Source organism: Lissotriton helveticus, chromosome 6, assembly GCF_964261635.1.
Source record: "Lissotriton helveticus chromosome 6, aLisHel1.1, whole genome shotgun sequence".
NCBI classification, from domain to species: Eukaryota; Metazoa; Chordata; class Amphibia; order Caudata; family Salamandridae; genus Lissotriton; species Lissotriton helveticus.
This window is the reverse complement of record NC_136067.1, coordinates 31,274,541-31,527,841: the sequence shown is the minus strand read 5'-3', so window position 1 is coordinate 31,527,841 and position 253,301 is coordinate 31,274,541. Positions and strand designations below refer to the sequence as shown.

Genomic DNA, 253,301 nt, shown 5'->3' with positions numbered 1-253,301 from the left:
GGCGGGAGCGTGGTAAAGAGGGTTTTATTCTTATAAAGGTCTTTTTACGTCTCTGGGTGAGTCTTTCTCTAGCCAAAGCCGCCGGATCCAAGGTATCAGCTAGGGTGTTAGACCGTCCTGGACTCGCATGCCGGCGCTCGGGTTCTCTGGGGGCGCGGTCGTCCTCTCTCACCGTGTTCCAGCGCCACATGCTGGGAGAAAAGGAGACTCTCAGTAAGGTGTTCAATCTTTAGCAGTGTCAAAGAGGGAAACCGGGGAAGTGAGGACACCGGTGCTACTATGTACACGTTGTGCTAGGAAGGGCTCTGGGCGGAAAGGAGGGATAGCCAAGGAAGTGGGGGGGGGGGTTGTGCGCTGGAGGAAAAGGTGCAAGGAACACAATGAGGAACAAGCATTGGAAATGCAATAGGTCTCGCACCATTAGAGTTAGTGCTTTTAGAATTGTTTATGGGTTTTTTTGTAAATGTTTAGCATTTTTGTTTCCTGTAGCCAATGCGAAAGTATTACAAATAAAAAAAGCCATAAACATTTCTAAAAGCTCTAACTGAAATGGTCTGAGAACTATTGCACTGTGTGAGGGTGAGTGAGGGTGAGTGAGGGTGAGTGAGGGTGAGGGTGAGTGAGGGTGAGTGAGGATGAGGGTGAGTGTGGGTGAGTGAGAATGAGGTGTTGTGGGTGAGTGAGGTGTTGAGGGTGAGGCTGAGGCTGAGGTGTTGAAGTGTTGAGTGAGAGTGAGGGTGAGTGAGGAGTTGAAGGAGAAGTGTTGAGGGTGTGTGTGTGAGGTGTTGAGGGCTAGTGAGGGTGGGGGAAGTGTTGAGGATGAGTGAGGGTGAGTGAAATTGAGGGTGAGTGAAATTGAGGGTGAGTGAAATTGAGGGTGAGTGAGGTGTTGAGGGTGAGTGAGAGTGAGGTGTTGAGTGAGAGGTTGAGTGAGTGTGAGTGAGGGTGAGGGGTTGAGTGGGGTTGAGTGAGGGTGACTGAGGGTGACTGAGTGTGACTGAGGGTTAGTGAGGGTAAGTGAGGGTGAGTGAGGATGAGCGTGATGGTGGGTGAGGGTGAGTAAGAGTGAGTGAGGCTGAGGGTGAGGGAGGGCGAGGCATTGAGGGTGAGTGTTGGTGAGGTATTAAGGGTGAGTGAAGGTGAGTGAGAATGAGGGTGAGTGCGGGTGAGGGTGAGGCGTTGAGGGTGAGTGAGGGTGAGTGAGGGTGAGGGTGAGTGAGAGTGAGGGTGAGTGAGAGTGAGGGTGAGTGAGAGTGAGGGTGAGTGAGAGTGAGTGAGAGTGAGGGTGAGTGAGGGTGAGTGAGGGTGAGTGAGGGAGAGTGAGGGTGAGGGTGAGAGAGTGAGGGTGAGTGAGAGTGAGGGTGAGTGAGAGTGAGTGAGTGAGAGTGAGGGTGAGTGAGGGTGAGTGAGGGTGAGTGAGGGAGAGTGAGGGTGAGTGAGGGTGAGTGAGGGTGAGTGAGGGTGAGTGAGGGAGGGTGAGGGTGAGTGAGGGTGAGTGAGAGTGAGTGAGGGTGAGGGTGAGGGAGGGTGAGGGGTTGAGGGTGAGGGGTTGAGGGTGAGTGAGGGTGAAGGTGAGTGAGGGTGAGTGAGGGTGGGTGAGTGAGTGAGGGTGAGGGTGAGTGAGGGTGGGTGAGGGTGAGTGAGGGTGAGGGTGGGTGAGGGTGAGGGTGGGTGAGGGTGAGGGTGGGTGAGTGGGTGAGGGTGGGTGAGGGGTGAGTGAGGGTGAGGGGTGAGTGAGGGTGAGTGAGGGTGAGTGAGGTGAGTGAGGTGAGGGTGAGTGAGGGTGAGGGTGAGTGGGAGGGTGGGTGAGGTGAGTGAGGTGAGGGTGAGGGTGAGTGAGGTGTGAGGGTGAGTGAGGGTGTGAGAGTGAGTGAGAGTGAGGGTGAGGGTGAGTGAGGGTGAGGGTGAGTGAGGGTGAGGTGGGTGAGGGTGAGGGTGAGGGTGAGGGTGGGTGGGGTGAGGGTGGGGTGAGGGTGAGTGAGGGTGAGTGAGAGTGAGTGAGGGTGAGTGAGTGAGGGTGAGGGTGGGTGAGGGTGAGTGGGTGGTGGTGGGTGATGGGTGAGTGAGGGGGTGAGGGTGGGTGAGGGTGGGTGAGGGGTGGGAGGGTGGGTGAGGGTGGGGGGTGGGGTGAGGGTGGGGGGGTGGGGGTGGGTGGAGTGAGGGTGAGGGTGAGTGAGTGAGGGTGGGGGTGAGGTGAGGGTGAGTAGGGTGAGTGAGGGTGGAGTGGTGGGGTGAGGGTGAGTGGGGTGAGGGTGAGGGTGAGTGAGGGTGGGGTGGGTGAGGGTGAGGGTGGGGTGGGTGAGGGTGGGTGGGGTGGGTGAGGGTGGAGTGAGGGTGAGTGAGGGTGAGTGGGGTGAGGGTGGGTGAGGGGGGGTGAGGGTGAGTGAGGGTGAGTGAGGGTGTAGGGTGAGTGAGAGTGAGTGAGGGTGAGGTGGGGGTGAGTGAGGGTGAGTGAGAGTGGGTGAGGGTGGGTGAGGGTGGGTGAGGGTGAGTGAGGGTTTTCTCTGCAACTGAATATTCTCTGTTTCTCACCCAGTGACTGTGCGAAGGGAGCAGAAATCATGTGACACACTGGGGCACCGTGTGAGATGGTAGGTTTGGATTGACCACACTTGCCACATAACGTAACATATTATTGGTAACTAAAAAAAGAAAACATGTTCTAACTTAGATCAAAATAATACTGCCAGAGAATGTGCTGCAAAATGTCACAACATTTTACCTTCTTGCACATTAGGTATATAACCACGCTGCTGGATTCAGTCCTGCATTGCCGCATAATCCTAGTGGCTCTGCCCATGGTAAATCCGAGTAGTGATTCGAGGGGTTCTACTTATGATGATGAAACCCGTATTTTGAAGGGACTCGTGAGTCATTTCGCATATTTCAAGTGTTGCAGCTGCATTTCTGTTTGAATGAAAGGTCCTGGCCTCTATAGACCAACGTGCTTTGTTAGCGCTGATGCAAGTCTGGTGGTCTGTGATTTGGCTATTTAAAGACCTGTGTAGATTGGCCGTTATGTCTGGATATATGTAACATGTATTGTGATATAGAATTTGGATTGCCAATTGTTGTTTTCTACAGTGCGTTGTCCAAACATGTTACATACACAGCACACTGTAAACAAGCCAGTTTACACCTCTTCCAAAACACAAGTTGCTATTTCACTCTCCGCCTCGACTAATGCCACGGGCTAGGGGTGCGTTATTTTGGGAAGCTTGTGGCGTTTTGGCAAAAAGTCTTAAATAGGTAAAAAGATAAAAAGTTCTGTGCGTTTAAGCGTTCGCCGGAAAACGTGTACTTTACCGAAACTATTAATATTGCCCAAGCTATTTTTCTCAACGCAAAAACACTTTCCTGCATTTTAAAAATGTTGCAGGAGATTTTTTTGGGGTGTCGCAAACATGCGTTTTTTTGTGCGCGAGTACACTAATTTGTCACTCATGTCGCTCAAGCGCATCGGAATGACCTCATTTTCAAAGTGGCAAAAAAAAAATATAGGAAGCATGACGTGTATACGGTTTAATTGAAAAAAAAAAAAGATGACAAAACAACACAGCCAGCTGCGAGAAAATATTCCACCATACAGGTAAGTGTGGGAGGAAAACGTTGACTGTTTGAAAAACGCGTGAATTTTATGATGCTAGGTGAAAGTAAATAACTGGCTAATTTTTGGCAAACCCCTGCTTCTGTAACAAAAATCAAACCCATCCATATGACAGATTAATTAAATTATTCCTGGTGCCCGTTTTAAGGAGAAAAAATAAACAAAAAAGAAGCCGGAGGGAAGAGAGGGGAGGGGGGAGGAGAGCGAAAGGATCGGAGACACGGCGACACGGCGGGTAAAATAAACAAAAAAAAAGCCGGAGGGAAGAGAGGGGAGGGGGGAGGAGAAATGCGACACGGCGGGAAGGGGAGGGGGCGGAGCGGGTCAAATAAACAAAAAACAAGCTGGAGGGAAGAGAGGGGAGGGGGGAGGAGAAGTGCGACAGGGGAAATGCGAGACGGCGGGAAGACGGACATGCACGCGCCCGTGACTTTTAAGGTCAATGCGCATGCGCATAAGCTTAATGCGCATGCGCATTGACCTTAAAAGTCACGGGCACTGCAAGGAATCGCCACGATTCCTTGCAGTGCAGATAAAGAGTGGATAACTCGCAATACTCTCGCCTTGCTCGATGCGCATGCGCATCGACAGGCGAGACCTAAAAAGGGGGCTGTACAACTTTACACGGAGGCGTCCCGCCTCCCAAGCCACCCGGTCACGCACCTGGGAGAGCCACACTCCTCCGTGAGCGTGGCTGGGCGCAGAGCGGTAACGTTGGCCTCCTGGCTTGTTCCCTCGGTCCCCGCCACTTCCGTTTTCTCGCTCTCCACTCTTCTCCTCGATGCTTCTCTCTCCGCTCTTCTCCTCCTCGGTGTCGTAGCTCCCCGAACTTCCTCGTTCCGGGCCTCTTAGCGGGTTGATTGGAGGTACGTCATCCGGGGGCAGGGCCGCTTCCACCACTCTCATTGGCAGGTACAGCGATGACGCTGTAGGGGGGTGTGTCTGCGATGACGCTGTAGGGGGGTGTGTCTCCGACTCGACCCCGGCCCCGTAATAGATACACGCCTCTCCTGGCGTCTCGGCCTGTTCCCACCAGCTGGAAGAGCCTGTCTCCCACGGTTCCTGGGACGACGAAAGAGAGGTAGGACATGAGTCATGAGTCCACCAGTCGGGAATCGGGGTAGAGATCGATACCTTCCCGGCCTCCCTGCTACAATGACCAAACCCACTGCCCAACCTGGGAGCAGCGACTAGTGGTTAATTTGAGTGACTGCTGATTGACAGAAGATGAGGCAACAGTACTTACAAAGGGGACAGCTCTCAAATTAGACAAGAACTTGCTGCATTCTTTCAGAAGAACCGCCTGCGGGCGTTCTTTCAGGATAAACCTATGACGGAACAAAAAGATGAGGCGAAGAACACTGGACTAAGAGTGCGGTCCACTTTTAATCTACCTACACATCTCATCCCTTCACAAATCTCCACTTTTGAGGAAGCTGTCTTACAAGACGTGATGAATCTATTCGACAACGATACTAGACCAATCCAGAATCTTTCAAAACGGGAACGATCTGCACTACAAAGACTGGCGGATGATGAATCAGTCATAGTTAAGCGAGCGGACAAAGGAGGAGCAATTGTTATTCTGGATACCACCACCTTCAGAGCTGAATGCCTAAATCTATTAGAGAACAAGAGGTTTTACAGACCTCTGAAAATGGATCCCACGAAACGACTATCCTCAGAAATCAAGAGGATGGTCAACGAAGCAAAGGAAGAAGGGTGGATCACAGATCATGAGGCCTCATTTTTGGTTACTTCCTACCCTGTCATTCCTTATTTTTATGTATTGCCGAAAATACATAAAAAACAGCGGCCACCACAGGGGAGAGCTATCATTTCTGGCATTGGCTCAATTCTTGACCCTTTGTCCACCTTTGTAGATTTCTTCCTTTGACCTTTGGTATTGGAGATGCTGACATACATTCAAGCCACCAAAGACCTCTTGCGTCCCCTCTCAGAGACTCCTTTTGATGTGAACCAAGACTACCTTGTTTCCTTTGATGTGGTGTCCCTGTATACTTGCAAACCTCAAGATGAGACACTGTATACGATAGAGGCCTTACTGAATACCAGAACTATGGACACCATCCCTCCAGTACATTTTATCATGGCTTGTGCGCGCCTAGCCATGAAAGAAAACTTTTTTCAGTTTGAAAAAAACCTACCTACTGGCGTCATGGACATCTATGGGCAGCATTTTTGCCCCTAGTTTGGCTAATCTCTACGTACATCAATTTGAACAAACCGAGATCTTGCAGGAGAACAGTCCCTACAGAGAACATATTCGTGTTTGGAAACGATACATTGACGATGTGTTTGTCATATGGAGAGGCACATCAGCGATGATCACGGCGTTCCACCAGTGGTAGAACACCAGAAATAGGTATTTAAAATTCACTTTGGAATTCACTAGCATCAGCTTGCCATTTCTGGACATCCATATGTTTCCTGACAGTGCTGGTCTAGGTACAGAACTGTACAGGAAACCAATGGCCATGAATTCCTTGCTTTTGTATCAGAGCTACCATCCGAAATCCCTCAGCAATAATTTACTCTATGGACAATTCCTAAAGATTAGGAGGAATTGCTCAACTACTGAGAACTACACAGAACATGCTAGGAACCTCTCCTCTCAATTGACAGACCGGAAATACACATTGAGCATCATTCGGAGATCTAAGAAGTGAGCAGCAAACAACAATAGAGAGGCACTGATTGAGATAACACCTTCTTAAGAGGGCCAACCACGATTGACCTCTGTCAATACATTTTGCAGTTATTCTAATCAAATCAAGAACAGCATTCTTAGACATTGGAAAACCCTTAATATCTGGAATGAACCGTTGCCCCAACCTTTGTTTGCATGTAAGAGGAGCAACAACATCAAAGACCAGCTTATACACACCCGACCCAGACAAAAGAAACCATCTAACCAAGAAACTCTGTGGCGTTTACCCCCAATTAAGGAGCACTACCCTTGTGGTTCATGTGCTGCGTCCTCAAACAAAACAAACTACTGCTATTGACACAGACACGCCAGGGATTCTGTCTAGACATACTAATTGCAACAGCGAGAAGCTGATTTACCTGATAGTATGCCCATGTGGCTTGCCCTACGTGGGTATGACGATGAGAAAAATGAAAACAAGGATAATGGAGCACAAGAGCACCATCCGGTGCAAAAAGCAATCTACTAAACTGACAAATCACTCCATAGATATGAATCATGCTCCAGAGAATCTGAACTGGACAGTCCTCTAACAACCATGGATTCCAGCACATATTGCAGACATATCTAAATTTCTTTTTAGACGTGAGCAACGCTGGGTGCATAGACTGAAGATTGACAGTACCGGGATCAACAATGAGATTTCTTGGTTAGTCCTGTGATCCAGTGGTTGCTTAGAACACGCCACTGGTGTTCAAAATCTTCTGAAACACTATCTGTTACTACTAACCCGTTGCTGACTAATGGTTCATCTTACCATTACCAAATAATCAAAACATCAGTTAGCACACATGGCCTTGGTTATCTTTGCCACATGTTTACTATCATGTGTGTAATATACTGCACAATACATTTAACAGCTCCAAACTAATGCTGGCATTACCACTAAGTTTTTACACCCATTCCACAACAGGTGTAACACCATTCTCTGCATTTGTCAGTATAACTCTATCATGTAGCTTACACTATTAACATTGGATTCACACGATAAGAACTAGAACCTGGCAGCTTTTCTGTCGCTTTATAATTAATGCATGTGGAAATTTGGCAATAAGATAGGAAAACGTTGCACTTCACAGACAAGCTGTGTTCACTGAATGCGCAGATAGCGCATACTACCAAGGCCCGCAGGCACCACCAGCGACACTCTCTGGTAACGTTGTACAAATGTGCGGCCACTTCGACCATCCAGCAGCGCAGGAACAAGAGCATTACTTATACCAAGGTTTGGGCCTGCTGTCAGTACCTCCGGTCGCAGTTCATAGCACCGTGACGGGGTACCGACGGACAGGTAAGCTGGCTGGGAGCACACACGGTCAGGGGTTCTGTTAGCTGTTTAGAGTCTTCCCCCTGGTCTTTTTTAAAGCGTAGGGATCATTGAACCTCGACATATGTGATACGGAAGTAGCCTGTTTCTATACACATAAGAGCTATTCTTTGTGAGTTGCATTAAACGTAATGGACTTAAATCTTCCACATTTTATAGCAATTAAATCAACTTTTCTCTCGGTTGCTCAACAGGCTTACCGACTTTGCTTAGTATGACGGATGCGCATAGTTGTGTATGACCATCTCTAAGTTGTTGAGAGCACATAGTTGTGTATGACCTCTCAGTTGATGCACTTTTGCAGTAAACGCAAAATTGTTTTACTTTCCTGCACCTTAATTAAAACGTCAGGAACGTTAAGCCCAGCTACATGCAATGTGTAAGTAGTGCTTGTAACGAATGTAGAAGCCATTTTCTTGGTGTTCGAATAAGCGCAATGGATTTACACTCTAAATATATTTGCAGTGAATGGATCAGTTATTCTCATCGTTGTTTTATAGCTTTGCTATAGAAACGGTTTTTAAATTTTACCAAAGGGTTTAATCTGAGTGACGCCCGATGAGGACTCAATGCTGCCTCTCAGAGATGTTATGAAATTGACTAAGTGTGTTGGAGGCTCGATTATACTTTAATCCTCACACTTAGCTTTCAGTAGCGTGAAGCCTACGCTCTGTGCATTGTGATGCACATTCAACACGCTAAACCGTTATGAAAATATTAGTCTGTCTCCATCGAAAGTGCTTTACATATACTATACATAAAATTACCCCTATGGGTGCTCAGTTCTACATGAGGTCTCTGACCTATGTAAAATATTTTTAACTTTAGGAGCAGTGTCAGCATAATGATGGGTGTGCTTGAGACATGATCCATTTCTTTCAGAGCGGGGCCCCCTTCCCTGAGCTGCCGCCAGGTTGAGGTTTGGCCGCTTGTCCATGAACTTTGGGTGAGTGCAATTATTAATTATACTCTTACATATAAATATGTGATTGAGATGGGAAGGCGACATTCCTCCCATCTCTTTTTGCACATATTACCCTGTGAATGATGGTTTGTGAAAGTTTTTTTTTTGCTTTTGTCTTATGTCTCACTCTTACAGGTACAACCAGTGAAATCCAAAGGATTAATCACACAATCTAAAAACAGTTCTGGCTGACCACCGGGTCGCAGGCCAACTACGGTGTCGGAAAGACCCGCAAACAGTACCTTTCAGAGATACAGGGCGATGGGGCCCTTGAAGTCACTCACGTTGCAGGTCGAGCTCCTTTCTGATGAGATCGGGAGCGCTGGAGCCAACAGGCGTCGGATGCTGCGGTGTGAAGCACAGCGGTGTGTTGCCCCCAGGTCACAGTGCGAGCATCGGCTCGGTGGCGGCGTCAGTGAGACCAGGGTCACGGAGCGAGATGGAGACGGTGCTCTTCACGGTGCTAGCAGGTCACGGTGCAAGCAGCAGCATTGTCAACAGGCGTCTGTGAGACCAGGGTCGCGGTGCGGCGGTGCTCTCTGCGGGCCAAAGTTTCCGCATGAAGCGGTGCGGAGTGCGGTGCCCACAGGTCGCAGTGCAAGCAGTGGCTCAGTGGCGGTGTCAACAGGTGCCGTCGAAAAGACCAGGGTTGCGGTGCGGTGGTGCCCTCTGTTGTGCTTAAGCTTCGGCTTGAAGCGAGGCGGTGCGGAGTGCGGTGCCCTAGGTCGCGGTGCAAGCAGCAGCTCAGTGGCGGCGTCAACAGGCGTCGTCGGTGAGACTAGGGTTGCGGTGCCCTCTGCGGTGCCTTCAGGACACGGAGTCAGCAGTGGCGCCGTTGAGTTGATGTTTTTCGCGTTGCAGCACAAAACACTCAGTCGACAGTGCTGCAGGAAGAAGAACTTGAAGTCTTCGCTGTTCCTGAGACTTCGTGAACAGGGGGCAAGCTCTACCTCAAGCCCTTGGAGAGACCCACAAATTAGGTTGCAGAAAGTCCAGGCCTTTCACTGCCCAAGACAGAAGCAGCCACTGCAGGTCAGCCCAGCAAAGCAGTCATTTTTTTTCGCAGATTCTCCGGCTCTCCTTCTTGGCAGTCTTCTTGATCCAGATGACTTATTTATTATTTATTTATTTTGTGTATTTATAGAGCGCAGTCCTGTCACCCAGAGGGCATCCTGGCGCTTTGATCTAGGAGCAATTACACTTTATCCGCTCAAGCAGTTTTTGGAAACAGATGCGTTTTTAACGCTTTCCTGAACGGAAAATAGTCCCTGTGGCTTCTCAGAGATAGTGGCAGGGAATTCCAGAGTTTGGCCGCTGCCACGCTGAAGGAGCGGCCACCCATCCTCACTCTCGGGAACCTCGGGACTACAAGTAGATGCGCCGAAGAGGATCGGAGGGGCCGCGAAGCAGAGTACCACGCGAACATATTTTGCAAAGGAATAGGACCCTGTTGATGTACAGCTTTAAACACCAGACACGCAGCTTTATACTGTACCCGCAAGTGTACCGGGAGCCAGTGTAGGTCTCTTAGAGCTAGAGTGGAAGAGCTAGACCTAGGGCGGGAGAGAGCCAACTTGGCGGCCATGTTCTGCACCCGTTGTAGCTTCCCCGTCAGATTTTTGGGGCCTCCAGAAGTAGCCCATTGCAGTAGTCGAGACGACTTAGTATGGTACCACGAACTACTTCCGGCCTGGCTTGAGCGGGGAGAAGGGGCAGAACTTTGCGCAGCATGCGCAGCAGCATCATGCACGTCGAGGTGGTTTTGTTGACGTGCATGTCGAGTTGTAGGTTTGGGCCGAAGATCACCCCCAAGTTACGAGCTGATTCCGCCACCAACACTGGCTCGAGGAAGGTGTTAGGCCAAAAATTCTCTGGAAGTGCCCGCGGAATCCGGTCTATGAACCAGTGGAGCACCTCCGTCTTGGAGCTATTAAATTGTAAGGAGTTAGCTCGTAACCAGTCCGCTGTGGCAAAGGTATCCAGCGAAACCGCATTGTTCCCTTCCAGAGAAAAGACCAGCTGGGTGTCGTCGGCGTAATTAAAAGCCGAGACACCAAAAGATTTTATTAGCTGGACTAGGGGGCGGAGGTACTGGTTAAAAAGTATAGGGCTGATGGCCGAGCCCTGTGGAACCCCCTGTCCTACACTCCTTGGCTCAGAGCAGAATGGGGGGAGTGAAACCAACTGTTGCCGGCCGCCAAGATAGGATATCAGCCAGTCCCTAGCGCCCTCAATGACCCCGCACTCCTCCAGTCTCCTGACAAGGGTCCGATGGCAAACCGTGTCGAACGCGGCCGACATGTCGAGCAGCACTAAAAGGGCTGCTCGACCACTGTCGACACGCGAACGAAGATTGTCCAATACGGTTACCAGCGCGGACTCCGTCCCGTGTCCGGGGCGGAAGCCAAACTGGGCCTCATCGAACCAACCGATGTTCTCCAGGAAACCTGAGAGTGAGCGAGTCACCCATTTTTCCAGAATCTTAATAGGAAAAGGGAGCAGGGAAATTGGCCTGTAGTTGGAAAGACAGGCCGGGTCCAAAGTTGGCTTCTTAAGCAGAGGTGACACTACTGCTAACTTCCAGCACTCTGGCACAGATACCAACTCCAAGGACTGGAGACAGATCGAGAACAGAGGCTGAAAAAGTTCTACGTGAAAAGCCTTCCAAAATTTGGGAGGCAGTGGGTCAAGCGGAGAGCCAGAGGACACCGTATGTGCCACACTACAGAATTCCTCAAAAGAGGGGGAAGGGAAAGACCTTAGTTGGGGTCGACTGGAGGGAGTATCCGGAGCTCCCAGGCAGAGGATAGGGGCGCTCGGCTGGGGTCGACTGGGTGAACTGCCCGGGGCTCCCAGACTAGGGTCAAAGGCACCCATCTGAGGTCGACTGAGCAGGCCAACCGGAGCTCCCACACCAGAGGCTCCCGCTATGCGAGCCGAGTCGGTCGGCTGGGGTTGACTGGGTGAGCTGCCCGGAGCTCCCAAACTAAGGCCAAAGGCATCAGTCCGGGGTCGACTGGGCAGGCCAACCGGAGCTCCCGCACCAGACGCTCCTAAAAGGAGAGCAGAGACAGTCGGCCGAGGTCGACTGGGTGACTCAGTCGGAGCTCCCAAGCCAAGGCTGGAAGCAGTAGGCTGAGGTCCCAAACCGAGAACGGCAGGCAGGGTGTTTTTTAGGCCCTCTAGGATCTTAGCAGTCTTCTCCTCAAAAGCATCCGCCAATGAGTCGCACAACGCCTGCGACGCACGGACCGAATTAGCCACGCAAGCAGGGTGGGACAAGTCCCTGACAATTTTGAACAAGGCTTGGGATTTATTAGGCGCCTGATTTAAGGAAACTTCCAGGAAGGCCACCTTGGCCAGCTTAATCTGTGCCTTATAGCCTTGCAGTGCGAGCTTGAACGAAGCTTTTGCCGAGGTGGAGTAGTGCTTCCTCCACGCTCTCTCAGCACGTTTACAGCTCAACTTCAACTGTCGTAGCTCTTCCGTGTACCAGGGAAAAGCCCGGCTCACTCTCCCTCTAGATTTACGGAGGGGCACCACCTTGTCAAGCGTGTCAGTAATGGACCGGCACAGAATGGAATAGCTTTCCTCCACCGATTTACTCAAACGAAAGTTATCAGGTATTAGAGAGGGCAGTGGAGATGAGCTGAATAGTCGGGACCAAGGTCTACCCAGTTTCGAAAGTCCTACCCCGGCGCCTTCAGAGGAATGATCCCCTAGGCAGAGGGAGAAAGCCACGAGCGCATGATCGGTCCAGCATTGACATAAGATGTCGTTAATCACTGCTGATTGACCGTCAGCGAAAATCAAGTCCAAAACATGGCCTCCCCTATGAGTCGCCGAGCGGACCAGTTGCTGCAGTTGGATATCAGCAAGAGCTTGGCAAAGTGACGTAAACGCCCCATCTGATGGACCCCCCTGCCATAAGTTGAAGTCCCCCAGGACTAACAGCTTCGAGTGGGTGTTAGATAAATCGTAAACTAGGTCAAGGAACTCTGATAGAGAGGGAGCCGAGCCCGGTGGCCGATAACACAGCACACCCGTAATCAATGTTCTCTCCAGATCTTTAATGGAGAACCCCATCAATTCAAAGCCCGATACAGCGCCGATTTTAAGCTGGAAAAGACCCAGCTTTTCTCGGTAGATAATACCGATTCCACCACCGCGGTTCTTCGGCCGAGGGGTGTGAATGATTTTAAAACCTGGGGGACAAGCCAATCCCAGTTCAACTAAACAGTCCTCTCAAGTCCAAGTTTCGGTTAGGAACAGCACGTCCAGCCCTGAAGAGTCGATCAGGAAAGCAATCTCCGTATAGTGCTTGCAGAGCGACCGAACGTTAAGCAGCCCACAAGACAGAGATTGGGACGGAGATAGAACGGTGGCCCTCTGAGTCAGGGGAACCTGGGACGGTCTTAGTTCCAGCAGGTCCGTCCGAGAATAGACTAGGCGGGGAGAGTGCGGATAGCCAGAGGTAGCGGCCCTAAGCGTGCCCGTTGCGCGAACGGGCGCAAACGGGCTTACCTCTGGCGCACCTCCGGCGCGCCTACGTCGCGCCCGCTGCACGTGACCGCTGCGCGCTTGGTCTTCCATCCTTATGAGGTATTAGACCGAGCGGAAGTCCGCCTCCAGCGTCCCTTGCCTTCAGCAAGATGGCGCCCGGAGTGCTCCTAGCCTTTGCCCCAACCCAAGATGGCGGTCGGACCCGCTAGACTATCTGTATCCCGCCAAATGCGGGTGAAAATACAATTAATATGCAGGTGAGCCTGAGCTAGTTCCCCGGCCTAAGAATCCGACCATAAGATAGTAAGAATAGCAGCGCGATTAACTGAGCCCTTTAATAGCTCTATAGCGTAATGCCAGCGGCGCGAGTAAATTTTAAAAGCAAGCACGATAAAAATACCACAGCAGTTTCAAGCGCGCAGGTCCAAGATCTAACCTGAGCAGCAGCCTGGCAGCTTAAATAAGCTTACCAAATGCGGAAGTTCGCCTCCAGCGTCCCTTGCCTTCAGCAAGATGGCGCCCGGAGTGCTCCTAGCCTTTGCCCCAACCCAAGATGGCGGTCGGACCCGCTAGACTATCTGTATCCCGCCAAATGCGGGTGAAAATACAATTAATATGCAGGTGAGCCTGAGCTAGTTCCCCGGCCTAAGAATCCGACCATAAGACAGTAAGAATAGCAGCGCGATTAACTGAGCCCTTTAATAGTTCTATAGCGTAATGCCAGCGGCGCGAGTAAATTTTAAAAGCAAGCACGATAAAAATGCCACAGCAGTTTCAAGCGCGCAGGTCCAAGATCTAACCTGAGCAGCAGCCTGGCAGCTTAAATAAGCTTACCAAATGCGGAAGTCCGCCTCCAGCGTCCCTTGCCTTCAGTTCAGGGGTCTGGGACCCAGTACTTGTACACAAAAATCCTTTAATCTGCCAGGCAGAGGGTGTCGATGTCCGGCCAGAACCAGTTGGGCCTTCTCTGGTGTGAATTCCTGGCAGGAGGTGGAGATGGCATTGTCAGAGGCAGACCAGGCCCTTTGAGGTGCAAGGCAATCTCCTCCCTCTTCCCCCATCGTAACCTAGGTCTATTTAGCCCTTTCCTGACCTACCTAGTCCATCTGGAGCCCCTCCGGCCCCCCCAGCCTTCTGTCATCCAAAACCCAGACAGGAAATCCACATTCCAGCAGAGGCACACGGGATGACTGAGCAAGAAAATAGCCACTTTCTAAAAGTGGTGTTTTCAAACGCAGAATGTAAAAATCACCTTCATGCAGTGCACTTTACTAGTGGCTAATAGGTAAATCAAATATCCAATCATGGAAACACCAATCCATAGCACAATTTATACAGAGAGCATATGCGCTTTAGCACTGATTAGCAGTGGTAAAGTGCCCAGAGTCATAAAACCAACACACACAGGTCAGGAAAAAATAGGAGGAAAAAGTAAAAAGTTTGGGGATAACCCTGCAAAAAGGGCCATTTCCAACACAACCCCCGTCCAGGGGAGACCAATCCATACCTCGGTGGGCTTCCCTGCTTGGGGCGATAGAACACGGAACCTGGCCCGCAACAGCAGGGTTTCCTTCCCGTTCTACACCTTCCTGAACCTAGTTGGAACCCTCTATCCATACTCTCAGGGCCCACTAGGCGGACCCATGGGGAATCCTTCTCACCTGCGTACCCCATCTGTGCAGCACCTAAACTTACTTTGCTCACAGATGTGTCCCGACAGACAGTACCCACAAGGCCAACACAAGGGTGTGGCCCAATCCTTTGTGTGACTTATTTTCCCCTCCCAGGGGCAACTCTGTCCCTCCGGACTGCCTGCCACTGTGGCCACTGACAGCTGCCGATGAGAGCCAGGCATTATGCCTTTCGGGCCACTCCAACCGTTGTGGTGTCAGAGAGTGGGGGGCGGTAGCCCGAGGTGCCTAGCCCCCTTTCTCTACTCTCCCCCCTGCCAAGTCAGGAATGGCATCCTGACATTGCCCCACCAGCCCAGGGTCTGTACCCTGCGGCTGGACAGGAGGTGGGGGTGGGCTCCCTCACACCCTCTCCTTCTCACTGGGGCTCTGTACCCTCTCACCTGGAGCGGTACCCCCTTCCAGAATTGTCAGGGCACCTGTGGCAGGTGGCCTGCACAATTCACCCACCAGTTCAGGGGGGCTATCCTGCAACTGATACCTCAGTCCAGGGTCTGTACCCTGAGGCTGAACAAGGGACTGGGGTGGGCTCTCCCACACCCGGTCCTCCTCCATGGGGCTCGGTACCCTCCCGCCTGGAGCGGAACCCAAGAAGACAAACTGGTAGGGGCACTGTAGGCAGTCACCCCTTCCCCAGGTCAGGGGGGACACCCTGATTCTGGTCCTCCAACCCAGGGTCTGCACCCTCAGGCTGACCAGAGGTCTCGGGCGAGGCTCTCCCCCCCTTACGAGAAGCACCCTCAGAACCAAAAACTGTCAGGACGCTGTGCTATTCCAGGACTCAGACCCTGATATGTACCTCATTTCTAACTGGTAGCTCCCTGTGCTATTCCAGGACTGAGACCCTAAAATGTACCTCATTTCTGACCGGTAGCTCCCTGTGCTATTCCAGGACTCAGACCCTGGAATGTACCTCATTCCTGACCGGTAGCTCCCTGTGCTATTCCAGGACTCAGACCCTGGAATGTACCTCATTTCTGACCGGTAGCTCCCTGTGCTATTCGAAGACTCAGACTCTGGAATGTACCTCATTCCTTACCTTTAGCTCCCTGTGCTATCCCAGGACTGAGTCCCTAAAATGTACCTCTTTCCTGACCTGAAGATCCCTGTGCTATTCGAGGAATCAGACCCTGGAATGTACCTCATTTCTGACCGGTAGATCCCTGTGCTATCCCAGGACTGAGTCCCTAAAATGTACCTCATTCCTGACCGGGAGCTTCCTGTGCTATTCCAGGACTCAGACCCTGGAATGTACCTCATTTCTGACCGGTAGCTCCCTGTGCTATTCCAGGACTCAGACTCTGGAATGTACCTCATTCCTTACCTTTAGCTCCCTGTGCTATCCCAGGACTGAGTCCCTAAAATGTACCTCATTCCTTACCTTTAGCTCCCTGTGCTATCCCAGGACTGAGTCCCCAAAATGTACCTCATTCCTTACCTTTAGCTCACTGTGCTATCCCAGGACTGAGTCCCTAAAATGTTCCTCTTTCCTTACCTTTAGTTTCCTGTGCTATCCCAGGACTGAGACCCTAAAATGTACCTCATTCCTTACCTTTAGCTCCCTGTGCTATTCCAGGACTGAGTCCCTAAAATGTTCCTCTTTCCTTACCTTTAGCTCCCTGTGCTATCCCAGGACTGAGTCCCTAAAATGTACCTCATTCCTTACCTTTAGCTCCCTGTGCTATCCCAAGACTGAGTCCCTAAAATGCACCTCATTCCTTACCTTTAGCTCCCTGTGCTATCCCAGGACTGAGTCCCTAAAATGCACCTCATTCCTTACCTTTAGCTCCCTGTGCTATCCCAGGACTGAGTCCCTAAAATGTACCTCATTCCTTACCTTTAGCTCCCTGTGCTATCCCAGGACTGAGTCCCTAAAATGTACCTCATTCCTTACCTTTAGCTCCCTGTGCTATCCCAAGACTGAGTCCCTAAAATGCACCTCATTCCTTACCTTTAGCTCCCTGTGCTATCCCAGGACTGAGTCCCTAAAATGTACCTCATTCCTTACCTTTAGCTCCCTGTGCTATCCCAGGACTGAGTCCCTAAAATGCACCTCATTCCCAATCTGTGCCATTTTAGGTCTGGGCCCACAGGTTCACTTGAATCCTAACTTGCTGCTCCCTGTACTGTTCCAGGACTGACCCTTCATAATGCTGTCCCACAGGAGGGTCTGTCTGCTCTGTTGCTTCTATCACCTCAGTGGGGGTTTCAGTTCCCACACCCAGAGAAAGCATTTCTGCTGCGTCTGCAGATAAATTGCAAAAAACAACAAGTGATGGACTGAATGTGGATCAATGTCACACACTCCCCCAGTCAAAAGATCTGGGCCCAAATCCATCGTTTTTTTGCACTCCACACCACCCTGGGTCAGATAATGGCTTTATGCAAATCAGCTCTGACCCTGTTGCCCCATGGGAACAGTCCAGTCCGAACTACAACAGCCATATCTTTCCCAGACCGGAATCAAGCATCCGAGGACCGGACCGGTTTCGAGGTAACACCTCTCTTCAGCCCGGCTAGCTTGACTCCAAGTGGTGTGGAGTGCCTGGGACCCACGTCTGGGCATCCCCAGCGCACTTAGGGCGGCAATTGCAAAAAACAACAAGTGATGGACTGAATGTGGATCAATGTCACACACTCCCCCAGTCAAAAGATCTGGGCCCAAATCCATCGTTTTTTTTTTTTTTTCAGTCCATCACTTGTTGTTTTTTGCAATTGCCGCCCTAAGTGCGCTGGGGATGCCCAGACGTGGGTCCCAGGCACTCCACACCACTTGGAGTCAAGCTAGCCGGGCTGAAGAGAGGTGTTACCTCGAAACCGGTCCGGTCCTCGGATGCTTGATTCCGGTCTGGGAAAGATATGGCTGTTGTAGTTCGGACTGGACTGTTCCCATGGGGCAACAGGGTCAGAGCTGATTTGCATAAAGCCATTATCTGACCCAGGGTGGTGTGGAGTGCAAAAAAACGATGGATTTGGGCCCAGATCTTTTGACTGGGGGAGTGTGTGACATTGATCCACATTCAGTCCATCACTTGTTGTTTTTTGCAATTGCCGCCCTAAGTGCGCTGGGGATGCCCAGACGTGGGTCCCAGGCACTCCACACCACTTGGAGTCAAGCTAGCCGGGCTGAAGAGAGGTGTTACCTCGAAACCGGTCCGGTCCTCGGATGCTTGATTCCGGTCTGGGAAAGATATGGCTGTTGTAGTTCGGACTGGACTGTTCCCATGGGGCAACAGGGTCAGAGCTGATTTGCATAAAGCCATTATCTGACCCAGGGTGGTGTGGAGTGCAAAAAAACGATGGATTTGGGCCCAGATCTTTTGACTGGGGGAGTGTGTGACATTGATCCACATTCAGTCCATCACTTGTTGTTTTTTGCAATTGCCGCCCTAAGTGCGCTGGGGATGCCCAGACGTGGGTCCCAGGCACTCCACACCACTTGGAGTCAAGCTAGCCGGGCTGAAGAGAGGTGTTACCTCGAAACCGGTCCGGTCCTCGGATGCTTGATTCCGGTCTGGGAAAGATATGGCTGTTGTAGTTCGGACTGGACTGTTCCCATGGGGCAACAGGGTCAGAGCTGATTTGCATAAAGCCATTATCTGACCCAGGGTGGTGTGGAGTGCAAAAAAACGATGGATTTGGGCCCAGATCTTTTGACTGGGGGAGTGTGTGACATTGATCCACATTCAGTCCATCACTTGTTGTTTTTTGCAATTGCCGCCCTAAGTGCGCTGGGGATGCCCAGACGTGGGTCCCAGGCACTCCACACCACTTGGAGTCAAGCTAGCCGGGCTGAAGAGAGGTGTTACCTCGAAACCGGTCCGGTCCTCGGATGCTTGATTCCGGTCTGGGAAAGATATGGCTGTTGTAGTTCGGACTGGACTGTTCCCATGGGGCAACAGGGTCAGAGCTGATTTGCATAAAGCCATTATCTGACCCAGGGTGGTGTGGAGTGCAAAAAAACGATGGATTTGGGCCCAGATCTTTTGACTGGGGGAGTGTGTGACATTGATCCACATTCAGTCCATCACTTGTTGTTTTTTGCAATTGCCGCCCTAAGTGCGCTGGGGATGCCCAGACGTGGGTCCCAGGCACTCCACACCACTTGGAGTCAAGCTAGCCGGGCTGAAGAGAGGTGTTACCTCGAAACCGGTCCGGTCCTCGGATGCTTGATTCCGGTCTGGGAAAGATATGGCTGTTGTAGTTCGGACTGGACTGTTCCCATGGGGCAACAGGGTCAGAGCTGATTTGCATAAAGCCATTATCTGACCCAGGGTGGTGTGGAGTGCAAAAAAACGATGGATTTGGGCCCAGATCTTTTGACTGGGGGAGTGTGTGACATTGATCCACATTCAGTCCATCACTTGTTGTTTTTTGCAATTGCCGCCCTAAGTGCGCTGGGGATGCCCAGACGTGGGTCCCAGGCACTCCACACCACTTGGAGTCAAGCTAGCCGGGCTGAAGAGAGGTGTTACCTCAAAACCGGTCCGGTCCTCGGATGCTTGATTCCGGTCTGGGAAAGATATGGCTGTTGTAGTTCGGACTGGACTGTTCCCATGGGGCAACAGGGTCAGAGCTGATTTGCATAAAGCCATTATCTGACCCAGGGTGGTGTGGAGTGCAAAAAAACGATGGATTTGGGCCCAGATCTTTTGACTGGGGGAGTGTGTGACATTGATCCACATTCAGTCCATCACTTGTTGTTTTTTTGCAATTGCCGCCCTAAGTGCGCTGGGGATGCCCAGACGTGGGTCCCAGGCACTCCACACCACTTGGAGTCAAGCTAGCCGGGCTGAAGAGAGGTGTTACCTCGAAACCGGTCCGGTCCTCGGATGCTTGATTCCGGTCTGGGAAAGATATGGCTGTTGTAGTTCGGACTGGACTGTTCCCATGGGGCAACAGGGTCAGAGCTGATTTGCATAAAGCCATTATCTGACCCAGGGTGGTGTGGAGTGCAAAAAAACGATGGATTTGGGCCCAGATCTTTTGACTGGGGGAGTGTGTGACATTGATCCACATTCAGTCCATCACTTGTTGTTTTTTGCGTCTGCAGATAAAAGCACCAAAATTCGCCTATATTTTTATTTTTCTATGCTTGTACCTGTTTCCAACAACTTCCATGTAAAGCGCTCTGATACCCGCAAGTGTCTTGTTCGCGCTATATAAAACCTTAACATACATAAAGAAATAAATTAATGCACAAGTAATGCCTGGTCTGCTTTATTTCAGTTTGGCTATAAAGACTTGAGATGCAGTGTCGCAGTGAGTGGCCTTCGCGGGTGCACTGCGCGTGTGCACAGCATAGGTCCCGAGCTCCCAGCAGCGTTGGGCCATGCCACGGGGAGCCGAGCAGACCCTTACCCCAAGCCTATGTCAGCAGCCATACCAGCACGCTGGGAGGTGACAAGCATCAACTGCTCTGAATGCAGCAAGAGAGCTCAGTCCAGCAAAGAAGTGCCTACCATCAGTGCTTAATTTGAGCTGGTTGTTCCTGGTGCTCGGCACCGGCACTTAATTGTCAACAGCGAAGCTTGTGACAGTCTACCACAAGGTGGCGATGTCTGGCTAATTTAGAGATGACCACAACAACAGTTAATTATTAATTCAATATATATTAAAAATGGCTATTACCTGCCACCCAAGCCAACCTTGTAGGTTTGGGGGCCTGGCGTAGTCCAAATTGTCGCATTTGTAGGAGTCTGAGGGTTAGTAGTTGCGTTGTTACTATCATTGGCAGCATGGCAGGGGCAATGTGTGGTGCAAAGGTCTCCTGACAAGAGCCCGGGCACTTCTTTTTTTTTTTTTTTTTACAAATTAAGCACTGCTACCACTCATGTCTCCAGTGTCACAAGAGCACCAGACCCCCCCTGAACAAATCACCAAGGTCAAACATCCACTCCTGGTGTTCGCTGCCTTCATCCAGACCCAAGTCCAGACCAGGGATGACACAGTGGTTTTGGCATGGACTGTCCCTCCACCGAGAGGAAACATCCTTTACAACGCAACTTTTACCACACAGTGCCTTTAAGACGCAACTTTTACAACGCAAACCATTACAACGCATTGCGCTGGGGGGCGCTCTAGGATAGGGAATAGGTTTAATTTACTATCCAACACCTTCCCTACTATCCACGGGGACTGGAGTTGGAATAGTAAATTAAACTATTCACTATCCAGCGCCCCCCAACGCAAACCATTACAACGCATTGCGCTGGGGGGCGCTCTAGGATAGGGAATAGATTCTATCCACCACCTTCCCTACTATCCACGGGGACTGGAGTTGGAATAGTAAATTAAACAATTCACTATCCAGCGACCCAAAGCACTATGCGTTGTAAAGGCATGCGTTGTAAAGGCATGCGTTGTAAATACCGCGTTGTAAAGGCATGCGTGGTAAAAGCATGCGTTGTAATGTCATACATCCTCCACCGAGCAATGTTCTGCATTGTCCACACTTGTCCATGTGTTGCGCAGGGTCCCTGTGGAGACAGCCGGGTCCCTCCAGCAGCCGTGGACTGTAGGCAGTGGTGCTAAAGTATCCGACACCACCTTGTCCCATCGTGGTCGCCAAAATCCTGGCATTAGCCGCCACCAAGGCTTCCGAGATGAATCTGTGGTGCAAAAGTTTTTTGCATGTCGTGGTGTTCCAGGTGGTTCATGCTCGCCTTATTTGGGGCCACTCTAAGATCCAGCAGGCCAGTCACTCATCCCTGTGGTGTCAACACAAACCCCATCAGAAGTTATAGGGACCTGGTGCAAGCAGACCCTCCTTGGGACCCTGCTGTGTCGTGGTGGTAGTGACGTCATCTGAGCCACACCATACTTGGTGGATCTTCTCCACCGTCAGTTCTTAGCTCCGTACATTCGCTTGGGTCACTCCGAACACACGACAAGCTTCCCCGAAATCTTCAGATCATCGAAGGGTAAAAGAGCCAGGAGCTGGGGAGACAGAAGCAGAAGAGAAGACAGGTCAGTCCTCCAAGATGTGGGATTCATTAAAGAGAAACAAGTCAACTAGGTGGAGGTATGGGGTTTACCACAACATGAGAGTTAATAACCGAGGTTCACCAGCATCCTCTGCCCCCCCAGAACAACGTGCAGCACCCAGGCTCCCAGCGGCTGGAGGAGGGATGGCCTGCCCACTCTCTGGTGTAGAAGGAGGGGTGGACACACCCCCTCTGCAGCTGGAGGAGGGGCGGACACACCTACTCTGCAGTTGGAGGAGGAGGGGTGGACACACCCCCTCTGCAGCTGGAGGAGGGGCGGACACACCTACTCTGCAGCTGGAGGAGGGGTGGACACACCTACTCTGCAGCTGGAGGAGGGGTGGACACACCTACTCTGTAGCTGGAGGAGGAGGGGTGGACACACCTACTCTGCAGCTGGAGGAGGGGTGGACACACCCACTCTGCAGCTGGAGGAGGGGCGGACACACCTACTCTGCAGCTGGAGGAGGGGTGGACACACCTACTCTGTAGCTGGAGGAGGAGGGGTGGACACACCTACTCTGCAGCTGGAGGAGGGGTGGACACACCTACTCTGCAGCTGGAGGCAGAGGGGTGGACACACCTACTCTGCAGCTGGAGGAGGAGGGGTGGACACACCTACTCTGCAGCTGGAGGAGGGGTGGACACACCTACTCTGCAGCTGGAGGAGGAGGGGTGGACACACCTACTCTGTAGCTGGAGGAGGAGGGGTGGACACACCTACTCTGCAGCTGGAGGAGGGGTGGACACACCTACTCTGCAGCTGGAGGCAGAGGGGTGGACACACCTACTCTGCAGCTGGAGGAGGAGGGGTGGACACCCCTACTCTGCAGCTGGAGGGGTGGACACACCTACTCTGCAGCTGGAGGAGGAGGGGTGGACACACCTACTCTGCAGCTGGAGGAGGAGGGGTGGACACACCTACTCTGCAGCCGGAGGAGGGGTGGACACACCTACTCTGCAGCCGGAGGAGGGGTGGACACACCTACTCTGCAGCCGGAGGAGGAGGGGTGGACACACCTACTCTGCAGCCGGAGGAGGGGTGGACACACCTACTCTGCAGCCGGAGGAGGGGCGGACACCCCTACTCTGCAGCTTGAGGAGGGGTGGACACACCTACTCTGCAGCTGGAGGAGGAGGGGTGGACACACCTACTCTGCAGCCGGAGGAGAGGTGGACACACCTACTCTACAGCTGGAGGAGGGGTGGACACACCTACTATGCAGCTGGAGGAGGGGTGGACACACCTACTATGCAGCTGGAGGAGGGGTAGACACACCTACTCTGCAGCCAGAGGAGGGGTGGACACACCTACTATGCAGCTGGAGGAGGGGTGGACACACCCACTCTGCAGCTGGAGGAGGAGTGGACACACCTACTCTGCAGCTGGAGGAGGGGCGGACACACCTACTCTGCAGCCGGAGGAGGGGCGGACACACCTACCCTGCAGCTGGAGGAGGGGCGGACACACCTACTCTGCAGCTGGAGGAGGGGCGGACACACCTACTCTGGAGCTGGAGGAGGGGTGGACACACCTACTCTGCAGCCGGAGGAGGGGCGGACACACCTACCCTGCAGCTGGAGGAGGGGCGGACACACCTACTCTGCAGCTGGAGGAGGGGTGGACACACCTACTCTGCAGCTGGAGGAGGGGCGGACACACCTACTCTGCAGCCGTAGGAGGGGTGGACACACCTACTCTGCAGCTGGAGGATGAGGGGCGAACACACCGACTCTGCAGCTGGAGGAGGAGGGGTGGACACACCTACTCAACAGCTGGAGGTGGGGTGGACACACCTACTCTGCAGCTAGAGGAGGAGGGGCGGTGTTGGACCCGGCCTCGTGGCGTGGTCCTACCCCTCCCGCATGGCGGGCCCCGGACGACATCGGCCCTCCACAGAGCCCAGGGCGGCCCCTTCCGCCCGATCCTGCACGCACCAACACTACCGGTCCGGTTACCACCACGGGCCACCACACCGGCCTGACTCCATCATGGGCCCATCACGTCCTGAGCACGAGGCCTCGCCCGACTCCATCTTGGGACCACCACGTCACGAACACGTGGCCTCGGCCCCGGCCCCAGCGAAGCCCCGACATCGAGGCGCCAAGATCTACCCAGGTGGTCGAGTGGCCACTCGACAGATCCCGGAGGAAGGGGAGTTTCGATGGGCCTCCAACCGTCCCCGGACGCCTGGTATCGATCACCCCCGGCATCCCTGGGTGCTGGCTCCACCCACCTGCTGGGTGTCTGGACACCATCTTCCCGGCCCCTCTGGCCCCCAGGCGCGAGGGTCCGGACATCAAAGGACTCCAGTCCTATATCTGGGCCAGCCCCGGAGCGGACGGGAGTTGTATCCTGGACTGGAAAGCCCTACTGATGCTGTCACGGCCGACACCAGAAAAACTCATTGTCCCTGTAACCGGAGGATACCCTGAGAGCCTGCTGGCGCACCGCGGCCCACCTTTGCCGAACCATCTTGAGAGCCTGCTGGCGCTGCCGCGGCCCACCTTTGCCGAACCATCTTGAGAGCCTGCTGGCGCTGCCGCGGCCCACCCCTGCCGAACCATCTTGAGAGCCTGCTGGCGCTGCCGCAGACCACCTTTGCCGAATCATCTGGAGAGCCTGCTGGCGCTGCCGCGGCTCGACCTCTCGGAACCCCCCGGCTCGAGGATTGAGAGCTGTGCGCAGGGTATCCCGTCCTACACCCCAACCGAGACTGTCCCGCTACCCTGACCCCCTTTTACGAGACTTTAAAGACCCCTCGATCTACTTGTACATATCGCTGAGAACCAGCAGCCTTTATTTCCTGATAAAGCTTACGAACTCGACCTCTGGTGTGGTGTCCATTTGTAGTGTTGTGGTTACTCTGCTGTACGATCCTAGGAGAGGGCCCTCACCCAGGAGGCCTCTCAGTAACGCTCGGCTACTTCTTGACGGAGAGGTGGACCTAGGGGTGGTCAGTCAGACATCTTCTGCCTCCCCCGGGGTCGCCTTTCTAACATTGGTGGCAGGCGACGGGATCCGAGCCGACGCAGATCATACAGAGAGTAATTCACTCACTACCGAGAAAAACACACCGCGACCATGACTACTCAGGAAACCAGACCGACTGCGGAATTCCAGAAAGAAAAGATGGAAGATTACAGCCACAAGGAATTAAAACAATTCTGCAAGGACCTAGGCATCGCTACCACGGGCCTCAACACCAAAGAGGACTTTAAATCAGCCCTGCAAGCCTGGGCGGACGCCGATAACGCGCCACCCCAGAATGAAGACAACCCGGGCCCGAACGGACGCCCGGAGACCGACGCGAACCCAGCGGGGTAAAGACCCGCAAACCTAGACACGGGCCTCCCCCACGGAGACGCCCGAGAACGAGAGAGGAACCGGCTCCACGAGTTGGAGCTCGCCAGACTCCGACAAGAAGGAGAGATACAGCTGGCAGAAAGGAAATTAGCCCTCGAGCAACTACGGCTGGAAGGAGACCTAGAGGAAAGGCGAAGACAACGAGACCTCGAAGAAAAGAAACTCGTGCTCGAGCATGAGCGCGGCCTCAAAGAACTGGAAATCAAGGCCAAGACAAACGAAACCGGCACCGCTGGGGGCAAGACCTCACCCCCGCCGGTGGACACGAAGGTGCACATACCCAAGGAGGTCGTCAAAGAATACTATAAGAACGACGACATCCAACAGTGGTTCAAAGCCTACGAGGTTGCCATGACCGCCCATCGAGTACCCCTCAAAGACTGGGGCGCCGGCTTATGGGGAAAGTTCATCAACGAGGGGAGAGACGCCCTGCTAGAGCTCCCCGACGCCGAGATGACCTCGTACGAACACATGAAGACCGCCTTCCTCACTCGCTACGGACTCACCCCCGAAATGTACCGGCAGCGATTCCGAGACTGTAAAAAAATCCCCGGTACCACTTGGGTGGAGTACGTGAACTTTTACAGCAGAGCCTTCGAAGGGTGGATCAGAGGCTGCCAGGTCACCACCTACCAGCAGTTGGTCGACCTCATCCTATGGGAACATCTTTCCAATAACTGCTTCATCGAACTCCGGCAGCACCTCCTCGACAGCAAATTGACAGAGCCACGAAAACTCGCTGTTGAGGCGGATAGATGGGTGAGCACCCGAGTTCCCCGGAATCCGATGGGAGACTACGGCCGGGGATCCCCGGGGAACCACCGACCACGAGGCGGCGGAGGAGGCCAGAGCAGGGGCCGAGACACTCCCACGGGGTCATCCCCTACCTCCCCGTCGCCATCCCTGGGTTGGAGGGGGGGCCCCCCAGCAAGGCCCGGGCCCTGCCCGAATGTTACGTGCCACAGATGCCAGCGACAGGGCCATTATGCGAACGACCCTCTCTGCCCGATGAACCAGCGACCCGGCACCACCGGTCCCCCGAGCCGCCAGATCGCGGCCGCCGCCCTGAGTGCAGAGGGAGGCGAAGAAGAGGGCGATGACCCCGAGCAGGCCGAGTGGGAGCCCGCCGCCATGATCTTAGCATGCCTGGGTGATCGAGACATGATCCCCCGAGACCCGATCCCAGGTAACACCCAGAAATACCGCCAATGGGTCACCATCAATGGACGCCGGGCCGAAGCCCTCCGGGACACTGGAGCCAGCGTGACGGCGGTCCGCTGCCACTTGGTGACCTCCGAACAAATTCTTCCCAACGTCTTGTGCCCAGTACGGTCGGCGGACAACTCAGAGTTTGTGCCAGATGGCCCGCATCCCCTTCGAGTGGGGAGGGGTGTCGGGCATGCTGAAAGTGACTGTCCGAGACGATTCCCCCGTAGACTGCCTCCTCGGGAACGACCTGGAAAGTTCCCTCTGGGCCGGCGTAGAGCGTAGAGAGCATCTGGGGATGCTAGGCCTTCCTGAGTGGGTCTGTGCGACCACCCGCTCCATGTCCGCCCGGGCCTCCACCCCAACGGAGGAAGACCCGATCGAGGAGCCGGAGTGGCCCGCACCTCCACCGCCCGCCGTCCCCGAGGACGCCGACCCTGAACCCGGCCCCCAGGGGCCCAGCCATGAAGAAATCACCGAGCTCGGCCACCTTCCAGAACTAGCTCAGTGGCGCCAAGAAGGTGGCCCCACCCGCGAACAATTCCGACAAGAACAGAGCACCTGTCCCTCCCTCGAGGGAATTCAACGACAAGCCGCCACTCAAGCCGCTGGAGACCCGGCGGGGTCCCACTGGGTCTATTGGGACAACGACCTTCTCTACAGTGAGCAGAAGATTGCCGAACTAGGGGCCAGCTGGGTGCTGGTCGTTCCCCTCCGATTTAGAGACTACCTCTTGAACTTAGCACATGATGTGCCCCTCGCCGGGCACCTGGGGCAGGATAAAACTTACAGCCGCCTGGTGACTCATTTCAACTGGCCGAAAATGCGCAACGATGTGCATAATCACTGCAGAACCTGCCCGACCTGTCAAGCCAGCGGGAAGAGCGGGGGGAAAGTCAAAGCCCCGCTCCAGCCTTTTCCCGTGGTCACCACCCCCTTCGAGCGAGTGGGGATAGACATCGTGGGGCCCCTGGACCCCCGCACCTCTCAAGGGCACCGCTTCATCCTCGTTCTGGTGGACCATGCCACCCGCTATCCGGAAGCCATCCCCCTCCGAACCATCACGGCCCCAGTAGTAGGTCGAACCCTAATGGGGATCTTCTCCAGAGTCGGCTTCCCCCAAGAAGTCGTGAGTGATCGGGGCACAAACTTAATCTCCAAGTATATGCGATCCCTGTGGCAACAGTGCGGGGTCACATATAAGTTCACCACCCCGTATCACCCCCAAGGGAATGGACTTGTGGAGCGGTTTAACCGAACACTGAAGGGAATGATCAAGGGCCTAGAGGAGCCACTACGATGCAAATGGGATGTTCTGCTGCCTTGCCTCCTGTTTGCGTATCGCGAAGTACCCCAGAAGTCCCTGGGGTTCAGCCCCTTCGAACTATTGTATGGGCACCCGGTCCGAGGCCCCCTCAGCCTGGTCAAAGAAGGCTGGGAGACGGCTGTCTCCACCAGATGTCTACCAGTACCTCCTGACTCTCCGCAACCAAACTCGGAAGTTCCGGGAACTGGCCGAAGCCAACCTGGAGGCTAGTCAGGAGGAGATGAAACGCTGGTATGACCGGAACGCCTCGTCCATCAAATTCGAGCCGGGCCAGCAGGTCTGGGTCATGTCCCCGGTTGAACCTTGCGCCCTCCAGGACCAATGGACGGGGCCCTTCAAGGTGGTGGAGCGCAAGAGCCCCATCACTTACTTGGTGGACATGGAGTCCCCCAGGAACCCCCTCCGGGTTCTACACGCTAACCGGCTCAAGCCGCACTTTGCCCGCACTGAACGAAGTCTGCTGTTAGCGACCGATGACGGAGCTGAGGACGACTCCGAACCTTTGCCAGATCTCATGAGCACCACTGAGAAGGACGGCTCCATCGAAGGGGTCATGCTCCCCTCCACCCTGACCCCCGAACAGCACCATGACTGCCGGCAGCTGCTGGGGCAGTTTCAGATCTGTTTTCCCTCACCCCTGGAGTCACCCGGTGGTGTGTCCACGATGTAGACACCGGAGACAGCCCGCCTGTAAGACACCGAGCTTTCCGAGTGCCCGACCGAGTGCGGGCCTGCATCCAGTCCGAGGTGGCCAAGATGCTAGCGCTGGGGGTAGTCGAACCCTCCGACAGTCCGTGGGCCAGCCCAGTTGTCCTGGTCCCTAAAGCCGCCGCACCCGGCACGCCCCCGGAGCTCCGGTTCTGTGTTGACTACCGGGGGCTGAATGCCGTCACCAGGACCGACGCCCATCCCATCCCCCGGGCGGATGAACTGATCGATCGCCTGGGGGCTGCGAAGTATCTCAGCACCTTCGATCTCACGGCCGGGTATTGGCAGATCGGTCTCGCACCTGGAGCGCAAGAGCGATCAGCCTTCTCGACCCCTGATGGCCACTACCATTTCAAGGTGATACCCTTCGGCATGAAAAAAGCCCCGGCCACCTTCCAGAGACTCGTGAATAGGGTGCTGGCCGGGCTAGAAGAGTTCAGCGCCGCCTACCTAGACGACATTGCGGTGTACAGTCTCCACTGGGATGCGCACCTGACCCACCTCCGGGAGGTTCTGACGGCCCTCCGTCGGGCCGGACTGACCATAAAGGCCAGCAAGTGCCAGATAGGACAAGGGTCCGTGACGTATCTGGGACACCAAGTAGGGAGCGGCCAGGTGGCTCCCCTCCAGCCAAAGATTGACGCTATCCAGGCCTGGGAGCCCCCGGTCACCCAGACCGCCGTCCGAGCCTTCCTGGGGCTCACTGGATACTATCGGCGCTTCATCAAGAACTATGGGAGCATTGTGGGGCCCCTCACAGAACTGACCTCGAAGAGACTACCACAAAGGGTGCACTGGACCCCCGAGTGCCAGGTAGCCTTCGACACCCTAAAGACCGCTATGTGCACCGCCCCTGTGCTCCAAGCCCCCGACTACAGCCGGGAGTTTGTGGTCCAAACCGACGCCTCGGAGCACGGAATTGGGGCGGTCCTCTCCCAAGTGAACCCTGAAGGGGCCGACCTCCCCGTTGCCTTCATCAGCCGGCGGCTGCTGGCCAGAGAACAGCGATGGAGCACTATCAAGAGGGAAGCCTTCGCCGTCGTGTGGGCCCTAAAGAAGCTCCGGCCCTACCTCTTCGGCACCCACTTCCGGGTCCAGACCGACCACCGGCCTCTACGGTGGTTGATGCAGATGCGGGGAGAAAACCCGAAACTGTTGCGATGGTCAATCTCCCTCCAAGGGATGGACTTCACTGTGGAGCATCGCCCCGGCAATGACCACGCCAATGCTGACGGCCTGTCCCGATTCTTCCGCCTCGGCGAGGAGAATCCCTAAGAAGATGGGTGACTCTCCCCTGCCTTCAGCTGGGGGGGACGCGTGTTGGACCCGGCCTCGTGGCGTGGTCCTACCCCTCCCGCGTGGTGGGCCCCGGACGACATCGGCCCTCCACAGAGCCCCGGGCGGCCCCTTCCGCCCGATCCTGCACGCACCAACACTACCGGTCCGGTTACCACCACGGGCCACCACACCGGCCTGACTCCATCATGGGCCCATCACGTCCTGAGCACGAGGCCTCGCCCGACTCCATCTTGGGACCACCACGTCACGAACACGTGGCCTCGGCCCTGGCCCAGGCCCCAGCGAAGCCCCGACATCGAGGCGCCAAGATCTACCCAGGTGGTCGAGTGGCCACTCGACAGATCCCGGAGGAAGGGGAGTTTCGATGGGCCTCCAACCGTCCCCGGACGCCTGGTATCGATCACCCCCGGCATCCCTGGGTGCTGGCTCCACCCCCCTGCTGGGTGTCTGGACACCATCTTCCCGGCCCCTCTGGCCCCCAGGCGCGAGGGTCCGGACATCAAAGGACTCCAGTCCTATATCTGGGCCAGCCCCGGAGTCGGACGGGAGTTGTATCCTGGATTGGAAAGCCCTACTGACGCTGTCACGGCCGACACCAGAAGAACTCATTGTCCCTGTAACCCGAGGATACCCTGAGAGCCTGCTGGCGCTGCCGCGGCCCACCTTTGCCGAACCATCTTGAGAGCCTGCTGGCGCTGCCGCGGCCCACCTTTGCCGAACCATCTTGAGAGCCTGCTGGCGCTGCCGCGGCCCACCTTTGCCGAACCATCTTGAGAGCCTGCTGGCGCTGCCGCGGCCCACCTTTGCCGAACCATCTTGAGAGCCTGCTGGCGCTGCCACGGACCACCTTTGCCGAATCATCTGGAGAGCCTGCTGGCGCTGCCGCGGCTCGACCTCTCGGAACCCCCGGCTCGAGGATTGAGAGCTTTGCGCAGGGTATCCCGTCCTACACCCCAACCGAGACTGTCCCGCTACCCTGACCCCCTTTTACGAGACTTTAAAGACCCCTCGATCTACTTGTACATATCGCTGAGAACCAGCAGCCTTTATTTCCTGATAAAGCTTACGAACTCGACCTCTGGTGTGGTGTCCATTTGTAGTGTTGTGGTTACTCTGCTGTACGATCCTAGGAGAGGGCCCTCACCCAGGAGGCCTCTCAGTAACGCTCGGCTACTTCTTGACGGAGAGGTGGACCTAGGGCTGGTCAGTCAGACATCTTCTGCCTCCCCCGGGGTCGCCTTTCTAACAGGCGGACACACCTACTCTGCATCTGGAGGAGGAGGGTTGGACACACCTACTCTGCAGCTGGAGGTGTGGACACACCTACTCTGCAGCTGGAGGAGGGGTGGACACACCTACTATGCAGCTGGAGGAGGGGTGGACACATCTACTCAACAGCTGGAGGTGGGGTGGACACACCTACTCTGCAGCTGGAGGAGGGGTGGACACATCTACTCTGCAGCTGGAGGTGGGGTGGACACATCTACTATGCAGCTGGAGGAGGGGTGGACACATCTACTCAACAGCTGGAGGTGGGGTGGACACACCTACTCTGCAGCTGGAGGAGGGGTGGACACACCTACTCTGCAGCTGGAGGAGGGGTGGACACACCTACTCTGCAGCTGGAGGAGGGTTGGACACACCTACTCTGCAGCTGGAGGAGGGGTGGACACACCTACTCTGCAGCTGGAGGAGGGGTGGACACACCTACTATGCAGCTGGAGGAGGGGTGGACACATCTACTCAACAGCTGGAGGTGGGGTGGACACACCTACTCTGCAGCTGGAGGAGGGGTGGACACACCTACTCTGCAGCTGGAGGAGGAGGGGTGGACACAACTACTCTGCAGCTGGAGGAGGGGCGGACACACCTACTCTGCAGCTGCAGGAGGCGGGGCGGACACACCTACTCTGCAGCCGGAGGAGGGGCGGACACACCTACTCTGCAACTGGAGGAGGAGGGGTGGACACACCTACTCTGCAGATGGAGGAGGGGTGGACACACCTACTCTGCGGCTGGAGGAGGAGGGGCGGTCACACCTACTCTGCAGATGGAGGAGGGCCGGACACACCTACTCAGCAACTGGAGGAGGAGGGGTGGACACACCTACTCTGCAGCTGGAGGAGGGGTGGACACACCGACTCAGCAACTGGAGGAGGAGGGGTGGACACACCTACTCTGCAGATGGAGGAGGCGTGGACACACCTACTCTGCAGCTGGAGGAGGGGTGGACACACCGACTCAGCAACTGGAGGAGGAGGGGTGGACACACCTACTCTGCAGCTGGAGGAGGGGGGGTGGACACACCTACTCTGCAGCTGGAGGAGGGGCGGACACACCTACTCTGCAGCTGGAGGAGGGGTGGACACATCTACTATGCAGCTGGAGGAGGGGTGGACACATCTACTCAACAGCTGGAGGTGGGGCGGACACACCTACTCTGCAGCTGGAGGAGGGGTGGACACACCTACTCTGCAGCTGGAGGAGGGGTGGACACACCTACTCTGCAGCTGGAGGAGGGTTGGACACACCTACTCTGCAGCTGGAGGAGGGGTGGACACACCTACTCTGCAGCTGGAGGAGGGGTGGACACACCTACTATGCAGCTGGAGGAGGGGTGGACACATCTACTCAACAGCTGGAGGTGGGGTGGACACACCTACTCTGCAGCTGGAGGAGGGGTGGACACACCTACTCTGCAGCTGGAGGAGGAGGGGTGGACACACCTACTCTGCAGCTGGAGGAGGGGCGGACACACCTACTCTGCAGCTGCAGGAGGCGGGGCGGACACACCTACTCTGCAGCCGGAGGAGGGGCGGACACACCTACTCTGCAACTGGAGGAGGAGGGGTGGACACACCTACTCTGCAGATGGAGGAGGGGTGGACACACCTACTCTGCAGCTGGAGGAGGAGGGGCGGTCACACCTACTCTGCAGATGGAGGAGGGCCGGACACACCTACTCAGCAACTGGAGGAGGAGGGGTGGACACACCTACTCTGCAGCTGGAGGAGGGGTGGACACACCGACTCAGCAACTGGAGGAGGAGGGGTGGACACACCTACTCCGCAGATGGAGGAGGCGTGGACACACCTACTCTGCAGCTGGAGGAGGGGTGGACACACCGACTCAGCAACTGGAGGAGGAGGGGTGGACACACCTACTCTGCAGCTGGAGGAGGGGGGGTGGACACACCTACTCTGCAGCTGGAGGAGGGCAGGCAACCCTACTCTGCAGCTGGAGGAGGGGTGGACACACCTACTCTGCAGCTGGAGGAGGGGTGGACACACCTACTCTGCAGCTGGAGGAGGGGCGGACACACCTACTTTGCAGCTGGAGGAGGAGGGGCGGACACACCTACTTTGCAGCTGGAGGAGGAGGGGCGGACACACCCACTCTGCAGCTGGAGGGGTGGACACACCTACTCTGCAGCTGGAGGAGGGGTGGACACACCTACTCTGCAGTTGGAGGAGGGACGGACACATCTACTCTGCAGCTGGAGGAGGGAGGTGGACACACCTACTCTGCAGCTGGAGGAGGAGGGGGGACACACCTACTCTGCGTCTGGAAGAGTGGTGGACACATCTACTCAACAGCTGGAGGTGGGGTGGACACACCTACTCTGCAGTTGGAGGAGGGACGGACACATCTACTGTGCAGCTGGAGGAGGGAGGTGGACACACCTACTCTGCAGCTGGAGGAGGGGTGGACACACCTACTCTGCAGCTGGAGGTGGGGTGGACACACCTACTCTGCAGCTGGAGGAGGGGTGGGCACACCTACTCTGAAGCTGGAGGAGGGGGGGTGGACACACCTACTCTGCAGCTGGAGGAGGGGCGGACACACCTACTCTGCAGCTGGAGGAGGGGTGAACACATCTACTATGCAGCTGGAGGAGGGGTGGACACATCTACTCAACAGCTGGAGGTGGGGCGGACACACCTACTCTGCAGCTGGAGGAGGGGTGGACACACCTACTCTGCAGCTGGAGGAGGGGTGGACACACCTACTCTGCAGCTGGAGGAGGGTTGGACACACCTACTCTGCAGCTGGAGGAGGGGTGGACACACCTACTCTGCAGCTGGAGGAGGGGTGGACACACCTACTATGCAGCTGGAGGAGGGGTGGACACATCTACTCAACAGCTGGAGGTGGGGTGGACACACCTACTCTGCAGCTGGAGGAGGGGTGGACACACCTACTCTGCAGCTGGAGGAGGAGGGGTGGACACACCTACTCTGCAGCTGGAGGAGGGGCGGACACACCTACTCTGCAGCTGCAGGAGGCGGGGCGGACACACCTACTCTGCAGCCGGAGGAGGGGCGGACACACCTACTCTGCAACTGGAGGAGGAGGGGTGGACACACCTACTCTGCAGATGGAGGAGGGGTGGACACACCTACTCTGCAGCTGGAGGAGGAGGGGCGGTCACACCTACTCTGCAGATGGAGGAGGGCCGGACACACCTACTCAGCAACTGGAGGAGGAGGGGTGGACACACCTACTCTGCAGCTGGAGGAGGGGTGGACACACCGACTCAGCAACTGGAGGAGGAGGGGTGGACACACCTACTCTGCAGATGGAGGAGGCGTGGACACACCTACTCTGCAGCTGGAGGAGGGGTGGACACACCGACTCAGCAACTGGAGGAGGAGGGGTGGACACACCTACTCTGCAGCTGGAGGAGGCGGGGTGGACACACCTACTCTGCAGCTGGAGGAGGGCAGGCAACCCTACTCTGCAGCTGGAGGAGGGGTGGACACACCTACTCTGCAGCTGGAGGAGGGGTGGACACACCTACTCTGCAGCTGGAGGAGGGGCGGACACACCTACTTTGCAGCTGGAGGAGGAGGGGCGGACACACCTACTTTGCAGCTGGAGGAGGAGGGGCGGACACACCCACTCTGCAGCTGGAGGGGTGGACACACCTACTCTGCAGCTGGAGGAGGGGTGGACACACCTACTCTGCAGTTGGAGGAGGGACGGACACATCTACTCTGCAGCTGGAGGAGGGAGGTGGACACACCTACTCTGCAGCTGGAGGAGGAGGGGGGACACACCTACTCTGCGTCTGGAAGAGTGGTGGACACATCTACTCAACAGCTGGAGGTGGGGTGGACACACCTACTCTGCAGTTGGAGGAGGGACGGACACATCTACTGTGCAGCTGGAGGAGGGAGGTGGACACACCTACTCTGCAGCTGGAGGAGGGGTGGACACACCTACTCTGCAGCTGGAGGTGGGGTGGACACACCTACTCTGCAGCTGGAGGAGGGGTGGGCACACCTACTCTGAAGCTGGAGGAGGGGCGGACACACCTACTCTGCAGCTGGAGGAGGGGTAGACACACCTCCTCTGCAGCTTGAGGAGGGGTGGACACACCTACTCTGAAGCTGGAGGAGGAGGGGTGGACACACCTACTCTGCAGCTGGAGGAGGAGGGGCAGACACACCTACTCTGCAGCTGGAGGAGGGGCGGACACACCTACTCTGGAGCTGGGGGCGGAGGGGTGGACACACCTACTCTGGAGCTGGAGGAGGGTGGACACACCTACTCTGGAGCTGGAGGAGGGGTGGACACACCTACTCTGGAGCTGGAGGAGGGGTGGACACACCTACTCTGCAGCTGGAGGAGGGGTGGACACACCCACTCTGCAGCTGGAGGAGGAGGGGTGGACACACCTACTCTGCAGCTGGAGAAGAGCTGGCCACACCTACTCTGCAGCTGGAGGAGAGATAGCCACACCTACTCTGCAGCTGGAAGAGGAGGGGCGGACACACCTTGTTAGAAAGGCGATCCCGGGGGAGGCAGAAGATGTCTGACTGACCACCCCTAGGTCCACCTCTCCGTCAAGAAGTAGCCGAGCGTTACCGAGAGGCCTCCTGAGTGAGGACCCTCTCCTAGGATCGTACAGCAGAGTAACCACAGCACTACAAATGGACACCACACCAGAGGTTAAGTTCGCAAGCTTTATCAGGAAATAAAGGTTGCTGGTTCTCAGCGATATGTACAAGCAGATCGAGGGATCTGGAGAGTCTCGTAAAAGGGTCAGGGTAGCGGGACAGTCTCGATAGGGGGGCAGGAAGGGATACCCTGCGCACAGCTCTCAATCCTCGAGCCGGGGGTTCCGAGAGGTCGAGCCGCGGCAGCGCCAGCAGGACTCGACAGGTGGTCTTTACGGAGAGGAGGCCGTGGCAGCGCCAGCAGGCCTCGAGGTGGTTTCGGCGAAGATGGGCCGCGGCAGCGTCAGCAGGCTCTCAAGATCGTTCAGCAAAGGGGGGCCACGGCAGCGCCAGCAGGCTCTCAAGATGGTTGAGCAAGGGGGGCCACGGCAGCGCCAGCAGGCTCTCAAGATGGTTTAGCAAGGTGGGCCGTGGCAGCAGCAGCAGGCCCTCAAGATATCTCAGGTTACAGGCACAGGAGTTCTTCTGGTGTCGGCCGCGACAGCGTCAGCAGGGCTTCCAGTCCAGGATACAACTGACGTCCTACTCCGGGGCTGGCCCAGATATAGGACTGGAGTCCTTTGATGTCCGGACCCTCTCGCCTGGGGGTCAGAGGGGCCGGGATGATGGTGTCCAGACACCCAGCAGGGGGGTGGAGCCAGCAGGGGGGTGGAGCCAGCGCCCAGGGAGGCCGGAGGGTAATCGATACTAGGCATCCGGGGACGGCTGGAGGGCCTTCGAAACTCCCTTTTCTCCGGGATCTGTCGAATGGCCACTCGACCACCTGGGTGGATCTTGGTGCCTCGATGTCTGGGCTTCGCTGGGGCCGGGGCCGAGGCCACGTGGTCGTGACGTGGTGGGCCCAAGATGGAGTCGGGCGCGGCCTCGTGCTTAGGTCGTGAGGGGCACACGATGGAGCCAGGCCGGTAGTGGGGGTCCGGGATGGTGACCGGACCAGCAATGTTGGGGCGTGCAGTGTCGGGCAAAAGGGCTGCCCGATGCTGGGTGGAGGGCCGATGTCGTCCTGGGCCCGCCATGCGGGAGGGGTAGGACCACGCCATGAGGCCGGGTCCAACACACCTACTCTGCAGTTGGAGGAGGAGGGGTGGACACACCTTCTCTGCAGCCAGATTCACCAACGGTTTATGGTCCATACGGATTGTTAAATGCCCCGCCACACATAGGTTTTGAAATGTACCCGCATCATGATGCCAACGCTTTGTTTTTAATGTTAGAATGAGAGGCCTCTGCTCCCAGAAGTGCCTTAGAGGCGAAAGCGATCACTTCCTCCCTTCCATGCACCCTTTTCCGCATCAGAACAGCGCCCAAACCTGCATCACTAGCAACAGTTATTATTGCGCTCCTGTCCTGGGTATCGAAGGGTTTAAGAGGATATGCATTAGTGATATCTTAATGAACACACTAGAAAGCTGACTGACACTCCTCATCCCACACATATTTTTCCACTTTCTTTATCAATGTCCTTTAGGAGAATATCTTATTGGCAAAATGTGGCACAAAATTCAACTATAGCCAGAAACTAACTAAGTTGGTCTTTGTTACTGGGTGCAGGAATTTTCTCAATCACCTCCCAAAGTTTAATTTTAGGTTGCACCCCTTGCTAAGAAATATGATGGCCAAAACAGTCCAGCCATCCTTGCTGAACTTGCATTTATCAACACGCAATGTAAGACCATGGTCCCGCAGTTTGACCAAAACTCGCCTCGACCTGTTATCATGCATCTTCCAATCGTCCACATACACCAACAGATCATCTTGATGACATGTGCAGCATTTGGTTGTGCCATGGGAGTTGCAAGTGCATGTATTGGAATTGGCCTATGAGGGACATATTGGTATCCGAGCCATGAAGTGGAGAGTCAGGGAGGAATTTTCCAGGTGTGGATAAGGCAGTAGAGAATTATGTGAGGGATTGCTCCATTTTTCCATTGTGCTTAACCCACATTTTACCCTAGGAGGTACTCTGGTGTATCGGCCTCCAGGTAATGTTGGAAATTTTATAGGGGCATTGGAGGAGGTTATAGTGCCTCGTGCCTTAAGATTTGTAAGGTATCTCCTTTTGGGGGATTTTAACATTCATGTGGAGAAGTGTGGCTCACTGGTTAGAGGCGGCAGACCCGTAAGCAGAGAACGGCCCGGGACCAGGGTTCGATTCCCGACGCGGCAGGGTCGTGGACCAGGGTCAGCGGACTCGATAATTCTCGCCTCGGTGCCTACTCTAGTCAGAAACCACACTCGTCAACTCTGGGCATCAGCTTGCCTCATCTTCACAACGGCCCCCCAGACCGCCGGGGATGCTTGGTCGCACCTTAGAGATACCCATCAGGGACCATCTCTCAGGGTGAGCCAGGACGGGTTCCCCGGCGGTCGAAGCGTGGAGATACTCCTCCGGGAGTCGATTCCTAGCGCTATATAAACCCGCAATTAAATTACATTTTAAATTAAATGTGGATGTTTTGGACTCTATTGAGGCCATTCGCTTGGGTGAAGCTCTAACCATGGCCCATCTCAAACAATGGGTCGATGCCTCAACCCATGTGGGTGGTCACCTTTTAGATCTGGTCTGTTCTAACTTTGATATAGTCATGACGTGCCCTGAGAAGGTGACATGGTCAGACCATGAGTTAATTAGGTTCTCCTGGTCCTTGGATAGAGCTACGGGGGCTGGGAGTATTCCCCCATCTGCACATTTACAGAGGATCAATTTAGCCATCATGACTGACTCTTTATCCCGAAACCGCCCGATATTGACCTCGGAGATCGAGATGGCGGTTAGTGCCTTTAACACATGGGTGGAACTGGGGTCTGCTGCTTCCACCAACAAGGGATGTATTCGCAGGATGCGTTCTACTGCCTCCAAACCATGGTTTTCCCATACCTTACGGGAACTGAAACTTGGATGTAAGAAGCTGGAACGGGTGTGGAGACAAGCTTACACGCCGGAGGCAAAGAGCAATTTGCGTGCGGCTCAAAAGGATTATTATGCTGCGATTAGGTCAGCAAAGAGCAGCTATTATGCAGGAAGAATTGAAAAAGCGAATAATAACAGCAAGGACATTTTTTCAATTGTCCAGAGCTTTTTATCGCCATGCGCTGCGCAACCTTTGTTGCCTTCATCCGATCACTGGTGTGAAGAGCTCTCTTTTTTCTTTATAGACAAAATTGCCAACATCCAAGAGGACCTGCGAGTCGTCTGTGACGACTTCAAGTCCTCTCCAGCCTTACCCTTTTTTTCGGTGCCAAGGTCAGTTGAGCAGTTTGTTGTCTTCTCTCCTTCCACTGAGTCTGACACTCTGGCAGTACTTGAGGCCCTGAAGTCGGGGTCACCCTCCGACCCATGTCCTGCAAGGGTTCTTGGGGGGGGTGGCTGATACAATATGCAAAGAGGTTACTCAGATTGTTAATCTCTCTTTTTCGTCTGCAGCTGTTCCGCTATGCTGGAAGCAAGCCAAACTTCTGCCGCTTTTAAAAAAGGCCAGGTTATATACGGTTGCCCCTTCCAGCTACCGGCCTATTTCACTGATGCCGGCCCTGGCGAAAGTTTGTGAGAAGATTGCTGTCAGACAGTTAGACAATCTTATTGAGTCATCTCAGGCTTTGCACCCTGCTCAATCAGGGTTCCGGGCTGCTTATAGCACTGAAACGGCACTGGTTGAGATGTCCGAGGCGATTCGGGAGTGCCTTGATGGAGGTGGCAGAGCGGTTCTGATTTTACTAGACCTCTCTGCCGCCTTCGACACAGTGCCCCATGCCCTACTTCTTGCCAGACTAGCTGCCGTTGGCATCTCCGGATCAGCACTTGACTGGCTGACGTCATTTTTGGATAATAGGACGCAACAGGTCTGGATGCCACCTCACGCCTCCTTGCCTAAAAAAACTCACTACAGGAGTCCCACAGGGGTCTACCTTGAGCCCCCTGCTTTTCAATGTTTATTTGACTCCTTTGATTTACTTGGCGGAACAGTGGGGGGCTAAAATAATGGCCTACGCCGACGATACCCAACTTTTATTCACTTGGTCAAAAGATAATTTGGATACGTCGGCGGTTCAGCTTTGCCTATTATCTGTTTTTCGCTGGTTAGCATTTGCCCAGCTCAAGTGTAATGAAGATAAGTCTGAGGTTTTGTTCTATGGTTCCTTTACCGATAACTTCAGAGACCTCCTATGGCCACCAGATTTGCCTTGTCCCAATTCTATGGGTGGCCCAGCTAAGAACTTGGGGGTCTGGTGTGGGAATGACCTTAAGTTTGAGGACCATATTAAAAAACTTACGGGCGTTTGCTTCGCCACTCTTAAAGCCTTACGCAGGTTTTTTTCCCTCCTCCCAAGAGAGGCCAAAGAGACGGTGTCACGTGCTCGAATACTTTCCAGGCTTGATTATGCGAATGCCCTGTTTAGTGGCATACCTGTTTATCTGATCCAACGGCTTCAGGTTATTCAAAATGCGGCCGCGCGACTTCTGTTTCAGCTCCCCAGGAGATCTAGCGTCCGCCGTTACTTACGCAGTCTTCATTGGCTTCCGGTTGCTCACCGGATTTTGTTTAAATCACTGGTTCTCTCCTTTCGTGCGACCCATCAGCTCGGCCCTGCATACTTGAGGAAAAGGTTTACCTTATATGTCCCGAACCGCTGCCTTCGCTCGGCCAATCAGTGCCAAATGACTGTGCCTAGATTTAGGTACTCTAGACTAGGAGGCCAGTCTATCTCTGTTAGGGCCTCTAGGGCCTGGAACGCTCTTGCTCTGCATCTTAGGGTTGCCCCGACTGTCACTGCCTTCAAGAAAGGGCTGAAAACGAATTTGTTTCATATGAGCCTTTAGTGGTCAGCTCTTTTTTTTCCACTACCTTCTGCAACCTCACACACCGCGCCAGGATACTTGCTAGTAATAGAGCGCGATATAAAAGTTTTTATAATAATAATAATTGTAGTGCATGTGCAATCAGTGATAAGACACAAGTAATAATAATAATAATAATAATAATATAGCCATTTCTAGAGCGCCTGGTTACACTAAAACAGTGTGTCCCCGCGCTATAAATTGCTGTAAGACCCTAGAAGGCAGAAGACCGGAGGGAGGGGGAAAATTAAGCTAGAAACACTAATTGTAATTGGCAGGGAAAAGATGGGTTTTAAGTTTTGAACGGAATCAAGTAATGCATCAATCTCCAGTTACACCTATTGAGGTACCCATGGCACCATGGTATAAATTAGCAATGGACATTTCAGGTCCATATAAATTGTAAGGAGAATCATCTAGGTATATTTTAGTTTTAATTGAATATTTGTCTAAGTGGACTGAGGTGACATTTGTGAGCGCAATTAGTACACAGGTTATTATACGATTTTTGAAAGAAGTATTTAGAAGGTAAGGCTACCCAAGTGAATTGGTGACCGATAATGGAACGCAATTAGTCTCTGTTGGAAAGGAAGAATGTTTACGAATGGTTGGCATTAAGCACATAAAGTCTGCTCTTTATCATCCTAGAAGCAATGGATTAGTCAAACGATTTAATTGTACCTTTAAAGGACGTTTGCAGTTGGCTTTGGTGAATAAACTGGATTGGATAATAGTTGTCGATGACATGATTTGAGCGATGAGAACAACTCCCAGTGACCGCAAGGGTGTTTCCCTTTTCGTTTTGTTGAGAGGGCGCATGCCTGGCACCATGCTCAGGTGAGAATGTATGGGTTCTCGTCCTATGGACCCCAGGTTATTGCATGGAATTGAAGATGTGAGGAGGGGCATTCAGACCAAGATTCAGGTTGTTACTGGAGATGGGAAAAGAGTGAAGGACAAATTCCAGAAAGGGTGTTGGGTGCGCGTGAGAAACCCTGGTTATGTGATTTCCGGAGAGTCTATATTTACTTCCCCTCTACAGATTATGGAAGTCTGGTTGAAAGATGCGCGTACAAGCGATGGTAGAGTCTGGAATAAGGAGAGATGGTGGTTGTAATGGAGAGGGAAATTAGATTTTGTGAGACGGCAAAGGCAATGTGATGTTGAAGATAATTCTCCGGTCAGGAGTGCAACACGTGACCACTGTCCAAGGAAACGTTGTGTTCCTGCATAATTGAATGATTATGTCTTGCATTGATTTCTCCAATAATTTTTTTTATCTTTGCAGTTCAGTTCATTTAGTCTTTATTTCGAATAAAATTCATAAAAGACAACAATATAAAAAACATTATCAACATTTCAGCATTTTTACATTTTTACATTTTGCAATGGAACCCCAGGTATTAAGAAGAATTGCCATCAGAATATATACAGGCATTAAAAATAGACAAGTTAATAAAAAAGGGGTTACAAGTTCTTTACACGAATCAGCCACATCCACCCCAAGAATTTGGAAACACAGATCACAGATTTTTCAGTACGCATCTCACGTAATCTCAACAGGGCTGTGCGATTCCCCTCACAATTTAAGGTTTTGCAAATTGGTTTCAACCATTTATGACGAGGCAGTCGATGTGCTGGGCATGCAAAAAACAGATGGCCAACACTTTCAACCTGGTAAGGACAAAAAGGACATTTTGTACTTGTACTCTTTGCCCACTTTGCGGTAAAGGAATTGATCGGCAAAGTGCCCACCCGAAACTGATGATACAGCTTACGGTCAAGTGTTTTGCATATCAAATCCCAATAGGGCTCAAGGGACGGTATAATCTTGTGTGTTAAAAACAGTCCCGTTAGGCTATTTTCTGATGAAAGGGAGACCAGTGCAGATTTCTTTGCAGCCCAAAATAACTCTTTAAATTCCACTTTAGAAGGAAACCTAGAACATTCGGGATGTAACCATAGTTCGGGGAGGCCCATAGAGTGCAAGATTTGTTTGACCTCCCGCAACCATGGAATTTTCTGGGCACCCCACAGTGATCTAATCTCGCCCAATTCATGAGCGAAAAGACTAAGCTCTTCGGTCGTCCAAAGGCGACGCCAAAGAGCAACAAGGCGATACTGTGCCATCTCTTCCAGTGGTCTACAGCCTAAGTCTAAAAGCAATGGTTTTATGGGTGTCGAATGAGGAAGCCCCACTAGATTCCGAAAAAACCTGTTCTGTGCAATAGTTAGTGCTGACAAGCCTTTGTAGCCCCATATGTCCGGACCATACAGGGTAGCTGCGTTAACCTTGGCCTCATAAATTTTTAACGCTGGTGTAATGCGTTTGGTGAAGGTTTTTTTGTGTTCTTTCAGCAAGCATCCTGTAAGGCGAACGAATTTAAGAATTAATACCTCCAACTGTGGGTTCCACGTAAGTTGATGGTCAAGAGTCACGCCCAGGTAGGACATGACTTTGATCTGTTCGATTGGGACACCGTCTAATAAAAATGAACTTTTAACTTGTTTATTCCTATTAAAAACCATAAATTTAGTTTTTTCAGCGTTAATCTGAAGATCGTTTTCTGTGCAAAATTCTGCAAATCTATTTAGGGCCGCTTGTAACCCACTCCGAGTCCTGGAAAGGAGCAGGGTGTCATCGGCGAATATTAGCATGGGGTACTTAGAACCCCCCAGGGTGGGAGCATCTGTTTGTGTTTTACTAAAGAATGCAACCACCCGGTTGATAAATAGGAGAAACAGGGTAGGGGCCAGCACGCAACCCTGTCGGACCCCACGTTCGACAGGGAAGCTAGCGGTCACCTGACCCTGTTTCCCCCATCTTACACGGGCAAAGTTATCCTCATGTAAGCGCCTAACTAGCTCTAATAGCTCGGGAGGAAGGCCCATGAGTCCAAGGGCATCCCAAAGTTTAGCCCTAGGGACCAAGTCGAATGCCGACCTAAGATCGACAAAGGCGGCGTAGATGACACCGCCGCCCAAGAAGACAACCTTCCAATACAACATAGTTAAACGAAACACCTGATCTAGGGTGCTGGTGCCTGATCGGAACCCTGCCTGCATGGGGGAGAGTAGCTAGGGACATTCTTGATACCACTTTCTGAATGGTGTCGATCAGACTAATGGGGCGATAATTTTTCGGTGAAGATCGATCCCCTTTCTTGTGAACTGGAAGTATTTCAGCCCCTTTCCAGGATTGTGGTACCCTTGCGCCCGCTGCAATAGAATTTGCTAAAGTTGTTATATAAGGGACCCATAATTCTAAATTCAGTTTAAAAAGGTCGGCTGGTACTGCATCTATACCTGGGGCTTTCCCAGACTGGATTAAGCCTAAAGCATGTTTGGTATCCGAGGTACAAAATGTTAGCCTATCCCCATAGAATAATTGTGTAGTCCCCACTACGGACTCATCTGCCAACTGAACAATATTTGGATCTTTGAATTGAGAGGAAAAAAATTCCACCCAATCAACAGCTGAAACATGATTTTCGGGTGTTAGTGAGTCGGAACCCCTGCCCCATCTGACTAGCTCCCAAAACTTAATCTGGTTGGAGGACTCACAGGCTTTGAGAAGATCAAGCCAATACGAATCCTCCCATTCCCTTTTGGCTTCCCAAATGATATGTTTGTAGGCCTGCCTCGCTATCCTAATGTCAGGGGTATTTCTAGATTTAACAGCAGCAATTAAAGTGCAGTGCGCTTCTCTACACTTTTTATTATACCAACCCTTGAATTGCTTCTCTTTCTGTTTTCTACATGGCCTAGTGAGAAGTTCCCTAATGGCCGAAAAACATGCCTCATGGAGATCAACAATAGTGGACTTTTCCCTATCCTTAAGTGATACTGCACTCATCTTATTACTAGTACCCAAGACCAGTTCTTCTATTTGACAGACAAGCTCCTGATCAGCAATGACTCTCGACCATTTGACCCGTCTTCTGTTGTCACTCAAGACTAGGTCTGATGTGATACAAGCTGTTTCTGTCAAAGGGGGCCCAAGACCCGGGATCTTAAGTACAAGTGAGAGCGGGTTGTGATCGCTCTCTGGTCTAGTTTCTATCAACATGTCAACTACAGTATCCCAGGAATCAATGTTGACCAGTATGTAGTCAATACGACTCACACTAGACCCATTGTCAAAGGTTGGTTTTCCCGCCTTATCAGATAGGCTGCGGCCGTTCACCGCCCTGAACCCCCATTCCAGGCAGAGGCCAAGCCAGTGGAGAGCTGCCTCCGTACCCCCAACACCCTTAGTTATTGCTAGCGGGGGAATATTCCAGACTAAATCATCGTCCATCCCTACTTCTTCAGCAAGGTTCAGGATGGGTTCGAATGAGCAGTTCAAGTCACCGGCCACTAAAACGAGCTGGTCACTTTTATGCTCATTTAGGAGGTCTTCCAGATCATTAATGATAGGTTGCTTTTTACCACCCTGACAACCTCGGGCATAGATGTTAATTAAAACAATATCCATACAATTCTCCTTGCTTAAGGATACACAAAGGAGATCAGGGTTCTTTACCAGGATTTCCCTCACGCTGAAGCCAAGTGAGTTTTTTATCCATATAATTAATCCACCCGAAGCTCTACCCCTGGGACCCCGCACTGCTGGCTTATAAAAGTTCAAAAAGCCTACTCTGAATAGAGGGTCGACTGACCAAGTTTCCTGGAAAGCGATGATATTGTGTGTAATTATGTAATCAACCCAATCATCGCTATCCAGGCGACCCGCTATATTCCAAGAGGCCATTTTAATTTCATTATCTGGGTTACTAGGGCAAGGAGACTCAGATAGTCCCGGAACTCCCAACTCAACTGAGTTTGATTTATAAACGGTGTCCGGTATTAAGCGTGAACCCAGTGGCGACACAGAACAAACCATACTGGGCAGTGCCTTGGTGGACGGGATAAAATCTATTGAGTATTTTAAAGCATCCACCTCCCCTAGTCAGTCAACCTCATCCAAGCAGCCAAACATATTTGATGTGGGAACACCTTGCCACCCGGTTCTCTGGATAGGTCCACCATTCCCAAAACCTCTGTGCCTAGGCCTTTGGATTGTCGTCCAAGACCCTCCCAAACCAAGCTGCTGTCGAGGAGGATAGAAAAAAGTAAGAGGTCTAACAATAACTGAGTGGTTGTCTTCACGAGTGGCCCACGAACAAAGATGCTGTGCTGTATGGGGGTCAGCAAATGACACAACCACACAGTCACCAGTAATGGTTTTGTGGGTGGGCCCAACCCATGGTACTCTTCGCACCATTAAAACCTGACTTCTTTGATGACTGGGTAGTTGTTTGTTCGTGTTTAGCCAATGAATGACCTTATTCTTAAGAGACCAATGGTCCTCTTTTATTTGTGGGTCAAGAGTAGGCACACCAGCCAATACAATGACATATTGACTAGCCTCCGGTGGTAGGTCGATATAACCACCACGAAAGTTCGGTCGGCTAGATTCTAAGAATGGCAAATTCTTGTTAGTCAATTGGTTTGGCTGTTGTACAACAGTTTGAGGCCTGGGTTTAGGGCGTGCTACATTCTGATGTAAACTAGTTTGAACGCTAGCGTTGGGTAGTACTGTATTCTTTACAGGGCATGCTTGATGTCTGGGTTGGGTTGGTGGAGGGTCCTGGGGCGGGAGACAAGTGCTAGGAATGGAATTAATAGCATTGTCCCCAACTTTTGTGTGTGGTTTTGGTACGGGTTTGGGTCTTAAAGGTGGGGGGGTTGGGGGATCTGACTCTAATGGCTGAAAAGTTAAACCCTCGCCCAGTGAAAGCCTAGCTTCCATTTGCTTAAGACTAAAGCTAGCCAGTGTGACTAAAGTCTTATCCATTTCTAGCAGATGGTTTTCCATTCTGGAAAGTCTAAGCTCCAGGGGGGTAAGTAATTTTTTGAGTGTGTCCCATACAGTTTGTAAGAAATCCTCATCCCCCCTCCTATCCCCCTCTACCACACTCAGTCTACCCTCAATTGACCCTTCCTTATTCGTGTCAGGGAGAGTTACCACCGGGGGATCAAGCACAACACCACTTGGAGCAGGGCAGATATCACTGCCCGGTAAAGCTGTGTGGGCTTTGTCTTTTACTTCCCCAAACCCAAAAGTGGCCATTGGCCGTTGACGATTAAAAAAATGAGATCTCGCAATTTTGGCCTTTTTGCGAGCAAGTATAGACTTAGCCAAATGTTTCTTCTGCAGTATGGCTGCCTTTTTAGCATTAGCAGCAATCTTTGGCATAACAATTTTTGCTAGGGTGCTAGTCCCAGCCACAAAAATAGGTGGTGTGGGCCCTTCCAGAGGGGTTGCAATAGATTCCTTAGCTTGCTCAAGAAGAAATGTAGAAGGCGAGTGATGTATATCAGCTACTGCAAGCAAGGAACAGGGACCAGATGTACGCTCGGGGGTTAACGCTAAGGCCAGCTTTCCTAAAGATGATTTCTTGGAAGAAGCTATATTTAAGGACAGTTTACGTGCAGCGTCTAGTTCGAGGGAAACCCTGTGCTGCATTTTGTTGATTTCCGCGTCAATGGCCAAATTGGTCTTCGTAAGGAAGTCATCCAGGGTCCCACTTGGTTTGTTAATGCCCATGGCAGTTTTACTACGACTGCCCCGTGAACACATCATAACAACAGGGAACAAAAGCACAGAGTGATTAACGCAAGTAAAAACAAAGTTAATAAAAATTAAAACCCAAAGGATATGGCCCAGTCCAGTCCTTTCCGTCCTCGAACGGCCTCAAACGGCCCGCTCTTAGCCCGGTCTTCGCCCGAGCTGCGTCCCGCGCTGCGGGAGTTTGGAAATGTTATATGGGCGTTACGATAGGTGGGGGGCGGGCCAGCAGGGAGAGCGGACCGGATGCTCTTACCCGGTCTCGCAGGGACTCCTGGATATCCGAGTCCCCGCACGCTCGCAGCCCCGCCGAGCCTCTCACCCTAAGCCGCCTAGAAGCCCTCACCGTCAGCTGGCGCTTACAACAGCGCGACGCGGCACCCGCGGAGCGGGTGCGGCGAGAGGTGGGTGTGAGGTCTGCTGGGTCCGCTACACACACGCCGCCGGATTCAGAGTGCCTCCGTTGCCAGTAAAATCAGGTATCCCAGGGAGAAAGGGTAGTAAGAGCCTTAAATGTCCTGCGATAGGCGGGGGGCGGGCCAGCAGGGAGAGCGGACCGGATGCTCTTCCCCGGTCTCGCAGGGACTCCTGGATATCCGAGTCCCCGCACGCTCGCAGCCCCGCCGAGCCTCTCACCCTAAGCCGCCTTGAAGCCCTCACCGTCAGCTGGCGCTTACAACAGCGCGACGCGGCACCCGCGGAGCGGGTGCGGCGAGAGGTGGGTGTGAGGTCTGCTGGGTCCGCTACACACACGCCGCCGGATTCAGAGTGCCTCCGTTGCCAGTAAAATCAGGTATCCCAGGGAGAAAGGGTAGTAAGAGCCTTAAATGTCCTGCGATAGGCGGGGGGCGGGCCAGCAGGGAGAGCGGACCGGATGCTCTTCCCCGGTCTCGCAGGGACTCCTGGATATCCGAGTCCCCGCACGCTCGCAGCCCCGCCGAGCCTCTCACCCTAAGCCGCCTTGAAGCCCTCACCGTCAGATGGCGCTTACAACAGCGCGACGCGGCACCCGCGGAGCGGGTGCGGCGAGAGATGGGTGTGAGGTCTGCTGGGTCCGCTACACACACGCCGCCGGATTCAGAGTGCCTCCGTTGCCAGTAAAATCAGGTATCTTTGCTTTTATCATCACATTTATCTTTTTATTTTGTTTGCTGTGCATTGTTGTATATGTGGATGGGAATAAAGTTTCCATTGCTTTAAAGGGGGATGGTATGTTGGGTTCTGGATCTTGGGGTCTTGAGGGTTGTGGGTGGAATGTTGTTGGGATATTGTTCGGGGGAGTGACGGCTGGAGTGAGGAGTAAGAGAACGTATCGGGTGGTGAGGCGCTGGTGGTTTGTTTCATTCCAACTAAATAAATACCTTGGTAGATTACCTTGTTTACAGGAATCCTTCCTTACAGTGTGTAGATAAATAAATGAATAAGACAAAAAGTGTGATGATTCAGTGTATTTTTTATGTAAAATATTCCCTCACGCATTGCAATGGAAGCATTCCATAGGAGGGTAAACTATGCACTAAACAGCAGCTAGCATGAGGTATGAGAGAAATGCTTCTCTGGGCTGACCAAAGATGTAATTGACAATGTTTCAAACCAATGGCTGAATGCGGTTGAGCAAGATAAGCCAATGCTTGAAGGAGGCTGACCCAAAGCACACACTGTGTATGTTGAAAGCGATGGTCTTGCGGATCGCTTTGCGGACAACCCAGACCTACGTCAGCACAAACGCTCCACTGAGTGTAGTCTCTGCGTCAGCAAGAGAGAGAAAGCAGTTACCCAAGTATGCGCGTATTAGTTAATTTAGGTTTACAAAAAAGTTGTAATAAAGTGTTTTGTGACTTCAAGCCCAATCAAGTGTCTCTGACACAAGTGACAGTGATGAAGGTGGGCACCTACAAGCATGACAAGCGCCAGAGGAACAGGGAACGAAAAGTCACTCAGGGAGGAGCTGAGAGAGCTAACAGGAGCTCCTTCTGACCCTGCTGGCTTTCCTCAATAGCGGTACAAAAGGGGGTGGTGATGGACGGAGCATCTGAACCAATCAAACACTCACACCCAGTCAACAGATCTGGGTTTAATCCATCACCGTTCTTTAGCCCACTCTGCCACCCCAGTTCAGACATGGCCATATGCAAATCAGTCTGACCCTGTACCTCATGGGAACAGTCCAGCCCAAACTGCCAAGCCATGCCTTACCTGGACCGGAAACAAGCTTCCGAGGACCGGTTTCTGGCATTTCAGCCGTCTTCAGCCGGGCTTGCTTGAATCCAGTGGCAAAGTGAGCAAGGGACCCACGTCTGGGCATACCCTGCCAACTTATGGTGAACAAAGGGGTACAAAAGGGGGTGGTGATGGACGGAGCACCTGAACCAATCAAACACTCACACCCAGTCAACAGATCTGGGTTTGATCCATCACCGTTCTTTAGCCCACTCTGCCACCCCAGTTCAGACATGGCTATGTGCAAATCAGTCTGACCCTGTGCCTCATGGGAACAGTCCAGCCCAAACTGCCAAGCCATGCCTTCCCTGGACCGGAAACAAGCTTCCGAGGACCGGTTTCTGGCATTTCAGCCGTCTTCAGCCCGGCTTGCTTGAATCCAGTGGCAAAGTGAGCAAGCGTTTCCTCAATAGGGCATAGGTGTGCTCACCCTTCTAGTTGTAGTGGAGGCACTTAGTGGAGCACCCTCATCAGATACCAACTTTGCAGTTAAACATTTCCTATATTCTAGGCATGTCGACAAAAAAGCATAGAGTAATGGTTCTAGGTCACTTACGTCATTGTTGCCGTCGGCCAGGTCCTGTGCAGTCTCGTCCTCCATGTTCCGCAACAAGGTGTCGGCGCCAGATTGGCACAGAATGCTGGCGATGGGAGCGTCCTTCCTGCCCACCGCTAGGTGCAGGGGCGTACAGCCGTTGAACATGGCCGCGTCCACCTGGGCACCATTCTGTAGGAAGTAACTAACCAGACCACGGTCTCTGAGTTCCACCGCCAGGTGCAGGGGGGTCTTCCCGCTGGTGCCCTCCTAGAAGTGAAAGGAAAAGGGGTGAGTGTACGCCGAAAGAAGCGACAAGTGTAGTCGTTGTACAGATGTATACTTCCGGCTTAATACTAGTGTTCGAGCTCAATACACACCCCGATCTATGGCAACCAAAAGGGAAATGAAGATACAGAAAGATATTTTATTTTCTCTACCACACAATTAGATGAAGCAGGATGCAACCAGAATTAGATCTCGCGAGCCAACGGTTTACCAACTGGACCACATCAATTGGCTGAGATGAGGCCCCACTGGACTCCCAACACGACGGACTATATGCGTGTAACATTACGTTCACTGCTGCCTGTAGTCCACTTGGGAAACAGTCTTTACAACAATGCCTTCACCACGCAATAGCTTTACCACATAATCTTTACCATGCATGCCTTTACCACCCAGGTAAGTATTTTTGCCTCCACCACACAATGCCCTCACCATGCAGATTGGTACTTGTGCCTTTACTATGTATTGGTAATATTGGTACTGTGCCCTGAAAATTAAGATAAGTATAAGGGGTCAGGGTAGGGGTATCCTTGCCCCCATTGATTATGATTGGGGGCTCCCAGAAGGACCCCGAGGCCTAATTTTTTTTTCAATGGGAGTGGGTGGGTTTTCTGCAATCCTGTGAGTATCCTGAGATAACCTGCAAGGCCCCACTGGACTCCCATGGGAGTCCCACGGAAGCGCATGGGGCCCAATGGCTCTCACCGGACACTCAAGATTAAAAAATAAAAATTAAAAATTTGCTGGAAAAAACACAAAGGTTAATGTAACGTTATACTTCGGTATTGTAATAATATTTTTCTTTGCATTAAAAAACCTCAGACATTCACTAAAAAAAAGAAAAGTTAAAGTGATGTTATACACAGGTAAAAATAGCACTTTAAATGCAACATTTTAAACTAAAAAATCAGAAATTTATCAGTTAGAGTTATTTCAAATAATTGCATCTCACACCATTTCCAGGCGCTGCTTATGACCTCACATATTACAATACTCATGACATGTTCCGTGACGTCATTGATAACAGTAACAATGACAACTGAACTGGCGTTATTTACGACAATACTGTGGTGGGGCGCTAGTTATAGTTACTTGAAATAACAAAACTGTTGGATATCAGCCTTTTTTTGTATAAATCATTGTGTTTAAACAGACATCTACACAAACACACACACACACACACAGGCACACACACACGCGCACACACACGCACACATATATTACAAATAACAGTAGTGCTAGATTGAGGGTTCATGCCTGGAGGCTGGTAGGGTGGTAAGGCAAAAGTTAGGGTTTAGGTTTGGGTGGTAAAGAGAGGTAGTGTCATTTTAGGGTTTAGGGGTGGGTAGTGGCGAAGGCTAGAAAGGGTAACTTTAGGAGTCATAGGTGGGTAGTGGTAAAGGGTGCAAACTGTCAAGGGTGGTAAGAGTAATTTTAAGGTTTTGGGGTGTTTACTGGTAAAAGCAGCGTAAGGAGTGATTTAAAAAAGGAGGGTTTTGGGCCCCACACCCCCAAAAAAGAAAATGTAATGTTAAGGCATTGCCCGGTACTTTCTCGGGTAGGGCGGGTGGCCACAGGCTACCGAAAAGCCCGGGCCACCCACTGGAGAGCTACAGCAGTAATAAAGCTAGGGTTGAGTACCAGTCAAGGACTGATGCTAGAGACGTGTTTTAAGTGTTTCGAGGACAACTGCGGCGTAGGCAGGCTGAATGGGCCTGGCAGTCTGCACCCGAAATGTATGCACTACTTGGAATACCCAGTGGGGCAAAAAACACAGTCATTGTTTTGCACCAGGAACGGCTTTTCGCTGGTCTGGTATTCCAACCCTTTTTCACGTTGACGTTTCGCCCAGAGTTAAACCGAGTGCTTTTAGGCCTCGCCTACAGACACATCTATTGTGTGCACTACCAGTACTAAAAGTAGGCTTCAAGACGGATCACTGCTTATCATTGGTCGGGTTTTTGTCAATCTCATTTGCTTGTTTTTTATTTGATGGCTTGCCTTCCTCTTCTCGTCTCTTCCCTGCAGCACAGCCTCTTTACTATACTTGTGGTTGAATCAAACAATCAGAAAAGTTGTGAGTAGGGAGCTACCCTTTCTGTCAGGAAAAGGATTGGGTCAACAATTGTACAAAAACAGAGCTCCTTTTCCTGATTTTATACCTTATGTGTGGTGTGCCTAACCCCGCCGGGGTGACCACCTACGTGAAAGAGATTATGCAGTATTGTTTAGGTTACCAAATTTACAACTTGAAATATCAAACCCTTTGGTGTCATGGGGGACCATATATGAATCAAAGTATTTTTTTTTTAAATTTTCATACATTTATTAATAAAATTTTGTTAAAAAGATCATAGTACCACAATTCTGTTACATGAAAAAACAATGCAAAATATATATTCAATTAATACCAAAAATGTTTATAACACACTCTCTAAAACAATTTATAGTTTAAAAATTGATTGTGCAGCAATGTTTACCACTGACATATTTATACATCATAAAAGTAGAGCAATATCTTAATAGGAACAAACTGTCGACGCGGCGTTTCGGTGCCTCTTTTATTCTTGCACCTTCTTCAGGACTCGTTCCCTGATTAGTCACATCTACAAAAACATATATCATAATGCATTTCATTAGGTCCCATTTTATAACATCGATTACACTTTCATTGTACATCATTAATTACACCCTAATATTTGGTAACCCATACAGTGACTTTTGCAAAAACTCACTAAAGACTTACATCAACATTATTCACTGTGTATTGTCATTTCTTATAGACAGATTAACTAATGGGCGGGATGATAGCAGAGGAGTGTGTTTCCTTAAATTAACACTGGTGACTGACTCAGTTTTCTTTACTCTCCTGGACAGTCCTATCCCAAACCTCTTTCTCAGATCTTTTCTTTGTGTCTGCATAATAGTTTCTCCTGGGTCCATTTGTTATGACCCTGGGGATTGGTTAAGGTTTCTTTTACTTAACAGTATATTTCCGCCCATATGTTTTTCTCAACTTACCCAGGTAATATTCCCTGGATCTTTTTTCTCTATTCTTATGAGTCCGTTTAGCATCTGCTCATATTTTTCATTCCCTTTGTTTATATGAAATTTCTGTTTTTAGGACAAGAAAAAAAGAGAAAAAACCGCATGTTTTGGTTTTACTTGCATGCTCTGTTATATTAAATATGGGTTTTTGGTTCTGCCCCTGGCTTATTACCTTACCACTCGATATTCTCGGTCTTTCCTCAGAGTGTATGGAATTTAACCACTTCAATACTACAAGGCAAAAAAACACATATTTTTCTATTTATACTCAGTCTGGTTCTTAACTCAGCACTCTTCACTCAGTAATTTACTGGTTGGCCTACAGCTTCCTTACCGGTCCTATTTCCATTTATCTTTTGGTCATTAGGAGGACGCCTCTGGGAGCTCCCTTTTAATATTTCTTCTCCCTGCTCCGTCTAGGGATGAAATTATCTTATTAGTGTATGAAAGTGTAATCGATGTTATAAAATGGGACCTAATGAAATGCATTATGATATATGTTTTTGTAGATGTGACTAATCAGGGAACGAGTCCTGAAGAAGGTGCAAGAATAAAAGAGGCACCGAAACGCTGCGTCGACAGTTTGTTCCTATTAAGATATTGCTCTACTTTTATGATGTATAAATATGTCTGTGGTAAACATTGCTGCACAAGCAATTTTTAAACTATAAATTGTTTTAGAGAGTGTGTTATAAACATTTTTGGTATTAATTGAATATATATTTTGCATTGTTTTTTCATGTAACAGAATTGTGGTACTATGATCTTTTTAACAAAATTTTATTAATAAATGTATGACAAATTTTAAAAAAAAGTCTTTGATTCATATATGGTCCCCCATGACACCGAAGGGTTTGATATTTCAAGTTGTAAATTTGGTAACCTAAACAATACTGCATAATCTCTTTCACGTAGTTGGTCACCCCGGCGGGGTTAGGCACACCACACATAAGGTATAAAATCAGGAAAAGGAGCTCTGTTTTTGAATCAAACAATCATCAGGCATTCGTAAGCGCGCTACTCACCCGTGAGGGTCTCAAGGCGCTGAAGGGGGGGGGGGGGAGTATGCAGCTCCATTTCAGGTGAAGAGGCAGATCTTGAGGGTCTTCCTGAAGGTGTTCAGGGAGGGGGAGCGTCTGTCGGTAGCTCGTTCCAGGTTTTAGCTGCAATGTGGAAGAACAATCTTCTGCCTGCTCTGGCTCTGTGGATGCGCGGGGTTTCAGCTAGTGCGAGGTTGGCAGATCGGAGGTTCCTATTGGGTATGTGGAAGTTTATTCTGTCGTCGAGGTATTTGGGTCCGCTGTTGTGAAGGCATTTGTAGGGGTGGGTGAGGATTTTGAAAGTGACTCTCTTCTCCACAGGGAGCCAGTGGAGTCTCCGCAGGTGTTGGCTGATGTGTTCGTGCCGTGGGATTCCGAGGACGAGGCTGGCTGCGGTGTTCTGTATCGTCTGGAGTTTGCGGAGTAGGGATTTGTTGATGCCGGCGTAGAGACCATTACCATAGTCGAGTTTGCTGGTGATGAGTGTGTGGGTGACTGTCTTCCTTGACTCGTGGGATCCATTTGAAGGTCTTCCGAAGCATGCGGAGGGTGTTGAAGCAGCTGGAGGTGGCGGCGTTGACCTGCCGGGTCATAGCGAATGATGAATCGAGTACGATGCCGGGGTTTTTGCCGTGGTCTGAGGCTGTAGGCGAGATTCCGAGGGCGGTGGTCCTCCACGTGTTGTCCCACGCTGATGGGGTGGTTCAAAGGACTTCAGTCTTTTCGGCGTTGAGTTTCAGGCAGCTGTCGGTCATCCAGCCTGCGACGTCTTGCATTGTTCTTCTGAAGTTGAGTTTTGCGGTGACGGGTCCCTAGTGAGGGAGAGAATGAGCTGGGTGTCGTCAGCGTAGGAAACGATGTTGAGTCCGTGACGTCGGACGATGGGTGCGAGGGGGGCAATGTAGATGTTGAAGAGAGTCGGGCTCAGAGATGACCCCTGTGGGACTCCGCAGGTGATTCCAGTAGGGGCGGAGAAGAAGGGTGGAAGTCTGATTCTTTGGCTTCTTCCGGTAAGGAACGATCGGATCCAGTTCAGGGAAGTTACTTGTATGCCGGCGTCATGTAGTCTGTTGGTTAGTGTGCGATGCGAGACGGTGTTGAAGGCTGTGGATAGGTCGAGGAGGATGAGGGCTGCGGAGTGGCCTTGATCCAGGAGGGTGCGGCTGTCATCTGTGGCGGCGAGTAGGGCGGTCTCTGTGCTGTGGTTGCTTCAGAATCTGGATTGGCACAGGTTGAGGACTGTGTTCTCTTCGATGACACATGTCAGTTCCCTTTTTACTGCTTTCTCTGCCAACTTGGCTGCGAAGGGGAGGAGGAAGATGGGCCGGTAGTTCTTGAGGTCTGAGGGGTCGGCTGTGAGCTTCTTGAACAGGGGTCTAACTTCTGCGTGCTTCCAGTTGTCAGGGAAGGTGCCTATTGTGAACGTGGTGTTTATGGTCCATTGTAGTTCTGGTGCGATGGCGTCCGCGGCCCTTTGATAGATGTGCGGGGGCAGGGGTCGGTGGGGGCCCCCAAGTGTTTTTTTTTCATGGTTGTGGCGGTGTCCACGGTCGTGATTGGTGTCCAGCTGTAGATGGTGGGCTGGCTGGCGTCTCTGGGGGCGGCTGTGGCGTCTTGTGGGTTGTCGACGAAGTTGTTGTAGAGTGGGTCTTGATCTTGAGGTGGAACAATGTTCCAAGTTTTTCGAATAGGTATTGGGATGGGGTAATGTCTCTGGCTTCGCTGCGTGGATTGGTGAAATCCTGAATGGAGTTGACAGAAAATTTTGTTATGGAGGAAGTTCCTTTTGGTTGTTCTGATTTGGTTGTGGTAGTCCGTGATGGCGTGCTTGTAGGTGGAGTAGTTGTCGGTGGTCTTGGTGTTCCTCCAGTTCTTCTCCAACCGTCTGCATGTGCGCCTGATTTTCTTGGAAGTCGGTGGTGAACCAGTCAGCTTTCCTGGGACGCTGTTTGCCGGGGTTGCTTAGTGGGGTGAGCTTGTCTGTGCATCTGGAGATCCAGGTGTGGAGTCCTGCGGCTGCTATGTTTGCGTCGGATGTCTATGTGGGTGTGTCCAATGTGAGGGCAGAGTTCAGCTGCTTGTCGGTAACCTTGCTCCAGTTCTTTTGCCGTGGGTGGTGGGGGGTTGTCTTGGTACCTTGGGTTTGTTGACAGTGAAATGGACACAGTGGTGGTCGGTCCAGGGTGGTTGCATTGTATGGCTGTAATGAACGCTGCTACCTGCCTCAGAGATGGGGTCGAGGATGTGTCCTGCTCTGTGTGTGGGTGCGGTGACGAGTTGGTTGAGTCCGACGTTGGCGAGGTTGTCCCAGAGGATGGTGAAGTTGTGGTCACTGTGGTTGGATTTCTTGTATCTTTCCACTCCATATATTCTGGAACTACTTTTTTCTTTCGATTTCAGCATTCTAAGCGAGTGGATGTTTTTTCTTGCTCCCACTCATATCATCGCGCCCTACGCTCTCTGTGTTGCTTACCTTGTTCTTCTTTTTGCTGATGCTGTTCAGCATTGCACAATGCATTCATAAAGCCCAAAGGTCGGCTAGCGCCATTCAAAGTGGAGACTTATTGGCGTTGCCAATGGTTGCTTGTTTTTTAAAACCCTTCATTAAACAATTCAGAAAAAAGTACAATATTCACAGAAGAACATGTAATACGAGGTTATCCCCAAAGAGATTTTAAATAATTAAAGAAACAATGAGAACAGGTGCTCTGAGGTGACGCCTTTGGACAACACCATGGGGCATATGTACAAGCCCCTATCGCTACGGGAATGTCACTTTTAGTGATGTTCCCGTGGTGATAGGGGCAGTGCCTTGTACATAAGGCACCCTTTCACGCTATGGTCATAGTGAAAGGGGCGTGCAGTGGGTGTTGTGGTTGGCGTTCCACCGCAACGCCCATTGCATTTGATGCTGCCCACTATGCACAAGGGAGGCGTACATAGGAGGCAGCCTGGTCTTAAGATGGCAAAACGAAGATAAATGCATTGTTTCTCCTCGTTTTTGCGTTTTCCATCTGTGCTGCCTTGTGCAGCACATATGGAAAAAGCAAAATGCAATTTTTTTATGTACAGGAAGGTGTGCCTTCCTGTTCTTAAACAAACCTTTTAAAACAAATGCCATTTTGTAACATTTATGTGTGCTGGATGAAACAGCACACATGAAAGTTACAAAATGGAATCTTAGGATTGTTTATCTGCAGGAAGGGACACCTTCCTACACATAACCAATCCTCCCCTGCACACAGACACTCTTGCACTCTGGTACAAGGGTACCTGTTTTGGTGCTCAGTTGTTAACCACATGCGCGTGGCGGGTTTTCCCGCTGTGCGCTGAGAATCGCGGAATCCCGCGGTTCATGACGAGCTCAGCTCATCATCAGCGTACGAGAGGTGTACCTCATGACGAGCTGAGCTCATCATCAGCGTGAAAGGGGTTAAACTTAGCGCCATCGCAGGGGAAAATGCAAGGCTGCATCACAGTCTTGTAAATATGGTGCAACCTTGCGTTTCCAAAGTATCGGAGCCCAGGAGGCTAACGACACGCTCCTCCACTTCATTGTACATATCCCCACATGTTTAATGAGGTATGGGGGGTCTGCTTCTCAGCAGTACAGCGCCCCCTCCCTAAGGCTTCTAATGAGTTATTCGGCAGGTTTTAAATTCCACACGAACCTCTGTCAGAGCAGCATTTACAGCCTCTTTTAAAGTAAAAAGCGCCATGACGCGGAGAATGTAAAATAATAACGCAAGGCGCATGTGGTGACGCAAGAGTGAAACCCTAGGGACAGACGGGTCCGAGGCCAGGGGCGGTGCACAAGATGAACCACGTTGAACTTGTCCTATCAGTGAGTTTTTCAGTTAATGCAGATAAAAACTGCCCACTAAAACCTTATCTTTTCAACTTTTCTTACACTCAAACGCTGCATCCAGCCGAGGCAGATAGAATCTGGGATGAATTTCAGTTTATCCCGAGTCCATGAGTGTGATGTCAGTTAAAAGCAAGCGCAACTGATTAAAATCGACTCACTCAGCCTCCTTTCACACTCCACCGCAAAATTAACGAAAAACTCCAGCCGGCCATGGGGACTTTACAAAACCAAACCCCAGAATATCAGACGTGCTGCGATACTTGGTAGTTCGGGCTGGACTGTTCCTATTGGGCGCAGGGTCAAGACTGATTTGCATATGGCTGGGTCCAAACTGGAATGGCATGGTGAGCAAAAATGATGCATTGAGGCCCAGATCTCTGTACTGGGGGGAATCTATGACATTGTTCTGCATTTTGTCCGTCAACTGTTGTTTTTGTGATACCGTACCAATGGCAGATTGTGCGTTATACAAGAGCTGATCGATTGATGTTCGTCCATTGTTGCCGATGAATACCTCGACATCTCACCGGGCACTGTGATTCCGAAGATGACTGAACAGCCCGATTAGGGCGTGGAACGTCCTGTCACACGTCGGACGGACATGCGATGACATTGTCCGTGATGTACAGGCAGCTCTGGACTTGCGCAGCCCACGCTTTCTTTGAGCCTCAGCAGTACGCCTCGCCTCGGAGGTTTGGCAGCCTTTGTGAATGAGGCTGTGCCACGCTAGACGGTTCAGCGTAAGGGTGTCCCAGGTGCAGTGTTGATCTCGAAAGACTTTAGGGAGGCCTTTAGCAGGTCCTTGAACTGCTTATTTTGTCCTCCATGGGAGAGCTTCCCCTAGGTGAGTTCCCCTTACAAGGGCAGTTTGGGGAGGCGCTCATCTGACATTCTAACAACATGCCCAGTCCATCTGAGAGAGAGAGAGAGAGAGAGAGAGTTTTATATAGCGCGAACTAGACCCGAGACATCGGGTATCAGAGCACTTTACATGAGCACCAGTTTTGTTACATTCATTTATTTATTTATTTTTTGTTAGGCACGGGGAGATTAAGTGATTTGCCCAGAATCACAGGATGTTGAGCGTCGGTGCTGGGACTTGAACCCGGTTCCCCAGCTTCGAGGTCGACCGCTCTAGCCGTAAGGCTACATCCTCTCCGATTGACACTGCTCGGTAAAGGGTACTGCCCAGATATGTGATGTGCTCCACTGCCTGCAGTCTCTGTCCAGTACAGTGATGGATGGTCCTGTGTACGGAGCGTGGGGAGCCGGCTGGTGCATGACGAACTCAGTCTCCTCGATGTTGCTGGCGAGACTGAAGTTGCTACATGCAGATGAAAACTTGTCCATACTGGCTTGCATTTCCTGCTCCTTACTAGCATTCAGCACAATTGACGACAAAGAGAAAGTCTCACAGCACAGTTTCCTTCACTTTGGTGACGGCACACATTCACTAGCTTCCCGTCAGTTCTGTACCTCTTCAGCACAGTAGTCGAAGGCATCGGTCAGAGTGGCAGAAAATGTCATGCTGTGATGCCTTTGGTGACTGAGACCGAGTGGGATGGGTATGCCCAGACGTGGGTCCCGTGCTCTCCATGCCACTGGAGTCAAGCTAGCCTGGCTGATGAGGGCTGAAAATCCGAAACCGGTCCTAGGATGCTTGTTTCCAGTCCAGGGAGTGTGATGTCAGTTAAAAGCAAGCGCAACTGATTAAAATTTGGCTCAATCAGCCTCCTTTCACACTCCACCGCAAAATTAACGAAAAACTCCAGCCGGCCATGGGGACTTTACAAAACCAAACCCCAGAATATCAGACGTGCTGCGATACTTGGCAGTTCGGGCTGGACTGTTCCACTTGGGCACAGGGTCAAGACTGATTTGCATATGGCTGGGTCCAAACTAGAATGGCATGGTGAGCAAAAAAAGGATGGATTTAGGCCCAGATCTCTGTACTGGGGTGAATGTATGACATTGTTCTGCATTCTGTCCATCAATTGTTCTTTTTGCATTTGTCACCCCGAGTGGGACGGGTTGCTCAGACGTGAGTCCTGTGCTCTCCACACCACTGGAGTCAAGCTATCCAGGCTGATTAATGCTGATAGCCAGAAACCGGTCCTTGGATGCTTGATTCCGGTCCGGGATAGACATGGCTTGGCAGTTCGGGCTGGACTGTTCCCATGAGGCACAGGGTCGAGGCTGATTTGCATATGGCCATGTCTGACCTGGGGTGGTGTGGAGTGCAAACAAACGATGGATTTAGGCCCACATCTCTGTACTGGGGTGAATGTATGACATTGTTCGGCATTCTGTCCATCAACTGTTATTTTTGCATTTGGTGAAAGAGAAGGCATCAGACTTTTCACCGCCATCCAGGACACGAGCCATCATACCGCCATGAAGTTGCCGTACCGTTAGTATGAATCTGTCATGACAGCTGAATTTCGACAGGATCTCCACAGTCCCTGGCAACTGACACAGTCAAATGCTTTCGTGAAGCCCACAAACGTTGTGTAGATTTCACGATCCTGCTCCTGACACTCCTTTTGTAGTTGACGTACAAGTGCTGGAATGGCGTGGGACCCCGACGGATTCTGGTTCCCAGAGGTATTATTGAGTAGGGATTGGGTTCTGGGCCGGTCCCAGCAGCTCCGCCTGCCTATATCCCAGTACAGTGATACAGCCTGTCCTTGACGAAGGCAGCCATACTCTTCACAAAGGTCCTTACACCTAGGAGTAATTTACATTTGTAAGTTCACTTGTAAACATTTGAGTAACTTAACTACTTTCTGCTGTTCACAAAATCTGGGAGTAAAGTTACTGAAAAGAGTAAACTCATGGATCTCAGGGGGCGGAGCCTAATTTATGATTGTAAGTTACTTCTGCCAGAAAGAAACCGTGGTAAGTCCTGCGCCACACATGGTCAACCACTGATACTGCCACACCCGCCCAAAGAAAATAATGGACACAGAGACTAAAAATAAAAGCACATAGGAAACTATTTTACAATAAATTAACTTATTTAAAATTGTTAAATATAAATAAATACAAATTCAGGTTTGAAAAATATGTGATAAAACATTTAGTTTCACATAAGAATATTTTTCCAAATGTATTATAAAGTTTAATACACATTTGTAATTTTCACTTTACTTTATCATAGAGATATCTCCACTCCAACTCAGGAGTCTCCTTAGGGGAAAGTATACAGAAAAGTAAAAAAGTTTTTTTAAGTTAAAAAAAAACTAAAATATTACTGTGTTAAATATTAATATAAATTAATTTTGTGTGTATTTTTTTTAATGTACAACAAAAGTCCTGTGCACACATTTTAATGTTGATAGTTCAAGTGTAAAAACCACTATTTAAATGACTTTTCATGCAGAAATAGTGAAGGTCGACATCAGGAGTATCTCAATGAGGATTATTTATATCAATCCAGACCAATACAGAAAGAAAATAACAGCTGACACATGTTTCGTCACAACGTGGTACAATTGTGACTCTTCAGGGCTGTGATCAAGAAAAACTGTAGCGCGAAATTCGTAATACCGGTGATGATTCCGACCCGGTATGGACGGGTGAGATCTTATGAAACGGACAGGCCGGAAGGGTACGGTCGTCCTTCCCTAGTGTTGCAGTATTGTACTGAACACGAACAGACGTATAGGTCTGTAAGAGGGAGATCTGGGCTCCGTAGTAAAGGTGGGGACCACCTTAAAATACTGCGGGTCCCGTAAGACGTAAGATGTTTGTAGCGAGCAGGGAGGCCGCAGTATTTTAACCAGATTTCCTCTTGTTTTTTCTTCTTTGCAATTTCCAGACAGCAACATAATCAGTTTGTTTATCGTTATATGAAATACGTAACAACAGACTACAGGCACGATCACGGCTCACCTGTACTGTCCACAAAACGAAACAGTTTTTTTAAGATCATCAAATGTTATTCCTTACCACATCGGCTGCTCCTACAAACGCAACTATCATGGAATAGTACCATATATAAAGGATATTTCTGCCATTACTCTTCACAAGAAGAACGTTAAACCTCCCAATTGAAAAAGGTATTGATGAATTTTCTGTCGTTGATACTGCAACTCTGTCCTGAAGAAGGTAGGTGGATCCATCTTTCACCGAAACGCCACGTCGACTGTTTTCTCTGGTTTTATTTATATAAAGTGTCCTAACTTTTTGAAACTGTGACTGTGTACGCAATATTATACATTTGTCAATTTATTGATTTTAACAGTGCTAAACTCTTTGAGTGAAATTTTAAAATTTTGAAATAAAACCTGAATTATTTTATTTGCTTTTCCTGTTTTACTTTTATTGTTGAATCATCATTCCACTTTCATTGCTTATGTATCATTGTAATTCCTTTGCAACCAGGATTGGAAAGATTGCTGGACTAGCACTAATATTGTGTTCTTTGGAGCACAACATACCACAACATATGATCCACAAATAATTCAAGGTAAGGACCTGTTCATTTTTTTGCACTTGATTACCCTGTCCCTACTTCGGTCAATAGGGTTTCTCCTCTTTTTTTTTATTCACCTCCACAGATGGGGCCCTTTCCCACAACTTTTTCATGGTGGTGTTCTCGCCAAGAAAAGGCATTCGGAAAGGGACATTGTAATCCAGACGGCGGTGCCTGCTTCGGCACTGCTGCTTTGCTGGGACGATGCTCCGACTGCCGCCGCGTCGGGATCTTTGATCCTTGCGGAGGTGGCGGTCTTTTGTCAGACAGCTGTGGGCCCGACCGCCAGCATGGTAATGTGGCGGTTGTACCGAAGGGATGTTGGCGGTCGTACCGCCACTGATGGCCTGTCGGTGACTTGACTGCCCAACATTAAAATCAGGCCGTCAATTTTTAATATCATCTTTAATTAATTTAAATGTAATAAATTAAATAAAACTTATTTTTGTAAATTACCACCTACAGTAAAAAAATAATTCTTTTATTATGCAATTATAATTTTTAAAAAGTGATGTATAGAATTAATTAAAAGTAATTTGGTTATATTCTAATAAAAATTAATGTTAAAGTCCTATATAAATCCAAAAACGTTTTAGTATTTCACAATTGAATAATAAATGTTTTATTTTGAATGAAAATTATATTTATTTATATTTGTAACTATTTAACATAATTTAATTTAACAATATTTCTTATGGGGTTTCACTTTAAGTCCTCACCTCTAATATTTTTTATGAGTGGGTGTTGTAGTACCAGTGGTTGGCCTTGTGTGGTGCTGGACTAGTACATTTGCTACTGTTTTGGGTTCCATTTTGGCTACGGTCTCTTTAGAAGTGCGGTGTGGGGGAGTATGTCCCTAGTGAATCCCTCCCTAGCCCTGCCCAAACCGCTCCTTATTCCTCCCTAAACCCTTCGAGTTTACTAGTAAATATGCCTCTTTTTTTCCAGCCACTCTCCCTGATCCCTCCCACATTTACTACTAAGGGCTCAATTCCTGTCCGAGCAGGAAAGGCTCCGGCTGTCGTTCGGAGCACTCCTGCCAGTATCGTACTCTGCTGTTCGGATTATCTTCTGACCGAGCCATTCCGATGGGCTCAGTCAGAAGGGAATCCGATCCGGTTTAACGAACGGCATAGAACGGGCTCAGAGAGCCCATCCGGAAACCCTGCAGTAATCCCACGGCCAGCTCTTCCCGGCCGAGGGATTACGATGCAGTTTCCCTCTGCCGTTTAGTGATGGCCTTTCCGGCACAGAAAATCATTAGGAAACAGCTTTAGGGCCCACAGCAGGGCCCTCATGGGTGCAAAGCTGCCGAATGGTGGCCTAGGGGGCACCACCCTGCTAATCCCAGGTGCCGGTCACGGGGTGCAGGAATGAACTGCACCTCTGCTCTTTTCAATGGGAGTATCTATTCCCTTTGGAAAGCTTGCTCCCATTGAAAAGAAAAGGGTTTGGTTGCATCCTACTTCCAGAGCTGGAACCGACCACAAGAGGTCATTCGGTTCCAGTTCCTGACCGATGTCGGACGGACTCCGGTCCATCCGACAACAGAATTGGGCCCCAAGTAGTAAACTTACATGTGTGGCGATCTCCCCTTAGCAAGGATGGGAGCGGTGGAGGTGGAGATTTACGCTTGCAGGTTTGTGAATAGCATGTTGCAGTACTTTAGCCTCTTCGATGCTCATGACGAGCTGAGCTCGTCACGAGCCACTGCACTCCGGTGCTCATGACGAGCTCTGCTCATCATGGCCCGTGGAACGCTCAGGTGAGGGGAGAATTGCCCTGCTGTGCTGAGCGTTCCACGGGAGCCGGTGCACCTGTGACGAGCTCAGCTCGTCATGAGCACAGGAGCGCCGCGCCTCATGACGAGCTCAGCTCGTCATGAGCATGGGGGTGCTGTGCGCACCCCCCTTGCCCCCTCAGCACAGTGGGGGAATAACCCCTGCAGCGAAGGGGTTAACAGTACGGTTGTAATGCTACTAAAGCCCTACAAAATGTAGTTTGTGAAAAGGCCCCAGAGTGCAGATCTTCGTCAGAGGAGCTACCTGCGTGGGTTCGATGCGGCTCGTTTCCTTCCTCTCCAGCGCAGTTGGCTGAAATGTTGACAAGTAACTAATGCCTTATCACCGAGGAGGGGCTGTTGTTGAAGTCGCTCCTGTGTTGGTCTCTCGAAATGTTGACAGATGAGTATTTTCTTTGCAGGGAGTCCAGTCATTGTTCAAGTTCCCGGGCTAGGTCATTCTGGCCTCCGTACGGCCGCATGGTTTACAGACAGTTCCTTTCCAACAGGCTGTCTTTGGCTTTGGCGCAGGTTTTAATGTCACACCGGTTACAGGTACAATGAGGCAGTTTATCAGTTAAGGAGCCAAGGACTAAACTGATGTTTTACTGTAGTTTTTTTTAACTTTTGGCCATTTGCGTCTGTATTAATGCGATGTGTGTCCTGTGTGAAAGTTTGGGGTGTGAGTGTCATCACAATGGTACCAGGGGCGGCTCCTTCATTAGGACGGAGGAGCATTGCACCGCCAACTAAAATGTCCCCAAAATTCCGAGAGACGAAAAATAAAATAGCTATAAAGTTAATTTATTACCATTTTATTTTTCATTGACCCGCCTCGTATCAAGTGTCAGGACGGGCCTTGCTGAGTGTCAGCAGCAGGGAGGCGGGTGGGCGGCCTGGGCCCTTCAGTTCAAAGTGCGCATGTCCCTTTGGCTGTCCGTCTGGCAATGGCCAGCCTGACATGCAGACTTTGAAACCTCTCTAACCAAGCTGTCTTGCGTCAGCTGGGTTAGACCAAGCACAGGCCTCCAGTGCCTTTGGGAGCGTCAACAGAGGTCGCTCCCTCCAATCCTGGCGCTTCTCTCATGCTGGTTAACAGCATGAGAGCAGCTTCAGGATTGGTTAGGGGAGTTGGCGGGGGCCCGCCCTTAACACCGGACTGCAACAGGAGGAGGATGTGCAGCGAGGAGGAAGACGTGTTGTGCGTGTAAGGTAAGTTGATTTGTATTGTTTTATTTGCAGCGTGCAGCACGATAGTGCATGCAACCAACCATTTGCTCGCTCACCACTCCCCGAGGATGCCAGCCGCCACTGATTGTTAGCTACAATAGTATCCATTCGTGCAGCAGACAATAACCTGCTTGTCACATAATATTCAAGATTATACTAAAGATCTTAGGTTAAGTATTGTAATGTAGCGAAGTTGTATTTATTTAGAGTTTCTTACTCCCAGAAGAGGCACAAAACCAAGCAATAAATTACAAAATAGCTTTTTATTCCAGGGTTTTTACAACTGTAGAGTGGGCAATCACCTCAGAAACGCCGTCTATGTCAGCGCTTCAAGTGGGGTGGGTGCAACCTAACAATGATACACTTGGTACCAAATGTATCAGGACTTTGCACCGTGTCTGGATTACAAAAGTGATTGATGTGTTGATTGTGGAATTTACTTCCTGGGGCAAAAAGCCATTTTATTTTTTGGTAACCAGTAAGGCATGGCTCAGCGCCTGGACAACCTTTGGGTAGAAGTGCGCTTTAAAAGCTTATTAACATATGTAAATGTAAATGTAAATGTCATGGTACTTATAGAGCGCACTGTCACCAGACGGTCACCTTGCGGTGTCGCCTATTTGGCTTCCTGGTGCTGATACTCATACCGCTGAGAAACCCTTCCTGGCTTTCCCTGTGAAGTGTCCACTCCTGGGCACCCCCAAGGTGGAGGCCAGGCATCCCAGCGCTGTTGGGGCCATTGTGGAGATTAAGCAGCTATTGCCCAGAGTTGCAGCGTGGGACCCCCCATGATTAGAATAGGCACCGAGGCGAGAATTATCAGGTCCGGGAAAATTGAGCCCGAGACCCCGCCAAGGCGGGAATCGAACCCTGGTTCCTGGCCAGAACTCTGCATCAGGGTCTGCCGCTCTAACCATTGAGCCACACTCATCCTAACATAACATAACAAAAATGTTTTGCCCTGGAAGGTAACCCCAAAGTAACGTAAAGTACCACTTTGTGCTACGCTGCGCTACTTTGCGTCAAGCTGATGTTCGATGGGTGGTACACACGTGTTTCCGTGCAAACATTCATGACTTGACAGAAATCCTTGTCTACTAATGTTGGTGGTCAGAGATTTACACCGAACATTCACACATCTTTGAGGCCGGTGTAAAGTTAGGGAAAAGTTTTGCTTTCTCAAAACAGTTCTAACTTTGCTTGTGTGCTGAACTGTACAACACACACATAAAGGTATAAGTGTATTTAGCTATGTCAGGAAACCGTCAACTTCTTATATATTAATTTTTATTGTGACTACATATGTATTAATACAATGTTATTTTATCAATTAGGATCAATGTATTGATTTTTATTATATGTCTGTACCATATTAAACATGTATATTTTTTCATATTGAATTGGTTGTGTGTTTGCCATTTGTCTATTGTGCCACTCTTTGATACTGTATGCCTGGTGTGGTAAATAAATAAATAATACCTCTCTTTTTGACTAGACATATATCATAACAGATAGCTCAATAAATAAGAGTCAAGATTCGAGGTAGTAGGAGTTTTGCAGGTTTAATACAGCATAAGGACAGGAACAGGACAACCTGCATAGGAATAGGATGGCAGGGCCCAGCAGCTGCTGGGGCTGGATCTGGGATGAGCGCGCTGACTTTTAATAACAATACATGAGCATATATACATAACGCAAACACATAGCATTACATTGCAGTAGGCGTAGCAGTGGGTGGAGCAGAAGGCGTGACGCGTAGCAGTCGCGAAAGATAAGGGCGAAAAGAGGTGTAACAGGGCGTATACATAGACATGTGATGCAAACGTAACAGAATATGTCATGAATGGGGCGGAAACCATGGAGGGGGCTACCTAAGGAGCCGGGACCTCTAATCTGATGGTGCGCGCAAACTAGCAATGACGTGTTACTAGGAGAAGCTGGGGGCTATGAACTCTGTGCTAGGAGCAGAGACTGAAGTCTGGAGAGTCAGGGCGACATGTACCTAAACAGTATCTAGTATCTGATGTTTAGAGAACATGTTGATATAAACTAGAAGTCAGGGGGGGAAAGGCTAACTTGATTCTAAGACTGGACCATGCATTACTCTACATGTAGTGCGTGATGAAGAATATTAAATGACCATTAAATGCAGTATTTCTCTAACGTGGAGACGTGAAGGCTAGACAATGACGGAAACTATTGATGCAGTTCAGTAGCTTAGGAATGCAGAGAAGGAGGACTGAACTGATAACTGGAATCATAACATACTTTTGGCAGACTCAGAGACTGAGCCAGGCTGGGCCGGGCACTGCGAGGCAGGAAGTAAGTGAAAGGTCGAGGATACAGGTGGGGGCTGTATCGCTCCTCAGCGAGGTTTCAGGAGACAGGAGCTGAATCTGGTGTCCAGGCCCTTTTTTGAGGCCTAGAAACGGGGACTTTATAATAGAATAACGTGCACACTGAGAGACGTGGCAACGTAGCTTTACATAGGCCTGATATTCGTGGTATTCACGAGGACTGGAAACTGGCATACTAGAAGTGGACACAACTATAATTGCGTCTTTAATCGAACATGGGGAATGCATATGCATATTTAATCATGCACACATAACATATGATGGATGACACGTAGGGACACAGAACATGGCAAAATTTACTTTTCCACATTCCCTCCTTGTCACTACGTTTCCATCAGGAAACATCAATTTTCATGATACCGTCTATCATTTCATACAGTATCATTTGCTCGTCTCGAATTATCCTGGAACGGGATTTAGAACGGGGCTTGGGACTAGGAATACAAGAGGTAGCACAAATGCCGCAAATCGCAGGGCCACATTGTATACAGAGGCAGCAGCTGAATATGATCGCTACTGCAATACCTAGAAAGGACAAGACTTTCCATCCCCAGGCGGAAATTATATTCCAGAACCAACCGGACCATGTCCAGGTGCCTGGATCTTGGTGTATCAGATGGGCAATTTTATGGAGTCTGGTTATAGCTGAATAAACAGACGGCGCGTTATTTGGAATGAAAATGCAGCAACTAGATCCGATGACTCTACAGGCCCCGCCCCTATCGGCCAGTATGACGTCAAGGACGAGACGATTCTGTAAAACGACAAATCTCATAGCAGATTGCTCTTCGGTTAAGTTACCTAGAGCAGAAGCAGTCTCATTTACTACAGCTTCAAGGGTTCTGGTTAACCTGCGGATTAGCTTACTATTCTGGATAGGTCCTATAAAGAAGAAGAAACCTCTGTTGAAATCTGTATACTGTTCTAGAGTAGTTTCAGTATAATCGACAATTGGGGACTCCCTTCTATGTCTAATGTGTACTAGATGTGTGTTTCTATGATAATCAGGTGGGGCTAGAAAAACAGGTGGCAGTAGGAAGGCAATGTAACAGGTTCCCTCCCAATCGAGGGGCAGACGAACATATGCAGTTTGACCACAAATAAAATAAGAATGACGTGAAGCTTTAAAAATAGATTTCCCACTGTCACTATACTTGACAATAGTAGTACAATCACTATGTCCTACGTGTATGGAACCCTTAATTTCGGACACATAATTCACCTTTGACTGGTAGTACTGAAATAGCAGGTAAGTCTGGAGTAGTATCAGACTGAACATTCAGGACCATGAAATTCGACGAATAATTACCTAAATTATACACTTCATTTTCTAGATCTAAACCTGTTCTGTGGGGGAGACCTTGCTTGTCTGGAAAACATGTACTGTTAAGAAAAGACATATCTGTTGAGGATGACGTTAACGTGGACCATGCTCCACACGAACCATTATGTGAGAATGGATAAGGAAAAAGTGGCAGAACTCCCTTCTGTGTCTGGAAAGGGGGGAGTCGACCACACACCCAACAATTAGTGGCATTGCTGGACTGGTGTGAGTAATGTAACATGCGGATGAATGAGTTATTTCGCATGGCGAGGCGGTAAGAGAGTTCATGAGGAGGCAGATCACTAAACGTGTGCTCTACTGTAGCATTAGCAGACTTATTTACATGAAGAACTGGGAAATACAAGAAAAATGCATAACTGGTGCAGGAAATCATAATGCTGAGAAATAATATGAAACATAGAAAAACGATACATCGGATTGAGTTTTGACTAACTCTCTCACTATGGGGGTCTATTTTATACATGTCAGAAACAGTCTAACCGTTTCACCTAGGGGAGGACTTAGACAATCAAACTGACTGACTTATTTTACTAGACCGGAGTTTTAGCTTGTACTCCTGTTGCAGAGTTTTCTCTAACAGGGGAGGGGTTGTAGCAATGTCTTTTGCGGGACAGTCCTTGAGAACAATGCTTTGGCAATCCTTCAAATCCTGGGAAATGTTCTTTAAGACGGGTTTCAGTCCATTAAATTGTTTAATATGAGAAAGGTGCACCCAGCCTTTGCGTCCTTCCAACTTCACGGCTGTACGGGTGGTGAGGAGGACCTGTCGGGGCTCTTTCCAACGAGGCTCCAGCGGACTTGATCTGTCAAAGTTGCGGACCATCACCATGGATCCTGGAACGATTTCATGCGGTGCCACCTCGGTATTGTCTGGAAATGCGGCGGCAACCTGTGAACGACATGAGTTGAGGGCAGACATCAAGGAAGCTAGGTAATCTGTCAGCATATTACTTGAAACATCGGTAATACTTCGGGGTCTAGGAGTACCCCACATGTTAGGGGGGCGGCCGAAAACGACCTCATACGGGGACAGACCTGATCTGGAATGTGCGACCATGCGCATATAAAATAAAGCGACTGGCAGAGCTACTAGCCAGTCCACACCTTTTTCTTTACACACTTTGGCAATTCGGATTTTCAGGGTCTGGTTATGTCTCTCTACGAGACCGGCTGCTTCAGGATGGCGTACACAATGAAACTTCCACTGGTACCCTAATAACAGGGAAACGTGCTTCATGAGTTCAGATGAGAATGGCTGGCCGTTGTCAGAATATACGACTCTAGGGAGTCCATAACGGGGGAAGAACTCACGAACCAACTGCTTGGCAGTGGTCGCGGCTGTGTAATCCGGGACTGGATATGCTTCTGTCCACCTGGACAGAGCGCATACAACTACAAGGACATACTTGAAACCTCGACATCGCTCCATCTGAATATAATCCATCTGGAGGACTTCAAAAGGGTGGTCAGGAGGCTGGAATCCACCTTGTTCCACCGGGACACTTTTACCTGGATTAAACTGACAACATATCATACAGGTACGGACTTTCTGCTTGGCTGCAGCTCGTAAATGCTTGTTGAACCAAATGTTCTGGATACTGTCTAACATAGCTTTTTCTCCTAAATGTGCTGGACTATGTGCGGTATTAATAATGACTTGAACCATAGAGTCGGGGAGAAACCATGTGGCTCTACCCTTTGTTAACCATCCTTGATCTGTCTGGACCCCTCCTTGTTCGGACCATTTCTTGATTTCTTCAGGAGTAGCGTGTAACTGGATATCTATGACATCTTGTGTAGGGTCCTTAACTGTCATACATGTAGTCGGATCTGGAGTATGTGTCTGTGTCGGATTAACTTGTATGTCTGGAGTCTGTGCTGTAAGCTTGGCTGTGCGATCTGCTAGATCATTACCTTGGGAAATGGGGTCAGTAACTTTCGTATGTGCTTTGCACTTCATGATAGCGATAGATGTCGGTAAATGTATGGCATCTAACAGAGCTTGAATAAGGAGACCATGCTGAATCTTGGTTCCATGAGAAGTCATGAAACCTCTCTCCTGCCAGAGCACTCCGAAGTCGTGTACGACTCCAAATGCGTAGCGTGAATCTGTGTAAACATTAACTCTCTGGTTCTTGGCATGTATGCAGGCTTGTGTCAGAGCAACTAGCTCTGCTGCTTGAGCGGACAGGGTATCAATACGGTGTGTCTCAATAACTTCAGTGTCAGTAGTCACTGCATACGCGGCGACTAGTTCTCCTGTACTTGTTCTTAGGCATGAACCATCCACATAAAGTGTCAGGTCGGGGTCTGGTAACGGAATATCTGTCAGATCTTGTCTTGGCTTTGTCGTAATGTTAACTACTTCCACACAGTCATGTGTGGCAGAATTCGGAGTAACTGATGGTAACAATGTAGCAGGATTCAGGATGTTGCAGCGTCTGATTTCTATGTGTGGCTGGAACAGTGTCAATTCATAACCTGTTAAACGTGCAATTGTCAAGTGCTGAGTTTGTGTTCGGTTTAAAAGAACTTCCACGGAATGTGGAACATGTACTGTCAAGGAGTGTCCTAAGACTATGGAATCACTTTGTCTGATAGCTAGGGCTGTGGCTGCAACTGACTTGAGGCACGCAGGCAGAGCCTGGGCTACAGGATCTAATGTGCTCGAAAAATAAGCACAGGGCTTGTATTGTCCTGCTTGATCTTGTGTGAGAACAGATAATGCTGTACCTTCACGTTCAGTAACGAAAAGTGTAAAAGGCTTACTGTAGTTCGGTGTTGCTAGAACTGGAGCTTGGCATAGGGCTTTCTTTAACTCATTGAAACTAAGTGTATGTTCAGATGTCCAAGGGAGGACAGTCGATACGGCTGCCTCCTGTGTCGTTAACTGTATCAGTGGTTTGGCTAGAAATGCATACTGGGGAATCCATTGTCTGCAGTAAGAAGTGAGGCCGATAAAAGCACGTACCTCCTTCTGGGTCTTGGGCTGAGGAAGACTCGCTATTAACTGGATACGGTCTGGTGTCAACTGCCTACCCCTCTTGGACAGTAAGTGTCCTAAGTAGACCACTTGCTGGACACAGAATTGAAGCTTAGAAGGGGACACCTTGTGCCCCATCTCGGCTAGGAAATACAGAACTGTCAGTGATGCTCGCTCGCAAGCACGTTCAGAACGGGCTGTGATCAGTAGATCATCGACATACTGGAGCAGGGCAGTGTCAGTTGGCATGTGAATGTTGTCTAGTTGTCTCTTGAGTGCTTGACTGTAAATACTAGGACTTTCTGTGAAACCTTGAGGAGCTCGTGTGAACATATAGCTCCTTCCATTTAAACAAAATCCGAAAAGGAACTGGCTGTCTGGATGAATAGGAACACTGAAAAATGCGTTCTTGAGGTCGATTACAGTAAAGAACGTGGCTTCGGAATCAATGGCTGTCAATAGGGAAGAGATGTCTGGGACAACTGGGTACTGAGGAATAATACATTTATTAAGCTCTCGTAGGTCAATCACTAATCGATATACTGGGGGTGCATTTGGATCAGTACGTTTCATGACTGGAATGATCGGAGAATTACATACATTGGAGTCAGTTTCTACAACCACTCCTTGAGCCATGAGCTCGTCAATAATTTTGGATAAGGCTGCTACAGCCTCAGGTGGCAATCTGTACTGTCTGATTCGTGGTAACACTACACCTGGCTTGAGAGTCACACGATAGGGTGTGATTTGCATGTAACCTACATCAGTTGGACCTTGCGCCCATAGATGCTGTGGAACATTAGACAGTCTTGAATCAAAATCTCGTAATACATAGTGACCCTTAAAGTCACGTAGGAACAATCGTATTCCCTCTGGGGAACAGCATATAACTGCACCTAACTCTTTCAGTGTCTTAATGCCTAATAGGTTTTCTGGACATGACTTAGTAAGTAACAGATCAGTAGTGCGGGACAATGGACCTACTTCTAGAGTAACTGGCTTTGAAATCTCATTTACGATAGGTTTTCCTGAAAATCCAAGGGAAACATTTCTTGAGCCTGAGAGCGGAGCCCCTGGAACTTCGGCGTGACTGATTGTGGTCCTACTTGCCCCTGTATCGATCAAAAACTTTCTGTCTTTCCCTAATACTTGACTGTGAACATAGGGACCTTCTTGATCTACAGGTATCTCGATGAGAGGCAAGCCTACCTCCCTCTCTAGGCTGTTTCATGAATACTGTTGGTACTCTGGATACTCAGACTGTGCATACTGGTACATCTGCGATGTAACGTGCTGTGTTGCAGCAATAGGCTGCAGTGCTGTAACTGTCTGTGGTGCATTCTGTGGCTGAGGAATCTGTGAAACTTGTTCTTGTCTAGGCGGACGTGGTCTTTCTTTAGTCTTACCAGTAGCTATGTTGTGTTTCAGAACTGCACACTCATTTATAAAATGACCTGGCTGTTTACAATAATTGCAATTCCCTTTAACGGGAGCTGCAGGATGACTGGCTTGATTCGGACCCCTCTTCTGACTGTCTTGAGGAACAGATTGTGCAACTAGTACTTTCATTTTCGTGTCTTTCATACGTTTTCTCTCGTGTTCTTGCTCTTCCCTAATTCTATTCTGGTGGTATTGGAGCATCTGCAACATCTGGGACGGGGTATTAGCTTGCCAGGTACTTTCGACTTTCAAAACTCGATTTTTAATTTGTGGGCTTGAATTCTCGACTAATTTAGTAACAAAAAGGTGAGGGTATGACTCACTACTCGTCTTGAGGCCACTGTTGATACTGAAACATTTTTCAAATCTAGAATAAAAATCACTAATATCCTCATCTTGCTTTTGTTTACAGGCTGAGATTTGCATCCCAGTCTTCTTTTCTCGTTGCCAATAATCTAGGTAAAACTTGTATTAATAATTCCGGTAATTCTTTACATTTATCTCCAAGACCGGTACCTGGTACTCGTGCCTTGTCTTCAGCTTCTAGAACTGCCCAATCGATCTTTTTCTCTCCCACCTCCCATTCTTTTTCCTTGAGCTTTTCATACACCCCTGCGGGCAGCAGAACCTTTAACATTTTAATTATATCTGGGTATGTGTATTCTCCCATACGGAGCATGTCTTTTAATTCTCTATGGAACCCTGCTGGATCTTTGTCATGACGGGGAATTAATTTCTTCATCTCGAGGAGTTCCATCTTTGTAATTGGAGTGTAAACAAACACTCGTTCTAGTTCGCCACCCGTTCCTCTGACTGGGTGGACTTCTCGTAACGGATTCTGTCTCTCCATGTAAAATGGTTTACCTTCTGGGGGTGAGACATGAACAAAATGCGGGTTCAAAAACGTTCTATATTTGTGACGCTGTTCTAGAATGACACTAATTAAGTCGGTACCTAGACCTTTCCATCTATACTGGAGTAACTCGTTCAGGATATCATGTAACGGGCCTGGATCAGAGTGTTGACCCTCATACAATGTAATGAGGTGCTGGATCATATACATACCCGCCAGTCGTTGCTCGGCTGGGGGCATTTTCAGAAACATTTGTGCCACTATTTCGTCTGGAAAAGTGATAGAATCAGTAATCCATCGGACTGCTGATCGGGCTAGTTCTTGTTCATGCATGGTACTTAACTCACTGTAACCAATTCGTGATTTCAGAATGTGATCGGTAGCTTGAAACACTTGTTCTAGTGAACCTTGTTCTGGTGCTGGAGAATGAAAAATAGACTTGTGTTCTAGGCGTAAATGGCGATCTGGAAATCTAGATTTTCCTACATACGCTATTCTGGCGGGATTCTCGTCCTCTACCTCTTCAGTATCAGAATTACTTTCTTTCTCGCTTACTTGTGCTGCTTTACGTTGTTCGTGTATCTTTATTATTTCTCTACGGATTTTCTTGTACATACTCTCCATAGCACCGACGGTCTTGTGCTTACCCTCGGCTATATTATCACTCCACCTTGTCAGGGTTTTCATTTCAGCCGGATCTTTAGACGGGTAATCTTGTTCTCTTATTAGACAATTGATCAGAAACTTTAATATCATGAGCTGGATCTCGGCTTTCCTTTGAGACATGGCCTCGTTAATGCTTTCTGGATCATCCCCTGTACGGATGAAACGATATATTCTGTCTAGATCTTCTTTCATATTCGGTAAGGTGACTAGATACTCGGCCACCTTTCTTACGCGGAATGAATATAAAACCATATTATCCTCGCCTGGGACTGGATCATAGCCGCATTCGGCAAGGGATTTTCTTATTTCTGCTACAGTCTGATGTCTGGGCGTACGCTGTGACGCTTGTGCATGTAATTCGGCTGTCGTTAAACGCTTGTGTGGCGGCGGGGTTTGAGGAGTACCTCCCCCTGCGGCCCCTAAACTAGAGTCGTCTACTGAGGCTCTTCGTCCTGGCAGAGTGGGAAATGGAAATGTAGGCTGGACTTGTATGGCGGGCTGGACCGGGGGTACCGTAACAGGTACTCCGGTGTCTGGAGGAGCGGGAAGTGCCTGATTTACAGGGACTGGTGGAGCGCGAACAGGATTTGCATATTCTGGGACTGTGTCGTCTAAATAGGATGAAATAAAAATATCAGCTGCGGTCTGTTTGTGACGTAGCTTGGTCGGAACTAATGGTGGCGGGAAATTACTGGATGCCTCTGGGGTCGCTTTTGGCAAGCCCTCGGCAAGGAGAGGATACATACCCCTAATAAGGGCATGCCTCTGTCTGTCTGACTGTTCGGCTTTGACTTGTTCACCTATCTCGATTAGTTCTTTTTCTTGTGCTCGTTCTAAGGATTCTCTACTTAATTCTGACTTTCTGATTTCCTTTTCGTTCTCTTATGAGCTTCTTTACGCCATAACTCGATGGCATCTTTCTGTGATTGTCTGGCTTTCTTTTTCCATAATGCTTCTTCTACTCGCATGATGCACTCGGCATCCCATGTACCCGATACGGGCCATCTATACTTTTCTTCTAACTGTTTGGTATACTCTACCCATAAATCTAGATACAATATGGCGCTTATGCCATGCTTCTGATACATAAAGTGACCAGGACTGTCCCTCGGCGGAACAGGAACTGCTTCTTCTAACAAACCTTTTCTAGTTTTTAGCTGACGTAATCTCGAAAAGAGAGACATTGTAAACTTGAATCGGAACACAATACAATACACGAGGAACAATAACAATTTGGAGAACAATTCAGGCATACCACGACATTGGAAATACATTGAACAACATCATAACATAACAGTTCGGACAGAATATTACCTGGAATACTGAAAGCAGAAACACAAGAATTTCTCGAGAACGGAACAGACTAGAGTTACTGGATGCACTGCTGAAACAGTACGGAACATACCGGTCCCATAAAGGGACGCATCAAGACCCGTATCCACCTAGGTGAACACTTCGTTTGTGAGTCTGTGTACCACCAACCCACGGACCAGAGTCAATTTAGATTGACCCTGTCTAGATACTACCCCAGTAATGGTACTCACCGGGCAGCAAGAACGGAAGGCCTCGGACTGGACTGGACTGCTACGACGACGGACGACGAACTTCGGACTTCAGTTACGGGTGGGCCTCCGGATACCTCGGACCTTGGACTCTTGGCTTGGGCTCTGGTCGGGACTCGCCGCGTTCCTCCACCGTCTCGTTTGGATGCTGGACCGCCTCCTCCGTGGGCCTGAGGGATACTTGAAGCAGAAATATCTGCATGTGCACGGTATGGTTCCGTCACGGCTGCAGAGGGTCAGGGGGTCGGCGTGGCTTCACCGACGCGTGGGGAAAGGGCAAGTCCCTATTCGGGCGCCATTATGTGGTAAATAAATAAATAATACCTCTCTTTTTGACTAGACATATATCATAACAGATAGCTCAATAAATAAGAGTCAAGATTCGAGGTAGTAGGAGTTTTGCAGGTTTAATACAGCATAAGGACAGGAACAGGACAACCTGCATAGGAATAGGATGGCAGGGCCCAGCAGCTGCTGGGGCTGGATCTGGGATGAGCGCGCTGACTTTTAATAACAATACATGAGCATATATACATAACGCAAACACATAGCATTACATTGCAGTAGGCGTAGCAGTGGGTGGAGCAGAAGGCGTGACGCGTAGCAGTCGCGAAAGATAAGGGCGAAAAGAGGTGTAACAGGGCGTATACATAGACATGTGATGCAAACGTAACAGAATATGTCATGAATGGGGCGGAAACCATGGAGGGGGCTACCTAAGGAGCCGGGACCTCTAATCTGATGGTGCGCGCAAACTAGCAATGACATGTTACTAGGAGAAGCTGGGGGCTATGAACTCTGTGCTAGGAGCAGAGACTGAAGTCTGGAGAGTCAGGGCGACATGTACCTAAACAGTATCTAGTATCTGATGTTTAGAGAACATGTTGATATAAACTAGAAGTCAGGGGGGGAAAGGCTAACTTGATTCTAAGACTGGACCATGCATTACTCTACATGTAGTGCGTGATGAAGAATATTAAATGACCATTAAATGCAGTATTTCTCTAACGTGGAGACGTGAAGGCTAGACAATGACGGAAACTATTGATGCAGTTCAGTAGCTTAGGAATGCAGAGAAGGAGGACTGAACTGATAACTGGAATCATAACATACTTTTGGCAGACTCAGAGACTGAGCCAGGCTGGGCCGGGCACTGCGAGGCAGGAAGTAAGTGAAAGGTCGAGGATACAGGTGGGGGCTGTATCGCTCCTCAGCGAGGTTTCAGGAGACAGGAGCTGAATCTGGTGTCCAGGCCCTTTTTTGAGGCCTAGAAACGGGGACTTTATAATAGAATAACGTGCACACTGAGAGACGTGGCAACGTAGCTTTACATAGGCCTGATATTCGTGGTATTCACGAGGACTGGAAACTGGCATACTAGAAGTGGACACAACTATAATTGCGTCTTTAATCGAACATGGGGAATGCATATGCATATTTAATCATGCACACATAACATATGATGGATGACACGTAGGGACACAGAACATGGCAAAATTTACTTTTCCACACTGGGATTGTTATCTCACATATATTGTTTGCCCTGTCCCAGGATATTTATCCACTACAGGGGGTCCTTGTTTTTTTCACAAATTTTAGCTATGTCAGAGCATAGTATTTTCTATTTGAGGAGCCCTCTTCAGTACAAAAGGGTTGTTTAATGGACACCTTCTGACTCCGCCCTGCCTGACTCCGCCTCCTGTCCTCTGGCCCTCCCCCTTTAGCCCCGCCTCCGCAGTCTCCCCCTTTTAAGGGCTCCTGTTTCTTTTTTCCAATTCAGCACTGATACATTTAAAAATTAGGTTGTGTCTGTCTGACAGATACCTCTTCTTGCAGGAGGTAAGGACACTTTCTTTCCCCGAACTCCCATTCCATCTGTGGCCTCCCGTCCATCACCTCCCAAACCTGCATTGTTTTGGTGTTCACGTGTGCAACCACCGGTGAGCTCATTTTCACAAGCGTTTGATTATTTTCACCAACTGGCTGGTAAACACCTCAAGGCCCCTGAGCAGCCCACCCTGGTGAGGAACACCGCGGCAGAGGCGTCCACTGACAGCTGAGGGCAGTGGAGGTGGTGGGGGGTTAAATTCTGCCCTGTGACGTGGGACACAGTGGTGAAGGACAGCACGCTGCTGCCACATACAGAATGGCTGCCCACCCTAGGGGTCTCTGCTGGGGCCACAGCTCACGCCTCCTCCTGGGTCCTCAGCACACCTCCCTCTGGGAGACCCTACAAAGTGCATGGGGAGCCCCCTACTTGAAGTGCAGGCTTGGGGTCCTTGTAGCTGGCCTTTAATAGGCAGTCAGTCACCGGTACCTTAATGTTGATATCCGCCTTCCTCTTCAGCAGCAGGGAGATCAGAGAGAGGTTCTTCGTCAGCGTGGCTATGTGCAGGCAGTCCAGTCCTGGCAGGACGAGGAGAGAGAGGGGGGTTAAAGAAGAGGAGTTTAAAGATACACAGGCTTACCTCACTGCCTCCAGAACATCAATGTACACTCACTTACCACATACATATCAATGTACGCTCACTTACCACATACATATCAATGTACACACTAGTCACTTCTCTCATCACTGGCCTCAAACATTTCAATGTACACTCAGTCACTTCCCTCAAACACTTCAATGTGCACTCAATCACTTCTCTCATACACTTCAATGTGCACTCAGTCACTTCTCTCATACACTTCAATGTGCACTCAGTCACTTCTCTCATACACTTCAATGTGCACTCAGTCACATCTCTCATACATAGGCTGTCCAGTTTTAGGTTTAAACCTATAATAATTGATAAAACCCCACTGAAAGAGAAATAGCCCTCACCAGTGAAAAACATAAAAACACTGAAAAAACACCTTCACAACCACAAACTAAATGCCATTCAAAGAAAGGAAAAAGAGAGTGAAAGAGTCATTTTCTATCTTCCTGAATGGGCCAATACAATCTAACTTTGTTATACAAGCTAGCAGTAAGAAAGTCTGGGCTAACATTATTCTGCTTGAGTTTTGTTGTTTAGGGAGGCCACTAAAATATTGTTTATTCTTCCTAGTGTTTTTTCCAGTTTTGTGGTCTTTGGTCTAAAGATACCGGGTTTAGAAGCATGTTTTAGGTCTTGTTCAATTATTTTATAAACTGCAGTCAATCAGGCAATATCAAAATCATATTTGATATTTTGGCTGCTTTTGATTCTTTCACTGGTAAAATGGCTGGTTTCATAGTAATCTTTCCTAATATGTGTCATCACATTTACCCACAGAGAATGGGTAAAAACCCTTAATATGTCAGCCCCCATTTTTTTAGTGAGTCAGTATTGATAGTAGGCGAATAACCAAAACCTTAGGCTTTAAACATTCAATGCAAGGTATAGTGACAAGTAAATGTGAAAAGAGCGCTATCACCAAGCATCTGGAATAGTGGTTAAAACATGACACCAGATTTTTGGAAAACATGGAACGCAGTGTCACTTGGAATGCTCTGCAAAAAAGGTTCTTTCCAAGTTCAACAAAGATTGGATTGAAATTGTTTGTATTTACAGTGATTCAGCTACGTATATGAAAAAGTTGTGTGATGACCTGTCAAAATTGATATCTGAGCTGAAGTGCTTCCCTGTTAGGGATCATTACCACTTGTTAGATTGTATGCTGAAAGCATCTTTATAATCTTCAGAGTTAATGAAGAATGCTATCGACTTTTTAGTCCATTCTGGTGCACTGTTTTCTTATGCACAGGATAATTTCGTGCTTTGTGTGGCATCAAAGAAAGAGTCATCACAACTGTATCCCTTAGCTGATGGTTCTCAGTCCAAGGGGCTATGAATGGTATATTATCCATGTGGCAACCTTTTATAGAATTTCTGCTGAGTGATGACGCCAAAGGCAAGAAATGTGAGGCTCTTTGGTCGCACATTGATAGTGATGTGAAAAAAGTACACTCTACTGCATTCTTCGATTTTTACAGGAAAACATAACAGCTGTAGTGGACTTTCTAAAAAAACTAGAGTCTGAAAACACCGTGTCTGCCAAGTGTTCATCATAATTGGTGTAGGTGTGAAACATCTCCTTGAGAGTAGACTGGGCGACACCTTTAGTGATTTTGGAACTGCAACATGTTACATGTTAGAGTGCTTGCCACTTGGTAAGCAAAGCAAAGGTGAGGAGCAATTCAGGAACCTTTACTTTACAATGTATTAGAAATGGCCCTTCACCACCAATGGCATTTGAAGTCAATGAAGCAACACTGTGGTACTCTGTACAAGTTCTAGATCCCTTCGGTAAAGTTGAATTTCCTCCGTAGTTTCAAAAGTGTGGCTTTATTTTTGACAGCTTCAATAACTCTGACAGCATAAACGCCCAGATCAGCGCAAGTGTTGCAGAACCTGCCCTGAGAATCGCAATCGTCAAGTGAACCAGTATTGGCTTGGAAAGCTAAGTCAGCGGCCAGAGTTAACAAGTTGTGTACTGGCTGTTTTGGTGTTGCCCATCTCAGGTGCCAATGTTGAGAGGGCCTATTCACAGGTATAAGTTTACACGGGAAGGAAAGAGCGAGCATGCATGACCAAAGGCTCACTGAAGTATTGTATGGTGCACTACAATTAGTTTAATTTGCAAAAATATATTTGGACCTCATATACACTCTACGTCACTGTCTATATACCATGTGCTATCAGTGCAGAAAGCAAGCAATAATAAAAGCAAACTGTTCCATAAACACCGGAAAAACACTGTTTCTGTAATTGTTAACGGCGCAAAAATGTGTGTTGGACTTGGCCCTCTTGGCAGGGTCATCCCTGAACTTTTTGCCTTCCTCCAATATTCTCTCTGACCTGTTTTTGTTGGTTTAATGACTCGGGGCACTTTACCACTGCTGACCAGTGCTAAAGTGCATATGCTCTCCCTGTGCAAAGTGTAACTGTGATTGATGTTCATGATTGGTTCATTGGATTTACTGTCAGTCCCCAGTAAAGTGCACCAGGAGTGCCAGGGCTTGTGAATGCCAATACTGCTAGTGGGCCTGCAGCGCTGGTTGCGCCACCCACAGAAGCAGCCTGTAAAATGTATCTAGGGTCTGCCACTGCAGAACCTGCATGTAGTCTGGTACTGTCATGCTGGCTGGGCAAGTGCACACACTTGCCAGCCTCTAAACCTTCCCTTAACTTCATATTAGTCACCCCTATGGTAGGCCCAAGGGCAGGGTGCATTGTAAGTGTAAGGTAGGACAAGCCCTGATGAGTGTGGCATGTCCTAATAGTGAATTACAACCAATTTTGTTTTTCACTATTGTAAGGCTACCTGTTCTCTTAGGCCAAGATGGGCTGCTGGAATTATTACACTCTATAATCCCAGCAGGCTCAGGGAACATGGTAGAAAGTCAAGTTTAGTATGCCTGAACTCAGAATAATACAATACTTCTTTTAGTAAAGTTTATTTTAATATCCTGTGTTTGCAAATGCTACTTTTAGAAAGCTAGCATTTGCTTGCCTAACCCTTTCAGCCCGCCTCTGCTAGGATGTGTATCTGACTGTCTGGGTTATGTGAGTGACAGGGCTGGGGGATGACAGGTAGTGAATGCAAGGATTACACCTTAGTGGGAGGTGGGAGAGACCCTGGACTCTGAATAGGACTGTGCTCTGCCACCACAATGCTGGCTCCGCCCCCTGGGGAGCGACTGATGACTCAGCCGACACCTGGCCCAGGAAGGGCGAAGCACTGTCATCAAGGTACTCCTGGCTGCCCCTGTCCACACAATGCTGGCTCCACCTCCTGTGGAGCGTCTGATGTGCCTGCCCCTCACACTGAAAGAAGAGACCAGAGTACACCCAACAAAGTGCTCAGAGTCTAAAAGAAGTTATGCAGAGGCCCCCCTGGCCTGCAAGAACAAAGAAAATGCTGTATAAAAGTAGGAGCCCTGCTCCTTGCAAATCAGAATCCTGTTTCCCACAAAGAACCTATGCCCAACAAGAAGGAGAACAAGACGCTGGAAGGACTGGCCTGCTGCTTGCCTTGCTGAGGAAGGAGAGGAAAAGACTTGCTGAAAAGACTTTGCTGACTTGTGCTAGAAACTTTCTCCAAGGGCTTGATTGAGCTTGCCCACTGAACTGAACCCCAGGACCAGTGGGTTCATTGTGCCTTCGCTCGTTTCTATCTGCCAACCGTGTGTGCCTCCCGCCGGAGTTGAGTCTGCGCCCCTCATCGCCCCCTCCTAGGGCTGTGGTACTCGGGAGCCTGTCTGCTCCTCTGCCCCTGCCTGCCACTGGAGCACGCTGAGCGCTCACTCGCCCCTCCCGCCGGAATTTCCTCAAGGCCGGTGACCTACGCAGAGGCTGCAGCCCGCACGTAGGACCGTGCCCTGCTATCTCCGCTCGCCGACCCGAGGAGTTTGCAGGCTGCGCCGCCCCCCTGTTGGGAGACCCCAGTACCTTCTGTACCGAGGTCGTGGGCCGCGTCCGCCTGTGCGCGCACACCCGCTGAAAAGGAGAGATCCGAGGACACAGCCAAGAAACGAGTCGCACTCCCCGTGTACGACTCGTCCCAGAAAGAGAACTGCAGTCTGAAGGTACGCGCTAGCACAACGGGCTCGGGGCCCGCAACGCTTTATTTCCCCATTATCTAGCTGTGCGCGTCGTATTGCCTGCTGTGCCCCACAGAACCGAACAGTGCGCTTGTTGCTAAGACAAATCGAGCGCTTTGTCAATCTGGCCCCTAGCCCTCTGAAAGGTGCCCAGTACGCTGCAATCACCCCGCAGTACGAGCCGCACAAGCTGGGTACGGCTTGTACCATTGTTTTGCATTTTCTTGGAGCAGTACGCCGTGTACGCTGGCTCACGCGAGATGCGCGAGAGTTGGTAGGGCCTCGGGTACGTTTCTCACACGAGATGCGTGAGTATTGGTAGGGCCTGCCGATTTATCCCGTTTAAAGCATACAGAAGCGTCCAGCTGGCCTAAGACTGGCCCAATGTACCAAAAAATACAGAAGAAGTATCTGTAAAAGGAGTATCACACTTTCCAAAGAGACTAAACCTGTTTTGAACTATTCTGAAGAATAGCCTTGGCTGCTCACGCCACGCACCTAGAGGGTGATCAAGGGTAATTCTAAGGGGTCATCCTTCGCCCTGACTTAGAGGAGAGGGTCCCTGCTTGTCACAAGTGAATACTTGCGCCAACCAGAGACCCCAATGCTAACAACGTGTAACCACTGTTTTTTAAGTTATTGAAATCACTTGAAAACACAAAAACACTTCAGTGTACACTCAACCACTTCCCACATCACTTCCCTCATACACTTCAGTGTACACTCAGTTACTCCTTGTAGGAGAGTAGGGTCTGCTTCCTATGGTCAACCCCACTTTTTGCTTTTGCTTCTCTGGTTTCCGACTTAGATGTGGCTGTGGGCCTGCTGATCAGGCCCACAGCCCAGATGCACTCTCTCTAAATTTACACCATGTACTCTAGGTACATCCACAATTGGGAATTGGTTCACCTTGTCAGCACCTGTAGAAGTGTACCCTAGGTACTCAGGGCATAGGTGTAACCAAGGCCTACCAGGGGCTGCAGCATGTATTATGCCACCCCTAGCTGGCCATCCAAACTGACACAACTGGCTGATGACTCAGCTGGGGCAAGGTCGTGTAATCATCCCTTGCTTAGGTATAGTATTCCTATATCTACCCTTATATATAGACACACAGTAACCTATAGGTCACTCCTATGGCAGGCCTTAACAATCCTGGAGGCAGAGTGCTTGGTTTTATGTGAGAGGGTGCTCTAGCATGAGTTGAGCCCCTCTGCAGCTTTCGGAACCAAGTCCTTATAGCTGTTCTATGATATCGCCATACCATATACTCTTAAGTGCATTATAATCCTCGCGGTTAAATGCTAACTTTGGTTTGGCTTTATCCAAACATGTCGTGTAAGGTGTCATACGCTTTGGAATACTACCCCCTCGCCAATTCTGGCGATGGGAGTAGCATTCCACCCTTCTAGAGGGAGAAGACATGTTAGTTCTGACTATCCCGGTTAAAGTTAACCAGAGCCCCAGCGTCACAAAATGGATGCTGCTGCCACAGACACTAGTCTGACCTCCTGCTGCTGGGAGTCGTTCCAGTCACGGAGGTTTGGACAGTAGGTTTCCTGCCTGGAGAGGTGCGAGCACCACCCCAGACAGGACTTTGTATATTGGGACAGGGAGGGCTGAATAGAATGAGACACTGCCTGGGGCACACTAGGTGCTCCGTGCACACCCCAGTTCAGATAGTGTAGCCCCAGCGATTCCCTAGGCCCTAGGACTTGCCTTTTCTCATGACGTGGTACTTATACCACTTTCTTAATATATGGTTTGCTTCGCCCCTAGGGCCTAACTGTAATTTGTGTAACTTAACGTATTCTGAATAAGTATCTTGTGATGTGCTTTGGCCTCTGATCTCATAAAGAGTTCAGAGGAGTGTGTTAGTAAATAAATACATATATATTTTATATATATCCTGTGTGGTGTCCTTTCATTTGGTATTCAAGGGGTTACATATGGTAAAACAGCTGGCTTTACACGCCCTCAAGGTCTTTTAGCTTAAGTCTGTTCTGTCCATGCTACCCCTCGGATAGCTGGTCTATAAGGTGGACTTACAACCATCACCATAAGGGTTGATTGGACTGGTGCAAGGTGTTCACTAGAATAGTGAACATCATATACCAGGCCAACTTCTCACACTCCTCACATCACTTCTGTCACAAACTTCAGTGTATGCTTAATCACTTTTCACATCACTACCCTCACACACTTCAGTGTACTCTCAGTCACTTTACACACCACCTCCTGCACACACTTCAGTGTACACTCAATCAGTCCTCACATCACTTCTGTCACACACTTCAGTGTACATACAGTCACTCCTCATATCACTTCCCTCACACACTTCAGTGTGTACACAATCACTTTTCACATCACTTCTCTCACACGCTTCAGTGTACGCTCAACCACTTTTCACATCACCTCCTGTACACGCTTCAGTGTACACTCAGTCAGTCCTCACATCACTTATCTAGTACACTTCAGTGTACATACGGTCACTCCTCATACACTTCCCTCACACACTTCAGTGTGTACACAATCACTTTTCACATCACTTCTCTCACACGCTTCAGTGTACGCTCAACCACTTTTCACATCACCTCCTGTACACGCTTCAGTGTACACTCAGTCAGTCCTCACATCACTTATCTAGTACACTTCAGTGTACATACGGTCACTCCTCATACACTTCCCTCACACACTTCAGTGTGTACACAATCCCTTTTCACATCACTTCCCTCACACACTTCAGTGTACGCTCAGTCAGTCCTCACATTACTTGTCGGGGATCGCCACACCGGCGGTCTGGCCACCGTGTTAAAAAGACAGTGGTCGGACTACCATAGAACCACCAGAGCCACCAGGAATCCACAATCCCTGGCGGTGGCGGGGCAGTCAGAGGCTCCAATAGGCAGTGCCGCTGCGGCACCGCCAAGCATATTTGGAGTTTTCTCACCTTCACAGTTTTCATGGCAGCGAGGACGCCATGAAAACTGTGGCAGGGAGGAAACAAAGGGGGACCTATAGTGCCCCCTATTGCCTAAGGGCCATGGGATGCATTAGGTGGCAGCATATGGTGTGCCCCATTGTCTGCATGGGCCCCCTTTATGCACTGCATTGACTGAACAGTCCATCCATGAAGGAATGGGCTTTGAGGCCTTCATTACGGTGCCTTTTAATAGGCACCACCGTGGGAACGCCAAAGGACCGCCAGCCAGACCACGAGGTAAGTCGAAATCTGGCGTGCGGTTGGCAGTAAGGTTTGGCAGTATGGGAGCGGACAGTGGCATAGCGGCCTGCACCCACACTCGCGAACTCATTATCAGGCCCTTGGAGTGAGTAGTCCTCCTCCCACTCCTATTGAGTTTCCAACTAAACTTTTCTGTGATCCCAAAGCAGGGGCAGACAGCTAAATAAAAAACAACCCTTGTTGCCAGGGGGCCTGTTGCATGAAAAGCAACGTAGATATGTGCAGTGGATGTATGACGTTACAACGCATACATTCACAACGCATGCCATTAAAACAAAACTTTTACAACGCAACATCCATTACAACTCATGCTTTTACAACGCATGCCATTACATCCCAGATGCTATTACAACGCCTACCATTACAACGTAAGTATAGGAAAGTATTTAATATTATTATTAATTACATTTTAATATAATTTTTTTAAATTATTGTTTTAAATTAATTATTAATTTTATTTAATATATTATTAAATTTTATTAATATTTAGTTACTTTTATTTATTTTATACTTTTTTTAAATATACATTAATTATTAATTGTATTTCAACTATTTAAATTTATTATTATTAATTTAGTTTTATATATATTTTTTTAATTAATTTCATTTAATTATTAATTTTATTTATTATATTTTTAATTTCTATTCTAACTCCTGGGGGGGTGTAATAGTAGTAGGGTAAGTGTTGGATAGTGTAGGGGTTAACAATACTATTCTAACTCCAGGGGGGTGTAATAGTAGGGTGAGTGTTGGATAGTGTAGGGGTTAAAATTACGATTCTAACTCCAGGGGGGTGTAATAGTAGGGTAAGTTTTGGATAAAGTAGGGGTTAAAATTACTAAATTAAAATAATTTATATTAAAATGATTTTTTTTAAATTATAAATAATTTAAATAATTATTTTAATTAATTAAAATACAATTAAAATAATATTAATTAATTAAAATACTTACCCATACTTAAAATTATTTTTTTTAATTATAAATATTTTAAATAATTATTTTAATTAATTAAAATAAAATGTGATTAATTTAAATACTTACCAATACTTACATTGTAATGGCATGCGTTGTAATAGCATCTGGGGTGTAATGGCATGCGTTGTAATAGCATGCGTTGTAATGGATGTTGCGTTGTAAACGTTTTGTTGTAATGGTAGTGCGTTGTAATAGTTGCGTTGTGATGGCTGTTTCCCATGTGCAGTTGGTCAATACAAAATAGAAAGGCTGCTTGGAAGCCGGTATAGACATTAATGGATAGAGTTTACTCAAATCTTTCTGAAGACAAAGATGTATTAATTTTCAGAGGTATTGCAGGGGTGTTCCAAGGTTAGCTGTGGAGTGCAGTGAGTTTTTTATGGACAGTTGTAAAACTGCTTGCACTGGGTACAATCTGCATTTTACTAAAATCTTCACTTTGAAAACACTTTTTTGTGTTTTACCTAAATTTGTTTCAGAATTTTGTGCTAGCCTATCTTGTACTGTCTGCATGCAATTTGTTTTAATGACTTACACATTCACAGTGTTTTCTGTGTCAAGCAGGGACCCCCTAGCACTAAAAATACACAAGTCACTATTTGCTGCTGTAAAAAACTGGGCCTCTGATTGCACACACATACACCTGCAGTGCTCACATTTACCAACAGTGGGCTCATAACAGGAAAAAAGTTACCCACTGATTAGTTTAACTTGCATTTATTCTTCATTTAAGGTGTGTATTATTTTATATGCAGTTATTTGTTCCTTTTAGTCTTGCGCAGTGCTTAATTTGTCAAATTATAAGTGGCAGGGCCCTGACAAGGAGGCCACTGCAGGTTGCACCTCCCATCGCCCCTGTCATCGCTACCAAAACAACTACTAACCATCTCGCTCGCCTGCAAGTGCGACAGTTCAGATTATTCCAGGTCCCCAAAGCTGAAGGAATGACTGAGGAGGCAGGGATTAATCATTTTTAATGTATATTGTATTCAGAAACAATCGTTCTGCTCATGTCTAATTTACAAGAGCAGCGCCACCGTGTGGCAGACTGTCATAAGTGCACTGTTGACAAGTAAGTGCTGCTGCCAGCCCTGGAAACAAATTGAGTGCCGGTGCAGAACACCCGAAACCACTGGCTCAAATTAAGCACTGGTCATGCGCTTGACTCTGCCTCCATGCTCACTGACCCCATCCCCACTGCACTCAGTGTTTTTAATGCACTGTTTTTAATACACTTCGGTCACTGCGTTGAATAGCTTTATAAAGACTTCACTTAGGGGCATATGTCTGAAAATCCCCGTTTGCGATTCTCAAATAGCGATTTTTTGAGAATCGCTATTTGAGAATTGCAAAAAAGGATGTATGTAAAAAAAAAGAAAAATCGCAATTTTTAGCGATTTCTTAGTTTTCCTTAATTGCGATTAGCAAATTGCGAAATCGCAATTAAGGAATACTTCCCCATTGATTTCTATGGGCCAGGAGGCCCATAGGAATGAATGGGAAGTCATTCTCAATTTGTGATTCGCAATTTGAGAATTGCAAATTGAGAATAATTTCAAGGGTGCAGGGGTGTCATAAGGACACCCTGCTGCACCCCTAAAATGAACATGTGTGCGCATATGGCGCACATACAAGCTTTGTGTCAGATTAACCTGTGGTCTGTGTTTACTTAAACAGCTTGCTATTCATCTGACAGAATTCTACAAAACAATGTCCTCTGGTGTTTAAGGGATTGAGAAAAAGAAAGCAATCTTTTCATTTGCTTAATTGCAGTATGTGTGATCAGGAAACCTGGGTTCAGTTCCCGGCCCAACCGCATAATCAAAGTTTTGCTGTTTCTTTCCCTCCAAGAAAGATTGGATGCATTTGGGTAGGAGTCATGCCCTTGACACCGTGCTCAAGGGCAACAGTTTACTACTGAACAAGGACATAATGTGACACCTGAATGTAGCATTCCTAGAGGCAATCTCACACACAGAAGAGTGAATAAATATTGCAATATAAAAAATAGTAAATAGAAAAAAAACTAAATAGATGCATTAATAAACCAGTGGGTCATTGCCGCTCCCCAAACGTTTAATAAAACTGACATTTTGTTCTATATTATTGTCCTGAATTTTGACCCTTTGTCCTGAATGTTTTACAGACGGGTCCTGATTTTGCCACCTTATCTCATTTAGGCCTGTGCGGTAAATTCTGTTCCGCTTAAGGAATTTGGGTAGTTTGGCGTTCCGCGGAGAACGCGAAATTGCCCAAAATTCTGCATTCTGCGACTTCGCAAATTTTTTTGCTTGTTCACGCTCTCAAAATGCATTTTCACGAGATATTTCCCCCCGACCACGCAAACAGCAATTGCGAACAGGAAAAAAGCATCACAAACCAGCAATTCCGCGTGTTCGCGGAATTTCTGCGTGTTCGCGGAGATTTTTTACAGTTTTTCACAGATTTGCGTAACGCGATTACGCAAATTCCGCCCACCCACTGGATGCTTTGTCACAGGCTGTGGAGTCTCCCTGCATGCAGCTGTCCTCAAGGCAAACCCAAAGGTTCATCTCCCCCTCGTTGTCCAATGTTCATGGCTTCCATAGATTCGTGTGCTTGCCTCTCCTGCCACCTGCTGGAAAGATACGGAACTACTGTCCGAAGAGGTCATATTATTCAGTCTCTCATTATTATCCGGACAGAGGTCGAAAAGGTCCAGAGAGACTCACAGAGACCCTTGTTCAGGCGCCATATTCAGGTCCACTGCAGAGGAGCCATTTCTTGAAGTAAGATGGTGGATGGCATGTGAATCTATGAAAGATACTCTTCAGAGCGTGTGACGCAAGAAATGAATGAAATGAAATGGGGTTTTATAGAGCGCACTTCTACCCTGAGGCCTCGTAGCGCTTAGGACGGGTGAGTGAAGGCAGCCATTAGACTGAGCAGTTAGTGAAAGAGGAAGGTTTTCAGAAGTTTGCGAAACTTGAGTAGATCTGGTTCGCTGCGTACGGTAAGGAGTTCCAACAGGAGGCGGCGTTCCATGAGAACGAACGCCCCCCCCCATCTAGCTCGTTTAATTTTCCTAGTTGCTGCCAGGAAGGTGGTGAACCACTTCCCCCTCTCTGGAGACCATACATGGGTGGTTATACTGGCAGGGCATCCAGTTTGTTTACTTCAAAAGCAGAAACAACAGCTACAAGGAAGCTACATCCGTTGTAAGGGGCCCGAAGCCCGTCTGTGACGGTGAATATGGTGAACCCATGCGCTTTGCTTGGGCCACCCAAAGTTTCAATGTTAAATCCATAACATGAACTGGAAGGGGGTTTCTTACTAGTTCTCGAAAACAGAAGACACGTTTGCAATCTCAAATACGCACGGGCAATGCCAATAGGCCTGGCGTACAGTGATCAAATGCCAAAACTAACACAAAAATGCACAATTATAGTTGACAAACAAAAATATAAACTCTTGTAAGAGAGGCTAACGAGGATTCTGACACTGCAAGTCTTCTACACACGGGGTCTGTCAGAGGTGTACCAGAACCAAAACAGTTGCCCACCAGTGCTTGATTTGTAAATAAATAAGTGTCATGGCTCTCGTCAGGAGGCACTGCAGCTTACACCACCCTTTGCCCTCTCCCATGTTCCAATGACAGTACCAACACAACTACTAACCATCACACACCTACTAGTGTGACATTTTAGAATATTCAAGGCCCCCAAAGCTATAACAGTGAAAACCTCCAGGGTTTGTCAGAGTGGGGGGCCAACGCAAAAAGGCCTCCTGTCTTTATCGCGTAACACAACAGCTCGCCTACTGCCTTAAATAAACATATCACAGCTATGGTATCCTGCATATCTATTCTCAATGCACCAATATGTTTTACACAATTAATAGGCTATGTCTACTGCCTTTGTCATAATTCTTCCTAAGAAGTAATCAGATGCATTGCATCAGGCGTAACTTTTGCAAGCGCAACAATCAGCCTGATCGCTGAAGCTCGTCACCATAACCAATTCAGGCCGACTGTTTTGAGAGTAAGGGCCAGACGTATCAAGATACACTTTTGCGATTCTCAAATAGCGATTTTTAAGGAATCGCTATTTGAGAATTGCAAAATGGTATGTATGTAGAAATTCGCTATTTTTTAGAGATTTCTTAAAATTCCTTAATTGCGAGTAGCAAATTGCTAATCGCAATTAAGGAATACTTTCACATTCATTTCTATGGGCCAGGAGGCCCATAGGAATGAATGTGAAATTATTCTCAATTTGCGATTCGCAATTTGCTAATCGCAAATTGAGAAAAATTTCAAGGGTGCAGGGGTGTCCAAAGGACACCCTGTTGCACCCCTGAAATAAGTATGGGTACACATGTGGCGCACATACATGACCTATGGGCATGTATGTGCGTCACATGGCACTTTGAAAAATGCAAAAATTGGCATTTTTCAAGAAATTCGCAAATTACCACCAACTTGAAGTTGGTGGTAATTTGCGATTCCTTAGGGACAATTAGCAATGTTTTTTTTGCTTCATACATTGCATTTAAGGAATCGCAAATTTTGCGATTCCTTAAATGCAATCGCAAAATAATGAATCGCAAATTTGCGATTCCTTATTTTGCACAGACATTTGCTACATACATACGAATTTTGGCGTTTGCGAACCCATTTGAGCGTCATACATCTGGCCCCAAGTTTCCCCAAGGCAACCATCAGGTATACACTCATAACATTACAAAGGTATACACAATTACTGGTGACTAATCACAATTTTGTCTCTCCTAACAAGGATTCTCACAGAGCACATCTTTTAAGTGCACGGTTTGCCACAGGGGGTGACCCACACCAGAACCTCTGCCTGCTACTGTCATTGGCGAAATGACATTTATAAAAATTCTTATCCATAGCCTTTCAAACAGAGTAATACCAATTTACTCTTAAATGGACTGAAGTTAATATACGCTTTTCAGAATAAATACATCAGGCCTACAGCCTTTATTGTAATATTTCATAGCGCACAGATCAGGCCTACAGCGACGAGTATTGGCTGCCACCACAACCAACTCCGTCCTGCTGCAATGAGCATTAGCTTTGCTACACACCAAAATGTGCAAAAAAGCACTCCTTTATGAGGAAGCACACAACTTCAGCCAATCAAATCCTGCACACCTCCCTAGTGCTGCCGTCGGCCAACGGCCGACACAGCCCCGCCCACTCTTCAGAACGCCTGCACCGTGGCGGAAAAACCACCGCAGTTAAGGCGCTATGGCATAGGTCAAAAGCAAGTCAAAAGTGAAAACTAAAACATTCTGCAAGAATGAGCTATAACAACACAGCTTTGGGGCGGGGACCAAAAGAAAACCTAAAAACAGTCTAAAACGATGACAGAGAGGAAGACAAACTATTAAAAGTACAAAGGGAAAAAAGAGACCAATGGAGTGAGAAAGCACAAAGGAAAGCAAGTGAAATGCAAATAATGAGGGAAGGAAAAAGCAAGCATGCAGGATGAATGAATACTGAAAATAAGAAAAAGGGTGCTAGAAAAGAAAAGGAAGGAAGAAAATAAAGAATAAAGGGTGCAAAGAAGAAAAGGAAAGATCAAAGACATAAAAAAGAAAAAAATGAACGGAGAGAAAGATGGAAAGTAGACAAATAAAATGAAATAGCAAAAAAAAAACTTGAGATGAAAGGACAAGTTTAGAGCGGATACTGTTAAATATATTACTATGTTTCCCGCTTGGCTTTCAACCAGATCTTGCTGCTATTCCACGACATGGCAAAACAGGTCAAATAAGGATACATTTTTAGCTGTTTTGTAAATTTTATGATTTTTATACTAGGTTGTCTTTAATTCCTCTGTTTAAAAATGATGAAACTTGCTCACATGTAGGCTCGTTCTTACACCACATAGTAAGCGCCCGTGGCACTTTGTTGTTTTAAACTCTGCTGCTATTTTCTGTCAATTCTGTTACATTTATATATGTCTTTTTAACCTTTCTGCAATGTTTTTATTTGCTGTATTTATGTCACTTTTATGGGCAAAACTTTTGTCCGAATAAAGTTCTTTTGAAAAAAAAATGTAAAGGATGGAAGATTGGAGGAAAGAAGAGAAAGAAAGAATTAATGAAAGTGATGAATACAAAAAGAAAAGATACAAAGAAGGAGTGAACGAATGCCGGGAGCAACAAAAGAATAAACTGACAGAAGGATGGACAGAAAGCTAGAAGAAAGGACTGATGGAAGGAGCGAAGAGTAGACAAAGATAATCACTAAGTGGCTTTTTAGAAACTTGTATTAGTGTGTCAATACTTTCTATGTTCAGATTTGTTACCTTTGTCTCAAATTGTAAAGCGCTCTGATATCCTTCGCGATCAAGTTTGCGCTATATAAAACTTTATAAATAAATAAATAAATAAAAGATAAGAAAGAATGAAAAACATAAAAACCAAAGAAAGGTGATGGAAAGAAAGAACAAAAGAAGCATTAACAGAAAGAGAGGATATTGAAAGGGTGAATGAGAGGAATAGGTCTATACTGGTAAATGTTTTATTCCTGGCCAAATCAATTTAAAACATGCTAAAATAGTAATAATTTTGCATTATTTTCTGCAAATTTTTCACATGGGTACAATTCCCATGACACGTCATAGGAAGCGTTAAGATCGCTCACTTCACTTGCCCATTCATGGCTTTATATGGGTCAAAGTGGGGGATATTTTATTTTTCTGGCCACCCCCTCACCCAAGAGCCTCTCTCAGTAGTCGCCTGAAAGGCTTTTTATTGTTGATCACAAAAGGTCAGGAAGCAAGTGTGCTGCCAAACAAGGCCTAGAATCCCGGGGGCTCATTTATGAGGCCGTGCATCACTTTTACTCCGCCGATGCGTCACTTTTTGTGACGCACCAGCAGCGTAAAAAATGTGCCTTGTTGTACCAAATTTACAAAGTGACGCATCTAGGTAGATACGTCACTTTGTAAACCCCTGCGCCACATTATACCTGCGCCAGGTATAATGTATGCAAGGGGGGTGTTCCGATGCATGAAAGGGTCATGGAAGTGATGCAGTGAAATCTATATGATTTCACTGCGTCACTTCTTGGACACAAATGCGTCAATTTCTTACGCCTGCCACACAGCAGGCGTAAAACTGACGCAGGCCCTTTCACATGGGGCTTGCCCCATGTGAAAGGATACGTTGCTGGAGTCGCGTCACTTTTGTGACACACTCCAGCAATGCGCGACTTTTGCGCTTACAGATACGTCAGAAATACTGACGTATCTGTAACTCCTTGCGACATGATGCGTCATACTGTAAATATGATGCATCATTGGTGTCGCAAGGAGGGCGCAGTGAAAAGTGACGCATCGCTGTTTTCACGCAGCGATGCGTCACTTCTCATAAATGAGGCCCCATGTACATTAGTGTGGCCCTTGACATCCAGTACTGCTCTCAAAGGCACAACTGCACTCTGATGTCGAAACTAGTGATGACGATGGGAGGGTGCACGGAGCGCAAAAAGAGAAATTGCCACTGACTGCCCTACTTCCATCTGTGATGCTGTCGCAGAAAAACAAACAATAAACACCGTAAACGATCTAATTATCTAAAACACATTAACAGTGTTACGGTGCCTTGTATCCCTGAAAGCTCCAGTCCCATCCCACTGTAAGCTCAAGACTTTATGGGGCAGATTTTCAAGCCTTGTACGCCACAGTTGCGCTGCCGTTGCGTCACTTTTGTGATGCAGCGGCGGCGTAAAGCCAGCGCCATGCTGCGGGGTATTTACAACGTGACGTATCTGGGAGATGCGCCACTTAGAAAAACCCTGCGCCACATGTGGGCATTGTAGGACAGGGGGGGGGGCGTTCTGGCGCAGGAACGCCTCCGAAAAGTGGCTGAGTGAAATCTACAAGATTTCACTCCGTCACTTTTACGGCCATGCTGCGTCAAACCCTGCGCCTGCTTGAAGCAGGCCTAAGGAGTGACGCAGCATGATAGGTATAGGGCACCCCCGAGCCTTGCTAGAGCTGTGTCGTGCTTGCGACGCGACTCCAGCAATGTGTTGCATTTTCGCCAGGGGATGCGACACGCATCTGCCCATCCGTGCGCCACGGTCCGCTACATTGTAAATGCTGCGCATCAGTGGTGGCGCACGGGTGGTTTGGCGTGTCACAACTGTTCTGGCGCATCCCTGCTGATTAGCAGAGATGCACCAGAAATTGTAAATCTGCCCCTATGTGTGTCCGTGTGTCTCCATTATGCAGCCGTCCTGCTGCTGGCTCAGACAGGGGATAAACAAACAAAGTAATCGTAGCTGCATGAAGGGGAAGAATTTGTTTTGTGGAAGCACACAACTTTTGCCCAATCAAAACATGCTTTGTGTCCACCAACATTTGGGCAGAGCCAAAGCCCCACTATACAGTACTCTCGAAAGCCCTTTTTTAGGTTGATAACATAAAGTCTGATAACAGTTGCACTGTCAAGCCAGACCTTAAAAGGAACACATTGTCAAGGATGCAGTCAAGGTGGCAAGATGGACTCTAACAGTGAAACCAGGGATTGCACAAGAAGCTTCACACAGACCACTCCTAAGAGCAGCGCTGTTGCGGAGTGACATTATTCCAAGGTCGTGCACTCAGCTTTTAGGTGGCTTCAAGCGACTGCACTCAAAGACTTTAGGAACCAGGCTGGCTCAGTTAAATCCTCCTCATTCTGATGAAGGATGCTGTCTTTAATCAGGGAGAGGGTCCACTTCACACAGCCAGGTGCTACAGAGGTGTGAAGAAGGTTCAAGGATAGTGGGGTTTGATGTTGGTCCAGAAATCTGGCCTGGATCCAGTCTGGGTTCTAGCTGGTAATTCAGTGGGGCATGGATTAAAACAGAGACTAAACTTTCCTTGGGATAACTATTTTGTACCTGATGAAGTATTCATTTCTCTTTTTTCATTCACTTTTAACTTTCAGAAATGGTTATTGTGACTGAAGAGACAAGGGTGATAGTGGTTGGAATACCAACGGTGGAGCAACAAGCCGCCGCTTTACATCCCCTTTGGAATGCAGCACTGCCACATTCGTCTCCATGTGGTTCAGGCACCAGTGTTGTGATGTATTCCTATAGATTCTGTATCGATCCCCCTATTCCTGACCCTATTCTGGTTAGCAAACTAACAAGTTAACTAGCAGCCATCCCATGAGGCAGAAAACCCCCATGATGCAGGAACCGTTATCTGATAAAGCCACACTACGGCACAGGAACGTGTTATCTGATTAGGTCATAACGCTTGCCATCTAATTAGACAAGCGATATTCCTCCAGCCCCTGATAAGGCATACGGAGTTCTCATAACAAATCAAACCTATGACAACCTGGGAAAAACCCTGCGGCCATTGTTTTGATTTCACCGAGAACTTCAGCAAAAGAATGTGCTAACGACCTGGTCGTATGACATCCTTATTGACGTATCTATGTCCATCCTTACGTCAATCTCGGCACCTTAAAGGTATAAATATTACCGATATTGCCCTATGCAAACACACGCGGTGGTGACGAGAACGGAGCAGCCAGACTTGCCGAAGCCCAGAGCAGAGCAGACCCCGCTGGCGCAGCCCCGCCTTCCTGACGCGCTGAGAACGAGCAGCTGCCTATTTCTCCTGCCGAGAAATCCAGCTCCGGCGCTTCCGGGTAGCCTTCGCAGGCAGCCTGGAATATCGAGACCAGAGACGAGAGATACCATCCCTCATCCATCCTAGATTCCAGGTACAGAACTGAATAACCCCTCACAGAGAATTCTTTAGTCAGTCACTTGGCAAAACAAACTTAACGTAAACTGTAACTTTCTATTCCCGCCCACGTATTAGGCTTAGGTCAGATACACGGGGTAGGCGTAGCTAGAAACACCAGTTGAGTACGATTAACCAAATGTATATGTGTATGTAATATATTTTATTCATTTTAAACCTTCATATGGCTTAGAAACCATATCAATGTTTTTACAGTATTATTTTATACTTCTGCTTTTAATGTATGCACTTTACTTAACCATAAGTATTGCAATAATATCGATCCATTTCTCTTGTATGAGAAAAGAGACTGATCAATAAATAACATCTTTTATTGAACACGCCCGTCTCTTCCTTTTCTCTACAAACTGATGAGACTAAGAATGCACGTACTGACTGAGTAAAATAAATTGCCTTTTGTTCACACGACTCTCGAGATACACTCTTGATTAGGGGAGAGCAAAGTTGTCATGTTCTATGGTTGTCAGAAACTAAATCCCTTCTTGTCTATCCAGGGAGGTTCAACTCCTCCTTGCCTATTCGAGAAAGTTTCTAGTGAACTCTGAGCTAGCTGGCAAACCCAAAACTTTAAGTCTAATATCGACAGTAGTAGACCTAGTTAACGTCTGGTCTAGGCCTATACTATTGAAGGTATTATTCCAATGCGCAGAGCCTATTGGGATAATAGGAACTACACTACATGGCGCCCAACGCGTTTGGAAGGACGATAAAACTAACGTAAGACATTTAGAGTAACTCAGTCGTGCTTTCTCACTCAGACCCCTTTTTTCCCATAATACTCCAAAGACGTCTGGAGTGGGTGAAAGGTAATATCCGCCAAACCTCGCAGGAGGAAACTCCTATGTATGGTACTTGGTTTAGTCAACGTTGAGGGATAAACCGTTCCAAAATATTGTGCATCTAATCTTTGTTTCCATAAGAAACCTGATCTGCAAACAAACAAAATAACCTTCTGTCGGTACAATGTCAGACAGTGAAGGAGAAAGAGAGGCAGTTAGATTAGCAACTGAAATAGCAGCAGCTGATACTGCACTGCAAGACGCAGACCCGGATATAATACTCATCCGGGTCATTAAAAGGAAATCTATAACTTTAAAACTTATAGAAAATGGACTGACACCTAGAGGTGGTACAGTCATATTCGTAATTGAGGCACACGAATATCGGCAGACAGAGGTATACTATTCATGGATACATTTTCCAGCAGCAAATGCTGTAACAAAGTACTTCCACTATTACAAAGTAGAGGAACCTCCTGGAGAGTACACTCCTTTCGAGGAGGTGGAAGTACCACTTAAATTTCAAGAGCATTTGCTCTTATTTAATGGCGCCCTAAAACATAATAATCACATCACCAGGCTCGGTCCTTTAGGTAGACCAGGAGCAACGTGGCCGGTCCTAGCCGGATACACACCACATCCAGACATCAATGGGATGTCTGCAGCAGAGCTGTTAACACAGCTAAAACAATTAATAAAAATACACAGACAATTAGTCCAATATGTGATGCGGACTTCAACAATTCAGCCAGCAATTAAAATTCCACAGCTGACCCCTCACCAGGGGAACACAAATAAAATTACACCACAGAACATTCAATCATGCCTAGGTAAAGTACCAGCTAAACGGGAACAAATACCATTCTGGTTAGCACAAAAAATCACCCAAATCGAGGCTGTGTTTCCAGACACCACCCCGTTAGAAAAACACAGGATTCTGACTATCTGTCTTCCAATGGGAATCGCACCACACATTGAGGACTGTGACACTTGGGGTACAGTCTTTGCTTCCATCTACACAAAAACGCACGTTGTTCCATCCATTTCGGTAATACCAGATGTGCTAAAACAAATTCAAGATGAATATGGTCCAGAACCCGCTTTAACTCTTGGTATGAAATTACTAAAAGACTTCAAGCAGGTCTCGGCTATATTATTAGCCAACATAAAAGGAGAAGCAGCGAACGTGGCGATCCGCCAGAGGTTAAAAGAGACAGATATAGCAGACCAACCAGCTGAAATTGCCAGAATCATAGAAAAATCCTATGAGGAACTAGGTAGAGATAGTTTAGGTGGAATACCAGTAAAACCACAACTGATTGAAAGTCCTGAAAAAATATTTTTTAATAATAACTCAACATCACAAAAAAAGAGCTGGGATGGAAACAAACAATCCAATCCTAAAGAAAAGAAATTCCAGTCCAGAGGAAGGTCTCCTAGGCGAAGAGAAAAATCTCCGAACCAAAGACACAGGTCACCCCAGAGTGCCCCCTCTGGGAAAAGATATAACCTTAGAAATAGGGATAATATAAAGAAACCTGATAGATATCAAGACATTGATACACGTCCCTCTCAATCTTTTCAGACTTCCTCGCAGAAATCGGAAAGAAGAGGACGATCAGAACAAAGAGAAGAGCACGCCAAGTCCAAAGACAAGGAACCTGCTCAGCTAAAAAAGAAATTACAATTTCCCAAAAAGAAGATAGCCAGTATCAAGGTAGTTAACAATGCCGAGAATACTGAGGACACAACTGAAAAACGGAGAATGGGCTCAGACAATGCTAGACAGCGCAGCAGAAGTGAGCATAGCTCGCAAAGTCCTTATGAATCATCTGGAGACAGTGGACACGAATGAATATCTTCAAGTGGAAACTGCAGTCACCAGAGTTAGCAAACCTCACAAAATATATGAAATAACATTACGTATAGAAGGGGATAAGACTAGAAAAATAAGGGGACTATTTTGGGATAATCTCTCCAAGGGCTATGACATCCTTCTAGCTGAAAAAGACTGGCCACCAGAATTAGTCAGGGAGTGCCCTCATGGCGAAGAAATAATTATGCCTGCCTTCTCAAATCATATCCCAATTCATAAAAAATACACACTTGCCAGAAAGTGGGCAGTAGCCCTAGCTCCTGCTTTATATAAAAATCACGTAGGATGGGATGAGGACTCTCCTCCTCACAAAATCCAGTTAAAATCACAACCTACTGCACAAAGACAGTACCCAATTAAGCAAGAAGCTAAAAAACAGGTAAAAGAAATTCTAGATCAACTAGAATACCAGGGGGTGATTGAAACTTGCACCTCACAAATGAACAACCCTTTGTTTCCGGTCTCCAAACCAGACAATTCATATCGTCTAGTTTTGGATTACCGACACCTTAACTCATGTTGCAAAACTTTTGCAGTGCAAAACTCGCATAGTGCTGCACTAATGAATAACATAGTGCGCAAAAAATACAAAACAACATTAGACATCTCTAATGGATTCTTTTGTCAAAACATAGCACCAGAGAGCAGATATTTGTCTGCATTCTCAATAAATGTCACTCAAAAACAATTCTGTCGGTTAGCTCAGGGGTACAAGAACAGCCCAGGAGTATTCTCAGCGAGAGTAACAGAATTACTACAAACATATGACGACGAAGCATTATCGTATGTCGACGACATATACTTAACAGATGATGACTTGGAGACTCACTTGAAGAGAGTGAACACCATAATACTTGGGTTCGCAGCAGAGGGTTACAAATTCAACTTAAAAAAATCCAGAATTGCCCATCTGACAGTCCTGTTCTTAGGATATGAATTATCAAGTGAAGGCAAAAGCCTGGCTGACAATTTCCTAGAGAAATGTGCCGTACTCCAAGCACCTAGAACACTAAAAAACCTACAGTCAGTTCTAGGCTTCCTAAATTTCGGAAGAACATACATTGCAAATTACGCAGAAAGGGTCAAACCCCTTTATGATCTAATAAAACCGGATTTTAAAAGAACCAATTGGACTCAAATACACACAGAAATTCTGAGATCCTTACAAACAGACATGCTAATTAAAACAAAATTAGAAACACGTGATAACACACGCAATCTTGTGATTCGAGTCATCCCAGGAAGATGCGGATTCACATACCTGACGTCTAATGAGGGAGAAAAGGTACCAATTGCATTCAAATCACACTTGTACACTAAGGCTGAAATGAAATTCAGCCCAACGGAAAAAATTCTAACTGCAACAAAGACAGCTATAGCAAAAGAACGAGCCCTGGCACAAGGTAAACGAATAATAATCGTGACACCGATACCAGCCCTAGAGGCGGTAACAAAGGCAAGCATTCCAAATGCTAAAGCGCTCCATCCGAGATGGATACAATGGGCTAATTCTCTTGCTGCAACAGACGTGGCATACGAATTTGATCATAACTTAAAGACACAAGAATTTCTCCAATATGAATTTGAATGTCCTCCGCCGACCGAAATTCTGCCTCTAGAACATTACGGCTGTATAATATATACAGACGGATCAGCACAACCCGCAGTAGGGGGTAAACAAGCTTACAGTGCTGCGTGCGCGATCGTTAAAGGTCACTGGCACGAAGGGAAATTTAAACCAGCAATCACTAAAACACAATCTTTAGGAGATTGTACAGCTCAGCGAGCTGAACTATTAGCGTTCAAGATGGCGCTTGAAAATACCGATCGAGAATTCCCCACACTCATAGTGTGCGATTCGTATTATTGCGTTCAGTCTTACAATGAATACTTGCAGATCTGGCTTCAGAATGGTTTCAAGGATGCAAAAGGTGGCACAATCAAGCATAAAATGCTCTGGGAACAAGTAGTTCTTTTACAAAAAGAACTACCAAAGACTCACGTGATACACACACTGAGTCATCAACGTGATGGCGTTCACGTTGCAGGGAATTCATTGGCTGATGAGGCCGCGAAGGCAGCTGTGCAAACGGCTTCCGTAGCTGCAATCACACGGTCAAAAACAAAAATAGACAGCAAAATATTACAGGCTGTCAGCGCTACAGAAAAGGATTCGATAGAAACACTCCCGAAAGGTTTTCCAGTAAAATACTCATACATAACTGATGCAAACAATGTTCCTTTTGCTCGAATCCCTGGAGTGGGGGATAGGGCAATTCCAAACATGGAACATAGGTTAGGACTGATAATAGCGGCACACGAAGGGCTTGCTTCTATACATGCTGGCGTCTCAGCCACAGTATCATTATTAAAACAGAGATACTGGTGGCCACAAATGAGAAGACAAACAAGGAACTATGTTTTAGAATGTGAAATATGTCAAAGAATGAAAGTATCAACAGTGAGACGCCCAGCGCAGACGCCCCTTCTAATCTCGGATAAACCATTAGCCTGTGTTTACCTAGACCACTGTGGTCCCTTACAAAGGGATGGTAACTATAAATATATCTTGGTTGCAGTGGACTCATGTACGAGATTCATATGGATGTGGCCCCAGCGAACAGCTGACGCCAGAACTGTTATAAAAGATTTGCGAGTCTTTATCGGCACATACGCAATTGGCATGCTGCATTCGGACCATGGTCCTGCTTTTAGCTCTAGAGCTTATAAGGAGGCCATGGTCAGCATGGGCGTGACATTGCGGTACTCTTGTCCATTTCACCCTGAGGGGAACGGAATTGTTGAAAGAAAAAACTGTGACATAAAGCAATCTATAACGGCAAAGGTATTAGGTTCGGGAGCTGGGTGGGTCAAACATCTAATAAGTGTCCAACGTAGTCTAAATAACCTGCCAAGAAATTCTCTGAAGGGATTCAGTCCGTACGAATTATTATTTGGAACTAGGATGTTAATCTCTGACCTTGACAGTCAGACTTCAGTGGTAAAGGAAAAAAGCTTTGATATCAAAGATCGTTTGGCTATTTTACAGGACTTAAACAAGAAAAGACCTGAGCAACATAAAGTTGAAACAGCAGCCAACAACCACTGAAGAACCACCACCTGTCCCAGCAAGACCCGTCTGGATTCCAAAAATCGGGGATCTAGTCAGAGAAAAGATCGCGGTAAAGAAGGAATTTGGGCCTTCTTACAGAAAAGCAGTTCCTGTCTTGTCTGTCAACGGGACAAGATCAGTTGTACTACCGCCGCTTGCTGGTAAAAAGGAGAACCGAGTTGTATCCATCGACCTGGTAAAACCACAATCATGTGGCCGATAACAAATAGTAGGCTGAGTGGACTCCCCATAAGTAGCAGAACACCAAGGTTTGCTACCAGTACAGAGGTACTAACAAAGAGGCTAATCACATTCGAAACGCCTACAGAAGAACAACAAGGACTATGCAACAATGCAATGGAACTTAGACCTCTGAAAACCCAAATAAAAACATTTAGCAGAGACACACCAACCTATAATGAAGTAACAAACGAATATGCAAGAAACAGTAATCCTGAAGCTATTGGAACAATTGACAGAACTGCATCCGGCTACTTCATAAACTTCGATGATTCCTCTGAAGGCTTCACTGAATCAAAAACACAGCCATCAACAAAAACCTTTAAAGATAAAGTTAAAGTACTTTTGAAACAACTGAAAGAAACATATCTAATTTCTCCATGGATCGAATTTTGGGTGGGTTTTGGTGCATTTATCCTCATACTTTGGCTCATCATGATACTTACTTTGGGACGCTTCATTGAGGGAAAATATGCTAAAATGGACACAGCAAGTCAGAAAATCAACTTGATCCTCAAACCACACACATCTTCACACGTCGAGAAAAGAGAACTTTCTTCAGTCAACTTCACAGCCAATCCTATACCAGGTGGGGTAGCATGGGACAACACTGACTACGAAATCTATGGTCCGGTTGAAATCCTGAAATATCCACACCAAATTAAGATCTCATTGAGTGACTTTGTAAAACCAAGCTCATTTGCTGATGATTGGGACTTCGAAAGTATAAACAATATGATGTCTGACTTAGTGATGTCTGCTAAATTTACCAAACATGATTATTTGCAGGGTTCTACAAATTATGATAGTATGTACTGTTATAACCACTATGGTAACCATTTTCTACATAGATCTGCACAACCTAGAAATGTTTTAAATTATAATCAATGGGAACATTGTGCAACCCCTCCAAAAGGAAGCTCACGAACCGTTTACGACAAATATTCATATTTTTCAGGTTTTAACATAAGTAATGCTGAAACATTTTATTTCAAATTGTCAAATAAAACCGGAACGAAGACCATGATAAACACAAAATTGATCTATTCAGACTCATTCTTTGAACAAATGAATACTTTTGGTTTTGATTATTGGGACAAATATGTTGAATTGAAAAGTGTTTGGGGCACAAAAGAATGGCAAGTACAGGGTATAGAATCTTTGTTTAGAGCCTGCATGATCCCAGAACAAATTATATTTTTAAATGACACTGTTCAACAAACTACCTGTCTTGGCTTAGCCAAAATCAAAGACTTAAATAAACCGTCTATTCCAAAACCAACAATGAACAACAATAGCTCTACAGAAGAAGAGATAGACGTAAATTATGTATTAAACCAAAACAGAACACATCCAGATTGGAAAAAGTGGTTGATCTGGCCCACAGATACTAATAACTGTCAAGACAGATTCCTGAACAAAACACAGGGGTTCAAAATGACCAGGCCAGACCCTAGATATTCCCAAAGACATCACCCAGGAATAATAACCACCTACAGTGTGGGCAAATTATGCCTTCAATGGCTACAAACTTCCACACTGGCAGAAATTAAGCAACACCTAACTTTACTTACTGATGGTGCTGACTTGCGTGATTTCATTTTGGGATCGCGCAAACAGCGTCAGAAAAGTTTCATAGCAGCCTCTGTATATGCAGCATACAACGAGGCCTGGAAGGTTACTCAAATTGAGACAGCAGAAAGGATACGGGAAATTGACCGTATTAATTTGGAAAAATCACTTTCTGTAGTGGACAATGGGTTAATGACTCTGTCCTCCAGAATTTTTTCTCTGGACAGCATTGTGTCTTCAGCAATCGACATATTATCGCAAGACTTACTGTTATTACAACACGGTCAGTCCCAATTGCGTTCTATTGTACAGCTTGGCTGGACGTTACAAAATCTGCGTTCAGGCTATGTGCCTTGGCGTTTAATAAACACAACGTCACTTTTCAATATCTTTAACCTTACTGATAGACAAATCAGTATGGCCCAGAAGGGTGCTGATTATACTGTGATGTATTCCTATAGGTTCTGAATCGATCCCCCTATTCCTGACCCTATTCTGGTTAAACAAACCAACAAGTTAACTAGCAGTCAGCCCATGAGGCAGAAAACCCCCATGATGCAGATACCGTTATCTGACGCAGTCACACTACGGCACAGGAACGTGTTATCTGATTAGGTCATAACGCTTGCGATCTAATTAGACAAGCGATATTCCTCCAGCCCCTGATAAGGCATACGGAGTTCTCATAACAAATCAAACCTATGACAACCTGGGCAAAACCCTGCGGCCATTGTTTTGATTTCACCGAGAACTTCAGTAAAAGAATGTGCTAACGAGCAAGTCGTATGACATCCTTATTGACGTATCTATGTCCATCCTTACGTCAATCTCGGCACCTTAAAGGTATAAATATTACCGATATTGCCCTATGCAAACACACGCGTGGTGACGAGACGGAGCAGCCATACTTGCCGAAGCGAAGAGCAGAGCAGACCCCGCTGGCGCAGCCCCGCCTTTCTGACGCGCTGAGAGAAGCTGCTTTCTCCTGCCGAGAAATCCAGCACCGGCGTTTCTGGGTAGCCCTCGCAGGCAGCCTGGAATATCGAGACCAGAGACGAGAGATACCATCCCTCATTCAACCTAGATTCCAGGTACAGAACTGAATAACCCCTCACAGAGAATTCTTTAGTTATTCACTTGGCAAAAACAAACTTAACTTAAACTGTAACTTTCTATTCCCGCCCACGTATTAGCCTTAGGTCAGGTACACGGGGTAGGCGTATTTAGAAACACCAGTTGAGTACGTTTAGTCAAATGTATATGTGTATGTAATATATTTTATTCATTTTAAAACATCTTATGGCTTAGAAACCATATCAATGTTTTTACAGTATTATTTTATACTATTGCTTTTAATGTATGCACTTTACTTAACTATAAGTATTGCAATAATATCGATCCATTTCTCTTGTATGAGAAAAGAGACTGATCAATAAATAACACCTTTTATTGAACACGCCCGTCTCTTCCTTTTCTCTACAATCTGTTGAGACTAAGAATGCGCGTACTGACTGAGTAAAATAAATTGCCTTTTGTTCACACGACTCTCGAGATATACTCTTGATTAGGGGAGAGAAAAGTTGTCATGTTCTATGGTTGTCAGAAACTAAATCCCTTCTTGTCTAATCAGGGAAGTTAAGTCCTCCTTGAACATTCGAGAACGTTTCTAGTGAACTCTGAGCTACGCTGGCAAACCCAAAACTTTAAGTCTAGTATCGACAGTAGTAGACCTAGTTAACGTCTGGTCTAGGCCTTTACTGCTGTAGGTATTATTCCAATGCGCAGAGCCTATTGGGATGATAGGAACTACACTACAATACAATCCTGAGCATTGAGAAACTTGAGAGATTACCAGTGACAATGTCAGAACGACCTGTCAGTGAATGGATAATACATGGGATAATTAATATTCCAATATCAACCTTCAGGTTTCAATACTGCCAAAAATATATACAGGCTGGCATGTACGAAAAGCTGGGAAAGGGGTACATTAAAACAACATGGAACTTGCCCTATTCACATGCATGTGTCAGTAATAAAGGACAGAAAGTGTTTCTTAGTGGCAATAATTGTGCAATGTCACTAAGCGGTACACTTCTGTGTAACGGAATTAGTTTGCATGGAGCCTGTGAAGGGAACTCAAATAACCTTTCATGTCACCAGCAAGGCGCACCTGCAACAGAGATTGAACCATTCTTTCAAAGACTCTATAATGGGAGTTACATTCTAATTGTAGACCGCAGATGCTGTAGTCTTATGCCCGGGACTCCTTATCTCGTAACTACGACTGCGAAGGTCAAGTGCTGTGGACACTCATTGTTCCCCAGCTCCTTTCCAGACAGGGAGGCAAGGGCATGGCCCAACTTGAAAATTACTTCTATTCGAATAGATACTTTAAGCAGAATGAAAACAGTGCTTCTTCAGACGCCGACCAGGCTCACGTCATCAAAAGAAACGTATGATCTCCTAGTCGCAAGGACGACTGCAGAGATACATTCATTGTTATCAACTAATTCCCCCATACATTTCGCAGAAATCCTGTATGAAATCTTAAATATTTCTGATACCAGTGGAGTCTCAAAGGTATTTAAGACAGTATTTTCGATGGCATTAACACCATTCAAAGCCATACTGGGTATTTTTCCAGATTTCGTCCATTCGATTTTTGGCGGACTTCCCCTCATTTTGGGACTAATTGCAGGAATCCTATTCCTAGTCCTTATATTTCGTTATGGCAAACCATGTCACAGACAAAACACCTGCGACAAGGGAAGAAACAATCCTAGCCATTGGATACCGGGACCGGATATCAAAAATCCTGGGACTATCCCGGCTTAGAGACCTGAACATGACTTGGTTTCTATCCTTTCGACCAATGTGGCAACGATGTGTTTTACCTGTATTAAGGTGCCTGCTATGCGGAGAAGAATGCGTGTTAGACACCTGTCTAACGCTACAATCGGATGCGCCAATGGATGCAGAAACATTGTTGAGTCCAACAAAGGCTCATGCTTTGTGCTGCCCTCAACGGCTACCAATCCTGATGACGGCATTCGTGGAAGCTTCACCACTACGATTAAGGGGTAGTGAGGTTCAAGATGAAAGCAGCATCGATCAGGTACGACCTTCTGTCAGCAATCCAAATCAGAATGTCAATGGAGACAATCATGCGCACGAATGCATGGTTACACCTATTTCCGAGTTAGTGGAACTCTCCCAGGAAGCTGTTGACAACTTTTTCGAGAGTCTAAATGATATGATGTTCTCACCGGAGCAGAAATAGAGACTTTTGTGCAAGCTCGTACACGGCGTTCCCTGAATTTGGCCTTCAACTTTAATAATACAGTCGCATGAACAATTTCCCCTCCAGTTCACGGACAGCATATTTTTCAGCAGCCCCAAAATATTTTTGCATATTTTTCGGGACACTTATTTTCTGCTTAAAGTAAGAACTATTCTTAGACAAACTAACATTTCTAATTTTAGATAGTTTATAGACATTAGCTGCCCGCTGGTATGTTCATAAATATTTTATTCTGTGATGAAATGGTCTCGAACTTTTTTTCTGTATTAAGAGCCATTTCATGTGTAAATTTTCATATACAAAAATAGCAATAATGTATACAAATGCGTGATTACTTTAGCATTTTCCTACAGCTTGAGTGCATACTATACATATGACTGCATTTTTTCCGTGTATTTGATAATTTCAAAATGCATTTATGTATTTTGGGGTGGTAAGTTATACACATTACTCTATAGTATGTTTTACTATGCATAGATTAGTAAATATGTCCATAGTTAGCGTGGAGTGGGTGTAATGTATTCCTATAGATTCTGTATCGATCCCCCTATTCCTGACCCTATTCTGGTTAGCAAACTAACAAGTTAACTAGCAGCCATCCCATGAGGCAGAAAACCCCCATGATGCAGGAACCGTTATCTGATAAAGCCACACTACGGCACAGGAACGTGTTATCTGATTAGGTCATAACGCTTGCCATCTAATTAGACAAGCGATATTCCTCCAGCCCCTGATAAGGCATACGGACTTCTCATAACAAATCAAACCTATGACAACCTGGGAAAAACCCTGCGGCCATTGTTTTGATTTCACCGAGAACTTCAGCAAAAGAATGTGCTAACGACCTGGTCGTATGACATCCTTATTGACGTATCTATGTCCATCCTTACGTCAATCTCGGCACCTTAAAGGTATAAATATTACCGATATTGCCCTATGCAAACACACGCGGAGGTGACGAGAACGGAGCAGCCAGACTTGCCGAAGCCCAGAGCAGAGCAGACCCCGCTGGCGCAGCCCCGCCTTCCTGACGCGCTGAGAACGAGCAGCTGCCTATTTCTCCTGCCGAGAAATCCAGCTCCGGCGCTTCCGGGTAGCCCTCGCAGGCAGCCTGGAATATCGAGACCAGAGACGAGAGATACCATCCCTCATCCATCCTAGATTCCAGGTACAGAACTGAATAACCCCTCACAGAGAATTCTTTAGTCAGTCACTTGGCAAAACAAACTTAACGTAAACTGTAACTTTCTATTCCCGCCCACGTATTAGGCTTAGGTCAGATACACGGGGTAGGCGTAGCTAGAAACACCAGTTGAGTACGATTAACCAAATGTATATGTGTATGTAATATATTTTATTCATTTTAAACCTTCATATGGCTTAGAAACCATATCAATGTTTTTACAGTATTATTTTATACTTCTGCTTTTAATGTATGCACTTTACTACTGAAGTAGTGTGGCTCACTGGTTAGAGGCGGCAGACCCGAGAGCAGAGGACGGCCCGGGACCAGGGTTCGATTCCCGGCGCGGCAGGTTTCTGGACCAGGGTCAGCGGACTCGATAATTCTCTCGCCTCGGTGCCCACTCTGATCAGCGATCACACTCGGCAACTCTGGGCATTAGCTTGCCTCATCTTCACTAACGGCCCCACCAGACCGCCGGGGATGCCTGGTCTCACCCTGGAGATACCCATTAAGGGACCATCTCTCAGGGAAGCCAGGAAGGGTTTCGCAGCGGTCGAAGCGCCTTGGGACCCTACGGGTAAGTAGTGCGCTATATAAATGCCTATACATTTACATTTACATTACTTAACCATAAGTATTGCAATAATATCGATCCATTTCTCTTGTATGAGAAAAGAGACTGATCAATAAATAACATCTTTTATTGAACACGCCCGTCTCTTCCTTTTCTCTACAAACTGATGAGACTAAGAATGCACGTACTGACTGAGTAAAATAAATTGCCTTTTGTTCACACGACTCTCGAGATACACTCTTGATTAGGGGAGAGCAAAGTTGTCATGTTCTATGGTTGTCAGAAACTAAATCCCTTCTTGTCTATCCAGGGAGGTTCAACTCCTCCTTGCCTATTCGAGAAAGTTTCTAGTGAACTCTGAGCTAGCTGGCAAACCCAAAACTTTAAGTCTAATATCGACAGTAGTAGACCTAGTTAACGTCTGGTCTAGGCCTATACTATTGAAGGTATTATTCCAATGCGCAGAGCCTATTGGGATAATAGGAACTACACTACAGTGTCTGAACTTTGTCAGTTGTCTGATGCCCTGGTTTGCTAAACACATACTCAAAGAATTCTAATGCTGCTTTCACGTACTCATGTTTAGCTCTCTGAAGCATCAGGCCACTGTACTTTAGTCTTTCATATACTACTCATAGTTTGCTATCAAGCTTGTCATGATGCCCCCTTTTTGTCTTTGACATAAATATATAAATATTTACTTTGTTATTCATGTCGTGATTGCTTCGTTAGATGACACAAGTACCTATTTTACTACTTCCTACGGAGCTATCACCACTGCTAGTGTATTGAGTCATGTGTACCTTCTGGGCCCCCTGCAAGGACAAATTAGGTAATGCTTTGAGTCTGGGTGTATCGAGGAAGCTATACGTTTAGATCTAGCTTCCAGAAACTAATTGGCAATGCTAGGTTTGCTACGGGAAGGGCAGAATGCTGCCCTATTTTAATGCCACTGTTAGGTACACACATATCCATGCAAATGCACACTGCATTTGGTTTTTTATCTTTTCTGGCAAACACAACAGGTGAAACCCAGGCTGCAGGGGATCACAATCTCTTAATGATGTTGGTTTCCTCAGGCTTCTTCAAAATGTCCTCAACATTCACCTGTATCTGCAAAGGGATATGGTGCTGAAGGGTGCTATGTTGCACAGCGCTGTTGCCATGGTGTCTTAACTAGCTTCCTGGACCACTCTATTTTGAAACAGACATTTCTATTACTTTTGGGCTTCCACTGATTTGTTGGTAGTAGTAGGTAAAGTCAACCAACTGGAGTGCCGCTGCCACTTTGGTATTAAGTAGTGTCTCTGACACTGTGCCAAAGACCTTGCAATACCTGTGGTACCAAGATGGTGGATACCCTAAGTGAAAGTGTCTCTGGGTCAGCTGTGCCACCCCAAAGGCGAGACTCTTTACACTCCTCTGTTTCAGCCAGGACTGGAAATACATCTGAACGTACTCTCTGTGCCATCACATTAACAGAAGCCCAACAAACAATACAAGTGCCCCATAGCTGCCCCTCTATCTGTTCTGGGCCCTGCAGGCATAGGATAGCCCATGTTGTGCTGTACAGTGGATGACTACGACCCTCTCATAATTTGAGTTAACGTCACGGTACTAAGGCCCAGTTGGATTCTCCATGACTTGTCTCACGGCCTTTGCTGAGACCGCAGTCCAAATGATGTTCCTCTGTTCGAAGGGGCATGGCACACTGTTGCACTTACCACATTTTACCATGGAGAAGCCTGTTTGTGGGGCCTTGGTTTGTATGATGGAGCTCGCCACACACCCCACAGTATCTGCAGTCTGCATCAGTAATGCCATGCTTTTATTGCGTCAACCTTCTGTCTTAAAGAATACGTCTATTTTGTGCCCTACCAACCCCTAAGGACATGCACAGCAAAGGAGGCGCCCTGTCCCCTGCTCTGCAACGGTCCTCTTCAAGGACCCACATGCATTCACAAGTTCACGCTCTGAGCCCGCTTGCATGATCTGCACCGACATTGCTGGCTCCCTTACTATGTGCTGCCTAAATCTCCATTAGAAGCAGCCGGCATGATAAGATAACGGATCTATTCACCCATGTCCCCCAACACTGCAAGTTTTTGATAGAAGGCACATGATGGCATACGTAGATCTCCAGTGCTTAATTTCTGCCAGTGTTTGCTGGTGCTCGGCACCAGCAATTAATTCTTAACGCTGGCACTTATTTATGGCAGTCCACCACATGGGGGTGCTGGCTGTCTATTTTTGATCCGATCACATCAGATCAGGTATTAAAAATGCATTAAAAAAACATAACTGTCAGATTTGTATGAGTGGGATGTTTAGTAAGAAGCATTTTTACTGGCTTTTTGTCAGTGATGGGAACTCCAGTTGGTAGTGCAAGTTGCGGAGGCCTTCTGGGCAATACCTCAGGCAATACAAATCTAACACTATCTATATGGCTTCGGTCTGATGGACCTCACGTGTGTTCAGAAGTACAGTTTCTTCTTCTTCCGGGTCACAGCAGAGGGTTTGGTCCTGAGAAGACGCAGTGACACAGTCTCTTATACGAGGAAAACACACTGATCTTGTTTTCGGAAAGTGGGAACTGTCATCACCAAAGTGCTGGATCTGGGTCAGTGGTGTTGAGGTAATACGAGAAGGAAGGTGCCACACAAGCGTTTGCGCCTGCTTCTGTAATACGACAGTGCTACAGCTGCACACAAGGCGGGTGAACATGCCCGTTGCACCCGGGGGTACGGTTTGTAATACGGCTCTGGAAGCGCCTGGATCCAGAATCTAATGACACACTGAATTTGGTGCATGGGTCAGAGCCTACACAACTTAGGCGCACTGTACTGCACCGACATCTCTATGCGCGCAGTCGCACAAGGAGTGTCGGGTATGAAAGGCAGTGGCGGGACTGCGCAATTCAGTGCTGGGCAAAAGATGCCAAACGTGGGCATCTTCTTCCTTGCCAAATGAACTCCATGATATCCAGAAAAGGGTCATGGGCAGCCGTATAATCTGCACTTTCCAAGACGGCAGCTTTTCCATAGAATGCGGTCTGAGGGCTCCAATACAAGTTGAAGTAGCGTTGTTGTCTGTAGTTTCAGTTCCTAGTTGAACCATACCTAAAGATGTGTGTATTGAACACAGATTTCACCTAATTTTTACCTACATTCTTCACCCCGGCTACTATATGTGCTCTTTATTTTTGCTTCTGATAGGAGTTCTACTGCATCTAGATTCTGAAGAAAGAATATATCTCAGTTAAACAACTATGGTTAGAAAAGAGTGATTTGGACGAGGGAGGAAGTCACGGAGTGGGAACAGGACAGTGGTTCTGGATCCAGGGGCTTCCAGGCCTCATCAGGGTGAAGGTGTCCTTGACCTCCCCATGCACGGCATGTATCGCTGGGCTAGACACCCCAGGAGGAGGGGTTGACATAGAGTTGGTTGCTGACGAGCCCAGGAACTGATGGCATGCCACTTTCTACCCAAGCACCAGTCTCACTGCTACATGCGGCATTCCCAATCGTATTTCTTTATATCCGCAAGGTTTAATAGTTTGGATCAGCGTTCCATCGCTTAGCCAGAATGGTATCTTCTGACGTTCCATCAATCACTGTATCTATACTATGCTGATAATTCATCTGTTCATCCATTTCCCTTAGTTCCAGCCTCAATCATCTCCCACATACGTTTGACATCCATCGTATGTCCACGGCTCTGTCCCCACACACATCTTCCCTGTTTGCCAGTCCAGGAAATAAGGTGAGCAATGATACTCCTATTGCGGGGTCCTGGGGCCTCCGGTGGATCATCCCTCTACCAAACCTTGCCATGTGCGCGGGTTGTCTCCAGTACGTGTACCACAGAAGAATCCCTTCCCTAGCTGGGACTTTAAATGACACACCAGACTAAACATACACATTCAAGGCTCCCTTTGTGCCACTATAATCTCCTGGCCTGCATGTAAAAATCTCTGAGGAAGCCAAAAGCCACACGGAAAGCTGTGTAAAAGCCCAAAATAAAATAAGAACAATAATTGATGCTCTTTGTCGATGCATCCTCATTCCAGATTACATATGAGAAAGTTTGCAAAAGCAGGAGCATATTGTCCCCCCATAGCTGTTCCACATTTCTGGTTTCTTGTAAAAAGCCAACACACACAATTACAACCGAGCTATAACACAAGATGCACAGTTCTGGGAAACAAACCACACTGTACAGAAATGAAACACTTTCACATCACATGTTCACACAATGATGTTCCATTCTCTCGTGTTGTAGCCAGACATCAACAGGCATGTGCTGCGTGCACATGAGAGATCACAAAGAGAAACATGTTTTCTCTGTGCCCCAGCTAGGATTCTTCTTAGATGTTTATAAGGAGGGATTCATTTGACCATGCACATGCAGCATCAATCAATCAATCAAGCATTTGTAGAGCGCGCTACTCACCCGTGAGGGTCTCAAGGTGCTAAGGGGGTGGGGGAGGCCGCATAGTGCTTGCTTCACAGGCCTCATGCACAAACACAAGTGAAGTCTCTCATTTGCATTAAAATATACTACGAACCAATCAATCGCTAAATGAAGAGTCTCTCCACGTAGTGGAACTGAGCCCTGGTCCCTGGGGCCATTACTCACCCTGCCAGTTTTGGAGCTGCAGGTCCTGCCACTGTCTGGGCCGTGCACTCCTGTGGGACTCTGGGAGGTCCTTGTCATGCAACAGTATCTGGGCACAGTTCAGGTGCTGCTGCTCGCAGGCCACGTGTAGCGCCGTGTTCCCATTCCGGTCCTGAAGATCCAGGTTCACGCCCTTCAGCACCAGCTCTCGTACCACCTCAGACTGGTCCAGGAACACAGCGAGATGTAGAGGGGTCTGAGGAAGGAACCAAAGAGAGGGTCTTCACTGCTCGGAGGAATTCAAGGGAGGTCATTGCCACTCAGGAGGACACAAGAGGTCCTTCCTACGCTCAGGTGAGGAAGAACCTATTATAACCTATTTTAACCTATTATAACCTATTATAACCTATTATAACCTATTTTAACCTATTTTAACCTATTTTAACCTATTGTAACCTATTGTAACCTATTATAACCTATTATAACCTATTTTAACCTATTGTGAGTGCACAAAAGGCACAGTGGTGACCAGGTGAACTCACTATGGGCTATCACCAGACATGGAACACAGCAGGGGTCAAGAGGACAGTATGCTGCTAGCGTGAACACTAGAGGTAACCAGCACTCAGAAGCACACCCAGGGAACTAGCAAAAGGATGAAAGCAGGAGAAAGAAAAGGGGGATAAGCCATGAGAGCCTCACCGAAACTATGTAACCAGAGAAATGGGCCTAACGGAGATCTCGGGAGAACATGAACCGACGAATTTAGGGTTTAATTAGGAGCCTCGTGCCAGCAAAGATAGTGTCTGAAAGCTTCTACAAAAGCCGTAACAGGCTACAGCGCCATGTGTAGAGCCAGCAAGAATCATGGACGTCAGGGTGAAGCCTGGACTAAAAATATAGTAAGGGTGCGAGGCCCGTCGAACAAACTGCTGTGCAGCTGGAGGTGAGTGGGCAGGAACCACTGGCCCCAGGGCTGGACCTGATATCAGCTGACGCTCAGGAGAGGGGTCCTGGGCTGAGAGTCCATCCAAGGGTCCGGGCTGGGGGTCGCTTTGAGGGACCTGGATTGTGAATCAGCCTACCAGAGTAGCTAGGTACTGTGCCAATCAATCGAAAACAGTCAACACGATTGCCTCTTGTTGCCCTCACACATCCCTAGGGGCATCATGCTTCATCTTGGGCGGTGCTCCTCGTCGGGCCGGCGGTGCAATGACCTACGGGTCCCCTGAAGGGTCACTTTAGCGGAGATCTTTTTATTTCGCCATTTGATGAGTGTGAGAGTGTCTCCTAGTGGGGTCGTGAGAAGTGAGTGTGAGGCTAAATACTTAAAACTGGCTAGGGGTTATCCCAAAAGTTTTAATATGCTGATTCCCCTGTCAGAGTAAAAAAAACAACATAGGTTAGTGTTACTTGTGGGGTAATAATGAACCCTGGTAGCTAAAAAAAGGAAATGTCGACATGTTTCGTGCCTCAAATTGGTCAGACTGATCCTTGGCGCTTCATCAGGACTGAAGTGAATATAAGTTATTGGTGAGTCAACCCCAATCGTAGATTTTGTTCGAGCAGCTATCCTTTCTTTTTATAGGGTGGCACCTGCTCATGAGAATTATCACCGTTGGTACGACCTAGATAGCTTATTCTTCTAAAGAACAGGCTACATAGGTTATGGCGCGGTGACCCGCACTGCTACGGGGGTTTAGCCAGGTGCGCTTCTCGCTGCACCTACCTTCGACCATGCGTGCCTGAATTGCACCATTTAGGCACGCATGGTCGTGGGTAACCCTGGGCATAGTTTGCGTAGTAGCGCTAAGCGTAGCTACGCGAAGTGCACTTCGCACTACACAAGCTACGGGAACTTCGTAGTGCACTGTGCAAAATGCTGTTCGCACTGATTGCACAGTGCCGGATGCTAGTTCGCACTGTACAGTCAGTTGAAACCACATCTTGCACAGTGCAAGCGGTCGTTTTCTGCCGCTCAAGTAGCTTTCTACTCGAGCTGCAGCTTTCTCAACGTGGACTGATAGTTTCTCATCGCGAGCGGTCGCGAGCATACGCGACCACTCGCAATGAAAAACCGGACCTCCCCGCGTTGAGAATCTCGCTGGGAGGTTTATTTTCCACAGTCGCGATCAGCAACTTGATGTTGCTGATCGTGAACGAGGAAAAAGTCTTGCCAGGATGTCATTTTGCTTGCTCGCGGTCGCCAACTTGACGTTGAGGACCGCAAACAAGCAAAAAATTACCGCTACGCGTGTTTGCACTGTGCTACATGCAATTTGCGTAGTGCGAAGTAGTGCAAACTACGCAAGCGTAGCATAGTGCTTCGCCCAGGGCTAGTCAAGGGTATGTACAGCTAGTAACCCCCTTATTTGGATTGACACCTTTGTTTTATACAAACTATGCATGCTTTCAAAAGCATTGAAGAAAGCCTTCACCACCAGTGATCCCACCCCCTCTCACTCCACCGCACTCACCTGGAACAGGTCATTCTGCACGTCCATCATCTCAGTGGGGACCAGAGAAATGATGTCCAGAGCGACGTCCTGGACTTCGTGGATGATGGCGAGATGCAGGAGCCTGGAAGAAAGGACAGAAGCGGACACATCATCAGCATCACCCAACCGGTGCAGTGTGAGAGAGAGTGCTGAGTGCACAGGTCTAAAACTAGCTAGAGATCTCTGGAGGGGAAACCAGACAGTGTCAGTGGGAAAAACATCCTATTCAGGGTTGTTCTTTTACAGTGGAAGGGACAAGTACCACAGATGTACTATATCTCTGTCCATGTCTGAGAAAAACATACATTTGTGACAGCTGAAACACATGAGCTAATCCCAGATACTGTTAATTGTTCTAGCAGTCATGCATTTTATTTATTTTATTTATTTATAATGTTCCACTCCATCATTTTTGTTCACCGTGCCACTCCAGAGAGGAAACAGCCATATGCAAATCAGGCTTGGAGCGGGGTGAGTGAGCGTGTGGGCAAGGCGAAAAGACTATGGGCCAGATGTAGGTGACCCATTACCGGTCGGTAAACCCAAAATTTGGTAAATGTCTGGCTTACCGACCGGTATTGGGCCATTTCCTATTCAGGGGATGATTCGGTAAATACCGAATCATTATTTACCGATTCGGTATTTACCAAACCGGTAAATGGCATGTAGGAAGCACATTTGAGAGTGCTGTTGTGCTTTAAGGGTTCGTTATTTACCACCAACTATTAGTTGGTGGTAAATAACGAATACCTTTGAAAATGCAAATCTGTGCATTTACACATGTGCCATGTGACAGACATACATGCCCTTAGGGCATGTATGTGTGCCACATGTGCACACAAGCACTATTCAGGGGTGCAACAGGGTGTCAATGTGACACCCTTGAATGTTTCCCTATTTTACCGATTCAGTATTTACCGATTCGGTAATTCCCATTCATTCCTATGGGCCTCCATAGGCCCGTAGGAATGAATGGGAATTACTGAATCGGTAAATACGGATTTGGTAAATACCGAATCGTACCGTTTGTTTTTATTTGCTATATTCTGATGTTTTTTGTGCAACTCAGAACAGACTTCTTCTTGCAGCAGGGTCCTTCATTGGTCCAGCGTCGGACCGGACTGCCTGGCGCTCCCTGTGCCCTGTGCGCAGACCCCTTGCTGAGACATGCACTGCGCCCCCTGTGGATGCTCCTGGTAACAGCCTCTGTACGAACAAGTTTGCGCTATATAAAACTTTATACATAAATAAAATAAATATGAGAGAAGCAGTTACTGCTGAAAGCATCGGTTGTACTAGAAGCAAAAGGCACATGTCTGTGTAGATCTAGGAATCACTGAGTGGCTTTTTAGAAACTTGTATTAGTGAGTCAATACTTTCAATGTTCTGATTTGTTACCTTTGCCTCAAATTGTAAAGCGCTCCGATATCCTACGGGATCAAGTTTGCGCTATATAAAACTTTATAAATAAATAAATAAGTACTTAGGGGTGTTTTACCCTATAAGATCCGCAAAACTGAACGAGCAGTTTAACTCTGCATTGAAGGGGAGGAGGCGGGGGGTTAGTGATAACGCTTACAAGGCACTCCACAACGCCGGACCAGCGTACCTCAACGGACGACTGTCCTACACCCCGAACCACCAGCTTCGCTCTGCCGACCTCGCCTCCGTCCTACGCTTTCACCACGTGACCATCGGAGGCAGATCATTCTCCCACCTCGCCGCAAAGACATGGAACACCCTCCCCGTCCACCTGTGCCGGACCCAGGACCTGCTGACCGTCAGGAGACTCCTCAAGACCTGGCTGTTCAAGCAGTAGCGGCACTCCCCCCTCCCTTCAGCGCCTTGAGACCCTCACGGGTGAGTAGGAGGGGACGGACCGCCCTCTAGAGGTGAGGTGTGCCAGAGGTCCCACACCGCCCCTGCACCTTAGGCCTTAACAAAAGGAGGTCTTTGGAAACATGTGTGGATGTGGAGTGTGTGACAGCACGGGGTTAAATACAGCAGAAAAAACAGAACAGCAATAAAATGAAAATGGAGACAATTGGTGGTCAAGCTTGCACTACTGATGTCTGTAGTTTGAAGGGGAGGAAGCGAGAGGGGCTCGCACTGCTGATAGTGTCGAGCGGTACCTTGCATGTGTTGGTGAATGAAGCTTGCACTGCTGATAGTGTGGTGCGATACCTGCTATGTGTTTGTGAAAGAAGCTTGCGCTGCGGATAGTGTCAAGCGGTACCTGCTATGTGTTTGTGAAAGAAGCTTGCGCTGCGGATAGTGTCGAGCGGTACATGCTATGTGTTTGTGAAAGAAGCTTGCGCTGCGGATAGTGTCGAGCGGTACCTTGCATGTGTTTGTAAAAGAAGCTTGCACTGCTGACTGTGTCGAGCGGTACCTGCTATGTGTTTGTGAAAGAAGCTTGCACTGCTGACTGTGTCGAGCGGTACCTGCTATGTGTTTGTGAAAGAAGCTTGCACTGCTGACAGTGTCGAGCGGTACCTGCTATGTGTTTGTGAAAGAAGCTTGCGCTGCGGATAGTGTCGAGCGGTACCTTGCATGTGTTTGTGAAAGAAGCTTGCACTGCTGACAGTGTCGAGCGGTACCTTGCATGTGTTTGTAAAAGAAGCTTGCACTGCTGATAGTGTCGAGCGGTACCTGCTATGTGTTTGTGAAAGAAGCTTGCACTGCTGACAGTGTCGAACGGTACCTGCTATGTGTTTGTGAAAGAAGCTTGCACTGCTGACTGTGTCGAGCGGTACCTGCTATGTGTTTGTGAAAGAAGCTTGCACTGCTGACTGTGTCGAGCGGTACCTGCTATGTGTTTGTGAAAGAAGCTTGCACTGCTGACAGTGTCGAGCGGTACCTGCTATGTGTTTGTGAAAGAAGCTTGCACTGCTGACTGTGTCGAGCGGTACCTGCTATGTGTTTGTGAAAGAAGCTTGCGCTGCGGATAGTGTCGAGCGGTACCTGCTATGTGTTTGTGAAAGAAGCTTGCGCTGCGGATAGTGTCGAGCGGTACCTGCTATGTGTTTGTGAAAGAAGCTTGCACTGCTGCTGCCTGAGCTGCAACTGTTCTATGTAAAGGGCAATCGTGCCCTAAGCTACCTTTTGCACACCACACCACCACCCATCATACGAGCTCAGATGCACGTAAGAGGATACACACTCCATGCACAGTCTTATACTGGCCTCTCTACTGAGATTACAAACAGCATTAAAGTATTAAAAGTATAGCCACTCTGCTGCAAGGTTCTGATGCTACTGAACTGAAAGTAGAACAGTCCCGCTGTGACGCTCTCGGACAGTCCCATTCGCGATACACCATCTTTGCTGTTAAGCTTCTTTACCATCATATTAAAAGCATGGTACCTATAGAAGTTGTGATGGTGTCACATTACAGGTAGAGCATCAGATATAAAAAGTGCCTGGACTGTCCTATTCCAGGGGCACTGCTGTGGAGGGTTGGTAACACCCTGCTAAAGGACAGCAGTCCTGCTGAGATGTTCTGAAACTGTCCTAATATATTATGGGATTTTGCTCAGCAGAGCTTGTAATGTCCTACTGAAGGTATAGGAGTGCTGCTGTAAAGTGCAGGTACTGCCCAGTAAATGAACACCTGCCCTCCTGAGAACAGCTCCAATGCTTCATGCTAAGAAGAATCCAAACTGTCCCAATTACTCTATAACTCTGCTACAAAGAAGTGTAACTAGTGTCATATTAAACCTCTTGCAGATTCTCTGAGTGATGCTAATTCTGTTTCATTCAGTCATTCAGAGATTCAAAGCCCTGCTGGGAAGTGCCTGTGCACTTTCATTACAGCACCAACAGCCGTGCTCACACGTTTCGGTACTTTCCAATGCAAGCAGGGCCTTCATCAGGGCATTTCATCCCTTTCAACGGAAACAGGCCCCACCTTCCTAGGATCTGGCCCATCCATCCCCAGCAGCTGGAGACTGAGTGAGCTTGGAGCTCGTACAATACAATAAAATGTATAAAGCGCACAGATGCATCCAAAGAGGCGTTTCGGCGCTAGCGGCTTAAAAGTGGGATAGGGTAAGAGAGCAAGAACTGTAATGAATCCATGTATTGATTATGTCGGTCACTGCAAAGGTCATTATGATTGGTATAGTGAAATAACTGTATCGGTGTCAATGGTCTGTCACTATTGCAAAGTTCAAATAAAAATATTTTTTAAAAAAAGAAATAAATGAATAAAAGTGTCACACGAACGGAAGGAGGACGCTTCTCTCACTCCTCACCAGCACCAGTTGAGGCGGGAAACACAATCGAACAAACCTTGACACAACACATCTTCATCCTAGGGCCACCAAATCTTATGATCCTAAACAAATCCATCTCAGCTTGTTGTGTCGATAATTGTCGAGGAATCGTCCGGCACACCCAAAGCATTTATTGCGTCTATTGGTTCGAATCAAACTGGTGCATTTTAACAAAAATATCAAATCGATCCAACCAAGGACACGCCTACATCAACCACCGACTGAACTTCCACCAACCATCGAGAAGACTCCGCTCCGCCTTCCTTTCACTCACTCACACTCCCCGCATCGACCGAAGCAGAAGTGGAGGACGCCCCTTCTCCTGCAAAGACCTGGAACAGCATTAGTACATTTGTAAAGGGGTCCCCGTAAAAGAGGAAAGTGTATTGTGGACGAACATACACTGAAATTTTTTTTTATTATAAAACTAAAACACAAATTCATAGACTGATTTGCAATTGGTAATTTGATTTATTTCCATTGCTCTGTGATTACCGATTGGCAATATTTGATCACATCGATTCATAAATAGTAGAGCCCCAAGGGGGAGAAAAGGGAGGGAAATGGTGCTCAGGGAAGTGTTAGAATGAGAAAGAGTGACACAGTATCAAAAAGGTGTAATACCAAATTCAAACATAGATCAAAAACAATTATAAAACAAGAGCCATCATAAAAGGCAAAATTCGAAGAATGTTCATGGGAGAAAATTCAACGGTCACAACTAATTATTAGATCAATCATGGGTGTGCCGGATTTTCAACAGAAGGGAAACAAGTCGACGTTTCGACCCCTATTAGTAGGCCAATTAAAGTCCTTTCACGGGGTCTTCATCAGGACGTCACAAAGGGAGAAGGGAAGGGTGGGGCAATTCTGTATAAACAAATTTATAAGGAAAAATATACTTTAGTGTATATCAAACCAATGACAAGAAAAAAACCAATTATTTCTCAGAAAATAATTCATTCTCAAAAATTTACCATGGAGTACGGCCCAGCCGGGCTCTGTACATGGAGAGACACGCCACGCTGGCTGTCGCGGTCAAATCTGATCAAGGTAGAAACCTCAAACAAAGAGGAGAATGAGTAATCAATAAGGTTCTGATGAGTCAGAGGATAAAAACTGGTTGTAACTCCACTTACATACTACAATAGTAGAGACTATAATTTATCCAAAAAACTTTAAGGATTTACCAGACACAATTGTCAACACAAATCACATCATGATTAATCATGGCGGCGTATGAAAATGACATCAGATTATATAGGTTTGCAAAAAGTACCTTTAGATCAATAGTACTCGAAACGTCTGGGGTCCAAAGGGTTTAAACAGTAAAGCAGATACAAATTCTGATTGCGAAATTAACCTCCTATGGTAAACAGAGTGGAGAGAGATTGTTTACCAATCAGTGTAAGGCAAAACGGTTCTCCCGTTAGAATTTGTCAACTGCATGCTGCCAATTACTTACATCAAATGAGGCAAAACACGCAGTCTACTTTGATCGTTTTGGCAGCCTAAATGGCAGATGTCGGCCGGATGAGAAGTTCGTAATCCACCTCAGGGCGGGGATTAATTCTAGCGCCTGTCCGACTGTTAATTCTTATACTAGAAAGAGGGAGGGAGAGAGTCAGTTGTTTGGCCGGGGTACGGACTTACTGTAAATAAACCGCGCCTAGGGTTACTCACGGGAGAAGGCAAGCGGGCAGCCAGCGTCTGCACAAATCCTCACGCGAACTCCGCCGTGTCAACAACGCGGAGTTTAGGGGCGGGGCCAGCTAATGTGCAGGAATGATGGAGAGGGAAAAGTGACTCGCGGTTGGATGACAGACTATGCACGGGCACATGGTGTAAATTGTAAATTACTCTCGTGGGTTTCAGCTCAGAGGTGGTGTCAAGATGACTATTTGTGGAAATTAAATTACAAAAAACAACTTTGGTGCAACTCTCACGAAGGAGGTTGAACCTCCTGTGTGAGAGTTGCACCAATGTTGTTTTTTGTAATTTAATTTCCACAAATAGTCATCTTGACACCACCTTTGAGCTGAAACCCACGAGAGTAATTTACAATTTACACCATGTGCCCGTGCATAGTCTGTCATCCAACCGCGAGTCACTTTTCCCTCTCCATCATTCCTGCACATTAGCTGGCCCCGCCCCTAAACTCCGCGTTGTTGACACGGCGGAGTTCGCGTGAGGATTTGTGCAGACGCTGGCTGCCCGCTTGCCTTCTCCCGTGAGTAACCCTAGGCGCGGTTTATTTACAGTAAGTCCGTACCCCGGCCAAACAACTGACTCTCTCCCTCCCTCTTTCTAGTATAAGAATTAACAGTCGGACAGGCGCTAGAATTAATCCCCGCCCTGAGGTGGATTACGAACTTCTCATCCGGCCGACATCTGCCATTTAGGCTGCCAAAACGATCGAAGTAGACTGCGTGTTTTGCCTCATTTGATGTAAGTAATTGGCAGCATGCAGTTGACAAATTCTAACGGGAGAACCGTTTTGCCTTACACTGATTGGTAAACAATCTCTCTCCACTCTGTTTACCATAGGAGGTTAATTTCGCAATCAGAATTTGTATCTGCTTTACTGTTTAAACCCTTTGGACCCCAGACGTTTCGAGTACTATTGATCTAAAGGTACTTTTTGCAAACCTATATAATCTGATGTCATTTTCATACGCCGCCATGATTAATCATGATGTGATTTGTGTTGACAATTGTGTCTGGTAAATCCTTAAAGTTTTTTGGATAAATTATAGTCTCTACTATTGTAGTATGTAAGTGGAGTTACAACCAGTTTTTATCCTCTGACTCATCAGAACCTTATTGATTACTCATTCTCCTCTTTGTTTGAGGTTTCTACCTTGATCAGATTTGACCGCGACAGCCAGCGTGGCGTGTCTCTCCATGTACAGAGCCCGGCTGGGCCGTACTCCATGGTAAATTTTTGAGAATGAATTATTTTCTGAGAAATAATTGGTTTTTTTCTTGTCATTGGTTTGATATACACTAAAGTATATTTTTCCTTATAAATTTGTTTATACAGAATTGCCCCACCCTTCCCTTCTCCCTTTGTGACGTCCTGATGAAGACCCCGTGAAAGGACTTTAATTGGCCTACTAATAGGGGTCGAAACGTCGACTTGTTTCCCTTCTGTTGAAAATCCGGCACACCCATGATTGATCTAATAATTAGTTGTGACCGTTGAATTTTCTCCCATGAACATTCTTCGAATTTTGCCTTTTATGATGGCTCTTGTTTTATAATTGTTTTTGATCTATGTTTGAATTTGGTATTACACCTTTTTGATACTGTGTCACTCTTTCTCATTCTAACACTTCCCTGAGCACCATTTCCCTCCCTTTTCTCCCCCTTGGGGCTCTACTATTTATGAATCGATGTGATCAAATATTGCCAATCGGTAATCACAGAGCAATGGAAATAAATCAAATTACCAATTGCAAATCAGTCTATGAATTTGTGTTTTAGTTTTATAATAAAAAATTTTTTTTTCAGTGTATGTTCGTCCACAATACACTTTCCTCTTTTACGGGGACCCCTTTACAAATGTACCACTCAGCACCCAGGTCCCCGTGACTACATGGGTATAACCCCCCTTTTTTGTAACGCCTGGAACAGCATTAGGCCTGGTCGGTAAATTCCGGTCAGCTCACGGAATTTGGGTAATTTCGCTTTCCGCGGAGAACGCAAAATTGCCCAAAATTCTGCGTTCCGCGACTTTGCGAAATTTTTTGCTTGTTTGCATTATCAAAATGCATGTTTGCGAGATATTTCCCCCCGAGCACGCAAACAGCAATTGCGAACAGTAAAAAGGCATCGCGAACAAACAATTCCGCGTGTTCGCGGAGATTTTTTACTGTTTCGCGGAGATTTGCGTAACGCGATTACGCAAATTCTGCCCACACCTAAACAGCATCCCAACGCACCTCTGGACCATCACCTCACTTACGGAATTACGAAGGGCCCTCCAGACCTGGCTGTTCGAATAAGACTTCCGGGACCTGAAAGCGACTGGATACCATACCGGGTGATTAGCAGCGCTCTGTAAATCTTGATTGATTGATTCAACTGAAAAAGGCATGATGAATGGAGCTAAACTTCTAGTGACTTGTGCAACTCCGAGCCACCAGCCGAATCTTCAGCTTCCTGTTAGAGGAGTAAAGAGCGGTTTGCAAACTAGTGTCACTAATAGCCTGGGCCCTGGGGGCAGGAAGGTTTACAGGGCCACAGCTATGGAGAGTAGGGCCGTTAACCTCTGATGTCCGTGGTTCTGCAGATGTGTGGTAACTCTGCCAGGGCGTGGTCGGCGGATCGGAGGTTCCTTTTGGGCACGTGGAAGGAGACTCTTTCATTGAGGTATTTGTGTCCGATGTTGTGGAGGGATTTGTAGGCGTAGGTGAGTAGCTTGAAGGCTACTCTCTTCTCGATGGGGAACCAGTGGAGGTCTCGTAGGTGCTGGGTCATGTGCTCGTGTTGTGGGGTTCCGAGGACGAGTCTGGCTGCGGTGTTCTGGATGGTGTGTAGTAGGGTTTTGTTGATTCCGGTGTAGCGGGTGTTACCGTCGTCCGGTCTGCTGGTTATGAGTGCGTGAGTGACACACTCATTTACAGCAGAGAAAGTTAAGAGAAAGTGTTTTATTCTCTGAGCCGTAAGGGCAGGCTCCCCCCTGGCTGTCCAGGACAGCAACTGACCAGGAGTCAGTTCCAACACTCCAGGTTCTATGGTCTATAGAACCTTGAATCTTAAGAATAACATTAAGAAAGACATCACACCTCCGAGTGCTTTTCTTAGCAGCAAGGGCCGGTTGCCCTCTGGCGGCCCTGTCTCACGCACACACCCACACACCTACTTCTTCCGGCCTAACACCTTCTTCATCTGGTGTCACGCACACACATACACACTCTTTGTTCATCCGGTCTCACACACACATCTAGACAAGCCTGGAGCGGCAGAGGGCCCAAGTGGTCAGAAAGCATCAGAGGATGGCAGGGATGGATGCTGGCTTTACCAACACACCTCAAAACACACCTTTCAACAGACAACTACAGAAGGGACTCACTTGGAAACCAGAAGTCACTGAATCTCCCTCCATTGGCAAATCCTGGGGTGGGGTTGGTCACAGGTCCAGAGATGACCCGGCATGAAATAGCTTCCACTGTCTGCAGGTGTGCAGTAAGACCCCATTGAAATAAGGGTCGGCGTCCAGCCAGCGTAGCCAAAGTCCATAAGGACTAGGAAAGGGTATATTTATTTTATTTATTAATTTTATGCTTTTGTAAAGCACAACAATTATCCCCCGGGGGATGTTATGGTGCTAAGTGTTTGCCCAACCCACCCTCTGTGAGGATTTTAACTGAACCAGAACAGAAGTATCATACAGTCCATTAACCCTGAAAAAGCCAAGTTTGAATTCTTTCATAATAATAAAATAAATAATAATAATCCTGAGCTTATAAAGCGCCTGGTTACACTAGCCAGTGTGTCCCCGCGCTGTGCCGCTGAGGAACCCATCCTGGCCTGTTCCTGTGAGGTGTCCACTCCTGGGCACCCCCAAGGTGAGGCCAGGCATCCCAGCGCTGTTGGGGCCGGTGTGGAGGGTAAGCAAGCTATTGCCCAGAGTTGCAGAGTGGGACCCATGATTAGACTAGGCACCGAGGCGAGAATTATCAGGTCCGAGGAAATTGAGCCCGAGACCCGCCGAGGCGGGAATTGAACCCTGGTCCCGGGCCAGACCTCTGCATCAGTGTCTGCCGCTCTAACCAGTGAGCCACACTTCTCCACCTTCATAAACCTGGTATGATATAATCCACATTTGTATAGCGCACAATCACCCGTAAGGGTCTCTAGGCGCTGGGGGCCATAGGGAAGATTAAGCGAGCTATTGCCCAGAGTCACATGGTGCTGGGCTAACCTGCCGCCAGTGCGGTGAACACTCATAGGTAGGCAGTTCCACTGAGCAGCAACCGGGTAAGAGACGGAGCGGCCTCCTGGTCGGACCTTCCTTATACGTTTGGTTTCAGCTAGTGCCAAATTGAACGAGGTTATAGCATTCCACGCTGGCTTGTAGAATCCCTGCATCTGTATGGCAGGGGTCTGGACTCTGGTGCAATAGGATCAGTAAAGCCCGAACTGCCGGGCCAGGTCCTACCTGAACCAGAACACGAGCAACCCGGCCCTGGGTTCATCAACCTGCTTGCAAGTTCGGGCTGGACTGTTGCTGTTGGAGCAGGTTTGTAGGAAGCTGACTCCCTATATAGTCACATATATAGTCCCTATATAGTCTATATAGTCTTAGCTAAGAGAGGAGTTGGCCGTGTGGCTAGGGCGGTCGACCTCAAATCTGGGAAGCGGGATCGAGTCTCGGCAAGGACGCGCAACATCCTGTGATTCTGGGCAAATCACTTAATCTCCCGGTGCCTAACAAAAATTAATATAATGCAACTGGTACTTAATTAAAGCACTCTGATACCTTTGGGTTAAGTTGACGCTATATAAAAATCTGTTAAAATCTGTTAAAAAAATATAAAAAATGAAGTACACTGTGCAGAGAGTCCAGTGAATCCACCAATAGGTAAGCAGAGGTAAAAGCAGATCATTCTAACAGCTCTTTTTGTGGCAGTGCGGGCGAGCAGTTATGCTTATCAAAGGGCTAAGCATTTGTTGTCACACACAGAGGCAATAAACGAGACACACACTCAAGAATATATCAATTAAGTCGTATCTTTATATTTTTTTTTTAGAAACCAAGAACTTCGTTCAGCCGTTAATAATTGCTTTGTAAGTCACTTTGCAACCAAATGCAGTTCAAGACATACATGCCTACATGTTTTACAAAACAGCTGTAAATACTTCCAGGCAGAGGCCGTCCCAGCCCAGGGGAAGAAAGCATTGGTTACGATCAGATGTCATCGTGGTGGCACACCGCCAAAACAGTTACCGTGGCGGTCACTATAAGAACAGCGTAGGGTTAGATAGCGGAGCGCCTCCGACACGTTTTCAATCGATGGAAGCAACACTCCGCCACAGGGTTTTGGGTGACAACAGTTGCCCAAAGTTCAAGGAAAGTTCCAGCATCTCTTTTTAGGTCTCGCGACCTATCGATGCGCGCAAGCGCATCGAGCGGAGCGAGAATTCAAGTAGCCAAAATCCTCGTGAAACCAAGGGCTTCTTGGGCTGCAGTTTTCTTTAAGTTCACGTGAATCACGTGACAGCAAGCTCCTTCGTGCACGAGCTTGCCTGAGCCTTCTGCCTATCAGCCTGCCAGTTCTCCTCCCCTAATTATTCACTTCACTTGTGACTCCCCACATCAAAGCCTCAGCCTCCCCACCCTTGCCATTTGCTTCCTAACCAGCCTGCCTCGCATAATTGCATCAGACCCGACACTTCAAAGGAATGCGCCCCCCTCCCCCCCCCCCCCCCCCGAGAGCCACTTTCACGGCTGTGCATTTCTCTTCCTTCTTTACCTCATGTGAGGAAACAGCGCCACTCGCTGGGCGGCATTGGAACATGTGCCTAGGCTGCAAAATAATGAGGTGGAAGATGTGCTTATAAGGTCCCACAAGCGAGACCTATTGGCAATGCCAATGCTTGTTTTTCTTCGAGTTTTATATAGCGCGAACTAGACCCGAGACATGGGGTTTAAGAGCGCTTTACATAGCACCAGTTTCGTTACAGAAGGACACATTCATTCTTTTGTTAGGCGCGGCGAGAGGAAGTGATTCGCCCAGAATCACAGGATGTTCAGCGTCGTTGCCGAGACTCGAACCCGGTTCCCCAGTTTCGAGGTCGACCGCTCGAGCCGTATGGCTACATCCTGTGGAAGGAACTGTGAGCATCCCTCTGGCTGTGGATGCGTTGAACGGGTAGGTTACCAGACTGGGGACCAACAAGCCTTGGCTGCTGCAACTTGTGGGTGATGGGGCGGTAGCTCGGGTCCTCCACCCTTGCATGGAGACACACAACACAAGCACACACAGGCCTGGACTTACACCCTTGCATGGAGACACACAGCACAGGCACACAGCACAGGCACGCAGCACAGGCACGCAGCACAGGCACGCAGCACAGGCACGCAGCACAGGCACGCAGCACAGGCACACAGCCCCAGAGCTCTCTACCTCCACCCTTGGTGTCAGCCTACAGAAGCGCATGAGTTGCCTCCCTTTTCACACCCGCCCCCCCCTTAAACAGGCTACCAATCGTTTAGATTGGTGTTAAACCTCTACTCTGTCCAGGCCTAATGATGGGAGGGGCCCGTGGCAGGGCCCCCTCGCACATACCTGCCAATAGACCGGATTCAGACGGGAGACTACCGACTTTTCAAGCCAAAAATGGCTTTTAGCTGTCTCCCGCCTAAAATTGCATTATTTATAATAGAAGTCACGGGGGATTTTTCATTCTTCCGATTTTTTATTTTAAATCGCCCACGTGCACGTCCCTGTGCTGAAATGTTGGCACGTATGCCCTCGCAGCCCCGTGCCCCAGGAGCCGTCAGCCTGATGCCCCCGCAGACACGTGCCCTGCCCGAACCCCGAGACTCACAGTGGGAAATCCCGCATTTATCACTCGAGGTGACTTCCAAAGCCCCAGCCTGTTGGCCTCGCCCCAGGAGCCTACCTCTGTCTGACGGCAGGCAGAGTGTGCGTGCACACGTGTGCAGAACGTGCACACGCACGGATGCAGCCGTGCACGCACACGTGTGCAGAACGTGCACACGCGTGAAAAGCGTGCACACGCACGGATGCAGCCGTGCACGCACACGTGTGCAGAATGTGCACATGTGTGCAGAACGTGCACACGCACGGATGCAGCCGTGCACGCACACGTGTGCAGAGCGTGCACACGTGTGAAGAGCGTGCACACGCACGGATGCAGCCGTGCACGCACACGTGTGCAGAACATGCACACGTGTGCAGAACGTGCACATGCACGGATGCAGCCGTGCACGCACACGTGTGCAGAACGTGCACGCACACGTGTGCAGAGCGTGCACACGTGTGAAGAGCGTGCACACGCACGGATGCAGCCGTGCACGCACACGTGTGCAGAACGTGCACATGTGTGCAGAACGTGCACACGCACGGATGCAGCCGTGCACGCACACGTGTGCAGAGCGTGCACACGTGTGAAGAGCGTGCACACGCACGGATGCAGCCGTGCACGCACACGTGCACAGGTCCACACACGTGCACAGGTCCACACGCCTGCACTTACGCACGCACACTGCCTCCCTCACTCTGCACAGCGGCGCACGTGCACGCTTCTCTCACACGCCGTGGGGTTCAAAGCGCCCCTCCTATCCCGTAGGTTTACCCTACGTTTAAAGGGTTTTCTTCCTGACTTTTATGGGAATCTCAACCCCCTGAACTCTCCCACAACTGTTGATCCCCAGCCCCAGCCCCCACCTGGACATTTCTAACTGCAGATGTTCGTGGGTGGAAAATCTGCATATGTAAATCATACGGGGTTGTGCTTTGGAGCAGTTACCTGTCTCCACAGCTGTAGGATATTCTCCAGCGAGAAGCAATCCAGCACTGAACGGGTGGGTGTGGGGTGGGGGGATTCCTTTCTCAGGCTTCCCTGGAAATCCCCTACTTCTCCGGATGCCCCACCCCCACACTGTGGGTTTCCACCGTCCTGAGTACATGTCACGATCCACTGCAGTCCACCTCCCCCCCCCCAAGACTGTGAGTTTAAGACCACAGGGTGGCACCCGTGCCCCTGTGTGCCAGGGCCTTGACCGGGCCCCAAGGGGCAGTGAGAGGCTTCGCCCCCCTCACACTGCAAGCAGGTCTAGGCTGGGGGGTGGGGGGGTCATGGACAGAACAGCTCAAGTGAGAGTGCAAGCTTCCCTCAGACAGAGTATGTTCTGCGAAGGCTGCAGCACCGCAAGCTTCCCTCATACAGAATATGTTCTGCACAGGCTGCAGCACTGCAAGCTTCCCTCAGACAGAGTATGTTACACACAGGCTGCAGCACCGCAAGCTTCCCTCAGACAGAGTATGTTACACACAGGCTGCAGCACCGCAAGCTTCCCTCATACAGAATATGTTCTGCACAGGCTGCAGCACTGCAAGCTTCCCTCAGACAGAGTATGTTACACACAGGCTGCAGCACCGCAAGCTTCCCTCAGACAGAGTATGTTACACACAGGCTGCAGCACCGCAAGCTTCCCTCAGACAGAGTATGTTACATACAGGCTGCAGCACTGCAAGCGTCCCTCATACAGAATATGTTCTGCGAAGGCTGCAGCACTGCAAGCTTCCCTCATACAGAATATGTTCTGCACAGGCTGCAGCACTGCAAGCTTCCCTCAGACAGAGTATGTTACACACAGGTTGCAGCACTGCAAGCTTCCCTCAGACAGAGTATGTTACACACAGGCTGCAGCACCGCAAGCTTCCCTCAGACAGAGTATGTTACACACAGGCTGCAGCACCGCAAGCTTCCCTCAGACAGAGTATGTTACACACAGGCTGCAGCACTGCAAGCTTCCCTCATACAGATATGTTCTGCACAGGCTGCAGCACTGCAAGCTTCCCTCATACAGAATATGTCACACACGGGCTGCAGCACTTCAAGCTTCCCTCAGACAGAGTATGTTACACACAGGCTGCAGCACTGCAAGCTTCCCTCATACAGATATGTTCTGCACAGGCTGCAGCACTGCAAGCTTCCCTCAGACAGAGTATGTTACACACAGGCTGCAGCACCGCAAGCTTCCCTCAGACAGAGTATGTTACACACAGGCTGCAGCACCGCAAGCTTCCCTCAGACAGAGTATGTTACACACAGGCTGCAGCACTGCAAGCTTCCCTCATACAGATATGTTCTGCACAGGCTGCAGCACTGCAAGCTTCCCTCATACAGAATATGTCACACACGGGCTGCAGCACTTCAAGCTTCCCTCAGACAGAGTATGTTACACACAGGCTGCAGCACCGCAAGCTTCCCTCAGACAGAGTATGTTACACACAGGCTGCAGCACTGCAAGCGTCCCTCATACAGAATATGTTCTGCGAAGGCTGCAGCACTGCACCCTTCCCTCACACAGAATATGTTCTGCACAGGCTGCAGCACTGCAAGCTTCCCTCAGACAGAGTATGTTACACACAGGCTGCAGCACCGCAAGCTTCCCTCAGACAGAGTATGTTACACACAGGTTGCAGCACTGCAAGCTTCCCTCAGACAGAGTATGTTACACACAGGCTGCAGCACCGCAAGCTTCCCTCAGACAGAGTATGTTACACACAGGCTGCAGCACCGCAAGCTTCCCTCAGACAGAGTATGTTACACACAGGCTGCAGCACTGCAAGCTTCCCTCATACAGAATATGTTCTGCACAGGCTGCAGCACTGCAAGCTTCCCTCAGACAGAGTATGTTACACACAGGCTGCAGCACTGCACGCTTCCCTCACACAGAATATGTCACACACGGGCTGCAGCACTGCAAGCTTCCCTCAGACAGAGTATGTTACACACAGGCTGCAGCACCGCAAGCTTCCCTCAGACAGAGTATGTTACACACAGGCTGCAGCACTGCAAGCTTCCCTCATACAGATATGTTCTGCACAGGCTGCAGCACTGCAAGCTTCCCTCATACAGAATATGTCACACACGGGCTGCAGCACTTCAAGCTTCCCTCAGACAGAGTATGTTACACACAGGCTGCAGCACCGCACGCTTCCCTCAGACAGAGTATGTTACATACAGGCTGCAGCACTGCAAGCGTCCCTCATACAGAATATGTTCTGCGAAGGCTGCAGCACTGCAAGCTTCCCTCATACAGAATATGTTCTGCACAGGCTGCAGCACTGCAAGCTTCCCTCAGACAGAGTATGTTACACACAGGCTGCAGCACCGCAAGCTTCCCTCAGACAGAGTATGTTACACACAGGCTGCAGCACTGCAAGCGTCCCTCATACAGAATATGTTCTGCGAAGGCTGCAGCACTGCACCCTTCCCTCACACAGAATATGTTCTGCACAGGCTGCAGCACTGCAAGCTTCCCTCAGACAGAGTATGTTACACACAGGCTGCAGCACCGCAAGCTTCCCTCAGACAGAGTATGTTACACACAGGCTGCAGCACTGCAAGCTTCCCTCATACAGATATGTTCTGCACAGGCTGCAGCACTGCAAGCTTCCCTCATACAGAATATGTTCTGCACAGGCTGCAGCACTGCAAGCTTCCCTCAGACAGAGTATGTTACACACAGGCTGCAGCACTGCACGCTTCCCTCACACAGAATATGTCACACACGGGCTGCAGCACTGCAAGCTTCCCTCAGACAGAGTATGTTACACACAGGCTGCAGCACTGCAAGCTTCCCTCATACAGATATGTTCTGCACAGGCTGCAGCACTGCAAGCTTCCCTCATACAGAATATGTCACACACGGGCTGCAGCACTGCAAGCTTCCCTCAGACAGAGTATGTTACACACAGGCTGCAGCACCGCAAGCTTCCCTCAGACAGAGTATGTTACACACAGGCTGCAGCACCGCAAGCTTCCCTCAGACAGAGTATGTTACACACAGGCTGCAGCACTGCAAGCGTCCCTCATACAGAATATGTTCTGCGAAGGCTGCAGCACTGCAAGCTTCCCTCATACAGAGTATGTTACACACAGGCTGCAGCATCGCAAGCTTCCCTCAGACAGAGTATGTTACACACAGGCTGCAGCACCGCAAGCTTCCCTCAGACAGAGTATGTTCTGCACAGGCTGCAGCACTGCAAGCTTCCCTCATACAGATATGTTCTGCACAGGCTGCAGCACTGCAAGCTTCCCTCAGACAGAGTATGTTACACACAGGCTGCAGCACCGCAAGCTTCTCCTCAACAGAGTTTGTTACACACAGGCTGCAGCACCGCAAGCTTTCCTCAGACAGAGTATGTTACACACAGGCTGCAGCACCGCAAGCTTCCCTCAGACAGAGTATGTTACACACGGGCTGCAGCACCGCAAGCTTCCCTCAGACAGAGTATGTTACACACAGGCTGCAGCACTGCAAGCGTCCCTCATACAGAATATGTTCTTCAAAGCTTCCCTCAGACAGAATATGTTCTGCACAGGCAGCCGCACTGCAAGCTTCCCTCAGACAGAATATGTTACACACGGGCTGCAGCACTGCAAGATTCCCTCAGACAGAATATGTTCTGCACAGGCTGCAGCACTGCAAGCTTCCCTCAGACAGAATAGGTTCTGCACAGGTTGCAGCACTGCAAGCTTCCCTCATACAGAATATGTTCTGCAGAGGCTTCAGCACTGCAAGCTTCCCTCAGACAGAATATGTTCTGCACAGGCAGCAGCACCGCAAGCTTCCCTCAGACAGAATATGTTCTGCACAGGCAGCAGCACCGCAAGCTTCCCTCAGACAGAATATGTTCTGCACAGACTGCAGCACTGCAAGCTTCCCTCATACAGAATAGGTTCTGCACAGGCTGCAGCACTGCAAGCTTTCCTCAGTCAGAATATGTTCTGCAGAGTCTGCAGCACTGCAAGCTTCCCTCAGACAGAATATGTTCTGCAGAGTCTGCAGCACTGCAAGCTTCCCTCAGACAGAATGTGTCACACACGGGCTGCAGCACTGCAAGCTTCCCTCAGACAGAGTATGTTACACACAGGCTGCAGCACTGCAAGCTTCCCTCAGACAGAATATGTTCCGCAGAGTCTGCAGCACTGCAAGCTTCCCTCATACAGAATATGTTCTGCAGAGTCTGCAGCACTGCAAGCTTCCCTCGGTCAGAATAGGTTCTGCAGAGGCTGCAGCACTGCAAGCTTCCCTCAGACAGAATATGTTCTGCAGAGTCTGCAGCACTGCAAGCTTCCCTCAGTCAGAATAGGTTCTGCAGAGGCTGCAGCACTGCAAGCTTCCCTCAGTCAGAATAGGTTCTGCAGAGGCTGCAGCACTGCAAGCTTCCCTCAGTCAGAATAGGTTCTGCAGAGGCTGCTGCACTGCAAGCTTCCCTCATACAGAATATGTTCTTCAAAGCTTCCCTCAGACAGAATATGTTCTGCAGAGTCTGTAGCACTGCAAGCTTCCCTCATACAGAATATGTTCTGCCTCAGCCACTGACAAACGGACGGCCCCTCTCACACAGATGAGCCTCACCCACGGACAGACAGACGGCCCTCTCACACACAGACAAGCCTCAGCCACCGACAGACAGACGGCCCCCTCACACACAGACAAGCCTCACCCACGACAGACGGCCCCCTCTCACACAGACAAGCCTCACCCACCGACAGACGGCCCCCTCTCACACACAGACAAGCCTCACCCACCGACAGACGGCCTCCTCACACACAGACAAGCCTCAGCCACCGACAGACAGACGGCCCCCTCACACAGACGAGCCTCACCCACCGACAGACGGACGGCCCCCTCACACACAGACGAGCCTCACCCACCAACAGACAGACGGCCCCCTCACACACAGACAAGCCTCAGCCACCGACAGACAGACGGCCCCCTCACACACAGACGAGGCTCACCCACTGACAGACAGACGGCCCCCTCTCACACAGCAATCCCCCAGTGCTGCGCTCAGGGCGCAGGAACATGTTGAAGAAATATATATATATATATCCGCAGAAATCCCCTAAAAACTCGGATTGGCTCCTGTGTCTCATCCTACACCCCCCCCCCCCAAGCTCGGAGCACCTGGTGTAGAGAGCCAGGCGGGCTCTACCCTACAATGTATCTACATTCACGCATCCACTCCACCCCTCAGGGCGGGCACGCCCCGAGGGTATAATAAACCCCGGCGAAGATCGCTCGTGGTCTTCCCGGCTAACTGTGACTAAAGTGTACGTCCAGTTATTTATGTTTCTGTCCCAACGTGATTAGGCCCAGACCCACATCACCACATTGGCGACGAGGCCGGCCTGTCCTGCGCGTGCAGGAGAAGACGAGGGAGTGACGGCGCTACACCGAGCGCTCGGTATCCACTCCTGCCTTGCTCCGGTCCGCGGCCTGCCCACGCGCCTTCCCGTCGGAAGCGCCTTCAGCTGGCAGGGCCGGGACCGCGGAGCGCCCAGGGTGAGTGCGCGAATCTTGCCCCCCCTGCGAGCGCCTCTCGGCCTACCTGGCCGGCATTCCGGGCGAAGTACGCCCATTGTCGGAGCGTCCTCCTGACCGCAGCTCCCACGCTGCAGAGGCCGGCGGAGCACCGTGCCGCGCCTCCGTCCACCCGCCGCACACTCAGCAGTGTGTCGCGCGACGCCCTCCGGCCACGGCCTCTTCTGCTGGTTGCTGCTCTGGGCCCAGAGAGCACGCTGCGCGAGGAGCGCGAACGACGCGACGCGGCCCCCAGTGGCTGCCGGGAGTACTGCGGACTTCCCTGCCTTAACGTGGCTGCGCTGTCAGGAGCGCTGGGAAACAAGCATTGGCACCACCAAGCAGCTGCACTACAAAGCGGTGGGGAGAAAAGGGCGCCAAGGGTCCACGCACGACCACTGCCCCAAGGGATTCAGCCGCAGAAGGTGCAGGGAGAGCGGCAGGTGTAGCAAGGTCCGACGCAGGGCGGCAAAGAACGAGTCACAGCCGAGCATAGCATCCAGGGGCAACCATGTCCCTCGTGGATGGTGCACCAGCGCAGCAAGAAGGTGCACCAGCCCCGGCCGTACAGCTGCCACCTCCAGCTCAAGCGGGGGACAATCAGGCACTGGCACAAGCCGCGGCCCCCGGCCTGCAACCCGGTCATCATCCACATTCGGGAGCGGCGCCGCTTCCACCATTCAGCGAAGCATCAGACCCGGCCACGGCGGCCTTGAGGTGGAAGGCATGGGTGCGTCGCCTAAACCACTACTTCAAGGGCACTAGGGAGACGGATGGCGAGGTCAAGAGGTCCCTACTGATCCTGTATGGAGGTGCGGAGATAGATGAGCTTTTTGAGACTCTTCCTAACACCGGGAGAGACAATGATTACGAGGCAGCGGTGGCCGCTCTGAACAAGCACTTTGACCCCCAATTGAACACAGACTTCGAAAAGTTCAAGTTCAAAAGAGCATGGCAAACGGGATCCGAGTCGGTAGACATGTTCTACGCACGGCTACGCCGGCTGGCGAACACATGCCCGTTCACGGACCCGCGCGAGGAAATACGAGATCAAATCATCGTAGGGTGCCGCTCAAAGCTGCTAAGGAAACTAATCCTGCGCCAACCAGGGATATCGCTCGATGAGATCCTGATACTCGCGAGGTCGCATGAGTTATCCGACGTCAGGGCGGAGGAGATGGAAGCTGCACTGTACACCCCAGTAGCCACCCCGGCGCCGACCAAACCCGTGCAAGTCAAGATGGAGAGAGTGGAGGCGATACACCGAAAGCCTGCGGCAAACCGGCCGCAACGAACGACAGCGCCAGAGAGTTCGTGTGGATACTGTGGGGAGACCCACTCTGCCACAGCAGCGTGCGCAGCGAAGGGACGCACATGCTCAAAATGCGGCAGACTGAACCACTTTGCCAAAGTGTGCAGGAGCGGAAAGTACAGACCGGCGACGACCAGGCCGAAAAATCTGCAAAGGAGAGTACACCAGCTGTCGCTAGCAGAGGATGTCGACCCACCACCGGACAGCCATGCCCAAGAGCGACCTCCAATGTACGAGGATGATGAGGACGACGAAGTCTACGTTGTTTCATACGTGGGTAGAGCATCCACGGCATCTACGCGAAGGAGGCCCCCACCGATGTGCTCAGTCAAGGTAGATGGCACGGCGGTCCAAGCACTCATAGACACTGGGGCATCCATGAATGTCATGGACTCCGACCAGTATGAAAGGCTGATGCCGAAGCCTGAACTGGTCCGCTCCCACGCAAGGATATACACGTACGGAGGAGTCGAGCCGATGCCGTTACGTGGAGTGATCCAGACAACAATTGTGCATGAAGGGTACTCAACCGAAGCCAAATTCCATGTCACGGAAGGAAAGAAGGGCACGTTACTGAGCTGTCACACCGCTGAAGACCTTGGACTGGTGTTCTTTGCAAACCAGGTGCACCAGTCACATGCGGAGTTCCTGATGGAGGAGTTTCCGGAACTGTTCCGAGGACTGGGGAAGCTAAAGAACAAGAAATTCAAGCTCCACATAGACACGTCAATATGCCTGACAGCCCTAAGACACAGGCGAGTCCCATTCAACCTGCGGCCGCAGGTGGAGGAAGAGCTAAAGAAGCTCGAAGATCTCGGAGTCATCGAGAAGGTGACGGGGCCTACACCGTGGGTTTCTCCTCTCGTGGTGGCACCCAAACCTAAGCAGCCAGGGGCGATACGGCTGTGTGTGGATATGCGCCTGCCCAACGTCGCAGTGAGGAGAGAAAGGCATCTCACCCCTACCATGGAGAACATCATAGCGGACCTCAACGGCGCAAAATGGTTCTCCAAATTGGATCTAAACGCAGGATACCACCAACTGGAGCTGGAGCCAGACACCCGCTACATCACCACGTTCTCCACCCACATAGGTCTAAGGAGATACAAAAGGCTGAGCTTCGGGATCTCATCAGCTGCCGAAGTGTTCCAGAACGCAATCAGGGAGGTGCTATCTGGACTGAGTGGAGTCATAAACTTGAGTGATGACATTCTGGTGTACTCTGGATCACTCGAGGAGCATCACGCGCACCTGAGAGCAACCCTAAGAAGACTGGCAGAACAGGGTCTGACGCTCCACAAATCAAAATGTGCGTTCTACCAGGAATCAATAGACTTCTTCGGCTATACGTTCACCCGGGAAGTACTGAAAGTGGACCCCAAGAAGGCAGAGGCCATCAGAACAGCTAGCACCCCGCAGAACCCGACAGAGGTCAGGAGTTTCCTCGGGATGGCAACTTATTGCGGGAGGTTCATCCCCAACCTGGCAGACCTGGCAGAGCCACTGAGGCTGCTCACCCGTCATGATCAAAAGTGGGACTGGACGGTGAAGGCCAATACCGCATTCCAGGCGATAAAGACCAGCCTCCTGGACACCACCGTGATGGCGTATTTCCAACCGAAGAGAAAGACGGAGCTGGTGGTGGATGCAAGCCCGGTGGGCCTGGGAGCGGTACTCCTACAAGAGTATGGGGCTGACATATGGAAGTCGGTGGCCTATGCGAGTAAAGCGCTCACGGATACGGAGACCCGGTACGCCCAGATCGAGAGGGAAGCCCTGGCCATCAAATGGGCGTGCCAGCATTTCCACCTGTATCTGTGCGGCCAAGAGTTCCAGGTAGTAACGGACCATAAACCCCTCGTGCCCCTATTTGCAGGATCATCGCGACTGGCCCCGCCACGAATCGAAAGGTGGGCCGTCCAGCTACAAGGGTACCACTTTAAGGTCATCTTCCGCCCCGGGGCCAACAATCCGGCGGACTACCTGTCAAGACACCCGGACAGCACTAAACCGGCCATGCTACTAGAGGACAGTCACGAGGCGGATGCCTTTGTGCACCTGATTTCAGAAAGCGCCTGCCCGGAGACCATGACACTGCTGGAAATCGGAAAAGCCACGGAAGAAGACGAGACACTGTGCAGAGTCAAGCATGCGCTCCGTGAAAACCAATGGGCGCACTTTCTGGATGGGGTACAAGGGCTCAGACCCGAGGTCAGTCATGCCCGCCAGCAGCTGTGGCAGATCAAGAGCGAGCTCAGCATCGGAGATGAAGGAGTGATCCTGCGAGGGCACCTCATAGTAGTGCCGGAAAACCTCCAGGCCAAGATCCTGGCCCTCGCCCACGTCGGGCATCAGGGGATGGCTAAGACGAAGGCCAGGCTACGATGCCGTGTCTGGGTCCCGGCGATGGACATCAAAGTAGAAGAGATGGTGAGAGCCTGCCACGCGTGTCTCATCACCGGAGGGGATCCGGCGCCAGCACCTGTCATCACTGAACCCCCCCCCGACACTACCGTGGACGCACCTGAGCCTGGACTTCGGGAGTTTCCCGGATGGACGACTTACACTGGTCCTAGTGGACTCCTTCTCCAAATTCCCGGTGGTGGAGGTGATCCCCTCCACGGCATTCCCACAGGTCAAAAAGGCTCTGAGCAAGATCTTCGCAACAATGGGGCTACCGGAGGAGATCAAATCCGATAATGGCCCTCCTTTCCAAGGCAGGGAGTTTCAAGCTTACCTGGAAGCCCTCCAAATCAAACATCGAAAAATCACCCCCTTGTGGCCCCAGGCGAACGGACAGGTGGAGAGACTCATGAGGACCCTTAACAGAGCCCTGCGGATCGCCGTAGATCACGGAGAGGATCCGGAATCAGCTCTGGACCAGTTCCTAGGGGCTTACAGGCAGACGCCCCACAGCACCACTAAATGTTACACACAGGCTGCAGCACCGCAAGCTTCCCTCAGACAGAGTATGTTACACACAGGCTGCAGCACCGCAAGCTTCCCTCAGACAGAGTATGTTACACACAGGCTGCAGCACTGCAAGCGTCCCTCATACAGAATATGTTCTGCGAAGGCTGCAGCACTGCAAGCTTCCCTCAGACAGAGTATGTTACACACAGGCTACAGCACTGCAAGCGTCCCTCATACAGAATATGTTCTTCAAAGCTTCCCTCAGACAGAATATGTTCTGCACAGGCTGCAGCACTGCAAGCTTCCCTCAGACAGAGTATGTTACACACAGGCTGCAGCACCGCAAGCTTCCCTCAGACAGAGTATGTTCTGCACAGGCTGCAGCACTGCAAGCTTCCCTCATACAGATATGTTCTGCACAGGCTGCAGCACTGCAAGCTTCCCTCAGACAGAGTATGTTACACACAGGCTGCAGCACCGCAAGCTTCCCTCAGACAGAGTATGTTACACACAGGCTGCAGCACTGCAAGCGTCCCTCATACAGAATATGTTCTTCAAAGCTTCCCGCAGACAGAATATGTTCTGCACAGGCTGCAGCACTGCAAGCTTCCCTCAGACAGAATAGGTTCTGCAGCGGCTGCAGCACTGCAAGCTTCCCTCATACAGAATAGGTTCTGCACAGGCTGCAGCACTGCAAGCTTTCCTCAGTCAGAATATGTTCTGCAGAGTCTGCAGCACTGCAAGCTTCCCTCAGACAGAATATGTTCTGCAGAGTCTGCAGCACTGCAAGCTTCCCTCAGACAGAATATGTCACACACGGGCTGCAGCACTGCAAGCTTCCCTCAGACAGAGTATGTTACACACAGGCTGCAGCACTGCAAGCTTCCCTCAGACAGAATATGTTCCGCAGAGTCTGCAGCACTGCAAGCTTCCCTCATACAGAATATGTTCTGCAGAGGCTGCAGCACTGCAGGCTTCCCTCAGACAGAATATGTTCTGCAGAGTCTGCAGCACTGCAAGCTTCCCTCAGTCAGAATAGGTTCTGCAGAGGCTGCAGCACTGCAAGCTTCCCTCAGACAGAATATGTTCTGCAGAGTCTGCAGCACTGCAAGCTTCCCTCAGTCAGAATAGGTTCTGCAGAGGCTGCTGCACTGCAAGCTTCCCTCAGACTGAATATGTTCTGCAGAGTCTGCAGCAGTGCAAGCTTCCCTCAGACAGAATATGTTCTGCAGAGTCTGCAGCACTGCAAGCTTCCCTCATACAGAATATGTTCTGCCTCAGCCACTGACAAACGGACGGCCCCTCTCACACAGACAAGCCTCACCCACCGACAGACAGACGGACCCCTCACACACAGATGAGCCTCACCCACGGACAGACAGACGGCCCTCTCACACACAGACAAGCCTCAGCCACCGACAGACAGACGGCCCCCTCACACACAGACAAGCCTCACCCACGACAGACGGCCCCCTCTCACACAGACAAGCCTCACCCACCGACAGACGGCCCCCTCTCACACACAGACAAGCCTCACCCACCGACAGACGGCCCCCTCACACACAGACAAGCCTCAGCCACCAACAGACAGACGGCCCCCTCACACACAGACAAGCCTCACCCACGACAGACGGCCCCCTCTCACACAGACAAGCCTCACCCACCGACAGACGGCCCCCTCTCACACACAGACAAGCCTCACCCACCGACAGACGGCCCCCTCACACACAGACAAGCCTCAGCCACCGACAGACAGACGGCCCCCTCACACACAGACGAGGCTCACCCACCGACAGACAGACGGCCCCCTCACACAGACGAGCCTCACCCACCGACAGACGGACGGCCCCCTCACACACAGACGAGCCTCACCCACCGACAGACAGACGGCCCCCTCACACAGACGAGCCTCACCCACCGACAGACGGACGGCCCCCTCACACACAGACGAGCCTCACCCACCGACAGACAGACGGCCCCCTCACACACAGACAAGCCTCAGCCACCGACAGACAGACGGCCCCCTCACACACAGACAAGCCTCAGCCACCGACAGACAGACGGCCCCCTCTCACACAGCAATCCCCCAGTGCTGCGCTCAGGGCGCAGGAACATGTTGAAGAAATATATATATATATATCCGCAGAAATCCCCTAAAAACTCGGATTGGCTCCTGTGTCTCATCCTACACCCCCCCCCCCCAAGCTCGGAGCACCTGGTGTAGAGAGCCAGGCGGGCTCTACCCTACAATGTATCTACATTCACGCATCCACTCCACCCCTCAGGGCGGGCACGCCCCGAGGGTATAATAAACCCCGGCGAAGATCGCTCGTGGTCTTCCCGGCTAACTATGACTAAAGTGTACGTCCAGTTATTTATGTTTCTGTCCCCACGTGATTAGGCCCAGACCCACATCACCACATTGGCGACGAGGCCGGCCTGTCCTGCGCGTGCAGGAGAAGACGAGGAAGTGACGGCGCTACACCGAGCGCTCGGTATCCACTCCTGCCTTGCTCCGGTCCGCGGCCTGCCCACGCGCCTTCCCTTTGGAAGCGCCTTCAGCTGGCAGGGCCGGGACCGCAGAGCGCCCAGGGTGAGTGCGCGAATCTTGCCCCCCCCTGCGAGCGCCTCTCGGCCTACCTGGCCGGCATTCTGGGCGAAGTCCGCCCATTGTCGGAGCGTCCTCCTGACCGCAGCTCCCACGCTGCAGAGGCCGGCGGAGCACCGTGCCGCGCCTCCGTCCACCCGCCGCACACTCAGCAGTGTGTCGCGCGACGCCCTCCGGCCACGGCCTCTTCTGCTGGTTACTGCTATGGGCCCAGAAGGCACGCTGCGCGAGGAGCGCGAACGACGCGACGCGGCCCCCAGTGGCTGCCGGGAGTACTGCGGACTTCCCTGCCTTAACGTGGCTGCGCTGTCAGGAGCGCTGCGAAACAAGCATTGGCACCACCAAGCAGCTGCACTACAAAGTGGTGGGGAGAAAAGGGCGCCAAGGGTCCACGCACGACCACTGCCCCAAGGGATCCAGCCGCAGAAGGTGCAGGGAGAGCGGCAGGTGTAGCAAGGTCCGACGCAGGGCGGCAAAGAACGAGTCACAGCCGAGCATAGCATCCAGGGGCAACCATGTCCCTCGTGGATGGTGCACCAGCGCAGCAAGAAGGTGCACCAGCCCCGGCCGTACAGCTGCCACCTCCAGCTCAAGCGGGGGACAATCAGGCACTGGCACAAGCCGCGGTCCCCGGCCTGCAACCCGGTCATCATCCACATTCGGGAGCGGCGCCGCTTCCACCATTCAGCGAAGCATCAGACCCGGCCACGGCGGCCGTGAGGTGGAAGGCATGGGTGCGTCGCCTAAACCACTACTTCAAGGGCACTAGGGAGACGGATGGCGAGGTCAAGAGGTCCCTACTGATCCTGTATGGAGGTGCGGAGATAGATGAGCTTTTTGAGACTCTTCCTAACACCGGGAGAGACAATGATTACGAGGCAGCGGTGGCCGCTCTGAACAAGCACTTTGACCCCCAATTGAACACCGACTTCGAAAAGTTCAAGTTCAAAAGAGCATGGCAAACGGGATCCGAGTCGGTAGACATGTTCTACGCACGCCTACGCCGGCTGGCGAACACATGCCCCGTTCACGGACCCGCGCGAGGAAATACGAGATCAAATCATCGTAGGGTGCCGCTCAAAGCTGCTAAGGAAACTAATCCTGCGCCAACCAGGGATATCGCTCGATGAGATCCTGATACTCGCGAGGTCGCATGAGTTATCCGACGTCAGGGCGGAGGAGATGGAAGCTGCACTGTACACCCCAGTAGCCACCCCGGCGCCGACCAAACCCGTGCAAGTCAAGATGGAGAGAGTGGAGGCGATACACCGAAAGCCTGCGGCAAACCGGCCGCAACGAACGACAGCGCCAGAGAGTTCGTGTGGATACTGTGGGGAGACCCACTCCGCCACAGCAGCGTGTGCAGCGAAGGGACGCACATGCTCATAATGCGGCAGACTGAACCACGTTGCCAAAGTGTGCAGGAGCGGAAAGTACAGACCGGCGACGACCAGGCCGAAAAATCTGCAAAGGAGAGTACACCAGCTGTCGCTAGCAGAGGATGTCGACCCACCACCGGACAGCCATGCCCAAGAGCGACCTCCAATGTACGAGGATGATGAGGACGGCGAAGACTACGTTGTTTCATACGTGGGTAGAGCATCCACGGCATCTACGCGAAGAAGGCCCCCACCGATGTGCTCAGTCAAGGTAGATGGCACGGCGGTCCAAGCACTCATAGACACTGGGGCATCCGTGAATGTCATGGACTCCGACCAGTATGAAAGGCTGATGCCGAAGCCTGAACTGGTCCGCTCCCACGCAAGGATATACACGTACGGAGGAGTCGAGCCGATGCCGTTACGTGGAGTGATCCAGACAACAATTGTGCATGAAGGGTACTCAACCGAAGCCAAATTCCATGTCACGGAAGGAAAGAAGGGCACGTTACTGAGCTGTCACACCGCTGAAGACCTTGGACTGGTGTTCTTTGCAAACCAGGTGCACCAGTCACATGCGGAGTTCCTGATGGAGGAGTTTCCGGAACTGTTCCGAGGACTGGGGAAGCTAAAGAACAAGAAATTCAAGCTCCATATAGACACGTCAATACGCCCGACAGCCCTAAGACACAGGCGAGTCCCATTCAACCTGCGGCCGCAGGTGGAGGAAGAGCTAAAGAAGCTCGAAGATCTCAGAGTCATCGAGAAGGTGACGGGGCCTACACCATGGGTTTCTCCTCTCGTGGTGGCACCCAAACCTAAGCAGCCAGGGGCGATACGGCTGTGTGTGGATATGCGCCTGCCCAACGTCGCAGTGAGGAGAGAAAGGCATCTCACCCCTACCATGGAGGACATCATAGCGGACCTCAACGGCGCAAAATGGTTCTCCAAATTGGATCTAAACGCAGGATACCACCAACTGGAGCTGGAGCCAGACAGCCGCTACATCCCCACGTTCTCCACCCACATAGGTCTAAGGAGATACAAAAGGCTGAGCTTCAGGATCTCATCGGCCGCCGAAGTGTTCCAGAACGCAATCAGGGAGGTGCTATCTGGACTGAGTGGAGTCATAAACTTGAGTGATGACATTCTGGTGTACTCTGGATCACTCGAGGAGCATCACGCGCACCTGAGAGCAACCCTAAGAAGACTGGCAGAACAGGGTCTGACGCTCCACAAATCAAAATGTGCGTTCTACCAGGAATCAATAGACTTCTTCGGCTATACGTTCACCCGGGAAGGACTGAAAGTGGACCCCAAGAAGGCAGAGGCCATCAGAACAGCTAGCACCCCGCAGAACCCGACAGAGGTCAGGAGTTTCCTCGGGATGGCAACTTATTGCGGGAGGTTCATCCCCAACCTGGCAGACCTGGCAGAGCCACTGAGGCTGTTCACCCGTCATGATCAAAAGTGGGACTGGACGGTGAAGGCCAATACCGCGTTCCAGGCGATAAAGACCAGCCTCCTGGACACCACCGTGATGGCGTATTTCCAACCGAAGAGAAAGACGGAGCTGGTGGTGGATGCAAGCCCGGTGGGCCTGGGAGCGGTACTCCTACAAGAGTATGGGGCTGACATATGGAAGGCGGTGGCCTATGCGAGTAAAGCGCTCACGGATACGGAGACCCGGTACGCCCAGATCGAGAGGGAAGCCCTGGCCATCAAATGGGCGTGCCAGCATTTCCACCTGTATCTGTGCGGCCAAGAGTTCCAGGTAGTAACGGACCATAAACCCCTCGTGCCCCTACTTGCAGGATCATCGCGACTGGCCCCGCCACAAATCGAAAGGTGGGCCGTCCAGCTACAAGGGTACCACTTTAAGGTCATCTTCCGCCCCGGGGCCAACAATCCGGCGGACTACCTGTCAAGACACCCGGACAGCACTAAACCGGCCATGCTACTAGAGGACAGTCACGAGGCGGATGCCTTTGTGCACCTGATTTCAGAAAGCGCCTGCCCGGAGACCATGACACTGCTGGAAATCGGAAAAGCCACGGAAGAAGACGAGACACTGTGCAGAGTCAAGCATGCGCTCCGTGAAAACCAATGGGCGCACTTTCTGGATGGGGTACAAGGGCTCAGACCCGAGGTCAGTCATGCCCGCCAGCAGCTGTGGCAGATCAAGAGCGAGCTCAGCATCGGAGATGAAGGAGTGATCCTGCGAGGGCACCTCATAGTAGTGCCGGAAAACCTCCAGGCCAAGATCCTGGCCCTCGCCCACGTCGGGCATCCGGGGATGGCTAAGACGAAGGCCAGGCTACGATGTCGTGTCTGGTTCCCGGCGATGGACATCAAAGTAGAAGAGATGGTGAGAGCCTGCCACGCGTGTCTCATCACCGGAGGGGATCCGGCGCCAGCACCTGTCATCACTGAACCCCCCCCCGACACTACCGTGGACGCACCTGAGCCTGGACTTCGGGAGTTTCCCGGATGGACGACTTACACTGGTCCTAGTGGACTCCTTCTCCAAATTCCCGGTGGTGGAGGTGATCCCCTCCACGGCATTCCCACAGGTCAAAAAGGCTCTGAGCAAGATCTTCGCAACAATGGGGCTACCGGAGGAGATCAAATCCGATAATGGCCCTCCTTTCCAAGGCAGGGAGTTTCAAGCTTACCTGGAAGCCCTCCAAATCAAACATCGAAAAATCACCCCCTTGTGGCCCCAGGCAAATGGAGAGGTGGAGAGACTCATGAGGACCCTTAACAGAGCCCTGCGGGTCGCCGTAGATCACGGAGAGGATCCGGAATCAGCTCTGGACCAGTTCCTAGGGGCTTACAGGCAGACGCCCCACAGCACCACTAAATGTGCCCCGGCGCATCTACTGTTTAAAAGGGCTCCCAGAGACACCATCCCCGCGGCACGCACCTGGGCCCCGCCAGAGAGGGACGAAAACGCCATTCAATCCCGAAGAGAGTCAACAAACCGGAAGGCAAGTGCGGCCAGACACGCGAGAGAGTCGAGCCTTCAGGAAGGGGACGCTGTGGTGGTCCATGATCGACACCCAGGATGGAAATACAGGACCCCGTACGAACCGGACCTGTGGACCATAGAGAAAATCCAAGGAACCATGGTGACAGTCAGGAAAGGGGACCAAAGAGTAACACGGAATGTGTCATGCTTTAAGCCGGCGAGAGGAAGAGCGGCGGAACAAGAGGTCAGGCCATGGAACGCCGGACAGTCTCCGGCAGCATCCTCGCCCGGTGAGAAACTCAGACCTTCAAATGTCTGTCGAAGACCCAAGGAGAGTCCCAAGTCCGCTGCCGAGCTCATCTGTCGCCAATTCCCCGGCCTGCAGAGAGGAAGGAGAGGTGTCCCCGGCTGGGGCCGCCCAATCACCGAAGGGCCGAAGCCAAAGGTACCATCTCCGGCCAAACCCTGGCCCGAGCCACAGGCTACGGGACTTTGTGTGTACATCTCCCTGAAGGCCAAGAACTGATAATGAAGCGGACTGAAATAAAGGAGGGATGTAGAGAGCCAGGCGGGCTCTACCATACAATGTATCTACATTCACGCATCCACTCCACCCCTCAGGGCGGGCACGCCCCGAGGGTAATAAACCCCGGCGAAGATCGCTCGTGACTAAAGTGTACGTCCAGTTACTTATGTTTCTGTCCCCACGTGATTAGGCCCAGACCCACATCACCACACCTGGGACCCGCAGCAGGGGGGGGGGGGGGGGGGGGGCAGTACGAGCATCTGCCCCCTGTGGCGTGAAGGGGCCGGAAGCTGCCCCCCCCCTCCCCTCTCGCACACACACACTTCCTGCCGGTGACTCACCCTAAGATGACAGGACAGACAGACAGCCCCCGGGTCCCAGGCACAGAAGAAGAGAGCTGAGCAGAGCTTCACAGCTGATCCCCTCAGAGCCCCCCCAGCCAGCCCCCCCTCAACAAACACAGGGAGGAGCTTGGAGCGCAGAGAAGGTATCCATGGATGACGAGAGGCGCTACACACCATACAGGAAGCACCGCAGACACAGCTCCGCCAGGGCCCCTCAGGCCTGTAGCACCCCCTGTGCTCTGCACCTGGGGGCCACACACAGCTCCGCCAGGGCCCCTCAATCCTGTCCTGTAGCACCCCCTGTTCCCTCACATCAGGGGCCCACACACAGCTCCGCCAGGGACCCTCAATGCTGACCTGTAGCACCCCCTGTGCCCTCACATCAGGGGCCCACACACAGCTCCACCAGGGCCCCTCAATCCTGGCCTGTAGCACCCCCTGTGCCCTCACATCAGGGGCCCACACACAGCTCCGCCAGGGCCCCTCAATCCTGGCCTGTAGCACCCCCTGTGCCCTCACACCAGGGGCCCACACACAGCTCCGCCAGGGCCCCTTAATCCTGACCTGTAGCACCGCCTGTGTCCTCCATCAGTGGCCCACACACAGCTCCGCCAGGGCCCCTTAATCCTGCCCTGTAGCACCCCCTGTGCCCTCACATCAGGGGCCCACACACAGCTCCGCCAGGGCCCCTCAATCCTGGCCTGTAGCACCCCCTTTGTCTTCACACCAGGGTCCCACACACAGCTCCGCCAGGGCCCCTCAATCCTGACATGTAGCACCCCCTGTGCCCTCACATCAGGGGCCCACACACAGCTCCGCCAGGGCCCCTCAATCCTGCCCTGTAGCACCCCCTGTGCCCTCACATCTGGGGCCCACACACAGCTCCGCCAGGGCCCTTCAATCCTCACCTGTAGCACCCCCTGTGTCTTCACATCAGTGGCCCACACACAGCTCCGCCAGGGCCCCTCAATCCAGACCTCTCCAGACCAAACATCTTCAGAGCCAGTTTCTAGGTTCAGCTTCACTGCTGAGCCCTGAAAGGTGGGATTCCCTCAGGGGGCAGGAAAGGTTTATTCGGTTTATTGTCTCTGCCAGTGATACTAAGAGTGAGACTCCAAGGGTGGGGGTCGCTTGAGGCACTAACATTATGACAGATGGTGAGTAAACAAGCAATCACTTGTTTACAGTCTCAGTGAAGTCAAAGAAAAGAAACAAAGAAGGTGTCCTGCACCACTCACCCTTAAGAAGGCCTTCATTTTTAAAGAGATCTTTCAACAAATGTGTAAAAGTCTCTTCAAAATTAAAAAAACATTCATCCATTAACATGCCACCGCGTTTCACCTTCGTACATCAGGTTATATCCGTGCATTGAGAAGTATTTTTTACAAGTGATAGTTTTAAACAAGCATTTGCAATTCAATAGGTCTGGCAATTGCGAGACTTTGAGCTATTGGCATAGTTAATGACAATGTCTTTTATGTATGTGTTTAAAACACCTGCAATAATAAAAGGCTTTGTCATTTACAATACCAATAGGTCAAAGTTTCTAAAATGAGAGACCTGTTGCATTGCAAATGCTTGTTGTTTACAAGTGCCCCATGCTGCGCTTTCACGTTAGTAGAGGCCACGCCCATTTCCTTAGACGAGCCGCGTCTAAAGAAAGGTCAGTGGTCGCTATTAGAGTGAAAGCGCTGTATGCAGCGCTTTTACCAAAAAAAGCATTTGTCTGTCAAGTTGATAAACAAATGCTTTTTTTTCTAAAAGTTCCCCGTGAAAGCACGCATGGCGAGCGGAATGTTGCAGGAAAGCATGTCGTGCTGGAGGTAGGTGAAACGCAATAAAGAAAATAGTGCTAACAGACTAAAAAAGACACACTGTGTAACAACTGAAGTAAAAGGGCCAGTCTTCATGGGAGGTTACAAGTGAAAACATGGCGGTACTAAGGAGGGACTAACAAGCCTATTAGCCAATCAGAATTATTTACAACAAGGGGTGGTGAGGGACAGAGTCTCTGAATTAAGCAGAATACTCTCACTTGCACCATCCCAGTTTCAGAACCTGGCTGTATGCAAATTAGTCTGTTCCTGTCCCAGTGCATGATGGGAACAGGGCAAACCAAACTACAAAAGCCAATTCTTACACTGGGAAGGAAACAAGCTTCCGGGGACCGGTTTCTGGCATTACAGCCGTCTTCGGCCCGGCTTGCTTGAATCCTGATGGTGCAATGAGCAAGGGACTCATGTCTGAGTATCCCCGGAAGCTTGTTTCCTTTCCAGTAAAGAATTGGCTTGGTAGTTTGGTCTGCCCTGTTCCCATGATGCACTGGGCCAGGGTCAGACTCATTTGCATGTAGCCAGGTTCTGAACTGGGATGGTGCAGTGAGCTAAAAAAACGGTGATGGATCAAGCCCTGATCTTTTGACTGGGTAGGAGTGTTCTGCTTAATTCAGATACTCTGTCCATCACCACCCCCTTTTGAATCGTTTTGGCCACCACAAGTGTGGAAGGGTATGCTCAGATGTGAGTCCCTTGCTCACTGCACCATCAGGATTCAAGCAAGCCGGGCCGAAGACGGCTGTAATGCCAGAAACCGGTCCCCGGAAGCTTGTTTCCTTTCCAGTAAAGAATTGGCTTGGTAGTTTGGTCTGCCCTGTTCCCATGATGCACTGGGCCAGGGTCAGACTAATTTGCATGTAGCCAGGTTCTGAACTGGGATGGTGCAGTGAGCTAAAAAAACGGTGATGGATCAAGCCCTGATCTTTTGACTGGGTAGGAGTGTTCTGCTTAATTCAGATACTCTGTCCATCACCACCCCCTTTTGAATCGTATTAGCCAATCAGAAGCCAGCATTTATGAAGGACAATGACACAAGCCAATTAAAAATATTTTTTCGGAGAGTGGGTGGAGCTTCAGCTCCATACTACGATACAGCATGGCTCACACAGCAGAGCATGCAACGCGCAGGCTCGACCTGAAAAGCATACGTATACAGAGGTGCATTGGGTGAGCCGTCTTGATCTTTTCAACCGTCGTTCCAATTTTGCTTCGGCCCACCATGGCCTACAACATGGGGTAACCCATATCACCCACTGGCGCCCAAGCAGTGGGAATGGCAGCATTTTGTGTGATCACCTGTGAACATTAGCAGTGTGCTTAGTACGAAGGCTGGTAGGCAAACACATTACTTTGACAATGCGTTATCAATGTGTGTATAGATTATGCCTTCAGATAACTGTAATTCAAAACCAATATTACATATTACTTGCATCAATAACAAACTCTTTTTCCAGTGATAAACTTTAAAACGAAACATTATTTTTCTATCCAAGTATGCCTCATTGTAGGAAGAACCCATACTGCTCTATTAAAATCTCCAACATTTTTGTATTTTTTTTTTATTTGTTATTGGCATTTCACACTTATACATCTTGGAACGTATGCTGGAATAAGGTTATCAGCAAAGAAATTCTTTAGACAATGGCATTTTTTTTGTTGCATAGGTGTCATAAAATATATATACATATACGCTAAAGTCAGACATATTGGCTTTGCCAATGCACGTTTGCCTAACCATCCTCGGTACGGTAATCTTTCTCCATTGGCAAAAAGTGAAGACTTACTCGTACTGCACCTGGTGGGAGTTCTCGACATTCTGCCTGTGAGTTTTCTCGTGTGGAACGCGCGACTCTCTACTATGCAATCTCGCCTGCGCTGCAAATGGTCTTAAAGGGGGCCTTTAGATCTCTTAAAGTGAGTTGCCCCCCCTTATGTACACAAGCTTGAGTAGAGGTAGAGTGAGCCATGACGTGAGGCATCCTGGGAATGACGCAACCGCGCAATCGCCACATTACCGCACTTTGAACTTCGACGTTGGGGAATAATAACAGATCAAAAAGTAAAGTTAAAAGTAAAGACACAAAAGAAGGACGAATAAATAGTTCTCGAATCAGAATGTAAACCAGCCATCTTGGGGTGATGTTAATGTTTACTCAGGAGTACGAACCCAAGTCCGCGGAAATAACAAAACAATATATAGTCATTTAACGTAGCTTTGAAGCTCCAGTTTCACTTTGATACAATGTACTTGCCTGCCTTTTCAAATAGATCCGTTAAATTTGATAAAGAAAGGTTACTCAAGGATTCAACAATGTAAAAAATATTTACAATGCTATAGGTCTCGCATTTAAATGCGAGATCTATAGCATTGCAAACAAACAGCCGCCATTGTGCCGGCTGCTTTAAAAGTGAAATCGCACATGGCACAGTGAATGTAAGCACAGCACGTCGTTGTGCCTTACATAAGAGAAACTCAGTGAATAAAAAAGTACACGTACCCTGTAGCAACCAAGTAAAGGGGCCAGTAGCCATGGGAGGTTACAAATAATGAAATGCTGGACAGAAAAGGCACTAACAATCTAATTACTGAATCAGAAGCCAGCATTTACAAAGGAAAAAGACACAAGCCAATGAAAAATAGGGACGGTGGAGTGGGCGATGCTTCTCTTACATACTAGACTACAACAGACCACCAGAGCAGCGCTTGCGCGCTGGCTCAGGCTCGACCTAAAAATGAACGATCACGGCAATGAAAGTGATAACAGACAGAAAACATTGCGATCACAACACGCCCTCTCTAAAGTTGCGCTGGTGGATCTCGGTTGATGATAGCTTGCATTATACATAAAGCCACACACCACAGGCAACCAAGGTCCCTTACAGGCAACCTCCGGATCGTAAGAGGCTACCGTACCCTAAGGAGTGGAAACCCCACGATTAACAAAAAGACCTGTGTCGCACTTTCTCAGGACCTACACCGAGAATGTGGAACTTGCTACCATCGCCATGAAACCTTTTTGGTGGACGCGTGCTTTATAAATGTGGTGTAACATAACATCGAAGATTCGGTGCAGCCCAGCGACACGCACCTTCAAACAAGAGGTCTGAAAGATTCCGCTAATCAGATTCCTGATTTAATTTTACAAGGGCTGGCTTGAGTCGAAGAGTATCCTTCAACCTAGACGTAAACTGATGAGCTTGCAGGTTTCGCAGCCTTGACGCCAAAAGGGGCGTTGTTTCGAAGTTCATTAACATATTGTTCTCTGCCGTTTCTCTGTGGAGAATACGGTTTACCATATGAGAAGCAACGGACTGAGTAAGCGATCTCATGAATTCAGTGGCGGACGCCACACACAAAGGGTGGTGGGGCGGGTGGAGGGAGCGGGGAGGGCGAGCTCAGGAGGAGAGGGTGTTAAAAATATTTTTTTCTTTAAATGGACCTTCCCTTAAGCTGTCGGCCAGTAATGAAATTACTTCCTTTGTACACTCGGCTCTCTGAAGGGAGGGACAGCCAGCAGGGAATGCGGACCCCAAAGTCTGGTAAAGGGCCAGCAATTCAGATACAGCATAACACAGCACTGTCAAATCTATGACTGTATTAAAGACTAGAGGCTTAGATTAGAGGGAGCACCATGCATATACTTCGATTCCCCTACACCCCCGTCCACCGCCCCACGCACACCCTACGGGCATCAAAGCGGTCCACAGACCATACTTTTTGGCCCCTGGGAACGGTTTGCGAGCACCCAGGGTCTGCACACTGTCCTCGTGCTGATTCACGACTCTTTCGGGGAACTTTTACAGTAATTTGATGATTTTAGTTACAGAGCACAAGGAACCTCACCCCCCCCCCACCCACCCCACCGCCTTGAAGAATAGGGAACACATGCCCTATGGAAGGTCTGACTCACTGAGTGTGGGGGACTCCAGCTCTCTAACTTCCTGCTTCAAGTGGGAGGGGGGAGGGGCGAGGAGGACCAGATATGTGATGGTAGGAGCCCTGAACAAGATGACGTCTCAAACTGTCCAATTAGATGTCAGGGCAACTTACCCTGCCCAGACACTGCAAAATGCGTCATCTTATGTGCAAGAAGTTCATTCAAACATCTCGTGTCCCACGTCAGTTGAATAGTTCCCTCAGAGTTTTCAGGGGTAGACGTGGGTAGCGCCAGTGGTAGATGTGGGTAGCGCCAGTGGTAGATGTGGGTAGCACCAGTGGTAGGCGTGGGTAGCACCAGTGGTAGGCGTGGGTAGCACCAGTGGTAGACGTGGATAGCGCCAGTGGTAGACGTGGGTAGTGCCAGTGGTAGACATGGGTAGCACCAGTTGTAGGCATGGGTAGCACCAGTGTTAGACGTGGGTAGCCCCAGTGGTAGAAATGGGTAGCACCAGTGGTAGACGTGGGTAGCACCAGTGGTAGGCGTGGGTAGCACCAGTGGTAGAAATGGGTAGCACCAGTGGTGAAAATGGGTAGCACCAGTGGTAGAAATGAGTAGCACCAGTGGTAGGCGTGGGTAGCACCAGTGGTAGAAATGGGTAGCACCAGTGGTTGAAATGGGTAGCACCAGTGGTTGAAATGGGTAGCACCAGTGGTAGAAATGGGTAGCACCAGTGGTAGACATGGGTAGTGCCAGTGGTAGGCGTGGGTAGCACCAGTGGTAGATGTGGGTAGCACCAGTGGAAGACGTAGGTAGCATCAGTGGTAGACGTGTAGGTAGCATCAGTGGTAGACGTGTAGGTAGCATCAGTGGTAGACGTGTAGGTAGCGCCAGTGGTAGACGTGGGTAGCACGAGTGGTAGACGTGGGTAGCACCAGTGGTAGACGTGGGTAGCACCAGTGGTAGACGTGGGTAGCACCAGTGGTAGACGTGCGTAGCACCAATGGTAGACGTGGGTAGCGCCAGTGGTAGATATGGGTAGCGCCAGTGGTAGATGTGAGTAGCGCCAGTGGTAGACGTGGGTAGCACCAGTGGAAGGCGTGGGTAGCACCAGTGGTAGGCGTGGGTAGCACCAGTGGTAGGCGTGGGTAGCACCAGTGGTAGATGTGGGTAGCACCAGTGGTAGACGTGGGTAGCGCCAGTGGTAGACGTGGGTAGCACCAGTGGTAGACGTGGGTGGCGCCAGTGGTCGACGCGGGTGGCACCAGTGGTAGACGTGGGTAGCACCAGTGGTAGATGTGGGTAGCACCAGTGGTAGATGTGGGTAGCACCAGTGGTAGACGTGGGTAGCACCAGTGGTAGACGTGGGTAGCACCAGTGGTAGACATGGGTAGCACCAGTGGTAGACGTGGGTAGCATCAGTGGTAGGCGTGGGTAGCACCAGTGGTAGACGTGGGTAGCACCAGTGGTAGACGTGGGTAGCACCAGTGGTAGGCGTGGGTAGCACCAGTGGTAGATGTAGGTAGCACCAGTGGTAGAAGTGGGTAGCACCAGTGGACGACGTGGGTAGCACCAGTGGTAGACGTGGGTAGCACCAGTGGTAGACATGGGTAGCACCAGTGGTAGACATGGGTAGCACCAGTGGTAGACATGGGTAGCACCAGTGGTAGACATAGGTAGCATCAGTGGTAGGCGTGGGTAGCGCCAGTGGTAGATGTAGGTAGCACCAGTGGTAGACGTGGGTAGCACCAGTGGTAGACGTGGGTAGCACCAGTGGTAGACATGGGTAGCACCAGTGGTAGACATGGGTAGCACCAGTGGTAGACATAGGTAGCATCAGTGGTAGGCGTGGGTAGCGCCAGTGGTAGATGTAGGTAGCACCAGTGGTAGAAGTGGGTAGCACCAGTGGTAGAAGTAGGTAGCAGAAGTGGGTAGCACCAGTGGTAGGCGTGGGTAGCGATATTGGCCCTCTGTAAAAAATCAACCCAAATTGGCCCTTGCAAACAGCTCGGCAGTACCCCCCTTGCCCCCAAACGGGCAGGCTGAGCAGTTTGCCAGGGTTGATTTTGGTTCCCAGTCCGGCCCTGCTAACAGGCACAACAAAGCATGTCACGTCAAGGACGCGTTGTGGTGCTTCTCACAGCAGGTGGCACTGGGGCTGGCGCCAAGCACTGCCACCACATGAGCTCAAGGAAGTAAGAGGTTTCTCCGCCTGGGTGTCATCAGCCTTCCTAAAGCAGTAATCAGGGACAGACGAAGGGGCGGCCCTGCCAGGAAGGTTCCCTCCCAGCCCCAGCCCTCCCGTCTATGAAGCGTCCTGCAGGATTCCCTGGCTAGCAAAGCCTCCATGGGAGCTCTGGGCCCGATTCACAGAACTAACTTAAGACAAAATCCTAAACTTACTACTTTTGGTATTCACAGAAGGCATTTAGTAGTAGTAAAGTTAGGATTTTGCCTTAAGTCTGTCTTCAGTCCTTCTTAAGTCTGTCTTCAGTCCTTCTTAAGTCTGTCTCAAGTCTGTCTCAAGTCTGTCTCAAGTCTGTCTCAAGTCTGTCTCAAGTCTGTCTCAAGTCTGTCTCAAGTCTGTCTCAAGTCTGTCTCAAGTCTGTCTCAAGTCTGTCTCAAGTCTGTCTCAAGTCTGTCTTAAGTCTGTCTTAAGTCTGTCTTAAGTTTGCTTTAAGTCTGTCTCAAGTCTGTCTCAAGTCTGTCTCAAGTCTGTCTCAAGTCTGTCTCAAGTCTGTCTCAAGTCTGTCTCAAGTCTGTCTCAAGTCTGTCTCAAGTCTGTCTTAAGTCTGTCTTAAGTCTGTCTTAAGTCTGTCTTAAGTCTGTCTTAAGTCTGTCTTAAGTCTGTCTTACGTCTGTCTTACGTCTGTCTTAGGTTTGTCTTAAGTTTGTCTTAAGACTGTCTTAAGTTTGTCTTAAGACTGTCTTAAGTTTGTCTTAAGTTTGCTTTAAGTCTGTCTTAAGTTTGCTTTAATTCTGTCTTAACTTTGCTTTAAGTCTGTCTTAAGTCTGTCTTAAGTCTGTCTTAAGTCTGTCTTAAGTCTGTCTTAAGTCTGTCTTAAGTCTGTCTTAAGTCTGTCTTAAGTCTGTCTTAAGTCTGTCTTAAGTCTGTCTTAAGTCTGTCTTAAGACTGTCTTAAGTCTGTCTTAAGTCTGTCTTAAGTCTGTCTTAAGTCTGTCTTAAGTTTGCTTTAAGTCTGTCTTAAGTCTGTCTTAAGTTTGTCTTAAGTCTGTCTTAAGTTTGCTTTAAGTCTGTCTTAAGTCTGTCTTAAGTCTGTCTTAAGTCTGTCTTAAGTCTGTCTTAAGTTTGTCTTAAGTCTGTCTTAAGTTTGTCTTAAGTCTGTCTTAAGTCTGTCTTAAGTCTGTCTTAAGTTTGTCTTAAGTCTTAAGTCTGTCTTAAGTCTGTCTTAAGTCTGTCTTAAGTCTGTCTTAAGTCTGTCTTAAGTCTGTCTTAAGTCTGTCTTAAGTTTGTCTTAAATTTGTCTTGTCAAACTTAAGCCAAAATCCTAACTTTACTACTACTAGTTCTGTGAATCGGGCCCTCTGAAGGTAGCTCTGTCGCTGCCCTCCTCCCCTCAGTGTCTGGGGCTCCGCCCTCCTGCCGCAGGAGTGCAGGCCGTACCCTTCCACCGCCTGGGCGCAGCGTCCTCACCCACCTCTTGTGCCACGCTAAACCAGGCGCCTCCGACTGGATCCACTTTGCTTCTTTTCATTAATGCTGCAAGCATCAGCTCCTGCGCTGATCAGCGTGGTCTGGGGCAGTGGCGGCTGACATGTACCAAGGGTGGTGAGGCATAAGAGAGCGAAAGAAAGAAAAATGACTTACCTTCCAAGGGCAGCAGAACGTCCTGCTCTCTCAGGTATCTCCTGGAAGCCAGATGCAGGAAACTGCACTACCCAATCCTGGCGCTGCTCTCACAGCTTGAGAGCAGCGCCAGGATTGTTTAGAGGAGCGCTCTTAAGAACACTGGAGGCCTGCGCTTTCTCTAACCAAGCTGTGTAAGACAACTAGGTAAAAGAGCTTTAAAATGCGCATGTCTGTCTGGCCGTCCCAAGACAGCCGGCCAAAGGGCTGTGTATATTTTTAAAGCGCACTGCACAGCTCCCTGCTGCTGCCACTCAGCACCTCTGGTCCCGCCCCGTCCTGAACTAAGTAAATAACCTTTGGTAGCATTTTATCTTTCTGCTCTGGGGCTTGCGGAGCGACGCTCCTCTGCTCAACGGGAGGTGCCGCCTCTGGGGAGGTATCCCAGCAGCGGGCACACCGTTCACCAATTTCTAGTGCCTCTCAAAAGTACATAATAGAGCGCTATCTTGCAAGTGAATAATGTTTCTTTCTGCAGTTTTGCATCCTCGTATTCCACTCTTTCTCAAAAAGCCTCCTCTGTATTCCTAAAACCCTGCATGCACAATGGACTTCGACTTAAAACTCCTCTTTGTTGCAGTCTTTTTCTGTCGCGTGACCCTCTCCTGACCTTCCATCCTCTGGCACACCCCTCCCCCAGCACAGCCGGCTCCAGGCTCCATGCTGGTCTGCCTTAATCTCTACTATGGTATTTCTGCAAAGTGCCAACACCTCCTTGTAAGGATCACAACCTCTCCTCCTTTGAAAGTGCTGCTTCTGCAGCCCAACAATGCCTGACCCCTTCCAGCTCATCCACGAACCCCAAAATCCAGCTTCACACACCCCTCCCCCACTAACCACCCCACCTAGCGCCTATTCATTTAATATAGCGCTAAGAAACTGGGGTAAAAGTATGGAAGGCCCCCTAAGAGCACAGGAGGAATTAAAATAACCGTTAAACACTGGATTAACCCTTAACCTTCCGAGCAGAGCAGCATGCTGCCCGGTGTAAAGCGCTTTAATGCCTCACCAGGGACTGTAGGCGCTATATACATGGAATCACAATCGACACAAGGTGCCAGCGTAGCCCGGGCATTAAGAGCAGGCCTTGGCCTGATGCAGTGGGTGACGAGATGAATGAAATGACGTCTGGTGACCAGCAGCAGCTCTGGGCTGAGGGATGGGGGGAGGGGGTGGAGGGGGGGGAAGGGGTGTAATCTGTTTTAAAGAACACGAGGGGGCGCACCGACCCAGACACTATCACGTGCAATACCACTTCCCCATCAGTGCGCTCTACCAAGAAAACAAGCAGTGGAACCACAACACGCGTGTGTACGTCATTGTGGCGGCAACCTAGGGTAACCCAAAAGCACTCAGACAGGCACACCTCTCTCTCTCTCTGCCTGCACTCACACAGGCGCTCCTCTGCCTGCACACACACAGGGAAACACCTACCTTTGCGTTCATCCACACAGGCACACCTCAATCTCTCCCTCTGCCTGCACCCACACAGGGAGGTATGCCTGTGTGGACACAACTAGCTCCTGGCACAGGCCCTACGGTGGCGACCAGCTCCTGGCACAGAGCCTACAGTGGTGACCAGCTCCTGGCACAGGGCCTACGGAGGCGACCAGCTCCTGGCACAGGCCCTACGGTGGCGACCAGCTCCGGGCACAGGCCCTACGGTGGCGACCAGCTCCGGGCACAGGCCCTACGGTGGCGACCAGCTCCTGGCAAAGGCCCTACGGTGGCGACCCGCTCCTGGCACAGGGCCTACGGTGGCGACCAGCTCCTGGCACAGGCCCTACGGTGGCGACCAGCTCCGGGCACAGGCCCTACGGTGGCGACCAGCTCCTGTCACAGGGCCTACAGTGGTGACCAGCTCCTGGCACAGGGCCCTACGGTGACGACCAGCTCCTGTCACAGGCCCTACGGTGGCGACCAGCTCCTGGCACAGAGCCTACAGTGGTGACCAGCTCCTGGCACAGGGCCCTATGGGGGTGACCAGCTCCTGGCACAGGCCCTACGGTGGCGACCAGCTCCTGGCACAGGGCCTACGGTGGCGACCAGCTCCTGGCAGAGGCCCTACGGTGGCGACCAGCTCCTGGCATAGGCCCTACGGTGGCGACCAGCTCCTGGCACAGGCCCTACGGTGGCGACTAGCTCCTGGCACAGGGCCTACGGTGGCAACCAGCTCCTGGCACAGGGCCTACGGTGGCAACCAGCTCCTGGCAGAGGCCCTATGGTGGCGACCAGCTCCTGGGACAGGGCCTACGGTGGCGACCAGCTCCTGGCACAGGCCCTACAGAGGCTACCAGCTCCTGGCACAGGGCCCTAAGGTGGCGACCCGCTCCTGGCACAGGGCCCTAAGGTGGCGACCCGCTCCTGGCACAGGCCCTACAGAGGCTACCAGCTCCCGGCACAGGGCCTACGGTGGCGACCAGCTCCCGGCACAGGGCCTACGGTGGCGACCAGCTCCTGGCACAGGGCCTACGGAGGCGACCAGCTCCTGGCACAGGCCCTACGGTGGCGACCAGCTCCGGGCACAGGCCCTACGGTGGCGACCAGCTCCGGGCACAGGCCCTACGGTGGCGACCAGCTCCTGGCAAAGGCCCTACGGTGGCGACCCGCTCCTGGCACAGGGCCTACGGTGGCGACCAGCTCCTGGCACAGGCCCTACGGTGGCGACCAGCTCCGGGCACAGGCCCTACGGTGGCGACCAGCTCCTGTCACAGGGCCTACAGTGGTGACCAGCTCCTGGCACAGGGCCCTACGGTGACGACCAGCTCCTGTCACAGGCCCTACGGTGGCGACCAGCTCCTGGCACAGAGCCTACAGTGGTGACCAGCTCCTGGCACAGGGCCCTATGGGGGTGACCAGCTCCTGGCACAGGCCCTACGGTGGCGACCAGCTCCTGGCACAGGGCCTACGGTGGCGACCAGCTCCTGGCAGAGGCCCTACGGTGGCGACCAGCTCCTGGCATAGGCCCTACGGTGGCGACCAGCTCCTGGCACAGGCCCTACGGTGGCGACTAGCTCCTGGCACAGGGCCTACGGTGGCAACCAGCTCCTGGCACAGGGCCTACGGTGGCAACCAGCTCCTGGCAGAGGCCCTATGGTGGCGACCAGCTCCTGGGACAGGCCCTACAGAGGCTACCAGCTCCTGGCACAGGGCCCTAAGGTGGCGACCCGCTCCTGGCACAGGGCCCTAAGGTGGCGACCCGCTCCTGGCACAGGCCCTACAGAGGCTACCAGCTCCTGGCACAGGGCCCTAAGGTGGCGACCCGCTCCTGGCACAGGGCCCTAAGGTGGCGACCCGCTCCTGGCACAGGCCCTACGGTGGCGACCACCTCCTGGCACAGGGCCCTAAGGTGGCGACCCGCTCCTGGCACAGGCCCTACGGTGGCGACCACCTCCTGGCACAGGGCCCTAAGGTGGCGACCCGCTCCTGGCACAGGCCCTACGGTGGCGACCAGCTCCTGTCACAGGGCCTACAGTGACCGGGCCTAGAGCCGGCCTGGTAGGGCACAGTAGCCATGGTTGCCCATGCCAAAGAAGTCAACATCACATGGCCATGAGTTCCTTATGACCTCTTTAGCTCTGAGGGGGAGCGGGCGGCAGGGGATGGGGCGCGTGCTGCACTACACCTTTGAGGTACCCAATATAGGGCATTCTACTTCCTGCACCCATCTGCCTCTGAAGCCCAGACAAGTGGGCCTGGCATGGCGCACCCAGGGGACCGGTGGTGACCGAGCGTGCGTGGCACTCAGACAGGACGTGACATGAGGCCTGCTGAAAAGATCTGGGGCACTGAAATTATATGACAGGAGAGGGGCAAATTATGTGGCAGAGTTGAGTAAATTATGCAGCAAGAAAAAGCTAATTGTGCACCATATTGGGCACATTTTGTAATAGTATTACTTCATTATGTCGTCATTTTTAAACTTGATAATACTGTCTGGGCATTGGTTGCACCTCATTAGTGCCAGTTTAACGCCCAAATATCGAAAGTGGCAGCAAAAAAGTGACCAGTCAACCTTTCAAAAGGGCCTTCTACTGCACACCAACACATTATGCTGCATGTTCAGTAACTTTTGAACCGTTTGAGCTAGAAACTATTTTTTTGTCAAAATATGCACTTTATGCTGAAGATGATGGGTTATGTGGCATATCAATAATAATGCAAGAATCGCGGCTACGCACTTGCATAATTCCAGTGGCCCTGGATATGATATAAAACCTATGACAACATGTAGTAATACAGGGCCCTGGCAGTGTGAGGAGTAAACAAACCCTTGATGATCCAATGGGGAGTGTGGGACATCTGTCCAATCGGTTGTATGATGTTACAACGCATACTTTTACAATGCACACCTTTTCAACGCATTTTTTACAACGCAACATCCATTACAACGCATTCCATTACAACGAATTTTTAAAAACTACCTTTACAACGCATGCCATTACAACGCATTTTTTACACCGCAACATCCATTACAACGCATTCCATTACAACGCATGCCATTACAACGAATTTTAAAAAACTACCTTTACAACGTATTCCATTACAATGCATACTACCTTTACAACGCATACCATTACAACGCATAACATTACATTGCATGTATGGTAAGTATTGGATAGTGTTTAGTATTCTAACTCCAGGGGGTGCAACAGTAGGGTAAGTGTTGGATGGTAATGGTATGCGTTATAATGCGTTATAATGGTATGCGTTGTAATGACTGCGTTGTAATGACATGCGTTGTAATGGTATGCATTGTAGTGCCATGCGTTGTAATGGTTGTGTTGTAATGGCATGCTATGTAATGGGTGTTGCGTTGTAAAAGTTTCGTTGTAATGGTAGTGTGTTGTAAAAGTTGCGTTGTAAAGGTTGTTTCCCGTCCACTCCAATGCTCTCCTCAAGAAACTCAACATGTGGGCGGAGCCAACGCCCATCTCCCAAAAGGGCATCTTAAAACTCTCTCTCTGTCGATGACATAAGGTCAGGTCAAGCCAGACCTAAAAGTTCCCAGAGGAAGAGGGGGAGAGGCTGCCTCAGAGAGTTCAATTGATCACACCATGAAATGATGAATAACAGAGATATTTTATTGATCGAAACACCCAAAACAATGACATGGAAATAAGCTAGGGGTCAAACCTCTCTCACATTTGTGGTAATATAGTATGATTGATTGGAGTGAGAATGTGCTGTTGTGGAATTTTGTACTTTTTGGTTTAGTTACTAGGTTAAACATTGGAGGCTATAAACATTGAATCTGTGGAACAAGTTACGGATTGCAGACCTAACCATTCTGTCGAATTTCAGTGGATAACTTATAGGCCTTGTGTATAGTATTTCTGCAATATAAAAAAAGTAATAGGGCCAGAAAACACCACAAGTAAAATCCCAAACCAATTTAGAAAAATAAAGTAAATTTTAATAAATAAAAATTCAATAAGGGAAACCACAGTCAGGAATTTAAAAAGTTTTTTAAAGTTTAAATATTAAATAGCACCAAAAGCGTTAAGTGCCAACCATGTTCATCGGGTTGCGCTTGACTGCTTCCTAGGTACAAGTTAAGGGCAACCGCAGTAGTACAGCAAAACTTACTAGAAAGTGCTATTCACACTTTTGTAGTGACTCACAGTTTTGAGAAAGTTTACTACTTTCCAAAAGAGTTGGCCTAATGGTTAAGGCGGTCGACCTCGAATCTGGGGAACTGGGTTCGAATCTCGACAATGACGCTGAACATCCTGTGATTTTGGACAAATCACTTAAGGGCAGATGTATCAACATCCTGATTTGCGAATCTAAAATAGCGATTTCTTAGAAATCGCTATTTGAGATTTGCAAATAGGGATGTATGTAGAAAATCGCAATTTTTTTGCGATTTCTTAAAATTCCTTAAATGCGATTAGCAAATTGCGAATCGCAATTAAGGAATAATTTCCCATTCATTTCTATGGGCCAGGAGGCCCATAAGAAAGAATGGGAAGTTATTCTCAATTTGCGATTCGCAATTTGAGAATCGCAAATTGAGAATAATTTCAAGGGTGCAAGGGTGTCATAAGGACACCCTGATGCACCCCTGAAATGAACATGTCCGCGCATATGGCGCACATACATGCCCTATGTGCGCCATATGGCACCTTCATAAATGCCAAAAAGTGCATTTGTGAAAGAAATCGCAAATTACCACCAACTTGAAGTTGGTGGTAATTTGCGAGTTCTTAAGGAGAATTCACAAAAATTAAATGCTTGTTGCATAGCATTTAAGGAATTGCAATTTGCGATTCCTTAAATGCTTATGCAAAATTAAGGAATCGCAAATTGTACGATTCCTTAATTTTGCGATGCGATTTCCCAAATACATGCCATTTAGCAAATTTTTTGTCGCAAGCGCTGCTTTTTTGCGAATCGCAGCGTTTGTGACTAAAAATTGCCTTGATACATCTGCCCCCTACTCTCCCCGTGCCTAACGAAAATGAATGTGTCCTCATGTAATGCAACTGGTGCTATGTAAAGCGCTCTGATACCCGATTCAGGTCAAGTTTGTGCTATACAAAACTCCGTAAAAAAAAAAAAGAATACGTTCCCATTTTCACAAACATCACTTCGGGTGGTAACTTACACTTTTGTAATAAGTCACTACCTCCATTGCAATTTATTGGAGGGTGTTGTAGTACCATTGGTTGGCCATGTATAGTAAAGGACTGTGAGAAGTTGGCCTGATGTGCAGTGTTCACTATTCTAGTGATCACTATATATCAGTCCAAACAACCCTTATTGATGATTGGTTGTAAGTCAACCTTATAGACCAGCTATCCTAGTAGCATGGATACGAGCAGTCTAAGGCTAAGACTCTAGAGGGCGTGTTAAGCCAGCTGTTTTACCATCACATTACCCCTTGAACACCCAGTGAAAGGACACCACACAAGTGTTATGAAAATAAACAGTGTATTTATTGGAATCACAACAACCCTGTACTCTTTATGAGGACAGGGTGCTAAGCACACAACAAAACTCTTATGAAAATACTTAAGTTAGCACGTTATACACAAATGCCCGAGGGGCACGAAAAACCATATACTTAAAAAGTGGAATGCGAAATTACTAGCAGGTAAGTACAGTACTAATAGGCTTTGGACTCGCTAGGACTTGACTATAGAATCGTTAGATTACTTCTAGGAGACCTAGGGGACTCGGGTGCAGAGTGTGCACTCTCACGCGGGATGCGGGACAAAGTCTATGGGAGCTAGTAAAGGCAAAGTTAGTGTTCACGGGCGAACCCGACCTGGTGGGAAGAAAACGACAGTGGATCCTGACCCTAGGATAGTGAGGCTATGCTGGGACACCGAAGTGCCGAAGTTACCTAGCCCAGGGGCTGCAGCTGCATAGGTCTGAAAAGACGTCGGGAATCTCGTTGCCGGACCAGGAGCCTGGAAGAAGGAAGTTGCTGGCAGGCGACCAGTGAAGAAAAGTTCGATGGATCCAAGCCTGGATCAAGGAAGAAGAAAACCTGAAAGCAGAGGGGACCAAGTTCTTGAATCACTAGCCAGTGATTAAGTGGGCACCAGGATGGCACCGGGCGAAGTCACCTCGACTAGGTGAGTGGGCGACGCTGGCTCTGCAGATCTCACGGACCAGGAGGCGTTGTCGGTGACCAGGATGGAGAGGCGAGCTGTCCCACGATGGATGAAGCTGTCGGCGTCAAAGTTACCCAGGATTGGGCAACAAGCCTTGGCTAATTCAAGCCCACGCGGTGGACTCAAAATGGCGTCTTGAGTGGACCAGGAGGGTCCGGGGTGCTCCTCTTTTGGAAGGGAGCAAGGGCCAGCCTGGAGCAACCAGACCAGCAGCAGAAATGTCGTCGGGCGTCGTTCAGAAGGCCACAAGCCAGCGGGCTAGTAGCCAAACAACGCGGTGAGCAGCAAAAAGCAGAAGGGCCCCACGCAGATCGTGGAGATGCTGGGAGGCTGCACTTCGGTGCTGGAGCTGCTCAGGGTCGGGGCTTCTCGGACCCCAAAGCACTCACCAGGAAATTACTCGGCGGGCTTGCTGGAAAGAAGTCGTGCAGTCTTGAAGATGGCCGGTCCCTCGAGGTCTCGTCACACCCACGAATCTCAGCGTGACTGATGATGCAGGTAGAGGTCAGAGGTGCCAGGGAAGCCGGTTCTCGTCGAGCTGGGCAGTCTTGATCCGGAGGAGAGACTTGCAGCAGACCGCAGTGTTCTTAAGATGGTGCCTGCGGATGCAGGGTGACTACTCCTTAGTCACAAGGGAGAAATCTTAGGAAGAAGTCTTGAGTTCCTTTCGTGGAAAGTAGTTTCAGGATTCAAAGATGATCTGATTTGGAAGGGGGCCAGTTCCTACCTTTATCCTGTAAAAAGGGGCTGGCACGCGACTAAGTCCTGCCCTAGGGGTGGGACTAGGAGGGGGGTGGTTACACCCACTTCCTTGGCGGGCTTTTCCACGGCACAGGGTCTGGAGTGACCCTGGAACTGGTTCCAGCCAGCCTATGCACAGTGAGCACCGGGTGCCACGTGCAGTCACCTTCCACAAAACCCTGTCTGGGACGGTGCTGGCACCGCCCCTGGCAGGAAACCCTTTGTCCTTATCTCCTGCTCTGGGAGGACTCCCAGCAGCAGGAGGGCAGACTTGTGTCTCGGTGGCAGCATCCATTTTGTGGAGCTGAGGCTCTGTTTGACTTTAACCGGGGTTAGGGGTTACATACATGTCGTGTCCCTCTAGAAGGGTGGAATGCTAACCCCGTCGCCAGAATTGGCGAGGGGTTAGTATTCCAATTCGTATGACACCTTACTCGACATGGTTTGATAAAGCGATACCAGAGTTGGCATATAACCGCGAGGATTATAAGGCACTTAAGAGTATATGGTATGCGATATCATGGAAACGGCTAAGGGATGGATCCCGAAAGCCGCAGACAGGCTCAGCTCATGCCAGAGCACCATCTCACACGATTCCAAGCACTCTGCCTTCAGGATTGTTAAGGCCTGCCATAGGAGTGACTGATAGGAGATCTGTGTGTCCATTTTAGGGTTAGATATAGGTATACTATACCTAAAGCAAAGGGTGAGTACACCACCTTGCCCCAGCTGTCGTGCAGCCAGTTGTGTCAGTTTAGTAAGTCAGCCCAGGGGTGGCATAATACATGCTTCAGCCCCTGGGAGACTTCTGGGTACACCTCAGCCCTGGGTACAGGGACTTGGAGAGGGCCCAGTGCCAATTCAGTACCTGAGTACAATTTGGATAGAGAGAACAGCTAGGCTGTGGGTCTGATTAGCAGGCCCACAGCCAGGGAAAGTCGTAAACCAGTGCAGCAAAAAGCAAAAATCTGGGTGATCATAGGATTGCAGACCCTACTCTCCTACAAGGACTTACTACAAAAGTGCAGTTTGTGAATACCGAAAGGTAGTCAACTTACTCAAAGGCGTAAACGTACGCAAAAGTGTAAGTTACGTTCGTGAATCAAGCCTATCCTCTCTGGAATGGAAGTAAAAAAACCTCAGCGGGGCAAAGCAGCAGGCTGTGATTGAATAGGGCTCCACGTCGTCGGAGAACAACTTCCCGAGGTCCTGGCGAAGCAACTATTTTTTCCAGGAAAGTTGAGAGCGGGGTAATTTGAATTTCGCGCCCAGAGAAGGTTCCTCACCACCTGGCTGTGTTTTTTACTAGCATGGCCAGTATTTGAATATTCTACCGGCCGGTACAAACATCAGGACAATATATAAAACGAAAGCAATTAAAAAATTGTTCCAGAACTGTCTTTATGATCCCTGGCTGATAATTAAAGTAAACAAAGACAGAAAGGCCACGTTAAAAATGAATACCGATGATTTTCTCTAAAGTTCTATTTATATGTGAAGAAATGGTCGGTATTTCTCTCTGGGAACGGTGGCAAACCTAAGTACACACAGCACATCGCCACATCACTTCCTTCCCAGTTCTCAGAAAAGTAACGCTACGTAAACGTGCCCCCCCCCCAGCGCCACACCTCCCACTCTGTCCTTTCGGTCTCTAGTGCGGGGGCCGCACACGCTGCCCTTTCGCACTGGTACTGAGCCACCCCGCCTGCCCCTATTATGGGCATTTTCATTTTCAGGTGTGTAGTCACCGAACTACTCCAGGGAGGGTCAGATGATATTAACGGGGAACATCCTTTTCAACGCGGAGGTTACCCCGCAGTGCTTTTACGACGCGTCCTTTACAACGCAAGTCGTAACCACGACTTGCGCTGGAGGGCGCTAAAGGATAAAGAATAGTATATTTACTATTCCAACATCTTCCCTACTATCCACGGGGACTGGTGTTAGAATAGTAAATTATACTATTCACTATCCGCGCCCCCCAACGCAAGTCATTGTAACGACTTGCGTTGTTAAAGACGCGTTGTAAAGGCACGCGTTGAAACGGTACGCGTTGTACCGTCATACATCCGATATTAACACAGAAAAAAGGTCCGGATTTAGATTTCGGCAGACGTGTTACCCCGTCACAATGTTGATGGATATCCTGATGTCAAAATGTAAATCCTACAGGATGTTATCTCGTTGCGTGCGTCGGGCGGCCCCCGTCCGTCCGACGTCACAGTTGGCTTGTGCGGAGGACGGCCGGGGGCCGTCCGAAACACGCCCACTTATTAATTCCCCAGCACCGCAGCTGAATTTGCGTCGTTGTCAAGGGGTTATGGGATTTATATTGCAGCGGACGGGATAGCCGTCACTGTTTTGATGAAGTAACCCGCACATCAAAATCTAAACGAGGCCCAAGGTCTCTCCCCCCTCACCTAAAAACATGTCTTTCCAGCTCTTCCCTGAACGGCCCGCTCTACCCTGGTAAGCATGTTCTGTGTGTACACCTACCCTTGCATGTATATCCTGAAAGCAGTGCACCCAGATCTTCCTATGCCCGCGTATGTTTGATGACAGCCCGATGGGCACGGTGTAGGGCACTCACTTCTCACTACACCACCAGCGTGCTATCACCCATTCCCAGATGGGTGGTTACGCAGGCACGTACAAGGGTAGTAAGGTGGTGATGCACGCAGGTGCCTACGGAAAGACATGAATGGCAACTGCAACCGAGTCTTTGCCTCTTTGTTTTTCTTTTTGCTGATGCGGCACAGTTGTGGCAAACAACATCAGCAAAGCCAGTAGGTTCAAAAGGTGTGGCCTATTGGCTTTGTCAATGCTTTTTGTAGTCAGGTGCTTATTTTTCATGATTAGGCTTTCACTGAGAGCAAGAGAACCAAAAGCAGAAATAGGGAGAAAGACAAAGAGAGACAAAGTGTGGGGCTGTGGAAGAAAGAGTCAAGAGGTGGGATCAATGCGAGACAGCCATTGGCAGTTCGGTCTGGACTGTTCCCATGAGGCACAGGGTCAAGGCTGATTTGCATATGGCCATGTCTGAACTGGGGTGGCTTGGTGAGCAAAATAACGATGGATTAAACCCAGATCTGTGACTGGGGGTGAATGTTTTGCCATTGTGCAACATTCCGTCCATCTCCTTGTGTGTTTTGCTGTTCGCCCTATGTGGGAAGGGTATGCCCAGACGTGGGTCCCATGCTCACAGCGCCACTGGAGTCAAGTTATCCTGGCTGAACACGACTGATAGCCAGAAACCGGTCCCAGGATGCTTGATTCCGGTCCAGGGAGGACCTGGCTTGGCAGTTCGGTCTGGACTGTTCCCATGAGGCACAGGGTCAAGACTGATTTGCATATGGCCATGTCTGAACTGGGGTGGTGTGGAGTGCAAAATAACGATGGATTAAACCCAGATCTGGGGGTGAATGTTTTGCCATTGTGCAACATTCCGTCCATCACTGTGTCTTTTGTTGTACTCCTGAGATATAGAGACAGGAAGTGTGGGGCTGGGAAGAAAGAGGCAGGAGGTGAAATCAATGCTAGGCAGCCTTTGTCATTGTTAGAAACTGGGGTCTCCAGTTGGCAAGGGCTTGCACCTTTGTCCAAGTAGGGACCCTTCTTCCTAGTCAGGATAAAGGAGTTACACTCCTAAAATAACCCCTGCTCACCCCCTTGGTAGCTTGGCATGAACAGTCAGGCTTATCTCAGAGGCAGTGTGTAAAGCATTTGCACATAACCAACAGTAATACAGTGAAAACACTACAAAAGGACACCACACCAATTTAGAAATATATCCAATATTTTCATATATCCAAAACAAGACCAAAACAATAAGAATCCAACATACAGTACTTCAAAATATATACTTTGTAGAAATATCTTAAAAACACAGTTCTTCCGAGTCGGTAGCTTCATCCGGGGCTACCGCGATGTTGAAAACAACAGAGTCTAACAGTTCCAGTCAACCACATTGGTACGGGCCAGCTAAAGCTTTGACATACTAGTGAAAAGTATCTTTCTCGCTGCGGCTGACACATTGGTGCGGGCCGGTCATGGCAAAAGTCCTGGTTACGGTGCAAAATGGAAGCGGCGCAGGGTGTGGTGCCCTCATGATGCGGTGCAGGCAGCAGCTTGGTGACGATCATCCAGACGGCGTCGGTGAAACCAAGGCTTATGGTGCGAGATGAGGTGGTGCTTCATGCGGTGCTGGCAGGTTGCAGTGCAGGCAACAGAGCTGGTTAGCGGGAGCTGGCGTCGGTTGGCCCAGACTGCGGTGTGGGACAAGGTGGTGCATCGTGAAACTTACGAGCGATGCCCCAGCCACGATGTGGTTGCGGGTGTTCAAAGTCATCAGGCAGCGAAGGTGTCCGTGAGACCAGGGAGGCGAAGTGAAGCGAGGTGGTGCGGAGTGCAGTTCCCACAGTTCACGGTGCAAGCAGCGGCTCGGTGCCGGTGGTCTTTGTCGTCGGTGAGACCAGGGTTGCGGTGCGAGATGTAGCGGACACAGAGCCAGCGACGGTGTGGTGATGGATTCGGTTGCTTGTCCCTTCTCTGTGGCAACTGAAACAGCGGTTCCAGAAGCGGTACTCAGAGGTTGGTGAAGTCTTTGCAGTCCCCGAGACTTCAGAACAGGAGGCAAGCTCTACTTCAAGCCCTTGGAGAAACTCAGTACAAGTAAGGAAAGTTCAGTTCAGTCCTTTCCCTGTCCAAGGCAGAAGCAGCAACTGCAAGCCAACAAAACAAAGAAACAACACAGCAAAGGGGCAGTACTCCTCCTGGCAGCTCTTTCAGCTCTTCTTCTTGGCAGCTTCCTTGATTCCTCCGAGTTCTAAAGTTCTGGGCCCCAATATTTATACTCAGTCACAGGCGCTATCAGCACACTTGTGGGGGCACTCTAAATGTGACCAGACCTACCTGATTTCCACGGCTGCTGGTTCCTTCGACCTCCCTCCCGCCGCCGCGGCATTGCATTCCGCGACCACTGTGCGGAGGGGGGACTACAACCCCCAGAGTCCTCAGCGGCGGAAGCCACCACCGACGTTTCCGCGCCCGGAGGCGCTTGAAAAAGAGAGGACAGTCCCGGTGGAGCAGGCGCTATCAGCACACTTGTGGGGGCACTCTAAATGTGACCAGACCTACCTGATTTCCACGGCTGCTGGTTCCTTCGGCCTCCCTCCCGCCGCCGCGGCATTACATTCCGCGACCGCTGTGCGGAGGGGGGACTACAACCCCCAGAGTCCTCAGCGGCAGAAGCCACCACCGACGTTTCCGCGCCAAGAGGCGCTTGAAAAAGAGAGGACAGTCCCGGTGGAGCGGGCGCTATCAGCACACTTGTGGGGGCACTCTAAATGTGACCAGACCTACCTGATTTCCACGGCTGCTGGTTCCTTCGACCTCCCTCCGCCGCCGCTGCATTGCATTCCGCGACCGCTGTGCGGAGGGGGGTCTACAACCCCCAGAGTCCTTAGCGGCGGAAGCGGCCACCGACGTTTCTGCGCCCGGAGGTGCTTGAAAAAGAGAGGACAGCCCCCGCGTCGCGGGAGCGTGCGGGCAGCGCCGGGCTAAGCCCGGGCAAAGGGCTGGCCATCTGTGGCCGTCAGAGGCAGGAAGAGACTGGACTGGGCCACTCCCTTTGATCTTCCCCAATTCGTGAGACTTTATATTATTGTGTTTAATTGTATTTTTATTCATAGTTGTTTTTATATTAAATTGACTCTTTCTAATTGCTCCCAAAACCTCGACTTAAGCATAAGACCCTGTGAATGGCAATGACATAAAAAAAACCCTAAGGGGAACAAGCCAGGAAATAAAGCGATGGGGGTAACCGGCACTCTTGACGCATTTATTACCAGGGCTGCGTCTATATTAGAAAAGGAGATTGCTCAAACTGAACGGTGCATATGTCTTTGAGGAGATCCTCCTTGGGGGGGGATAGCCCTAGTACCTTCTCCCGAACAACCAATAGTCCTAAGTTCACAGCGTGTAATCACTACACAGCACCAACAAGATTTATCTGTATTTCTAGACACTAGCGGACCTGACTTAAGTATAGAATCATTCATGGTCCTACCCAGAGCATCCACAGCCCCGAGTGATAGTATGCAAACAGCTAATACACTATCCCTAGCATCAAATTCCCAAGTACAAGCACAAGCGCTAGGTACTAATCTGAAGCGGAAGCAGTGCGGCAATACACAGAAGGGTGGACATTCTAAGAAGCCCAAAGTTTCGCAACCTAATGCAATTAATAGGTCGAACACAGATAGGATTAATAGACTCAAACAAGCAGGGAACACTATCATTAATTCGGGTAGTCCTCCTGAAGTCATCGAGGAAACATTACAGAGAGAACTGAGCGGCAAAGACTGTTCCTTAGAAAATATTGAACACCTAGTAAGATCGCTAATCTTGCCGTTAATGGAACGCACAAAAAGGATTAGCGACCAGTTAGGGGCACTTGAAAAGATAACGCAGGCCAACTCAGTGATGCTGGAGAAGATGGCTGAGGCTAAAACACAGGCACATAGTACTGCAAAATCACTTCCCGCCAAACAGGTGATAGTCCCGAAAGGGAAACTAAGGCATGTAAGGAGCGACACACCAAAGTTAGACTGTGGAAACACTGCACATACGGTCCCAACAGTAATTACAAGTGAAGTAAATGGCGGGCAACAGGGGGGACCAAAAAAGAGACTAGTTAAGAGTACTGAGACATCAGAAACTACACCTGGGACAAATAAAGTAGTAACTCGTAATCATAATGGGCCCAGGATGAGAGTTGATCTTCACCCAGCCTCATACCCACACGTTATCGTATTAGCAGGTGTCCCAGAAAGGACGCAAGAAAGGGTTGAATCTTTTCATGAGTTAAAAAACAAGGTCATGTTTTGGCTAACTAACAATAGACCCCTTAGACCAGATTTGCGAGGGGAAATCCTAAATGTACTCAGTCACAGCTCGCAATACTCGCGGATAGGGGGGGGTGGAGGAAAGGGGGGTCGCAAGGGGGGTGGGGGGTCTAACTACCTGCCCGGGTCCCGTGCTGCCTCTACTCCTCGGGCAGGTCCCTCGTTTGGCATTTTCCTGCCCCTGAACAGGAACAGACATGCTCCCTCCCCTCCCGTAAGCCAATCACAATGCTGCAATTGCGGCGTTGTGATTGGTGTGGACAGCGCCCGCCAGGCGCCTGTAGGGAAGCCATTTTCTCTATGTAGGCCGCAAGCAGGCTACATAGAGAAATTGTAGGGGGCGCATGACTGGTTTGGTCAGCCCCAGAGACCAAACAGTCAGGGTATTCAGAGTGGTACAAGCCACACATCCACGACCCGCCCTCCCCCGACCAGGCTTACCCTGCCTCCTGCTTTCTCGCAGTATGAGAAGCTGAAACATAAAATGGTATTTAAAATACCATTTTATGTTTCTGCTTCTCACACTGCGAGAAAGCAGTGGGGTGACACTCCTCTGCCCTAATGGCTGAGCAGCCCCTGTTTATACTGAACATTCCTTTGTTCTCTCAGACAGAGAGTGTCTGTGCTTAGTCCAAACCCTATTTTGGTCCTCTCTGGCCCAGCTTCCCAACAGAAGGATGGAGAAGCATTGTCCAAGGCAGACAGGGCCTATTCAGGTGCAAGGGAAATCTTTTCGCCCCACTCTAAATGCAGACCAGGCCTATGCAGGTGCTAGTGAAAACTTCTCCCACTACTCTGAATGGGCCCAGGTCTATTGAGAACAGCCCTGGCTCATTCAGGAAAGGCAGGACACACATCAACCACCACTTCCCCTTCCCCCGGTGGTTGTAATGCACATCCCCAGCCCCTGTCACTCCAAAGCCAGACAGTCAATCCACATACCCAACAGAGGCACACAGGATGGCTAAGCAGGAAAATACCTACTTTCCAAAAGTGGTATTTTCAAACACAGAACATAAAAATCATCTTTACTAAAAGGTGCATTTTTACATTCTGTGTCTACTAATCTCAATTTCCCTATCTTGTCCCAATGGGAAGTTATGCCTATAAGATGTTATAAGGAAAACTCTCATTATATCCTATGGGACAGATAGCCTTTCCATAGGGAAAAATGAAATGCACTGTAATTCACTACCAGGACATGCCACACACACCAGTACATGTTCTACCTTTAACACACACAGAACCCTGCCCACAGGGGTACCTTGGGCCTACCTTAGGGGTGACCTATATGTAAGAATAGGGAAGATTAGGGCCTGGCAACACTTGCCAGGTCGACATGGCAGTTACAAACTGCGAGCAGACCCTGAAGTGGAAGGTCTGAGAACCCTTTAGAGGCCCGCTTGTGTGAGTGGCACAACCAGTGCTGCAGGCCCACTAGCAGCATTTGATTTACAGGCCCTGGCACACTCCGTGCACTTTACTAGGGGCATACCAGTAAATCAAATGTGCCAATCATGGAAACACCAATCCATAATAACAATTTCCAACAGGAGCACTTGCACTTTAACACTGAACAGCAGTGAGAAAGTGCTCAGAGACACTAAACCAGCAAAAACAGAGTCAAAACCGGGAGGTCAGAACGCAAAAAGACAGGGAAAACACGCCAAAAGATGCCAAGTCTAACAGTAATCATGAGATGAAGAGACAGGGAGTGTGGGGCTGTGGAAGGAAGAGGCACGAGGTGGAATCAATGCGAGACTGCCTTAGTACTCCTGAGATACAGAGACAGGAAGTGTGGGGCAGTGGAAGGAAGAGGCATGAGGTGGAATCAATGTTTTTTACTTTGGAGGTAGGCGTATGATGCCAGGGAGAGCCTGACAGATGTAATCAGAACGGCCAGTGGGGTGACGTAAATATTAAATAACGTTGGACAAAAGGGAAGGTTCCCGAGTTGCCCCACAAGGCCGACAGAAGGCTTCTGAGTTGAAGATTCCATTTGACACTACTCGATGGCATCACAACAGATAGGATTTGATCAACATCGATGCCGAATAGGGAAGCCCAAATTCTGGAGGTCTATAAGTACCTCATGATTGACCGTATCGAAGGCCGCTGATAGATCGAGCAAAATCAGTACTGCGTTGCCTCCCTTATCCAGGAATGATCATATTTCCTCTGTGGCCGTAAGCAGTGCAGATTCGGTGCTGTGATTTTTTCTGAAGCCGAACCGAGTGTCTTCTAGAAGACGATTGATATCAAGATAGGAGGAAAGCTGGGGGTTCATAATTTGTTCTGCTAACTTAGCCGGAAAGGGAAGCCGAGCAATTGAGCTATAGTAGGTTCAAGCGGATCGAGAGTGGGTTTCTTCAGCAGGGGAAGCACGGATGCAGCTTTCCAAATGGTAAGAAGACCGCCCGTCTTAAACATGATGGAAAAGATGGCTGTAAGGTAACGAGATATAACTTCAGGAACCAGGTGGATCACCCTGGGGGTCATGGATTGTTACATCCAATGGGACTTTGAACTGAGGACAGTAGTGAACAGGTTAATAACAGTGAAACATCTGCAGCTGGGAGGGACCAGATGGAAATGCAGCTACACACGAGAAACAAGCAGCATTGTAGTAAGGGCGTTGGTGCACAAGTGTGAGTGTGAATTCAAGACATGGGACAGGCTGTGTGTGAAAGTTACATTTATTTATTTATAAAGTTTTATATAGCACAAACTTGATCCCGAAGGATATGAAATAGGTGTGATGAGAAAGCTGAAGAGAGACAGCCACACATGGGTGAACGGGGGCCAGGGGGTGGACATGTGCTCTCTTGGTAGAGTGTGAGGTGGGAGCACACACTAGGATTCACAAAGGCAGCTGTTAGACAAAAGCAGGGATACGTCTGAGGGGACAGAGCGGACGCTAATGCTTGTAAACAAATGAAAGTGAAAAAGAATGAGTAAAAATAGCTAAGAGTGAGTGAAAGAAATAGGGCAAATGAAAGTGTAGAAAATAGGTAAAATGTCCCACTGATTCTGGCACACTGGGCCATGCCCTAGAGGGTCTGCACTCCAGACTGAGAGTAAGAGGCTGAGACAGAATCAGTGCCCCCAGTAGTGACTCCTGGGGGGTGTGGGTTTGTAAACACGTTGGTGATGTCACTAGGAGATTCTCGCTTTGTTAAAAGTCACAAAGCTAAAGCAGACTGGAAGAGCACAGAGGCCTGAGTGCACAACAACACACAGTGTGGATGAGGACACACAAAAAGTTGGGGCACCTTGATAAAAGGTGATCCTATTAATAGCACGATGAAGGAGGGGCTGGGTGAGGGGGATGTGTGACCTACCAGTGTGGCGGCCGTTAATAGACTTAGGGGCTGATTCAGATCTCTGCGCAGGAGTCAACATGACGGCTATCCTGTCCGCCGAAATATAAATCCCATAGGATATAATGGAATTGATTTTTCGATGGATGGGATATGCAGTCACCGTTTCGACAGAGTTACCCGTCCACCAAGGTCTTCATCAGGCCCTAAGTCACAATTTGCAGAAACAAGTAGTGAAGCTCGAGGGAGGAGTAAGTGACTGAACAGACAGTATGTAGGAGCACGGTGGGTGTGAGGACGGAGAGAACAGGACATATGAAAATCATGGTAAAGTGCACCCAGGACTCCGCCAGCACTGGTGAAAGGCACGCAACCAACACGCCAGGGCTTTAAAAGAGTGACTCTAGAAAAGCCATGGTACTCACAGTATGGACCTGGAGTCGACTCACAGGCCACTCACCCATGAAGGGGTGGAAGAAAGGCTTTGCAGCATGCTTCTCAATGTTAAACGAAAGGTTGAGATGCTGCAGGTATGCGGGGGGAGGTGGTTTGTAAACAGGCAGCCCCCACTAGCACCCACCTTGCTAAGGTTTTGGTGTAAGTAACGTACATGGCTGGATCTGCCCATCCCTTTGGTTGCCCACTCACCCTCAGGGACACTTACTGGGGGCTCTCCGGGCTCTGAGACACGCTCCGATGAGCTGATAGGGTGCCTGGGGACCACCTGGGCTTGCAGGAGAAGAGGGTGAGTGGGACATGATTTAGACTCACAGGCGTATCACACACTCCTAATCTTACTGACCAAGCCATACCCCTGGGTACCAGCATGGATAGAGGCTCCGGTGAGGACGGGGCCCCTCCGTGGCTCTTAGAAGGGAAACAACCTTTACATCGCGGTGATTACACCCCGATGCCATTACAACAACAGCGTTGTTACCACGCAATGCCATAACTATGCAAGTCATTACAATCGACTTGCAGTAGATGGCGTGCTAACATAAGAAATAGTATAGTTTACTACTCCAACACCTTCCCTACTGTTTCGTAGGCTGGAGTTGGAATACTAAATTATACATTTCTAATGTTAGCGCGCCATCTACTGCAAGTCAATGTAATGACTTGCGTAGTATTGGCATCGCATGGTAACAACGCGGTCATTGTAACAATTGCGTTGTAATGCCACGCAATGTAATGACTCACGTAGTAACAAGTCTGACGAGGAGCAAAACCCAGATGATGAAGCATGACACCTAGCTTGCTCGGTGTGTGAGGGTTTTAGTTCCGAAAGGGAGGATTCCACTCCCTTTCATCCTTCGATTGGGGTGTTCACCAATTGCTTGGTTCTTCCACTTTTGTCACTTTGGGGAACAGCGTACTCTTTTTTGTTTACATAGTCTCAGGCTTGTACACTGGACCCCGTTAAAATATAGCCCTCCTTCTCCCTCTCTTTGTTGGTTAGAGCAGATCAAAGCTCAGGCCGGAAGTGTCCGCCGCGGGGGAGGAAGCCACAGAGGAGCGTCCCACCCTCCCAGGGACGTCAGAGAGTTTACCCGTGGCTGTTTATCCTCTGAATATGCGTAACACCTGCCAAGGAACATTACGTAACATCGCCCATGCTTTTAGCATCGTTTTGCATTCATTAAAATACTGCAGATAACAACTAAATCACTTTAGGATGGCACTGTTGTGGGTGTGTCTGCTATTTCTTCATGGGGTTCCCACGTGCCTTTTTTAGAAGAACACCTTTGGGTTGGTGCTGGCAGCACCTGTTCTTACCTGTCCAGGACATAATTAAAAGGTACTGCTCCGAGTACTCACGGCTGCTTCACAGAATACTTGGGGTCTGTTCTCGGATACCCCAGCATGGGTACTAACCCAAGGTACCTAAGGCAGGATCACAGAATACCTTTTATTTTTACGGTGTTTTATACAGCGCGAACTTGACCCGAATCGGGTATCTGAACACTTTACAGAGCACCAGTTACGGTACATGAGGACACATTCATTTTTGTTAGACAAGGGGAGATTAAGGGATTTGCCCATAATCATAGGATGTGGAGCATCATTGCCGAGACTCGAACCCGGTTCCACAGATTCGAGGTCGACCGCCCTCGCCGTTAGGCCAACTCCACTCCCCCGTGAGGTCTGTTCCCTGGTACCCCAGTCCGGGTCACCGTCTGCTAACAGCAGGTACCTCAGGCACAATAACAGGATTCTTGGGGTCTGTTCCCGGATACCCGAGCCTGGATCACTGTCTGCTAACGGCAGGTGCCTCCGGCAGGATCGCAGAGTGCAAGAGTGTGCTGCTTCTTTTCTTGTGGCTCGATTAGATTTTCTACTCAAGCGGCAGCTTACTCAATGCAAACATAAGGTTTTTCAATGCGAGTGGTTGCGACCATCCGCAACAGCCATCGCTGAGAAACCTAAACGCCTGCATTGAGAAATCTCACCTGGAGGATTGTCCTTGCTCGCCAACTTGACGTTGGTGAGCGTTAGTGAGGAAAAGACTCAGCAGAACTGAGTTTTTTGGAACTCCACATGCTCCGCGGAGCACGGAGTGATGAAAACTCTGCAAACTTTGCGAATGGAGCGGAGTTCACCGACCAGGCATAGAGCCTGGCAGGGGGAAACGAGTCGGTCTCAAAGACTGTCTACAGGCATTTTCAAGCGTGCAGAGGATCGAGTGATCACGTTCCATTGTTACTGTCATGAAAAGGCATCTCTTTTGCATACTTGCGGCAGAAATCTACTTCCAGCCACTGATTTAGAATCCAGGTAGAGCAGAGTCCGCCTTTCATTCACCCGATGCTGATAACATCTTTACCACTGAGACCGCTTGCAGTGTAGTGTAGTGCTCATTAGCAGCGCTACGAAGCTGCAAGGCTTTTTTAATGCGCTTTTTTTTTTAATGAGTGATTGCTCTTTAACTGCTTCGCCTCGGCGGACATTCCGCTGCGGAGTAGAAAACAAGCATTTGCAATGCAATAGGTCTCAATTTATGCAAGTTTGAGCTATTCACATTGCAAATAACAATGCCTTTTATTTTTGTTTTTGTTTCTAAAACTTAAATAAAAGGCATTCTCATTTACAATGCCAACAGCTTAAACTCGCGTACATGCGAGACCTAGTGCATTGCAAATGCTTGTTTTCTGTAGTGAGGGGAATTAATAGACGGATGGCTGGGTCGTTAGAGGGGTTGGGGCAAAGAAACTAGGACTAGATGATAAAAGAAACTGGGACGAGGGAGAAGAAACAGGATGAGGGGAGGGTGGCAGGCTAACAGGTACAAGGTGGGAAGATTTTTAAAAAGCTCAATAATGTGGCCACCGTTGACCACGTCATAGCGGTTGTTTTTTTCCCCTTATTTTAAAACAAGAAATAATACCTGAATCACAGTGTGAGCAGCAGAGAGACACTAAACAAACAAAATTATTCTGGGCTAGGTTTATGCGCCCAGAAAGAAAACAAAGTGACGCGTGGCAAGCACTGACCAATTAGAAGGCAGCAAAGAAGAGTGACAATGATACCAGCGAATGGCAAGCAGTGGGAGGGTCCAAGCCCTTTACTCAACACAAGAGTCTTATCAGCACATGTGCTACCAAATGCAGCATCGACCTAAAAATAGCAAACTATCAACTTTCAGCTTTACTTGAGAGAAGGAAAGTTGTTTTTCCAAGGTCTTACTTTAAGATAAAGAAGCCTGGGTTGGAAACAATAAGCTTTTCCTATTCTTTTCAACTGGTTTTTAGCCATACTGTGAAAACAACTTTATTGATTACCTTGGCTTCTCAGAATCAAAACACCACATACTTTGTGTGTCATTTATGCTCAAAATTAGCAGAATGGGGTATGACGTCATCTGTCAAAAGCCACCATAGGGACTTTATTCTGATACTTGGTTAAAAGTCACTTTGGAGCTCTCATGTGTTACAATCGAGAAGATTTATACTAACCGAGGGCGAAACCTGCGGTGCATCCACGCCCCTCTGCTTTTCCACTAATATATAGAATACCTTAAAATAGCTTAAAATAAAGTGAACCTGCTTCCGTCCAAAAGGGGATGGTGAGCCTATTTCAATCTTACAGTATGCTGATGGCAGTGTAATATCAGATCGGACAGTTGTCCCCGAGGTCGCTTATACAACTGAGAGCATACTGCTCCATTAATAAGCATACTGCATTAATAAGTTATCCATAAATAAAGAGAAGGCATCAAGGAATATAAAAAGGCCGTTTGTATGTGGAAACGTTCAAATGAAGTGCGCTGCTGCCTATAAAGAGCTGGCCATGTTTTTTTTTTAACATAGGGGAGGAGTCAAATTAAACCAGGCCACACTGAAAGGTTAAGGCCCATGCCTTTAACTCCTATTTCTGTCTCTCTGTCCATTATGCTGTGTGGGTCAACTCCCACCATAAGGATAATTCACCTAAAGCCTGTGCCAACTTTTATATGGTGTTTGCTGCATTGTGGGCCTGATCCTCCTGCTGGGCCGACTTAGCACAACGCCTTACTTAGAGCATTTTGTCTCGAATATCTGATGCTACAGGCCCACGCACAGGGCTCGAGTCAACGTACCACGCGGGTGGACGGCATCCCCCCACTTATTTTAGCAGGTGGGTGCCGTCCCCCCTGCCAAACAGCTGGACTTCACTCTTTGGCCTCTCTGTGTCGAGATCAGAGCTCACAGCACGCTACTCACGCGCTGGCTTCTCAGATGCAACCACATCTAAGGGGTGAGCGAGGGGAGGCAATGAGCCCGATGGTGCAAGCCACCTTTCGTAACGTCACTTCCTGTTGTGACATCACTTCGGGTGACAGCGTCCCCCACTTCTTTTTTTAGGACTTGTGCCCTGCCCACGCACATGTAGAACTTAATTTACTAAAGGAAGTCTAGATTCTTGAAGGCGTCAATATGCTTTCAACCGTGATCTTCTCTCTAAACTTCCTTGAAAAACCCAACATGGTGCGAGATGAACAACTCATACTCAAATTATGTAAATCCCTGAAAGAAGCATTCTTAAAATCTTTGGCAAAAGTAGTAAACACTGAGCCGACGGCAGGAGAGAAAGTGAAAGCATGTGATGCGCGCGCTGAGCCACCGGTTTCTCTGCTGAAGGAAGACAGGAGTTGGCACGTGCGGACAGGAGATGTGCACGCGTACGGAGTGCACATCTTCTGTCCGCGCGTGCCACCTCCTGTCTCCCTTCGGAAGAGAAACCGGCGACCATAGGTCTCGCCAAGGCATGCAGTGCATGTGCTGCGTCGCTAAGGCGAGACCAAAAATGGCACATGCGCGATTCGGACGGCCCCTCTGCACACGCCCACTGTGGCATCGGACGGCTGGCGGCTGTCCGACGCATGGAAAAGTTTAAATACACTGTGGGGCCCACGTCATGTCGATTGATGCAACGAAGCAACTGCTTTTCAAAATAAGAGACCGACAGATCTATATAATGCAAGTAAAAGTTGGCCGATGTCTTTCACGCTGATCGCAGTGGTGAGCAACTCTCCACAGCAAACATAGCATTCTGTGTAGAATATTTTATATTTATGTGCCCATCAATAAACAGTTACCTATAAACAAATCACTGATAAGTCATTTATCAGCTTCAGGTGAATGAAAGGCTAAATCTCCCATTCCATCCCTTGCAGAGCTCTCTGAACAGGAATTCAGCTCGTCTGAAGTTACCTTAGCGGCCAAATTTTGCACAGGGCCACAGTCCAAGGGACCCGAGGTGTGGGGCGTTCTCTAGCACTTTTGTTTGCATCATTGAATAGAAAAAATAGATCCCCCCCCCACCAGTGTTGGCTGGCCAACAAAGCAGTCTGACATCACCACCTTGAAAGGGCCAGGGTATGGGCCGCTTGTTTGTTCCCGTGGGCCATGTGGGGTCCATGAATACTCGCCCACCTGACCGTGCCAGGACGCACGCTTACCCAAAAAGTCAGTCCACAACTAACCACCACTGAAGAGCGATAGTTAACGTACATTATGAATAGGGCTCCCAGTTTTCCATTTTTACTGATTTTTACAGATTAATGCAGCCGGAAAACAATGTGTTTCTTGTCTGTATTTATTTTTAAAAGCGGAAAAATAATGCAAAAAGGGGTGCTTGTGAGTGACTTTTTATGCTGCAGTTCATGGGTTCCGGGCCAGCAGCTGAGCAGACAGGTAGCATGGGGTTAAAAAACCACAAGTTGAGATTTCCTTAACCCCTCCGCTGTGCCGAACGTTCCGCCCCAGTGCGGAACGCTCTATTAAGCGGAAAGGGCCGGAACGTTCAGCGGACGTGCGCAGCACTACCGAGGTAGTGCACGCGACGTCCGCTGAACGTGCGCCGCACGGAAGGGGTTAAATACGGGTATACGTTAACATATATTTGTGTATAATGCTACTCTTTACCCTGTGGGTGTAGAGTTTTGCTATATTGGCTGCTTAATTTGCTAAAACACGACAGGCATCAAAGTATGAGTGTGTGTTATTCAGTTAAATAAACATAGACACATACCATTTTATCACTCCATTTGTTCATAAAACACAAACTAAATATGGATAACTACCAATAAGATGGGTAAAAAATAAATCTAAATGAATGCAGATGGAAAGGTTTTAAAAATGGAGAGGTGTGGCGCAGCGGTCAGGGCAGCTGACTTCAGAGCACAGGGTTCACGGTTCGATCCCCGGCTCCTGCAGCAACTGTTAAAAGATAAAGTATTCTTACAGGTTAAACCAGCCTTACTGTACCTACAATTACAGGATAACCCACGGAACATCTTTTATATTGCAAATTTTTTTGTATTAGCCGTTCGGATCAAGAAATTAAGAAACACAGGAATGATAGACTTATGAATTTTAGAGGCTATTTATTATATTATATAATAATGAAATTGTATGTTTTTTAAAGAAAGTTGTTTTGTATATAGGAGTTTTATAAAATTGCAATCATGGATGTATTTTATAGTATCCTTGTATGATTTTTATTAATGGAATAAAGTGGTATTGACTGACTGGCAGCAACTCAGCCCAGCACCATGTGACTCTGGGCAATAGCTCTCTTAATTTCCACGACGGCCCCCAGCGCCTTGAGACCCATAAGGGTGAGTAGTTCGCGCTTTTTTACGGATTTTTTTATTATTTAAAAATAAATACAATAAAATGAAACACAACTAAGCACGCTGTATTCCAAGTGTAGTGGCAACAGCGGCGGCACGTGAGTGTGGTGAAACTGTGTTGATATGTGCCATGGACCACGTGGCACCTATTACTGCCTTCTGGCATGTCCCTACCTACGTCATTTGGAGAAGAAAAGGGAATTGGCAGAGCTGAGATGAGCTAGTTTGGCCAAGACCACACATGTTGGTGTAGTTGCGCAATCGGCGTTAGAATGTGGTCTCCCAGTGACACAGTTTATAATTCACGGTCTAGACAACAACCCACCGCATTACGCCATCTTTATCACCCTGTTGTGCTGTGAGATGCTTGTAGGGCGCCTTCCAGCATCAATAGCGGCTTCTGAAAATTTGCATGAAAAGTTGCTGTAAAATGCAGTTTTTGGCTCAAAGATCTCCAGCCTCTGATGCACCCCAAGGAAATGCGAAAGCGGTTAAATGCCTGCCTCGAGGACACGCCCCGAGCGGGGCCTCATGGCTGGTTACCAGAGCCGCCCCTAGGCCGGTTAAAAGAGCCGCCCCTAGGCCGGTTACCAGAGCCGTCCCTAGGCCGATTACCAGAGCCGCCCCTAGGCCGATTACCAGAGCCGCCCCATGGCCGGTTACCGGAGCCGCCCCATGGCCGGTTACCGGAGCCGTCCCCATGGCTGGTTACCAGAGCCGCCCCTGGAAGGTTACCAGAGCCCCCCCTAGGCCGGTTACCAGAGCCGTCACCATGGCCGGTTACCAGAGGCGTCACCATGGCCGGATACCAGAGCCGTCCCTAGGCCGGTTACCAGAGCCGTCCCTAGGCCGGTTACCAGAGCCGTCCCTAGGCTGGGTTCTATTCCCCCATGGCCGGTTACCAGAGCCGCCTCTAGGCTGGTTACCAGAGCCGTCCCCCTGGGCCGGTTACAAGAGCCGTCCCCATGGCTGGTTACCAGAGCTGTCCCCAAGGCTGGTTACCAGAGCCGTCCCCCTAGGCCGGTTACCAGAGACGTCCCTAGGCTGGGTTCTATTCCCCCATGGCCGGTTACCAGAGCCGCCTCTAGGCTGGTTACCAGAGCCGTCCACCTAGGCCGGTTACCAGAGCTGCCTCTAGACCGGTTACCAGAGACGTCCCTAGGCTGGGTTCTATTCCCCCATGGTCGGTTACCAGAGCCGCCTCTAGGCTGGTTACCAGAGCCATCCCCATGGCTGGTTACCAGAGCCGTCCCCATGGCTGGTTACCAGAGCCGCCCCCATGGCTGGTTACCAGAGCCGCCCCCATGGCTGGTTACCAGAGCCGCCCCTAGGCTGGTTACCAGAGCCGCCCCTAGGCCGGTTACCAGCGCTGCCCCATGGCTGGTTAGCAGAGCCGCCCCCAGGTCAGTTACCAGAGCCGCCCCTAGGCTGGTTACCAGAGCCGTCACCATGGCCAGTTACCAGAGCTGTCCCTAGGCTGGTTACCAGCGCCGCCCCCTGGGCCGGTTACCAGAGCCGTCCCCGCGGCTGGTTACCAGAGCCGTCCCCCGAGGCCGGTTACCAGAGCCGTCCCCTAGGCCGGTTACCAGAGCTGTACCCCTAGGCCGGTTACCAGAGCCCCCCCTAGGCCGGTTACCAGAGCCGTTCCTAGGTCGGTTACCAGAGCCGTCCCTAGGTCGGTTACCAGAGCCGTCCCGCTAGGCTGGTTACCAGAGCCGCCCCTAGGCCGGTTACCAGAGCCGTCCCTAGGTCGGTTACCAGAGCCGCCCCTATGCCGGTTACCAGAGCCGTCCCTATGCTGGTTATCAGAGCCGCCCCTATACCGGTTACCGAGGCCCCCCTGGCCGGTTACCAGAGCCGTCCCTATGCTGGTTATCAGAGCCGTCCCCATGGCTGATTACCTGAGCCGTCCCCATGGCTGGTTACCAGAGCCGTCCCCATGGCTGGTTACCAGAGCCGTCCCCATGGCTGGTTACCAGAGCCGTCCCCATGGCTGGTTACCAGAGCCGTCCCCATGGCTGGTTACCAGAGCCGTCCCCATGGCTGGTTACCAGAGCCGTCCCCATGGCTGGTTACTAGAGCCGTCCCCATGGCTGGTTACCAGAGCCGTCCGCATGGCCGGTTACCAGAGCCACCCCTAGGCCGGTTACCAGAGCCGCCCCTAGGCCGGTTACCAGAGCCGCCCCTAGGCCGGTTACCAGAGCCGCCCCTAGGCCGGTTACCAGAGCCGCCCCTAGGCCGGTTACCAGAGCCCCCCCTAGGCCGGTCACCAGAGCCGCCCCTGGCCGGTTACCAGAGCCCCCCCTAGGCCGGTTACCAGAGCCGACCCCTAGGCCGGTTACCAGAGCCATCCCCATGGCAAGTTACCAGAGCCCCCCCTAGGCCAGTTACCAGAGCCGTCCCCTAGGCCGGTTACCAGAGCCGTCCCCTAGGCCGGTTACCAGAGCCGTCCCCTAGGCCGGTTACCAGAGCCGTCCCCATGGCTGGTTACCAGAGCCGTCCCCATGGCTGGTTACCAGAGCCGTCCCCATGGCCGGTTACCGGAGCCGCCCCTAGGCCGGTTACCAGAGCTGTACCCCTAGGCCGGTTACCAGAGCCCCCCCTAGGCCGGTTACCAGAGCCGTCCCCTAGGCCGGTTACCAGAGCCATCCCCATGGCTACTTACCAGAGCCCCCCCTAGGCCGGTTACCAGAGCCGCCCCTAGGCCGGTTACCAGAGCCGTCCCCTAGGCTGGTCACCAGAGCCCCCCCCCTAGGCCAGTTACCAGAGCCGTCCCCATGGCCGGTTACCAGAGCCGCCCCTAGGCCGGTTACCAGAGCCGCCCCTAGGTCGGTTACCAGAGCTGTACCCCTAGGCCGGTTACCAGAGCCCCCCTAGGCCGGTCACCAGAGCCGCCCCTAGGCCGGTCACCAGAGCCGCCCCCCTAGGCCAGTCACCAGAGCCCCCCCTAGGCCGGTTACCAGAGCTGCCCCTAGGATGGTTAACAGAGCCGTCCCCTAGGCCGGTTACCAGAGCCGCCTCTAGGCCAGTTACCAGAGCCGTCCCCTAGGCCGGTTACCAGAGAAGTCCCCCTAGGCCGGTTACCAGAGCCGTCCCCATGGCCAGCTACCAGAGCCGCCTCTAGGCCGGTTACCAGTCGCCCCTAGGCCGGTTACCAGAGCCATCCATAGGCCGATTACCAGAGTCATCTCCATGGATGGTTAACAGAGCCACCTCTAGGCTGGTTACCAGAGCCATCCCCCTAGGACGGTTACCAGAGCCATCCCCCTAGGCCGGTTAAAAGAGCCGTCCCCATGTCCGATTACCAGAGCTGTCTCCATGGCTGGTTAGCAGAGCCGTCCCCATGGCCGCTTACCAGAGCTGTCCCCCTAGGCCGGTTACCAGAGCCGCCCCTAGGCCAGATACCAGAGCCGTACCCCTAGGCCAGTTACCAGAGCTGTCCCCCTAGGCTGGTTACCAGAGCCGTCTCTAGGCCGGTTACCAGAGCCGACCCCTAGGCCGGTTACCAGAGCCATCCCCATGGCAAGTTACCAGAGCCCCCCCTAGGCCGGTTACCAGAGCCGCCCCTAGGCCGGTTACCAGAGCCGTCCCCTAGCCCGTTACCAGAGCCATCCCCTAGGCCGGTTACCAGAGCCGTCCCCCAGGCCGGTTACCAGAGCCGTCCCCCAGGCCGGTTACCAGAGCCGTCCCCATGGCTGGTTACCAGAGCCGTCCCCATGGCCGGTTACCGGAGCCGCCCCTAGGCCGGTTACCAGAGCTGTACCCCTAGGCCGGTTACCAGAGCCCCCCTAGGCCGGTTACCAGAGCCGTCCCCTAGGCCGGTTACCAGTGCCATCCCCATGGCTAGTTACCAGAGCCCCCCCTAGGCCGGTTACCAGAGCCGCCCCTAGGCCGGTTACCAGAGCCGTCCCCTAGGCCGGTCACCAGAGCCCCCCCTAGGCCAGTTACCAGAGCCGTCCCCATGGCCGGTTACCAGAGCTGTCCCCCTAGGCCGGTTACCAGAGCCGTCCCCATGGCCGGTTACCAGAGCCACACCTAGGCCGGTTACCAGTCGCCCCTAGGCCGGTTACCAGAGCCGCCCCTAGGCCGGTTACCAGAGCCGCCCCTAGGCCGGTTACCAGAGCCGTCCCCTAGGCCGGTCACCAGAGCCCCCCCTAGGCCAGTTACCAGAGCCGTCCCCATGGCCGGTTACCAGAGCTGTCCCCCTAGGCCGGTTACCAGAGCCGTCCCCATGGCCGGTTACCAGAGCCACACCTAGGCCGGTTACCAGTCGCCCCTAGGCCGGTTACCAGAGCCGCCCCTAGGCCGGTTACCAGAGCCGCCCCATGGCTAGTTACGAGAGCCGCCCTAGGCCGGTTACCAGAGCCGCCCCTAGGCCGGTTACCAGAGCCGCCCCTAGGCCGGTTACCAGAGCCGCCCCTAGGCCGGTTACCAGAGCCGCCCCTAGGCCGGTTACCAGAGCCCCCCCCCCAAGGCCGGTTACCAGAGCCCCCCCTAGGCCGGTTACCAGAGCCCCCCTAGGCCGGTTACCAGAGCCCCCCCCAGGCCGGTTACCAGAGCCGCCCCTAGGCCGGTGTTGGACCGGCCTCGTGGCGTGGTCCTACCGCTCCCGCATGGCGGGCCCCGGCCGACATCGGCCCTCCATCCAGCCCGGGTCGCCCTCTGGCACACCTCTGCACGCCCTCCAAACCACCAGATCCGCCACCCGGCGGCCCATGACCACTGACACGGCCCCCTCGGGCCGCCCCAGCATTACCGGTCCGGTGCCCACCCCGGTCCCTCATTCCAGGCCCGACGCCATCTTGGGCCCATCACGTCACAGACACGTGGTCCCGGACCAGCCGCGGCCACGGCCCCAGCGAGCCCGCCATCGAGGCACCAAGAACCCTCCGGGTGGTAGAGTGGCCACTCCACCAGAGACAAGGAGAGGGGAGTTTCGATGGCTCTCCAACCGTCCCCGGATGCCTGGTTTCGATCACCCTCCGGCCTCCCTGGGCTCCGGCTCCACCCCCCTGCTGGGTGTCTGGACACCATCATCCCGGCCCCTCTGACCCCCAGGCGAGAGGGTCCGGACATCAAAGGACTCCAGACCTATATCTGGGCCCGCCCCGGAGTAGGACTGCAGTTGTATCCCGGAGTCGAGAAGCCCTGCTGACGCTGTCGCGGCTGACCCTGAGACGAACTCCTTTTGCTGCTCTACCTGGAGCCTGCTGGCGCTGCCGCGGTCCATCTTTGCTGTAACCATCTTGGAACCTGCTGGCGCTGCCGCGGTCCATCTTTGCTGTAACCATCTGGGAGCCTGCTGGCGCTGCCGCGGTCCACACTCGCTGAACCATCTTGGAGCCTGCTGGCGCTGCCGCGGTCCACACTTGCTGAACCATCTTGGAACCTGCTGGCGCTGCCGCGGTCCACACTCGCTGAACCATCTTGGAGCCTGCTGGCGCTGCCGCGGTCCACACTCGCTGAACCATCTTGGAACCTGCTGGCGCTGCCGCCGTCCACACTCGCTGAACCATCTTGGAGCCTGCTGGCGCTGCCGCCGTCCACACTCGCTGAACCATCTTGGAGCCTGCTGGCGCTGCCGCGGTCCACACTCGCTGAACCATCTTGGAACCTGCTGGCGCTGCCGCGGTCCACACTCGCTGAACCATCTTGGAGCCTGCTGGCGCTGCCGCGGTCCACACTCGCTGAACCATCTGGGAGCCTGCTGGCGCTGCCGCGGCCCCACCTTCCGGAACCCCCCAGCTCGAGGATTGAGAGCTGTGCGTAGGGTCCAATTGCAACCGACCATCTATAAGACTGTCCCGCTACCTTGCCCCTTGCCACGAGACTTTCCAGATCTCTGGATCTGCTGTATATATTGAACCGATACTTATTGCCCGATAAAGATTGAAAACTCTATCTACGTGTGGTGTATATTTGTAGTGGTGTGGTTACTCTGCTGTACGATTCTAGGAGAGGGCCCTCCCGTCGGAGGCCTCTCGACATCGCTCGGTCCCTTCTCTGAAGGAGGGGTAGACCTAGGGGTGGTCAGTCAGACACCTTCTGCCTCCCCCGGGTTCGCCTTTCTAACAGCCGGTTACCAGAGCCCCCCCTAGGCCGGTTACCAGAGCCGCCCCTAGGCCGGTTACCAGAGCCCACCCCCCCTAGGCCGGTTACCAGAGCCGCCCCTAGGCCGGTTACCAGAGCCGCCCCTAGGCCAGTTACCAGAGCCGCCCCTAGGCCAGTTACCAGAGCCGCCCCTAGGCCAGTTACCAGAGCCGCCCCTAGGCCAGTTACCAGAGCCGCCTCTAGGCCGGTTTCCAGAGCCGTCCCCTAGGCCGGTTACCAGAGCTGTCCCCCTAGGCCGGTTACCAGAGTCGCCCCTAGGCCGGTTACCAGAGCCGCCCCATGGCCTGTTACGAGAGCCGCCCTAGGCCAGTTACGAGAGCCGCCCTAGGCCGGTTACCAGAGTCGCCCCTAGGCCGGTTACCAGAGCCGTCCCCTAGGCCGGTTACCAGAGCCGTCCCCATGGCCGGTTACCAGAGCCGTCCCCATGGCCGGTTACCAGAGCCGTCCCCATGGCCGATTACCAGAGCCGCCCCTAGGCCGGTTACCAGAGCCGCCCCTAGGCCGGTTACCAGAGCCGCCCCTAGGCCGGTTACCAGAGCCGCCCCTAGGCCGGTTACCAGAGCCGCCCCTAGGCCGGTTACCAGAGCCACCTCTAGGCCGGTTACCAGAGCCGTCCCCTAGGCCGGTTACCAGAGCTGTCCCCCTAGGCCGGTTACCAGAGCCGTCCCCATGGCCGGTTACCAGAGCCCCCCTAGGCCGGTTACCAGAGCCACCTCTAGGCCGGTTACCAGAGCCGCCTCTAGGCCGGTTACCAGAGTCGCCCCTAGGCCGGTTACCAGAGCTGCCCCTAGGCCGGTTACCAGAGCCCCCCCTAGGCTGGTTCCTTGTCCCTAGGCCGGTTACCAGAGCCCCCCCTAGGCCGGTTACCAGAGCCGCCCTAGGCTGGTTACCAGAGCCGCCCCTAGGCCGGTTACCAGAGACTACTCCCTAGGCCGGTTACCAGAGCCGCCCCTAGGCCGGTTACCAGAGCCGCCCTAGGCTGGTTACCAGAGCCGCCCCTAGGCCGGTTACCAGAGACGACTCCCTAGGCCGGTTACCAGAGCCGCCCCTAGGCCGGTTACCAGAGCCGTTCCCTAGGCTGGTTACCAGAGCCGCCCCTAGGCCGGTTCCTAGTCCCCAGCCCGCGTGCACCTCCCCACCCTCCAGGCTTTGCACCCAGCCCTGGGGCCTGGCAGGGGGTTTCCAGAGCCTGGAGTCCAGCCTCCACTCAGCTTCCTGTCACTACTTCCGTTTTTGTGATCGAGGTTTAGGTTTCTACACCAGGCCCCTCCCCCAGTTCAAAGTGTCACCAGCACAGCAGGCAGCAGGGCCTGGCCTCACAGGCTTCACAGGGGACACAGGTGAAAGGATATACGTCCTGTGACATCAGCATTGAAGGACATAAAAGTATGGAAGCTGTGACCCCTAGGGCAGTGGGGGAGTAGGGCAGTGGGGGAGGGGTCAACGTGTTTAGGGCCAGAGACGAGGCTAAAAGTAACTAAATATTCTGCAACTATTTATGTTGGCCTTTCACCTTCAGGTAAATGCATATAAAAATAAAACTCACAGCGTAAACAAAATTAAATGCAAGTTAATACAATCTGCTGGAAACGCACTCTATCACGTTATGAAAGTTCAGCTGGTTAATGCAATCACTGCAGATGCTGGCTCTTTCAGCAGACAGTCACAGAATCAACTCCTGCTTGTTGCAGGGAGCATAGTGACTTGTGTATTTATAGCGCTAGGAAGCCCCAGCCTGCTACTGAAAGCACTGTGAATATGCAACTCATTGCCAAAGCGTTTCTCGGCAGCCTTTAGGTTTGTTGAATAACCAGCAGCACTCATGGGCATGTCCTTGGGCCAGCAGGCCCCCTGGCGACCAGGCTTGCTGTCCTTTAGCTGACTGTCCGTCCATGTCTTCACTGTAGAGCCAGGTCTGGTGTGTCAGTGGACTACTGCGTCCACTGCAGGGGCCTGTGTTCAACCTCATGGTCACAGGTTCAAACCCTGGTGGTTGCACTCAGCCTTTCATCCTTCTGAGGTCGATAAAATTAGTATAATAGAGTTGGGTAACAATAAAAATATGTTATTCATCTCCAAGATACCCTTGGGTGAACATACATATGTTATGTTACAGGAGAGGCCTTCCCTGCCCATTCAGTGAGAGGCACCTCGCTAGTGCAAAACAAACAAAAAGCAAAGTGCAGGCGGCGCAGTGCTCCAACCTGTGAGCGCTCTAGATGTATGTGTGGGGGGGAGTGGACTGTATATGTGGAGTACAAACAACGCATGATATGTGGGTGCCTATTATAAAAAATAAAGAGGGCAGTATGTATGTTATATAAACTACTCACTATATTAGTTTGCACACTATACCAGTATGTGGGATACCTACCATCAGTGGTGTAACAAAACTTGAGGGGGCTTCCCTGCAAGGTACATGGAGGCCCCGCCCCCCACTTCAGACCCAATCAGGAGCTCTCAGGCCAGGGTACTGTGCGGAGGGGGCCCCTGCAGCTTGGGCCCCCCTGCACCACAGGGGCCTATGTTACACCACAGCCTGCCACAAGGGGGCCTGCAGAGCTGTTCATAGGTACCAGGGGACTGAAAAGCATAAAACTGCGCGTCTGTCTCTCGTACGTCATTATCCGCCACGCGCTGTGTCCCATAACGCAATAACCGCACCTCGGTGGTCATCACGCACGACATGGAAACACTTCCCGCATAGGATCAAAACAAAAACATCCTACCAACCGCGCACTCTACACAGTGTAGCGTGCTACTTACGTAGCCTAGCGCTTGAACACCCCACATTAGGGCAGTAAGCTCTATATAAATGCTATATAAGTGCTATATGAATGCAAATCTTTCTTCCCCTTTTATCCTTCTCACTCCAAGTAACGGACTAATATCCACCACTGAAATTAGTAAATTACTTCAAATTTCACTATACTAATTCAACACTAATCCTCTATAGGCTTCCGGAATAGCGTGCGTCAACAAGCGCTATATAAATACAAACCTTTGTCCTCCTCTATCCTTCTGCTATCATTCCAAATCCAGATAACTGACTGACCTATCCACCACTTAAAATGTACTTGCATGTTTCACTATACTAATTCAACACTAATCCTCTATGGGTCCCGGAGTAGCGTGCTACTCACCGAAAAAGCGCTTCGACGCCTCGTCAGGGGTAGTAAGCGCTATATAAATGCAATTACAATACAATACAATGTAAAGGGTAGGTGACCCGTAACACCGCCCTGTAACAGATGACTGTGTAAGATTGTGAATGTCATAGTTAGAATGTGTCACAACTTAACAATAGACATATCAAGGACAAGCTTCAGAAAAGTTGAGGAAGAAGTAGGTATACGTAGGTATTCATACCTCCACATGAAGACATGCACACTTGCCAACAGACCCGATTCAGACGAGAGACTCCTGATTTTTGATGCAAAAATTGCGTTATTTTGGCGGCCTCTCACCTGAAACTGTCTTTGCTTCTATAAAAATCAATGGGGAAAACATTCGCCTGATCACTTTTTTTTTTTAAATCTCCCACTTTCCCCTCCTAAAATGTTGGCATGTATGCATATGGCACATGTCAAATGTCAAATGCTTTTATATAGCGCAACATAACGCCAAAAAGGTCTCAGGGCGCTTGAATAGAATGCTATTCATTAACAAGCTGATCAGATAGTTACTGGCGGTGATGACTGTTTTTCATGTTCCATACTTTACAGGAAGTACAGCACAGGCAGGGAACTCACGTGACTACACTTTCCCCTGATACATATGAGCTGTTTATAGATAATGCAGGCCATTTAGAAAAAAAAACTAGAAACAGACCATTTACATAAAGTAGGAACGGGCTTGGAGACGGATGCCGGCACGCAAATGATCCTCCCAAGATGGCCGCTCGCAGATGAAAGTCAGCGGTCTAGTGTAATAACACTGATTGAAGCATCAAATGGATTCTTCCGCGCAGCAGCATTTTTTTTTAATGCTTTTATATATAGCGCAAACATTACCTGAAGGTGTCAGAGCGCTTTACAAAAGAACCAGTTGCGTTACATAAGGATTTAGGATTACGTGAGTTACATAGGAGATACAAACTGAAAAAAATTTGAAAATGTACAAGGTGTAAAGTCACTCACGGAAGTGATACAAACAGATAACCTCTAAAATCACATGGGAATGGTAGTAAGTACAAATGTCTACTACATATACTAGTGGTTAGAGTTCTATATATACAAATAGTAAATTCACACAGGATTACATTTTAACAGCAATTAGGATAGGATAATTATATAATACATCCCGTTTTCACTGAGATATAACGCGGAGAACAGGGCTTTAAGTGGGCAGGTGCACTCCGGTACAGAGTACCTGCACTTCTTTAATTTGAAAGGGGAGTACCTGCACTTCTCAGCACTGTTAAAGTATATTTAATGTGGAAGCCCCTGCATACGCTTATAAATACTTCTGTGCACACAGGGGCACCTAGCTCTGGTCTGCACTTTTCTTCTATACGAAGATTGTCTGGCATTGTTGTGCTGGGATCAGGGACCACAACTCCCACAATGCACTAGTTCAGTGTTTCCCAAACTGTGGGTCAGGACCCCGAAAGTCAGAGCAATAAATAAAGATGCATTTAAATTCAATGTGTAACCTGTCACATTTATTGGAAGACAGAGGTAAAAATGTCTGGCTGCTTTGAACATGGGGATTGGTGTTTACTTTTCTTTCTCCGACTCCAAAGCGAGAGGAGGGGGTAAAGTGAATTATGTTACAATGTAGGATGTACTTTAAGTACCTGTAAATGAACTGTACATATTCAGCAGTGAGGAAAGAAAAAAGGAACACATTTTTTGTAATTTTGAAATGTGCTGGAAACAAAGTTTTGAATAAGATCAAAACTAATCAAGACACTTTACTTGCTGACGCACAAATGATAAATGTTTCGCCCGCCTCATATTTATTCAAGGTAGGTGGGTCGTGAAAGTTTGTTGTTCTAAAAAGTGGGTTGTGGTTCTAAAAAGTTTGGTAACCACTGCCCTGGTCACTTCTTGAAAATCAGAGGCGGTGGTCCTGTTTCCCAGATGACGAGAGACCTATTCTTAGGCGCCGGGACCCCGTACGGGAATCCTGATTCCATGGTTTGAACCGAGCCCTAAGAAGTTCGAGTAATTAACTGCTGAAGCCTCACAAATTCAACAAAAAGAGAACTTACAACTGAGCCTTCTCTGGTCTTACTCCAAGAATATGGAACTCTCTTCCTCCCGAAATCAGAACTAACCCCTCGATCGCCGCATTAAAAAAAGAAGCCAAAGGGTTGTTCCTGAATAGCTACTTGCAAAAATAGTCATGAAATCACCAAACAATCTGTGCTTCCTGATTTACTGCTCTGTTTTGTAATGTCCTACAATGCTTTTTATGCTGCTGTGTACCTCCTGGGTAAATTGCTTGCTTTCAAGTACACAGTGCTCTGGTACCCTGATGGGTCATGTTCGCACTATATAAAACCTCTCAAATAAATAAAATAAATAAATAAATTTCAATAGGGACACCATTTTCCAGGAATAAATAGGCTGTTTGTTTGATAACCCAGCTTGCGATACCCCCACAAAAGTGTAACAAAGACCTGAAATGTGATATTTATTGTGCCGCTCACATGAGACTAGATAGAGTTAGCTCGTGCTAGTTGAAGTTGGCAGGCAGGGCACGCCTCTAGGCCTTGCTGCGGAGTTTCATGTGACCATGGTTGTCCAGCTGCTGTGAGGACTCAGCAGCTGGAGCTCTCGGTGGTGGTGGTGGGGGGGGGGCTGTTGCATAACCTGGCGCTGGTGTTATACCTTCACTTTCTAGACACACCCTACCTGAGATACATATTATTAGCTTCCGGGGTCTTACAGTGGGTTTAGAGCCCGCCCATTGCTTACCATTGGCTGACTGTATTGTCACTCTCATTTGCTTGCTTCTCATTTGATGACTATTCTTGTCCATCTTTTGTTCGCCCCTCCTCTGGAGCACAGTAGCGGCTGCTACTGGATTCGGTGGTGAGGGAGGGGGAATGGGGGAGACGACAAAGAAAAAACAAAAACATTTACCTGAAACGGCAGGCCGCGGCCTCTCCCTTCGTTCTCGGCCAGCAGCAGGAAGCATCCGGCTCCCACGTTCCCCTGAGCCGATCCTAACCTTGCAATGCAGCATTGTGATTGGTCTGAGCACCGTGGATCTCAAATGGGGAATGGGAGACTTTGCATGCTCCTCACCAGGCTGCGTAATGCAGCCTGGCGGGGAAGATGCAAAGTGCGCATGACACTTTAGCCGGCCAGAGAGGGCCAGACAAGTAGTCATGCTCTCTTAAGGAGTGAAAAACACTCCTCTCCCCTGCTGTGCCTCGCCCCGCGAGCCGCTGACAGCAAAGGAAAACTAAAATGAGAATAACCATAGTTATTAACATTTCAGTTTTCCTTTTGTTCTCTGGGGTGGCGCTCCTCCGCCATAGTGGAGGAGCCGCTACTGCTGGAGCATGTTCTCTTTACTTTGTTCCTTCCACGGCTCACTTTTAGGGAACTACTTTCCTCTTTACGCCTAAGCACTCCATCAGAGTAATGATGTCTCGCTTGTATGCTTTTGTCCTCCTCCCCACTCTCTGTGCTACTCTCTCTTTATTTTCTGTGTGTTGCTCAGTGCTCACCCCCTTGTTCTCTGTGTTGCTCTCTTTCAGCCATGTGCTTCCCTCTCCCCAGTCCCCCCGTGTAGCTGATCGTTTTCTCTGCATACCCCCTTGCTTTTTTTTGATAGCTTGTGTTGCCCCCAAAAAAATGCAACAAATCAAATAGCCATTTCACCGTTTTAGCCTATTTGGCTTTGCCAATGCTTGTTTGTTCTAGGAAGGTGCTTTACCAGTAGTGTGGATGCTCATAAACCTAGGAACACGTGGTCATGAGATCTGGTGAGGAGGCGGCTTGGATTCAACTATGTCACATTTTTGTGAATAACCAAGCTCAGCTCGCAGCTGGGTCGCCACTGAAGTACATACACAACAGAAAGACACCACCTTCAGTGTAAAGTTGTTGAACCTCCTGCAGAATGGATCTGTCCCTCTATGGGGGTACCGTGACCCTAGCAGTAACGCTATTTATGACAACTGATGCAGCCTGGCTCCCTCTTGAGTTCATGTGTGGTGGCGCCACCAGGCAGCTGCCTACAGAGCCTACAATGGAAGGGAACCCTATGTTTTTATTTATAAAGTTTTATATAGCGCGAACTTGATCCCGAAGGATATCAGAGCGCTTTACAATTTGAGGCAAAGAACATTGAAAGTATTGACCCACTAATACAAGTTTCTAAAAAGCCACTCAGTGATTGCTAGATCTACACACACATCTAAACACTTACTTATAGGTCTACTGGTGAGAGTTGCACACCCTCCCCCCAGAGCTCAGTGATACTCAGACACTTGTAGTAAATACCCGGCAGTACTCACGTGTCCCCATCCTCGGAGATGTAGGCCAGGGCCTGCAGGGGGTCCTGGGCCGATGCCTTCTCCCCGGGGGGCTCCCCGGCACACCCCGCCAGCAGGGAGTCTGTGATGGAGGAAGAACCGTAGGCAGAGTCCACCCTCTCCTGCTCCAGGCCCTCGCCCCTCTTCTCCCCAGGGGGCCCATCCTCGCCCTCAGAGGGGGGCCCTCGCCGGGAGGGTCCAGAACCCACCGAGGGGCTGGTGGGCAGGGAGGGTGAGGGGGAGGTCACGGAAACCAACACACCCGAGTCAAAGGGCCCGTCCTCGGGGTCAAAGGGCAGCTCGTCCTTAGGGGCCTTCTTCAGGGGCCCCGGGCCCGACATACTGGACTAGAGGCTCCTAGGTCCGGTGGGGCTGCAGACAGAAAGGTAAGGTCTCAATGGGAGGAGAGCTCCCAGGTGTGAGACTCCATGAGAGTCAATGGGATCACTGAGGGTGGCCAGGAGGGAGGCAGTGGTCCGATGCGTGACAATGACGTCCGATGCGTGACTATGACGCCCAGTGCGTGACACCCCGCTCCAAGAAGTGAGACACACACAACGAGCCTGACCGTTGCCAAAAAGAATCAGACTCCCCTCCTGGGGAGTGTGCACCAGCGTGTGAGACTCGTCCCAGTCAGTGAGACCCTCATCAAGTGAGTGACACCCTGCTTCAAGAAACGAAACAAGCACCCAGTGAGACAAACACAGTGCATCCGACGGTTCCCAAAAGAGTGTGATGCGCTTCCAGTGAAGGAGTGTGATACAGTGTGTGAGACTCTTCCGATGAGTGAGACTCTTCCTATGAGTGAGACTCGGTTCCAGTGAGTGAGACTCTTCCGATGAGTGAGACTCTTCCAGTGAGTGAGAATCGCTTCCAGTGAGTGAGAAGATGCTCCAGCGTGTGAGACTCACTCCCAATGAGTGAGACTCGGCTCCAGTGAGTGAGACTCAATTCCAGTGAGTGAGACTCTTCTGATGAGTAAGACTCTTCGGATGAGTGAGACTCGCTTCCAGTGAGTGAGAAGATGCTCCAGCGTGTGAGACTAACTCCCAATGAGTGAGACACGGTTCCAGTGAGAGAGACTCAGTTCCAGTGAGTGAGACTCTGTTCCAGTGAGTGAGACTCAGTTCCAGTGAGTGAGACTCAGTTCCAGTGAGTGAGACTCAGTTCCAGTGAGTGAGACTCTTCCGATGAGTGAGACTCTTCCAGTGAGTGAGAATCGCTTCCAGTGAGTGAGAAGATGCTCCAGCGTGTGAGACTCACTCCCAATGAGTGAGGCTCGGTTCCAGTGAGAGAGACTCCTTTCCAGTGAGTGATACTCCGTTCCAGTGAGTGAGACTCGGTTCCAGTGAGTGAGACTCCGTTCCAGTGAGTGATACTCCGTTCCAGTGAGTGATACTCCGTTCCAGTGAGTGAGACTCTTCCGATGAGTGAGACTCTTCCGATGAGTGAGAATCGCTTCCAGTGAGTGAGAAGATGCTCCAGCGTGTGAGACTCACTCAATGAGTGAGGCTCGGTTCCAGTGAGAGAGACTCCTTTCCAGTGAGTGATACTCCGTTCCAGTGAGTGAGACTCGGTTCCAGTGAGTGATACTCCGTTCCAGTGAGTGAGACTCCGTTCCAGTGAGTGAGACTCGGTCCCAGTGAGTGATACTCGGTCCCAGTGAGTGATACTCGGCTCCAGTGAGTGAGACTCCGTTCCAGTGAGTGAGACTCTTCTGATGAGTAAGACTCTTCGGATGAGTGAGACTCGTTTCCAGTGAGTGAGAAGATGCTCCAGCGTGTGAGACTCACTCCCAATGAGTGAGACACGGTTCCAGTGAGAGAGACTCAGTTCCAGTGAGTGAGACTCAGTTCCAGTAAGTGAGACTCAGTTCCAGTGAGTGAGACTCAGTTCCAGTGAGTGAGACTCAGTTCCAGTGAGTGAGACTCTACCGATGAGTGAGACTCTTCCAGTGAGTGAGAATCGCTTCCAGTGAGTGAGAAGATGCTCCAGCGTGTGAGACTCACTCCCAATGAGTGAGGCTCGGTTCCAGTGAGAGAGACTCCTTTCCAGTGAGTGATACTCCGTTCCAGTGAGTGAGACTCGGTTCCAGTGAGTGAGAATCGGTCCCAGTGAGTTAAACTCGGTCCCAGTGAGTGAGACTCGGTCCCAGTGAGTGAGACTCGGTCCCAGTGAGTGAGACTTGAGGCTTCGATCAGTAACCGGAGCCAGGCACCTGTCAGTGGGTTGCACAGGTCCTAGCAGCAGAAAAACCCAACTTGTGCAAGAGGAAACACTGCAGCCAAGAACAGGCCTCACAGGGCGGCTCCGGGCGTCTCCCTGGCAGGCAGCTCGGGGGGGTTAATGCACCCCGTGCAGAGATCTCAGTGCAGCTAACATGAAAGGGTGCAAACCAATGAAGATAGCCCGAATGCACCCTCTGGGGGTTGTGTGCACGTGCAGCAGGAGGTCCAGGTAAGATAGCTCGGCGGGTTAATGCACCAAGTGCAGAGATCTCGGTGCAGCTACCAGGACAGGTTGCAGACAGCTCGGATGCACCCTCTGGGGTTCGTGTGCACGTGCAGCAGCGGGTCCAGGTAAGATAGCTCGGCGGGTTAATGCACCAAGTGCAGAGATCTCGGTGCAGCTACCAGGACAGGTTGCAGACAGCTCGGTTGCACCCTCTGGGGTTCGTGTGCACGTGCAGCAGCGGGTTCAGGTAAGATAGCTCGGCGGGTTAATGCAGCTTCCGCGGAGCTCGTGTGCACGAACCAGTGAAACAGCTCACTCTTTTAAAGCCCTCTGTGCACAGAGGCAGATGCGACAGTCAGGGCTCGGGTCCCTATTCGAGTGAGACACCTCAGAGGAGCCATGCACAAGCTGCAGAGCGTGCACCTGACCAGCAGTGTAGAGGGTCCACTCCCAGTAAGCCAGCTCAACGGGTCCACGCTCGCCTCTCCGCCTTTTATCCGGGTCGCTTGGTAGGTGGAATCCAGCTGCAGACCCTGTGCAGCACAAAGTGGTCGGCACTAGGCGCTAGAGGGAAGTCTCCAGATGCTGTCTGGACAGGCTGTCTCTGCTGCCAGGGGGAGTCACACCGAGCCGCTCCGCCTTTTATCCGGGTCGCTTGGTAGGTGGAATCCAGCTGCAGACCCTGTGCAGCGCCTGGTGGTCTGCAGGCGGCACTAGGCGCTAGAGCGCCGTCTCCAGATGCAGTCTGGCCACCCTGCTCTCTGCAAGCACAGTGAGGACAGGCTGTCTCTGCTGCCAGGGTGAGTCAGGCGCCGCTCCGCCTTTTATCCGGGTCGCTTGGTAGGTGGAATCCAGCTGCAGACCCTGTGCAGCGCCTGGTGGTCTGCACTAGGCGCTAGAGGGACTGCACTAGGCGCTAGAGCGCCGTCTTCAGATGCAGTCTGGCCCCCCCTGCTCTCTGCAGGCACAGTGAGGACAGGCTGACTCTGAGTCACACCATCTGCCCCTCCCAGGCCCGCCCCGGCAGTACTGCCCCCACCTGCTCTGCAGAGGGAAGTCCCTGCCCCCCAGGCAGGGAATCCCCGGAGCCGGGGGGCGGGGCCTGCAGCAGGGACAGTCACAGGCCCTGCTGTCAAGGTCAGGCACAGGCCCCTCCCTCGGGGGGCGGGGCTAGAGAGCTCGAAACTTACTCCCTTATTTACAATTTACCACCATTAATCTCCAACATAGACAGACTCGGTTCTTTGACACACCCAGCCCCAAGTGCGGGAACTTTATGTCTTGCCAAGGAGAGGTTCAGCATTTCATTAAAAGCGATTTGCTTACATAACGACACGTATAAAGCGCCCAGAAGCATTCCTGCAGCTGTTTTACTAGGGGGATCATATAGGCAGTGGTGCACGGTGCGTAGGGACCGGATGAGTTGCAGAGTTGTGTAGTTACAATCGCGCAGACACACGCATGCTTGCTACCTGGGGTTGGCTGTAGTCCAGAAGGCCTCAGTGTGTTTGGGGGCAGGGGCTTTATGGGCCACGTTTATTGTATCTTGGGGTTCCCCATCCCTTTACTAGACATCAGTAGGCAGTGCTTAATTTGAGCCGGTGTTGCCGGCGGTGAAGCTCACCGGAACTTATTTTTCTGCATTGGATATTTACAGAGAGAAAGAAAAGGCACAGAAAACACATACCTCAAAAAGATGGAGGCAGAGGAAGACGGGAAAAGCACCAGAAAGGGAGAAAGCAGGAACCTGCAAGAGAGAGGAAACGGGGCAGAGAGTGTCTGGTGATGGATGAAAGAGGGAAGAGCAAAACGAAAGGGGGTGGTGATGGATGGAGTGTTGAACATTGCAAGCACTCACCCCCAGTCAACTGATCTGGGTTTAATCCATCACCGTTCTTTAGCTCACTCCACCACCCCAGTTCAGGCATGGCCATATGCAAATCAGTCTGACCCTGTGCCTCATGGGAACAGTCCAGCCCGAACTGCCAGGCCATGTCTTCCCTGGATGGATCAAAGGGAACAGATGTGAAGTTAAGACTAACATCATTGGTATCCTACCAGTTCTTTGGGCACCTGCACTTCTTGTTTTACAAGTTAAGCACTGCCAGTAGTGGTTAGCGCCCGGTGATGCAACAGGGCCCGTTTAAGGGTGTGTGTTGGGCTGGGTAGTAGAGATTGGAAGTAGTAAAAGTCCTGGAATGCCCTACCCCTCCGAACATCACCCTCGCTGACAGACTTCAGGAAGATACTCAAGACCTGGCTTTTCGACTGAGCCCAGCTACACAGCACCTGGATACGCTCACGGGTAATAAGCAGCGCTTTACAAGTACAGGCTGATTGATGGAAGCGCAGTTCACACCAGACCTGCGTGCTGCATATGTTTGCTAGTCCATATGGCCTAGTTAGCCCCCAAGTCACAACAATTGGTAGCATAGGATGGTTTTTGTCACACCCACCCCAGCTTTGGAGCACGTACATGACTACGCCGCACACGGAGCTCGGCACCACGCGTCTTTATTCTTCAGCATGCAACCGTTAACTGAATGCATTGCGTCATGAACTTTATTGACCACACCCACACACCCCAACTGATTGTGTAACTGGTAAGGAGTCCGCCAAGGACCACAAGAGTCCTACTGCACAGGATCACACAACACTACAGGATTCAACGTCCAGCCCTGCAGAAGGGGCCACCGTTGCTGCTATCACAAAAGGGACCGAGTGCTCACCACGGCGAGGGGCGGGACCAAGAGGCAGGTAAAGCATCCACATGCTAATCTAAGCACCGCCGCCACAGGCATGAAGAAAAGAGGGCAACTGCTCACCACTCGCCACCAGCGACAGAAAGTAAAAACATGCACACAACGCAACCACACGGCAGGCAAGAACCACAGGCAGGCCCAACGAGCAGCAGAGCGAGCCCTTACTATCCGGCTGCACCATTCAGAGGAAGCGGAGAGTAGACCTGGGCCTAGAAAGCACACACTGATGGTGCAGAGGGCAGTGAGCCGAGATCAACACCAGGGGGCGCTCCCAAGGAAAACAAACAAACTGTAAACAAGGATGACCACCATCACCAAGCACCCGCGGAGTAGTTCATGTAGAAAGGAAAAAACAATATTCACAGAGGACCACAGTGACTGAGTGAACACAGCTGGCAGTGGGGAGTATACCAGGCATAGAACCTTTTGTTGTTTTAAGCCCCGCCATCAGCGCAGGCCCCAAAATGGAGTCAAACGTCTGCACCCATACTATGCAGAACGGTCACCCAGGTCCTCGTCAGCAGCAGACTGGACTACAGAAACGCCCTCTACGCAGGAGCCTCGGCCAAGCTCCTGAGATGACTGCAACGCCTCCATAACGCCTCAGCACACCTGATCCTCGACATCCCTCGCCGGAGCCACATCACACCCCACCTGAGAGACCTGCAGTGGCTCCCCGTCAACAAGAGGATCACCTTCAAGCTCCCCACCCACACACACAAGGCACTCCACAACACTAGACCAGCGTACCTCAACAGATGACTACACTCCCACCCGCCAGCACCGCTCCACCGCCCTCGCCCTCGCCACAGTCTCCCGCATCCGAAGAGCAACCTCCGGTGGCAGATCGTTCTCCCACTTTGCGGCCAAAACCTGGAACACATCTCCACACCCACCTACAGCTGACCCAAGACCGCTGACCTTCAGAAAACTCTTCAAGACCTGGCTTTTCGAGCAGTAGCAGCGTTCCCCACCCCAGCGCCTTGAGACCCTCGCGGGTCAGTAGTGCGCTTTACAAATGTTATGATTGATTGATTGCAGTGAGTGGTGCGGACAACAACCAAAAACACCTACTTCTGCTGCACCTAAGTGGAGTCGTAATATATAAGCTGTCAAGGTCTCTCCCTGAAGCTGGGTCGCCACACACCTGTGTCACATCTGTAGCAGCTCTCAAAACATACTTCAAACTGCTAGTGAACCCTGCCTACAAACAATGTGTGTTTCCACTGGTGATGTTAATATGGAAATCGATGCATACATCGATGAAAATGAAATTTCGTCTTTCTTAAAAAAATCACCCATTGTGAACTCTACATAAACTTCGACTTGCAAATATGTAGTTAGGCACGCACTGAGACCTAGGCCTGAAGATTGCTGATTGACAGGTCACAGTTGGGAGGGTGTGTAGCTGTCAGGCAAACACTCGGGCAGGAAACTCCTGATCAATCCCACAGTTAGTGTTGACAACAGATAGCAGCAAGGACAACAATTTGCACCTACACCGACTTGTCTTCAGCACCCACGACCCGAGAGAAAGGAACATTTACTGAACTCTCACAAATGGAAGGAGGAAACAGCCATGGGTCCACAGCGAGGGTTTCTGGCTATCACCCACGGCCCTCAAATGGGAGGGTAAGTTTCATCCAAATATCAGCCAGATTCATCAAACTAAAATTAGCTCGCAAAGGGCCTGATTCTGAGAATCTGGCCCTTTGCGAGCGCTATTTTTGCATTTGGGATTCATCATCCCAAATGCAAAAATCGCAATTCTAGAAATCGCTAAATTGCGAATAATTGCATTTAAGGAATCTCAATTTGAGATTCCTTAAATGCAATTCATGAACCATTTTAAAATTGCGAATTCGCAATCTGGGGCCGCTATTTACAGTGAAGTACAACTTCATGGTGATTTGCAAAAACATTGAAAAATGCACTAAAGTGCATTTTTCAAAGTTTCATGTTGCGCACACACATGCCCTAAGGGCATGTGTGTGCGCAACATATGTGCACACATCAATTTCAGGGGGTGCAACAGGGTGTCCTTTGGACACCCCTGCACCCTTGAAATCTCAATATCAATTTGTGAATCGCTAATTGCGATTAGCAAATTGAGATGGTCTTCCCATTCATTCCTATGGGCCTCCAGGCCCATAGCAATGAATGGGGAGATATCCCTTAATTGCGAGTCGCAATTTGCGTGCCGCAATTAAGGAATTATTAGAAATCGCAATTTTTTAAGTGATTTCTTGATGAATACGATTTTGCTATTCCTTAATAGCGAATCGGTATTTTTCGCTATTAAGGAATCGCAAAATGTGTTCTTGATGAATCTGGGGGTTAATCCCGACTTCCAGATTGCAAATTTTATGTTCAGGTTGTCATCTTAAAGTGAGCCTCGAATACAGAGAGCGTTATCCTTGTGTCCGATCCGGCAAAGTTCAAAGCTACATGCGATCCCACAGTCCGCGAGTACGCCGACTTTGGATGACTTTCGGTTGGGAAGTATCACCGAAGTGAAGGACTCCATACAGTAGTACACTAGCCCTGAAGAAGTCGCAGGATCATTTACCAACAATGTGACGAAACACGTGTTGGCTAAGGCTGCAAGAGATTCATTGGGCTTTAAAAATACATCATCTACTGAAGAAAGAGAATATTAAAATTACAGAACCAAAGAAGACGACTGTTGATTTATGTTACTGTCACTTAACTATACACTTTGAGCTTGTGCAGGGGAATCCTGTGCACATTTCATGTGGTCTTTGACCGCATATCAGGGACTAGGGCGGTTCTCCCTACCTCTTTAGCACCGCATGCAATTCAGACTGCATTAAATACTTTGGGGCAGATTTACAAGGCCCTTCCGCCTCATTTGCGCCGCCGTTGCGTCACAAATCCTGTGCCATGGTGCGGGGTACTTACAACATGATGCATCTGAGAGATGCGTCACGTTGTAAAGCTCTGCACCAGAAGGAGGCGTTCCTGCGCGGGGGGGCACGTTCCGGCACAGGAACGCCTCCTAAAAGTGGCTGAGTGAAATCTACAAGATTTCACTCAGTCACTTTGGGGCCCATGCTGCGTCAAAACCCTGCGTAAGGCTTGAGGCAGCATTGTAAGAACAGACCCCCCTAGAGCATTGCTGGAGCTGCGTCGCGCTTGTGACACCACTCCAGCAATGCGCCGCCTTTACGGCACAGATGCGTCACGCATCTGTGCCGTTTTTGCCCCATGGTGCAAGAACGCAAACGCAAATAATTTTGGGAACCCTACCTATTTCTTAATTACGAATTGCAAATTGCGATTCGCAATTAAGGAATACCTTCCCAATCATTACTTTGGGCTAGGAGGGCCATAGGAAAGAATGGGAAGATATTCTCAATTTGCGATTCTCAATTAGAGAATCGCAAATTGAGAATGCAATTTCAAGGGTGCCAGGTGGTCAAAAGGACACCCTGTTGCACCCCTAAAATGTGCATGTGTGCTCATGTGGCGCACATACATGCCCTAAGGGCATATGTGTGTGCCACATGGCACTTTGAAAAATGCAAAAAAGTGCATTTTTCAGAGAAATCGCAAATTACCACCAACTTGAAGTTGGTGTTAATTTGCAATTCCTTAAGGTCAAATTGCACTTTTTCTGTGCTTCGTACATTGCATTTAAGGAATTGCAATTTGCGATTCCTTAAATGCAATCGCAAAATAGGGAATCGCAAATTTTGCGATTCCTTATTTTGCAAGGCAGTTTTTCTTTCATACATACCACTGAGCCCAATTGAGATTGCAAACGCCGATTGGAATGATACATATGGCCCACAGTCTGCAATTCAAGGCCCCGGTCCCTTCAAGCGCCTGTATGTGTATGCCTTCAGAGGTGTTATTCCCCACAGCAGCCAGCTAAGGTCTTTTTTCTGCTCTGAGCTCCGTTGGCTGGATAGATGGGGGGCCTCCCAGTGGACACACACACACACACATGGGGTTTCCAAGATAGCTCCTGCCGGCCACACTCGGCAGGCTTTAATCTGGCACTTTTTGTACACAGGTTTTGCAGAATGTTGAGGTCAAGGATGCCCTGGGCCCCTAAACCATGAATTGAATCTTTTGCATATGATTCCCGTGTGAACGTACCGTCCCTCGTATTTGGGCATTTATTTCTTTATTTATTCAAAGTTTTATATAGCGCGAACAAGATCCTTGCAGATATCAGAGCGCTTTACACACATATGGGATCAAAAGACAAAAGAGTGATTAACAAGGCGTTTTGTGCAAAGAGGAGCAGAAGGTTATCGATCGATTTTACTTCTTTTTTGAAAGATGCCGTGGAGGAGATAAGTCTGGTTTCTGGAAGGAGGGCATTCCAGATCCTGGGTGCCATTCCAGAGAAGGAGCGTTTATACGTTTTTTCCTTGTGGAATCTTTGTGGTTTCAAAAAAAGATTTTCTGTGCTTCTTGTGGCTCTTGAACCACCTGAAATTGTCAATTTCTGAGTGAGGTAGCTGGGCGAGTTGTGGTGTACAGCCATGTGTGTCATGCAAGTGATTTTCAGATGGATTCTAGCTTCGTAAGGCAGCCAGTTCAAGGATTTTACGTCAGGAGAAATGTGTGAGCGCTTTTTTGATCCAGTGATAAGTCTCGCTGCAGCATTAATAGAGGTTCTTAGGGGTGCGGTTGTCGATATGGGGAGGCCACAGAGGGCGACACTTCCATAATCTATCCGAGGAATAACTAGGGCTTGTACTGCGGTCTGGAAGTCATTGGCTGGGAGGAAGGGTTTCAGCTTCCTCAATGTATTGATTTGGAAATGAGTTCCCTTCGTTGCATTGCTGATATGCTGCTGCATATTGAGATTGGCGTCGAGGGTTATGCCTAAACATTTCGCTGAATCCATGATGGTAGGTTAGACGTTGGGTGCAGTTAGGTGTTTAAGCCAAGCCTGAGTGATGGGGATTTTGGCGGGGTTGCTATTAGAAGGACTTCCGTTTTTAGAGCGTTAAGTTTGAGATGATTCTCGGCCAGCCATGTCTGAGTGCTCCTAAGCGTTGTGTTGAGTAGTTTGATGTCTTCAGGGGATTGTATTTTGAGGTAGAGTTGGGTGTCGTCTGCGTACATGTGAAATTGTACATTAGATGCTTGCAGCAGTGTGGTGAGTGGTTCCATGACTAGGTTTAACAATGTTGGGGATAGGGAGGATCCTTGTGGGACACCTAGTGTTACTGGAACGGGTGAGGACATCGTGTTGTTGATCTTGAATTTCTGAGTCCGGTTATGCAGAAAGGAGGTAAACCACTTGAGTACAGTCCCTGATAGACCCATTCTGATATTCAGCAGATCGAGTAAGTTCTCGTGTTTGACAGTGTCAAAGGCTGATGAGAAGTCGAGTAGGATGAGGAGGCAGGTATCGTTCTTATCTAGGATTTGAAGTGCGTCATCAATTATGTGTGTCATGGCTGATTCCGTGCTGTGTCCTGCTCGGAAGTCTGATTGGTGTGAGTTGAGGAGGTCAAAGTGATTGATGTGTTTTGTCAGTTGGAGGTGTACACATTTTTCCAGCAATTTTGCCAATAATGGAAATAGGACAGCAGTTGTTTAAGTCGGTAGGGTCTGCTGTGAGTTTCTTAAGTATGGGCGAAACTTGTCCCACTTTGAGGGAGTCAGGGATGAGTCATTGTTGAAGTGAGCTGTTAATAATTTTGGTCCAAAGCGGGAGAAGCCGTGGGATGCAGTCCTTTACAGCGTTTGCAGGTAGGGGGTCCGTAAGGTGATTAGAGGGTTTCAGGGTACTGAGCATCTTGCCTATCGTTTCTTTTGTGTAGGTGTCGAAGGACGACCATGTAGCATTGCTTTTTGGTTCAGAGCGTGTTTTACTGAGGGGGCTGGAGTATAGGCTCAGATCACTGAGGAGATCGTTCCTGATGTTATCTGTCTTTAGGTTAAAGAAAGTAGAGAATTCTTCACAGGACGGTAGAGTGTTAGTCGTGTTATGTATTCGTTGAGGTTGTTCCTTGGATTGAGTTTTGATTAACTCGAACAGTTTTTTGGCCGTTTTTTTCTTGGTCAAGCTGGTGGCTAAAGAAATCTGCTTTCGTGCGTTTGATTTCCCTAAAGTAGGCGTTTCTCTTTTTCTTAAGTGTTTTAAGGTGCATAGCCGAGAGGGCTGATCTCCAGTTGCGTTCTGCCAGTCTCATGGCTCGTCTAGCTTCGTTAAGCAGACCATCGTACCATGGTTTTGAGTTTTTAGAGGAGACTCTCTTTAACTGAAGGGGGTAGACCTCATTGATTATTGATGTCATCGAGTTGAGGTAGTGGTCACTGAGAGCCTGAACGTTGGAGGCACCGGTAGGGGGTAGGAGAAGATTGTAGCTGGGAGAAGGTAATGAGTTGGGGTGGAGTTTCTTCAGGTCTCTTTTCCAGACCTTAAGTTTGGTGGATTGAGCCAGGTTGAGTTTAACATTTTCGTTGATGAAGAATGTGATAATGTGGTGGTCAGACCAGTCACAGGGTTGGATTGACCCAAGTTGGGTGGAATCCTCTGTGGAGATGATTAGATCCAGGATAGAGCCTTTGTCATGAGTGGGGCTGTTGCAGATTTGGGTGAGGTCTAGAGCGTTGAGGACGTTTTTGAGACTATTGACCACCGAGTCGTTGTGATCGTTCCACTGAAGGTTGAAATCACCAAGGAATATTTGTGTGTTTTGACGACCAGAGTTCGTTGTGATCATTTCCATTAGTTGTTCAGTGAAGGTGAGGTTGTCTCCTGGTGGGTGGTAGATAATATGTAGAGAACATACTGGATTGCCCTCGCTATTGATGTCGAGGCAAATGGTTTCACAAGAGGAGAATATAGGGGAAGCGGCTCTAGTAACTGAGAGGTCGCTCCGATAAATGCATGCGATTCCACCGCCTGTCTTGCCAGTCCTATCCAATCTTATGATGTGGTAGTTGGGGGATACTAGAATGTCGATGAGTGGCGATGACGATTCTGTTAACCAGGTTTCAGTGAGAATGGTCAGGTCAAGGTCCAGTGCGTTGATGAGATCGGCTATGTCAGATGCATGTCTAGGGGCAGATCTGCAGTTGAGTAGTGTGCATTTGAGCCGCGGAGTGACGAGGGAGGAGGAGGAGTCTAGAGTGAGGGAGACTTTTTTAAGGTTATTACGGACGGTACCTCTATTGTTATGTGTGGGGGATCTATGCGGGTTGGAGTGGATAGTGGGGATGGGAAAGTGTGTGGTGGCTATGTGGGTCATGAGAACGGGATCATAAGAATGTAGGAGGGAGCGTATGTCGTACCCCAAGAGTGGATTGATGGTTCGTCGAGGGCGTATGGCAGAATTACGGGCGGGGATTGAAGTCCAGTATGGAGAGTTTTGTTTGCGTGAGTGTGTAGGATGGGTAGGGGACTTGTTAGGTAACAGGGTAGTGGTGGGTGAGGTCTGTCTGGGTTGATTAGAAAACAACTCTTTGAAGGTATGAAGATCCTCCTTGATTTGGAGAAGGGTGGACATAATCTTGTCCAAAATGGTGTTAGGGATGGTGTTGTGGGGTGGGTGTAGTAGGGTTGAGGGAGGTGTGAGGTTCTGAGTATCATGTCAACTGTTTACGTAAATTAAATCCAGGGCGAATTTGAGATGCCAGAGTGGCTATGGCCAGGAACTGCCGGAGGACCCCCCCTTCCGTTAAGAAACATTATTAACCAGGACACGAGAGGGATTTCTTTGGAGGTGGGGGATCGTACAACCCCCCGGCCGTATTTATTAAAACATACAAATAAATAAAAAAATTTAATAAACAATATTTACACAATTACGCAGATAACTTTCCATGACATTCGATTACAATTGATATATACAGATATCATATGGCTAACCATAACATACTTCTAGTACAGGTCGGGGCCTCTCCTTTGTTTTAGCGATTTTTGAGAGCTAATAATCAAGGCTGTAGACATTCCTTTCAAAGCCAGCTGTGCTTGCTGTGAGCAGTGTTGTGTGAAATAAATGACAAGATATTCCAAGCTTGATACCTGCTCTAGAATCACCTGACCCAGAGAAACTTTACCTTTCTTGGTTTTCTTCTTTCCGCAGACCATTATTTTTGTTTTTGCGGCCTTAATGGAGATCTGATTTGCACTGCCATGTTTGACAGAGCGTTCGACGCTCTTTGCAAGCCAACAGTTGAGTGATGACAAGTGATTGTATCGTCTGCGTATTGTAAACACTGGAGGCGACAGTCTCAAGACAGGAGAGCAGGAGAGACGAGTGGGGTACATGTGCATTGCACGTGCCAGCTGTACCACCCACAAATCAAGCAGGAACTAAGGAGTGTTTTTTTGTTTTCCGTAGTTTTACATAGCACAAACTTGACTCGGAGGTATCGGAGCGCTTTACGTAGCACCAGTTGCGTTACATGAGGGCACATTCATTTTTGTTAGGCCCGGGGAGATTAAGTGATCTGCCCAGAATCACAGGATGCTGAGCGCCGTTGCCAAGACTCAAACCCGGTACCCCAGCTTCGAGGTTGTGTTAATACTAATGTTGTTATATCAACTGTTAACACAGCTGCTGCTACTATTGGTACAGTTACTACTCTGACTTCAGTACAGCCAAGTGAACCGACAAGGAGAGAAATTAATGTTTCTCCAGTTAAAAGCTGAATTTGCACAAATCATGCGGGGTACAATTGGTGTAGAATAACTGACTAGGGGCCCCATTAGGATGTCGGGCGGATCGCCACCGCCATGCGGGCAGTGGCAATCCGCCCGACATCCTTCCCCGCCCGCCACCCATTTCCCCCCTGCCATATTACTATGGCGGGGGGACCGCAGCGGACGGAAAGACCGTCCGCCGCTTTTCTGCCCTGTCAACGAGTTGATCGGGCGAAAAGGGTTTAATATGGTGGCGGTGTCATATTAGCATGGGGGCGGAAACATGCATTTCCGTGGCGGTGTTGCTGCCACGGAAAGGCATGCAGATTTTGCTTTCGGGGGCCCGTTGTGGGCCACCAGGGTATCGGAGGGATGGGGGTGCACATGGGGGGTACCTATGGTACCCCCCTACATTGTCACGGACAAGGTGGCAGGCACCACGCAGTGCATTCCCAGCATTGTGGCGGGCGGTGCTGTGTGCACCGCCCGCCACAATGCTGGGAATGGAGGATGCCACCGCCACGGTGGCGGTGGCATCCTAATCGCCGGTGCAGGACCGCCGCACCACTGGCGGTCGGTCCCAGCACCGCCAGGGTGGGGGGCGGACAAAAGTCCGCCCACCATCCTAATGGGCCCCCATATGTCATGACCATGAATTGAGATTTCTGACCAAGCAACAGTGAGCTGGGTACCAGAGAACAGGGTTTTCGTATTTAGGAAGACGTGACGCTCAGCCTATTGACGTCGGTGTGTGTATGATTAGAACAAATTAGTACGGTGCTAACTGGAAAGGGGAAACCCTAATAACCCCATAATCTCTGCAGGGAAACCCTACAACATGACATATAACCACAATCCCGTGCACACATACAGTATTAGAACAGGCAATGCAAATGTAAATAGAAAGCAAATGGTGCAAAATTGTTGTGACTGTACTGGCGTGATTTTACTTAGCGGCATCTCTCTTGAAGACCTCTTTGGTTTTCCGGAGACATAAGTCGACAGAGCAACGTGGGTGTTGGCTTTGAATTTTCACCGACAACACATTTACGCCATCTGTGGCCTCATCTGACAGCTACCTGTATTCTAGAGCTTCACTACTTTCTGTTTTGATTGACTTGTGCCCCACCGGGTTGGAATTATCACTGGTTCATGGACTACACTGAGCTTGGAATTTACCATTCAGCCCTGAAGAGTCAGAGACCACTGTCTCTCTGACGAAACACGTGTCGGCTGGCTGCTTTGTGTAACAAACAGTGAGCTGTGTGTTTGGGGCACAGCGAGCTGTGTGTTTGTGAGGCACAGCGAGCTGTGTGTTTGAGGCACAGCGAGCTGTAAATGTGAGGCACAGCGAGCTGTGTGTGTTTGTGAGGCACAGCGAGCTGTGTGTTTGAAGCACAGCGAGCTGTGTGCGTGAGGCACAGCAAGTTGTATGTGTGTGTGAGGCACAGCGAGCTGTATGTGTGAGGCACAGCGATCTGTGTGTGTGAGGCACAGCGATCTGTCTGTGCATGAGGCACAGCAAGTTGTGTGTGTGTGTGAGGCACAGCGAGCTGTATGTGTGTGTGAGGCACAGCGATCTGTCTGTGTGCAAGGCACATTGCAGGTAAGGGGTTAACCCAACACGAGTTTGTGGACCTGGGTACAGTTTGATATAGAAAAACAATGGTCCGCAAACCAATCAATAATTAAGGTAAAATCGATTACAATTTCTTTATTTACGAGCTTAAATAAATTCCACGCTCTTGGATAGAACAGTACTTCTACATAAGAAAAAAAGACGTGCGGTTGCTCCAAGGGGAACGTGCAAAGGAGAGAATGTGCTCAAAGGTTGGTGGGTGGGAAGATAATCCCAGAGTGAAAATGAAAGGAAATAGAACAGTTCAAAGTGGGATTGATTCAACGTATCAATCTTAGTGTCCTGGCCCAACAGCATTTTACATGGTCTATTTACATCAATTCTTTACAATCCCAGAGTGTCATCATGTGAGGCACGTAATAGAGAAGAGGATTGGATGGGTCCAGGCGTATGGGTATATATTCGTCGACGTTTCGACTTGGCTTGTGGCACATAGGGAGGTTGAGCCTTGGCCTGCGAGTCTTCCTCAGGACGGGGATATTGGGGAATTAGGAGGCAACCAACACGTGGTTTAAGAACCTCATCCGCACGAGAAAACTGGCGGGAGTGATTATTTAATTTGTTAAGCAGGAACAGCCGTTTCACTGCCACAAGATTATTTTCATCGGAAGCTCCTCCAGGGTCAGTCTGGTAGCAACAACATTTCACAGGTTCCGCAATCCGTCAGTGTGTCCTCGCGGTAACAGAGCTGCGTGTGAAGCACAGCAAGCTGTGTGCGTGAGGCACAGCAAGCTGTGTGTGTGAGGCACAGCGAGCTGTGAGTGTGAGGCACAGCTAGTTGTGTGTGTGAGGCACAGTGAGCTGTGAGTGTGAGGCACAGCGAGCTGTGTGTGTGAGGCACAGCGAGCTGTGTGTGTGAGGCACAGTGAGCTGTGTGTGTGAGGCACAGTGAGCTGGGTGTGTGAGGCACAGCGAGCTGTGTGTGTGTGAGGCACAGCGAGCTGTGTGTGTGAGGCTCTGCGAGCTGTGTGTGTGAGGCACAGCGAGCTGTGTGTGTGTGAGGCACAGCGAGCTGTGTGTGCGAGGCTCTGCGAGCTGTGTGTGTGTGAGGCACAGCGAGCTGTGTGTGCGAGGCTCTGCGAGCTGTGTGTGTGTGAGGCACAGCGAGCTGTGTGTGCGAGGCTCTGCGAGCTGTGTGTGTGTGAGGCACAGCGAGCTGTGTGTGCGAGGCTCTGCGAGCTGTGTGTGAGGCACAGCGAGCTGTGTGTGCGAGGCTCTGCGAGCTGTGTGTGTGTGAAGCACTGCAAGCTGTGTGTGAGGCATATGCCTGGTTTAAAGAGTTGGTGAAAAAGAATGACATTGATCTTAATGAAAGACAAAATGGCATAGAAACTATAGACTGTACCCGGATGATGAAGAAGTGAATGGAATGGGTTTGTTGAAATTTGAGCCCATGAGCTTCTCGCTAATCCGAGTGCTGAGAAAGATGCTCCCTTTTTTGCCTAACTCTGCTAGAACGCAGGTTGTGCGATGCGTAATTCTCAGCAGACTTGATTACTGCAACTCTCTATATCTGGGAGCGCCTAACACCCTTATCGGAAAGCTTTACAGAATACAAGCCATTGCAACGAAACTCGCTTTAAATAGGCAGCGAGGGACCTCAACCACATTAGCCTTGCGAGATCTGCATTGGCTGCCGATCCACCAGCGAATTCAATTCAAAGCTCTAGGCACTGTCTTTAGGGCAGAACATGGAATGGGCCCTAAGAACCTGCAAAGAAAATTCAGCTGGTATTCTCCAACTAGAAACCTTCGTTCTGCTTCTGCATTTCTGATGAATGCAGTCAGGTTCAGGCGGTCCAGAACAGGTGGCAGATCCTTCTCTGCCGTTGCTTCTCGGCTACGGAACACTCTCCTTTTGGATCTACGTCAGGTTCAAAGTCTTATGGATTTCAGGAAAAAGTTGAAAACTTTTATATTCCCGAAGCTGGAGTAATTTTTCCTTCTGATATCCTCTCTTTCTCTCCCTTCCTGTATCACACCTCGGCTGCCCCTATTAACTTCTGGTGGGGACTCTCTTTTTTTAAGTGCCAGGATACCCGTCGGGTGATAGAGCGCTATATAAGTACCTCATTACATTACATTACATTACAATACATTAGAGAATTAACCGCATGCGCGCTAGCGGTTTTCCCGCTACGCGCTGCGTTTTTTAAAAAGCTGCGTTACATGACGAGCTCAGCTCGTCATCAGCGTACGAGCGTCGTAACTCATGACGAGCTGAGCTCGTCATGAGCGGGGAAGGGGTTAATTAACAGCATTAAAAATCCGTCATATTTGAGAAGCTTCAAGGACAAATGGAACAAGAAAGAAGGTGACAAATCAAAGAAGAACAAGACTGACGCAAAACAGGAAGCCAAAGTGAGCATGAGAGAGCTTGAAATTGGATTGGATGTGCATGGAGGTGAGTATGTGCACGTGGGTTGGCAAAGATCTGATCTCCTTGCATTCACAACAAACTTTCCAAAACTTAGAGAAAATCTGGATAAATGGTACATGGAGTTAGAGAGACTAGTGACAATTTCAAAGGTGCTTTGGGTAGATTGGAATATTAAAGTGGTTGTAACATGGCCAACAGAGGGCCCTCCAAGAAGAGAACGGTGGGGGCCGTCATTGGCCCCGCCGCAAGTATGACGGGGCACTGGCCCCCCTGCCCCCTCGCCTGCTCTCCGTGGTGGGGCGCGCCCCACCGTGTCATCATGATGCAGTGGGCGCGCCTCGACATGGATTGGCCCTAAGGGCTCCCAAGTGACCCGGAAGTGATTGAATTGCTTCCGGGTCAATGGGGAGCAGAGGTCAGGCCGGTTAGAACCGGCCTGGCCATCAGGGGGGCTTAAAAGGCCGGGGAGCGCGGGAGTCGGCCTCTTTTACCCGCGCTCCCAGGTCTGCCCCACCCAGTCCTTAGAGGGCGGCTCCATTCTTAAATGGGGTCGCCCAGGGGGAGGGACAAGTGGTCTCTCCTAGAATTCCAGGGGCGGTACATCCAATTGGCTGGATGTGTGCGGGGGAGGGGGGAGTCACACTTTTTTTAGGCTGGTTGGCCACCCCGCACGGGCACAATGACATCACTAAACGGCGCAGAGTGCAAGCGCCCCCTTTAATGGAGTTTTATGGAGCATACGTGGGTAACTGGGGGGGGGGGGTAGTACCCTCTCAGTAAACGGGCCCTCTGCGCATGTGCACTCCTACGGAAGGGCGTGGCTAATTTGATAAGGATCTGACACCAGTTATCGACCTTGCCGTAGGCCCAAATAGGATACGCAGAAAAGTAATTAATGTATGATTATGGTTCAGATGTTAGACTCGGATAGGAAATACCTTGTACAAGAAGTACGTTAAGGTTAGCCATCTGATATCTGTACATATTAATTGTAATCAAATGTCAAGCTACGTTTTCTGCGTAAAAATGTGTAAATATTGTTTATTTCAATTTTGATTTGATTTTAAGTTTTAATAAATACGGCCGGGGGTTGTACGACCCCCGCCTCCAAAGAAATCCTTTCTCATGTCCATCTTTAATAAATGTTGGTTAAACATAGGGCGGGGGAGGGGGATGTTCGGTAGTCCCTAGCCGTACACTTCCTCCTCGCGGCCCAGCTCCTGTGGTTATAGAAAAGCGCAAGGAAGTCTTTGCACATTTCAAAGAGAAAGCTCCAGAGAAAGAAGTGAATTGTTTGAAGATCACGAGGGCTACTCAGGAGACGAAAGAACCAGTGCAGCCTCTTACGATAGACTAACGCAGATTTATAGAAACTATAGTAGAGTCGAACAAGCGACAAATGAAGGGATTCAGGTTGTGTTTTGTCTGAAGCTTCGCTCTCATATCCAGCAGAGTGAGACGTCTGGGCAGACTTGGAGTATTGATGACATTGTGAAATATGCAAAGTACAGCAGTGATTGCTTTGACACGAAGCAGAGGAAATCGAAGGAGAAATTAAAGATTGCACGGTTGAAGCATTTGAAAGGAAGGGTAAGAGTCCGATGATGGATCAGGTTTCGATTCTGCTTCTGTTGATGGTGCAAAGGATCCCTGACAGAATACTGGAATCCCAAATATCGTGGATGGAAGATCGGGTCAAAAATATCGAGGACCAAACTATCGAGAAGGCAAGTACAAATAGGTAAATATAGATTTACTATTCTTAACTCCACATCCACATGCCTTAAAGATATATCATCAAGTTACATATGTGGGGAGTAATACATAGTAAAACTTTGCTTAACTATAGAAGCTTTAGCTACACAATCTTCTTGGCCTCAATATTTTTTTGGGGGAAACATCCTTTACAACGCAACTTTTACCACGCAGTGCCTTTACGACACAACTTTTACAACGCAAACCATACAACGCATTGCGCTGGGGGCGCTGTAGGATAGGGAATAGGTTTAATTTACTATCCAACACCTTCCCTACTATCCACGGGGACTGGAGTTGGAAAAGAAAATTAAACTATTCACTATCCAGCGCCCCAAAGCACTATGCGTTGTAAAGGCATGCTTTGTAAAAACAGCGTTGTAAAGGCATGCGTGGTAAAAGCATGCGTTGTAATGTCATACATCCTTTTTTTTTATATAATATGTTGTCCACACAATATTCTTTCTCGGATACTTAGCCTGCAGACCGTTTCAAATGATGGTTCAAATGTGAACATGCAGGGAGCAAGCGTGCAGGGAAAGAGTGTGTAGAGTTCGGTTCTTCAGGGTAGAGATAAAACGGATGTATGACATTACAACGCATACTTTTACAACGCCTACCTTTACAACGCATTTTTTACAACGCAACATCCATTACAACGCATTCCATTACAACGCATGCATTTACAACGAATTTTTTAAAACTACCTTTACAACGCATTCCATTACAACACATACTACCTTTACAATGCATACCATTACAACGCATAACATTACTTTGCATGTAAGGTAAGTGTTGGATAGTGTAGGGGTAATAATTACTATTCTAACTCCAGGGGGTGCAACAGTAGGGTAAGTGTTGGATAGTGTAGGGGTAAAAATTACTATTCTAACTCCAGGGGGTGCAACAGTAGGGCAAGTGTTGGATAGTGTAGGGGTAAAAATTACTATTCTAACTCCAGGGGGTGCAACAGTAGGGTAAGTGTTGGATACTGTAGGGGTAAAAATTACTATTCTAACTCCAGTGGGTGCAACAGTAGGGTAAGTGTTGGATAGTGTAGGGGTACTACGTGTTGTAATGCTATGCGTTGTAATGGTATGCGTTGTAATGACTGCGTTGTAATGACATGCGTTGTAGTGGTGTGCGTTGTAGTGTCATGCTATGTAATGGATGTTGCGTTGTAAAAGTTGCGTTGTAAAGGTTGTTCCCCGATAAAACGTTTGTGGATCATTCAAGTGGAATGAATGCAAACATTAGCATCTTGAAGGCACATTCTTCCTGTCCTCTGAGCTGCTTAGCGTCAGGATGCCTGCAAGGTGATAGTGCGCTCTGCAAGTTAAATAAATAAATAAATAACGCAATTCCTGTCACTATGATGCGCGGCTTGGACACTGGAAGCCAGCGATGCTGGGACACATTTCAGAGTGGGGAGGAGGGGGTGGGGGCTGCTGTCAATCTTACATCACTGAAGTCCTAGGATGGGGGCCATCAGGGAGAAAAAGTGAGTATTGCCCAGGGTCACACGATGCCGAGCTGCCCTGCCACCGGGGATCGAACTGTGAACCCCGCACTCCTGAGTCAGCTGTTCTGGCCGCTGCGCCACACCTCTCTCCCCCTTGCCTGTGGCTCCTCTGATGCAGCAAAATATGAGAAATAAAATGCACAATTTACAGCAGAGCACCAGTTTTTTATTAAAAAATCCTTTAATGATTAATTATGATTTTCCCCACTTTTTAACCTGAGTGCCTGAGTGGGGGGAGGGGGAATTGTATTTTGAAACCCCTGCCGCTTTGCTTGCGACCCGTGCCACTTTGCTTGCGACCCCTGGCTCCCATCGCTGTTTGTAATACACAGAGGTTAGATTTTTTGTCCCTTCTTCTCTGCAGAGGGCTGGGGATCCTGTCACTTTTCTATTACGATTGAAGTAAATGTGTATTTGTAAAAGTGGTCAGTTTCTGTCAGTGGCCTCAAAACTCTTCAAAACTAAAGCTGACTCCAGCCTCCCACAGAAGAGTCAAAAAGTCAAATCCAAGGCTACAGAAAGGGCTGAAATACCTTCATGATGGCACAATGTGTGCCCTGTGTGAACAGTGGCTGCCAGTGGCCTTTATGAAGGGCATTCCTGCTAAGGGGCTGTAACGGAGTGATAATACTACACCAGAAATGCAAATATATCTTTATAATGCTGTTCATCAAGAAAAATAACAATTCTTTTTCTATGGTCCCAAATGATGTAAATACTTTAAAATATATCTCAGGATTTCAGTAAGAGAAATGTCTACTTGTTTTTAATATTCCTATGGACATAAAGCAGTCTCTACAAATAAAATCTCGCCTGGAAACCAGCAAAATGTAAAGGAAAGCTGAATTCTGAGTGTACAAGTTGCATTATCCAGCCCAGCAGGATTCATTAATAAACACAGAGGTCGCAAGGAGCCCGCCAGGGGTCGCAAGCTGAATGCCTGAGATCCCAGCTGAGACCTCTGGTGAACCCTAAATGATGAGAGAAGCCCTGCTGGTGCACCCTGCTTGTAGCAAGAGCTGCTGAGCCGCCTCTGAGGAAAGGGGGCCCAACTGGGGGCCCCCAGGAGCAGCTGGACATTTCCATTCTGAACAACCAAAACACCTGAGTGTGCGGGTTGTGTGATATCTGCAGCCCTTAAGGGGTCTTTAATGTTCCACCTGGGCCTGACTGGCCTTAGCGGGTATCCTCCCCCGCATCACCTTGAGACCCTCACGGGTGAGTAGCGCGCTTACAATTCCCTGATTCATTGATTGGGAGTTTGTCCGGAGGCTATAACCGGCTTCAGTAGAAGGATGTTACCCTCGATCAGTTGAGTTTCGGCGTCATAGATCTGCACCCCTAAGTAGAGAAAGGTCCGTGGCTTCCACCTGATCTCCTCTCCATTCTCGGGGGTCTATCGTCCGAAACAGGGGGGTTCAGATAATAAGCAATAGATTTGTCCAAATTTACCCAAAGCCCTGAAACATCCGCGAACCCAACAAGTGAGGTACAAGCCCTCTGTACACCCTTGCTCTTCCTTCGGAGATATAACAACATATCATCCGCATATAGCGAAATATAGCATGGCATACCCCGAGTTGCAGCCCTTGGTAAGCGATGCCTTGACGAAGCGCTGTGGCCAAAGGCTCAATCTCCATGGCAAATGGTACCAGTGAGAGCCGACACCCCTGCTTGGTACCCCTCTCTGCACTGTAAGAGTCAGATTTGAATCTACCCGTCCTAACTTGTGTAGTAGGAAAAGTTTACAGTGGTTTTGTCCAAGAAAAGAATCCACTACCAATGCCTATCGTAGCCATGGTACTATGGAGAAACTCCCAACGAATGGAATCGAAAGCTTTCTCTAAGTCGACAGCCAGGACGGTGGCCTTGGGATAGTCCCTAAGTGGGCAGTGCAGTATATGAAATAATCCTCTAATATTAGGGATGGTGCTACGAGTCGAGATAAACCCAGACTGGTCGGGGTGTATCAGGGTTGAGAGTCGACGTAAACTCAAACTGGTCGGGTGTATCAGGGTCGTGATTCGAGGTAAACCGAGACTGGTAGGGGTGTATCAGGGTTGAGAGTCGAGGTAAACCCAGACTGGTCAGGTGTATCAGGGTTGAGAGTCGAGGTAAACCCAGACTGGTCGGGGTGTATCAGGGTGGAGATTCGAGGTAAACCCAGACTGGTCGGGGTGTATCAGGGTTGAGAGTCGAGGTAAACCCAGACTGGTCGGGTGTATCAGGGTTGAGAGTCGAGGTAAACCCAGACTGGTCGGGGTGTATCAGGGTTGAGATTCGAGGTAAACCCAGACTGGTCGGGGTGTATCAGGGTTGAGAGTCGAGGTAAAACCAGACTGGTCGGGGTGTATCAGGGTTGAGAGTCGAGGTAAACCCAGACTGGTCGGGTGTATCAGGGTTGAGAGTCGAGGTAAACCCAGACTGGTCGGGGTGTATCAGGGTGGAGAGTCGAGGTAAACCGAGACTGGTCGGGGTGTATCAGGGTTGAGAGTCGAGGTAAAACCAGACTGGTCGGGGTGTATCAGGGTTGAGATTCGAGGTAAACCCAGACTGGTCGGGGTGTATCAGGGCTGAGAGTCGAGGTAAACCCAGACTAGTCGGGTGTATCAGGGTTGAGAGTCGAGGTAAGCCCAGACTGGTCGGGGTGTATCAGGGTTGAGATTCGAGGTAAATCCAGACTGGTCGGGGTGTATCAGGGTTGAGAGTCGAGGTAAGCCCAGACTGGTCGGGGTGTATCAGGGTTGAGAGTCGAGGTAAACCCAGACTGGTCGGGGTGTATCAGCGTCCCGAGTCGAGGAAGCAGTCGAGTGACTAGGATCTTACTCAATATTTTGTAATCCACATTCAATATTAATAGTGGCCTGCAACCATCTTACCCGCAGTGACTCCGTTAACATGGCATCCAGGATCTAGAGACGCCGTCCAGTCTACTGTCTGCCAACCAATAGCTTCCTGATCTGGTGGGTCCGAACCCAGTTCAGCTTAGGTGACTGAGGTCTCCCGCTTGAACCCAGAGATGCAGAAGGCACTGATTCACAGGCGTATATCAGTATATGAATTATGTTACATTAACCTAGTGGCTGAGCAGTAGCTGATACATCTGACATAGTGCCAGGGGCAAGCAGAGGATACAAAATTGGGCTGCAGGCTTGTGATCGAGAAGCATTTTTAAAGGTAAGTAACATGGACATGGCCTGTTAATATATTTTCAGAATATTTCTGTATGTAATTGTTTGTATGTGTTGGTGCTTATTGCCTTCTAAAAATTATTTTTAGAAAATCAGCACTTATTTACTTTGTACCTTGTATTGTTGACCTCAGTAGAGATATATATCAATAAAATGGAAAATGTACTCCTTGCGTACATTATAAGGATATTCCAAGCCACAGAGGAGTTCCATACCATATAGAGGAATGAGGCCCAAGGCTGGGCTCCTTTATAAGGGTATGGAACTCTGTGGTGACTTACAATATCCTTATTGTGTATGCCATGGGGTACTTTATCTCATATAATACATGGTCACACCATCACCTTTCCCACAAATCACTTACAACTTTTGTGCATAGCTCTTTCATATGAAAGCATGAGCATGTTTGCAAATGTGAAGAATAAAAATAAAACATACAGTTCAAAATTAAACACATCTAAAACCTGTTAGTTATTTGTTGTAAACAGATATTAGAAACAGTTCTACAGAAGTCGGTTTAAAAAAAAAAAAAGCTGCACTTGGTCAAAATGGGTAGAAACATGCATAAAAATCCTAGCTTGTCTCTAACTATCTAATGAATGCAAAAAATACACATGTTCCATCTGCGTGTCATTATAAGCTTAAAAAATGGAGCAGAGGAAAGAAAAGCAATGCTCTGTCTCGTTGCTTTAAACAGCTGCTTCAATTATGCTCCATGACCTGACCTGCCTTTCACCTCAGCTGCTGGCAGCAGGCATTGTGAGGACAGCACTCAAGTGTAATAATTGATAATAGTTGAGTTCTGACGTCTTTTCTTTATAATCGGCAACTGGGTGCGTCACAGGTCATTGATTATAAAGAAATTAGAGATTGGCATTCACACAGGGTTTACAGAATCCCATGTATTATATTCATACTCTATACTTACCCATTCAACGCCTCCTGCACAGAGGCGACCCAAGAAACCATCTGTAAGCTGCAATGAGCTCATACCGGAAGTGTCACGGAAATTTACAGCCACCCTGCGAATGTGTACAGATCCGAGATCCCACTGTGCCGCAGGGCTCTTGGACACGCCCCTTTCGTACTATTGTTTCATCTTTCTGCATTCTTTTAGGTAATTACCTTTTCTATGTATGGCCTGGTTTGGAAAACTCAGAGTAAGAAACCCCTCCAAGCTAAGCAGGAAAGAAAGCAAAATCCTGAAATAGCGATGCACTGTTTTTTTGTGCCGTGGGTAGGGCATGTAACGCATAATGTGAGATTTCTTTCAACATTGTTAAAAGGCCTTCTTAGGTACCCTTTGTGTTTCTTCTTCTGTGGTGTGCACAAACCTTGCCCATCACATGCTCCATCAGACCTGCCAAACTAAAGAAAAACAAGCATTGGCATAGCCAATAGGTCTCGCCTTTGGGTCCTTATAAGTATTTATCCACACAGCACATATTCTGAGTACTACAACATCTTCTGTTGCTTCACGTGCCACTGGAAATAACACACACACACCCTAGGATGGGCTTCTGTGCCATTTAATGAGAATATGATAAAGTCTCTTCAAAATTCAAAAAAGTGTTTCTTTGACAAAGAAGAGTTGACACTGATAGGCACATTATAGCACTACATTGTTAACAAGCACTGATAAATGCATTAGGTTTCGCCTATCTGCCTAGTTCGTATAAATATTTCAAGACATATTAATGCATTTTTATATGTTCAGAAACAGGGACGTGTAATTGAATAGTCTGAATTGTCACACTTGAAGAAGTGTGATGGTTAGTATTTGTTTTGTTACTATAATTGGCAGCACTGTCAGGGGCAGTGTGTGGTGCAAGCTGCAGTGGCCTCCTGACGAGGGCCCTGATACTGATGTTTTTTGCACATTAAGCACTGACCTAGAGTACCAACAATGTCACGACAACGTAGGAGCCGTGCTAGCAGAAATGTTTGTGTTCTTGCATAAACATATTACGTGTGTGGATTTGTGCTTCCGCCACCAAATTGAATTGAACAATGCTGACTTGTAACCTGAAGTACTTAGTAAGTAGGCGTAAGAGCATAACAACAATAGCTCTTGTGTCTTTTTGGTCTCTGCTGCATGCCTAAGACGCACGTGTATATCTTGGGCAGTTGTGCCAAAAGAGAACAGAACCATACCTTTATACATGAACATCTTGGCTACTGTCTTTGATTGTAATAAAATATCTTTTCTTGCACCTTATTTGAACTTTACCTAAAATAAGATTATGGGTAAGTGTTTGGGTGGAAATTTCTGGGCCTCGGTGCTACAATTGTCAGGGCCCAATTGTGTTGTGACACATTCCTCGCGAAAGGCTTCGCCCAAGAGCCATTGTAAGAGTAAGTATAGAGGAAAAATGGAGGATTGTGTCCTCACGATTTGTCAATAGTAGTCCGAAAATGAAATGCAAACGTTCTTTGAAAGTTTTGCGTGCGTAGTTTTTATTTCACGTTACATCTGTGGATAAAGAACAGCCGACACGTGTTTCGCTCTAGTGGCCTTTAGGCCGTGGGCTTTTTCAAGGCAAGAGTCAGTTGTTGGTGCAAGGTGAAATCATGATTGTCTAAAAAGCCAGTATCTCGTCTCTGCGGTCCTGGAAGATTATGCTGAGTATTGTGATATCGTGTACGTGAGTGGGAGCTGCCCCTGGATGCAGGACTAGAAAGCAACTCACAAGTATCCTAGGATGCTGCGGTACTACTCATTATTAGAAGCACTTATATGTAGGTAAATCAGAAAGGTAAGTGGGGTGCACACCACCAAAACTCTGCAAAGATAAATCCTGGGGCTGCTGTCCTATACACCATCAGAAATGGAAACAGCGGCATAATGATACCGCAAATCCGCTAAAAACAAGAACACGCTGCAGATTAATCAGAAGACCAATCACTGTCTGGCATAAAGGTGGTCTATTAGTCAATTGTTCAAAAACAATTCCCAAGGCAACAATTGGTCTGTTAAATATACAAGACCATTATTCTCACAAGGTATGAAAAGACTCAGTGTACTGCAATTCTCATTAAAAATTCATTTTATTCATAGATAATCAGATAAAAACTACAGAAGATTCTATGTTTCTGTTTGAATCCACTTACTATAGACAACAACATCCCAAAAACCAACAACAGTTTAAAAAAGAGATATTTGTTATTCCAATAACTCATAGCTGTATGTCCTATAAAAATTGTCAATATAGGAAAGACTGTGTGATCAATCAATGGATTAACTACATGCAAAATTATAAAGACAATAAACAACTAGACAATACATATAAAGAAAATACATAAAATTTGACTATATAATATGGTGGTTTTTAAATTCAATGAATGATCGTCAATATGTCTACGCACGTTTCGGCGAACATATGGCCTTCATCAGGAATGCCACATTGAATCAAATACCAAGAACGTACACAAAACAGTGAACAATGTGCATCATGGGGGCAAAGGGAGTGCTCTCAGCTGGCGTGGCACTGTAATCAGGAGATGTAACAGCTGGTCCTGGTGTGGACAAGTTATGTGGAGAAACAAGGAGGATAAAGACAGTAACTTTTCTAATATATAGCCGGCATCTGGAATGAGGAGTGAAAAGGGTTTTCCTGCTCTGTGGTGGCTGTATGGGCCATCGACACATCGATACGTAGGGCCCAATTCACAAAAGTAAACTGAGACGAAAGTCTATCTTTACGACTTTTGGTATTCACAAAGGGCATTTACTACTCGTGATTGCCCTTTGTGAATACCAAAAGTTGAACTTCATGACTTTCGGTCTTCACAAGGGACCTTTACGAGTAGTAAATGCCCTTTGTAAATACCAAAAGTTGAACTTCACGACTTTCTGGATTCGCAAAGGGCATTTCCGAGTAGTAAATGCCCTTTGTGAATGCCGAAAGTCGTAAAGTTAGACTTTCGTCTTATTTTACCTTTGTGAATAGGGCCCGTAGATTAGTCACACTAAGGCAACAAGTTGAGGCTATCAAGGGCCCCAAAGCTCCCCTTGCTCGGGCGTCTAGAAAGGATATTTTGAAAGGTCTACTAGTCATCATATAGTGAGAATAATATGCAGCTGAATCAGAGAGCAACTATATTATGACACAGACATACTGCACAAGTCGTCATATAGCAGCTGTTGTAATTACAACACGTAGATGAATGAGGCAGGTCAATCAATCAATCAATCATGCCATTTGTATAGCGCACTACTCACCCGGAAGGGTCTCAAGGCGCTTTGGGGAGGGGTATGCTACTGCTCGAACAGCCAGGTCTTGAGTTGTTTCCTGAAGGCAAGATGGTCCTGGGTCAGCCGAAGGTGGATGGGGAGGGAGTTCCAAGTCTTGGCAGCCAGGTAAGAGAAGGATCTTCCTCCGGCGGTGGCTCTTCGGATGCGTGGTACGGCTGCGAGGGCGAGGCTGGTGGACCGTAGCTGGCGGGTGGGCGTGTAGTAGGTCAGGCGGTCGTTGAGGTACTTGGGGCCCAGGTCGTGGAGAGACTTGTGTGCGTGGGTGAGGAGCCGGAACGTGATCCTCTTGTCGACGGGGAGCCAGTGCAGGTTCCTCAGGTGGCTGGAGATGTGGCTGCGTCGGGGGACATCCAAGATGAGTCGGGCGGAGGCGTTCTGGATGCGCTGGAGTCTTTTCTGTAGCTTGGCTGTGGTTCCGGCGTAGAGGGCGTTTCCGTAGTCCAGTCAGCTGGTGACGAGTGCCTGGGTGACAGTCTTCCTGGTCTCGGTCGGGGTCCAGCGGAAGATCTTGCAAAGCATACGCAGGGTGTTGAAGCACGATGAGGAGATGGCGTTGACTTGTCTGGTCATCGAGAGGGAGGGGTCCAGGATGAAGCCCAGGTTGCGTGCGTGGTTGGTCGCTTGGCAGGTGACATTCACTGTCTGTACTTCAATCGTGTTTATCTGCTGTGCGACTCATCAAAACATCTTCATAGACACATACATACTAGCCAACTTTCGCCGCAAATTCACCATCCACATACATGTGAGTCTTGATATATCGATGTATTCTCATCCATTGACCCATAGACACATACATGGTTTTGAGTTCATATTTGAAACCGCTCAGGAGAAGCAAGCAACGCTAAAAAACACGGGGGCATATTACCAACAAGTAGCGATATTTATCGCTAAATAGGCTTTGCGACGATTTTTTTATCATTGCCTATCGCTGGATATGTTAGCGGAGAAAACATGCTATTAGCAACGTTTTTCTCCATTGTGCTAAAATATCCAGCGATAGCGGCGAAATGCGGGAATATCGCTGAGAATACAGCGATATTCACGCATTAGCGGCGAAATGCTCTTAGCCATGTTATCCACCTCCCATTGGATAACATGGCTAAGCACTGGTCAGAGCAGGCGTTGGTTTTTGGCGATAGCGGGAATATTTCCATCGCTACGCCTGCCTTGCTAATAGGCGATAGCGACGTTAGAGACTGCTTTCAGTCGCTAACAGGTTGGGTACGCCCACTTTGCATGTCATTAGCGATAAATATCGCTGACATGCAAAGCGGGCCCCAAACCGCTCGCTTTCGCCTAAAAGCTGTCGCTAACATCAGTTAGCGACAGATTGCTAGTAGAGCGATAGAATTATCGCCGCTTAGAGGCAGAAAACGGCCGCTAAACCGGCGATAGTTGCCTATCGCCACCCTTGGTAATATGCCCCTCAGGGTCTGGGTGTGTGGGAAGCCGAGCCTTTCAAATCCCAACACGAGCCTCTGTCCAGTGCGCAGGAGCGGCCTTGGCCACACACTTGGCAGCATTGTGCCTATTATACAAAGCAACACTGTGGCTGGACGACCGAGCCCATAGAAAGGTACAGAAGGAAGTGTGAATGTGAGTAGGTTGTAACTTTTGTTGACGGAGGTACTATATAAATGCAATGAGAACAAACAGAGGGGTGCAAAGTACACCTTTCGTTAGGGAACCAGTCATACTTGTCAACAGAAAGCAGCACGCCCGAGCATTTCTGCATCTCAGTGCATGCATTTGAAATCCTAACTGAGGTCAACATTTTATTTTAAAGTCCTCCAAATATTTGTGGACCTTTTGACTCGCTATATTCACACTGGAAGCCATTTGCAAACTCCACTTCAAACACGCAAACGCGAACTAGAAGCCGAGGATTCCAAGTTTATGCAGTTCACACCCTCAAATTCCATCTTAACTGTGACACAGGCAACTTGTTGTAGAGTATCAGAGTGGAGGGGCGTGAAGTGGAGGTATGTAGATTGGAGTAAAGTGTTGTAGAGTGGAATGCTGTGGAGTGGAGTGGTGTAGAGTGGAGTGGCATAGCGTAGAATGGAGTAAAGTGTCATAGAGGTGAATGGCGTTGAGCTGAGTGGCGTAAAGTGGAGTAGAGTGTCATAGAGCGGAGTAGAGTGTCATGGCGTGCTGTAGAGTGGAGTGTCATAGAGAGGAGTGGAGAGCCTGTTCTTTTTCTACCGGCCAGAAGTGCTGCGAGGGCTGCTATCTCGCCTGGGACGCCGCTGCTGGGACTCGCGTCACCACCATTGCTTGCCTATCTGGGAAACTTCAGTTCCCATCAGCCCTTGCAGCGCGCGCAGCGCGCACGCCGCGCACGCTGCTTGAGCCCCAGGAGGTGCTGAAAAGGGGGCCAGGGCTCCCGCGGGGCGGGAGCCTGCCCTTTTTCTACTGGCCAGAAGTGCTACGTGTGCTGCTATCTCGCCTGGGACGCCGCTGCTGGGACTCGCGTCACCGCCATTGCTTGCACTATCTGGAAAACTTCAGTTCCCATCAGCCCTTGTTGCGCGCACGCGGTGCACGCTGCTTAAGCGCCAGGAGGTGCTGAAAAGGGGGCCAGAGTTTTTTTTTCTTCTGGCCAGAAGTGCTGCGAGGGCTGCTATCTCGCCTGGGACGCCGCTGCTGGGATTCGCGTCACCGCCATCGCCTGCACTATCTGGGAAACTTCAGTTCCCATCACCCCTTGCAGCGCACACGTCGCACACCGCTGCTTGAGCGCCCCCACCATGCACTGCTTATAACCTCACATATTGCATCACTCATTACATGTTAAATGACATCATTGGTGACATCAGTGGTGACGTCTCAAGCAGCATCATTGAGATGACATGACTGATGACATCATACAATCATTGTGACACCATCCAAAAGGGGTTTAGCCTTCAAATACTTCTACACACTACAGGTGTGGGCAGTTTTCCATTTTCTTTAATGGGATTACCTTTAACGCTCATCTGTTAAATACTTTACTTCATTAGCACAAATAAGAGCGTCTTGAAATACGCGAGTGCCCCGTACAAGCCTTTTTTGTACAGTGCACACCCTGAGCTCACATGTTTGAAGACACTCTCATTTGTGCTCAGGAGAGAGCCTTGCACAGGTGCTGTAAGTGGGGTGTGGTAAACAAAATGCTGGTGTTTGTGAGACAAGGACACCTGATGTTAGACACTTAAGATCTCTTTACTCATCCATAATTTACACCTGGAATGGACATGTAAAATTCCTTGAAAAAAGCTCTTTTTCTGGACCATCACAAAAAGGGCGAGTAGGAGAACTATAATTAATTTATCAGGTCTTCTATGTTCCAGTGTATTGTGTAAACTGTGGAAAGGACAGTTATTCTCCTCCTGTTGTGTGTCAAGTTACCATCTGTTATCACTCTTGTTCCATCCTGCACAGAAGTGTGAGCCACACCACTGGGTGTGTGAAACAGTACACTAGGTGGGTCTGTGCCCTTCAGGCGGTGCAATCATGCACCTGGTATCAGGAGGCACAAGTGAATGTGCACTTCTGTGTCTTTACACTTTGACAAGTGACTGACATGCACAATTTGAGAAATTCTTTCCTGTATATTTCTAGTGTATTTTGAGTTTAAAGGAAGTTGCTATTTTATCAATCGCTGTCCCTTCGCCAAACAGATGCGCAGCCTACAATAGCTGTACGTGTTACAGCAAACAAATGATGGACGGGAGGCTGACAATGCAAACATTCTTCCTCAGTCAAAAGATCTGGGTTAAATCCATCGTTCTTTTGCCCACTAAGCCACCCCAGTTTGGACCCAGCCATATGTCAATCAGTATTGACCCTGTGCCTCATGAGAACAGTCCAGACCGAACTGCTAGGCCAGGTCCTCCCTGGACCGGAAACAAGCATTTAGGGTATGTCACCCTTCTTCAGCCAGGCTACCTTGAATCCAGTGGTACAGTGAGCAAGGGACCCACGTCTGGGCATACCCATCCCACTTAGGGTGAAAAGTATTAGAGCAAACAAATGATGGACGGAAGGCTGACAATGCAAACATTCTCCCCCAGTTAAAAGATCTTGGTTAAATCTTTTGTTCTTTTGCCCAATAGGCCACCCCAGTTTGGACCCAGCCATATGCAAATCAGTCTTGACCCTGTGCCTCATGGGAACAGTCCAGCCCGAACTGCCAGACTCGGTCCTCCCTGGACTGGAAACAAGCATCCTAGGACCGGTTTCGGGGTTTCACCTCTCTTCAGCCAGGCTAACTTGAATCCAGTAGCACAGTGAGCAAGGGACTCACGTCTGGGCATACCCATCCCACTTAGGGCAAAAAGTCTTACAGCAAACAAATGATGGACGGAAGGCTGACAAGACAAACATTCTCCCCCAGTCAAAAGATCTGGGTTAAATCCATCGTTCTTTTGCCCACTAAGCCACCCCAGTTTGAACCCAGCCATATGCAAATCAGTCTTGACACTGTGCCCCATGGGAATACAATAGCTATACAGCACCCATCCTGGGTTTACATACTTCAAGGCGCTCTCATATGTGCTAATGTCTTCATTGGCTGCGTGCTGGAAGGCATGACGTTTTCCTGTGTTTTCTTTCAGCCTCAGTGCTGGTTCTGAAGATGCCAGGATCAGCCTTGAGGCTGAAAACAAACACACAGCACTGCCCGGCAGGCATGAGGCGAGGGCCATAGCCAGACTGGCATAATGGGCATTGGGCATTTCCCTGGGAGGCTGGAACGGTCCGACCAGTTTTGCACGGGATACCAAAGGGGATGATGGACGGAGTGCTGGAGCAAATCACTCACTCACCCCCAGTCAACTGATCTGGGTTTGATCCATCACCGTTCTTTAGCCCACTCTGCCACCCCAGTTCAGACATGGCTATATGCAAATCAGTCTGACCCTGTGCCTCATGGGAACAGTCCAGCCCAAACTGCCAAGCCATGCCTTCCCTGGACCGGAAACAAGCTTCCGAGAACCGGTTTCTGGCTAATCAGCCGTCATCAGCCAGGCGTGCTTGACTCCAGTTTTGCATGCAGCGCTGACATATCAGCTCCCAATAACAAAAGCAGCAGTGCATCACACTTGCACCCCTCCACCTTACCTGGGGGCTGGTCTGACAAAATTGCCAGGGCTGCTTTGGGCTCTCAGGTGAGGCCTCTGGTCCTGCCCAGTACAAGCATGCAGAGGCCATAACAGTGTCTGCTGTGCCAGCCAGCAGGAGGGCACGCTACAATGCCAACCGCTGCTGCCCCCTCAGCGTCTGAGTGACATGATGAGGAGTTATGCTGTAAACAGATACTCCGTGCACGCCGAAGCATGTGCAGTGCATGTGTGTGCAGCGTGCATGCAACCTGATCTCACAGTCATTAGCTGTGAGCTTCATGACTGTGACACCAGGTAACATGCTCTCAGTCACACACAGGCAGCGTGCTGTAACCCCATCTCACAGTCATTGGCTGTGAGCTTCGTGACTGTGACACCAGGTAACATGCTCTCAGTCACACACAGGCTGCATGCTGTAACCCCACCTTTCCCCAACTCATCACAGGGTGGAGTGGGGTCAATGAGGCTTGCTGACCCCACCCCACCTTGTGACGACTTGGAAAAGGGGGGCTGTTTCACACTGGCTTGCAGCCTGGTTCATAATTGACAAGCAGCCCGGGAAATACAGAGCTGATGCCCCAAACACCCAGGGTTGCAGTCAAATGTGATGCTGTTGAGTGCCATTAGTGGGTGGTCTTTTGAGACCCCTGAGAACTGCAGGCCACGACTATAGCGAGGTCAACTCTAAGCCTGTTGGAGATACAAAAATAAATAAACATGAGTTGGCACATGCGCACTAGCACATGTGCGTCAGTAAAGTGCCTGGTCGCCTGACTCTCGTGTCAGCGGGGTTGGGAGCAAAGAAGGCAGCCAGGCACTGAGGGCGGCATGGGCTTTGCTTTATTAAGAAATGTCATGTGGAAGGTAATTGGTTTTAGAAATTACCATCCACATAACTTACAAAAGGTGGGCAGAGCCCCAGCGTCCTTAGCCACAAGCCGTTCCTGCTTTAAACACAAACTGGTTAATCCACTTTTGTCTGTCTTCTGAGAACTCTATGGAACAAAGAACAAGCGATGGACAGAATGCAGAACAATGTCATACATTCACCTCAGTACAGAGATCTGGGCCTAAATCCATCGTTTTTTTGCTCACCATGCCATTCCAGTTTGGACCCAGCCATATGCAAATCAGTCTTGACCCTGCGCCTCATGGGAACAGTCCAGCCCGAACTGCCAGGCCAGATCCTCCCTGGACTGGAAACAAGCATCCTAGGACCAGTTTCTGGGTTTCAGTCCTCATCACCCAGGATAGCTTGACTCCAGTGGCATGGAAAGCTTGAGACGCACGTCTGGGCATACCCGTCCCACTCAGGGTGATAAATGCAAAAAGAACAATTGATGGACAGAATGCAGAACAATGTCATATATTCACCCGAGTAAAGAGATCTGGGCCCAAATCCATTGTTTTTTTGCTCACCATCCCAGTCCAGTTTCTGAGAACTCTACTCCATAAAACCACGCTAACTCAAGTGTTGAATTTTATCACCCGTCGGCAGCATCTGACCATGTTACTTGTCCAGAATTACTCACAGCCTTTGCCGCACTGGGCATCACTGTTAACGGTACAACACTTCATTGCTGCGTATTCATTGGTTCCCACTCAACCCTCTGCCTTTTCGAGCTCCCGAAGGGTCAATCTTGGTTCTCTTCATATACACTCCTTGCTTTGGTGATATTATATCAATCAACCAATCAGCATTTGTAGAGCCGCCACTGTCCCCCCTGGGGGTATTTTGGCGCTGGGGTGTGAGGTCTCATAAGTTGACAGATGACAGAATAGGTATTATTTATTTATTTAATTATACCTATTCCGTTGCCTGTCGACTTCCCCCATCCCACCCTGCAACGCCCCGCCCACCGCGCTTTCCTATGCTGTCCGCCACTGGTCAAGGCCTGGGACTTAGGTGACATCAGCTAGGAAAACACACTTTAAAATGTAGCAAATTCGTTTTAACTGCAGTAGTGTCATGCCTATATTTCTTATTCTATGATTAGAACCGCTTTTTTTCTAATTTACCTGAACAAAAATACTTGTCCATCGTTAACCTAGATACATTGGCACGTATGATTCCCCATATTTACGTCATCTCTTCATGTTTTACAGACTATGGGCCCGATTCACATAACTAACTTAAGACAAAATCCTAAACTTACTACCATTTTAGTATTCACAGAAGGCACTTACTCATTTTGGTATTCACAGAAGGCACATACTCATTTTGGTATTCACAGAAGGCACTTACTCATTTTGGTATTCACAGAAGGCACTTACTCATTTTGATATTCACAGAAGTTAGGACTCCTAAACTGAGAAAATCCTAACTTTAAGACTTTGGGTATTCACAGAAGGCATTTAGGAGTCCTAAAGTTAAGAGTCCTAACTTCTGTGAATACCGAAATGAGTAAGTGCCTTCTGTGAATACCAAAATGAGTAAGTGCCTTCTGTGAATACCAAAATGAGTAAGTGCCTTCTGTGAATACCAAAATGAGTAAGTGCCTTCTGTGAATACCAAAATGAGTAAGTACCTTCTGTGACTATCAAAACGAGTAAGTGCCTTCTGTGAATACCAAAATGAGTAAGTGCCTTCTGTGAATACCAAAATGAGTAAGTGCCTTCTGTGAATACCAACATGAGTAAGTGCCTTCTGTGAATATCAAAATGAGTAAGTGCCTTCTGTGAATACCAACATGAGTAAGTGCCTTCTGTGAATATCAAAATGAGTAAGTGCCTTCTGTGAATACCAAAATGAGTAAGTGCCTTCTGTGAATACCAAAATGAGTAAGTACCTTCTGTGACTATCAAAATGAGTAAGTGCCTTCTGTGAATACCAAAATGAGTAAGTGCCTTCTGTGAATACCAAAATGAGTAAGTGCCTTCTGTGAATACCAAAATGAGTAAGTGCCTTCTGTGAATATCAAAATGAGTAAGTGCCTTCTGTGAATACCAACATGAGTAAGTGCCTTCTGTGAATATCAAAATGAGTAAGTGCCTTCTGTGAATACCAAAACGAGTAAGTGCCTTCTGTGAATACCAAAATGACTAAGTGCCTTCTGTGAATACCAAAATGAGTAAGTGCCTTCTGTGAATACCAAAATGAGTAAGTGCCTTCTGTGAATACCAAAATGAGTAAGTGCCTTCTGTGAATATCAAAATGAGTAAGTGCCTTCTGTGAATATCAAAATGAGTAAGTGCCTTCTGTGAATACCGAAATGGTAGTAAGTTTAGGATTTTGTCTTATGTTAGTTCTGTGAATCGAGCCCTATATATGTTTTATGTTTTCATTAGAAAACCTTTCACTGAAATAAAGACTGATATTAAAATGTATCCATCTTGAAAGATTATGTGCATCTTGAAAAATAGTATTAACCTGATCAATTACCAAAATCATGATCAGTCAATCCAAGGCCCAGAGTGAAGAAATAGCTTCAAAATCAATCTTACTACCTTGTATTCAGAACATTCCATAAGGGTATCTTGGCACTGAACAACAGATGTTTATTATCCACTTAAAACCGCGTTTGATCATCTTAGGCCAGCCTTTCCTCGCTATTCCAAATGGGGCCACAACAAGAAACCAAAATGGGCACAAATTCGTTCAACCAGAGTCACAAATTTCAATATATAAGCACTAAAATAAAACAGAATTTGTGAACTCATCAAACACGTGTTGGCTGTGGGACTACGGTTCTTGCGTCATTATAACTGTTGTTAGAACATAATGAAATTTATTAGGAAATTAGTAAATTTGATATATGAAGTAAAGTGAGACCATAAAAATATTAATTATATTTTTGGAATAATAAATGAGTTGCTTCGAATTTCTGAAAAGACCTTGGGGTATCTTAGCACGGGCTTTATCGCCGCTTTAGCTGCACTTTTTGCCGCTAAAGTATGCGATTGTTTTATCGCCCTATCAGCAAGCTGTCGCTAACAGGCGTTAGCGGCCATTTTTCTTATCACCTTGCATGCCAGCGATGATTATCGCTAATGACATGAAAGGTTAGCGTTCCCAACTAGAAGCGACTGAAAACAGTCGCTAACACTGCTTCCCCCTATTACCAACGCAGGCGAAGCAATAAAAAAGTCACGCTAAGCGCGATTATCGCTAGTATTTAACACCTGCTGGAAACCTGACTTACCTGTATTCCGCAATGGGAGGTGGATTTTCAGGCTAAGTCCACCATGGCGTTAATGTGTGAAAATCGCTGGATTTCCAGGTAAATTCAAGCATTTTGCCGCTATCGCTGGATATTTTATCACAGTGGAGATAAACGTTACTAATAGCATGTTTGCTAAAATATCCAGCGATAGACAGCAATAAAAATAAGCGTGCTGAGTGCGTTTTGCGATAAATATCGCAAGTTGTTGCTAATATGCCCCTATACTTCGTGGGGCCTTATTTAGCTATGTAGCATGTTGACCAGTAAGATATGGGATTTGCTAGGTTGAGTAGGGTAGAGCTGTCTGGATCTACAAATCTACCTTCTCTTTGGTTTATTTTTCTTTTAATCACATAGTAGCTGCATTTGATACTAGGCCATATGAAAATGGTCTCTATGAAAGCAGTTTTTCAAAGGTGCACCGTTCTACCCTGAGCACGTATGTGGTATCTCTTCTACATGTGGAGAAAAGTTTCAGCAGGATTCTTAATGCGGAAGCACACGAGAACACGGTTGGGGACCTTCTTCACATCCTAGTTTATCATCAGTCTTAAACATCTCTCATGGAACTAGTTAATGGAAAACAAAAACAAGCATTGTAACTTTCTGTTTCCGGGTCCCAGATCCGTTGAATAAAAAATAAGATGTTATTAGGGCAGCAAGATAAATAAGCATTTTTTTTTGCTGCCGACAGCATGAACAGTAGCGGAAACTAGAAGTGATTTTGAGTGTCCTGGTGCTGGATAGGTGAGAAGATGTTATTTATCAGGCAACAGGTAGCGGAAACCTGGGATGACCCCTGGCTTCTATTCTTGACCAAGGGCTGATTTAGCTCTTGGCCGACAGGTTTCTCCATCACAAAGGTGCCAGATAACCCGTCCGACTAAATTTAAATCCCATAGGATATAGTGGGATTTATAGTTCGGTGGACAGGATATCCATCACCGTTGTGACGTAGTAACCCGTCCACCAACATCTAAATCAGGCCTTAAATTATGCGATCCAAGGCCACTAATTTATTCCACTGGTATGGTAAACTTTCATTTACCATAACATTTACCACTGTGCTTGCCTTTCCTTTACCCTAACAATTAAGAGCACTTTAAAAGACATCAGTTCAGGATGTTCGCTGTACAACCCCCCACGCTCCATCGACACAACAAACACACCACATCTAGGCTGCACATGGCAACTGACTTGTCTCTTGGGTCACTAATGGCCAGGGCACAAGTCCTAGAAAAAGAAGTGGGGGGACTCTCCAAGCTAGGTAGTATCACAGGAAGTGACATCACCGCGCGTGGCATTGCAGGAAGTGACATCACCGCGCGTGGCATTGCAGGAAGTGACATCACAGGAAGTGACATCACTGCGCGTGACAGGTTCCTTTACCCAAGGATTGACAAACTAACTCTGCTGCCACCCGACCCCACCAGGCGTAACATTCCATGTGCAGCACATTTCCATGTAGCTGTGATTGCTTTAGCTGCCTGGCGGTTGACACATTTGATGGAAAGATCTGTTTTTGTCTAGTCCTAGGTTTGACTTAAAGTAGCACACAGGGTTAATGCGCCTCCTGCAAAGCACACCATGTAACATGCAGATGGCAGATTTTATTTTATGTAGATAGGTGAGTGGGTTACTGCTTTGAACACAGAGATCCTTTTGTTACACACAGTTGCATTGTAATCCTTCTAGTATAGCAGAGTGAGCTCTGAAGGAAGATATGTGACTCCGACACCCAGTAATCCTCACTGTCGTATGTACCACATCCTGTGATCTGACCCCCTATATTGAGATGAATAGCGCTGTATAACAAATAAAAAATACTGGTATTTAAATTGTTATTTTGCACTAGGACAGAGTAACACATCTGTCATTCTTACAGTGCATGAATATCTATTATATATGGGGGTCCCAACAAAGTCAAAATCGTGCCTCTCTAATTGCACCTTTGTAGTGTTGACAAGCAGCTGCTTTTCTTTCCCTTCCTCTGCATTTACATCTAGGTGTGAGGCTACAGGCAGCCATCAGCCTGGATACTCAGATAAAGAAGGCCGAATGGGCCCTTAAGTTCGGCCTTTGTTATGGCCCCGCTGGAGTCTCACATGACAAAAACCCCCTCTCGATCTGCACGTTGCTGCTCGGAAGGAAAGCAGGTAAGGAGCAGGATCCCAGGGTCTCAACATTACACCAGGACGTGTTGAGCATATTTTAGAGTGGGGCTCAACTTCTTGGCGTCCAGCCTGTGAAAAGAGTGGGTGACGTCCACCCACGTGTACGGGAGACAACCTTTACAACGCAACTTTTACAACGCACTACCATTACACCGCAATCATTACACCGCAACATCCCTTACAACGCATGCCATTACAACGCAACCATTACCACGCATGACACTACAACGCATACAATTACAACTCATGTCATTACAATGCAGTCATTACAACGCATACCATTACAACGCATACCATTATAACGCATACCATTACAACGCATGGTACCCTTACACTATCCAATACTTACCCTACTGTTGCACCCCCTGGAGTTAGAATAGTAATTTTTACCCCTACGCTATCCAATACTTACCATACATGCATGTAATGGTATGCGTTGTAAAGGTAGTATGCATTGTAATGGAATGCGTTGTAAAGGTAGTTTTCAGAAAGTTTGTTGTAATGGCATGCGTTGTAAAGGATGTTGCATTGTAAAAAATGTGCTGTAAAGGTATGCGTTGTAAAAGTATGCGTTGTAACGTCATACATCTGTGTGTACCCCGACTCAAGCCCTGCTATTGGCTTCGTATAAGGGCAGCAGTGGGGTGCCCTTGGCAGTCACTGTGACCGAGGTTCAGTCCTGACAATGAGACAGTGTTGAATCCGCTTCATGGTTTGGAGGGCTCTTTTTTTTTTTTTTTTTAAACTCTTTATTCTTGACTGGTACAAGGTGTTATACATTACTGTACATTGTCACATCCACTGATGTGTCAGTCTTTTCCGTTTTCATTCACAATTTTTATACATATCGTATCTATGTCATTATGGGTTGTTTTTCTCACATCTGCTCTGATTCATCTCATTTATGTGCTTTAATCATCAAGATCTGGATTTACATTACTGTTAATCCCCAACTTCCCCTTTTTCCCCACCCTCCCACTTTCCGTCTCCTGATCGTCTTCTCTTGTACACTCTACTTTATGTATCAATGTGTTCCAAACTATCCTGAAACAATTGGACGTGTTAGGTCTCGGACCGGCCTACGTGGGGGTACCGATGCTCGCGAGCCCCAGCCACCCTCCGCTATATGTAAGTGTTTACCCCACTTGGTCTCCCTGGACATCTATGTCTGTCTCTTCCAGCTCAATTACCATTGAGTCCCATTCCTGCGCTATAGGGTATTTACGACGGCCCTTGCTCTTCTCTTCCCTCAGCGCCGCAGATTCAGCTTTGCCCCATTTCAGCAAGTCAGTCCGCCATGTGTCTACCTGCGGGGCCCTGGGCGACTTCCATCGCATGGTGAGCACCCTAATTGCCAGTACGAGTGCCAGGTCCATGAATTTCAGTTGTGCTTTGCGTGTTTTGGGTCTTTTCCTATTCCCTATCAAGCAGGGTAGTGCCCCCTCAGGGATCCGGAGCGTAGTTATGGAGTGTATCGTGTGTTTGATCGTTCCCCAGTAAGTATGTAGTCTCGGGCATGTCCAGAGCATGTGTAGAATATGTGCCTCATCTTGTTGACATCTCGGGCAGTAGTGTGCGGCAGTGGGGAACATCCTATGTAGTCTCTGAGGTGTAAGATATGCTCTATGGAGAATCATGGCCTGTATGAACTGAAACTTAACATTTCTAGACACTCTTCTATGGTGTCCCAATATTATTTTCCACTCCCCGTCCGTTATGTTTTCCCCGGAGTCCTCCGTCCAAACCTCTCTAAGTGTGTTGATCGGCGACGTCACATGTTCTCTGATTCCGACATACAGCCATTTCACTAGGTGTCCCCCCTTGCCCATGTAATGTAGGAGGTGTACTAATTCGTGTTGTTCTGGCTTCGTGCGCTGTGGGGCCCAAGCTCGCCGCACGAAGTGCGTCACTGAGGCGTGTATCATGAACAGGCGCGGAGGCGCCCCCGTGATCTGTACAAACGAAGCGTGATCCAACATGTTTCCATCTCCAAACAGGTCTCCCACCCTGTCCACCCCGGCCTCCGTCCAGGGACGTAGCCTATGCGATGTCAGGGTCCCCTGTGGTGTCGGGAGTCCCAATAGGGGTATGTTGTCTGCATACGGAGGGGTCCCAGCCGTGTATGACAGTGCTTTCCTCCAGCAGGTCAAGGCCACATGCAGGAGTGGGTGGCAGTCTCTGGGAATCCTAGCATTGGTCAGTAGGAGGGAGTGTAATTCTCCACGTGCTAATTTGTCCGCCATGTAAGCTATCTCATGGAGATCTCTGCCCGCCATCCATCGGGTCAACCATTGGAGCTGGCTAGCATAGTAATAGCTCCGCAGGTCAGGCACGCCCAGGCCTCCCCGTCTAGAGTGTAGTTGCAGTTTTTTAAGGCTGATACGTCTTCTCCCCGAGCCCCATATAAGGGTGATCAGTAATGTATTGAGCGCGGTGAAAGTTTGTCGCGGGAGCAGGACCGGCAGGTTTACAAAGAAATACAAGATACGGGGGAGCAGGACCATCTTTGAGATCGCCACTCGTCCCATTACCGACAAGGGCAGGGACGTCCAGAAGCTTATACTACTACGTAGACCCGTAATGGCCCTCCGGATATTACCGTCAATTTGGGCCGCCGGATCTCTGTATACATTAATTCCGAGATATTTAAATGTGGTCGGTGCCACTTGGATTACATGAGCGCCGAACTGTATGTGGGGGGGCTGTTGTCCATCTCGGAAATAGAACCCCAGAGACTTTCCCGGATTTATAGCCAAGCCAGATATGGTCTCAAATCGTCTGAAGATAGACGCCAGGTGGGAGTGGTCTCCTCGTAGGTTCCGGAGGAACACTAAGATATCGTCGGCGTATATAGAGACCATGTGGTCCGTACCCTCTACCGGTATGCCATCCTCTCTGGCTCTATTGCGAAGCGCAATGGCCAGTGGCTCCAGCGTCAGAACAAACAACAGCGGCGAGAGTGGGCAGCCCTGTCGGGTGCCCCGGTGGACTTCGTAACTGTCAGAAGTGTATCTGCCCGTGCGCGCCCTGGTGGTCGGGCCCGTGTATAGTAGGCGGATCCATTTTATGAGGGGCTCCGGGAATCCAAATCGATGTAGGACCTCGAACATGAAGTTCCACGTCAGGGAGTCAAACGCCTGGCGGAGATCCAGGGCTATACAGCCAGCATGTGGTAAAGTAGTAGAGGTAGTTGTCATAAGGGCATGGAGGCGTCTCGAGTTTTGGGAGGTACTTCTTTCCGGGAGAAAGCCGCATTGATCAGTATGTATCAAGCCAGGGAGGTGGTGCTGGATCCGCATGGCGATAGCCTTACTGAGGATCTTATATTCCGTGGGAAGCATGGATAGGGGCCTGTAGTTACCCACCTCTAGAGTGTCTCTACCGGGTTTCGGGATAGAAATCACCAAGGCTTGCATGGTGGTAGCCGGGAGATGGCCCGTCTCATAGGCCGTGTTGTATATTTTCTCCAGTACGGGGGCCAGCTCGTCGGCATATGTTTGATAGAACTCTCCCGGTAGGCCATCCATGCCCGGGGTCCTTCCTCTGTTAAGTGTGTGAATTGCTATCTTTATTTCGTGCTGTGTGATAGGCCCAGCCAGGGCCGCTTGGATTCCCGGGGCCAGCCTTGGGAGTGTAAGCTCTCCTAGGAAGTCCGCCACGCCGTCTCCGGCCTCCACAGGGGGAGTGTGGTAAATAAATAAATAATACCTCTATTTTTGAATGGATAAATGAATAACAGATAGCTCAATAAATAAGAGTCAAGATTCGAGGTAGTAGGAGTTTGCAGGTTTAATACAGCATAAAGGACAGGAACAGGACAACCTGCACAGGAATAGGATGGCAGAGCCCGGCAGCTGCCGGGGCTGGATCTGGGATGAGCGCGCGCTGGGGAAAAGACTGGCGTAACATTTAATAACAATACACAGGCATATATAGTAAAACAGTTGCATTACAATACATACGATAGGCGGAGCAGTGGGTGTGGTCAATAGCAGTCGCGAAAGATAAGAATGAAAGTGGGTGTAACAGAGGCGTATACATAGACATGTGATGCAAACGTAACAGAATATGTCATGAATGGGGTGGAGACATGGAGGGGGCTACCTAAGGAGCCGGGACCTCTAACCTGGTGGTGCGCGCAAACTGGCAATGACGTGTTACTAGGAGAAGCTGGGGGCTATGAACTCTGTGCTAGGAGCAGAGACTGAAGTCTGGAGAGTCAGGGCGACATGTACCTAAACCCTATCTAGTATCTGATGTTTAGAGAACATGTTGATATAAACTAAAAGTCAGGAGGGGAGAGGCTAACGGACTCTAAGACTGGAGCATGCATTATTCTACATGTAGTGCGTGATGAAGAATATTAAATGACCATTAATACAGTATTTTCCTTACATGGAGACGTAAAGGCTAGACAATGACGGAAACTATTGATGCAGTTCAGTAGCTTAGGAATGCAGAGAAGGAGGACTGAACTGATAACTGGAATCATAACATACTCTTGGCAGACTCAGAGGCAGAGCCAGGCTGAGCCGGGCACTGTGAGGCAGGAAGTAAGTGAAGGGTCAGGAACACAGGTGGGGGCTGTATCGCTCCTCAGCGAGGGCTCAGGAGACAGAAGCTGAAATCTGGTGTCCGGGCCCTTTTGAGGCCTAGAAACGGGGACTTTACAATGAAATAACGTGTACACTGAGAAACGTGGCAACGTAGCTTTACATAGGCCTGATATTCGTAGCTTTCACGAGAACTGGAAATAGACATACTAGAGATGGACACAACTAAAATTGCGTCTTTAATCGAACATGGGGAATACATATGCATATTTAATCATGCACACATAACATATGATGGAGGACGCGTAGGGACACAGAACATGGCAGAATTTACTTTTCCACATTCCCTCCTTGTCACTACGTTTCCATCAGGAAACATCAATATTCATGATACCATCTATCCTTTCATACAGTATCATTTGCTCGTCTCGAATTTTCTGGGAACGGGATTTAGAACGGGACTTGGGACTAGGAATACAAGAGGTAGCACAAATGCCGCAAATCGCAGGGCCACATTGTATACAGAGGCAGCAGCTGAATATGATCGCTACTGCAATACCTAGAAAGGACAAGACTTTCCATCCCCAGGCGGAAATTATATTCCAGAACCAACCGGACCATGTCCAGGTGCCTGGATCTTGGTGTAACAGATGGGCAATTTTATGGAGTCTGGTTATAGCTGAATAAACAGACGGCGCGTTATTTGGAATGAAAATGCAGCAACTAGATCCGATGACTCTACAGGCCCCGCCCCTATCGGCCAGTATGACGTCAAGGACGAGACGATTCTGTAAAACGACAAATCTCATAGCAGATTGCTCTTCAGTTAAGTTACCTAGAGCAGAGGCAGTCTCATTTACTACAGCTTCAAGGGTTCTGGTTAACCTACGGATTAGCTTACTATTCTGGATAGGTCCTATAAAGAAGAAGAAACCTCTATTGAAATCTGTATACTGTTCTAGAGCAGTTTCAGTATAATCGACAATCGGGGACTCGATCTCCCTTTTATGTCTAATGTGTACTAGATGTGTGTTTCTGTGATAATCAGATGGAGCTAGGAAAACAGGTGGCAGTAGGAAGGCAATGTAACAGGTTCCCTCCCAATCGAGGGGCAGACGAACATATGCAGTTTGACCACAAATAAAATAAGAATGACGTGAAGCTTTGAAAATAGATTTCCTACTGTCACCATACTTGACAATAGTAGTACAATCACTATGTCCTACATGTACGGAACCATAATTTCGGACACATAATTCGCCTTTGACTGGTAGTACTGAAATAGCAGGTAAGTCTGGAGTAGAATCAGACTGAACATTCAGGACCATAAAATTTGAAGAATAATTACCTAAATTGTAAACTTCATTTTCTAGATCTAACCCGGTTCTGTGGGGAAGACCGTGCTTGTCTGGGAAACATGTACTGTTAAGAAAAGACATATCTGTTGAGGATGACGTTAACGTGGACCATGCTCCACACGAACCATTATGTGAAAATGGATAAGGAAAGAGTGGCAGAACTCCCTTCGGGGTCTGGAAAGGGGGGAGTCGACCACACACCCAACAATTAGTGGCATTGCTGGTCTGGTGTGAATAATGTAACATGCGGATAAAAGAATTGTTACGCATAGCGAGGCGGTAAGAGAGTTCATGAGGAGGCAGATCACTAAACGTGTGCTCTACTGTAACATTAGAAGACTTATTTACATGAGAAACTGGGAAATACAGATAAAATGCATAACTGGTGCAGGTAATCATAATGCTGAGAAATAATATGAAACTTAGAAAAACGATACATCGGATTGAGTTTTGACTAACTCTCTCACTATGGGGGTCTATTTTATACATGTCAGAAACCGGTCGAACCGTTTCACCTAGGGGAGGACTTAGACAATCAAACTGGCTGACTTATTTTACTAGACCTTAACTTCAATTTATACTCCTGTTGCGGAGTTTTCTCTAACAGGGAGGGTGCGGTATCAGTGTCTTTTGCGGGACAGTCCTTAAGAATAGTACTTTGGCAGTCCTTAAAATTCTCGGAAATGTTCTTTGAGACAGGTTTCAGTCCATAAAATGTTTTAATGTGCGAAAGATGCACCCAGCCTTTGCGTCCCTCCAACTTCACGGCTGTACGGGTGGCGAGGAGGACCTGTCGGGGCTCCTTCCAGCGAGGCTCCAGCGGACTTGAACGGTCGAAATTTCGCACTAGGACCATGGATCCGGGAACGATTTCATGCGGTGCCACCTCGGTATTGTCTGGAAATGCGGCGGCAACCTGTGAACGACAAGAGTTGAGGGCAGACATCAAGGAAGCTAGGTAATCTGTCAGCATATTACTTGAAACATCGGTAATACTTCGGGGTCTAGGTGTACCCCACATGTTAGGGGGGCGGCCGAATACGACCTCGTACGGGGACAGACCTGATCTGGAATGTGCGACCATGCGCATGTAAAACAGAGCAACTGGCAGAGCTACTAGCCAGTCTACACCTTTCTCTTGACAAACTTTTGCAATATGGATTTTCAAAGTCTGGTTATGTCTCTCTACGAGACCGGCTGCTTCAGGATGGCGTACACAATGAAACTTCCACTGGTACCCTAACAGAAGGGAAACGTGCTTCATGAGTTCAGATGAGAATGGCTGGCCGTTGTCAGAATATACGACTCTAGGGAGTCCGTAACGGGGGAAGAATTCACGAACCAACTGCTTGGCAGTGGTCGCGGCTGTGTAATCTGGGACTGGATATGCCTCTGTCCACCTGGACAAAGCGCATACAACTACAAGGACATACTTGAAACCTCGACATCGCTCCATCTGAATATAATCCATTTGGAGGACTTCAAAAGGGTGGTCAGGGGGCTGGAATCCACCTTGTTCCACCGGGACACTTTTACCTGGATTGAACTGACAACATATCATACAGGTACGGACTTTCTGCTTGGCTGCAGCTCGTAAATGCTTGTTGAACCAAATGTTCTGGATACTGTCTAACATTGCTTTTTCTCCTAAATGTGCTGGACTATGTGCGGTATTGATAATGACTTGAACCATAGAGTCGGCGAGAAACCATGTGGCTCTACCCTTCGTTAACCATCCTTGATCTGTCTGGACCCCTCCTTGTTCGGACCATTTCTTGATTTCTTCGGGAGTAGCATGTAACTGGATATCTATGACATCTTGAGTAGGGTCTTTAACTGTCATACATGTAGTCAGATCTGGAGTATGTGTCTGTGTCGGTTTAACTGGAATGTCAGGAGTCTGTGCTGTAAACTTGGCTGTACGATCTGCTAGATCATTACCTTGGGAAATAGTGTCAGTAACTTTCGTATGTGCTTTGCACTTCATGATAGCAATAGATGTCGGTAAATGTATTGCATCTAACAGAGCTTGAATAAGGAGACCATGCTGAATCTTGGTTCCATGAGAAGTCATGAAACCTCTCTCCTGCCAGAGCACTCCGAAGTCGTGTACGACTCCAAATGCATAACGTGAATCTGTGTAAACATTAACTTTCAGGTTCTTGGCGTGTATGCAGGCTTGTGTCAGAGCAACTAGCTCTGCTGCTTGAGCAGATAGGGTGTCAATACGGTGTGTCTCTATAACTTCAGTGTCAGTAGTCACTGCATACGCGGCGACTAGTTCTCCTGTACTTGTTCTCATACATGAACCATCCACATAAAGTGTCAGGTCGGGATCTGGTAATGGAGTATCTGTCAGATCTTGTCTTGGTTTTGTCATAATGTTGACTACTTCCACACAATCGTGTGTGGTAGGATTCGAAGTAACTGATGGTAACAGTGTAGCGGGATTTAAAACATTGCAGCGTCTGATTTCTATGTGTGGCTGGAACAGTGTCAATTCATAACCTGTTAAACGTGCAATTGTCAAGAGCTGAGTTTGTGTTCGGTTTAAAAGAACTTCCACGGAGTGTGGAACCTGTACCGTCAGGGAGTGTCCTAATACTATGGAATCACTTTGTCTGATAGCTAGTGCTGTGGCTGCAACTGACTTGAGGCACGCAGGCAGAGCCTGGGCTACAGGATCTAATGTGCTCGAAAAATAAGCACAGGGCTTGTATTGTCCTGCTTGATCTTGTGTGAGGACAGATAATGCTGTACCTTCGCGTTCAGTGACGAAAAGTGTAAAAGGTTTACTGTAGTTCGGTGTTGCTAGAACTGGAGCTTGGCATAAAGCTTTCTTTAACTCATTGAAACTAAGTGTATGTTCAGATGTCCAAGGGAGGACAGTCGATACGGCTGCCTCCTGTGTCGTTAACTGTATCAGTGGCTTAGCTAGAAATGCATACTGAGGAATCCATTGTCTGCAATAAGAAGTAAGGCCGATAAAAGCACGTACCTCCTTCTGGGTCTTGGGCTGAGGAAGACTCGCTATTAACTGGATACGGTCTGGTGTCAACTGCCTACCCCTCTTGGACAGTAAGTGGCCTAAGTAGATCACTTGCTGGACACAGAATTGAAGCTTCGAAGGGGACACCTTGTGCCCCATCTCGGCTAGGAAATACAAGACTGTAAGGGATGCTCGCTCGCAAGCACGTTCAGAACGGGCTGTGATCAGTAGATCATCGACATACTGGAGCAGGGCAGTGTCAGTTGGCATGTGAATGTTGTCTAGTTGCCTCTTGAGTGCTTGACTGTAAATACTAGGACTTTCTGTGAAACCTTGAGGAGCTCGTGTGAACATATAGCTCCTTCCATTTAAACAAAATCCGAAAAGAAACTGGCTGTCTGGATGAATGGGGACACTGAAAAACGCGTTCTTGAGGTCTATGACTGAAAAAAATGAGGCTTCAGAATCAATGGCTGTCAATAGGGAAGAGATATCTGGGACAACTGGGTACTGCGGAATAATACATTTATTAAGCTCTCGAAGGTCAATCACTAATCGATATACTGGAGGTGCATTCGGATCAGTACGTTTCATGACTGGAATGATCGGAGAATTACATACATTGGAGTCAGTTTCTACAACTACTCCTTGAGCCATGAGCTCGTCAATAATTTTGGATAAGGCTGCTACAGCCTCTGGTGGCAATCTGTACTGTCTGATTCGTGGTAACACTACACCTGGCTTGAGAGTCACACGATGGGGTGTGATTTGCATAAAGCCAACATCAGTTGGACCTTGCGCCCATAGATGCTGCGGAACATTAGACAATCTAGGATCAAAATCTCGTAATACATAGTGACCCTTGAAGTCACGTAGGAACAATCGTATTCCCTCGGGGGAACAGCATATAACTGCACCTAACTCTTTCAATGTTTTAATGCCTAACAAATTCTCTGGACATGACTTTGTAAGTAACAGATCAGTAGTGCGGGACAATGGACCTACTTCTAGAGTAACTGGCTTTGATATTTCATTTACAATAGGCTTTCCTGAAAATCCAAGGGAAACATTTCTAGAGCCTGAGAGCGGAGCCCCTGGAACTTCGGCGTGACTTATAGTGGTCCTACTTGCCCCTGTATCAATCAAAAACTTTCTGTCTTTCCCTAATACTTGACTGTGAACATAGGGACCTTCTTGATCTACAGGTATCTCGATGAGAGGCAAGCCTACCTCCCTCTCTAGGCTGTTTCATGAATACGGTTGATACTCTGGATACTCGGACTGTGCATATTGGTACATCTGCTGTGTAACATGCTGTGTTGCAGCGATGGGCTGCGGTACAGTAACTGTCTGTTGTGCATTCTGTGGCTGAGGAGTCTGTGAAACTTGTTCTTGTCTAGGCGGACGTGGTCTTTCTTTAGTCTTACCGGTAGCTATGTTGTGTTTCAGAACTGCACACTCGTTTATAAAATGACCTGGCTGTTTACAATAATTGCAATTTCCTTTAACGGGAGCTGCAGGATGACTGGCTTGATTCGGACCCCTCTTCTGACTGTCTTGAGGAACAGATTGTGCAACTAGTACTTTCATTTTCGTGTCTTTCATACGTTTCCTTTCATGTTCTTGTTCTTCTCTGATTCTATTCTGGTGGTATTGAAGCATCTGTAACATCTGGGACGGGGTATTAGCTTGCCAGGTACTTTCGACTTTCAAAACTCGTTTTTTAATTGGTGGGCTTGAATTCTCGACTAATTTAGTAACAAAAAGATGAGGGTATGACTCACTACTTGTCTTGAGGCCACTGTTGATGCTAAAACATTTCTCAAATCTAGAATAATAATCACTAATATCTTCGTCTTGTTTCTGTTTACAGGCTGAGATTGCATCCCAGTCTTCCTTTCTAGTGGCTAACAATCTGGGCAAAACTTGTATTAATAGTTCTGGTAATTCTTTACATTTCTCGACACATTCTTTTTCCTTGAGTTTCTCATATACCCCTGCGGGCAACAGGACCTTTAACATTTTAATAATATCTGGATACGTATATTCTCCCATACGGAGCATGTCTTTTAATTCTCGGTGGAACCCTGCTGGATCTTTATCATGACAGGGAATTAACTTTTTCATCTCTAAGAGTTCCATCTTTGTGATCGGGGTGTAAACAAACACTCGTTGCATTTCACCACCTGCTGTCTTAACTGGATGTACTTCTCGTAACGGATTCTGTCTGTCTATGTAAAAGGGTTTACCTTCTGGGGGTGAGATATGAACAAAATGCGGGTTCAAGAACGTTCTGTATTTGTGCCGCTGTTCTAGAATGACACTAATTAAATCGGTACCTAAACCTTTCCATCTATACTGGAGTAACTCGTTCAGAACATCGTGTAACGGACCTGGATCAGAATGCTGACCCTCATACAATGTAATGAGGTGCTGGATCATATACATACCCACCAGTCGTTGCTCGGCTGGGGGCATTTTCAGAAACATTTGTGCCACTATTTCGTCTGGAAAAGTGGTAGAATCAGTAATCCATCGGACTGCTGATCGGACTAGTTCTTGTTCATGCATAGTACTTAACTCGCTATAACCGATTCGTAATTTCAGAATGTGATCGGTAGCTTGGAATACTTGTTCTAGAGAACCTTGTTCTGGTGCTGGATGGTGAAAAACTGGCTTGTGTTCTAGGCGTAAATGGCGATCTGGAAATCTAGATTTTCCTACATACGCTATTCTGTCGGGATTCTCGTCCTCTACCTCTTCAGTATCAGAGTTACTTTCTTTCTCGCTTACTTGTGCTGCTTTGCGTTGTTCGTGTATCCTTATTATTTCTTTACGAATCTTCTTATACATACTCTCTATACTACTGATGGTTCTGTGCTTACCCTCGGCTATATTATCACTCCACCTTGTCAGGGCTTTCATTTCGGCTTGATCTTTGGTCGGATAATCTTGTTCCCTTATTAGACAATTAATCAGAAACTTTAATAGCATGAGCTGGACTTCAGCTTTTCTTTGGCACATGACATCACTAATACTTTCTGGATCATTCCCGGTACGGATGAAACGATATATTCTGTCTAGATCTTCTTTCATATCTGGTAGGGTGACTAGATACTCGGTCACCTTTCTTACGCGTAATGAATATAAAACCATATTATCCTCGCCTGGGACTGGATCATAGCCACATTCGGTAAGGGCTTTTCTTATTTCTGCAACAGACTGATATCTGGGCGTACGCTGTGACGCTTGTGCATGTAATTCGGCTAACGTTAAACGCTTGTGTGGCGGCGGGGTTCCTGGAGTGCCTCCCCCTGCGGCCCCTAAACTAGAGTCGTCTACTGATGCTCTTCGTCCTGGCAGAGTGGGAAATGGAAATGCAGGCTGGACTTGTATGGCGGGCTGGACCGGGGGTACCGTAACAGGTACTCCGGTGTCTGGAGGAGCGGGAAGTGCCTGATTTACAGGGACTGGCGGAGCAGGAACAGGATTTGCATATTCTGGGACTGTGTCGTCCAAATAGGACGAAATGAAAATATCAGCTGCGGTCGGTTTGTGACGTAGCTTGGTCGGAACTAGTGGTGGCGGAAAATTACTGGATGCCTCCGGGGTCGCTTTTGGCAAGCCCTCGGCAAGAAGAGGATACATACCCTTAACAAGAGCATGCCTCTGTCTGTCTGACTGTTCGGTTTTAACTCGTTCACCTATCTCGATTAATTCTTTTTCTTGTGCTCGTTCTAAGGATTCTCTACTTACTTCAGATTTTCTGATTTCTTTTTCGGTTCTTTTATGAGATTCTTTGCGCCATAACTCGATGGCATCTTTCTGTGACTGTCTGGCTTTCTTTTTCCATAATGCTTCTTCTACTCTCATGATGCACTCGGCCTCCCATGTGCCTGATACAGGCCATCTATACTTTTCTTCTAACACCTTGGTATACTCTACCCATAAATCTAGATACAATATGGCGCTTATGCCATGCTTCTGATACATAAAATGACCTGGACTGTCCCTAGGAGGGACAGGAACTGCTGCTTCTAGCAGACCTTTTCTGGTTTTTAACTGACGCAGTTTTGAAAAGAGTGGCATGACTGAACTATAATCTGGACACAATACAATACACAATAAACACGATAATTACTTCGCACTCATACCACGACATTAAAATACATGAATAACATTTAAAATAACAGTTCGAACAGAATACTACCTGGAATACGGAAAACAGAATACATGACTTTTCTCGAGAACAGAACTGACTAGAACAGAAACTAGATGCACTGCTGAAACAGTACGAAACTTACCGGTCTCATAAAGAGACACGTCAGGACCCGCATCCACCGAAGTGGACACTTCGTTTTGTGGGTCCGTGTACCACCAACCCACGGACCAGAGTCAATTAGATTGACCCTGTCTAGATACTACCCCAGCAACGGTACTCACCGGGCAGCAAGAACGGGAGGCCTCAGACTGGACTGGACTGCTTCGACGCCGGACGGACGAACTTCGGACTTCTGTTACGGGTGGGCCTCCGGATACCTCGGACCTTGGACTCTCGGCTTGGGCTCTGGTCGGGACTCGCCGCGTTCCTCCACCGTCTCGTCTGGATGCTGGACCGCCTCCTCCGTCTCCTCCGTGGGCCTGAGGGATACTTGAAGCAGAAATATCTGCCGGTGCGCAGAAGAGTTCCGTCACGACTGCAGAGGGTCAGGGGGTCGGCGTGGCTTCACCGACGCGTGGGGAAAGGGCAAGTCCCTGTTCGGGCGCCATTATGTGGTAAATAAATAAATAATACCTCTATTTTTGAATGGATAAATGAATAACAGATAGCTCAATAAATAAGAGTCAAGATTCGAGGTAGTAGGAGTTTGCAGGTTTAATACAGCATAAAGGACAGGAACAGGACAACCTGCACAGGAATAGGATGGCAGAGCCCGGCAGCTGCCGGGGCTGGATCTGGGATGAGCGCGCGCTGGGGAAAAGACTGGCGTAACATTTAATAACAATACACAGGCATATATAGTAAAACAGTTGCATTACAATACATACGATAGGCGGAGCAGTGGGTGTGGTCAATAGCAGTCGCGAAAGATAAGAATGAAAGTGGGTGTAACAGAGGCGTATACATAGACATGTGATGCAAACGTAACAGAATATGTCATGAATGGGGTGGAGACATGGAGGGGGCTACCTAAGGAGCCGGGACCTCTAACCTGGTGGTGCGCGCAAACTGGCAATGACGTGTTACTAGGAGAAGCTGGGGGCTATGAACTCTGTGCTAGGAGCAGAGACTGAAGTCTGGAGAGTCAGGGCGACATGTACCTAAACCCTATCTAGTATCTGATGTTTAGAGAACATGTTGATATAAACTAAAAGTCAGGAGGGGAGAGGCTAACGGACTCTAAGACTGGAGCATGCATTATTCTACATGTAGTGCGTGATGAAGAATATTAAATGACCATTAATACAGTATTTTCCTTACATGGAGACGTAAAGGCTAGACAATGACGGAAACTATTGATGCAGTTCAGTAGCTTAGGAATGCAGAGAAGGAGGACTGAACTGATAACTGGAATCATAACATACTCTTGGCAGACTCAGAGGCAGAGCCAGGCTGAGCCGGGCACTGTGAGGCAGGAAGTAAGTGAAGGGTCAGGAACACAGGTGGGGGCTGTATCGCTCCTCAGCGAGGGCTCAGGAGACAGAAGCTGAAATCTGGTGTCCGGGCCCTTTTGAGGCCTAGAAACGGGGACTTTACAATGAAATAACGTGTACACTGAGAAACGTGGCAACGTAGCTTTACATAGGCCTGATATTCGTAGCTTTCACGAGAACTGGAAATAGACATACTAGAGATGGACACAACTAAAATTGCGTCTTTAATCGAACATGGGGAATACATATGCATATTTAATCATGCACACATAACATATGATGGAGGACGCGTAGGGACACAGAACATGGCAGAATTTACTTTTCCACAGGAGGAGCATAGACGTTCTCCAGGTGAGTCTTAAATATTTTGTTAATCCCTAATTGTGTGCGTACTTGTTCGCCCGCTGCGTTTCGAATAGCCGTTATTGTAGGGCTCTCCGGGGTATCCCTGACCAGCCGGGCAAGTAGGGCACCGGACCGGTCCGCCTCCGCCTGTTGGCGTTTCAGGTATGTCCCATAATCTATCACTCTCAGGGTTTCTAGCAGCTCTGCATGTTCAATGTTGCACTTCTACAGATCTGCTTTCCTGTCGGGGTCCTGCCCTGCCGCATTTTCAAGGTCTCGCAAGCGCCTCTCCGCGTCGCATAATTTATCATGGAACTCCTGTCTGGCTCCTACTAGACGGCCTATAGCAGCCCCCCGAATCACAGCCTTCATTGCGTCCCATACGATTAGGTTCGAGGACGCCGAGTCCCAGTTTGTGGCAAAGTATCCAGTCAAGGTGTCAGCTATATGTGATCGAAATGGGCCATCCTCTAGTAGTGTGGGGTTAAGTCTCCATGTAGGGACTGGCGAGGGTACTTTTCCCCAGTGTAGATCAAGTGTCAGTGGCCGGTGGTCTGAGAACATTTTAGCTAGATATTCCGATGTGGTGCATCTAGTCAAGATGGAGTTGGGCACACAAATCTATCTAATCGGGTATGTAGGTTGTGTACGGGGGAGTAGCATGAATATTCTCTGTGTGTTGGGTGCAGTGCGCGCCAGGTGTCTGCCATCCGCCAGCCCTGTAGCCATGTCCCGAAAGAGGCTGATAGTTTATGTATTCCCGCCGCCTGTAGTGGGGGGTGTGATCTGTCGAGGGCCACATCTAAAATCATGTTCCAGTCACCCCCTAATATCCATGGAACATCTATCCAGTCCGCTAATGCCCGGCCCACTGTAGCAAGGAATCTATCTTGGTCAAAGTTCG

At 49.2% G+C, this 253,301-nt stretch overlaps 1 protein-coding gene across 2 annotated transcripts; it reads right to left on the bottom strand.

Annotated features, from left to right (window-relative positions):
- Positions 1-20,027: 20,027 nt before the first annotated feature.
- On the bottom strand, positions 20,028-199,446 carry NFKBIE (NFKB inhibitor epsilon). 2 transcript variants are annotated; one of them, XR_013596058.1, is made up of 8 exons: positions 199,363-199,446; positions 197,436-198,459; positions 117,133-117,235; positions 114,677-114,911; positions 79,139-79,227; positions 49,906-50,154; positions 21,077-21,762; positions 20,028-20,940 (listed from the first exon to the last, which is right to left on the bottom strand). XR_013596058.1 is itself a non-coding variant. In XM_078647301.1 (6 exons), exons 1-6 carry the CDS (start codon positions 197,792-197,794, stop codon positions 21,697-21,699), a joined length of 1,101 nt encoding a protein of 366 aa, XP_078503427.1. In that variant the 5' UTR covers positions 197,795-198,285; the 3' UTR covers positions 20,028-21,696. The 2 variants fall into 2 exon arrangements, 1 of the variants encoding a protein (XP_078503427.1); XM_078647301.1 differs by lacking the exon at positions 199,363-199,446 and having other exon boundaries at positions 20,028-21,762; positions 197,436-198,285.
- Between the last annotated feature and the right edge of the window lie 53,855 nt (positions 199,447-253,301).

Excerpts from the sequence above, each read along its gene's own strand:
- NFKBIE (XM_078647301.1), bottom strand. The coding sequence starts at position 197,794 with ATGTCGGGCCCGGGGCCCCTGAAGAAGGCCCCTAAGGACGAGCTGCCC. Across the intron at positions 117,236-197,435 it reads ATCTCCGAGGATGGGGACAC|GCTCCTGCATCTCGCCATCA; the intron begins GTGAGTACTGCC and ends CCTTTCTTCCAG. Across the intron at positions 21,763-49,905 it reads TGGCCGACGGCAACAATGAC|CTCCTGGCTCTTTTACCCTT; the intron begins GTAAGTGACCTA and ends CTGTCTCCCCAG.